The sequence below is a fragment of the Silurus meridionalis genome, chromosome 1 (assembly GCF_014805685.1).
Source record: "Silurus meridionalis isolate SWU-2019-XX chromosome 1, ASM1480568v1, whole genome shotgun sequence".
NCBI lineage: Eukaryota > Metazoa > Chordata > Actinopteri > Siluriformes > Siluridae > Silurus > Silurus meridionalis.
The window spans coordinates 13,000,020-13,288,377 of record NC_060884.1 but is presented as its reverse complement, the minus strand read 5'-3'; the positions used below and the strand labels follow the sequence as shown (position 1 = coordinate 13,288,377).

Here is a 288,358-nt window from a genome sequence, read left to right as displayed (position 1 = left end):
TGTTCTCTGTTTTAGTGAGCAGCAGAAGGGATTGAAGGAGGAAAGATAAGAGCCAAATAAAGAGAGAGTTTTTACTCTCGTTTAAACTACATACATACAGAAACAGCATGAATGTAGTTTAAACGAAAAGGTCAAAGCGAACGTGGCAAAAAAAGGATTTTATGTCGAATGCCTGATGCCTGCCTCCAACATCCACTTTCCTTCACCATGAAGTTCTCAATGAAATTCTGACTAAAAAAGCCCTCAGGAAGCACGTCTTCTAAGCGAACCTCAACGTTCATCCTGGCTAAGTCTCAAATGGTGATAAAGTGTATAGTTGCTTCATGCCATCGGTCATCATAAATAAAAGATACGTCACAGAAATGTGTGAAAGAAAAGTATTACAAAAATGAGAGCTGGTAATTCCGGCAGGTTCATTGTGCTGGTGACGAATGTCAAATCATTTCCAAAATGCACAGCTGCCGTCAGTCTCCAAAAAGAGAAGCCTCACTTAAAGAATCATCCACGTCTCGGTCCGTAGAACAGCTCTTGAGTACGTACTCATTAATGTCAGGTTAAGCAGATTTATTCACAAGAGCAATGAGGCATAAGCTGGGGTCTGAATTGAAGCTGAGTCAAGGAGAATGGATTGCTGGACTTTTTTTTTTAAGCAAAGACAGTTACACACACACACACACTCACTCTCACACACCCACACACACACAGCATTGTGTTATAATAAATCCCTGCATTACACCTAACAAATCTTTCCTTTCTTTTCCCATGGAAGGAAAAAAGAATTCTTCCGTTTTTTACTTGCAAATGAGCTCAGCTTAAATGATGCTCCACATATTTTTCAACTTCAAACCAAAAAAAAAGAAATATATAAGTTTTTTGTTTTTTTAAGAGCTTTTAAAACTACTTGTGCAATCAGCCATTTGACATCAAGCTTCTGGAGCTCTGGCAGACAGAAATGAGGAAGAATGAGGAGGAGGAGGATGTGGATGGCTAGCCAGAATATCCCGTTGTGAAGAGACAGGTCTGAATTTTCTTTAATTCCTCGCCATTACACCCCCCCACACGGATTTAATTAACGCACAGGGAGTCTTTTGATAACGCGCAGGGATGGGAGCACTACACTGATAACTGCAAAAAATTTCCTTTTTTCCCCCAATTGTTCTTAGTGCTTATTCGTCCTTAATATTGCTTAAAAATACTGGTGCAAAACCAACCAAAATACAAAAAAGATCATACGCTAGCAAGGTTTTTGTGTGTGCTGTGGCGTTTATGTGAATTACTTAGAGGCTCATTTAAAAAAGGGAAACGTTTTCACAAGCTCTTACAGGTTTTCCCTCTTGTCTAATTAATGAAGTGAAATTATGGCTTGGTTAAGAAAAAAAAAGTGATGGAGATACAGTATAATGTAAAAAAAAAAATTAATAAAATATGAATAGACAAAGCAATACAGCCCCTGTCCACTAGAGGTCAGATCATCCACCTGAGATCCACTTAGTCTCTCCTGAAGTTCTATACTGATATGGAAAAGTATTTAGACACCTGAAGCATATGTGATTCTTCCCCAGAACTGTTACCCACAACTGTGTAGGATCTTTGAATGCAGTAGCATTTATTTTCCCCTTTACTTAAAAGAAACCTGTTCTAGCATGATAATGCCCCTGTGGACAAAGTGAGCTCCATGAAGATATATTTTGTACATGGTTTGGAGTGGAAGATCTTGAGTGGCCTGCTATAGAGCTCTGACTTTACACCTTTACGCCTGACTTTATCTGTTTCTTTATGCACACTGGCATTGTCATGCTGGAATAGATTTGGGTCTTCTAGTTCAATTAAAGGGAAAAATTTTATTCAACTGCTTCCAGAGACACCCTATAATTGTGTGCCTCCAACTTTGTGGAAACAGTTTGAGAAAATTAGGTTTTGCAATACCTTTTTTCGATAAAGTGTGTCTTCTATTTTCAAGATTAGAACCATTTTGGCTCTGTTAGTTAGTTTAGTTTTGTTTTCCTCATGTGGACCAGACTAATATTGATATGAGACCATTTAGTCCCCTTCAAGATATTAAAAACATGTTTACTTTCTTCTTCAACACACAGACACACACACACACACACACACACACACATTCTTGACAAGGCAGATGGAGGAGAGAGAGCAGGCAAGAAGTGAGACAAAGCAGTGTGAAATTAAAGTGATGTGCCTTGTGTGTAAAATGGCAACAGGATCAGAGCCTTTGAAAAGCGGGCAGTCTATAGAGAGGGCATTTAGAGAGGCACGCTGACTAGAGATAAGACTTCTAACATGCTAGGTTAACCTGAGAGTGTGTGTGTGTGTGTGTGTGTGTGTGTGTGTGTGTGTGTGTGTGTGTGTGTGTGTGTGTGTGTGTGTGTGTGTTCGGAGGTGGGGTGATTTGTGTATGCCTGACAGTATGAGTGCTGGCGTGTGTGCGAACATGTGTATAGTATTTCGCCAGTCTATGCATTACCACAGTACACAGCACACATTGACACGGACTAACGAAAATATTCACACAATTTATCTGTTTTACAAAATGCTCTGTTTATAGTGATTATGGCAAATAGCCAAGCAGCGATATGTTTGTGTGTGTGTGTGTGTGTGTGCGTGTGTGTGTGTGTGTGTGTGTGTATGTGTGCTTGAGAAGTGTGTTAGGTCTTTTAGGGAAGAAGGAAAAAAAGAAACAATTTAGGATGAGAGGACAGCATGGAGTCTGATTATGTCATCAGCATAACTGGTTGTTAATTTGCTTCTGTGAGATTGGGGAAGAATAATGCACAATGTGGCCACGAAGATGGATTATACCATTTACAAATTCCCCACCATGTGCAAACTCCAACTCGGTGACTATCAGACTCTACTGAGGAACATTTTTCCAACTTTCAGTCCATGGTTGAGAATAAAGCTAACTAAGACCACAGAAAATATTGTGATTCCCGAAAAAGGATTGGCAAAGGAAGACAAAACCAGACAAATAACAAAGTTTGTTACAGTTATAGAATGTTATAGTTTTTGTCTAGTATGTCAATGTCCTTTACTGTCACAGCAGCCTGAATTCCTACTGGGAGTCAATAAAGTACATCAACTATATATGTATTTCTAGATATCTATCTATCTAGCTCTATAATACACTATGTGCATCAAAATATATATGTTTGCAAACGATTTCCCACCACTATGGTAGAAGTATTTTATTTTAATGTCTATTAAAATATATTAACATAGTCAATAAATAGATAATTAAATGATAATAACTGATATATAATTATAAAAATATATATATAAAATGTGTTGTATTTAACAATAACTTTTTTAAAATATTTAATAGACAAGTATTTAAATTATAATAACTTTAAAAGAAAAATCACAATAATATTAAAAATTAGAACCTTTAATTTAATATATAACATTTTTTTATTTATGAAAATAATCTGTTCCACATAATCTATAGAAGCTATTTAAGATCGAATGCTCCTGAAATTATATGGAATTAGGGTAATTTTTTGCCAGCGGTAGTCATGGTATCTCCTGGAATCATGCGATGCATGCGATGAGTGTACACTGGTTCGCAAGAATTATACGGGGTCCATTTGCCGAGCATCATTTCAAAACATTTCAGTTGGCTTCAGATGTAAGAAATGGGTTGCATTGTGCTAAGAGTGCAGTCTGAAAGCCTTCTTTGAAACCTTCTTTGGGCACATTTATTATCTATTGATGCATTATGTCAAAAAAGCAGCACTTTTCCTTTCTACCTGGGAAATAACCACTCACATTTGCTGCACATCTTAGATAGACAAAGCAGGAAAAAAAAGAAAAAGAGAAAAAGAAAATAAAGAATAACAATTGAAAAAAAAAAATGATTTGAACATTAATATGGAAACATAATGCGTACAATGTTTTTTTTAACCCTCAAAGATTAGTAGTTTGGTGAAGCTTCAATTTTGTAATGTTAACAAGTTTGGAAACACTTGTAGAGCAATCCTGGTCCACTTCTCCCAGCACAAATTCTCACGCCTTTTTACATACTTGAGATATTGACTTCAGTTTTTCTGTTTGGACCACCCGCTCATTATGATAAGCTGACTCTTTGCTACTCTGATTTTCCATTATGAGTTTGTGGACATGAATATTTTTTTAACAAATCCATCTACAGTTCAATTTATTGGGAAATGTAGACAGTCAGTCTTCACACCATCCAGATAAACAAAATGGAAAAATAGTTTGTAGATACTTGATTATAAGTTTCATGTGTTTTTAAACAACCCATTCTACATTTAGTCTCCATTTGTTGTAATAATAGCCTTCACGATGGAGCCACCAGGAAGGAGGAAAAGAGGAAGACAAAGAAGGCGGTTTATGGATGTGATGAGGGAAGAAATGCAGGTAGTTGGGGTGAAAGAGGCAGATGTACAGAACAGGGGGGAATGGAGAAGGATGATCCGCTGTGGCGACCCCCTAATGGGAGAAGCTGAAAGTAGAAGAAGAACTCTTCTAGGAAGATGTTCCACTAGATTTTGGAGTACACTTGTGGAGATATGTGTTCAGGTCAGGTTCTGATGTAGGTTGAGGAAGCCTGTGGTATAGTTAGTGTTCATTCATCCCAAAGGTGTTAATTAGGGTTGAATTCAGAGCTCTAAAGCAGGTCAATCAAGACATTCCACTACAACCTATGTAAACCATATGTTCATGGAGCTGGCTTTGTGTACAGGGGCATTGTCTACTGCATCCAAAAACATCTTATACAACTGTGTGCCTCCAACTTTGTGTCTACATAGTGTATATGCAAACCAATTAAAATCTAAGTCTGATGTTAAGATACGAATAGTTATTCGAACATGGAAATGATACCGTCAGGCTTTTTCCTCTTGGTTGAAACAGGCGAAATAATCAGAGTTGCACAAATCTCAATGTTTTCAAACATTCACAGCACATGGAGAGGAAAAATTAATACTAAAATCCCATGACTACAAAACTAAATTTACACTGCTGATTTATTCCATTTATTCTGTGTTTGGGGCTTCAATTTAAAATGTCAGCAAACGTTTCAGAAGATACAAGGCATCTAAATGTATAATTCAATGTATTTCATTTGTAACTTGAGCACTGTATATAACGGGGGTCATCCCATAAAAGACTTCCTTCTCTTTTTCTCCCTCTTGCTAATACACACACACACACACACACACACACACACACACACACACACACACACACACACACACACACAACAGGTACAAAACACTTAATTATTCTTGGCACAAAAACCTGCAATGCCCCCTACATCAATTATTAAAATATTTTGACATTTCTAAAAAGTTCAATGGGCAGAAAATGGATTCTGGCCAATTTTACACTATTCAGAGAGAGACCCCGAGCTCACCTATCCGAGCTTACTTATCCGATCTAAACCCGGGTCTGCAATTTAAGTCCACTTATCGCTGAAAAACATCCAATTGCAAAGCCATTAAAATCTTCGAGACACAAAGTCAACCTAACAGAAGCTATAAGGTGACACAGGTCATTAACCAAAAGTCTAATCTGGTTAATCATCTGCCATTGAACACTTGAGAGCAAACTAGCACTCAGGTGCTTGTTGCCTGTTTGAGGGGTTGTGTGACCAAAAATCCACAGCCATATCCAACTCTGATACACCGTACATTAATATAAGAATGTAAATATTTTCTTCATTCTTTATTACCTGCTGTATTCTGGTCAGGGTATTAGTGGATCCAGAGGTCATCCCAGAAACACTGCATGTCACACATGCCAACACACATTTACACTTTCTCTCACACCGAGAGGCAAATTAGAGTAGCTAATCCGTCTACTGGCATGTTTATGGGAGGCCGAATAAAACTGGACAGTCCTTAGAGAACCCACAGGAGAAAAAAAAAATTGGAGACTCCACACGGACAGTAACCTGAGAAAAGGTAGGAACTGCTCACTGCTACATATTTTCTATTTTTTTAAAAAGATGTTGACCTTGTTTGCTTTGGGCATCAGAGGACTATAATGGCTTTCCAGTTATAAAGATAAAGCACAAACCTATCTTTCCTCAGCACTGTGTCCTCACATGCACACACATACACGTTTGAGTTACAACCCTACTATTAACATAATTATTAATGCAAATTATTATGCTACACTATATGGACAATAGTACTGGGACACCTGACCTTTCCATTTCTATTCTCAATTAAATTTATGCCATCTGGCATTTAACTCGTTTTTTTTTATACAACCAAGCAGTTCAGGGTTAAGAGCCTTGCTCAAGGACCCAACAGTAGCTTGGCAGTGCTGGGTCTTTAACCCCTGACCTACCATTAAATTCTCCCTTTATTTAAACTAAGGTTGCACGACAATTCCAGTATGACAATACCCAATGCGTTAAGTGACCTGTTATAGAGCTCTGACCCCAACCCTATTGAACACCTTTGGGATGAACTGGACCACTGACTGCAACCCAGGCATTCTCACTATATATCAGTACCTGACTTTACTAATACCCTTGTGGCTGAATGAACACAAAGCTCCACAATCATACTCCAAAATATGATATCGGTATATGACCTACACAAGATCACGTCAGCTATTTAACATAAAAAGCTTCCACCCTGTCTCGTCGAGATTCTAAGTCCAAATCCTGATGGTGCTGCAGCAGTCTTAAGCCCTGGGGTCCAAAATAAGCCATGCTTTTAAATGTGGTGGTATATTCTGTCTCCAAGCTAATCACAGCTAGCTAATCAAGAGCATCGGTGAGCTCAAGTATGCAGAAGTGGGTAGATAGAGCTTTACTGCATATGTGTTTTCCTAAGTCGAGATGTTCCACGAGCAGTTTGAAATAATGGTGAACAGAGGAAGAAAAAAGTGAGATCTGGTAGATAGCTGTTCGATAAATGTGCGATAAGGGAGTGCTGTTTGATGGGTGGGAATTTTGCCATGACTAAATCTGAAAAGAAAAAAAAACATCTCTTATAACCTGTCCTATTCAGACATCTGGTTCCCTATAGGATAGAAAAACACCATCTCCATCTCTCTTACACACACAATTGCTCAGTAAAATAATTATAACAGCACTGTTGGGTTTCTCTGTCTCCCACTTTAGCTAGCATTTGCTATAAGTTTACACTGCAGTAAATCTCTGCAGCTCTTTATTTTCAAAGACTAAAAAAGACTAAGGCTCTTCCTTTAGATGTAGCCAAGGCACTATTTAGTTACATTAATACACCAGTTAATGGAGCGAGAGCACAAGAGAAAAAAGGGAGAGAGACTGACAGGCAGAGAGAAGGAGGAAAGTGAGGGAGAGTTAACGTGTCTGCAGTATACATGACAGATCCCACATGCTGACATTTTACAAGACAGATCTGTCATCCCTCCCTCTCCTGCCTGTTCCTCTTTCGTTCCTCCGTTCACCGGAAGAGAACAATGGAGACATTGAAAAGCTGCCTGCTGAAAGTCACGTTCCTTCCTTTGTGTCTTTTATTTCCATCATCATTATAATTGCTGTTAGGACAAAGGATTTGACAGAGAGAGCAGGCCTCGGAGCGTTCGAACTGCATGCGAGACAAAAAGCAGGGAATTTCACTAAAGCCTGAGGAAAGACAGAGAGAGAAAGGGAGAGACAGAACGACAGTGAGAGGTGAAGAAAAGGAAACGCGACAGAGAAGAGGCTCAGAAGTCCAGGCGGTTGAAAACCTCTTAGACAGAAAAGCCCTGAAAAGCTTGACTTGGACTACCACACAATGCACACACACACACACACACACACACACACACACACACACACCATGCTTTGCTGCTTAACAAGCCAAGTGTTTTCACAGCACAGCTTTCATGTTAGCCATGTGCTTTACACTCACACTAGAACAACAGCCAAAGAGACGTGGTTTTCAACAACCACAAATACACTCCAACACACATGTACTCTCTAAAACAGGATCTGTCTCTATACACAGCAAATCCTGAGCGTAGAATAAGCTAGAAGCTAGAACTATATCTAAGATCAGAGTGAATTACCATCAGAACCACAGAAGGTCTGCTTGCCTTTTATTATCATTTACAGGGAGTGCAGAATTATTAGGCAAATGAGTATTTTGACCACATCATCCTCGTTATGCATGTTGTCTTACTCCAAGCTGTATAGGCTGGAAAGCCTACTACCAATTAAGCATATTAGGTGATGTGCATCTCTGTAATGAGAAGGGGTGTGGTCTAATGACATCAACACCCTATATCAGGTGTGCATAATTATTAGGCAACTTCCTTTCCTTTGGCAAAATGGGTCAAAAGAAGGACTTGACAGGCTCAGAAAAGTCAAAAATAGTGAGATATATTGCAGAGGGATGCAGCAGTCTTAAAATAGCCAAGCTTCTGAAGCGTGATCATCGAACAATCAAGCGTTTCATTCAAAATAGTCGACAGGGTCGCAAGAAGCGTGTGGAAAAACCAAGGCGCAAAATAACTGCCCGTGAACTGAGAAAAGTCAAGCGTGCAGCTGCCAAGATGCCACTTGCCACCAGTTTGGCCATATTTCAGAGCTGCAACATCACTGAGTGCCCAAAAGCACAAGGTGTGCAATACTCAGAGACATGGCCAAGGTAAGAAAGGCAGAAAGTCGACCACCACTGAACAAGACACACAAGCTGAAACGTCAAGACTGGGCCAAGAAATATCTCAAGACTGATTTTTCTAAGGTTTTATGGACTGATGAAATGAGAGTGAGTCTTGATGGGCCAGATGGATGGGCCCGTGGCTGGATTGGTAAAGGGCAGAGAGCTCCAGTCCGACTCAGACGCCAGCAAGGTGGAGGTGGAGTACTGGTTTGGGCTGGTATCATCAAAGATGAGCTTGTGGGGCCTTTTCGGGTTGAGGATGGAGTCAAGCTGAACTCCCAGTCCTACTGCCAGTTTCTGGAAGACACCTTCTTCAAGCAGTGGTACAGGAAGAAGTCTGCATCCTTCAAGAAAAACATGATTTTCATGCAGGACAATGCTCCATCACACACGCCCAAGTACTCCACAGCGTGGCTGGCAAGAAAGGGTATAAAAGAAGAAAATCTAATGATATGGCCTCCTTGTTCACCTGATCTGAACCCCATTGAGAACCTGTGGTCCATCATCAAATGTGCGATTTACAAGGAGGGAAAACAGTACACCTCTCTGAACAGTGTCTGGGAGGCTGTGGTTGCTGCTGCACGCAATGTTGATGGTGAACAGATCAAAACACTGACAGAATCCATGGATGGCAGGCTTTTGAGTGTCCTTGCAAAGAAAGGTGGCTATATTGGTCACTGATTTGTTTTTGTTTGGTTTTGAATGTCAGAAATGTATATTTGTGAATGTTGAGATGTTATATTGGTTTCACTGGTAAAAATAAATAATTGAAATGGGTATGAATTTGTTTTTTGTTAAGTTGCCTAATAATTATGCACAGTAATAGTCACCTGCACACACAGATATCCCCCTAAAATAGCTAAAACTAAAAACTACTTCCAAAAATATTCAGCTTTGATATTAATGAGTTTTTTGTGTTCATTGAGAACATGGTTGTTGTTCAAATTAAATCCTCAAATAAAATTAATCCTCAAAAATACAACTTGCCTAATAATTCTGCACTCCCTGTATATATTCACTGGGTAGTCTGTAAATGCAAAATATTTAGCCATTAGAATAATATATTTTCATGTAAAAAAATATGTTGCTGAAATTTGAACAAGGTGGCACAATAGTGCATTTATTATTATTATATTAGTTCATAAATGAATTGCCTTGTTCTTGTGTGATTTTCTTGTCCACAGCATATTATAAGTATTTGTAAATCAGGAATTGTTTCCACCCACCAGCACTTACAGACTCGGCGTGCCTTTTAGGCAGGAAAGGTATTCATCTGTTAATTTTTTACAACAAAACAAAGATCCTGATGACCTTCTGCACTGGAATGATGATAAACAAAATCTGATGTGTTTATACAGCTTGGTTGGGCTAGGGGTTAGGGTGAAGAGTGGAAAACCTCAGTATGTGCTCCATTATGTGATTTTTAAGGGTACGTGATGAGACATTGAGCTAGAGAAGGCATGGTCAAGGGTGAGCTGCAGATAGAGAGGAGGCAGAGTCAACCAGTGTGTAAGGTGTAGGGATTGTGGTGGTCAGCATAAGGTTACTTATGTTTCCATGTATTTTCTTTCAGGAGAAAATAAAGAGAAGGGATGGAGCTGACAAAGGTCACACATAACACATATGGCCACCCACCTACACACACACACACACACACACACTGGAGCCTAAGCTTAGAAAAAGCCTTGATGATCTTGAGCAAGGTGAAAGCCACTGAATTTTTGGATGGCATTTTATTTCAGTTTTTCTATTAGCTAGTTGGAAAAAGGGTGACCCAGAACCCAGAACCTCTGTCGAAGTGCACATCTCCAGAGTCGTCCTTGACACACACTAGGATCTACACACACTTTTCCAGTACTGTTAGCAGAGCTAACAAACTCGACTTTCCCTCAATTGACTGTTAGTACTGCTCTTGGGAGGCAAAACTGCAAAATTGGCCATGATATCATTAGAGATGGTATTTCTCTCTTTCCCCTGACAATCACAGCAAAACTAGCCAATCACAGGCATCTGTCGGCTAATGAATGGTAAAGATAGAGGCGGATAGTGCTTTTCTCAGAGGATGGTATACAAGTTGAGGGAAGTAAAAAAAAAACAAAAACAGTTGCATAGTTTCAAATGCTGTTAAAAAAAAAACAAGAAAAAAAAAAACAAGATAAAAGCTCCTGAGCACCAAATCAGCTTCGGCCTACCTTTGGAAAAAATTATCACAAAATAATAAAAGTCATTTTACATGGCATGAAAACTTATATATATATAAATTTAACGACTAAAAAGCAGTCTGTAGAAGCCTATATTGATTAGACACATTTTTACACACACACACACGCACACACACGCACGCACGCACACACACACTGCATACCTCGATATCCATTATTTCATGTCTACAGCATTTAACATTGAAGAAGAATGTTATAACGTTACATTTATTTTGATTATCCGAGTTTCAGATTCAGACCTGAGATTAAGCCTGTAGGCACAAAATAACAAAACTGTTTGTTTGATTACAATGCCTTCATTTTTTATTCTACAGCATGAATCTGGCCTAATGTTATTCTGGTAAATCAACTGGAAATAGTTAGACTTGCTGTTAAATTGATGTAAGTAAATACTAATCAGGATGAATGTATTTTAAACGAAAATAAAGATGGAAAAAAAAACATAACTGTGGGCAAATGATTCAACGTGATCATTACATACAGTAATTATGAATGATAAATCAATATTTGCTGTAAATAGCATTCGAGAATTTTTCTCTGGAAAGAAAATGTATCCATTAACGTCTCGTGACAATTTCCCTGGTTCTATTTAAATTGATTCCAATGCAGCATAAATACAAAACTCAGTGCAGGCTTTACCTCTTGTGAGCTACACCTACAGTAATGACAGCTGAGGTGCACAATTCCACCAGCTTACCAAACTAGCAAACTGTTTCAACACACAACAGTCACTTAGCCTATGTCGCTAGCTTAACCTTGACTCACAGATTAGAGACTGACTAAGCGAGGATTCTGGCATCCAGCATTAGCATTTCACAGCGATGCGCTAAATGAGGTCATTGGGAGGAACCGTGACTAAAAGCTGCTAATTAGAGAGCTAACGTCTTACAAGCTAACCGAGGAGGTCTCGCACACACACACACACACACACACACACACACACACACACACACACACACACTCACATAGTGAATGAGCAGTTTTCATTACAATATTGCTACTAAACTGAAATCATAATGATAATCACGTGATCTGTTGCTGCTAGCAACATGGAAATGATAAACTGGTGTGCCATTAAGTAATACATCTGTGTCTGTCTCATCTAACTCTAATATAAACAGGAATGCCAAGGATATGACTCCAGATGAAGGCACAACTTGATACAATAATCGCACACACACACACACACACACACACACACACACACACACACACACACACACACACACACACACACACGCTGCAATTCAGCTCAATCAGAACTAAGCAGACTTTTTATCAGCTCCTTTCTGGATAAAAATCCCAAGCACTAGAAAATGCAGTATTATCTGCTAGGATCTGTTGTGCCATGCACACACACACACACACACACACACACACACACACACACACACACACACACACACACACACACACACACAAGCATATGTCTACAGCAATAGCACATGGACACTTTTAAAGATTCATTATAATCATCATCACACTCCCCTCAATGTGAGTGGCTGTGTAAGCAAAGTGTGTTCTAAACTATCTGAGCCAAGAGACCAAGAAAGCAAACAATGAAATAAAGGAAAAAAAGAGAATATAGATCAGTCTACTGACTTGTGTGTTTTTGGGAGGTGTATGGAAACCAGAGAACCTGCAGGAACCATACACAGAGACACTCTCTAAAACTCCATACAAATTTACATGAGCTCAGGCTAAAACCAGGGACCTTTGTGCTGTGATGTCAGTTTAGTGAATAAGTTTGAATTTAAATAGTAGTAGCTCATTGGAAAAGATGTTGGACCTCTGTTTAAAAGGTTGCAAGTTTAGATTACAGCACCACCAAGCTGCTACTGGTAAGCCCTTAATTCTAAATCGTGCTGGATAAGGGCATGTGCCAAATTCTATAAATAAAACTGTGAATTGGACTAAAAAATACAATACTTGTAAAGCAAAAGTTCATGAGATGGTCTCAAAAAAAAAGTAGAGGAAAGGAGTATCTATAGCACATGGTGTGCAACCCAACCCATTCATCTGGCATTCAGAGAGGGAATGCTGAGTCAGTGCAGCGTATCAGATGTAATAACAGATGTCGGTTGTGACTCACTACCGGTGTTCTCATTTAACTGCACTTTCCTGAGAAACTCTGTGTGACCACAAGGTGGAACAATATATATTAACATATTCTAAAAAGCCCATTTGGGCAAAAGCGAGTGCTCACTCTGAACACAGCAGGTTACGATCTACCAGCAAGTATATTATCTGAAAGCATTCCTACTTTTTTTCTCACCTCAAAAAAGGCTCTTATGATGCATGTGTTTCAGGAGAAGTAGTAGTCTGTTAAGCACAGAGTTAGAAGAGAGCGAGAGAGCAGCATGGAAATATGAACTGAGGACATAAAAACAAGCACATACTGGTGTAAAGGTCAAATCCACAAATTAATGACCATGAAGTCAATCAGAAATCATATATTATTCTAGGTACATATGACTTTTTTTGTGTATTTGGATATAATTTGTATATTAATATATTGTGGGAGGTGGTGGCTTAGTGGTCAAGGCATTAGACTCTAGATCTGAAGGCTTAAATCTCAGCACCACCGAGCTGCCGCTCCTGGGCCCTTGAGCAAGGCCCTTAACCCTTAACTGCTCAATTGTCAGTTTCGGGATGTAAATGTATATGCATAAATGTTTCTCTTTATTTTTGCAGACTAGGTTCTCATTTTTTGCACACACTATAATTGTTTTGAAATGAAGTTGAAGGTCAATATTATATTGATCAACATTAAACTTTAAAGTGAATTGGAAGCATTCCGTAAGGTTTTCCAGTTGTACCCTTTGTTGTTTAAGTGTCATGTGTATAAAGCTAATATTGGCCTGGGCAAAGGTGTTTGTATATTTATACATTGTATACATTTTAGCTGCTACTTGGGGACTAGCTTTAATTGTAGCTTCTATATTTATAAGGAATTATGCCTTCTCCACTCCGCCTAATCAAAATTCATTAGAATGTGTCATTTGTGTAATTAATGTCATTTCAGTGAAAAATAAATAAATAAAAAAGACAACAATAGCATTTACAGGTACATGTTGGGTTATGCCATTTAACCGAGTGTTTCCTAAAACTCTTCAGCTTCAACCTACGGTTTCATTTGTGTAATAAAACTTTTCCAAAAAAAAATTCCATTAACCACTGCACCTTCCCATTCCATGTCACATGACTGTCTACACCTGAATCATGTTGCCTGGTATTTAGCATTTATATATAACAAACTAATTAAAGGGTTAAGGGCCCAGCAGTAGCAGCTTGTTTTTAGGCTGGGATTTTGTCTTATAACCTTCCAATCCAAAGTTCAGTGCCTTACCCACTGAGCTACCACTTCCCGTTGTCTTTGTGTAAAGCATTTGCGCTATAAATAAAAAGTTATGCATTTGAATCTGCCTGATTGAGTACTACATCACACATCAATCCATAGTTCAGTTTATAAGCTGGATTTTTTAATGAAAAAAATCATCAGTTCTACACAAAAATTTATTAAATTATTTACTGATAATTGCTTTAAACTAAACAATTCTGTGTCTTTTAAATTCAAGATTTTCCAATTTTCTTTTTAGCTTGAAAGTGAGAAGAATCATAGCATTGCACCCTTAAAGATCCTTATGCTTGTGGCTAGAAAAGTACAGAACAGATTTCAGGATTTGTGGCCAATGTCCGGAGCATCGTAGGCTGGCACTATTTCAGCAGTGGCACGCACACGTTGCTATTTATACGTGTAGCCTATCTGCTGCACTGCTACACATATTAGGACATATGAGTGCTGTAATCCAATCAGTTTCCTCTCCCCCGATATTAAAATTACAAATAAACTGCTATATCAGGATACTGCTAGACTAGGCAGTATGCTAATTTTAGAAACCTGGATGCAAAAACATTCATGGGCACAAAATACACATGGATGCATACAAACACACACAGACGTTTGAAGTCTTATCTGTGGGACAGTTTGGCCACATGTTCTATCATTTTAATATAAATGAGGGTGTGAATGAAGGGCAAGGGAAGACGCTTTCACGCCGAGTTTTGCCCACACGGGGTTGATGCGGGCTGCGTTTGAAGTCTGAGTCGAGTGTGAAATGAGCTGGGAGGGATGGTCATCACACAAGACACACGCTCAACACGTGCAGTACAGCGTGGAGAAAATGTTGAAGCCAGAGGAATTGTCTGGAGAAATGGCAGCGACGCTGAACAAATCATCGTGTACAGCACTAGTGTACACTATATATGATGAGAGAGGAAAAAACTTTTAGATGGAGGGTCATTGTCACAGATTTATTGCAGTGTGCTCTCTGTAGCTGATTTCTAGCAAATAATATAGCGCTGTATATTACCACCCGAACGATTTTTACTTTCAAAAGTAAATTTGTTATTGTCTATGTTATGGCTATTTGCCTGAAGAGATCACATGAAGTAAACATGAGGGCAAAAGCAGTCAAAATATTTGAAAACCTTGCTAGGGTGAGTTCCTTTCATGCTTTAATTAAGGTGTTGGATAGCAAAGTGCTATAATGACACGGACACACGGCTAAAGGCCCAAATTTAGTTTGTAATCAGATCTAGTGGCACAGACTTGCTGCACAACCAAAAATTTCAGGGGAGGGTGGGCTCAATCTGATCCAACTCCTTCTGTTAGCGTAAAGCTAGTCACAGTAGGCTCTCGAAAATTGCAAAACTTCTTCTAAGATTTGTTATGAAGACAGGTAACTGGATATGATAAATTGATTAATTTATAAAAATTTGTCTGTGTATGCGGCAACACCGCAGGTTTTTCTTGGTTTCATATTTTAAAGCTGTGTTGTATAAAACGAAACGCTGTAATGCAACAGCGCTATTATCATTGCTTTCTTCATCAAGAGGACACACCGTGAATTATCATTCTTCATGTAATATGAATTCACCGGAGTCAATCAAAGGAATGAAAATATCAGTGACCACAACCTAACCCCAATCTCACACCAGCTGTACAGTAACACATAAAACACATTTATCCTGGACATTGCACTCAACTTTGCCTAGTAAAAGAAGATTCGGATAAGATCCAACTCCACCCCATGAACTTTTTGTTCTGCAGCAAGAAGAGCAGCATATTCTGGCCGTGAAATTAAGTACACACTGCCAAATTACCAAACCAGTATAGATGAGTTTTAAACTGTTTGGGTTGTGTAATAAAATAAAGACGTTTAGTAAAAAAAAGAATTCATTGTTTGTGTAGAAATGACTGCTTTCGTGAAGAGACAAATGTGGATGATGATAAAGTGAATTATGTGTTTTCTACTAAATGCATCATCATTTTTATTAAGTCATTACCTTTTTTCCAGAATTATAATACACCAGAAAAAACTTTTTTTTTCTTTCAATTTCAACTGAAATATTCTAGAGAGTGCATTAACATGTCAACTAGGTTGTGGTAGCATTACATTTTCTGTTCATTTAACCGAGGAGACACACACCTGTTCCAGCATGACAATGTCCCTATGCACAAAGCAAGCTCCATAAAGTTATGATTTTATGATTTTTTATGAAAAATTTTAGTGGTCTGCTATAGAGCTCTGACCACAACCCTACTGAACACCTTTGAGATGAACTGAAATGCTGGCTGCACCCCAGGCCTCCTCACCCGACATCAGTACCTGACTTTACTAACGCCCTTGTGGCTGAATGATAAAAAATCTCCACAAGCACACTCCAAAATCTAATGGAACATCTTCCCAGAAGGTTAGAGGTTAATATATCAGCAAATGTTGAATGTTCGAAAAACACATACGAATCTATAGGTTCTGGTGTCTATACAGGGTATTATAGCTGTGATAGTATTAAACATGCTTTAATAAAACTTCCTTTTTTGTTTAACAAAAAGACAGATACAAAGCCGCATAAACCAATGCTTTATTGATCCTGCACAGGAAACGCTCGGCCACCGCAGCCACACAAAGTACAAATCCAGATCCTTTACAGATAAACAAGTAGGAAAAAGCGATATATTCTGTACCACCCAATACTCTAAACACTCAGCTGCAGATTCACAACAGATTTATAGTCTCATAGTTTTATTCAATTCCACCTGCTCAAAAATCCTCCTCCTTTCTCTTATTTTCCTGCCTGCTTAACACCTCTTGTTTTCTATATACTTTAAGAATTCTTTTCATTATACTGTATGTAATCTTTGTTCTCCAATCCTGTTATAGCTCAGACAACAGAGATAACGCAAAACATTTGCTAGAAGAGTGTGCTTTTATTTGGAACGAAAGAGTTCGGGCGAATGTGTTGAGCCTCTTCTTCCTACTCCTTCTGTTGTCCTGCTCCTAAAGCATAACCACTAACAAATCTTCTCCAACCTCTTCTTTTTTGAGTCACCAACCCACACAGCCTACTACGTCTCTCACTGTTCCTACTTTTCACTTTCAGTGTCTCTTTCTCTTCGTCTCTCTGTTACTTGTTCTCTCTCTCTCTTTCTGTCTCATCACATGCTCTCTCTCTATCTCTTTCACTCTCACTCTCTCATTCAAAGCCAGCTCAGGTTTTGATCTGAGCCTCTGGCCCTTCTCCCAGGCTTCTGTTGTTTGATGGGATTTGTGAAGCTGGCATTGCAAATGCTACAACACACACACACACACACACACACACACACACACACACACACACACACACACACACACACAATTTTACTTGTCTCACTATACTTGTAAGGACCTTGCAATGACACAAGATCTCGCTCTCTCGCACACACTCACACACACACACACACACACACACACACACACACACACACACACACACACACACACACACAATGGTCTCACTATCTTTGTTAAGATCTTCCATTGACACAAAATCTCACACACACACACACACACACACACACACACACACACACACACACACACTTGTATCACTCTCTCTGTTAGGACCTTACTTTGACACAAGATCTCTCAAACAAACACACACACACACACACACACACACAATCACAGGTAGAACAGTGTGAACCTTGTCGGCATTAAGAATCCTTGTGCGTTATTACAGTAGCTTAAACTCCCCCAGTTGATTGCACATCTGTTTCTGACAAACACACACACACACACACACACACACACACACAGATGCAAACAAACAAATAGAGCACAAACAATAGCACGAGCATTATGAATGTGCTTGCCAGGGCACATACATAAATGAATAAGAAGAGGAAAAGGATTTATCCGCTGCCCTGCTTTCAATAGCTTTGCACAAGCACATTTTTATCACCTTCTATTCCTCCAACAATTAGAGTTGGGGTGTACACAAAATTCACGGTTCGGTACATTCCTTGTTTTTTAAGTCACGATTTAGTTCAATTTCCGTATGTCTTTTTTATTAATGCCATTTATTATTAACATTTGAGATTACGAATAAACAGTTTACATTTTTAAAACAATAGTAAATAAAATGTTTATAATATTTTATACAAAAAATAATTAAATCAAATTAATGCAATAAACTTTTTTATTATATTGATTAAACTGAATAATTGAATTGGCACAAATTAGATTAAATAAAATTAATAAATGAAAAAATGAAATTAATTAATAATGAAAAAATTAAATAACATTTACATTTGTTAGACCCCATGGGAAATACAGGTGTGTGTGTGTGTGTGTGTGTGTGTTTTACATTTAATATTTGTTTTTCTAAAGATATGATCTACTTAACTGTTTATAACTTATTTTAGCATACTTTAATAAATGTCTTCATTCCTTCCATCCTTTATTCATTCACTCTCGATATGTGGAATTGTCAGGATTTTCTCCTTTTAACAGAAATTGTTGAAGCTGGACATAAAACGCTAAAGAATCCATAGCACTAGCCACTTCCTGTTTAGCAGCTAACACTAGCTCTATGGATTCTTGAGCATGTTCATGCATGCTCAAAACAAATCTTATTTCTGGTATGGAGTGAGTAGCCACAGTGACACTGCGCTAAATCTAGCCCTTGGCATTGTTGTGTATGTTTTCAAGTTAATGATAATAATTTAAAAAAGGCACTTAAAGTGTGGGGCGGAGACAAAACAAACTTCACGGTCAATCGCTTATACTTCAAGAGGAAACTCAGATTTTAACTATGTTCCATTCTGCATTCTGTACACATGCGTTTCGAACCAAAAGCCATGTGCCGAAAAATTCAGGTACAAATAAGTGTAACGCTACACACCTATTTATTGTCTATGTGTGTGTTAGTCATAATGTGCAAATTTTTGCACAATCTGTAAATTAGTTTGTGACTGTGAGTTGGTGTGTGTGTGTGTGTGTGTGTGTGTGTGTGTGTGTGTGTGTGTGTGTGTGAGATTTCCTGAATCGGACTAATATCCATGGGATTAAAGCCTGGACAAATGGGATATAATCCACGAGTGTAAACTGCATTAGTATTTTTTTTTAACATTTTATTTAATATATATTAAATACACTATACTGATAAAAACTTTGCGGTTTCACATTTAATTCCAATTTGTTGTTATAATAACCTCCACACTTCTGGGAAGATGTTCCACTCAATTTTAGAGCGTGCTTGTGGAGATTTGTTCTCATTCAGACACTATAGTGTAAGTAAAGTCAGGTACTGATGTAGGGTGTGAAGGCCTGGGGTGTTCCAATTCATCCCAAAGGGGTTCAGTAGTGTTGAGGTCAGAGCTCTATAGCAAGCTGTTTAAGATATTCCAATCCAACCCATGTAAAGCATATCATAAAACTAGATTTGGGGTATTGTCATGCTGGAACAGGTTTGGGTCTCCTAGTTCAAGTGAGGGAAAAATTAAACGCTACTGCATTCAAAAACATTCATAAAATTTTGTAACTCCACCAATGTGGTAACAGGTTGAGGAACATCTGCACATTAATGCGACAAACTGTAAAGTGTAAATCATGACTGACACACGTATATTGTAATATAGAAAAGCTACAGCTTTTGTTATTAATTCCAATAAACACTTTGCTGCTGTTCATAGAAAACAGTTTGGTATATATATATATATATATATATATATATATATATATATATATATATATATATATATATATATATGCCTGGTACAGTCTTTCTGACATTTTTACTATTACTGTACATTGTATATCGATTTTGTGATTGAAGAGGAACATGAGAGTCATTCTGCTAAATCTCACTACAACAGGACAGAGAACGAGTGTACAGAAAGATGCACATTCACCTTTCCATTACTAACACATCACTTTAAAGCATATTCTGCTGTTTATACAGCTAAGCCTCCTTCCACACACAAACACACACACAGTAGTATACATTAAGGCCATTATGATTTTTTTGTAAAAAAAAACTCAAATCCATAGGAAGGGATTATGCAGAAGAGCCGCTCTCAACATGACGTATAAAAATAGCGCAATGCAGACAAAAGCATTACTCTTCCACACAGTAGTAGATGCAAACTTTCTGCCAAAGGTCTTGGCACTCCAAGCTTTTTCAAATGCTTTTAATAAATGAGCTGTATCTCAGAATGTTTGCCGGAACGCTTCAGACGCCCACTATACGCATTGCACAGTGTATACAAATTGGATTGACAAAATAATAAAAAGCTTAATGGCTTGGTTATGTTTTAGAAGGAAGTTAGTGAAACATGTAACCTGACCTAATTAACAACTTCATGCATCCTGACTAGCAGTGACAAGGTGACCTGGAACTGTTCATTTTTAGTGAGAAAGATGTCCGGATATGGGCGTGTTCAGCAACATGACAAAGTGAAAAAAATATGTAATGGCTTTATGCAGCAACTACCAATAAGATGGGAAAAAAGCAGTACAGTCAACCCCCCATAAATCGCGGTTCGGAACTTTCATTTTTAATTTAATTTTTCAAGAACGTTAGGAATAAAATTTTAAACTATGTTTTCACTAACAAATTTTATAAAAATCTTTTAAAACACATTATTGTATTACAGTGACATAAAGTACCATAAGGGCTGCGGGGGTGCGTTCAAAAATTCAGTGTTACGTCTTAGAACGTAACCCCTGCGAGTTCCAAAGGACCACTGTATAGTGATCTGTAACACATGACCTGTCTCCTAATTAAATTTTGCCAAGCCCCTGGTAAATGTTACTATAAAATAGATTAGTTTCGATTAAACTTTAATGTCATTCCACATGTTACAGTACAAGGCAACAAGATCCAGCATATAACCAAAATTGCATTTGGTAGCAGTGTAAAATATTTACATATGTACAGGTTGGTAAGACTACGATATATGAGAGATATGAATAAATAATGACAAATGAAGGAATGAATAAGTGATATAATATGATACTGTGGCAACTAGTAGCAGGAACACTTTCTGCCAATGTCATAGTAGTCAAGCCACGATCACACTACACTTTTCAACCCCTTTGTCATATCACTCCTATATGCAGCAGGAAGGTGAAAAAATACAATTATATGGGTAGTTCCCACTTGGGAAATTGTTTGTGCTAGAAAACCAAATTGTAACCAGCTAGTGACTAACAAGGTGTTTGTGTTAATATAAGTTTACTTACTGCTCATTGGTGCCTACCATTTACTCTGTTTGTGGCAAGAATGCTCAAACTAAATACACAGCTGATTGAAAGCACAGATCAGGTAACAACCATCACATCAGAAGCGAGAAACAGTGATCGCTTTTGTTTCGCAAATCAATTTTTTAAATAGCGAACCAAATTTCTCAGTCGCAGCACTGTAATCACATGTGCTGATTGATGGATTGACACTGTAATCATCTGATATCAGAAAGACACAAGCCACAACTGCAACGAACTGAGATTACAGCAGAGAAATGGAGAGCGGCTGCACAACTATCCATCCAAATCTGTTTAAATCTAACAGACTAAAAACAACCATTTAATTTACATATCAGTCATTGATATGAATGTTGAAGGGATATCAATAGCATTCTCAGTAAAAGAAAAGAATGCACTTGCAAATATGTTTCTATTCAATGGCCACCCATTCAAGGCTTTACATTAGGCTATATCTTAAAATGAACCCCCCCACCCCACAAAAAGGAGAAAATATTCTACACTCTAGTATGTAGGGGTTTGTCTCCTCTGGGAGAGAAAAAAAGACTATTAGACTGATAAAACTAGATTGCGCTAAGAATAGCATGTGGGTTTAAGTGGGAAACCTTCCCAAAGAAAATATACTGTGGTCTATATGGACCCATTTGCGGTTACAATAATCTTCACTCTTCTGGGAAATTAGTGCTGCGCGATTAATTGCATCGCAATGTGCGTACTTTCTGAGAACAGTTTGCAGATTTTTCGCAAATCTAACAAATAAAAAAAAGACCAGATAGTCCCAGTTTAGGCAGTGCAAGTATGGTGCATGTGGTCACATGACTTTCCAGTGTGCAGTGCAGAGACCAGCTAAATATGGATGCCAAGCAGAACGACTCTGAACTGGTCCGCTACCTCTGATATATGGCCATATTTTAGCTATAAAATCACCAACACTGAGCAGAGAGAGAAACTGTATTATTAAAGTTGCTATTTGACGTGGCAATATGATAAACAGTCATATTGCCATATACAATATGACTGTAACAGATCTCACTGGTCCAGGTTGGAAGAGAGAGACGACAGACGATTGTTTAACAGACAGCGCTTTCTTTTAGTTTTCGTTCACTTTTGCCCCACCGCTTCCCTCGTACTCACGCCGGGACACAAACATACATCTTTCCTCAACGCCAACGCGTAACCTGCACACACTCACGGATTGGCGCGCCTTCACCTGGCAACCGCCGCTTTCCCCACACACATCCCCATACACGCTGTCAGCTCTGCCCGGTATCTTTCCATCTCTCTCTCTCTCTCCCCCTATTTCTCCCTCTCTCTCTCCGGTGTCTGTTACATCCTGTGGTAAACAGGGCCGTTCCTAGCATTTTGGAACCCTGGGCAAGATTCCTATTGTCACCCCACACGCCTCTGTGCTCCCACCACAATTCTCCACTCCCACACCATACAAATCATTAGCAATCTTCCATTAAAAAAAAGGTTAAACACATTTAATAATAATGAACTCAAAATTGCCTGAATTCAAGTACGTAAACATATACTGTTTCTTGAACTTCTATAAATATAATAAAAAAAACAAAAACAGATAAGCATACTTATGACTTATTTCTGCCAAGAATTAATTCTATAGGATTATAAAAAATCATACAAAAAAACAGTGTGCAATAGTCATATTTACTTATGTTTACATAGTCTAGACAACATCAAGGTGAAAGTTCAATAACACTGCATCCTCACTATATCATCCCTTGCAAGCAGGTATTTATTAGTGTGGTTATTATTTCCGTACTTTAATATTTAGACAAATAGAAATACCTAAAATTGTTAACAGCAGCAAACAGCATGGCTATAGACGTGTTAAAAACAGGTAAGATAAGAGTCAACAGATATCCACAGCACTGCTCCTCCCCCAGCAGATGCCCATTTATTGCAATTGGCAATTACATTTTACTTATCCACATTGACTTATCATGTAATCATATTTTACTAGAGTGGGAATCAAACTCCTATGTTTGTTGTTTAGAATATGGACAGTCAAACAATACCACGTGTTACGCAGATTGCACTTTCATACTGTAAAGGAGCAGGACTTGATTCTCAGCTTCAACCTTGAGCAAAACCATGCAAACGATTGTTCTGATGTTTTTCTTGTCAGGACGGTATAACATTGCATGTGCAAAGTTTAAAACTGGATTCCGTCCTGGTTTTCTCTCTGAACTCACTGAGATGTAAAAGTAGCCTTAGAGGTGTGTCTCCAAAATTAATGACATGAGACCCAGCTAAACTTTCTTGTATTAGTATTATAAGTTGTTTGATTCAATCCATTATGTGGCAGATAAGAAAGCAAATTTTTTTGGTTGTCATGGTGACATTTATAGTTAAAAAAAAAGTATTTATACAATTTTCACCAATAAATTTATAAATAAATAATAATAATTATAAATAATGTTGTATGTTCACATTGTCTTTAAAGAAACCACGACTGATTGTAGAAATGATTTGCTGGTGGCCCCAGGAATTTGCTATATTAAGCAAATTTATACTAAAATGAACCGTAATAGATAGCATCATGATTCATATCCAAATCAATCTCTAAAGAGTGTGCCTTGATGCTAAACTGTTCCAGCATCAACACAAACACAAAACATAAACCACACTAAATGGACTACTACCTTTTGAGGCAACAGTTAATCAGCACCAGTGCATGAAGATACAACTATAGCCTATCCAAGGCTCTCAAACGTTTATAGTTAATCATATACAGTACTAGTTTAAGTTATGAGTTTCAGCCAATCAATAAGGCTGATCTTTCTGTAGCTACCATGTGCTACATTGATTATTTCCAATTCCACACAAACCATGAGAGTTTCATAGGTATTCATAGATATTTTGCATTTTGTTTCGTGAAGCTATGTAGATTCACGTATTCACGAAAGAATATGGGTGGACAGAGCAGGCAATTGTGTCTGGGGCAGGTTTAAATAATTCCCGATGTTCTGTTTTGCCGTGTTAACATGGGTGTGGGTGTTTACTTTCGGATAAAGCAATTTCGCAGAAAGTACAGGGACAGTCAGCACTTCCTGTAAATGGTCTTCAGGACTAAGTGCTATTAAGTCAGGAAACAAATTACACTGATCAGAGGGCACTGATGAAACAGCATTGCAAGTCTAAGCACCAAGTGTGTGTGTGTGTGTGTGTGTGTGTGTGTGTGTGTGTGTGTGTGTGTGTGTGTGTGTGTGTGTGTGTGTGTGTGCCCTCATAAGTCAGTACCGGAGTACCATTAGTGAGTGTATTTACAAAATCAAATCAGTAAACACATATCCATCTAAACACATTTCTCAAACAAATTCAGATCATTTTACTACAGAAATGTGTCTATTATTTCAGCATAAGGAAAGTTTTTTTTAAATAAAATCCAGCCATATTTTCTGTATTTTTTCATTAGTTAGCTCAGAACACCAACCTTTCTACTCAATATACTGCATATAAACAGCAGTCAGTTTATTTTTCTATGCTGTTTGACATGAAATTATATTTTTTCTCGTAGAACTTAAGTTGTGTCACAACACTTTGGGAACGCCTCGCGTTGCCCACGCTCTGAATCAAGTGTGAAATCCGAACAACGGCAAGTCGTGACGTTATCAGCGGGCGACGTCGCGAACCAGGAAACTACAAAATGCGTGAGCAATAAAGCAACGTTTGCTTCTGTTTGTTCAGGTAAGCGCTTTGTGTGTAAGTCTGTGCAAGCAATGGCTCAAGTAAAACAAGACTTTTGCATGTGTGTCCCTCCTTGCCCCCATTTTATTACGGGGGGAGACACACATGACTTATGTGTTTTTTGCTTGGGAGTGGAGCATGCTCAGTCCGCTTTCGAGGAAGACGATTGTTTGCGATGTAGCCGTATGGCTATGTGCACGCTCTGCTCCAGGCAGAGGCAGAGCGGCACCACACGTCGTGGGGCTCGCAGGCCGACCTGGCAGAAGGCATGGAGACGGATGAGTTGATTCAATTCGGTACTCTCCTCCCCGGTTCAACGGGATGTGTCCCACCCGGCATCAAGATGTTGTTCTCGCCTGTATAAAGGAGCTGGGGGTAAGATTAATCACAGAGAAGAGTGTGCTTTCTCTAGTACAGAGAACCACCTGTTTGGGGTTAGTGTGGGACTCGACCGTGTTGCAGGCACAACTGTTTCCCGCCCGGATCGAAGCTATCCTCACAGCAGTCAGGACAGTAAGGGAAGGCCAGTCACTAACTGTAAAGCAGTTTTAAAGGCTGCTGGGTCTCATGGCGACAGCATCCAATGTGATCCCACTCGGCCTCCTCAAAATGAGACCCCTCCAGTGGTGGCTCAGATACAGAGGGTTCTCCGAAAAGGGCAGTCCACTCCGTATTATCAGGGTCTCGCAGCGAGCCCTTCATACCTTAGAAATGTGAAAATAACCTACGTTTCTGTCTTAAGGCCCCGTCCTGGGAACCCCTTGTCGTTGCATAAAGCTACAGACGGACGCACAGTTTATATCCCCGGTCCTCTAAATTGGAGAGCAGATGCCCTTTCGAGGCAAGGGCTGAGACCTGGGGAATGGAGGCTTCACCCCAAGGTGGTGGAGCAGATATGGCAGAGATTTTAAAGTGCCCAGATGGATCTGTTTGCGACTCAGAAGACTTTGCACTGTCCCCTCTGGTTCTCTCTCTGTCACCCAGCCCCACTGGGGCTGGACGCCATGGAGCAGACGTGGTAAAGGCTACATCTGTACACCTTTCCCCCTATCGCGCTGCTCCCAGGAGTTCTGGAGAGAGTTCGCCGGGAAGGCGCCTGTCTCCTCCTGGTGGCACCCGTTGGCCGGGCAGACAATGGTTCATGGATCTGGTGTCCCTCCTGGAGGGACCTTTTTGGGAAATCCCTCCCAGAAGGGATCTCCTCTCTCAGGCAGGGGGAGCCCTGCCTGCTAAAGAAGCTATGGCTGTGGCCCATGAGGGGGCACAGTTTCTAGCAGCTGGTCTCTTTACTGAGGTAGTGGAGACCATCCTCCATTCCAGAGCTCCCTCCATGAGGAGGTAAAATGCCACCAGTTAGACCCAGTCAACTGCCCGGTTGGTTCAGTTCTGGAGTTCTTATTGTACCTCGCCTGCGGGGCAGTCGCTGGGGAAACACCCTCTCGTGACACGTTTCCTACACACCCGGAGGCTGAGGCCTGGGATGTGACCTATTTCCTAGCCCCCAACCAAGATAAGCAAAATGGACACGTATCTCCACAGGACGAGTCTGTGGAGAAAGTCAGAGCAGCTGTTTGTCTGCTATGACCCTCATAGGAAAGGTTTTCCTGCCAATAAGCTGACTCTCAGCAGGTGGATTGTAGATGCTATTTTCTCATCTTATGAGTCCCCTGGTCTTCCCACTCCTTTCGGAGTCAAGGCTTTTTATTTACAAGCCAATTTAAATTAAGCTAATTACATTTATACACTATACGACCAAAAGTATGGGAAAACCTGATTTTCGCATGCTTCTTTTTCTTTTTAACACAGTTGTCACTAGAACTAAAAGAATCAAACATGTTCAATCATGACAATACACCTGTCAACAAAGCAAGCTCCATGAAGACATAGTTAGCCCTGCTTTTAGCCGTATTGAATACATTTGGGATAAACTAGAACACAATGTGCACCACAGTCATTCTCACCTGGCATCAAGGTCTGATCTCACTCGTCCTTGTGTAGATAAATAAATCCAAATCAGCATTTACCAATCTATTAGAAAGCCTTGCCAGACAAATGAAGGTTATAATAACAGTTTTATTAAGGGAATTAAATCTGGAACGATGTTCAACAAGAACGCTGCCCAGTTGTCCATATATGTTTAGCCATGTAGTGTAGAATTTATCTCCATCATGAAAACTATATTCTAAATGATCTGAGTTCAAATCTCTGAGTGCACATCAAAGTTTTTTTCAGGGAAGTTCCAAACAATTACAGATAAATAGATGTCAAATACACGGAAAAACTGCTGATTTTTCTATTCTGTAAATGCATTTTATTGCCATGGTTAGGGTATAATTTCTCCCTTTAGAAGAAAGAGTCACTGTGTAATTTTAGCTGATCACCGTTATCCTATGCTGGAACACTTCTATCCTTGTTTAGGTGAACTTTCCAAAACCAATACTCTCATCTATATCTGCTGGATAACTGATTTAAAATGTAAACACATATATTAACAAGGCTATGTTGACACAGCCGGCAGTAGTGGACCAAATCCGATTTATTAACCCAATCTGATTTATTTATTAGCTTCTTCACACTATGTTTTTAACACGCCCTATACCTGACACTAGTCTACTATCTTATTCGTCTACATTTTTTGTTTTTCATCCTTGGTTTCTTTAATTTTGCTTTGTAAATGTTTGACTTTCCTATGTCACTACAGCCCAGATCCTTTCCGAATTTTTTCCAAAAGTTCTTCAAATGTGAAATGTGCTTTCTAAATAATGTTGTCCCGCCACCCAAATACTGTTTCACTGCTATCCTCTATCCTTCCTTCCTAAAAATGCAAATATTATGATGTATTAATGTATGGTTTGTTAAAGACATTTCGAGTTTTCTATACATATATTTATTATGTCTGTTTGGCAAGAATTCACTGTGATTCAGGTTGTTTTATTTATGCGTTTGTAAAGGGAGATGACAGAGACGGCAGAGAGTGCCCCCCTGTCTGTTTACTTTATTTTACAAAAGCATAGCGTTTGTTGTTATGAGTGTATACAATAAGACCATTTACAGATACAAATGATGTATTGCTCTTATCTCTATGATCAAAAAAGACAGTAATTTAAGTTAGTTTTGCCGTTATGAGGAAAAATGCCACAAAACGCGCCGGCTCGTTTGTCGACCCACAGAGGGTTAATTGTGTGAATCAAGGCAGGTTTTGGTGATGTTGATTTAAGACTTGGAGTATCAGTAAAACAAATGTTTACTGATTAAACATTTTTCCGGTAAAGTTTATTTATTTATTTATTTCTGAAAGGATGTCGTGAGTAAATGTATGTTGCACTGAAGTGATAAAAATAGTCAAACAAAAATGTGCGCTGCATTGAGCGCATTATTTAAATTTAGTGCAGTTAAAATTAATTTGCTTTTAAATTTTAACTTTTGTTAGCTAATGAATGTATCCAAGCTGAACATCCATCATATAGAACACAAGCAGTGAAAAGATGATCAGTTGATCAGGAATGTCTTTGTTCTTAGTCATGATTACATCACTGACTCCCTCTGTCTCATCCACGTTAACCCCATACTTTTTGTTGCCTTCTGTCTTGCTCGTTCTGTGCTTCGTAAACTAGTCTACGTCTGTGGTGTGTGAGAGTCAGGAAATTATACACCAGTGGTAGATCGAAAAAGCAGCACAATGACAGGAAATATGTTGATGGGCCGAAATCGGCGTGCAATGGGAAGAAAAAAATATTGACATTTCGCCAAATTAATGGATGGACTGTTTTGGAAATGTAAGAAGTAGAGTACAGATAAAAACTTTCTTTCGGCTTCTCCCGTTAGGGGTCGCCACAGCGGATCCTCCGCACGTTTTTTTGATTTGGCACATGTTTTTACGCTGGATGCCCTTCCAAACGCAACCCTCCCCAATTTATCCGGGCTTGGGACCGGCACTGAGAGTGGCTGGGGATGGTTCCCTGACCGGGAATCGAACCCGGGTCGCAGCGGTGGGAGCGCTGCGTCTTAACCACTAGACCACCAGGGGACCTAGAGTACAGATATTTGTGCAAAAATGTACTGAGTGGAAGTAAAAAGTTAAAAAAGAAATAGTGAAGTAAAGTACTGATACAAGAATATTCTACTTAAGTACAGTAACAAAGTATTTGTACTTCGTTACTTCCCACCTCTGACTGCACCCCAGGCCTCGAGTAACTCAAGTAAATTGATTACAAAAATTAATCGGGGTAAATGATTTGCCTCAATGTTTCGTTTAGTCTATTTAACTACAAACTGAACACTGTGTTTCCCACAGACCATTATTACAGACACACCACCCGCTAAACTCTGGAGCACTCTGGACAGTTAACACAAAAGACTCTGTGATCATTTCAAACTAAAACATAAAGATAACACAGTTCAGTTTTCACCTTTTTTTTTATTTTTTATTTGAAATGGATTTTTATATTTTTATGGAGTAGTGGCATAGAGCAGGTAGTGAAGCACGTTTTAAGCTAGTGATAAATACATGGATTTATTGCATTGAAAATTTCAAGGGCTTTTCCAGAGACACGAAAACCACATCGTGATACTGTGCAAGATTTAATAAATAAATACAAGAGTGAGAAAAATAATGAGATTCATTAAACGAATAGTTTCCCATAACCTACTGTACACGACCACTGTGGAGGGACTTTTTAAACGCACTGTATTTGTATTTTGATGTAATATGGCAATTAAAGGCACTAAATGGGTTTAGATTTTGCAGATATTTTTGTATGCAATTTCAGCAATATAAATGTTAATTTTTCTAACCCAGCCATTAGGGAGGCACAAGCCAGTGCATTCTTAGTGCCGGTCCCAAGCCCGGGTAAATGGGGAGGGTTGCGTTAGGAAGGGCATCCAGCGTAAAACATGTGCCAAATCAAATATGCGGATCACAAATGAGAATTTCATACCGGATCGGTCGAGGCCCGGGTTAACAACGACCGCCACAGGTATCGTTAGCCGACAGGGTACCGTGGAAATTGGGCTACTGTTGGTCAAGGAGGAGAAGGAGAGGAGGAAGACGCCTACAGAGACGGCAGGGAAGGAGCAGTGTAGGAGAGTGGAGGTTAGGGTTGGTACTTTAAATGTTGGTACTATGACGGGTAAAGGGAGAGAAGTAGCTGATATGATGGAGAGGAGAAAGGTAGATATGCTGTGTGTTCAGGAGACCAAGTGGAATGGGAGTAAGGCCAGGAACATTGGAGGTGGATTTAAACTGTTTTATCATGGTGTGGATGGAAAGAGAAATGGTGTAGGGGTGATTCTGAAGGAAGAGTACAGTAAGAGTGTAGTGGAGGTGAAGAGAGTTTCTGATAGGGTGATGATCGTGAAGGTGGAAGTTGAAGGATGATGATAAATGTCATCAGTGCCTATGCTCCACAAGTTGGCTGTGAGATGGAGGAGAAGGAAAGATTCTGGAGTGAATTAGATGAAGTGGTAGATGGTGTACCTAGGAAAGAACGGTTGGTGATTGGGGCGGACTTTAATGGGCATGTAGGTGAAGGGAACAGAGGTGATGAGGAGGTGATGGGTAGGTATGGTTTTAAGGAGAGGAATGTGGAAGGGCAGATGGTGGTAGATTTTGCTAAAAGGATGGAAATGGCAGTGGTGAACACTTATTTTAAGAAGAAGGAGGATCATAGGGTGACGATAAGAGTGGAGGAAGGTGCACACAGGTGGACTATGTGCTATGCAGGAGATGCAACCTGAAGGAGATTGGCGACTGTAAGGTGTTGGCAGGGGACAGTGTAGCTAGACAGCATAGGATGGTGGTCTGTAGGATGGTTTTGGAGGCGAAGAAGAAGAGGAGGAGAGTGAGGACTGAAAGAAGAATAAGATGGTGGAAACTGAAGGAGGAAGAGTGTAGTGTGAGGTTCAGGGAAGAGGTCAGAGAGAGGCTCAGTGGTGTTAAGGAGGTGTTGGATGATTGGGCAACTACTGCAGGAGTGATGAGGGAGGCAGCTAGAAAAGTACTTGGTGTGACATCTGGAAATAGAAAGGAAGACAAGGAGACGTGGTGGTGGAATGAGGAAGTGCAGGAGAGCATAAGGAGAAAGAGGTTGGCAAAACAGAAGTGGGATAGACAGAGTGATGAGAAAAGTAGGCAGGAGTACAAGGAGATGCGGCAGCAGGTTAAGAGGGATGTGGCGAAAGCCAAGGAAAAGGCATATGAGGAGCTGTATGAGAGGTTGGACACTAAGGAAGGAGAAAAGGATTTGTACCGATTGGCCAGGCAGAGGGACCGAGCTGGAAAGGATGTACTGCAAGTTAGAGCAGTAAAGGATGGAGAGGGAAATGTGTTGACTAGTGAGGAGAGTGTGTTGAGAAGGTGGAGGGAGTATTTTGAGCAGCTGATGAATGAGGAAAATCAGAGAGAGAGAAGGTTGGATGATGTGGAGTTGGTGAAGCAGGATGTAGATAGGATTAGTAAGGAGGAAGTGAGAGCAGCGATTAAGAGGATGAAGAGTGGAAAGTCGGTTGGACCAGATGACATACCGGTAGAAGCGTGAGATGTTTAGGAGAGATGGCAGTGGAGTTTTTGACCAGATTGTTTAACAGGATTTTGGAAGGTGAGAAGATGCCTGAGGAATGGAGAAGAAGTGTGCTGGTACCGATCTTTAAGCATAAAGGAGATGTGCAGACCTGCAGTAACTACAGGGGTATTAAGTTGATCAGTCACACCATGAAGTTATGGGAAAGAGTAGTGGAAGCCAGGCTGAGAGAAGAGGTGACCATCTGTGAGCAACAGTATGGTTTCATGCCGAGGAAGAGCACCACAGATGCCTTATTTGCTTTGAGAATGTTGATGGAGAAGTATAGAGAAGGACAGAAGGAATTGCATTGTGTATTTGTGGATTTAGAGAAGGCGTACGACAGGGTGCCAAGAGAGGAGTTGTGGTATTGTATGAGGAAGTCAGGTGTGTCAGAGAAGTATGTGAGGGTGGTGCAGGACATGTATGAGGACAGTGTGACGGCAGTGAAGTGTGCAGTAGGTATGACAGACTGGTTTAGGGTGAAGGTTGGACTGCATCAAGGATCAGCCCTGAGCCCTTTCCTGTTTGCAGTGGTGATGGACAGGTTGACGGACGAGGTCAGACAGGAGTCTCCTGACTATGATGTTTGCGGATGATATTGTGATTTGTTGTGAGAGTAGGGAGCAGGTTGAGAAGAGCCTGGAGAGGTGGAGATATGCGCTGGAGAGAAGGGGAATGAAACTCAGTAGGAGTAAGACAGAGTACATGTGTGTGAATGAGAGGGAGGGCAGTGGAGTGGTGCGGTTGCAGGGAGAAGAGCTTCAGAAGGTGGAGGAATTCAGGTACCTGGGGTCAACAGTGCAAAGTAATGGAGAGTGTGTTAGAGAAGTGAAGAAAAGAGTGCAGGCAGGGTGGAGTGGGTGGAGAAGAGTGACAGGAGTGATTTGTGATAGTAGGGTATCTGCAAAATTGAAAGGGAAAGTTTATAGGACTGTGGTGAGACCTGCGATGTTGTATGGTTTAGAGACAGTGGCATTGAGTAAAAGACAGGAGGTGGAGCTGGAGGTAGCAGAGCTGAAGATGTTGAGGTTTTCGTTGGGAGTGACGAGGATGGATAAGATTAGAAATGAGTTTATTAGAGGGACAGCGCATGTAGGATGTTTTGGTGACAAGGTGAGGGAGGCGAGATTGAGATGGTTTGGACATGTGCAGAGGAGGGACATGAATTATATTGGTAGGAGAATGCTGAGGATGGAGCCACCAGGTAGGAGGAAAAGAGGAAGGCCAAGAAGGAGGTTCATGGATGTGGTAAGGGAAGACATGCAGGTAGTTGGTGTAAAAGAGGCAGATGTAGAGGACAGGGTGGTATGGAGACGGATGATCCGCTGTGGCGACCCCTAATGGGAGCAGCCGAAAGAAGAAGAAGAAATGTTAATTTTTCTAAATAAGGAAACAAATGACTTGTTCATTTAAGAAGACCTGTCTTATTTTCTCTCTCTTATATAGCATTGCTCTTTAATAAAGGAAAAGTACTTCTTATCCGATTATTCAATGGAATAATCGTTAGAATACTTGATTACTAAAATAATCGATAGCAGCAGCCCTAGACTTTACTAACACCCTTGTAGCTGAATGAACACAAATCTGGGGCTGCATGAGTGCTGCTGGTACTGGGGAGCTGCCATTTATTGAGGGAAACATGGATTCCAAAATGTACTGTAATGTACTGTACTTAGATAACAATAGTGCCTACATGTTTTTACATGTTCACAGGTGTACTTACTTTAGTTGGCAGCTATTTTGATAATAATGGCTGTATGTTGAGTTATTTTCAGAGAACAGTAAATCTGTACTGCTATACAAGCTGCATATTGAATACTCTAAAATATATAAAAGTTTCATTTTTATAGTATTGTCCCTTGAGAAGATATACTAAAATGGTTGCTTAAATGTGAGTTGTGTACTTACTCTTATGAGATACTGTATATACACATATATATTCCATGTTTAGATTTCTGTGATTTGGACATTCCAATTGCTATATTTTTTGTGATTTATCCAAATTATAAAAAGCACTGTAATGCTTTTGCAATGCAATTTATGTTTATTATGTCTTTAAAACAGGAGGTAATGTTTGCTACATCTTACTAACTGCTTTCGTTTCTAACTGCTTTTATCATAAAATCCATATTTCTCAGAAGTTGTATCCTTAATGGCCCTTTTATGACTACACAGCACCGTTAATAGCATTGAGAACATACATAGTATGTGATTGGGACTTAGTCTTCAAATTTATATAGTACTTTTTAATTCCATATATGATTAAAAACATTTAAATAAAGAACTGTGATCAAACAAACAAACAGCAAGTGTGTTGGTGGTCGGTGTGAATAATACATTAGCTTGCTAAACAGAAAGCAGCTAATGGGTCAGAAGGTGCAAAGAGCAGCTTTTTAGGATTCTGCTGAGAAGTTTGTGTTACTGCAGACTGATTTTCTACCCTACATCTTATTACACAACTCAAGCGCCCATCTGTTGTAAACCAGCTGGAATATGGAGGATAATGTTCTCAGGGGGACAGGTCAGGTGAAAGTGGTAGTCTGGTGACTGGATTGAATGTGTGTGTTTAAATGAACATGCAAATACTGGCATACAGCATACAGTATAAGCTCACAAATACAGTGCTCTCCACTAACCTTTTTTCATAAAACTGTTGTGATTGCAAACGTTTGGTGTCCATGAAAGCAGAGTATTTTTTGTGAATTCATTTCAACTAAATGTCTCATATGTGTATATACAACATACAACCATTACTGTCTAAATAGCTAGCAACAAAATAGAGTACACCTTAAGTGATAACAGCTGTATGTCATGAAACCATGCAAAGCCACATGTCCTATTCATCATGTTCTTGTTTTTGTCTGCTTGACAGGACCAAACATATTTGTGTATCTTATATTAGAACAGTTAAAAGTTGGTGCTTTGAGTACAATTCTCTCATACTGACCACTGGATGTTTAACATGGCACATCATATTAAAGAACTCTCTGAGGATTTGAGAATTAGAATTGATCCTCTTCAGCAAGATGGCCAAGGCTATAAAAAGATCAGTAACACCCTGAAACTGAGTTACAGTATGGTGGCCAGGGTCATACAGGTTTTCCAAGACGGTTCCACTTGGATTAAGCCTCACAAGGGTCGATCAAAGAAGTTGAGTGCATAAGTGATGCCAGCATTGCTTTAGAGGTTACAGAAGCAGAAGGTCCACTTGTCAGTGCTCAGACCATATGCCACACACTGCAACAAGTCGGTTTGCATGGCCATCATCTCAGAAGGAAGCCTCTTCTGAAGCTGGTTTACAAAAAAGATAAACTTGTTTGGCTCAGATGGTGTCCAGCATGTATTATTATTGTTTTATTGTTGTTGAATATATTGTAATATTACTATATTATTCGTACTGTAATTCCTTTTTACGTGAAGAACAAAGTTATAATCTGAGTTCCCTTAGGAATGTATTAAGTGGCGGAATACAAGTTTGTTTAGTCTCTGCCTCTGACTTAAGTGATTTTTTGAATTATTAATATTTAACATGAGAACATACACAACAATGCCAGGGGTATAAAAAAAAGAAACTAGAGTAAACGCAGTGTAAATGTGGCTACTTACTGTGTACCGGAAATAAGATTTGTTTTGCGCATGCTAACCAGGAACTGACAAGCAGCAAACGATATTGCTATGGATTCTTTAGCGCTTTATATCCAGCCTCAAAAATGTCTCTGAAAAGTAGAAAATCCTGACAAATGTCGGGTAAGTGAATAATTGAAAGATGGAAAGAATGAAAACATTAGTAAAAGTATTCTTAAATAAGTCCAACAGTTTAGTAGAACATATCTTTAAAAAAAATTTATATTATATGTAAAAAATGCACACACAAATGTAAAGTATTTATTTAAAGTTTTTCATTTATTTAGTTTTATTTAATCTATTTAATTTGTGCCAATTTAATTGATTACTCAATTTAATCTAAATAATAAAAAGTGTATTACATTAATTTGATTTATTAATATTTAAAATTGTTTTTCAAATGTATACTGTTCAAATGTTGATGATCATAAATGTTTATCACAATTTATAATAATAATAATAATAATAAAAAACTGTTAATAAAAACAACCAGCAATTTCCTGTTTTGCATTTCTTCCCACTAACCACACCGAAATTGAACCGAACAATGACTTAAAAACCCGAAGTATATACCGAACTGTGAATTTTGTGCACTGTTCAAGGAATATATATATAAGAATAAGGTTGGCTGTTTGCCAGACACATTAAGGAGAAAAAGCTTTAGATGGCTGGTCCAGAACTATCAGGGGCATAAGGAGAGATTTAATCCAAAATAGTACCAAAAGAAAGTCCTTACTATCAAGCAGGGTAGAGTGAGTCTAGCCCAGAGCAAGCTGAGAAATGTCAAGGAATCCTTGAGAAGAATATCAAGCCATCAGTTTGAAAACTCAAACACTCAAGTCCATAAAAAATATGTCTCATCATTAAGAGAGAGACACCTTAAACTTGGCCGAGCAAAAAATGCCAACCTGGCGAGATTTGTTAATAATAATAATAATAATAATAATAATAATAATAATAATAATAATAATAATAATAATAAAGTCATTTTATAAATTCCCTCCAGTAAAATGTCAAAAACTGATAACTGGTCATAAAAGGGAATTGTAACGTTCTGAGATATTGCTGCTAAATGAAGTGTCACAAGTTGAAGCAAAGTTAAATGTCATGGTCTAATGAACTATGAGTGCAAATCACTTTCATGTGTGAGTAGTCTTTATTTAGGCTGTTCACTCTGTATTAAGGGGTCAAGTTCATTTAAATATCTTTATAACGCCTAACGGCTGAATGCTCGAATCTGATTGGACTTGAAAAGTAGTTCTGGCTGTATCGTGAATGTTAATTAATTTATGCCACCTTTTATTACATTATTGTCTCAATAGTAAAGATTATATAATTCACAGAGTGGCTGGTAATAAATGGGTTTTAAAAATGTGATGTTTAATAAAGTAAAGCCAAAAAAATGTATGTTGCAGATATTTTCGTTAGAAGATACTTATTTAATGCTTATGGAAGGAGTCTTGGTTGTAATCTATTTGTAAGAGTCAAGGTGCTTTCTTAAGTTTATCAGATTTGTTCAGGATTTTACAGTTTACTTTTTCTTTTTAAAATAAAGTTTTTTTGAGAGAGAGAGAAAGAGAGAGATAGAGAGAGAGAGAGAGAGAGAGAGAGAGAGAGAGAGAAAGAGAAAAAGGGAGAAAGAGAAGAGGGGGATAAAGAGATTGTTCTCATCAGTTACAATTATATAGAATGTCTTTGGCTGTCGTAGCTTTAAATTTGCTGCACCTCTGATTCCCTTGGTCAAATTTGCAAGGTAAACAGTGGTTAATATTTGTGTGAGATATGAGTTCCGATCCCAGCACTACCAAGCTGCCACTTCTGGGTCCTTGAGCAAGGCCCCTAACCCCTTATTTGCTCAGTTGTATGTCAAATGTCCTAAATGTAAATGTAAATCTAACACCAGTGAGATTTGCAATCAGAAAAACAACACCTGCTAAGGGTTCATGGGGAAATTTTTTTTATCAGAATCAGATTTATTGAAGTTTGTTGACACACAAAAACTGGTAGGATGACAGTACAATGTGGATAATATCATCATCATCATCATCATCATCATCATCATCATCATCATCATCCACTTTTACAACCACAGAACTTCCTAAAAGAGAAATGATGATTAGCACTGCTAGTGTACTTGAGGGGGAATAAAAACTCATTGAATAAAATTGCTCAGTACCATTTCGTTCAAAATATCACCTCAGTCTGCAAGTTCATACCTAATCATTATTATTCACGCCTAAAAATATATATATTGACAACTCGATTCTGGAACACATGAGGGTTGAACAATTGTAGTTCCTGTAGTGCTCACTCCTTCTTATCTTTCACCCATTGCTCTGTCTTTCTACTCCTACTCCTCACTTCCTCACTCTTTTCACAACAGCTCTTCTGGCTTCGTTGAATAAAGCATATGCATCTGCTCTGTCCAATCTCCATCTCGTCTTCCCACGCACACGTGTACACACACACACACACACACACACACACACACACACACACACACACACACTCACACTCACACACAATCAAAAAGAAGAGATGGTCTGAGTTAATTGTGGATCTACAAAACACTCACAAGTGCAAGAGAAGTGTGTGTGTGTGTGTGTGTGTGTGTGTGTGTATGTTGAATTATTCATGCTGATTGGACCATCCTCTTAAAAAAAAAAAGCAGGGGGCCTAACATGAGTTGTCATAACCTTCAGCAGGAGAGGCGTTAAGAGACGGAGCTGGAAAATGGCCCTGCAAGTGTTCTATTTATATCACTGCTGCTGATGTAGGTACAGTTGGTTAGTGTGTGTGCGTTGCATGTGAGTGTGTGTGTCTGAGGGCGGAAGGGGGGCTGGGCTAATGTTTATCTAACAGTACTGACAGAGAGAAAAAGAGAGGAATACTTTTTACACACACACATACAAATACCCCTCTGCATGACAGTTAGATGAACAGTAGGCCATCAATAAGCCACAGTCACACTACACTTCGTTCCATTGACTTCCATTCATACGCATGCAAATGCTGGAGAGCAGAAGTAGGTCTGAAGGTCTGTTTGGTGCTCTCTGTCACATGAAGACATGCGACCAATTTAACAAAACACAACTTTAAAAAAGATATAGTCAAAAAGGAGCTGCATCTTTGGCGATATTTTTTGTTGTGTGCACAAACAGAAGGTATATTTTAACATTAGCGCATAATGTTATATCCGGTTGTTGACCATATTCACATTAGTAATTCACTACTGAACTTCGAACTGATCGAAATCATTCCCACCTCACACATTACACACCTGGCTATGATTAAATCACCTACATACACTCACACACTACGAATGTATACCATCCATTTACACACCCAGTTCAATATTACAGCAAGTGCTAGCAGTGTGGTTACAATGTTGGATTTCTGTTCAGAAGGTCATGAGTTTAAACCTTAGCATGGACAAGATGCCATTGCTGAGCTTTTGACCTGCTAACCCCTTACATGCTCAATTGTAAGTCGGTACAGATTATTGCATGTAGCTCTAAATAAGGGTGTCTCTAAAATGGCATATATGTAAATATCAGAAGTATTTTTTGGTGCTGGTTGATGCAGAGAGCAACACTGTGGTACTGAAAATTTTCCTAAGAGCTGAGGTATTTCACATTACGCCCCTTTACATCCAAGCGGCCGCTCTGTGCCACTGACAGCTGCACTCGTGTGGATTTTAATTTCTTCTTAATAGCTACTGATATTATGGCATATTATAAAAACCACGCATTAACACTATGACCTCATAATGTTAATTTAATACGGTGAGAGTTTAACACCTACATATATATATATATATATATATATATATATATATATATATATATATATATATATATATATATATATATATATATATATATATATATATATATAATTTTTGTTTAATGGCTATACATTCATAGACCTTTACAGCAATGTCAGTGCAAACAATTAGTACCCAATGTACCATCGCTTTGCCTCCTGGAACCCGCTCGCCGAGGTCCTACTGAGTGTCTGGCAGTTTTTGAATGACAGGAAAAACCCGGGCAGTTAAACAGTCTAATCCCACAGTGCAGCTAAACACTTGAATCTGATTGGTCAGAAGCCTTATATTTATTACTTTTAAACAAATAACAGCACATATAGTTCTGGTTGTAATAGGAATAACTAGTACACGGTAGTAACTGCTTATTCACAGGAACTTATACTGCAGGAGCTCAATGACGCTAATGATAAACAGGGTAAAAAATGTGTTCAACAAAAATGCATACCAAATAGTAATTCAGCAAATAAATAAATAAATAAATGTTTGTGGACACCTAAGCATAAGAATTCTATCTACTTTTTAAACATCCCGTTTCAAATTTAGTCCCCATGTCCTGTTATAATAACCTCCACTCTTCAGGTTTCTCAGAGTGTGACGTACATATTCATCAAGACTCTTAACTGTTTTGGCACTGAGGTACTGGAATGAACTTCCACTAGATGTCCGAACATCTGAATCAAACTCTTCAAACAACGAGTGAAGACCTATCTTTCCTGAAACATTTAAACTAGCACTTATGTTACCTGTTTGTTTATGTATCTAAGTATTAAAATTTTACGGGCTGACGGTATCCGAACTCTTTAACCTAGTGCACCAGTGTCAATTAATTCATTAATAAAGGCTTCAAAGCACTTTTGTATGTCAATCTGGATAATAGGCACCTTCTAAATGCCATACATGTAAATGTAGTTTACGTAAAGGGAAAACTGCATCCAAAGCCATCCTTTACAACTGTTTGCCTCCAATGTTGTAGTAACAATTTGTGAAAGAACCAACTATTGCTACAAAAAGTCAAGTGTTCCAATTCTTTTGTCTATATAGTGTATTCCAAACACAATGCAGTCCAATTTTAGTTTCATGGAACTAACTTAGGAAGAAAAATAACACACTTTCAATTTATTTTCAGACCTTAACTCTTTACAGGAAAGAGGGGGATATTGGAATAAACTGGCCATGAAGAAAAAGAGGGAGTGAAGGGAGAGCGTCTTGTTAGCAGCCCGCTGTAGCCCTGGGAAGATTTCTATCAGATGCACGTACAGGGAGAGGCATCCAGTTAGAAAATGACTTTTTCTGCACATGCTGGGCCATTTAGCACACCCTGTGATGACTCCTGTTTGGGCTGGAGATAAATGCTGTTTCTCTCAATTTCTCTCTCACACACACACACACACACACACCTCTTCCTACAACTATTTCATGTCCAAACATACTAGCTGTATTCCGCCTGTCCCATCTGTCTACCTGTTCTTTTTTCTCTTCTTCCCTCCTTAAAGCTTTGCAAACACAAAACGAAAAATAGACACAACCAAACAGGAAAATTGCTTCATTAACTGCGTTTCCCATATCATTTCTGCCCAGGAATGTGCACTAGCCGAGCCACAGAAGACTAAAAAAACAGAGATGAATTGTGTGGCAACGATTCGAAAAACATCTATTATGTACTTATTACTTTTGGGTTCATGGATAAGCACAAAACAATAATATAGTCTAGAATTTTTGTTTTACAGTTTTGTTCGAGGATAATATTCTCCTTGTACACACTGTATAAAACTGACTGATGTCCTTTTTAGATTTTTGTATATGATAAGATAATGATTCCAAGAACTATAACACGACCAGAGTCCTTCTTGTTGCTCATTTTTATGCCATAAATACATTTATAATATACTTCAGAAGTGAACACTTTTGAAGAATAACTATATTAGGCATATGACCTGGCCTGTTTGGATCAAATCCAAAATCTAATCCATGCATCTGCAGGCATACAATGATAATTGCATATAAACCACTCGTTCTTGAGATATCGTGCTAATGCGAACCTTCCCCAAATTCTTAGCTCAAAATCCCAAATCGAAGATTTTCCACTGAAGCAAACTTGATGAAAAATGGTAAAGCACCATCTTGTGTGGGAGAGGAGCATTTTTTCTGCAGTAACCCTCATTGTCCAGAGAAGTGACAAGGTCATGCTGAATGTCCCGTGTGGCCCAGCAGAGCTGAGCAGAAAAAGGCAAGGTTTTCTTGGCATTCAATCAACTCGTTTTTTTGCAGCGAGAAGCAGCACTGGCCCATGGGCAGATCCCCCTTTGAGAATTCTGTGACATTTCTGACAAGAAATGAATTTGCAATGCATGGCAGGACTTTGCCCAGGATGAAGTCTTCAAAGTGAGTTTTGAATGAGCATGATCCAGATGGTGGCTTTCATCTTTGTGTGTGTGTGTACATTTTATTATTTTTTTTTTGCTTCGAAGAAAAGTTGTGGGAAGTACTACAGCTCTGTCCTGCTACTCTAATGCAACCAGAATTCTTTGGAAACAATCACCTGGTGTTTGACATTTAAGCCACTGGGGTGAGAGATTATACACTGATCAGCTATAACAGTGAAACCCAAGACAGGTGACGTGAATAGCAATGATGATCTGGTCACCATGGTGAATATATTAGGCAGCAGGCGAACGGTTAGTTTTCGAAGTTGATTTGTTGGAAGTGGGAAGGATCTGAGCCACTTTGACAAAACAGCAGGTCTTGTAAGGTGTTATTGTATGTAGTGGTAAGTAGCCCCAAACATATTATAGGTGTCAGGGCAAATCAATGCAGCATAGCTTGCTGTTTATAATGCCAACCCCTGAAAGCTGGGGCTTTTATTCTTGTGGTTGATCTACATATCAGCACCTTCATGTTCTACTCATTGTGCACAAAATCCGAACCTTATTTACAGAAGCGTTTGCAATTTTTTTTTTTTACAAAACACTTTTTGAATGGCCTCCAAACATCTCTGGCATTACTATGAAATAAGTTCTGGACACAGTCATGAGTGTGCATAGCAAGCAGTGCTAAATCCAAAACATCTTGGTAAGTCTCAGTGATGTTTTCTCTTGTTTTTTAAGTACTTTTGAAGTCTTATTAAATCTCGGTTCTATTTCACTCAAATCTAACACTCTTACATGTTTAAGATAGGTGTCATCTCTTCAAAACAGCCATCTCATGTTGGTCAGAAATTTCCTGTGCATATTGTGAAATGCTTTCTCCTTACATTTCTCAGCAGTTTGTTTAGTCCCACCACCAGCCAGCTGTCCACCATCAGGCAATAGCTACCTACAGAGGACATTTGCTTCCCCTGAGACATGCGAATCTGCATCTTTTCAGAATGCTGTCCATGACCACATCTCCAGTTCACTGGTTGTCTTTTTAGAACTTTTGTTAGGTACTAACCACTACATACAGGAACACCTCGAGACCTGCCATTTTAGACCTGCTCTGATCTGGTCATTAAGCGATTACAATTCAAAACCACACGCCTATTTTTCCTGCTTCCAACACTTTGAGTACCGACTTTTCACTGCCTAATTTATCCCACCCTTTGCCAGGTGCCACTAAAATGAGATAATGCAGGTTATTCCTGTCAGTGTCAGTATATCAGTGTCAGTTATACCTGTCAGTGGTTTTAATATAAACTGATCAGTAAAGATATCAGTGTGCATCCACAGGACATATGGAATAAAGTCATTTCACTGTACACTACAAAATACATGGCTTATGCTCTAAAATAATTAAGCCTAAAAACACCAACGCCTCTGTTTTTACCTCCTACTGTACTCCCTTCGATTATTTTGTTCAAACTGGGCTCTTTTGTTAGTCACAGTGGCATGCTTTCTTTATGCCTTTCTTAGCAGGAACCAACGCATGCACCTATTTTCCTTTCTGAAAACTCTTTTACTTCCTGAACACACTTTTTTTTTTTTTACTTTTTACCTTGTGCCGATTAGCTTGCTAACAGACGTGGATGAAGGCAAACCAAAAAAAAACAATTCCCTGCGCAAAGCCGTCGTTGTCATGGTGACAGGGTTGCAGGATCTCTGACTGGATAGGTTATGAATCATATTGAGCCAAGTTCTTCGAGGAACAGTAGGTAGCAAGGAAGCGTTTTGTTCTCTGAGGCATGAATAATAAATACACAGATGATTATGGTTTTATGGTCTAGGTGGCTACACCATTTGATGATGGCTAGATGATGGATGACTAAAATGAATCATCAAGAACAGTGATACTGCACAAGAACAATTTTGATAATATTAAATCCTATAAACAGTTTATGTAGTTAACCATAACAATCTATGTGATAACACCCCTAATGAGAAAATCTCATGTTAGTCTGGTGTCATCGCTACGGCACGCAATTAGCACTGCTGCTGCAAATGTGAGTCTTTGAAGGCTGTGAACATACGCACACACACACACGCGCACGCACACACACACACACACACACACACACACAAGCTGTAGTGCCAAACCATATGCCGATTATCGGGCTCCCATACTGAGAGACTTAAAAGAGATACAGTGTGAGTGTGTGTGAGGAAAACCCTTAGCAAGTGTGTGTAGACAGAAGAGACAGTCTCAGAAGGCAGGCACTGACTAATAAACACTGTCACTGTCACTCAGAAGCACAGAGAACACGAATCAATTAACCACAGAAATCACACTGGACTGAAATGAAACTTCTGGTCCGAAACCAAAAGCCAGAATTACTATTAATAATCATGTATTTATGTACTGTTTTATTTATGATTTCAAAGGAAACCTAATGGAAAACAGCGAAGCGGTGATAAATACAATTCATTCCATACAGAATTTTTTTATGTGTTTTTTTTTTATTATTGCTGCAGGCTTATTGCTGCTGGATTTTGCTGTTTTATTGTTTTTTATTACTTTTTTTTATTTGCAATTTAACAACTTGTGTATTGAGCTTCCCTTTTTTTCAAAAAACTACCGATGTGAATTGGTAAAAATTGTAGGTACATGATTCCTCTTCTAGACACATATATATAGCAATGATATACATTGTCTGTCTCTCTAATATATTCATACACTATATGGGCAAATGTTTTTGGACACCTGACTATAAGATTCGTATGGCCTTTTTGAACACCCCATTCCACATTAAGTGCCAAAATGCTTTTATAATAATATCCTACACTCCTCTGGAAATATGTTCTACCAGATTTTGAAGTGTGCTTGTAGGGATGTAGGGTGATGAACCCTGGGGTACACTCAGCATTGAAATTCCCCCCAAAGGTGTTCAAACAGGTTGAGGTCAGAGCTCTAGAGCAGGCCACTCAAGATCTTCCAATCCAACCCATGTACACCATAAAGCTTGCTTTGTGCACAGGAGCACTGACATTGTGGAACAAGTTGGGTCTCCTAGTTCAAATGAAAAAAGTCCTATACAATTGTCATGGTAACAGTTTGGGGAAGCAGCACATAATGCAGGAAAAGTCATGTATCCCAATAACTTTGTTCATATAGTGTATATGTATTGTCTTTTTCTCACTCTTCCACAATATACTTGTGCAATTGAACAGAATACAGGCTACTCGTTCATTTAATGCAGACAATGCATTAACAAAGCAGGGAGTTCAATTTCTATAACATTGTTGTATAAAATGGGTGCACATTACACGTAGCACATGACATTTTTTGGATTCATTTTGAAAAATTGCTAGCTAATTTGAACATTGCAGCATTTGCTTGCTTGAGCTTTTTTTTTTTTTTTCAGATATCTGTAAAAATCACAACATCCAGGAGGGACAAATAATTATTTTCACAGTGCATAGAATAAATTGCAAATCCATTATTATAAGTGAAAAAGCCATGCAATAAGACTTACTGATTTCATCTGGTGAACTCCAGTGACCTGTGGTAGAACCTTATTCAATTCCTTCTCTATACGGCCTGCCCAGTGGATCATCCTGAGAATGAGAGATTTAGCAGAATTAGGCAGATACCCCTTATTAATACATTTTTTTTTTAAATGATCTTAATCTCTGGACTGCCAATTTGAAGCTCTGAGAAAGAAGCATAAATGAATAGGAAACAAAGTGAACTAGAATGTTAGCCTTCAATGGAGCCTAAACTGTAAGTAAGAGCTGGTGCTTTAGCTATACAAAGCAGCGACAGGTTCTAACCAAATCCAGGCTCAATGATCACAGGCATAGAAACAGAAAGACATGAGGGAAACATGGCTTCCAGAAAAAAAGTATTTGAACACAGTATATGAACAGAGTGAAACTTGTACATCATTAGTAACTGGTACTGATGTTCATTATATTATATCCTTTATCACTTGCAAGTTAATTTGATTATAAAAATAACATGCCTAATGTTTGAATGATTCTCTTGTGAAATATGTCATGTTCCTGTTTTCATTCTGCACAGCAAAATGGTGGACTAAACAACAGAATATTAAAAACTGTGTAAGCATCCAGGCCTACATGTCAGGATTTCAGGGACTAGTTATCATTTCTAAGTAGCACTGCATTTCCCACGAACATTAGCAGACTGTGGTAGCAGCAGCTTTAAACGTAATTGATTACTTGGCAGCCGAACACCACATTGCGGTATTTGATCTTACCAGTGATTATTGTGGGAATTACAGCACGTAGAGACTGTGCGGCTCAAATTACTGCTGGGAACAAGTACGTCTGCCTTGCTGGTAGCCTTATTACTAACCCACTGTTAAGGAATCTGCCATATTTCTCATAAGAGGTCTGTAATTTTTTTCCAGCTAATCATAATCACACAGGACATGATTAAATGCAAGGCAGATACTTCAACATTGTTCGATGAAATTAGCGTTCATTTTAATGTCCTTTGTTTGACTTCTAATTTTTGCTAATTATCATCACCATTAGCATTTCGTGTAAAGTGATTTGACCTGCTTCATCCTTTCGGGTCTTAACTCTTTTTTTTTTGTTGTTGTTCATTTTAGTGAAAACTATTTTAACAGTTTTTGCCTAAATTGTTTGGTGGCATTCCACATACACTACATGGACAAAAGTTTGTGGACATCCAGCCATAGGGTCCTCATGTGCTTTTTTGGAAATCCCATACCACATTTAGTTGCCAATTTTTGTTATAATATCCTTCACGCTTCAGTAAAAAATGTTCAATAGATTTTGTGTATGTGGTGATTTCTGATCCTTCAGCCACAAGGGTGTTACTAAGTCACAAAAAGATGTCAGCGTTCCAAATCCTCCCGAAGATGTTCATTTTGGTTGAGATCGGAGCTCTAGAGCAGGCCACTCAAGATCTTCCACTCTATCCCATGTAAACCATATCTTCATGGGCATGGCTTTGTGCACTGTGGTATTATCATACTAAAACATTTTTGGGTATCATAGTTCAAGTGAAGGAAAAGTTTAACCTTACTCCATCTTTGTGGTAACAATTTGGGGAACATGCATATGTGACTGGAAAAGTAGTGTCCATATACTTTTGTCCATATAGTGTAAAAAACTATAATATACTTATTTAGTGTTAAGATGAAGAAAACATACATAAATATGCATTGATTGATTTTATTTCATTTTAATGAACTCTATGTCGACTGAAAGAAACAGTGAGTCAAGATGATGCAAAATGAACAGTGGTAGATAGTAATCAAGTATTTTCACTTGTTACTGTACTTACATTTTATACTATAATACATTTTTTCAAGTACATTTTCAGTGCATTTTCATTAAGCAAAGCATTTACTTTCACTACCTTTTAATGAAAGAACATGTTTTTGTACTCCACTACATTTCAAAGTACATACACTACACATAAAGTGAAAGCATAAATGCCTTTAAATAGCCGACAAGAGTCCACAAACATAACCCCACAATTCTGCCATGGTGTATTTAAATTAAGGCTTCTCTCATCGTGGGCCTGTAACGATAGGCTAATAATGATTCCAAACTAATTGCCATAGGTCGGCTATTTTCCTTTTGCTACTTAATTACATTGAAAATCAAATGCATTTGTGCTTTTGTTCAAGTAGAAATGTAAAAAAAAAATACTGGAGCAATGTGTACGCAGAATCTTTGTATTGTACTTTTCACCCAAGTACAGGAATAGTACACTTCGGAAAGAGAAGAAATGGGCGGAGCCATGTCTTCCGGACCATGTCAATTTCATCCAATCACAAGGACACGGAAGCAAGATTTTTGCAGATATTTTTTTAACTAGTGGAAACATAAACAGAAAGGATTTGAATTATCAGTAATTGCAGGGGTTGATGGGAGACATAGTCGTGTCGCTCTTGGCATAATCCTGTCAGTTACAGTTTAAATTGTTTATCAGTGTTAAACTATGGAGGTCTGAGGTGAAATATTTTCAACTTGGCAATATAATATCCTCAGAGTAAACATCACTGAATATCATGGCATGGTAATATTGTGCATTGTCGATAATACGTTTATCCAACAAAATGTGCCTCAATTTTCCGTTACACAGGCTACTTAATTTCTAAGAATGTGTTTAAACCTGGCTTTTTTTCCCACACTATTACCAGTCTGTAGCGTTGCTAGTTTTTGTGATGGTGGCACATTTCCTATTTACAGGCTAAATCTACAAAAATGCATTTGCTGTCAATGGGGTATTTTCACACGTTAAAGGTATCAGACATGGACAGACAATAGCATGGTGTTGCGGGGTAACAGGAAGCTTTTAACGGCTTTATCTAAAAGTCCTTAATGGTCCGAGATTTGTAACCAGGGCCTGCAGTGTGAAATTAGGCTTATCTTCACTATGCAGCCTTAGAACACACTTACAGAATGTGTGTGTGTGTGTGTGTGTGTGTGTGTGTGTGTGTGTGTGTGTGTGTGTGTGTGTCTGTATGTGTCTGTGTGTGTCTGTGTGTGTGTGTGTGCGCGCACACGCTTGCAAATGAAAATGCAAAAACAATTTTATCATCATAATAGCTTCCTAGGTTTTTAGCACCTTGTTAAGACCAAATGTCTGCATAACATTCAAAATATGTGACTGTTGACCTTGTGAGGACGTTTGGCGGGTCCCCATGAATTCAAATGGTTTTTCGAAAACAGCTAAAAGATTTACTTTAAGGTCAAAACATATAAGATAATTTAGCTACAGTAATACACACCAAATGAAGCAACTCACAAACATGCTAAAACCAACGGCGTGTGTGTTTCTGCTACATTTACTCTCTCTCATCTGCTGCTCCTTTTTTAGATTTTCCCATTCTCCCCCATCTCTCTCTCTCTCTCTCTCTCTCTCTCTCTCTCTCTCTTCCTCTCTCTCTACCTCCCTCTGCCACTCTCTCTCTTTCCCTCAGTTGACTGCTTGCAATAAAAAAAACAGTCCAGTGCTGACACAAGTGCTACCCTAAGCAGCCCTAAACGGAGCTAGCGCAGGAATTACGACATCAAGTGTACTCACATCAGCACAGTATATCTCTTCCTACACACACACACACACACACACACACACACACACACACACACACACACACACACTCCCAAAAGCACTTAACACAATAAGATGTCTACCAAGATTGTGCTGATGCAGACAGGAGGATTGACAGACTAAGAGAGAACAGGGAGAAGGTGAAGTACACTCTCATGGAGACACACATTTTGACAAAATAACAATACTACATCAACACATATTGCATACTTTATGTATAGTGCATAATGAAAGCAATATATATACACTTTAAATATCTTAAAAGTGTAATAATGATTCATTTATCTCTTTGAGGATATAACTAAATATTCATAGGTGATACGTGATAAACAAATACAAACACTGGTTTGAAAAGTGCTACAGGTTTGAGATTTTGATACAGGTAGTGTCATTGCGTTTCATCTGTCACATCTCTCGCACCTTTATAAGCATTTGCTAAAGTTGATGAGGTAAAGGTGATGGTGAAGAAATAACTGTTGCATGAAGCACAATGCTAGACAGAGGCTACATTCACATTAATCCGAATCCATCTGAAAACATGAAGCATTCTCAGAAGCAGTGGGAAAACGCTTAAATCTCTATTCTATGTGTTTTTTTTAAAAAAAACTTTGTCATTTACATCAGCCATTTTATTCACTTTCCATCTCCTTGAATTGATGCTGCAATGTCAAGGATAAGTGCATAGATTAAGAAAACCCAAGACTATAAAATTGCTTGTTTTGAGATGAATGGGTCATGTGACTGTGTAAAAATGTCATTGTTTTTTGAATATCTTCGTTTTCTCAGTCCATGCTTCAATGCAAGCATGAAAAAAAAAGGTCAATTCGAGTCTTTTTTCGAAAAACCTCAAACCAAAGCATTAAAAAATGGTTTCTTTATGTGAAGATTTTCAGAGCAAAGTACAATGGGAACCAAGGATTTTTTTTTTTTACAACAAATAGTGCTCCATTTTACTTGTGAAGAAAAATCTTGAAATTGTACAATCCAAAATACATTGTCCCAAAGCAGCTTTACAGAAATAAATATATTACAAATATAAATATTGTGAGTCTCTGAGTTCAACGATTATTTAAAAATGAGAAAACAATTGGAATGTTTTGAAATGTATACACTGTAGCTACTCTCATTATGTAACAGATTTCCTACTTACAAGCTTCTTGATTTAAACAGAAAAGTGTGTCACTATTTGTGTGAAGAAGCACTGTGGTAAATGTGTTTGTGGAGGAGGATTGTCTCAGGTACAGTCAGAATCCCTACCACTTTCTGCTTCCCATTCACTCAATCTTGATCGCTAAATGTAGAGGAGGTGAACCTCTGTACTGCTCATTATCTGACACAGTGAAAGTATCAGAGGGACTTCAAGATTCAGAACGCTGCAAAACCAAAACTTGTCAGGACTGTTTAGATAGCAAAATTCAAGCCGCCAAACCTTGTTAACCAAATGTAATTCAAGAAAAAAATACCATATATTTTCTCCCTTTTCAATCCCAGCCGATCTTAAATCAAGTTCACCACAGAAAATCTGGCAAACCCGAGCCAATCTGGTATTACCTGATCTGTGCCCTACATCCTATTTACAGCACTACCCAGTCTTCACTGCACAGACCTAAGAAACAACACTGTCAGCACTGCTAAGCTACAATTAATGACAGGACTGTTGTTTTGGAAGTACTTTACAGCCGAGACTAATCCGCAACGACGCGCAATCTTGTGTAACAATCACAAAACCTATAGCCCCAAGCAATGGGAAAATATAATATGGTTACTTGGTTCATCTTTCACTCTTTACCCAACAATTAGAAGCATTTTAGAGGAAGTATCTCTATAGGTAGTCCTGAAGCTCCTAGAGCAAAGTAGATTAGTGCGCTTTCATTGCTCCAAATACTGGAGGCTTTTCCTTTTAGAAAAGTAAGCCCACGACAACCCACAACGCAGCTTAAAGGACATTGTTCAGTGTTTCTTTTATTATCCGCTAGCTCTTTTTATGTAACCCAGTTTCATATGCACTCATTCAATCCTCACTGTGCATCGAAACAGGACACACAAACTACAATTAAAGCAATTACGACATCGCTAATAACATACAAACACAATTAGACCTCTCCAGCACACTGTCTACACACCAGTTCATACAAGCACTCAGAAATCAGATTGAGAAAAACACCCACGCACAATTTTATACCGTTTGGCTTCGCCGAATTGCGACCGCTACAGAAGCCTTGTCTAAATTCCCTGTCCTACTATCTCCTGCATCGACATCGGGCCACAGTCGTGGTGTCATCCAACGGTGGCAGCACAAAATAAAATGTCGGTTTGAAATGTCAGCCTCATTTGTATGACAAGGATAGAGCGATCAGCAAAAAGGAAGAATCGCAAAGGTGAAATAAAAGACCAAGGCTGCTAAGACATGGGGTTTTTCAAAGGAACAGTATAGGCAAAAGAAGTGTCTAGTCATTTATCAGGACTTGTATTAACAAACTTTATTCATTCATGCATCTTCAATGATCACATTATCTCAATCTTGGAAACTCCCACACACAAACATTCCACAATCAATTTACTGACATGTTTATGTGAGGAAAAAGGCGAGAGCCCGGAGTGAACCCAAATTGGAAAATCTTCACAAAGTAAGAAAGTAGCCAGAAAAAATATCAGGATCTCTGCAGTCACTGTCCCACCCAGAAAACCTTTCCTGGTCTGCATAATTTATCGAAATCAACCTTAAATGATGGCCTATATTAAATAACCAAAAAAAAAGGTGACCTACTATATGTTTTCTTTGACACTCCAAACTAAACTACTGCAAACTATCTGAACTAGTTAGAAAAACCTTACACTGACTAACACTACAACCTGCAAATTCTTACCTCAATGTGTTCAAGTGTACAGTATTGTCATATTGTATTGGATGTCGTGATGTATCATATAACAAATGATCAACACTTTTCCATACCTATTTAACCAACCAATCAGGGGCCAGAATAGAAACGACACTACTGTGACCTATTAATAGAAAGTGGTTTAGAAAAAAAGGATAAGGTCATGAACAGGCTCTCGTTTCAGTTTCCAAACATAACACCCTGTCTACTGTTTCATAATATTAATCTAGAGGATAATATGTATAATATATATAATATGTAACTTATGTTTCTTAAAAGTTAGTACTACACGTCAGGTCTTAAACTGTCCAATCTGTTTTATGACACATCTCTAATGAGGAATAAAATTGAAAGAGATAGTGGAGTAAAAATAATAGAAGAAATCTAATGTATACTGTATATACATTTAAACACTCTATGGACACTTGACTATAAGATTCCACATTTGATCCCAGTTTGATTTCTAATAACCTCCACGCTTTTGGGAAGATGTGCCACTAGAATTTGGTTTGTGGTTTTGGAGATTTGTGCTTATTCACTCACATAGATGTTAGTAAAGGCACTATCAGTATTTCAATTCACCCCAAGAGTGTTCAATAAGTCAGAGCTCTATAGCATGCCACTCAAGAAAACTATTTCATCTTCCACTCCGGCCCAGGCAAAACATATCTTCATAGAGCTGAATTTGTGCACAGGGGCATTGTAATGGTAAAACAGGTTTGGGATCTCCAAGTGAAGGGAAAATTAAATGCTACCACATCCAAAGATATATAGGGCATATACAGTGTATAGTCATAACTAAAGGTAGCGTGTAACTAACGCTATTTGCTGTTTAACTTGTTGCTAAGCTACTTTCTATTGGCTACTGTTGCATAAATGGTCAAAGATTTTTATAGCACAATAACAGCAATAGCAACTCATGCCTTGAAGAGTCAAATAAACTTTTTATAAGCTGTACTTTAAAACAGAAAACACACTTTTATAAATGCACCAATTATGTTTTTTCCTCACTTTGCACATCCCATGTCCTGAAATCTGATGTCATTACGACTTGCGAATTACTGCTAACAAGGTCCTACAATTGCAGCAAAAGATTTACTGAGGCATCAGTGCTGAAGAAACACGGGCTAACAAAAGGTCCACCAGAAGTAAAGGGAGAGAACCCTCGAGAGAGAGGGAGCGGTGTGCTACACACACTATTGATGCTAACTGCTAGTGACAACACCTCTGGCCCCAAGCAATACACAGTCGTTGTGTATGTGTGTATGTCTGTGTGTACTGGTGGATGTCTGCTCTTTTCGCCTTATACTAGGCAAAACTGTTTCAGCATATTCTCTGAAGCTAGATGTTTGCTAATCCTGCCCACGAGGCCGAGCAGAGCGTGTTGTGAAGTGTGTGCGAATTTATCATAGAGAGATTCTCAGTGCTAAACTGGGTCTCTCGGTATGCGGCTGTATGCATACAGATGTATGGAAATGTAACGTCTGAGTCACTCATTCTGATATTTTTAAACTTGGTTCCTCTGTTCACCGACTGCTGTTTAAAGACAAGCGCTTGGTTAAAGAAAGATGGCTTTCTGCTATAATCTGATAAATATGAGTCATCCTAATAGGCAAAAGAGAAGTCTGAATGCTCATAACACTCTTATAAACTTATACAACAGGTTAGCTATTAATATCTGGGATGCAAAATACTTTAGTTTATTTTCCACACTGTAAACTACTGCACTAAACCTTATCCTGATATGTATATTTGTAGCGGTCATCCGATTGATCTGCCGGCCGATAAATCGGGACAATTTTTGGCCTTTTTCAAATTAATCAGCATCGGCCGATTGTGCTGCAAGTAAGGCTGATTATTAGGCAAGCGCATTTGACACACCAATCTACCAAACCATGAGGCATAACTGTTAATTTGCGGGGATCCGCGGCGGGACCGAATGTTCAGGATCGTTAGGATTAACAGTTTAAATTGTTTTCACTAACAAATTTCATAACAATTTTTAAAACACATTATTGTATAAAAGTGACACAATGTCTAAATGAATTCACTAACAAAGGTACTATAGGGGCTGCGGGGGTGCGTCCAAAATTCGTGGATTTTCAGAACTTGCCTTACATTGGTCTTAGAATGTAACTCCCGCAAGTAAGAAACCACTGTATATAAATCAAGCAGCTTTAACACCTGCTGTGATCATTACTAACGGATTCCTGTAGCAAATTTTTTTTGCAATCATGTCTGTTAAGTTGCAAAGACAAGCGTGTTCCTTCTTTTTTCTTGTGTGCTCATTCGCTAAGCTAAATAGCTAATCGGATTCTCTTTCTTGTGAACGAGCTCCGCCGTTGCTCAACATGCAGAATCAGCTGAAAACCTGCTGATGCCATGCGACCAGAGCGAAAGGTGTGAAAAAAAATTAAAGCCAACAGACTCTCAAAAACCCACCCGGCATTCCCTGACGGCCGACCTTCAGCTTGGTGTGTCCCAAGCTTTAAGTTTTACTCTAGTTTTAATCTAGTCTTATATATTTCATTGATTAAACATTTGGAAAAAGAATGAGTAACCTTTTAGAACTGCATTGTTAGTAAACCTTCAACCATCTGTAGTTTAGGCTACAGGTAGGTGTGGGGACCAATTTTCTGTATAGGGTCTTGTTTATTAACTATTAGATTTTATAATCAGCCACACATATCATCCAGAAAAATCGGCATCCTATATCGCCCATCGGCTGCCCTGATTTCTAAATATTGGCATCGGACAGAGACAAACCCGTATTGGTCGACTGATATTGTACATATATTAGTAATCTATTTCTGTAAAACTGCTTTGGGACAATTTCCATTGATAAAAGCAGCTTTACAAATAAAACTAAATTAAACTGAACTTAAGCTTGGTAAAATATAATAATGATGGCACTCACAACCATAGCATCAAAAACAGAGACTGGTGTGAAAAATAAAAAACAGTGAGCGGCAGTTCTGTGGATAGAAAGCCTTGCTGACTGGAAAGTGGCCACTGGTCTAAAATACTACTGAAGCAGAAAAGCATCTCATAACACATCAAACCTTGCGGTGGATAAGCAGGAAAAATTAAAATAAAATAAAAAAAACAGGAATTTGAGGTTAAAGGCATAGATAGATCGATAGATCGATAGATAGATAGTGACTGCTTTTCATTGACAATGATTAATAGATTACTTTCTTGTAGGCTGGTATCTAACATTATTGTAATGATAAAGGCTCCATATAAATGCACCAGACACCTGTGTATAACTGACAGTCTAGAAGGAGAGATGCACTAAAGCCTATGATGTTTGGTTTCATCATCTCTATTTCAGCATAAACAGAGAATGGCAGTTCGGAGGCATGGGGAATTTCAAAACACCTGGTGTCTGAATAAAACACACAGCTCATGGACTGAGAAAAGAGCTTTACTGTATCAAGATTCAGGCTCAGGCTGAGATTGTCTGTGTTCAGACAATCTCAGGCTCAGGCTGAGATTGTCAGTGTTCAGACAAAACTTTTTTTTCCCCTTTCGACCACCCGTAGATGTTGTACATGTAAAGCTCCTAGAGGAAAAGGCCACAAGAAGACATCTGGTTAAGAACTGGGGCTTTCTTTTCATCTTCTTTTAAATGTGGCATTCAGAAATATAGCAAGTATATTAAATGACCCTTTTATGCCCAGAAATTGAACATTGGGTACAACTCAGCTGATTACTGTTCATAGCTAGTAGTAAGCATTCTGCTTTGGCACAACACAGTTTATGCTATTAGACACAATCATTAGCTTGCAGCAGTGTTATGTCGAAGGTCTTTAAGCCAAATGTCAATGAGTCTAGCTGTTAACCTGCTTCCGGGGCAACCTCATATCATTAGAAATACAAGCAACAATCATTATAAGGGACGTTACCTTTAAAGGGCAACAGGAGGTTTTCTGTTCCGTTTGATATAATAAGTGTAAAGTGCTTCAAAGTCAATATTATGGATAGCAGTAGTAAATGTAAAAATCCCAGGCTTAAATATTAATCTAGCAAAAGCATTAAAACTACTCAGTACACAATAACTCTACTTGGGTATTAAAAGTTCTGATCTTTCAGAACTATATTGTAATCTTTAATGCTGTTCCATGTTCCTATTCATCAATGAGTTTTCTACTGTTACAGGCATATAGTGAGAGAACCCACACAAACTTCAGTTTTAAGTTTTTAAGATCATTAGCCAACTCTTGGGGTCTCGCACAAGGTTCTCGTTTAATGCAATTTATTCATCCATGTAAAATTGGCATTTTTTTCTAAATGAAGTTATTACGTATTAAAATGAAGAAAGTAAAGGTTTCCTCAAAATAAAAATAATACAGATACTAAAAAATTATATATGTAAGTACAGTTACAAAGAAAACATACTTCATCACTACCCAATACTAATGCTTTTTTAATTAGACACAGCCTTCTAGTTGACTTCAGGACCATGGAGAGCTCTATAATCAACACACAATATGGGTAAAGCTGAGGTTCAAGACTTCAACCCTAACTTATAAAGTTCGACATGTCAGCAGAAATAAACATTCAGTCAAAGGCAGAAAAAAATAAACACATTTGCTCTCCAAATTGATTGTATTTTATTTTTTTTCAAAAATCCATGGGCAAAAATATAAGACAATAATATTGCACAACACATATAACAACACAAATAAAAAGAAACACAATACCTTAAAACAGTTACACTATTTCTTGCTACACCTCTAGTTCTATTTGCAGAAAATGCCATTTTCAATGCCCTCATTTCCTCAATTAAACTTCTCCAGATGTTCTCTTTTTTCTTGCTTCTGTACAAAATTGTGAACGCAAATTCACATCAAAAGTGTAGTGTGTGGCATGTGTGAACAATCGTTTAGTGTACACATGCCTATAACACTAAACAATGAATCACAACTAATCGTCAAATCGTCTGTTGTGTAAGAGTTAGTGCTTCTAAGCGTTATGAAGACATGTAGTGGGCTCAATCATCATGGAAACTTCTAGTTCTTTAGGCTAGAACAAATCTATAGAAATCCAGTTAAATGCATTTTAACAAAACCAGAATTTTTTATTTAGTATTACTCTGTTTATCACAGTTATTAAAATGACTGAGCAAAAAGTTACAGAACCAAATGTTACCAAATGTTACCAAAGAATCAGAAAACATCCAGAACAAATTGCTGAATGTGAGCATCATGGCCTATTTTGGTGCTTTGTTTGAGACTAGGTGCTTAAGTAAAACAAATGCGTAGTGATTAAAATTGTTTTTTGGTGGAGTTTTTTTTTTTATATGGTAAAGAAAGGATGTCACGAATAAATGCGTATTTCGTTGAAGGCTTTTTCACCTCTTTTATATTTATTCATTTATATTTTTAGAAAAATATCTGTCAAACAGAAATACATTTGAATCTCACGCCCCCGGTTTATCGCGAAATTGCATTTGCCACATAATAAATTTTTTGGCTAATTTTCCCGGTCTCTCGCGGATAGCACGATAGACCAAAAAACATATAGGGAATTGTTTTTATGAAGTTTTATGGTGAAATAATAAAAAATTACAATATAATTATTAATTACAAAATTAAGTAAAATGTTAATACAGTAAACTACTGTATACATAAAATAGCTTTTTTTTGGGGGGGTGGCGTCCATTTATCACATTTTTTTCATTTATCGCGGGCGACACTGTACAGGAAACATAAAGTAAACATATTTGCATTTGACATGTATTAAGGAAACATAGAACTCAAATAAGTTTAATCAGGAAGAATCCTGCTCATAGATTCAAGCAACTGTGCCTGACATATCTGCTAAAAAACAGTGCAATACTACAACGATCACTCCTGAGACATTAGATGTTGCATGGAACCCTACTGTAATTCCACTCCCACAATGCAGCAACCTAAATGGCAATAATGGAAATACATGGCATGAAGTCTAGCTTTGTTTAAGGTGAGAGGGATCAACAATCAAACAGCTGCGTAATTTGACCCAGAGAAGGCCCTGTAGAGCAAAACGACACACACACACACACACACACACACACACACACACACACACACACACACACACACACACACCTGTTGTTTGTACAATGAGGTCAAATCATCTCTATCTTATAAGAATGTAATTTATAGCTTGTGGTCCTTCAGAACAAACAGTTCAAAAGAACAAAATTATATATTTTATTCTATTCTATTAGATGAAATGATATATTTTGATAGTAACCGAAACACTGGTATGGTATCTGATAAAAAAAAAATTTCAGGTCGATAGATAGGATAGGACAAATGCAATTTTGCGCATCTCTAGTTTTAGTTTTAAGTTCATGCCTAGAGTTCAAACACAGATTTTTTAAACATTTCTTTTTGCTTTGCTCTGAGGAACAAACCAGAAGCATGTTGGAATTCAGCCAGGACCTCCACAAGTCACACACAGCAGTTTGCACGGCTCAAACCAGCATCTGACTTTATCCTCAAGTCTATTTCTGAAAGTTAAACGCTGGGTATATATGAGTGCGTAGGGATTAGGGATACAAGTAAGAACGAGACAGTAGACGGTATACTAAATCAAGTGCTCCTTATTGGCGTGTGACATTTCTAGGTCATTATATGAGATATGTATATGCAGTAGTATGATCCCGGCTCGTTTCCCTGGAATATTTTGGAAAGCCGGTCATTTAACTTACCACAATGCAGTCAAGATGTTTCTCACTGTGCAAGAACCAGGATGATTTATCAGCAAGGGTCAAAAAGACCCTATAAGGTTATTGGGGTGTATCTCAGAGACATTTTGAAGGGCAATAATAGGTCAGGTCAAAATGTGTGCCTTTAATGATCCTTTTATTATAATCGTTATTTTAAATGACTCCAATAAAGTGTTTAGGAGAAGCTCTCTTCACCTGCCACATGACAGGGCTGTTGACTTAACAATTGAACAAACACTGGTCAGTTTGCCTCAAATAGATATTTAAAAAGGCTACTTCGTGCGTGTGTGTGTGTGTGTGTGTGTGTGTGTGTGTGTGTGTGTGTGTGTAGAGGAAAAGTATCTGATACACAAGGCTTTCTGTGCTTTCACCACCGCCACGCTTGCTAACCTGTCAGCAAAAGCTCGGCGCAATAATCAATAATTGAAGGAAGGCGCGAGTTATTCGGTAACGGCGGCCACCTGTGTGTGTGTGTGTGTGTGTGTAAATCGTTCATGACCACCGCGACCAAATAACCAGACATGGTGAACGGGAGGCGTCGTCAGCTCTACATACCAAGCTGACCATGGAGGACAGGATGCATTCGGCCACAACACATGATCACTCTCAAATACACACACACACACACACACACACACACATATCACCGAGTCGCGCACGTTAAAAAAGAGTCTCGCGCTGAAGACACCTGTCCACCCTCTCCTCGATCCCCTCCGACCCCGATCCTCCCCCGACCCCGATCATTCCCGAGTAACTCGCGCACCTGCTGGACTTACGTGTAGTGCTGCGGGAAGCGAAGCGTCGCCGTTCCGGGCCAGGACACACACAGGATCAACACCGTTTGCACCATGAAGAGCCAGAAAAGACTTGAGGACTGAGCGCAGATCGCCATTTTTCAGTGTGACATTCAAGACAGCTGGGAATATGAAAGAAAAAACGAGTCGCTTTTGACAGGCGACTCTCACCACTATAAAGACCTCCGGAGATCCGAGTCGCTGTTAAAGCCGACGATCAGAGTCGGATCGTGTGTGTGTGTGTGTGTGTGTGTGTGGTGGAGCTCCGCAATACAGCGAGCGAGTCGAGCACACTGATGTGTCGAGGGTGCCGCTGTACTGGAGCTAGAGCTCTCAGCCTTATTCTCTTTCTCCTTCTCTCTCTCGCTCTATCTCTCTTTCTCTCTGTTATTCCTACGTGTCAGACGGGGGGGCGCGCGTGAGGCGGAGCTTGCAAAACAGAAACTCCAGACCGGAGCACGAAAAAGCTGTGCAGTGAATTATAAACTGAGAATTTCATAATAATCATGTTTGCACTTTTTGCACCCTATTAACATTAAATATGTTCAATTTTGTTTCACAATTTTGAGTTTATTTTTAAATTATTACGATTCATCCATCCGTTCGTTCATTTGTTCGTGCATTCATTCATTCGTAGATTTGTTCACTCATTACTTAATTCGTTCATTAATTTGTTCATATGTTCATTTATTCGTTCATTTATTCGTTCATTATATTCATTCGTTCGTTCGTTCATTCATGTGTTCGTTCGTTGTCAAGTCTAACGCTGCGCATGCGCAAGTTGAGTGCACGTGTCAAAAATATATGGCAAAAATGTGTTACGCAATACTTCCAATCAGAATGAAAGCGGTGCACGTGTGCCCTATAACTGGCATACACTTTTATAAACTATATAAGTGTTGACAAAGTTTCAAATTATATATTAATTAAATTAAAAGTAAATCACTTCCTATTCAAAACAAGCAATATCAAAGAAGGAGCCAATGAAGGAAAGCGGAAGATACTAAAAAGAGTTCTCCCAAATTTCTCCCAAAAATACTTCAATGATTTGGATTATCTACGAGAATTCTTGTTTGGATAGCAGTAATAAAGAGACAAGTAATGCATTAGTTAGTTTACTCTATAAGAAAACTAAATTTGAGGTTAGTTTTCAATAATGAACACAAAGCTTCAGAGCTTTCCTTAGTGCCTGCTGTCGCTCCACCTTTGTGATCTCTTATGACCTTTGTGACCTCCTTGATTGTGACCTGCTAATTTTAGAAACGCCTCAATAAAAACACTTTCTTTTTACCTTCTGTCACTTCTTTATGCAGCTTTTAAACTTGTTAAGCAGCTCCTTCGGGTCACTTGATAAACAATGAAACAGCATTCACTGGCAATTATATATATAAAGAAAATGGTGACACGATAACTGCGTAAAATGATAGACATTTGGATGCAAATCACATTTAGCCACACTTGGTTAAAATACACTTTTATTATAGATTAGATCATATAAGACAAATTCTATGAAATGAAAACAAACATTTGAGTCTTCAACAAATGGATTTGTTTATCACACTCAAATCTATATTGACTGGCCTGTTCAAACATGTACAAACACAAAGCCAACATCAAAAAACTTTATTGTTTGTTGGAGCCTTCACTTCATATGTCACAGCTATTCCGGGTAAGGCATGTGGCTATTTTGTAGGCACGTCACTAGTGAACAGATGACACAGTCCATCTTAGGCAGCAATGTTACCCATGTGCCCTTGAGTCAATATTGATTTTTCTTTTCTTTCTTTCTTTCTTTCTTTCTTTCTTTCTTTCTTTCTTTCTTTCTTTCTTTCTTTAAAAGAAAGAGACTACAAACATGTATGTAAGTGCAATGGAATATGTATAACCAATACTGGATATGTATACAAATACAAATTCATGTATCTGCACATTATCAAACAAAAATGTCTACCATAATGTAAAGACATGTTAAAACTAAACATTGCACCAATTGTACAGTAATTACTGTCAATAGAATCCTGGTAACAGTGAATTCAGGAATGTTGAGGATTCTATGTAAGTCCACAGAGTCATTTCCTGGCTATTTCAAGCTAATTAATTTCCACAATTATTTTTTTCATTAAAATCAATTAGATCAGTTTTAAGAGAGACATAAACATACGTACATAAATATAAACTGATTAGTCATAACATTAAAACCACTGACAGGTGAAGAGGTTGCATTGTTTATCTAATTACAGTGGCAGCTGCCTATGGGTGGGATATATTAGTCAGCATGCAAACTGTTACTTCTCACATTTGATTTGTAGGAAGCAGGAAAAATGGTTAAACGTTGGGATCTGAGTGCCGAATTATGCCAAATAGTGATAGCTAGATGATAGAATCGGAGCATCTCCAAAATGGCAGGTCTTGTGGTGTTCTAGGTAGGCAGTGAAGACAACGGCAGTGTGACGCTCTTGGCAGTGTGATGCTTTTGCGAGTGTTGTACTGGTTGTGGCATTTATTATGATGTTATTTGATATGTCTGGCCGTTCTACACATTGTTGACAGTTACCAAGCACACAATTTCATGGCAGCTGTTTCCTAATGGCAGGCTAATAGTTGCTGGCACTCTGAAAGAATTGCTGAGAAATGGTATGAGAAAATTGAGTTCAAATGTTTTTTTGGCCTCCAAAAAACAGCCCCAGAACAAACATATGTGGGATATGATGAAGAAACAAGTTCAAACCATGGAGGTCCCTCACGCAACTTACAGGATTTAAAGGATCTGCTGCCAACATCTTGGTGACAGATACCACAGCACACTTTCAGAGGACTTGCTTCAGAGCTGTTTTGGTGGGAAAAGGGGAACCTACACAATATTAGACAGTTTTATTGCTGTTCGTTGTATACATAATGCATAATATATATATATATATATATATGTATATATGCTTATGTCTCATCACTATGGGTGATCTAATACAATCAAATCATGTTCAGCATTGACTGCACTCACCAGGAGGGAAGTAAGAACATTGTGCAGCTCTCTGCAATAATTGAAACATGAGTTGACATAAGCAGTCACAGAATATTATGTCAGTGGTCTGATCTTGTTTGTGGTGCATCTTAGTGCTACGGGTTGCCTAAAATCATTTTGTTCAAGCAAGCCATATATGAATACGCACACTCACAAAGAGTTTGCATCTGATTACAATGACTGAAAGGATTCAGAATAATCTGGTATAATCTGCATAGAAGCTTTTCTTCACACGAGATGTGCTGCACTGATTATTGTAAGCGGATACTCAATCAAAATGTGCTCAAGACACCATCATAAACTGCCTACTATGAACTAAATTGTGTATCAAAGTGGTGATTACATCATTGATGTACTATTTAGTACAGTAGTATAAAGTGTGGAAGTTAACTCAAGGATTGAAGCTTCTCTGAATGTTGCTCTATTATTGTCTTCTCACTCGCTCACTCTCTCAGTCACTTTCAGTAACCGATTTATTCTGGGCATGGGGATGAACCAGCTACCCTGGAGCTGAGGCAGCATGTAAACCACCATGATATCCCCATTAATGTCCTCTCTTCAGTGTTACATACATGTTACCAAAAAAACTTTATTGTGCATATCAGTGGCAGGCGGTCAGGGCCGGCAAAGCCTTTTCTGCTGGCCTAAACACTCAGAAGCACTGACCTACATTTACAACCTAAATTCTAATATTTGTTTCATGAAATTTGTTCTCAACAGTTTATTCTCTTCATTTCATATCGTTTCTCATGGCTGCACTGCTTCCAGTATGTGTAAGTAGATGTTAGATTTTTTTGTCCAATCAGATTCTATCTATCTGCTTTGTGAAACACTGTTCGTGAAGTAGCTGGCTAATGTTAATCCAATAGCTAATGTACAATGAAAGTAAAAGACACAGAGCAGTCAAAAGAAATACACAAACTGAATGTGTGTGATTCACTTGAATGATTCAGCTCTAGACTGCTAAAGATTCAATGATAAAAAGCCTTAAAAATAATAGCTACAAACTCCACAGTCGGATGGCTATGTGTTGCCAGCTAGCAGGTTAATTAGAAAACAAATAAATACCCTATCTGTACAGCAAAACCGGCTTTAAATATTGCTAGAATTTGTACTTGTTAAATTGAATCTCAGCACTCTCACACTTCATTTGTGAAATTGTAAAGGTTTAGAGCAACACAAAGTCACAAAATGTTTGTTTTCATTTTAACTAACTTTGCACATAATGGAAAAGTTGAAATGTATTTTTATCCTAAAGTAGACAAACAAATACAAAACAGCTCACTGTAAAAATGCCATGTCCTATTAACTGTTCTGAAAATGGGCCTCCAATCCTGTTAATCTTAAAAAATAAAATATTTTCTAAAGCTTTATGAGTCATCTACCATCAGGAACGTGTTTGCTGATGCACATTTTCCACTCAGATCCTGCCTTATGCATTCTTCTCTCCATCACTTGGCACTCTGAGATGCCATGCAAAAAAAAAACCCTTTCCATCTGATCAGCAGCTGTAAGTGACCCAGGAAGTGTGTGATAAAAGCACATCATTACTTTTCTGTTGTGGCCTTGCAAGGCTTTGTAAGTCTAATTTCCTTTACTGTGCGTTATGTCTGAAGGATACAGAGTGAGTCAAAGCCAAATAATATTCATTAAGACACATCAAGACTGAAAAGTAAATGGCTGTTAGGTGCACTAGGGGACTGAAATTTTTATAAATGGAAAGGAAAAGAGGTTTTAAATTAGAATATGTGCAAAAGGGGGTAAATGCTGCACCACCATTATAGTTTCTTCTTTTTCATTAAGTGAAACATAGAGTACATGTTGATTTAAAGATCAATCGTTCATTTATTAATTTATCATGTACTATCACCAGAGATGACCATGGTTTTATCAGCCCAGTGTATATTATTATCAACCTTTGTCATATATAGGTAGCAAGTATAGTTTCTATAAAAATAATATTTTATAACAGTTCCAAATTTGTAAGTAGTTAACATAACACATAACATGTTTAATAACATGTTTAATCCAGTAATTGTAATATAATGATTTTCAAAAAGGTCAACAGTGTATTCATTACAAGCCCATATCTAACTACCCCAGATGTAAGAGTTCAGAAGAGAATGAATTGAACTGACACAAAGGTTATGATAACTCAAATAACCACTCTTAACAACCACGGTAAGCAGAAAAGCAACTCATGAATATAATTTATGTTGAACCTTGAGCTGGATGAGCTAGAACACCAGAAGGCCAGTTTCTGTCAGTGAAAAATAGGAAAATTAGTCTACTGTCTGTACAGATTCAACAAAACGGGAGAGTCTAAAGCATTTTCACCAACATAATTTATCCCACCAAATTATAATTGTTTTTCCACATTATTTTGTATTAACTGTAGAGACATCAGCGTGTGAAAATCCCAATATATAAGCAGTTTTTGAAATATTCAAACCCGCCGTTCTGGAAAAACGATGCCCCGGTTAACGTCACAGAGATCACAGTGGATTATACTTGACCTGTAGCTGCATGACTTTATTGCATTACTCTCACATGATGACAATTAAAGAACTGCATGAATTATCAAGTCTGCAGGTGTTCCTAATAAAAAGGTTGTGTATAAAGTGCTGACTGAATGACAAGTTGAAATTTTTTTCACATATTTTTAAATCACACAGACATGTCACACAGATGTCCAGCTTATTCAAGTACACTGTAAAGTCTGTCAAAAAACATCAGTTTTTCAGGTTGCCTGAAATCCTCCTGTTGGGTTAAATTCTCCACAAGAAACACTTTGATTGCATCAGTTCATTTCACAAAACCTATGAAACATGTTCCCACAACTTTATTATCTCACACTGTAGTGAAGTGGTATGTTGCATACACCTCTTTTATGTTACAGTCCACCTCTTCAAGCAGTGCTTGGAATTTCCTGCAAGTCAAGCCAAAACAAGCTTTAAGAAAATTAAATCATTTTCACAACCATTGCCATCGCATAATTTAGAACAGAATTTGGCTTCTTTGCCAGATATTTTTCTGATGTATAATACTGAGAAATTTACTCAACCGGATAGCCAATTTGGTTTATTTTGGCAAATCCTTTTTGCTTCTTCATCATTAACAGCATGCCATCATTAATTATAGTAAACATTCTTCTAAACAAAACTTCCTATGCATTAAAACAAAAGTTTGAGTCATGTCCTCACTTTATATGGTTCTTGTGAACACTATTCCTCATAGACAAGAAAAAAAAAACCATGGCCACAGCATAAAAAATGTCAAATTGTTTATGTCCACGTTTTCTTTAAAAGCAAAACTTTATTAGCATTCTGCTATCTTACAATCCATTCATTTGCTGTTCTCTTTTATTTAATGTAACATGCAATTCAGCTAGTATTGCTGAAACAGGCATGTCTTTAATCCTAGCAAAAATAGTGTCTCTGTTTGTTACACCATCAGACTAATTCAATGTTGCACAACCTGCTTTTTGATATTTCTAAGAGAATAACATTTACCATGGCTTGTACCTATTTTAACAAGAGTAAAAGTCTTTTTCTTCTAACATCAGGCTGTTTTCTGTTTCATTGCCATCATTCTTGAATGAGCTTTGATACCTTGTCTCAGAATATGAATAGACACCTGATATTGACAGAGAATGCTTTCAAAGCACAATGCCCATAGAGCTGGATATTTTTATTGAATATATTCCAAAAAATCTGTCGAGATAAATTAACACAGCATAGAATATTTCTACATGATTTGTATCCGCATATTTGATTTGACATGTTTTACGCTGGATGCCCTTCCTAACACAACCCTCCCCATATATCCGGGCTTGGCACTAAGAGTGCAATGGCTTGTGCAACCCTAATGGCTGGGTAATGGTTGGAGGTAGCAGAGCTGAAGATGTTGAGATTTTCATTGGGAGTGATGAGGATGGACAGGATTAGAAATAAGTTTATTAGAGTGACACTGCATGTAGGACCTTTTGGAGACAAAGTAAGAGAGGGCCGACTGAGATGGTTTGGACATGTGCAGAGGAGGGACATGGGGTAATATCGGTAAGAGAATGCTGAGGATGGAGCCACCAGGAAGGAGGAACAGAGGAAGGCCAAAAAGGAGGTTCATGGATGTGGTGAAAAAGACATGCAGGTAGTTGGTTTGAAAGAGGCAGATGTAGAGGACAGAGTGGTATGGAGATGGATGACCCGCTGTGGCGACTTCTAATGGGAGCAGCCGAAAGAAGTAGTCCATAAACATTAGAACTATAGATTATGTATAGGTATACAAATTTAGTCAGATATATTGACTACAACTCAAAAAGAAAAAAAAATCAAAAATTATGATAAGACAAAGGAAAAGACTCCATGGAACTGTTTTATAGACTCTGCTAGGCTGAGTCACACACATATACACACACACACACACATCAAGTAGGGCACACTCAGACAGGAATTAATCACACCACGTTGCCCCTGTCTCTGGGCCAAGTAAAAAGTACAGAGTATCTTTCTACATCCCACGTTCCTCTTTCTTCACCTACACTTTATTATCTTTTTTCTTCCCTGTCTGTACTAAATCTATTCACATCACCGATCACAGCCCGACAGAAAGAACAAATGTGTTTGGTTTTGGACTGAACTCCAGACCATTTTTTCTAGCTTAACTATAAAGTAATGAATTTAATATATTATAAAACTAGATTATATTGCTATAGACAACAATATCAATGTATCAATATATAAGTTAAGTCTTCTGCATATGTATATGTCTATAGATTGTAGATTTTGTTTGTTTTTTTGGCGCAATCTTCACTTGTCTCAGTTTTGTGATATTAGATTGAACATGAAGCAAAGCAACATTTTACATGCAAATAAAGAGAGCATCCTAAAGAATAATAATTTAAATGAAAACAAACTGCAGGCAAGAAAGAAACTATAGTGCATACTTCCACTAATACACATTCCACAATCAAAAAACTAAATGAAATAATACTATTGGCAACTTTTATTGTTATTTATTATTTAATTATTATTCTCAAGTTTCTTCTCACCTCCCAAAAACATGGCAGTAGATAGATTGTCTCTAGATGTAAATGAATGTGTCTGTATGTGTGTCCCACTGGCATCCAATATAGCCATACAGTGTGTATTCCTGTTGAAGTCCCAACATTCCTGCAATAGACTCTATATTCACCTTGACCAGGATAAAGTGATACTGAGTACTTGGTCTCACAAACTCATATTTAAATCACAGCAGAACATAGAAAACATATTATATGTTTAAACTAAGGAAATATAAAATTTCTCTGTGAAAATAAAGATTGTTTTTATTGCCACAACGTCTTAGCAACTTAGTGTTACTAAAATGAAACAGCTGGAGGAACATTGTGCAACTAATTAGGTTAACTGGCAACAGTTCAGTAACATAATTGGTATAAAAAGATTATCTTAGAGAGGTAGAGTCTTTTTAAAGTAAAGATGTGCAGAGGTTCATGAATCTGTAAAAACTGTGTGTAGAAATTTCAAACAAACATTTCACAACATCAAATTGCAAAGACTTTGAATATCTCATCATCTTCAACACATATCATCATCTCTGTGCACAAAAGACAGGTATGATTGTGTAATGTAAATCACTACATGGGCTCAGAAACACTGTGAACACAGTTTGCCATGAATTTGATAAGATAAGATAAGATAAGATAAGATAAGATAAGATAAGATAATTTGCTGTCTAAAATAACTCCCAGGTGTTTTACTGTTGAAAAGCATCCAGCATGTTAGCATGATCTCTGAAGGTATGGGAGTGCATTATTGGCAATTGAATGGGCAACTTGCACATATGGAAAGGCATTAAAAAATGCTGATGGTTATGAACAGGTATTAAAGCAACACATGCTTCCATCCACATGATGTCTTTTTAGGGATGGCTTTGAGTATTTTAGCAAGACAATGCTAAACTGCATACTGCATCTATTACAACAGTATGGCGTTGTAGTAGAAGAGTTCAGGTGCTGAAAAGACCTGCCTGCAATCCAGACATTTCACTATTTGAAAACAATTGGCTTATCATTATATGAAAAATACATTTCCCTTAGTTTAAATATTTGGTATTTTTCTATGTTCATTTGTGAATAAAATATGGGTTGATGAGATTTGCAAATCATTGCATTCTGTTTTGATTTACGTTTTCCACAGTGTCCCATCAGTGATTATTATTATTATTATTATTATTATTATTATTATTATTATTTTCAAATTCTGTATCTAATTAGACTTTAAATAAATGTACTGATAAACTCATATCAGCAGGCAGAAGTGAAAGCCTGCACATGCAAATGCTTTCACTTTACGAAATTTGTTTAGGTGTGTATAGTTGTATAATTAAGTTATAGACAAATTTTAGGTGAAAGGTTTATCTTTCAGATTGAGTAGGTGCACTGTATATACACTGTATATACACACCTCAACTTCATACCTATTATTGTCATTTGTTTGTATCTCTAAGTCTTTATTGTTCATGCACAGGTTTGGTTTATCACTTACATGTACTTTCATAGATTAACTGCACCTTATATGCAACAGTATATGAAACCCAACATAATTGTGCCAGTGTTGAGCGAGTGAAATGTGACCTTTGAAATGGTATTTTTTTTGGCACAGATTTGCCAAATGAGCTTGTAGAGTTTTAATGGGTTTTTATTAAAACCCAGAAAGCATTTTTGTTCAAGTTTATTCAAATTTCACTTGCACAGTGCATAAACAGGGTTTTATATGATAGTTTTTAACATGGCAGATGGTAAATGTTTTCTTTGGCATGCCCACTACATTGAGTTAATTGATGTTCATTATAAACTTGTCTAATGTCAGCTAAATTTACCATACACAGGAGGAAGGGGACATGGGTTAATATTGGAGAGTACAAAATTGTCAATCATTCCTCTTCCAATTTGATTGGGAAAGAAGAAGAATTGAGCAATAAATTGTTTAGGTATTATTCACTGTTAAAATCTTCCTTGGGCAATATGTGTGGTTAATTCAGAAGGTCGGCATATTTCTGATTCGTAGTTTGTTATAATTTAAACTAAACATACCCAACTCACATGAAAGCCTGCTTGGACAGTTTTTTCATTGCCAAAACTGCTGACTAAGCTAAAGTAAGAATTGAACATACTCTGCCTTACTCATGCTGGTCTGAAATGTAAAGTCTGTGCCCTCTGCTTGCATTCCTCTTAATTTTTTGTCAACATTGATAGTCTTGTAAATCTACAGACTATGACAGACTAGCAAAAATTTGATGTGCAGATACATGTAGTGTATTTCTGGTTTCAAATACAGGCTTTTAGATACTGTTGCTACAGTAGCATATCTTAATTACTTACTGTCAAAGCCTTTGCTAAAAGAAATATTTTATTTAAGTGTTTGGCCTGTAGGCAGTGTGACTTAGTGGTTGAGTGACCTAGTGTATATCTCTACTCAGTCAATCAGTCTCAAATGTCAGTGAATAAACTTGTGGTTCTCTGAAATTTGGATGAAAGCATGATTCGATGTGTAGCTTTACTGCCAATCAAATGCTGTCAATTCCAACAAAGCTGCTTTTGTGGGAGAAAGAGAAAGACTTTAAAGTACACACATTTTCATAAAAAAGCCCTGATTATATGACTGCATTGTAACACTACATTTATAATAAGAATAGTCTGCAAATCTCCTTCTAGTTTCTGTAGATCATTCAATCTGCTTTATACTCTTAGGGCTTTGAACAACACTGCACAAATTTCAGATGATTAACAAAAATGTATGCTACAATACACAACGTCTTACAATATTTATGACGTCAGAAGGCATTAGTGAGGCTCAGACTAAAGGATCGAAATATTTTATGAGCTGTGCACGAGTAACCATATGCTGACGTAACACAGCTTAGCTAGAGTGCGGTTTAGGAATAAATAACTAATAAAGGCTACTCAAGAGACACAGCTGAGCTGATTAGTCACAAATATTTGAAAACCTTCAAGTACCTGTTAATTATTCAAGCTATTATAGATCAAGCAAATATGCATGCTTAAAAGCAATTGTACATATACACTTTATTTTGTACAGAATTTTTGCAAAATAATATTGTTTATATTTATAATATTTTTTACAGATTCAATACAGTAATAGCAATAGATTAAAATTCAGCACAAATACCATCATTGCCATTTCATATTCATACTGTTATGCTGAATATAGCTTAAAATGAGTGCGCAATGTATTTGCAACAAGCAAACCAGTTTTCTCATTGGGACCTGCTAATTTTCCTCACAAAGCTAAAACTCTGAAACAATTGGTCACCAACAAGATATAAAAACATACATTTTGTGTGCGCACACACACACACACACACACACACACACACACACATACGCACAGTCAGACTATGTGATAACAGTGTTGAAGTGCGGTCATGCTCTGTTTGGGGTCTAATGACCCCTGGGTAATGGCCCTATTTAGTCCGCAGGAAGCCGTCCCATGTGCCTGCTCCATAAGAGCGGCGTGTGTGTAAGCAGAGAAAAGAGATGTGAACATCAAAAAAAGGCAGAAATAAAATGGGAATGAAAAGCAGAAATTGAATGTGAAATATGCACATCGTTTCACTTAGATCCACATGATAAAAATAAAACAATTTCTTGGGCTTTGTTGTAAACCTTTGTCACAGATTTAATAAGAAATAGGAGGTTTAGATGTGTAAGATTAAACCTTTTGCATGTTACCGGGTTTCAAGAAAAGGACGTGATTATAATGCAAACCCTAACCCTAACCCTAACCCCAATACACACACACACACACACACACACACACACATACACATACATATACAAACAGTGTCACCAAAGTACATCTTAATATTTCATTATTACACATTTTATTTCAAAATAGTTAGACTATGTAACTGGTTGGGGGAAAAAACTCATAATTGCTGCCCTTTTGCCAGAAGACAAGTCGTTTTATTGCAGCAAGCACTGACATGCTTCCATTTAGAAACAAGGTACTGAGCTGGTGAAAGGTTATGTTTAAAACAATCACAGTGCTTTTACACAGGGACAACTGCCAGGACATACAGTGTTTAATTAAAGACTGTATGTAAAAGGTCGTTCGAAAGTATTGTCCGGTGGAAATTCTGTTAAGAGTGCTTTTGCACGCAGTATGTGTGTGTTAAATGTAAAATATGAAAGGAGCATCCAGTTCCCCAGCACTAACCCAAATCTTCATCACTTTAAACAGCATCTTAATTAGCAATAAAACTATTGATAAGAATGTAATGAGGGAATTAAGAGATAAGAGCTCATTTTTGCTCTTTCACACTCTCTTACACACACACACACACACACACGCACACACACACACACACACACACACACACACACACACACACACACACACATTAGTTAGTAGGATATGAGAAAGCGTGATTTTTAATTTTTTTTTAAGCAGACAAAGCCCTGAAACAAAATGTTCATACTAGAGCTGGAAAGCGACACACCATTGCACTCAGACAGATATATCCAAATCTTTTTATGGACCAATGAGTGTGTGCTGACTAATTACAGAAACGGTTTCGCTCACCCCCTCACGCCTGAGCTGTTGTTTCATTTATAGAATCGATTTCGGCATTCTGTGTTATTTGCAATCCTTACAAACAGCAGACCTGGAGCTGTAAAGCAGCAATGCTACCCACTGTGCTGTCCTAAATGCATACATCTGTTAATATAGTCCAAGTGTGTGTGTGTGTGTGTGTGTGTGTGTGTGTGTGTGTGTGTGTGTGTGTGTGAAAGTAAATGAAGCAAAGAAGGACATTACACATACAGCTTATTATAAAGAGCCATGCATAAACATGCCTTTACATAACTTTACGTGAGTCATCCTGCTGCACGTGTTTAGTGAGACATGTCCATATTGTATGCCATGGACATCCGCGTCTCTGTACTTGCTTTTGTTTGTATGTTTGTCTGGCATACAACTTCAGTGTTCACCCAACCAAAGTGTATTAATATAGTAATTAGAATTTCCATTATGGTTCAGCTATAATTCACTTATTTAACAGCAACTTGCTGAGTAACTCAGATTAGAATTATTATAGGATTATGATAAATAGGTCATTGTCAAAATATTGGGTACATGTGAGAAATTATACGTATAGGTATTCCGTATGCAAAATACACTATCTGGCCACTTTACTGGAAACATCTGTACACCTGCACACTAAATCTAATGTCAAATCAGCCATTAATGCAGCACAATGCATTAAACCATGCTGTTATGCGAGGTACGGAGGCGGAAGCCGGAGTAACGGCAAACATAAACTTTATTCAGCAAAGGCAGAGCCAACACAAAATACCCGTGCAGAATCGGGATAATCCGGCAAACGGCAGTTCAAAAGAATACATCCACGGTGCGTGAAGAAGGAAGCGCGGCACGGGGTGAAGCGACGGGGAAGCGTCTCTAGTCCGAGGTGCGCTGGGAAAGCCAAACGCGGCAGTGGAAAGGACGCGGAGTCCGGGAGGAGAGTATGCAGCGGCGGCAGCGGAAGCAGCGAAGCGAACACACACATGAACCTACAATAACGGACCCCGAGTGTGGGTGAGTGAGTGGTTTATATGGAGGCAGGGAGAGAGTTCATAATGTGCTTCAGCTGTGTGTGATTTGCGCTGCACGCTTGGGAGCGCGCAGCGGCAAAGGCAGCCTCTGAAGGAGGCGTGGCAGGTGGATTCCTGACACCACCCCCCCCCCCAAAGGGGCGGCACGGGCGCCCCAAGCTGCCACCAGCCCGGTGGGCCCGGGCACTCGGAGGAGGGCCCCTCCAGTCCTCCAGGGTCGAAGGGGACCCGGCCGGAGCCTTCACGGAGCCAGGAACAGCAAGGAAGGGCCCCAGGCGAAGCGACCACATCTGCGGAGAGCCGGGACGGAACACAGCCCCATGCGGAGGCCAGGAACGGGGTGAAGTCCATGGCGCAAGCCAGAGGTGGAGAGACATCCACCATGGAGACCTGGAGCAGAGCGACACCCTCAGCGAAGGCTGCAGGCGGCGCGACGAACCCCCTGGAGACCCGGAGCGTAACGCCGACCCCGGCGGAGACAGGAGGCGGATAGACGACCCCTGTGGAGACCCGGAGCGGAACGACGTCTTCGGCGGAGACAGGAGGTGGAGAGACGACCCCTGCGGAGACCCGGAGCGGAACGGCGTCCTGGGCGGAGACAGGAGGCGGAGAGATGACCCCCACGGAGACCAGGAGCGGAGCTACGCCCTCTGCGGAGACCGAAGGCGGAGAGACCCCATCCACAGAGCTCTGGAGCAGGCTGACACCCTCGGTGGAGACTGGAGGCGGAGAGATACCAACAGCGGAGACCGGAGGTGGAGCCACGCCCTCAGCGAAAACCGGCGGCTGAGCGACTTCCCCTGCGGTGGTCTGGAGCTGAGAGGCGGTAGCCCTGGAGACCTGACACGGCATGACGTCCCTGGCAGCAACCTGGAACGGACCGGCGTTACCCGGGAAGGACAGCAACGGGACCTCATCACCCACGTGGACCTGGAATGGAGAGACAACCTCTGTGACTACCGGAAGCAGGGAAGAGCTTTTGGCGAGGCTTACCGGCTCGAAGACCCTCGGGGTGGAGACCGGAGATGGAGCGATGCCCCTGACTGAACACAGAGGCTGACTGATGACTTCAGCAGGGTTCATCGTTGTGAGTTCACCCTCCAGGGAACACAGGAGTGACCTGTCCTTGTCCAGGGAGCTTGGAGACAGGATGTCACCGTGAGAGGGGTCCTGCGGCGAGCCGTCACCGAGGAAGGAGCTCGGGAACGAGGCGTCGCCGTGGGAAGAGTTCGGGAGCGAGGCGTCGCCGTGGGAGGAGCTCTGTGACGTGACTTGGTCCTCAGAGTGCTCGTGGGGCGAGCCATCACCTTTTTGGAGACTGTGGGGCGAGCCGTCGCCTGCAGATGCAGCCGGGGGCAGTGGTTCGACATCCCCTTCATAGTCCAGGAACTGAGGTGAGTGCTCTGGGGACCCCTTGGGAAGAGAGAAGGTCTGTGACGTAGCATCGCCTACAGAGTGATCGTGGGGCGAGCTGCCGCTTGGAAGACTGTGGGCGAGCCGTTGCCTGCGGATGAAGCCAGGGGCAGCGGTTCGACGTCCCTTTCGCAGTCTTGGAGCGGAGTGGAGAGCTCTGGAGAACGAGAGGTGGCATCGCCCTCAGGGAGACTGTGGGGCGAACCGTTGCCTTCGGTGGAGCCCGGGGGCAACGGGACGACTTCCCTTTCGCAGTCTTGGAGCGGAGTGGAGAGCTCTGGGGCACGAGAGATGGCATCGCCTCAGGAGACTGTGGGGCGAATCGTTGCCTTCGTGGAGCCCGGGGCAACGGGACGACTTCCCTTTCGCAGTCCAGGGACTGAGGTGAGAGCTCTGGGGATCTCTTGGTGGAAGCGGAGCTCTGAGATATGGCATCGCCTTCTGGGAGACGGGGGGGCGAGCCGTAGTTTTGGTGACGCCTGGGCGACGGGTCGACGCCCTTTCGCAGTCTCTGAGACGAGTTGTGTGCTCGGGACCCCTTTGGTTGAAGAGGTGCATGGGCTTGGAACCGAGCTCTCCTTGGGACTTGGGAGCACAGAGGAGCTCACGTCAGGAACCGGGAGCGGAGCCGAGTTCTCGTCAGGGACCTGGAGCACAGAGGAGCTCTCCTGGAAGCCTAGGCGCAGGAAGGGAGCCGCCTGGAAGCCTAGGACCGGAGAGGAGCTCGCCAGGAGGCCCTGGGACGAAGCTGAGCTCTCGGGGACTCTCTGCAGCGGAGCCGAGCTCTCGGGGACTCTCTGCAGCGGAACCGAGCTCTCGGGGACTCTCTGCAGCGGAACCGAGCTCTCGGGGACTCTCTGCAGCGGAACCGAGCTCTCGGGTTCGCTCATGGACAGAGAGGAGCTCACGAGTTCGCTCATGGACAGAGAGGAGCTCACGGGTTCGCTCAGGGACAGAGAGGAGCTCACGGGTTCGCTCAGGGGCAGAGAGGAGCTCACGGGTTCGCTCAGGGACAGAGAGGAGCTCACGGGTTCGCTCAGGGACAGAGAGGAGCTCACGGGTTCGCTCAGGGACAGAGAGGAGCTCGCTGGGTCGCTCAGGGACAGAGAGGAGCTGTCACGGAGATCCTGGGACGGGACAGAGCTCTCACGGAGGTCCTGGGACGGAACGGAGCTCTCACGGAGGTCCTGGGACAGAACGGAGCTCTCACGGGGGTCCTGTGACAGAACGGAGCTCTCTGTAGGATCCTGGAGCGGAAAGGAGCTCTCTTCGGAGACCTGGTGCGGAACGGGGCTCTCTTCGGAGACCTGGCGCGAGGCGGAGATCTCCGGGAAATCCTGGGACGGAGCCGGGCATTCACGGAGGTCCGGGGCTGGAGCCGAGCCCTCACAGAGGTCCTGGGGCCGATCGGAGCTCTCCTCGGGACACGGGAACGGGGAGGAGCTCTCAGGGCCGTTCCGGAACGAAGAGGGGCACTCTGTAGACACCCGGTGCGGAACGGAGCTCTCCACAGGACCCTGGAGCGGAACGGAGTCGTCCCGGAGATTCTGGAGCAGAAGGGAGAGTTCCCGGAGGTCCTGTAGCGGGACAGAGCTGTCCTGGATGGCCTGGAGTACGGCGGTGATCCCCTGGAGAACCTGAGGCGGAGCGGACCTCCCCTGGAGGGCCTGAAGCAGGGCGGAGACCTCCTGGAAGCTCTGGCGTGGAACAGCGTTCTCGGGGCCAGGGGTGAGGAGATGGAGATCAGCCGTGGTCATCCCAAGTTCCTTGGTGAGCAGCTGCAGGAACCGGGCGCAGGAGCGGAACTCTCCTCCAGTCGCATCCCACAACTCACTGGCAAGAGAGAGTGCTTCCCCAGTCAGTAGAGAGATGTGGAACGCGATCTTAGCATTCTCCGTAAGGAAGCTGGACGGATACGCCTCCATGTAACCTTCCACGCTCCATAAAAACATGCTCCACTCAGCCCTGTTGCCGGAGAAGCGAGCCGGGAGTCCTATGACGTTAATCCGATCATGTCTTGTCTTTTTTTTTTTTTTTTTTCTTTCCTTTTTTGTATATTCCTTTTCAGGGGTCCGTTATTCTGTTCTGCGAGGTACGGAGGCGGAAGCCGGAGTAACGGCAAACATAAACTTTATTCAGCAAAGGCAGAGCCAACACAAAATACCCGTGCAGAATCGGGATAATCCGGCAAACGGCAGTTCAAAAGAATACATCCACGGTGCGTGAAGAAGGAAGCGCGGCACGGGGTGAAGCGACGGGGAAGCGTCTCTAGTCCGAGGTGCGCTGGGAAAGCCAAACGCGGCAGTGGAAAGGACGCGGAGTCCGGGAGGAGAGAGTATGCAGCGGCGGCAGCGGAAGCAGCGGAAGCGTGAACACACACATGAACCTACAATAACGGACCCCGAGTGTGGGTGAGTGAGTGGTTTATATGGAGGCAGGGAGAGAGTTCATAATGCGCTTCAGCTGTGTGTGATTTGCGCTGCACGCTTGGGAGCGCGCAGCGGCAAAGGCAGCCTCTGAAGGAGGCGTGGCAGGTGGATTCCTGACACATGCGAATGCAGGTCAAGAGCTTGAGTTTATGTTTACTTTTAAACATAAATGGATGCAAAACACATGTGATCTGAGGCTATAGTTGACAAGGGCTGTCTGGAACACAGGACCGGTTTCAGTGAAGCTGTGCCCAATATAGCCTCCGATTCCTGTTATACACCGATAGAAATGGACCTCTTCTGCTCTGATAGTAAAGAGTGGTTATTTTAATTACTATAACCTCCCAGTCAGCTCAAGCCACATACTGGATTTATTTTTTTAGTATTTTTGTTTTGTTTTTTTATATAAAGCACATAGGAAATCCCAGGATGCTGTATAAGCAGTTTCTAAAAATCCTGTGTCTGGCAACAACAAACAAGCTGTTCAGCTCTGGATAGTGTTAAAACCAAGAGACCTTTCCATATTAGGGGCTGGACTTAGAAGATAGTACTAAGTGTTCCCTGTAAATCACTAAAACAGGAAGACATGCAAATCTAACAGCTGGCCTGACCTAACTATTCCTTTAACTGTGAGATAAATAGGAATCCTATGGTTTATGATATTTTACTCTTCAAATGCATCATCAGGTTGTCAGATATTCCAAGACTATTCTAGAGATATGAAGTTTAGGCACAGCATGCTTTCCTTAAATCTCCTTTGCATCATTACTACATCATCACAGGGCTTAAAGAGATTGTTAGTGTGGTCTCTGTGGTGAGTTCTGAATTGACCATTAGAGGAAATGAAGCTAAACATAGAATCATGCCTGAAATCAACCTTTTTTTTTATGTCCAATAGATCGAGCATTTAAAGCTTGGAAACATCAAATTATTCTTTACCGACCGACACAATCAATAATAATCCTCTTTCAGCACACACAAATCTGCATGCATGTATATGCTCAAGGGATGCAAGAATGCATTCTCACACACAAACACAAAGATAAATAAAAAAAAGAAATACATATATTTGGGCTGTCAATTCAAATATGTAATTGCAATTACTTGAGTTAACTTGCAAATAATCAAATTCAAATTTTATTTGTCACATACACATTCATACAGAGTAACCCAGCCATTAGGGTTGCACTTTTAGTGCCGTACCAAGCCCAAATAAATGGGCTACTGTTGGCCGAAGGAGGAGAAGGAGAGGAGGAAGACATCTACAGAGACAGCAGGAAAAGAAGTGTAGGAGAGTGGAGGTTAGGGTTGCTACTTCAAATGTTGGTACTATACTGGTAAAGGGAGAGAGTTACCTGATATGATGGAGAGAAGAAAGGTAGATATGGTGTTCAGGAGACCAAGTGGAAAGGGAGTAAGGCCAGGAACAATGGAGGTGGGTTTAAACTGTTCTTTCATGGGGTGGATGGAAAAAGAAATGGTGTAGGGGTGATCCTGAAGGAAGAGTACAGTAAGAGTTTAGTGGAGGTGATAAGAGGAAGAAGACTCTAGTGCAAGGTCAGACAGGGGCTTGGTAGTGGTGAAGATGTGCTGGATGATTGGGCAACTACTGCAGAAGTGATAAGGAAAACAGCTAGAAAGATGCAGGAGTACAAGGAGAAGCGACAGCAGGTAAAGAGACCAACAAAAAGGCAAATGAGGAGCTGTATGTGAAGTTGGGCATTAAGGAGGGAGAAAAGGATTTATACCAATTGGTCAGGCAGAAAGACCGAGCTGGGAATGATGTGCTGCAAGGAGATGGAAATGTGTTGACTAGTGAGGAAAGGGTGTTGAGAAGATGTAAGTATTTTGAGTAGCTGATGAATGAGGAAAATGAAAGAGAGAAGGTTGGATGGTGTGGAGATGGTGAAGCTGGAAGTTGATAGGATTAGTAAGGAGGAAGTGAGAGCAGCGATTAAGAGGATGAAGAGTGGAAAGTCGGTTGGACCAAATGAAATACTGGTAGAAGCATGGAGATGTTTAGTTTATGTTTCAACACAGACGGTTTTAATTGCTGGAACTCAAGCTGCATCAAAAAAGGGTTTGCACAAGCTATGTGTCGCTTGTCTGAGAGCAGAGCATGCTAGGTCAGTTCTCGAGCAGATTGCGCTCACATGACATTGCGATAGGTCTGCTCCCAGAGAGCACTCTTTGAGGATGCTCCCGCTCCTGTGGTTCTGGCCCCACTTTCACCAAGGCAAAGCGGCATTCAAGGACCTGGGGCTCACAAGTAGACCTCTCACAACAAGGTTAGAGAAGGGCTCCTTCTTCCCTTACCAGCCTGGTCCAGCCCCCAATCGCACGTTTGGGAGCACCACTTTCTGTGGTTTCTTCCCTTTGCTGGGGGTGTCTACGAGCCTACTGATACTACACCCGCAGGCAGTCCTTTTCGATGAGCTCCTAAAAGTAGTGACTCAAGCCATTGATAACCCCGAGATAGATTGGCCGGCCAATCAGCAGAAGGCTCGTCCACCTAGCAGGCTAGACCTGCATCACTGCCTTCACGCCAGGGCCTGCCTTTCTTTCCAGACATGCACAATGAGGTGTCCAGGTCATGGGCTAGGCCTTATTCTTCCTGCCTCTTTAGTCCTAGGGTGTCACTGTAATTAAAATATTGTTGGACTGAGAGAATGTGGTTAGGGGGCGATGCCTCGGGTTGAATAGAAGCTGGCTAGCTTTCTCTCCCTGGGTGATGCGTTGTCTCTCAAAGCCCCGGCGCTGTCCATTAAGCCCCTGAGAACCACCTCGGTGCTGGTGGGCACTGAGGTGCAAATACAGAGCATCACATCAGATCCCTCCTGGTGGGTGTGACATGGCTGAAGCCCTGGGAGGTGATAAATTTGAGGACCGTCATCTTCAATTTAATTGCTTTCAGCCAAAAGCTCTTGACATAGGACCACCTGGGGACTCTGCTGGGAAGGGGTGCTGTGCACCACACCATACGGTGCCCTGGTGGGGCCCAAGCAGGCTCTGGTCATGGAACAGGAAGTGGACACTCTCTTGAGGAAGGTGGCCATCGAGGTGGTCCGGATTCTACAGCCAGTACGTAATAGTTAGGGTTGTGTCCTTTGCTGGATCTGCATCAGCTGAACTGCTTGCTTTTGAGGTTCAAGATGCTGACCTTGAAGAAGGTGGTGTCCCAAATCAGGTCCAAGTACTGGTTTGTGACCATATATCAAAGGATACATACATTCATGTATCCATCCTTTCAGTTTACAGAAAGTTCCTGAGGTTTATCAGATATCGGGTCCTTCCATTTGGTCTTGCACTCTCAACACGCACCTTCACAAAGTGTGTGAATGCAGCACTGGTTCAGCTGAGGCTTAAGGGCATCTGCATTCTAAATGATATCAACGATTGTTTGATATTGGCTCAATCAGAGCAGCTGGCGGTCCAGCATCGAAATGTTGTTCTTGCCCACATGAAGGAACTGGGGTTAAGGCTGAACTCAAAAAGAGCTTTCTCCATCACAAAGAACCACTTATTTAGACGCAATATGACCCCCTAATGGGCGCACATTTGTCCCCTACTTATGTCAAATCCATCCTTGTGGCTTTCAAAAGAGTGAGGGAAGGCCAGTCTCTCACTATGAAGCAGTTTCAAAAACCTCTGGGTCTGATGGCAATTGGACTGGTCTGAATGGATGCTGCCAATGTGGTTCCACCTCTGTGTATAGTAGAAATGATAATAAAAGGCTCTTGACTTAACTTATCTCAAGAGGGGCAACCCACTCCATACGATCAAGGTCACGCGACAAGCCTGTGTCTGTGGTTCCTGACTCAGGGCCCCATGCTGGGAGTTCCTGGGCATTGCATTACGCTTATGACATACGTATGAAGTCCCTCACAAGGTGGGGAGCATTCATGAGTGGCTGTTTTACTCAAGGTCTCTGAGGGAGGCCCCGTTGGATGTGGCACATCAATTGCCTAGAGATGCTGGCCCTGCTTCAAGCTTCGAGGCATTTCCTCTCAGACCCCTGGTCTGCGATCTCGCCTCCTGTACAAGCTGGCACATTAGATTCTCCTGTGGACTCTAAGTAAGCTGCTCTCTTGTAGCTGTGTATAAGGCAGTGTATATCCCAGGTCACTTAAACGGGGGAGCAGACGCCCTCTCGAGGCAAGGGCCGAGGCCCGGGGAATGGCGACTCCACCTGGATATGGTGGAGCAAATCTGGGTAGAATTTTACAGAGTTTAGGTGGACCTTTTTCGTCAAAAGACATCACACTGCCCCCACTGGTTTGCCCTAAAACCCTCAGCCCGTCAAGGGCTGTATGCCATGGTACAGGCAAGGCCTAGGCTACACCTGTATGCCTTTCCCCTGTCACGCTGCTCCCGGGAGTTCTGGAGTTCGCCGGGACGAATTCCGTCTCCTCCTGGTGGCCCCTCGGTGGCCAGGCAGGCCATGGTTTGCAGACCTGGTAGATCTTCTCAAACGCCCTCCCTGGAAGATTCCTCTCAGGAGGGCTATTCTATCTCAGGCAGGGGGTACGATAAAACAACTTCGCAATCGCACAACTCCACAAGGACATTGTATGCCGCGAGGCGGCACCTGTTCACTGCATGGTGTGAACAACACCGCTTAGATTTAGTTATGTGTTCACCATTGTGGCCCGTCATGCCCCTCTCATGGGGCAGTCGCTGGGTAAGAACCCATTGGTTCAATACATTCCCGATTGTCTGCATGGAACTTGGCCATTGTCTTGGAGGCCCTGTTGTAGCTTCCCTTTGAGCCTCTGACCGAGGTTTCTCACAGTTAAGACTGTGTCCCTCTTGGCCATCTACTCTCTCAAGAGAGTAGGGGATCTTCAGTCCCTGTCTGTGGCCCCTTCTTTCCTGGAATTTACTCCAGGCTTGGCCAGTGCTTTTCTCTACCCGAGATCATGGTATGTTTCTAAGGTACCCTCGGTCATCCCACAACCTGTTATGCTCCAGGCATTGTCTCCTCCTTGCTTTCAGGCCCCAGACCAGGAGAAGCTTAACCGACTGTGTCCAGTGTGAGCAATGGACATATACATCCACAGAACAGAACTATGGAGTAAGTCAGAGCAGCTGTTTGTCTGCTATGGCCCTCCAAGGAGAAGTCACCCTTAGCAGTTGCTAAGCAGATGGATTGTGCTGAGACAGAGACTTGTCCTGACACCCCATCAGGTTCTATAGCCTCGACCTCACTGCCACTCCTGGCCCCTCTGTCCTTCGCCTTAGCTGTGCCTGTCCAGACTTGACAGGGATTGGTTAGTTTAGCTTGATTGGACTCTCGTTCCCAAAGCTTTTTTTGATGCAGCTCGAGTTCCTGAAGGGAAACATCTCCAGGTTACGTATGTAACCATAGTTCCCCGAGGGAATGAGATGCTGCGTCTTCATGCCACACTGCCAGTATCCCTGCAGTGCTTTCTTCCCTTTTTTAGAAGCTATCACTGGTTTCACTTCATGTGCTCTAATGCGTCCTGGTCATAACTTCACCCGCCGGTGACACCACGCCTTCCATTGAACTGATTACACACGTGATTCATTGCGTGGACAACACAGAAGTGTCTCGTTCCCTTGGGGAGAAATGGTTACATACATAACCTGTGTAACATAACGATGTGTGCATCATGGTGGATTTTGGTGCTTGATCTGAGAATTGCTGCATCAGTAAAACAAATGTTACTGATTAAAAAATTTTTTTTGGTGAAGATTATTTTTTAATAAGTAAAGAAAGGATGTCATGTATAAATGTGTTGCATTTTAAGTTCGCCTCTTTTATATTTATTTATTTATATTTATTTATAAAAAATGGCCAAACGGAAATGCGTGCTGCATTAATCACGTGTTAATAAAATTAGTGCAGTTAAAATTTATTTGCATTAACACATTAACAAGATCAAGATTATTAAATTATTAAGCATATAATAAAAGCATGTATAAAGCATGTAAAAAATACTGTACTTCCCACCTAAAACAGATCACATGGTATTATAACCAATTTATTGTTGGCTTTTCAACAATCACACATATCTAAATCAAACATTAACCTATTGTAGAGAGTCCATATGAATTAGTAACACATGCCATTTCTCAAGTTCATCCCTGGCTTGCAGCCTGAAAACCATAAACACACTAATTCACTAGATATCAATAAACTGTTGATTGACATAGATGTAATAAGAATATTAATTTCAAAGATTGATTCTTTGGCTTCCAATTTCACTTTGATTGTGTTTGGATGACTGTACTTCCTACCACACATTAACCAGACCAGTACAGATATGAATGCAAAATAGTGCATATTTTTGTGACCTCTTGTGAAGCTTTCGAAGCAAATGTCCTCCACATTAGGAGGAAGTATATTTTTCACTTAATTTTTAAGCACATTCAATCCATGGTGCAACCAGGAGAGGTTTAGACCTGATCTTGTTTACTGGTTGGGGGTGTGTATGTGTTTGGAGGGAAGCGAAGGGAAGGGAGATGTCGTTTGGGGTGGAATGTGCATGTGTGTGTAATAAGATCATCTGTTTAGTTCAGGGGAAAAATAAGTAGCCATTAAGTTTAAGCAGTCTTAAATAGTCTTAAAGAACACACAAGAGCATGACTAATATGAATATTGCCACGGATGGCAAATCCAGGGAGCTAAAATTAGCAAAAAACATAATAATTTATATAATTTTAAATATTCACCATTTCAATACAAATAGTTCTATAAATTATTATACAAATTTGTATTATCCATTATACAAATCTATTATTTGGTCCATAAAGTAATGTAATACTATATTTAATGTATTAAATATACTACATAAAAAAGTCATAATTTGAATTTATTAAAAATGGACATTGTCTTAAAATAATGTACTGCATTAATTAAATAGCCTAGGAACCTCACCACATCTATTAAAAATCACGGAAAAATATGACTGAAATATGTATGAGTTTACCCCCTTACAATGAAATGAACAGTCTAGAATCTTTGGTATAGAATTATAGAATTTTTTATTTTAACAGAGAGACAGAATATCCACTGTTGGCATGATAATTAAAAAATGGAAGAAATAAAAGATAAGTCAATCATCCTTGCTCTGATGGTCCATGCTAAATCTCACCACATAGGGTAAGGATGATTCTTAGAAAGGTGAGGGATTAGCGGAGAAATAAAAGGGAGGAGCTTGTTAATGATCTCAAGCAAGCTGGGACCATAGTCACCAAGAAAATCAGTGGTAACACACCAAAAGACCTGTCTGAAGTTTGCTAATGAACACCTGAATGATTCAGAAGAGGCTTGGGAGAATGTGATGTGGTCATTCCCACTGTCAAACATGGAGGAGAGAACATTCTGCTTTGGGGCCTGTAGAATCCTGGATGAGAACCTCATGGCCTCAGCCAAAACACTGAAGATGGGTCATGGATGGGTCTTCCAGATTGACACTGGCCAAAAACATCCGGCCAAGGCAACAATCTGATGGTCTTGAAATCCATTCAAGCCTTGTGCAGGTCTACAATCTTGTCCCTGACATCCTTTGACAGCTCTTTGGTCTTTCCCATGGGGGTAGAAAGGTTTACATGGAAGAGGCTGATTCTGTGACTGGTGTCTTTTATACGCATAATGAGTTGATATTAGGAGTTCTATCTTAAAGGAATGTCTCTAGGTTACGGCCGTAACCCTAGTTCCCCGAGGGAACGAGACGCTGCGTCGAAACGCTATGGGAACGCCCTGCATGACCGCGCTCTGAACCACGTGTGTAATCTGACCAATAGGCGTTTGGGACGTGACGTCATCAGCGGGCGATGTCGTGTAAACAGGAAGCTACAAATGGCTGCGAGATGGACCAGACGCTAGCTCCTGCAAGAGAAGGTAAGCGCCGCAGGGATGCAGGGATTGTGGCACGGAGACGCAGCGTCTCGTTCTCTCGGGAACTAGGGTTACGGTCGTAACCTAGAGACGTTCCCCTTCAGGAACTCGAGCTGCGTCGAAATGCTATGGGAATGAGTGTCCAATCACGCCACACTGACCAGACCCTGCCTAGAGAGTGAGGGCCTCGGCACCAGCACGCAGGACAGAGGAGCCCGGGGTGGCTCTGAGGTCAAGGTCATAAAACCTGACAAAGGTCAGTGGGGTGGACCAACCCGCCGCGTCACAGATGTCCTGGAGTGGGACTCCAGCGGACCAGGCCATAGAGGCCACCACACTCCGGGTGGAGTGAGCTCGAACCCCGAGCGGTGCGGGGAGGCCAGAGGACTAGTGAGCCGACACAACCGCATCCACAACCCATCTGCTCAAAGTCTGCTTATTGGCCGGGAAACCTTTCCTATTAGGGCCATAGCAGACTAGCAGCTGCTCCGACTTTCTCCAAGGACTCGTCCTGCGGAGGTAAGCATCCAGCGCTCGCACTGGACACAGTCGGTGCTGTCGCTCCTGGTAGGGGGCAGTAAACGGAGGAGGGCAGAATGCCTGCAACACGACAGGACGTGAGGGAGCCGAAGGCACCTTAGGCACGTACCCAGGTTCAGATAGAGAAACACTCTGGAGTGGAGGAGGGTCTCCACCACCTCGGTGGAAAGACCGGCCGCTACGAACTGTGCCCCCTCAGGGGCCACAGCCACAGCTTCCACAACTCCGGGCAGGGTTGAACCAGGGTTCCGCCCGCCTCCGAGAGAAGATCCCCCCTGGGAGGAATCTCCCATGGAGGGCCCTCGAGTAGAGACACCAGATCCGCAAACCACGGTTTGCTCGGCCATCGAGGCACTACCAGGAGGAGACGGACTCCATCCCGGCGAACTCTCTCCAGAACTCCAGGGAGCAGAGCGATCGGGGGAAAGGTGTACAGGTGTAGCCTCGGCCACGATTGCACCTTGGCATCCAGCCCTAACGGGGCTGGGCGAGAGAGAGAGAACCAGAGGGGACAGTGCGAGGTCTCCTGGGTCGCAAAAAGATCCCCTTGGGCTCCACCTCGGGGTGGAGACGCCATTCCCCAGGCCTCAGCCCCTGCCTCGACAGGGCTACTGCTCTGACATCCAACCAACCCGGGATGTAAATGGCCCTCAGGGACAGGAACCTGTCCTGAGACCACAAGAGGACTGCCTGTGCTAGCTTGTACAAGGGGCGAGATCGGAGACCCCCCTGGTGGTTGATGTAGGAGACCACCGACGTATTGTCCGTGCGGACCAACACATGGCGATCTCTCAGGTCCAGGAGAAAGCGTTTTAACCCTAAAAACACTGCCATCATCTCCAGGCAATTTATGTGCCACGAGAGATGTGGGCCGCTCAACAGACCCAGGGCGGAGTGGCCACTCATGACCGCTTCCGTGAGGGAAGTGTCCGTCGTTAGCGTCACGCGATGACACGGAGCCCCCAACACTGGGCCACGGGACAGAAACATCCAGTCTTACCAGACATCCATTGCTCGAAGGGCACGCAGCGAGACCTTGATAGTGCGATGCGGGTTTCCCCTGAGGGAGAACCCTCTGCCCCGGAGCCACCACTGGAGGGGCCTCATGTGCAGGAGCCCGAGCACAACTATGCTGGACACCGCTGCCATGAGCCATAGCAGCCTCTGGAACTGCCTTACAGTGAGTGGCTGGCCTTCCTGCACTCTCCTGATGGCAGTAAGGATGACTTCGACCCGAGCAGGCGACAACCGTGCCTGCATCCCGGACGCGTCCCACACTACGCCCAAAAAGGTGGTTCTCTGTGCTGGAGAAAGCACGCTTTTGCTGGCATTTAGCCGAAACCCAATCAGTGCAGCATCAGTGCAGCATCTACACACTTCATGAAGGTGCGGGGCGAGAGTGCCAGACTGAACGGGAGGACCCGATATTGGTATGCTACGCCCCCGAAAGCAAACCTCAGGAACCTCCTGTGTGCGGGAAGGATGGAGATGTGAAAGTATGCCTCCTTCAGATCTATAGTGACGAACCAGTCCCCGGACCTGATCTGCGTCACAACCCCCTTGAGGATGAGCATCCTAAACCTGAGTCTCCTGAGAGAGCGGTTCAAGGAGCGAAGATCTAGAATGGGACGCAACCCACCATCCTTCTTCGGAACAATGAAGTACGGGCTGTAGAAGCCTGACTCTTGAACCAAGGGGGGAACCACCTCGATGGCCCCTTTCCCCAGGAGTGTGCACACTTCCTGTTCCAGGACCAGAGCCTGCTCGGGACCCACCAGGATGGGACACATCCGGTTGAAACGGGGAGGAGATTGAATCCCTGCAGCTGACGACACCTCGAGAGAGGCGGCGGGTCTCCCCCATCCGCACTGAGACTTTGGGCGGAAGTGGAGGGAGACGCCCGCTGGAGGGCGGCCGTGCTCTGAAGCACATCCTGTGGCAGAGTCAACGGCCCGGCCTCCTGGCAGTGCGGGGGAGGGACGGGCACCGTAGCATGAGGTGTACACCGCCCCTTCGACCGAAGATCATCAGGATCTCCGCACCACAGCCCGTTAGCTGGAGGCGAGGGTGATCCTCAGGTCAGCCTGCTCCTTTTTGGGCCCAGAGCGACGCTTTGGACCCTTAGGTCCTGCCCGCGGAGATCGGGTGGCGACGCTCTGTTTTTGGGCTTCGCGGTGCCCGGAAGGACCGGGCTGGGGCTGCCCCCGACCAGCCCCACGAGATCGGCGAGGGAGGTACTGCTGAAACGCAGCCGACTGCTTCTTAGACTCCTGAAACCTGTTCACGACCGCTGTTAAAGCGTCACCAAACAGGCCAGGAGGAGCCATCGGTGCGTTCAAGAGCAGAGCTCTATCCTTGTCCGGGAGGTCAGACAAGGTAAGCCACAGATGCCTTTCTGTGGCCATCAGGGCCGCCATGGACCGACCACCGGCAGCCTGACCTGCTGCTGCGTAAGGATTCCCCACTAAAGCCGAAGTAGCACGTAGCGGTTTAGTAGGGAACACCGGAGCCTTTAGCGACGATGCCACGCTAGGAGAGCCGCACGCCTTAGCCCCAACCACATTCGCGTAGAGCGAATTACGAAGTACGCGCTGAGTACGGGGTTTCCCAGGAACTGGACACCTCGGCGTGCAGATCGGGGAAAAACGGCAGGCCCCGGCGCCAGCACAGGCTGAGAGGACTCCACGGGCTTGCTAGCATCCATCAGCTCACCCTCCTCGGAGAGAGAGACATGTAATGCCGCGCTGCTCGTACCGGGAGAAGAAGCAGCCAGTGGGCCTGCTTCTCCGATAGAGCCGAAGCTCAATTCAGCCGACGAAGCTGAAGCGGACTCATCCGACTCCAACCCCGCCGCTAAATCGGCCTGCGAGCCCCACAAGCGCCGGCGCCGCTTCGCCTTGGTATTACTATAATACGCCATGCGACAACAATGCGAGCAATCGACTCCCTCGAGAGCCGACTGTGCATGCTCCACTCCCAGGCAAACAACGCACCGATCATGCGAATCCTTACCGGTAATGAAATGCGGACAAGGATGAACGCACTTACGGAAACTCTGTCTGCCAGCCATCACTCGATCAGAAAAAACAAAGCGAAACAGCGCTTACCTGAACGAGCAGAAAGCTAGCGTCTGGTCCATCTCGCAGCCATTTGTAGCTTCCTGTTTACGCGGCGTCGCCCGCTGATGACGTCACGTCCCAAACGCCTATTGGTCAGATTACACACGTGGTTCAGAGCGCGGTCACGCAGGGGCGTTCCCATAGCGTTTCGACGCAACTCAAGTTCCTGAAGGGGAACAGGACTAATGTGTGTGTGGGAGTCAGAATTATTGCTGGTTGGTAGGGTATCAAATACTTATTTTACTCAATCAAATACAAATTATTTATAAATAATATGAATTTATTATTTATTTTTATAATCTTTCTCTCTCTGTTAATATAAACCTACCATAAAAAATTCTAGACTGTTAATATTTTTGTAAGGGGATAAATTTACAAAATCAGCAGTGGATCAAATAATCTTCACTTAGATGGATGAACAGTATTCACAGGCTGGCACATGGCCATACTGAAAAAAAGTCATAGTTTATGAGTGACATTTAGAATACTCCTTTACTTTATCGGTCCGATGGGGCATAATAAGGAGAGGTGCATAAAATGATGATTGACAATGTGCATGCAACAACTTTTTAGATTTTTAGTACATGTCAACACTTAACTTTCATTATGTGTTTACTTTCGATGCTATAGATTTGCAAATTTTGACCTTTATGCTATAAACAAGTAAGCACAATGCACAGATGAAGAGCAGTACATGCATAAGTAATGTCAATTCTACAGCTAACAGTGTATTGTTCTTAGCTTTGAGTAAAGGCTGCTGGGAGACTGGTGAACTTTAGGAATTTGGCTCAAGCTGTGACTGTCATTTAGCTGTCATGGTAACTAACAGTAGCACATAGCTGCTCATCTAATGCCAGCTCATCTCAAACCCATTGACTTTGAAGCAAAACCAAGATCTTGATGTAGTCACCTTAAAATTTGACAATGAAGTCGATTCACTAAATGTGTCATAAGTTAAAGTACTGCATAATAGTGATTGAATGATTGGCAGATGTTTAATTCCTAGCTGGGTAATGTGCCAATCATGGGTTGAGGTCACTACAGAGACAAAGTGAGCACAATGAATCACATGTTCTTCACTTAACTCTATGAGTACAAGTAATTCATTTGCAAGCCTTTGTAAATGTTTCAACATTTAATAGATCATAATGTTGAAATGGAGGTGTAACCTGTAACCAGTACATTGCCCTGAATACTACCGATATTTCTTCCACACATAAATCATGGTGTAGCAAATATAAGCACATGGTTCTCAAACTCTTTTTTGAAGTGTTGTCAACTGTCTAGTTCCTGGGCCTTGATTGCACAAATGTTCTGTCTGTATTATTCTTTATGGTACTGTTTTGAACTTGTTGTGTAACAGAAAAAATGGGTTTTGATCCTTGTTTTTGATTTTTGACTGTAAAAATTGATTATTGACAGTCATAGGTAACATGCATGTGGATCCTCGAGGCGCTTCTAAATCCACTTTCTTACACAACCAATAAACTATTCAATAAGGATTTTAACAACAGAATAGTAGCAACAGACTTTCTCTCACGAGGACTGCTCTCTTTTCCGGCCTCCATCTTTCTCCTTTCCTAGCTTTTTCTACTCCCTTGCTCCTCCCCCTTTTATTATTATAATTCTATTATTCTACAAGGACACACTTTCCCTACTCTTAACTCTGGGTGACTTTTCCTTCTCATGACAATATAAATGTCTTCATTGCCATGCCTCTGCTTTAAAGTGAATTCTAAAGGCTCTTGGGGCCTGCTCTTTGATTGGGTTACTAGAGGATAAAATTGGCTTTTAACTGCACCCCTACAGCCTGGAGGTGACCTAATCCAGCCAGAGCCACTGGGTGGTGGGAGGCACCTAAACCTTTCTGCAATTTCATGCCTGCTTTGCACCTGCCACTTTCTCTTCTAAACCATCAACAGGCCTCGATAAAACAAATCCTGCTCTGGCCACTCTGAAGTAATTCATTCAACCTCACAGATGACCATGTGAAACTCACTGGCCCTAAAATGTAGGGAAAAAAGACATCATTATTGATGTAGGCACGTGAAAAAGCAGACATTTGTCACTATATTTAGATTCTAGTTCTTCAGTAGCTGTATTCAGAAAAGACTAACAATTTAGAACAGGTGTGCTAGTCCTAGCTTTAAAGCTCATAATGTTTTTTAGTCAGAGAGTAATTCAAAATTCATGTTTAAAATCAAATCTTTCACTTATGATAGATTCTCGGTAGCCAATATTTTTTATAATAGATCTTATCTTATCACTAAGATCTCTTCAGTGGCATAAAGTGCAGGAGTTACCCACTGCTACTGCTACTTCAATACAATTTAATTGAAAATGAACCTGCTTAAATGTGTGTATTATCACAAAATTTCTATTTTAATAAGACATTTATTTTAGAATCAATTCACACTCTATTTAGACCACAGTTTGATACTTTGTAAAAATTTGACAGCACATTAATTTACATTTTATTATGTTTAATGCATGGGGTTAATGGATTTCAGGAGTTTCACTTCATGGCATTCAGGAGTTTACCACTATGTCAGATAACCAACATTGATTTTGTCAGTAATAAAATATCTATAGCGATGATTAAATTGTCATAGTTTTATTTGAAGACATTTGTGGGTGTTTTTTTTTTTTCACTTTATTACCAAAGCAGTGTCTTTCTTTCAGTCTTTCTTTTTCTCTCCCTTTTCTTCATTTCCTTGCAAAGTACTGCAAGCAAAGTCACTGCTTTGTCACCATGACCTTACATTTGCAGCTTATAAATAGCCCTTGCTATGTCATGTTTGTCTTTTTTCTTGCTATTATCTTTTTGAAAAGTAGATTCAAGACCTTGACAAAAGTGCTCTAATCTTTGATTTCCATTTTTTTATTAATCAGCATTGTCAGGACAGTGTGTTAAAGAGCATATATAAAATCGACTATTCAACCATGACTGAATTTATTGCTAAAAAAGGAATTTGGTCAGTTTTTAAGCAGAATAGATGCTGCAAATATAGGATATTTAATCTTAAAGTTTTAAAAAATCAATGAAGTTTTAGCTTGTACTAATTTCAGTCTTTATGGCAGAGCAGGATGGCATGCTGTTTGTCCTGCCAAGTCCTGATGGAGTTGGATGATAGTCAACCCAATGATCAATACACATTTGAAACAGGCACTTACTAAGCCCTACCCTAACTGCAGCATAATACCGATAGTGATATGTGGAGCAATCCTCTCTAGCTATGTCTATTCATACTACTGTATATTCATCACCTTTCCATAACGCTGTGCAGCAGCTGAAAGGTGTGAAAATGAACAGCACATACAGCTGCAAAATCCTCTAGGAAGAAAAAGAGCTAAGCTCTTTTTCCTTGTTGCAGCAGCACGGACAAAAGCAGGCAGAAGCCTTTTTTAGCAGTCACATGAAATACCAAAGCGTGCTTTTACTGTGTGAACGTGAATTTGAGGCAGTATGGAGCTTGAGGGAGCAAGTCCAGCACCCTTGCAAACATACAGGCTCTGTAGTACTATCAATGACTGTGTTAGAAATTCTGAACTTAAGGTGCATTTAAGCAGAGAGTCTGTAAATTTGACATTAAAGGTTCAAGTGTAAAGCAGGAGTACAACATTGCTAAGGCACTGAGAGCACTTAATTCAGGTGTAACGGCTGCTGGGAGAAAATTCAAATTGAATCCTCCAGTCAAATTTGGCTGGACAAACTAATCTATTTTGTGTTACTTATGCCTGTGTTAGTGGCTGGGCTATTGCATATTGTACCGGTTCAAAAGCATGGTGAAATTGCACCTAAGTAAATAAGCAAGCATACTGGCTTCAATAGCTGGGGCAGAAACCCTAGGAACAAGATAAATGCCTTTGGTAAGGAATCTGTTCACCTTATTAGTAGAACACACTGGCAAAGCTTTATGCATAAAGCCTACATTTATATGGCCCACCTATAGGAGATCTGGTATGCTGGTTTTTAAAAGCATACATCACCCTGGCAAGTTAGTTTTTACCAGTAATACAATGGTGCACTTAGTAAGAAAAGATGCATTGGGAAAAGAGATTTTACAGACAGTCTTTGGGAGCTATGGAAGCCATGGCAACAATTCACTGGGGCTGTTAACACAGATGAGGAGAAGTTTGATTGACACACATTGCATTGTACCTGGACAGATTTTTTGGAAAAACAGGCTCAGGACACATAAAATGATTGCTTCCTTCAACCTGAAAGAAGAAAGAAAAAAAAAAACCCTAAAGCAAAAGAAATAATACATGGAAAGCCTTACCCTTTCCCCTTACATATCTAGAAAGCACAATCTGTTCCGTTTCAAGATCTGACAGATTTAAATGTCTTCTTCAATTGACAGCTGATTCGTTGGCAACAGATAACAGATGTGAGAATTATGAAAAGCAAAAAAAAGATAAATGAATATTTCCACAATCCTTTTGATGTGGAGCACAGAAGAGTCATTCATTTCCTAAAAGTGGTAAAGTGACATATCAGTTCAGGGCTCGCTGAATTAGCTTGAGCTGCCAGGGTTTTCACAAAATGTGAAACTTGCCCTATTGCCCCTAAATCTGAACTGGCTGCTGTGTGGACAGGCCCACATCAATTGATGAGATAGACAGAGCTCCTGCTTTACTTACATGAGTCTATTTGACAGAATTGGCTATACAAGTGGATCAATTTCCAAAATTTGTTACGAGTCGTTGATCCAGTTCACATTTTCTGACATGAAGTGGCTGGCTATTAGTACAGCTTGGCAAAGGTGAAATGAAACAACGTTTCTCCAGAACCCTGGTGCTACATTTATCAACATAAAGGATCATAACAGAAAACGCAGAGCTAAGGACTAATAAGTGTCCTCGCCACATAAACTGCATCGTGTGCAACCTGGTGCAAACAGTGTAAGACAGACAGTGCAAGACAACACAAGACAAATACACAAAACACAAAATAGCTCCACCAGTAAACCTACTGTATTTTACACAGTGCAATGTGTAAGAGAGAACTGAGTACTGAGTACAGGAATGTACTTTGTAATTAACAAAACGTAAACAAGAAAGTTTGTGTAAAACAGCAATAGCGGCAAAAAGATGTGCAAAAACAGCATGTAAACAGCATGTATACAGCATGTAAAACATTTTTAAATAATGAAGTGATATAATATGGGTGGTGCTGAAGACATGGATGTGTGAAGTGAGTATAAGTGTGTGTTGAGTCCGGGTTGTACAGATCAGTCACACAGTTTGGGTGGGTGTGTGCATGAGTTTTAGTTCATCCAGGGTGTTTGGAATTGGCATGAGGTGTCTGTATTAGGGCCCACTGTTCATTAATATCATGTTGTGGCCAAACCCAGCAAAAACCTACACTATTTGTTTAAAGGTTTGTCTGACTATCATACTCATATATAACACTTTCCCTTACAATTACCACTAAATTGGAAGCACATAATTATCTGGAATGTAATTGTATGTTGTAGCATTAGGATTTCACTGGGATTTAAAAATAAAAATGCCCCTGTGTATAAACTAAAGTTCAAGAATTCATGCTTTGTCAGTGTTGGAGTGGCAGAACTTAGTGGCCTATAAAAAGCCCTGACTCCACCACCACTGAACACTTTTGGGATGATTTGGAGCTTGAACTGCACAACAGGCTTCCTGACCTTACACCAGTGCCTGACCAATCTAATGGCTGAATGAGCACAAATCTCGTGGAACGCGTTTCCACATATATAAAAGCTTGTCACAAAGGTCCAACTCTAGAATATGATGCTGAATAAGCAATATAGGTGTGATTGTCAGATATCCACAAAGAATTTGGTCACATAGTGTATTGCTGTTAAAGGTAAGAATATATCCAGGCCAGCCTTGTGTGCGGTGTAGAAAGAAATAACAACCATCTGGTAGGTCACTAACCAGTTCTTTGGGGAGTACCAAAGTGTCAAAGGTGCTCCGCTGAGCCTTAACAGAGCCACAGTAAAACTTACATTTTTATTTATTCTTATATTCAAAAGAGCACCAACATATTTGCTATTTTCTTTTTCAACGGAGATTCGCACCAGAAGGCTAAGTAATTCTTATCTTCTATAAAGAACACTATAATACAAGTGATGTGTGAAATAGCGTGTGCCTATTATGCACATCTCTGATATGTGTCAGGCTGACGAACAGGACGCGGAAGCGGAAGCAAGTCAATCATAGTCGATTTATTTCAAACAAAACAGTTCAAAAAGCAAAACACTCACTGCTGCCGAGGCGAGAAAACAAACAAAGAATGTCCGCTCGAGACGAGCAATCCAAACCAAAACCTGGAGTCCGAAACGAAAGTAAACGGCAGCGGCTAAGAGTAATCCATGGGGAAAACGGAACCAGCGGGGAATGCTGGCGGTCGAGCAGCCACGGGTATCACCAGCATGACAATACAAGAACCGACAGCCTGTGACTCGAGAACGTGAGTCTATATAGTCTGAATCCCAACGAGTCACAGCTGTCGGTGATCGGGCAGGCACGGGATAATGAGGCACCGTGAGAGCTACTGAGGGGGGCGTGGCAGGGTGCATCTCTGACAGCGGCCGAGGGGGGCGTGGCAGGGGAATCCCTGACAGCTACTGAGGGGGGCGTGGCAGGGGAATCCCTGACAATATGACAGCTAAAAAGGAACATTTTATTACAAGAGCGTTTTATTATAAAAATCATAGGTCTGTTCCTGCTCAAGTATTTTACAAGTTGACAGACCATTTGTTAAAAAAAAAACCATTGTAGCCAACGAATAAGTAAATAATGCCCAATTTTGTTTTAGGAGTAGTGAAGAATACACACACACACACACAAACACACACACACACACACACACACACACACACACACACACACAGAATGGAACTTGCAAAAACTTGCATTGAATCTGCATTCAATTAATAAAATCATATAACTTCACAGTAGATAGTATTGCTGACTCACAGCTCCAGTTTTCTATGTTCTCCCTGTTTCCATGTAGGTTTCCTCCTAATTATGTGGTTTCCTCTCGCTTCCCAAATGTCAGAACATTGACTGCCTATACAAAATTGTCCTAGCTGTGAATGTGTGTTTCCATGGAGGGCTTTTATTTAGGGTGTGCTGACTTATGCCCAGAGGTACAAAGATGGGCTTCAGATCCACCATTGAGCCACACATGTACATTTAAGGTAATTCCTTTTTTCTTTTTTTTTATCAGAGAGCACAGAACAATGTACATGCCAAAGCAAATTGCCCATAGCCCATGGCTCACCATTTATGAATATGTAATACATGCTGTTTCTAAGTTTAAGTAGGTGTAACATGTTCACAACATTGTAATGTCGATTCTGCTTTATGAAGTAATCCAACTAAACATGTACTGTGTAATGGCATCACACGGAAAAAAACAAGAATGCCTGACAACACAACTCCCACCACCACTAACACACATACACACACGCACACACACATACACACACGCACACACACGCACACACACACACACACACACACACACACTGTCTTGATAATCATACAATTACTATTCATGTGTTTATACACACATTAAACAATGCCATGCATAAATTGTCATTTATCCTGAAGTTCTCCACCTCTAAATTAAGGCTGGCATAATCCGTTGCCATCAGAGGTCTCATAATTATATATATAAACGCCTGCTCCTGGAAGGTCTAAGATCCTATCATGCAGATCAAGGAGCTACTGTATCAAAACAAATCCAGGAAACAGTGTTCAAAAGAAGTATCAATCAGAGTTTGTTTATAAATGATATAAAATTAAGCATCTTTAAATGGTTCATCGAATATATACCTTATTATACATACACACAACTATACACGCGTAAAGTTCTGTTTCGTGCATTTGCACCAATATAACCTTGTGCAAGTGTAATATTTGGCTTGTGTCGTTGTCTGTTTAACTTGTGTCCTTAATTTATGTAATAGGCTTCTTGAAGGATTATGTTTCCTGTATACTGTTTCCTAACAGTATACATGAAACATATTTTTCAACAACAACAAAAAAAATCATCCTGTTTCCTTTTCATAAGACAATAAACTCTTAAATCTTAAAAAATGGAAAAGAAAAAGACACAATTTTAACTCTTGTTTAGAGCAATCCACCAAACATCAGTGACTGGGTAAGAAAGATAGAAGGTCAAAGGTAACTCTGAACATGACAATATTATGTTTCACATTGAGGGTGGTGTTTCCAGGGTTTACAAGCAGAGCTAGTAATCCACTAAATACAAATAACACTTTGGGCCAAGTCTGGAAATTACAATTTTGACCTGTTTAGGCTAATTATCTCTACAAATCTATCTTGTTTTTTGCTGAGCTCTAGACATGCCTCTTTATATATGGCTCACTACCTTTATATAGTCTGTACTCTGGTCTAGTCTGGTGTACAGCTTCTCACATTTCAGCTGTGTTTCCCCTCTCACACTGCGCTTAACCCTGAGCTATCGTTGCTCTAAACCCCGGTTTTAACCCAAGGGAGATAAGCGCTTCACACTTGTAATTTAGAAGCAGAGTTTGTACCGCCTTTTACCCAAGGTTATAAAACCCTGCTTAAAAGCAGGATTAGCACCTCTTTTCACCCCACATTGCGTTTTCACCCCACATTGAGATGCCAAACATGTACAGTGTGAAATATTAGAATGTTGTGTCTAGACGCTTAGCAACAGACCATTAATCAGAAATTTAACACATGCTTTGTACAGTCACAGAAACACATCGTGTTATGTAAACAGTAGTTGCAGCATTTGAGGGGAAGATAAACAAATAATGTCAAATGTGTCAGTTGATGCGAAACGGAAATAGTTTAAATATTTAAACTGGTTGTGGGCTCTATTTATCCTATCATGGTTGTTGACACCACAAATATGTAAATTAGAACATACACCCAGGGTTTAAGCATATAAAGCATGAAGATTATGGTAAAGTATGAACAATGTGACATGTTAATCATGATGACCAAGGATTCTGTTTACCTGGTAGTTTAGAATGATCCAGGGCAAACTATTTCACGTGTGGAAAGTTCTCTTAATAATGCTGCATTTCACTGAAAGTCATTACACTTATTTCCAAACCTTCACTAAATGTGGAAAACTCAGGGAATTCAATCTGATCTCCTCCACCCTGCATTCAACACATGATGTCGAATTAACATGTTGCACAGCATCAACAGTAAAGTCCTCCTGAAATGAATTCATCTACTGTTCTTTATTTTTATATACATCACCCATTACAGTTAGCTGGCAAGCTTGTTGCTAAAGAACACAATGGCATCCATGTTTTTTTAACCACTTGAATCTGAAGACGTCCAACAGGAAATAATTCTGACATCCCACTTCTTGATGTAAGTCAAATGCAAAACAATACCTTCCTAATCTGGTCTGACTTTTGGTAGACAGCCTCCTCTTGTGTCTCAGAATCATGGTTGTGCAGAATCAAGGTACTCTGAGGATGTTCAGTGCTGGAACACATACATATATATATATATATATATATACATCTTTAATATATCTTTGATATATATATATATATATATATATATATATATATATATATTTATATATATATATCTTTAAATATATATATATATATATATATATATATATATATATATATATATATATATATATATATATATATATATATATGTATGTATATTTAAAGCTGTTTGTTTACTGATCTACATGTTTAAATCACAAACTTTCCATTTGACTCAATAAGGTGTATGTTTACACTCATTAAATACATTACTGTTATTATTGCCATGTTCTATTACTTTTTAGCTTTTATTTTTTATCTGTTCCTGTTCTACATTATTATAATGAACATTTTGTTTTATTTTTGTATGCATATATTGTTAATACATTTATTTATATTCTCCAATTTATTTAGAATTTAGGATAAAAATGATTTTATTCCATTTTATGTAACAGAGCCATCATAAAAAAAGCATGCTATACTGTGCATGGTTATGAATGTAAATAAAAGTAAAAATACATATTACATTTACAAACATAATTTACTGTAGCAACAGGAGCTATAAAAGATGTGAATTCTACATAAGGACACACTTCACTTAATGAATATTGCAAGCTAATACCCAGTAAGAATTTTTTAGAGATTTAATTTGTATTTGAATATGAGAAAAATGACGACATGGCCATGTTCACCAAGCAGATCAGGAATCTGTGTTTATAACTATATTTACACAGGGAATAAAAGTGCTCCATATTCATAGTCACTCAGTGGTTTAGTAGTCTTTTGGAAAACCTGTTGGCTGGATTGCAGTGACCGATACCAAATATGACAGCATATATCAGTTACACAACGAATGCTGCACTCTCTAATATCCTATTAAAACCTGATCCTTGCCCTAATGCAAACCAGTTTTATCTTCCACAGACTGCACATTGACCAGTATCAGACACCATCGAGACATACCTGGTATTTTCTTTGGCTTTCACTCTGCTGCTAAAAAATATTCAATGATAATAAATGTGTTAAATTTGTGGGTGAAATATAAACAAAGATACTCTGTACAAACCTTATACGGTGAAATCAGTGTAGGGGTGATGGCATCTCACCCTGGCCGTACCATCTTGATGGAAGTACCAGGATTCAGTGTGACCCTAAGTTAACGTTTTGTTAACTACTTATGTAAATGTTGCCCTTTTTCAACAGATTTGGGTAAAAAAGGACACTATCTGTATCTCCAAATCGCCACACACACACAGTAAACCCATTTCAGTGGCTACACTAGCTAAACAAGTCTCTAATCCACATACAAACCCTAAAAACAACTAGAACTATATACCCAGATACATTTCCTTAAAAGCCTGCAAACCCAACCATCTTCTCTTTACACACATAATTGTTCATCACAAGCAAAACACCTAAATGCAGACAAACAAGAAGATTGCAAGGGGTAATTAACATTCTCACATTTCTATAATTCAATTGCGGTCTAGTGCTGAAAAAGTGAATTTTATTCAAACACACACACACACACACACACACACACACACACACACACACACACACACACACACACACACACACACACACATTCAATAATAACGGTGTCACACATACTTGCTCCTGACCAAGAATCCTTGGTAATTAGTCTCCAGTCCTGAAATAAAGCAAAACAAGCTTTAAAAGAACAGCAAGAGAAATCTCCAGAAACACACATACACACTCAAAACGCACAATTAGCCAAATTGACAAAAACCTGTATTGTTGCTCCAATCCACAAGCACATAGCATTACCCAATTGTTTATGTCTCTCCCTAACATGCTCTTTCCCTTATTTGTATATTGGAGGGAGGGGAAGGAAAGAGTTGAACTGAACAAACAGCCTCCATTTCCACATCAGCTAAAGGGAAAACATTTTTTGATTGTGTGTTTAATTAACAAGCATACCAAGCTCTTTCACTGGCACTGGGGATTACCATTATGGCCCACAATCAGTGTTGTGCTAGTTACTAAAAAATAGTAACTAGTTACAGTTACTCAATTACTTTGTTGATTACTTACACCAAAAAGTAATGCGTTACTGTTACTGTTTAACTTTTTAGTTACTTTTTTAAAGAACGTTCTTTAATGTTCCCATTAATGCCCTTTTATGCGTTATGGTCTATACAAACACAAAACTGACTTAAACACAAAGTAATTTTTAAACACTATTTTATTGAAGTCAGACCAGCACAAACTGAATATATCACAAGGATTTCTGAAATAAATAACAAAACAAACTGAATAATATATTCAGAATCAAAAACTAAAGTGGCTTCTGCATCATAAAAGCTGTTGTGTTGAGCCCTTAAAAATTTTCCTATCACAGCTTAAGTATGAAAACTATCAACAATGTACAACAGAACACTGGGTTAGCTTCTAGCTTCCAGCTTCGTCGAGGCATGGAGTTTCTGGAGGAGCTTCGACAGATTGGAGTTGCTGTTTATCGCAGTAGATACGACCTTCGAACCAGAAAGACACAGCTTACATTTGACTAAAAAGTTTTTGTCTTTATGCTCAACTAAAGTGAAATAATGATCATATTTCCACTTTGAGAAACTCGTCTTGCTCTCGACTCGACTCGCCATTACTGCCGCACAGACCTGAATAAACGGAAACACGCCCACAGTGCATCTTCTTCGTGTTTACAGTGGTTTATCCACCAATCCTACAATGTGTCACTGCTGTATACAAGTGTAGACTGTAGGCTACACTTCAGCCAAAATTAATTCATTTAATAAAAGTAACAGACAACGCACCATATGGTAACGGTAATGGAGTTACTTTATTTAAAAAGTGATGCGTTACAGTATTAGTTACTGGCAAAAAGAACTGCGTTACTAGTAACGCGTTATTGCCCAACACTGCCCACAATGCACCAGCATCCTGAGTGGTGATTCGACCATTTTGCATTTGTGAAAGGAAGAGGCTCATTTACGCTCTTTAAAGATGGCTGACAATGTGTTGAAGAGCTGTAAATCTCATCCTTACTTATTATTACAACTGCACCATATTACTGCAGTATCTCCAGCATCTACAGAAAATATTATGCTTTATGAATTATTATACTACAGATGGTCCCGAGTTACGATTTTTCAATCTAACGATGATGATAGCGATACAAACAAAGTTGTAAAAATATAAACAATTTCGCACAGGCAGTAGCTTAAGATGAAGTAAAGTTGCCTCAGTGTGTATTTTTTTCTGTTTCGAACAGCAATTTTAGTGATAAAAGCATGTCTTCCAAGTGCCCAAATATGTCTCCTTCTTGTAGTGAAAAAAGAAGAGGAAAGCCATGAGTTTAGAGCAGAAATTTGTATTTTTAAATCAGCATGGAGCAGGAAGACTGTCACAGTCGTAGTACCATCTTCGATTTACGATATTTTTAACTTATGGTGCAGTTGTCGTAACGTATCTCCATCACAAGTAAAGGACTACCTGTATATATTTAATGTACCTGTATCTAAAATGTAAAATTCTCATGTTGGCAGGTGGTAGCTTAGTGGTTAAGGAGATCTTAAGGTCTTGAGTTTAAATCCCAGCCACACCAAGCTGCCACTTCTAGGCTGCTGTTCAAGGGCCTTTAACCCCATAGCTACTCAGTTATAAGACCGAGCTGAATGTAAGTCGCGCTGGATAAATGCCATAAATGTCATGTAAATGTATAAAGAATCCAGTACAGCACTGTAGCACAGTGCTTTTTTAAGATTTTTAGTTGGCTTTAACCACTGTTAAATTAAATATAGCTATTGAATAGGACAATATAGACATATGCACTCATTCACTTCCACACAAGGGCTAATTCAGGCCATTTGTAATCAAATTTTAGAGCTTAATGCATACAAATGCCAGTATACAAATGTTTTTTTCCTTTTTTAAGGAAAACCATTTTCTCTACAACTTGGAACTTCACCTCCCTTTCCTCTACACCCTGCTGCTGAATAGCAGTGGCTTCTGGTCTTATCACAGTTCTGCACAAACTGACCAATCAGCTAAGCCAGACAAATACCCACTACCCCAGAGTTTTGCTCTGTGTTTATCGGGAACACTGCAGTCCAGGATTGTCAGAACAGGTGTGTGTGTGTGTGTGTGTGTGTGTGTGTGTGTGTGTGTGTGTGTGTGTGTGTGTGTGTGTGTGTTTGTACAATGGGAAAGTGACTTACTCTGAAGCTATTACTATTAACTGTCTTATCGGGGTCTAACCTGAAGATGGCATTGTGAATGAATGAACACTAAATACTGTATGTACTGATTGTGTCTCTTTTTTCCTCTGTCTTAATCTCACTCACATCTGCAGCTCAAATCTTCCTTTATCTCTGTCTCATCATATCTGGCATAAAGATGTTGGCCAATGTAATTTAATCATTCAACCCTATACAGACAGTGCCTGTTCTTTCTCTGTTTTTCAGTTTCTGTTGTACCTTCTTTTATAACATGCTCTCTTTCTCTCTATCATTATCTGTCTATGAGGGCAGGGGATGGTAAACAGGGTAAAGATGGAAAAAGGGGACTTGGGGGAAAATAGCACATGCTGGTAAGTGAGGTCTGAAGTTCCAAGAACTGAAACACCACTGTGATTATCAAACCGCTGGTATTAATCTCCCCTAAGCTCAGCTTTATCTGTTACTGCTCAATTCCATGCTGAAACACATATGTTCACTTTAAAGATAATATAAACTAATAAACTAGGCACAGCTATTTAAATATATATACTCCATACATTCTTGCTAATAAGATTCATTCAGAATTCTTGATTTTTTACCACATTACACATAAAATAGATACAGAGTATATAAAATAAACATAGCAAATAATTTTTCATGCATAGAAAATGTTTTCATGCAAAGAAATGCATTTCATATTCCTAAAAAATACGAGAATTATTTAAATTGACAAAATGATTACTGATTACTGATGCTTTGGAGCAGTTTACAGATGGTGGATGATTGTGAAATAGTAGCATGGACTCAAACACAAAAATGATTACAGAAAAAATTGTGTTCTCTGTGTTCTCTGGATTTCAGTGGTCTGAAAGTAAAGAAGGTGGTCCACAGAAACAAACCTGCATATATGAATTTGAGAAGTTGTAGATCTTCATATATGAATTTGATAAGTGATATGAATTCATATATGAATTCTGCTTGGTGTTGTCATACAATCTATTGGAGGTTTCAGTATAATACCGATGTAGTCCAACTTAATCCATCTGAGGTCAGTAGAGTCAAAATGATCTAAAAGGATGACCAAGAGATTAGTAAACCGAACTGAAGTGACCGAATGAATTATTTAGCTATTATTCCCTGATCAATAAACAAGTGGACATGTGATCAGGTGATATGACAGCTTGAGGTGAATGATGCTGTTAATAGCGATAATGTGATAAAGTCACTTGTCAAGTTTTTAGATTATGAATAATATGATGGTTAAGATTAGTATTTTAGGTTATAAGTAAAACGATTTTCAGGGATATTTATAAAAGCTTTTTAATGTGAAATATGTTTGGAATAAAAAAAATAAGTTGGAGTAACTTTCAGTGATGCCAGGAAGGATATACATTAAATAATAACTCATTAAAAGAGCCTCTTAGCATGCACAAACCATTAAACTCTGAGGTGGATGGACTACAAAAGAAGAAGGACATCAGCCAAAAGTTATCATGGTCAGAGACTTAACCAAATTGGAGAGCTGAAAAATTTGTAATTTTTCTCCAGTCCAGATTTGTTTTTGGCAAAGATAACTGCAATTTTTTTTTAGAAAAACAAAGCATTAGAGGTTGAAGCCAAAGTTTTACAAAGGCATTTAGATGATTTATAAGTCAGCAGGTGGCATATTTGTCATATAGATTTGTGATATAGACGAGTTCTCATTTGAACCATTGTTATAATGGTTAGGACGCAAAACAACTTGCATAATACATCAAGGTGTATTGCTGTATCTACATATTTATACTTCCAGATTGCCTACAGCTAAATCATTCATTACATTCCACACAGAATATGACTGCATGACATGTAAGTGTTACCTAATCAAATTCTCATAAACGAATATAATAGCATGATCAATCATTTTCATTGAAGGAAAATTTTTGCCTATTGATATACTGACCAAAAACTGTTGAAATGCTAAAAGGTCAAAACTGGAACACTGTGCCTCCCCCCACCCAAACCCCCACCCCCTTTCTTCTTTCTCGGTCATTCTCTCTCTCTCTCTCCCTCTCCCTCTCTGCACTAAATGGTTTTGGCAGCACAGTGAGAAAAGATCAGCACGCTGTTAAACTCACAATCTCAACAGACTGTGAGATGAAGGCTAATAGATATACAGACACAATCACACCATCTCTCCCCCGACCCCCTCCATCTAAATAGCAAAGTCAGAGCAATTTTGTGAGGCAGCTTCTTACCCCATTGCTTCACAATTTAAATATGGCATCGTTTAATTCCTTTAAAAGATATATATTTTCACCCTGGAGTTTGAGTGAAATATAAACTGCTGGAGCTGGTGAAATATGAAACTGATTTTTTAATGACAAATATAAAAACATAGGGCCCTATTTACAGTATAATGATGATGAAATAAGATAGTTAGTCAAGGCTTAGGCTTTAAATAAATAATAAAGCAAAGCTTTAGTCCACATTTTCTTTCCCCTAGGGTTAAAACCAAGGGCATACTATAGGTTTAAAGTCAGTGATCTACACACTGTTTAAAAACCCAGTCTCAAACAGTCAAGAAAGAGTCACAGAACACAGGTGTTTTTGATAATCCCATCCAGAAAATCGACTTAAGCAGTTGCGTGAGCAAACTAAATAACCTTCCGAGTGCAAATATTGCTGCAAGTCTTCGACTTGAGTAGAAAATGGGTTACATTACATGGCTATTTAAAAGTCATCTTACATACTCTTTCTCTTGCTGCAATCATTTTGTGGATGAGCAAAGCTAAATAAACCAACAACTAATCTTTACTTTGCCAAAGTTTTCATTGCAGTGAAGCAAATATGAATCAGAAAAATGAAAAGAGAATGCCTGCACCCTGGAGCTGATCAGTCCAAGTTTAATAACAGCAGGTGCATGTTGACCTTTTTTTAAGTCTTTATCAGTGATAATCAAAAGAGGTGTACAAACTTTATTAACCTTTCTCATGCTGTAATGTTGGCATTACAAAAGCACATTCTCCCTGTCCATAGACAGGATTCCTCAGATGTGGTGCAATTTTGCTGGTGTAATCAGCACCATACATGCAGAAATGTACTGCCAAAGAAGAACAAATGTAAGCTAATAGAGTGAGATATTATGACTTGTTTTTCTTAAAATAATATATCATAACAGTCAGCTAGCTTGTCATAAACTGTTTTCATTAGAAGCTTCTGAATATTTTTAGACAGTAATGAGGAGAATTAGAGAATCTGCATTTAATAAAAACTTTTTATTAACATTAAAAGATCTAATTCTAAGAACAATATTTTATTATCTTCCATTATATTCCATTATCCTTACAATTAAACTATATGGACAAACATGTAAGGACACCTGACCAACATCTCATTCCACATTTAGTCTCAATTTACTGTTTTAATAAGATTTCCACTTATGGGAAGTGTACTTGGCCCCACAAGGGCATTATTAAAGTGAAGAGGCCTTGAGTGCAGTCAGCATTCCAGTTCATCCCACAGGTTTTCAGTTGGTTTGAGGTCAGAGTTCTATAGAAGGCCACTCAAGATCTTCCATTCCAAAAAATGTAAACCATATCTTTATGCACAGGCGCATTGCCACGCAGGAACAGGTTTGGGTGTATTGGTAAGGGAATATTGAATGTTACCACATTTTATACATCCTAAAGAGATAGGGAAAGGGGTACATATGGCTGGAATTTCAGGTGTTCCAATACTTTTGTCCATATAGTGTAGCATTTCAACAAAAAAAAAAAAAGATTTAAAATTCAGGGGAGGTTGCCCTCTGGTGATCTGGAGGGGATTCAAGTGAAGAGAAAATGCTACAACATTCAATGGCATTGTATACAATTCTGTGCCTCCGAAAAGTTTGGGGAAGAACAAAATATGGCTGCAAAGGTCAAGTGTCCATGCCAAACATGCTGTTGCGAGAGCTGTTGTTTCTTGTTGTATCTTGTGTTAATTTACGTCTTGTTTTTGTAATAGAGCTAGTTTCTCTAAATATAGCAGAATAAACAGTTAATTATTTGCACCACTGAATCCCACACTATGTTGTATTGATTCTACTGTAAATTAGAACATAATGAATTGGTGGCTACTTCAAATGCAACACTCATATAACCCCACAGATAACTGATCATGTACCGAGATGCCAAATGAGATCTTATCACATTGGAAGGAGACAAACACACACCTAACACCATGGTCTCATGGGCAGTGAAGACAACTAGAGCTTTCATTAAGAATCAGGAATTCTGCCTGAGACACATTTACACAAACACAAAAAGCTAGCACAATCAACCAAATCTGTAATAGTGTTTCTCGCTTTCACTGTCATTTCCACCTGAAGCCACACACACACAAATTCCACAAGGGCCCCAGTGACAGAGAGAGTTTAATACTATTAGTAATGAGGTCAGGCAGAGAGAAGAGGCAGGTTAATTGGGAGGCGTTGGGTGAATCTCTGGTTGAATTACGATTACTAAATCTTCAAGTGCTCATATAGAGTGCCTACAAGGATAAATATAGGAGATGCCATAAATGTCAATGCCATAAATAGAGCAGCCAAATGTCCAAAACTATATCTAAGTAAAACAATTATTCATACCACAGAGTCAACACAGACTGTGAATATCGTAAATTACAGGCAGTATATGACAGCTTTTATCACACAATAGGAGAATAGAGAAAATGGGCAGAATTGAACAGACAAAAAGAGTCTGAAAGAATTTAGGGTCACAGGGAAGTAAGTAGTTAGGCTGTATTGGTTATGCAAGAACATAATCAGAAAGTAAAGTCAGGTAAAAACGCATTAAATGTGAAAAATGTTTTCTCAATGTAGTAAATTGATGATAATTTCTAGAATTACAATCCAGCTAATATTGCTCATACTCATTCTCTCTCTCTCTCTCTCTCTCTCTCTCTCTCTCTCTCTCTCTTTCTCTCTTTCTTATTTTTAGTCAAAGAAACCCAAACACCCCAAAAGAAAAAAAATAAAATTCTCACAGCTGAACATCTGCTATGTGTCTACTCCTGATCTGATGTCTTGACACCTACCAGCTGTGAAGGAAACATTAAGGTTGAAAGAGAGCAAACATCAGGAGAATGTAGCTGGAACATGTGCAGCAGTGTTTCTGTAAGTGTAGCATCTGTGGGAAAAAAGGGTGAGGTAAATCGGGGTAAAGTGCAGGAGATAAAGAATATAAGAAATCTGGTGGGGAAAAAATACCCCTTCAATTAATGTTAAAAAAAAACATACATAAATAAAGCAACACCATATCAAAGCTTTTTTTTTTGTTAAATAATACGATTTTTATCATTAATTCCATACAAGTCATGGAAGAGTTACTAGAATAAATAACACATGAATATACGGCCATTAATATAAACCGGTAGCTTGAATTCAAGTCAGGATTACTCTCAGAACTGCAGTAATCAAAAATGATTTGCCACCCTCTTAGTAATATGATGCCAGAAGTGTGTTCTTGTAGTGGCCTTAGCTTTGTGTTCTTGCAGTGGCCTACCTTCTGTAAATTATAGCGTTTCCATTCCATTCAGTATATTCACCATTTCCCACATTTATAAAAATAAAACATCTGTAAAAACACATGCATACACACTTGCTTACTTATACATGCACGCCGTATTCTTCAAACACCTGAATAAAAGTCCCCCTCCCCTATCGGAACCTGGAGACGGCACCACATGTATAATTGCATTGTGCAACAGTCCGCACCTTAGAGGAAATAATTACCACCATAAAAAGAGCAATTACTATGCTGGCAGAGAACAGCGGCGGATTTTAATGTGATTGCCAGTGTCGGAGGCACACACGCAACTGTTTGTTTATTTGCCGACAGTCTTGACAGCAAAAGCTATATCACTAATGTAGGTTTGTCTGGTAAATATTTTCTTAAAGATACATGTTGTCTTATAACACCCCAACATCACATCATCCAGCATTATAGGGTAGAGACACAACTGTTGCTCAAGGAGTCAGAATAAGGATAGGTATACTTATGCAAAATTCAAGGTCAGAAGAGAACGGAACATATGCAGGAAAAAAACCCAGACATGCAAACAAATCCAGAACAATATTAAAAGTCATAGTGACAAGGTTTGTTTGATATAGCAAAAAAGAGGTGTGAATCAAAACAAGGTATGGCGTGGTCATATACAAAGAATCTATACAAGAAAACACAGCTTAAAACTCATGGGTTTGGCTGGCAAACTATAATGGTATTTAAAAAACAAAACAGTTTTAACAAGAAATAAGAAATTAGTTTCTATATCTATTTCTGTCATCATGCTTGAGTGCCCAAATCTAAGGTAAGTGTCCCCCAGCACATCATTTCACTCCTCATGGCCTTGGATCATTTTGATGACTTCACTGGATCTCCTCCATAATTCCAAACTAAACCAGAGCTGTGAAGCAGAACTGTGTAAGAATGGTTTTAGAATTTGATTTGGTGTGACAATTCTAAAAGATTAGTGAAAGTGCACCTGCTTTATCATCCCTGGAGCCTGGTCGATATGTGAAGATGTAATTTAAATGGGTAAAAAATAATGTCCACATGCCTCGGTGTGGGTTTAGTCCCTTGACATTTAGTTGAAATACTCAAGATGATGCTAAATGGTGAGAATTTTGCTCTCCTTATCCAAAGTCAACATGGTGATAATGCAAATATTCACCAAATAATAGTTCCTTTCAGCAGGTTGTTAGCTGGGCTACCATAGTGTTGAGATAAAGTAGCTGTGACTCCATTTTCAAAGATGTGCAATTCGAGCATGACCTGTAGACAGGAGTTGGGTGGGTGTAGAATAGGGGGCAGTAGTGAATTTCCGTTTCAGTTCTAACACCCCAGGGCCTCTGGGTTTCATTTTAGCCCTCTGTGTTTTCCACTGAGGAAAGAGGTTAATGGGACCGCAACAGTGCTGAGTCCCCTTCTATAAAAGTTTGCAAACCCAAGGAAGCATTGCATCTCTTTGACAGTCATGACTTGATGTTAAGATATTATTGCTTTCACTTTGGTCTATCTCCACTCCTCCTTTATCCATAATGTGTTTGACAGATAAATACAAAATTTAAGGTCAAGGTCAAAAAATAATCTATCCATGAAAACATGGCTTAAAACTGATGATTGACTGGCTATAGGGCTTTACAGTAAATCACAAGAATATGTGCTTTAAATACACTCTATTGACAAATGTAAGTTTACGTTTTGTGTGTGATTCCACATTTACTCCCCATTTGCTGTTATAATAACCTCCAGCAGGCCAATCAAGATCTTCCACACCAAACCACATGAACCATATCTTGCTGGAGCTGGTTTTGGGCACAGGGGCATTGTCATTCTGGAACAAGTTTGAGTCTTGTAGTTCAAGTGAAGGGAAACTCAAAGGCTACCACATTCAAACACATCCTGCATAATTGTGTACCTCCAATTCTGTGGTAAAAGATTGGAAAAGGAATGCATATGTCTGGAAAGTCAGATGTTCCTGATTCAATACAATTTTTATTACTTTTTCTCAACAAGACCAATGCAATGACAAATACAAGCTAGTGGCTTTATATCTATTATTGTTAGAAATGGTTATTTCATCTCATCATTTTTGTGTCTTCCCCAAATCTAATTGGAAATTGAAAAGAGTCGTTCGGAAAAGTTCACGTAATTTGCATAATGACTGTGAGCCAATCAAAAGAGGCAGTCAAAGCTGCACACCCAGAGCTTGCACATGCATCCCATTAAACAAGCTGATTATTTTTGCCTTGCGATTCTGTCAGCAGATCGTGGTGTCAGAAAATTAATCACATTCGTCACACTGTCTACTTTTGAGAAAACGGTCATTTATCACGCCCTTCTATTTGTCCTGACAGTTCGAATGTGATTCACTATTCACACAAGAGTGAGTGAATGAGTGCTTCTCTTTTGAACTCTAGTAAAAAAAAAAGATAAAACTAATTGATTGTGCAGAGTAGTTATGAAAAATCATGTACTCCACGAGTATTTTAACAGGAAACCAAATGACAGGGGAGACGATGATGGAAAAAATGACTGAGTCAACGAAGCATGGCCACTTTTTTTTTCATTCACCCTTTCCTTTAGTCATTCCCCAAGAATCTGTGTTTTAAGGTGCTATGTCGTATCTTACTGGCAGCTACAGGAGCAACAGAGCAAACTGAGTTATGATATCATTACTGTTGGGACAAATTAGATTGCAAATTGAGATGTCCCATACCTGTGATTGTCATGATACGTCATTAACCATGTAAGCATGTCTGGCATGTTTGTAAATCATGCAAGTTCACTTCATAGAGACATGAATGCAAATTCCTTATGAAGTAATAAAAAGATTATAATGATATGGCCTGAGTCATATAAAATGGTAAATTGAGCAACAGTAAATTAAACAAACTGATACAATATGACAGTCTTTAAAAATATATTTGTGTTAATTATGACAGATCATAAAAGTTACACATTTTAACAACTAGTCATCAAATATTAAGATGAGATACACACATTTTTAATGAAAGTATAAAAAAATTATTTTTGGTTGTGTGTGTTTTGAAATGTGCTCCATGCATATTGCAATTGTACTGCACATATTTTCCACAGGATTCACTGATTTTTAGACTTACAATGAAAACTATTTAACCAAAATAATAGCATTTTATTTTTTGTCTTGTAATGACGTTGAGAAGACACTTTTTTTAATACATAAAAACAAAAATCCAGAATTCAGTCTCTTAATGTCAAACTGAGTTGAAGTTTAGTTGTATAAAGGTTGTAGATAGAGCACTTATGTGTGTTAACACTATGCACAGCATGCACAGTTTTGCTGTTGGACGAAACAGCATACCTAAAGTCAGGGCAAGGAAGAGCACCCTCCACCCCCCATACACTCTTTGCAACACCCCTATTTGGTCACACTCTCCTGTGAGCCTCATTGCTGACAGATTGCATTCTAGTTTTCGGAGCCATCAGCATCAGTCGCACTGGCTGGTGTAAGTAACACAATCTGGTGTCTTAATTTCGACCAGCTGTTCCTCCTGGCCACTGGAGAGGAGTGTTGAGCAGTCAGGGCAGAATACCTTGATGATCTTCGACCGAGGAGACAAGGATAAATTTTTCATAGTAGGCAGAGCACATTAAAGAGGGACATGAGAGCACTTAGCATGAGGAGTAGTGGAACCAGGGCAGATGAACAGAAAAACACACACACATACACACACGCATGCACATGTATTCTGAAGCATAGAGGCACACACAAATTAGACTGAAAATCACACACTACCAGTCATTTTCTTCACAGTCACTGACTATACCGAGTAATTTGCAGCCTCATGTACTTGGATACCTCCTTAATTGGCTTAGATCATAGCCATCACCATTAACAGCTTAATTTAGACCAACCTAAAGCTTCTGTTTCCAGATAAAAGGTCACTTCAGATGCACAAATCAAATGAAACAGGCCCCTGACTCAAAATGTTTTTTTTTTTTTGGATTTGTCTATTTTTATTGCAAGAAATTTATATAGAGCTATTTACAAAAAGACATTGAATAGCTTTGCAGAAATCCAGATTCAGATGACGAATGTCAAGGAAAAACCTCCTTTCTTAAACACAATAAAATACAACTTTTAAATCTCTAATAGAGAATCAGATAAATTATACTCAAGCTCATTAATGCAGCAGTGATGCATTTCCGGTTGTACCTTTTGACCCCTGATGAAATTAAACCAATTGTTGTCCACAGCAGCCTATTCGATGTACTAAAAATTGCTAATGTAAAGGTATCTGTGTGTGTGCTCCTGTTAAGTGTGTTTGCAGGAATAAATTGAGTGTGTGACTGAATATAATTCACTGGAAAAATAGCTGGCCACCTGCTTGTTCACACTGAGTCACCGTAATGGTGACTGCACAAAATCCATAGAAGTAAATTTCCCCCTTAAGTGGAAATGCGTCAGCCTGCCATCATCTAACATCCCAACAGGACAAACACACAATTTTTCGGGGAAGTGCCATATATATCAGACTAGCATGCTTAATCATCAGTCATAGGGCACTCATATATGTCTCATAAAACAGTCATGGGGCATTGTTATTATAAGAATTATGAGGAGAGGAAATGGAACAAAATAAACTATATTGATTTATATATGTAAACTGCAGCTGCTCTAGAAGCCATCAAAAGATGATTCTTGAATAATGGTTAATAAACTAGTAGTATTGTGCTACTTTTATTGATAGGAATTATGCTTATTATGTATGACCTTTCAGGATTTAGCAAGGTGGTGTGTTAGCTAACAGGCCATTTACAGAACTGAGCACACACAGGATTCTATACTTTTCTTTTCTGATTGACCTTAGTGAGGAGAAATATTCACGTAAGCCACGTATATGATTCACCAGAGGTGGGAAGTAACGAAGTACAAATACTTCGTTACTGTACTTAAGTAGATTTTTTTGGTATCAGTACTTCACTCCACTATTTATTTTTCAGACAACTTTTTACTTTTAATTTTCATTACATTTTTACACAAATATCTGTACTTTTTACTTCTTACATTTTCAAAACAGACTCGTTACTTTAGTTTTAATCAATGGATTTGGTGAAATATTATTTTTTTATTTTCACTGCGTGCCGATTTCAGCTGAACAACCGATTTCCTGTTACTGCGCGTCATTTTCAAACCACTGGTGTATAAAGTCCTGACTTTCACTCACCACAGAAGGCAGTTAGAAGTATGGGGTTAATGTGGATGAGACAGAGGGAGTCAGTGATGTAAACATGACTAAGAACAGACACATTCCTGATCATCATCATGTTTTCTCTGCTTGTGTTCTATATGTGGATCTTCAGCCTGGAAACATTAGGTAACAACATATTTAATTAGTTTTGTATTAATATATATATATATATCTTTTTTGGCTGTCAAAATTACAATTATTTTAAATGGCACGAAATTTTTTCCTTTCTTTACTTAGATATAAAATAAATAAATTAACTCCAGATAAAAATATTTTTAATCAGTAAACTTTTGTTTTATTTCTGAGTCTCAAATCAAACACCAAAATCCGCCATGATTCTCACAATTTACCCTCTGGATGGCGTTTTGTGGGTTTTTCCCTCATAATGGTGACAAAAACTTAAATTACTGTCTTTATTGATCGTACAGATAAAAACAATACATCATTCAAATCTGTAAAATGTCTATAATTTTATATATATATAAGCTTCCTGACTTGACTTGAAGAGGTGCAGTCTCTCCGGTATCACCTCATTAACTGTCCGTGTGGAAACATAGCAAAGGCTCTTAATGATGTCCACACGTCTCTGCACTGATATAGCCTTTATATTTAATCACTGTACATATGCTTACATATATATCACATGCTGTAAATATGATACATGTTCAACACCTCCAAGCTGCCAGTTTTGGGCACCTGAGCAAGCCCTTAACTCACTACTGCTCATTTAGTAAATGAGATCATTAGGAGTCGCTCGGGATAAACACTTCCAACAGGAAATGGTTATATCTCGCTATCTTTGTCTCTCTATTTTCTCTATCTAATTGTCTCTGTGTCTCTTTTAGTAAATGTCTCTGTCTCACTGTATATGTCTCTCTCTTGCTGTCTCTCTATTTGTTTCTCACTCGTTCTAAAGCTGTGTCTGTGTCTCTTTGTCTTTGTCTCTTTCTTTCCTGCTTATTTACATGTCTAACAAAGTTTTGAGTTTTGAAGTAATGCCATTAGTGATCTATGATGAAAGACTTCCCTGGTTCGATTCTTACCTCTAGTTTCATATTGAACATTATAAGAAGTTTTTAAAAACAGAACAATGAAAGATCATTAAAATTGGTTGCTGGCAAATCATGGTATATCAGTGGTGCAGGTGTTGGAGATGTGGTTCTTGTACCTGAGTCACTTCTCATAGACTTTGAGTTACTGAGAGAATGTACAGGAAGGGGAAATTTTGACCCTCTACCATCATGATCTAAGAGAAAACACTGGTCTCCTAACTATAGAAAAGCCAAGAGTCCAATATTCAAAGGTGTGATTGCCTCTCCTGTGTTGGTATAGTGGTCAGTGAAGTGGTCACTGCTATCTGACTCACCTGGTTCGATTCCTACCCCTTAGCTTTCCTTTAAATTGTTTAAAAAGTTTTTAAAAAGAACCAAAAAAGGTCCTAAAAATCAGCTCTGGGCAGGAGGTCCTGTGGCTCAATTGGAAGAGCTTTACCTCTGGGTTGAGAGGTTGCTGGTTCAAACCCCGGCCAGGGCTCAAAGTTAAGAGTGTGGAAGGTTCCGGTGGCTGTAGTAAGGAAGGTGTCAGAAATAGCTGTGTGGAAGGTTGGATGTGGCATATCCTGAAGCAGGGGGGCAATATCCGGGCATTTGCCCCCCCGGTGTCTGAGAAGCTGAAAACAGGAGGTTATGAAGCAAAAACGTTCAAAAAAAGTATTGACTTAGTTTTGCATATCTAGGGAAAATTTCTGCCGAAAACCTATCACCCTCACTTTTTCTAAGGCTGTGAAGCAGCAGGTCTTTACAGCCTTTGTTTACAGTCAACTACCTCATTGCTCACCAGACACTACTTTCCACACAGCTTACCCAGTGTGGGGACAAGCCAAATTCAATCCAGCAACCTCTGAGCTCAGAGGCAAGGCTTTTATCACAAAGCCATCAAGTCCCACAACACACCACCTTTTTTTGGGGGGGTTTATCATTTGTTTCATGCTTCAAAGCAAGAAATTCAGACCAGACAGAAACACAGAAAGCAGGATTCGAACCCTGAACCCCACCAACAGCAAAATACCAGTCTTAACCATTGAACCATCAGGAAGGACTGGCTGCAAAGATTGTGTAGAGCAGGTCTATCTTTTCTTTCAAACCATCAACACAAGAATATAATGCTAAAGACAGACATAGGAAGCAAAACCATAACGTGACTAGCAATGACAAAGCAGGATTCGAACCCTGATTCACACCATTAGCGAGGCACCAGCATTAACCCACTGTAGGAATCAGGTAGGAATCAGGAATTTAACCTACCTCAAACCATCAACACAAGAATTTAACGCCAAAGAAAGATGTAGGAAGCGAATACAGATGTAAGTAGCACAAGTTGAACCCACATTGTAAATAACAGGAAGAAAGCAGGATTCGAACCATGATCCCCACCACCAGCGAGATACCAACCTTGAACCATTGGTGAGGGCAGGCTAGAAAGCTTATTTAGAGCAGGTCTATCTTTCTTTTCAACCCATTAAAAACAAAAATATATCGCTAAAGAAAGATGTAGGAAGTGAATCCTGATCGTGACTGGCAGACAGAAAGCAGGATTCGAATCCTGGACCCCACCAAAAGCAAGAAACCTGGTTTAACCCACTGAACCATCAGGGAAGACAGGCCAGGAAGGCTGTTTAGAGCAGGTCTATCTACCTTTAAACCATCAACACAAGACTATAAAGCTAAAGAAAGATTTAGGAAGCAGGAACATAACCTACATCGCAACTCACAGGCAGAAAGCAGGATTCAAACCCTGATCCTCACCATCAGCGAGGCACCAGCCTTAACCCACTTAACCATGGAAGAGATCAGACTGGGATGCATGTTTAGATGAGGCACAAGCCTTAAACCACTGAGCGACCGCTGATGAAAAGCATGTGTGCTTTTTGGAGCGTTCATACTTTGTTTCATGTCAGCGCAGTAAGAAAGAAGGCATGTAGGACTGGCTTTGAAACCTTATCACCAGCGTGGACTATATTAAGGACCATGTTCAGGCACATGCCTTAACCCACTGAGCTACCACAGAAGTGCCTTTTTTTTGGTGGAGTTATCTTTCATTAAAGACCAGGAAATCAAGAAATTAATCCAACACAGATTTGAAATGTTTTCAGAGGGGACAAGGTCCAGAAGTTTTATTTACCAACACAGCAAACAGCTCGACCAGGAATCAAACTCTCAAACAGTATCGTGGGGATACTGACATTAACCCACTAGGCTATTACATCCATCCAGCCATCTATCTGTCTATCTATCTATCTATCTATGATGTGAGGTCCAGTTAACAGCTAAAACAGGTAGAAGTAATAACTACTTTTTACTTAAGTACATGTGAGAGCCAAAACTTCTTTACTTCCACTTAAGTAAAAAAGTTTAATCAGTACTTCAACTTTTACCCGAGTATTTTAAAACATGAGTATCTGTACTTCTACTTAAGTAAAGGATGTGTGTACTTTTGCCAGCTCTGTGATTCACACATCTGATAATTAAAAATATACACTCACCGGCCACTTTATTAGGTACTCAGCCAATCACATGGCAGCAACTCAATGCATTTAGGCATGTAGACATGGTCAAGACGATCTGCTGCAGTTCAAACCGAGCGTCAGAATGGGGAAGAAAGGTGATTTAAGTGACTTTGAACGTGGCATGGTTGTTGGTGCCAGACGGGCTGGTCTGAGTATTTCAGAAACTGCTGATCTACTGGGATTTTCACGCACAACCATCTCTAGGGTTTACAGAGAATGGTCTGAAAAAGAGAAAATATCCAGTCAGCGGCAGTTCTGTGGGTGCAAATGCCTTGTTGATGCCAGAGGTCAGTGGAGAATGGCCAGACTGGTTCGAGCTGATAGAAAGGCAACAGTAACTCAAATACCCACTCGTTACAACCGAGGTATGCAGAAAAGCATCTCTGAACGCACAACGGGCTACCGTAGCAGAAGACCACACCGGGTGCCACTCCTGACAGCTAAGAACAGGAAACTGAGGCTACAATTTGCACAGGCTCAACAAAATTGGACAATAGAAGATTAGAAAAACGTTGCCTGGTCCGATGAGTCTCGATTTCTGCTTTGAACATCGGATGGTAGGGTCAGAATTTGGTGTCAACAACATGAAAGCATGGATCCATCCTGCCTTGTATCAACAGTTCAGGCTGGTGTTGGTGGTGTAATGGTGTGGGGGATATTTTCTTGGCACACTTTGGGCCCATTAGTACCAATTGATCATCGTGTAACGCCACAGCCTACCTGAGTATTGTTGCTGACCATGTCCATCCCTTTGTACTCAAATGGCCTCCACAGTCACCAGATCTCAATCCAATAGAGCACCTTTTGGGATGTGGTGGAACGGAAGTTTCGCATCATGGATGTGCAGCCGACAAATCTGCAGCAACTATGTGATGTTATCATGTCAATATGGACCAAAATATCTGAGGAATGTTTCCAGTACCTTGTTGAATCTATGCAATAAAGGATTAAGGCAGTTCTGAAGGTAAACCCGGTACTAGTAAGGTGTACCTAATAAAGTGGCCGGTGAGTGTATATATTATATGTCACAATGAAATGTTTATCTTGTGCTATAAATACATACACAGACTATGGAATTTAATAAAAATATGAAACCATTTGACTATTAAACACAAAAAATTGCATAATAATTATTAGGTCTTGTGCTATAAATACATACACAGACTATGGAATTGAATGAAAATATGAAACCATTTGACTAATAAACACAAAAAAATTGCATAATAATTATTAGGTATTGCCCCATTAAAGTCCATAAAATGGTTAGTTAATATTGCTTATCTCAAGGAACAACAACCTTATGGCTCAGATGAGCAATAAAAGATTTAGTGGATAAATAATTGACAGCACATTCATCAAACTGTAGTGTTATTTTTTGTTAATTTGACAAATTATCTAGCAATCAAAATGCTTGATATCATAACCAGTTCATGACCAAAATTTTGTATTTACATAAACAATATAAACAAATATAAACAAATAACTGTTCATATTAAATCATATTAAAACTTTGGACATAGAGAAAGGATGCATATTGTTTATTTGACAAATGTACAAAGTCAAAAACAGCAAGTGTTCAAAAAATGAAAAATTGCAAAATTGCATCATATCATAAAGGTAAGACAAACTGCAAAATCAGGTTTAAATAGGCACGGCTCAACACATGTAAGCGATCTAGAAAAAATACTATGATTTAGAACTCACAAAATGTAACTTTTGCTATGAGACTTTGTGCCAGACTTTAAGTTGAAATCCTTTGTATACCAATTGATATAGTTTTGGGCTTAGTTTTTGGGAGAGAGTGCCAACTGGCAGCCTGGAAATGTTTGGGCTAAATGTTACAGATTCTCATCACCTGGTGGCTGGGTACAGAGGCACATTGATTAAATAATGATATATGTAATATATTCTTTATTGTGGGGGAGTTCCATATAGTGTCATACTCGATTAAGTAATCACTTGTTGAAATAAGCACATAATTTTCATCAGAGGCACATAGTAGATAGCCAGCCTTACTGGGTAGGTTGTTGGGGTAAATTATTGCACCTTGTCTGTTTGCTTGACTCTTCAGTTGATGATCTTCAGGTGTGTTTGCTACATCTCATCAAAAATCAATAGTTCAAATGATCATGTAGGATACCTACAAATCCTCTTTTTGAAGCATCATCCTCCACTGTGAATTAGAGGTCAGTGTGAAGGTGATACAGGATGGGAGAAGTGGTAAATCATTTCAAGGTGTCAAAGGCATCAAGAGCTTCAAGAATGTATTTAATGATTTTGGGGTTCCCCTTTGAGGAGGGATGCTATTCCCAAATGAAAAGGTACAATTTGGCAAACCCTAGGCATCTCCCTGACAGTTTTTGGGTTTAGAACAAAAGTGTACTGCCTCCACTTTACACTTTCACATCTCTTTGCTTTTTTCTTGAAAATGTAGCCATGACTATAGTGAGAGATTTTGGTGGAATTCAAATTTCTTCCAGTTTCACCTAATTATTATTTAATATGAGCTTTTGAAACATTGCACATATATGTTATTAGGTGACATGGATGGGCATATGGAACCTTGTGCAAAATCCTCAGCATAAACTCTCATATGGATTTGCTTTCTGGGACTCTGAAGTTCTGGAAACAAAACAATGCTAATAATGGGTAGTTCTCCAGGATAACATCTCACCTCTCTCCAACAATATGATTGGATCATGAATGGTTAACCAGGGGCAGCATTCCTTATTTTCTAAAGAGAGAATGGTGTAAGCAATCTATATTGGTGCTGACTCATTCCTGGCTGAGTGATACTAGAGATCAGCTAGTTGGCTTACGGGCTCTAATCAGGTTATCACTTGGATAACAGGTTGATTAAGCGCCAGAATCATCTCTGCAGGCCAGTTCAATTTGAAACATGTAATTTTGTCATTTTCATTCCAATCTCTCTCTGTAGCCAAAGTACAAAATATTAATGAAAATTTTGATGCCTTGTGTACCTTGTATAAGTGTTAGCTGTTTTTTGTCAGCATCATTTCCCATTTCTTGGTTGCCAAAAACCTCACAGAAGCACGAGGTTCAATTTAGCTGTTGCACAGGTGAGCGCTCTGTTGGTGAAGTCATGGGAGATCTTGTCTTTGCCAGTGGAAAAATGCATGGGAGCGCTGACAAAGGGATTGCACACTGCATAAGAAAGCCTTTGCATTTTCCAAACTTCCAAAATTGTGGAAAGGGTTTCTTTCACACTTCTGCCCAAGTAGATTGAGCAACAGTCTTGTGACAAAAATGATAATAGGATAATTGGAACATTAATAGAAATAGAAATGTGAACATGGGAATGAAATAAAAGTAAATACAATAAATCCTGTTTGCACGTGTGAGAGTAATAGTCTACTAACATAGCTTGGAATTGCTAATTTTCATTAATCTATAAAAAAAGATTATCAAGATCCCCTACAATCTATTCGTTTGTAGGGGACCGCTGGTGCATAGCCCTTTTCATGCAATTTTACAGGTGCTTTTCTTATGAAGCCATTTATTATTCATTTGGATTTGGGGTTTTTTTGGTACCAAATGTACCAAATATACTATTTGGTACCATTTTTCTATGGTACCAAATATACCTTAGAATTAAGTCAATTTAAGAATTATGTACTTGGAAGCTTGGTCACATCATAACCATAACACATTTTGTTACATGCAATGCAATGTGAGAAGATGATTCTGTTTAACCACTCCATCATAACAGAGATGTGAAATCATGAGTGATTGTTTTCACATGCAGAGTAAACAGTACATGCCAGATATGTTTGCAGATGTTTTCTTGGCAGCCTTTGTGATAAGTATTATTCTTTTATCACTCTCCTTTCATCCTGTTCTTGGTGATATCAATGCAATGCCACATTTTTTTCTAATTTATTCCTGATGTCCTTCACTGCGTTCCATGGTACACTGTATGTCTTAGAAATGTTTTGGACACATCTGCTGATTGATGCCTTTATGCTTTGTAGGTACCAATGTTTTCTGGTCCCATTCAAGCTTTGTGAGCTCTTTGGTAATCAAGGCTTCAAGCACTGATGAAACCAGGAAGATCTAAGCAAAAACTTAACCAGACAAAAGATTTTTATTTGTGGTAAATCACTTCATCTTGGGTTGAATCACTTTACTGATGGCAGGTGTATGATAATACTTTTGAACATGGATTTAAAGTCTAATTCTAAGCACAGTCACATACCTCATTATAAAAGGTTATTGAATTTTTTTTCCCTAAAATATTCTTTTCTTTCTTGAATTTTGTCAGGTGTTTAGATTTATATATATATATATATATATATATATATATATATATATATATATATATATATATATATATATATAATTTTTGTTCAATTTCTTTTTTTATATCACATGATTTTTTGGACTCTCCATTGGAACTAAATTCAAACACTTTAAATTTCTTTTTATTGTACAAGTGATTTTAATTGTGATTAACTGATTGGCAGAACAAAGCCAATAACCCACAAATGTGTGTGGGGAAAGAACAGTTAAGTTACACAATGAAGTACTTAAGTAATCACTTACGTGTTGCGAATCTCATGCTTAAGTTATAGAGATGCACATCCCTAGTAGCTATATAAATAGATGTTGATGTTCACCAAGGTTGCATTTTGTTTACCTAAGATAGATAGATAGATAGATAGATAGATAGATAGATAGATAGATAGATAGATAGATAGATAGATAGATAGATAGATAGATAGATAGATAGATAGATATAAACAAAAAATAAACAAATTAAATATTTACAGTGAATATAATAACGGTAATGCTGGAGGTTCCCTGAATTTGAGACTACAGGGAGGATGTTGCATCATCGTATATTTTATACAGCTAACTGAGTCAAAATAAAAGTTGTAAAAAGACAAGACTTCACATGTGATAATTCAGTTTCACTAAAATTGTTGGGTTTTTTTTGTTTATGTACAGGCCAAATGAAAGAGATAACAGTTTCTGTTACCCAGTATATATAGCATTCCCACAAAACTGTTGTCAGTCAGATCTCTCTACATCCTGCTGGGGTGGATAGATTTACATGTTTGCTAGCAGTGCAAAGCACTGGCAGAAGCCGTATTGTTTGGTGCAGGGGGTTTAATGACAGGTAATTTGTCACACACTGACTAAAGCTGTCAACAGTGGTCAGATGCTGTCATGGAGACAGCATTCTCTCTTACTACACATAAAGCTCCCCTTGAGCTGCTTACACAGGCGGTCTTTCAGAACTTATTCACTCGTAATTTCTTACCCAACTCTGATTTTCCCATATGTTACTACATATAATTTCAGCTTTTCTTTTTATTCTTTTTTTTGTTCATAGACGTATCTGATCTTTTTGAAATGGAGATGAGCAGAGGTTCTTGAAAGCAGACCAATGACTGCAAGAGCAGGGTTTGACATATCTTAAAAAGGATCTAGTGCAACAAATCCACGGGTATTTAAGAATTAATATGATAAATAGGCAAAGGGTGAAGCTTAGTAAGTTTACTTAAGTTTACCGAGCTAGGAACCAGTGTGCGTGGAGCGCAAGCAGAGCAGAGCCAAGCCGACAACCAAAGCGCATTGAGCGTGAGCAGAGCTGGAGCGCGTGGAGAGCCATACTTGCTGTCCAACATGGTAATGAGGGGCTAGGCACCGCTTACTGTTGGCCCCCTCGCAAAGGCTTATGGCGTTCTTGAGCAGGGCAGCTCAGGCGGTTCTCCAGCCGCGATGGCAGCGTTGGAAGAAAAGGGTGGCAGAGGGGACGGCGGACCAGGGTTCCTGGTTGGAAAAAGTTGGCGGCAGGTAACCGTGGACTACCTAGAAAGTGGAAAGCCCTGCGGCAGCAGTGGGCAGGGTGTTATGGGCGAACAATCCATATTATTTTATCTGATTAGGAGAAGGGTTCTCAACTGCAAAGGAGGTGGAGACCAGTTTCTGGATTCGGGTTGAGCCTCTCAGTTTGTCCATTCATCTGGGGGTGAAATCCAGATGAGAGGCTGGTCGATATGCCTAGAAGGTGGCAGAACTCTCGGGGTCCACAGTCCAAAACGATATCTCTGGGAAATCAATGGAGGCAAATATGTGCTGGAGAGCCAGCTTGGCAGTTTCCTTGGCAGACGGCAGCTTGGGTAGAGCGATGAATGGCCTATTTTTAAAAACCGATGAATGACCGCCATGACAACCGTGTTGCCATTGGAAGGGGGCAGCCCGGTAACGAAGTCCATGGCGAGGTGTGACCACGGACGTTGCGGGATAGGAAGAGGCCGAAGGAGACCTTGGGGCGGCCGCAAGAATTCTTGTGTCAGGCACAGTCGGGGCAGACTGCGACAAGGTCCTGGGTGTCCCTTACCATGGAGGGCCACCAGAAGAGTGTCTTGAAGAGAGACAAGGTGCGAGGCTGACTGGGGTGACAAAACAACAGGGAGTTGTGACACTATTGGGGAATATCGTAGTGGAGACCCTCGGGGACAAACAGGAGACCAGTGGGAAAACCCTCGGGGACAGAGCACCTTTCCTGGGCATTCTTTACCTGCTCCTCTAAGACAAATTGCCGGGCTGGGTCGGAAAGATAAGGATGGGTGCCTCGGTGAATCACCGCTTAAGCTCAAGAAATGCCTCCTTAGCCTCGGGGCCCAAAATGAACGTGCAGAGAGAGGACGTCAGTCGGAGGGGGTTGGCCAATCCCGGGATGGCATGGATCCTGGCAGGGTAAATCTGGATGTTACCAGCTGAAAGCAGGTATCCTAAGAATGAAGTTTGTGAGGTGTGGAATTCACATTTCTCAGGTTTCACATAAAGCCCGTATTTGAGGAGTCTATACAAAAAGTGACGCACCTACTGGACATGTTTGTCCATGGAATGGGAGAATATCAGGATATGTTGATAGACAAACACAAAGCTGTTGAGCATGTCTCGGAGGACCTGAAAAGACTGAATATACTGGTTCATGGCTGCTCTCTCTGGAGCTGATAACAGATCACTGGCAGCCCTGAGGGTAGGTGGTCCATGGGGACTTGTAGCTGCTTGGCAGCCTTGAGCTCGATGAACTCCGGCTCCAAACTCTGAGCGGGGGGTGAAATAAAATGCCCCTGCCTGAGAGAGGAGATCCCGACTGAGAGAACTGTCCCAGGGTGGGTGTTTGAAAAGGTCTACCAGGTCCTTACAGCCAGGAGCTACCAGAAGGAGACAGACTCTGTCCTGACAAACTTACTCTGAAACTCCCAGAAGCAGCGCAATGGGGTGGTGGTCGGGGCTTTCATGGCGTCCAGTCCGAGAGGAGCTGAGTAGGTTAAAAGTTAAAACCTTCTCCAATTTTGCTCCACCACTTCTGGGTGCCTCAAAAAGGTATCTGCTCTCTGGTTTAGGTGCCCTGGGATGTATTCTGCCCTCAGTGAGAGCAGCATTTCTTGAGCCCACAGGAGGATCTGTCATGCAAGCTTGTAAAGGAGGCAAGAGCGCAGACCCCCTGATGGTTGATGTAAAAGACAACAGATGTGTTGCACGGATGACCACATGTTGGCCCCTCAGGTCTGAGAGGAAATGCTTCAGCACTAGAAGCACGGCAAGCAATTTCAGGCAGTTGATATACCACAAGAGATGAAGCCCTTTCCATAGACCATGGTTGGAGAGGCCACTCATGAACACCACCAGCCTGTGAGGGAGGCATCCATCATTAACGTTATGCGATGACAAGGGGCTCCCAACCTGGGGCACTGTGACAGGAACCAAGGGTTCTTTCACATGTCTAAGGCCTGTTAGGCTCACTACGTGACCTTGATCATGTGGAGTGGGTTGCCCCTCCAGGAAAACCATCTGGTCCTGAGCCACCACTGCAGGGGTATCATATGCAGGAGGCCAAGCGGTATCACAGTGAACGCAGCTGCCATCAGACCCAGCAGTCTTTGAAACTACAGAGCCTTCTTGAGACCGACCAGAATGGAAAACACCCAGATGAACCGTAGTGAAAGAGACCCAAACTGAATCTTATAACCACTTTCTACAGTGCACAGAACCAATCGAAACATGTTTGGCAGGAGTTTCCAGGCTGTCAGATAGTCAACTAAGGGAATCAGTCTCTCGAAACCGTCTGGCATGCCTAGAGCAGCTAGAGCGGCGCCCTGAAGCTGTTCCCTGAAACACCAAGAGTCTCAAAGAATCTCCTAATGACACTGAATAGAGGTAGGTGCTGTGTCTTGAGGCATATGCTGCCTCTCCCCATAGCGGCCCCTCAGAGGTCTTGAATGATCGGGAATTTTTTGTTGAAGCCCTCTTATTGAAGATGATGGTCCTTAGATCCGTCACTTCCTTGGGCTCTGTTTCTGGACCTCACAATGTGAACTCGTACCTGGCTGGGGTTGCACCCGCTGAGCAACCCAGTAAGAGCAGCAGGGGAGGAATCACTGGAACGCCGCTGACTGCCTTTTGGCCTCCTGGAATCTGTTGACGACAGCATTGACGGCGTCGCCGAACAGGCCAGTTGGCACGACAGGGGAGAAAAGCTCTGTTCCTGTCATTAAGATTAGACCACAAGTGCCTCTCGACGGCCACCAGACTGCCGTAGACCGGCCAATAGCCCTAGTGGTGTCCTTGGTGGCCTAAGGAGACAGGTCTGGGCACGACGCAACTCTAGGATGTCGTCGTTCTTTATTTCTACTTTCTCGTCCAGCTCCTTAAACAGGTCAGCCTGGTATGCCCACAAGACTGCCATGGTGTGCAGGCAGCCACATGCCTGACCCGAACATGCTCTGCCCCCAAACAAGCAACACACAGACTGTGTGTCCCCTCCCCGTGATAAAGCAGGGGCTTATAAATATATTATATTATATATATATATATATATATATATATATATATATATATATATATATATATATATATATATATATAGCTACTTTCAGTTGTATGTTTTTGGAGGTTTCTCCCTTCATTTTTTTTTCAGGGGAAGTATCCTCAATGGCGTTAAGATCTAGCAGTTGCCAGTCCAAGAGCTTCCACTTCTTTGCTCCAATGAAGTCTTTTGTTGAGCTTTCAGTGTGTTTTGTGTAATTTAATGAAGTTTCTCCCAATTAAATTAGATCTATTTGCTGTAAATTAGTAGACAACATTTCTGCAGACTCCTGAATTCATCCTGCTACAAACATCATGAGTAACATCACTAAATCTAATCCTTTTGCAATTTCTCAGACTGATTTTACATTTTTCTCAGCTTCAAAACAGCTTGCTTTTCTCCTATAGGCACTTCTTTGGTGTTCTTGTTGGTTTATCTTTTCAATAAACAGGTTCTTCACAAAGCCCAGGACTTAAACCCTGGGTAAAAAAAAAAAGAGAGAAGGCATTCAGAAATATTAAATGTTTAAACAGACAATCTAATAGAAATAGATGAGTTCAACCCAGCCATTGGGGTTGCACAAGCCAGTGCACTCTTAGTGCCGGTCCCAAACCTAAATAAATGGGGAGGGTTGCGTTAGGAAGGGCATCCAGCGTAAAACGTTCCAAATCAAATATGCGGATCACAAATCAGAAAGTGATAAGGGAGACAACTAAAAAGGTACTTGATGTGACATCTGGAGATAGACAGGAAGACCTACAGATGTGGTGGTGGAATAAGAAAGTGCAAGAAAGAATATGGAGAAAGAGGTTGGCAAAACAGAATTGGGATTGGTGGAGAGGTGAGAAAAATAGGCAGAAGTACAAGGAGATGTGGCAGCAGGAAAAGAGGGATGTGGCAAAAGCCAAGGAAAAGAAGTTGGACACTAAGGAAGGAGTATTATACCAATTGGCCAGGCAGAGAGACTGGGAAAGATGTGCTGCAAGTTAGAGCAATAAAAGGATGGAGAGGCAAATGTGTTGACTAGTGAGGAGAGTGTGTTAAGAAGATGCAGGGAGTATTTTGAGCAGCTAATGAATGAGTAAATTGAGAGAGAAAGAAGGTTGAATGATGTGGAGATGGTGAAACAGGAAGTGGATAGGATTAGTAAAGATTAGTAAGAGCAGCTAAAAAGAGGATGAAGAGTGGAAAGTCAGTGGGACCAGATGACATACCAGTAGAAGAATGGGGACATTAAGAAAAAATGGCAATGTTTTTGACCAGATTGTTTAACAAGATTCTGGATGGTTAGAAAATGCCTGTGGAATGGAGATGAAGTGTGCTGGTACCAGTTTTTAAGAATAAGGGAGATGTGCAGAACTGCAGTAACTACAGAGGAATAAAGTTGATCAGTCACACCATGAAGTTATAGCAAAGAGTAGTGGAAGCCAGGCTGAGGGAAGAGGTGACCATTTGTAAGCAACAGTATGGTTTCATCCCGAGGAAGAGCACCACAGACGCATTATTTGCTTTGAGAATGTTGAAGGAGAAGTATAGAGAGGGTCAGAAAGAGTTGCATTGTGTGTTTGTGGATTTAGAGAAGCATACGACAGAGTGCCAAGAGAGGATTTGTGGTATTGTATGAGGAAGTCAGGTGTGTCAGAGAAGTATGTCAGGGTAGTGCAGGACATGTATGAGGACACTGACAGCACTGAAGTGTGCAGTTGGAATGACAGACTGGTTTAAGGTGGAGGTTGGATTTCATCAAGGATCAGCACTGAGCCCTTTCCTGTTTGCAGTAGTGATGGACAGGTTGACAGACAAGGTCAGACAGGAGTCTCCATTGACTATGATGTTTGCGGATGATAATGTGATTTGTGGGGAGAGTAGGGAGCAGGTTGAGAAGAGCCTGGAGGTACATGCTGGAGAGAAAGGGAATGTAAGTCAGTTTGAGTAAGACAGAGTACATGTGTGTAAATGAGATGAAGGTCAGTGGAATTGTGCGGTTGCAGGGAGAAGAGGAGGAGAAGGTGGAGGAGTTTAGGTACCTCCGGTTAACAGTGCTAATGTTGCACAGGTGTGTCTAATTTGTTCCCGAAAATTGGGAAATTTAGGACATAGAAGACTTTGACAATAAAATGTATGAACTAGATTTATAAATGTTACAAGTAGAAACCGACTACGCCACACGGGGCTCAGTTACCAGGGATAACCCTTTATAAAGACATACACAAAGCACCCAGGTTTGTCTACAGCTGAGTCAGGACATGAGACAGAGGTATAATACACACAGTTTATTAAGAACTATTAAAATGACATAAAAACATACATCATATACCACACAAGAATGCTCAAACTCTAATGACCACCTGTCGACCACTGCACACCGAAGGAAACCACCACCAAGCAAAGAGGAACTTGTCCCTCACACTAGAATTGGTCTCCCAGACACCTGGAGAAGAAACAAACCACAATATGGTCAAGTCAAATTACCCCACACTCACACACACTTAACACAATCACAAAAGGACAATAACAACGACAGAGCAAAAGAAAATACAACGAACTTAAATAATAAAAACATTTATTTCAAAAACTATTCCACTTAATACACCTCATAAAATAAGCACATGAGCTCTTAGTATTCCGCTGGCTGTTCGGTAGCATATATATATACAGTACAGACCAAAAGTTTGGACACACCTTCTCATTCAAAGAGTTTTCTTTATTTTCATGACTATGAAAATTGTAGAGTCACACTGAAGGCATCAAGGGCTATTTGACCAAGAAGGAGAGTGATGGGGTGCTGCGCCAGATGACCTGGCCTCCACAGTCACCGGACCTGAACCCAATCGAGATGGTTTAGGGGTTAGCTGGACCGCAGAGTGAAGGCAAAAGGGCCAACAGGTGCCAAGCATCTCTCGGGGAACTCCTTCAAGACTGTTGGAAGACCATTTCAGGTGACTACCTCTTAAAGCTCATCAAGAGAATGCCAAGAGTGTGCAAAGCAGTAATCAAAGCAAAAGGTGGCTACTTTAAAGAACCTAGAATATGACATTTTTCAGTTGTTTCACACTTTTTTGTTATGTATATAATTCCATATATAATTCCACGTGTTAATTCATAGTCTTGATGCCTTCAGTGTGAATCTACAATTTTCATAGTTATGAAAATAGAGAAAACTCTTTGAATGAGAAGGTGTGTCCAAACTTTTGGTCTGTACTGTGTATATATATATATATATATATATATATATATATATATATATATATAATATATATATATATATATATATATATATATATATATATATATATATATATATATATATATATATATATATACAGCAGCAGTTTTTCAGGCCACCTCTCAGCAGATCATCACAGTGTTGAGCACTGGAACAGACACACACACACAACAAAAAGGCAGCCAAGCAAGACGACACCCTGGTACAACGTCACCCTAGTAAGACAGCCCTGGTAAGACAGCCCACTACAATGGCTCTCAGTTCCTCCCTTCCTAATGACAGAGAAATAAGCACAAAATTACCATCTTTTGACATCAGATATTAAAAACCGACAGTTAACCGACTTACCGTTTCAACCAGGTCACGATGTGCCAAAAAAACACTAAAAAAGGAAATAGGATGATTTTAACCCGATAATGGCTGGATTCCTCAATCCACAATGAAAGAAGAAACCAAACTACCCTTAAAACCCAATCCACACAATCAGGCTACCAAGCAGGCATGACAACGAAAATCCTTACCACACAAACCAGCTGCACCGGATATCTGGTTACGTCACCAGTGTTAGGAGAAAACGCACTCCCACCAGACACCTACTGCTCCTTTTATAGACCCACTAATTTGATAATCAAAACCTGGCCATCATTCCAATTGCTCCGCCTAACCACGTGACTATCCCCACTACCACACTAAGTAATAGAGAGTGTGTTAGAGGACTAAAGAAAAGAGTGCAGGCAGGGTGAAGTGGGTGGAGAAGAGTGGCAGAAGTGATTTGTGATAGAAGCGTATCTGCAAAAATAAAAAGGAAAGTTTATAGGACTGTGGTGAGACCTGCTATATTGTATGGTTTAGAGACAGCGGCATTGAGTAAAAGATGGTAGGTGGAGCTGGAGGTAGCAGAGCTGAAGATGTTGCGGTTTTCATTTGGAGTGACAAGTTTATTAGAGGGACAGCACATGTAGGACGTTTTGGGGACAAAGTGAAAGAGGATGGATTGAGATGGTTTGGACATGTGCAGATGAAGGACATGTGGTATATATTGGTAGGAGAATGCTAAAGATGGAGCCACCAGGAAGGAGGAAAAGAGGAAGGCTAAAAAAGAGGTTCATGGATGTGGTGAAGGAAGACATGCAGGTAGTTGGTTTGAAAGACATTTTTGTCACTGTTATCATGACACCAAGAAGTTTGGTTATCATGTTAGAGTGTAACAAATAGCTACTATTAATTCAGCATGCTATCTATGTGTTCAAAATCCTTGCTTATAGTTTACGTAGAATTAAGTAATGTCTGCCTTGGCAAAAAAGCTTTTACAAATACCTTAATTTAATAGAAAAGCACTTGTTGACCTTATTATACTGCTTGGAAATATTAGTTGAATGGCCACAATTTGCAACCACCATACTGATGAGAAAAAAGTACATTTAAGACAGAAAACAAGTCCAAGGGTCTGGAAAATAAAACCTACTCTCTATTAAAAGTTAGAATGCCCTATTCCTCACAGCTAAAAACACAATTCTCTGTGTCATTGACTGGAAACGCATGATTAATGTTGATCTTATCTAAAGACTGCAACAGGCCATCTGTCATACTTACAGTTAACTACATACAATTAGGGATTTATAATCCGATATCAGAGTTTCAAATTAATCTGAGACCTTATTATTATGTGCAGATGAACACTGTTTATATTAGCACACTACTAGCAAATGTTGGACAATATCTCACAAATATTGTCTTCAGAGAGCTAGAGGTGTTGACACAAGCAGGGAAAGTGTGCATGCATGTGGGTGTGTGTTATACGGCTTCATTTTCAGATGGATGGAGCGATGTCATTAGTCACAGCCCTTTCCCTCTCATTAGCTCAGCCGGTCGCCATGGCAGCCACACAAAGGCCGACCCCTCCTTGCCAGTACAAGGAGAGTGACAGGCCAATTAGAAGAGGGCACACTGACACACACTGTGATTACCACTCAGACATAAAAAAGAGGAGCGACAGCCTTGCAAAAGAAGATAAACGTGATGTCCTTGCTATATTTCCTCTGAAACATATTTAAAGCTTAAGATAATGCACAAGAATAACAGCGTTCTAGTGTAAAACAATGAACAAAAATATTTATCAATAAGACAAAAGTACCTACATTGCAACATGATACACTTAATCTTTCCCAGCTTTAAATAGGCCATAGTATATTTGCCACATCTTATAATAGAGCCTTTAACTCACTTTTGGACATGGACTGCAGCAAACTTGGAGAATTCTGTACTGAACATGCTTTCGGTGCAGTGTTTCATGCAGGCTTCCTCCCCACTTTCCGATACATTCTCAGATTAGGGTGGAAACTCTTCATCCAGACATCACTATAGAATGGGGTAACTGTAAAGCTTGCCGGCATGCAGACATCTGACTAATGAGACTAATGCTGGAGATTTGGTCAGGTTGGTAAGGCCAATTTGTTCCTTCAATTAATGGCAACACCAAAATCACCTCAGCAGAACATCTAATAAGAAAAAGTGGGTTGATACAGGACAAACCTAAAAGACACCACCGTTCTAAAGTCTAAGGACATGTTCAAGATTATCTGCTGGGGGAAAAGGTTCACCTTCATGCAGGACAATGACCCTAAGTTTGTTACCAAAGCTACCCTAAAGTAGTTCAAAATCAAGAACCTAAGTGTGTAAGTATGGCCAAGTCAAAGCCACGACCTTTATTTTGATTTTGGAGACTTTTTTTCGCAACCAGAATCCAGCGTATAGTGTATAGAAAAAAAACATTCCAGAAGCAAACTGGCATTTACAAATTGCATTCAACACATTGTTCTACTAAGTACCGGTTTTAATTATTGAAATTTTGTTTCACAATAAAAATAATTACACATTCAAATGTTGTATATTGTGTGAATCAAATGTAATTAAATTGTAATGCAAGTCATGTCAAGGTTATAATAGTATATCAGCAGGTAATGCACAAGGTAGCAGACTATTTGTCTGCTTTTTGTGTTTAGAAAGGTTTAGTTCCTATCTTGCACCTCTACATTTGCTGCATGAAACGTGTGGATCTTAATTAATGGGTATCCTGCATATTAGTAAAAGCCCTGTGACTACCATGATAATCTAACTCAGTGCACTGTGCACATAATTAATATTTATTCATTCTGGAATTTGAAGTAGCATGGTATAATATATTCAGTACTGAATTGCAGTACTGCCATGAGGATTATCGAGCTGACCTTAAAGCAGAGTACTGAATACATTTCATTCAATGAGACATGGGCCCAATAAGACAGCAACAGCTCTTATTAAACATGATTGATTTTCTATGTGAGTATATTGGGAATATTTTTAGTGGCAAATTTACTGGCATATTTTTCTTGCCATGATTCATCTTCAAAGTTTCCTTGTTCCAACACATTATATAAGAAGAGGGCCATTAATATACAACAGTCACTAACCAGAAACAAGTACTGATAAGTACAACAGATAATACCGTAAAACAGATATTGGCAACAGAACATAATTTTTAGGATTTTTATACGTTTTATACAGGAATCTTACAGACTTTAAAGCATCAAATTGGAAAATAAAATGACTAGCTTACTGACTAGAAATATATTCAGTCAGCTAATTGCTTGCCACTATATGTTGAAAGTAGCACAAGGGGTAAAAGAAGCAAAACATTAGGGAAACACCACAACTATACTGGCTTCTCATTAATGCCATCAAAAGCACCAGAACCACACCATGCCTTATTAATGTTGGCCTACTGCAATAAAATGACCAACTGAGCACAAATTAAGTAAAGTTTCAACACATGATTGTGTTGATTACAATGAAATAAACAGGAAAATAAAATACATTTCTAAAGCAGAAATCACACACAGACGTTTTTCAAACTTAAGCAATTCTGGTTATTTTTCTCTGCCAATGTTGACACATGAGCATAGTTTTTAAATTAATAAACTCCATTGAGTAGAGTGCTGACATCCGGCAAATTAATGTAACCCATTTTTATGATACTATGCAACCTGTTAGCAATTTTTTACAAATTTAAGAATGACCATACAAAAAACCCCAAAAGGTCTATAATTAAATGGAAATCCATTTTACTTGCATACAAACATAAAAATAAATTTCCTGTTTGATTGGTATTTTAATTATGTAATAAGTGCAATGGAGAATGCTGTTACATTCTAGTTATATGCATATGGATTTTTATATGTATATCCTCTTTCATAGGATTGATTTCATTTTTAAAATGTATTTAACAATAGCACACATTTTATCTGCTTAAATTTACATGTTATCAAACATTGAAATATTTTTAGAGCATTACTATAAACCTGTGATTTGCATTTTAGCCAGCATTCTTGTCATAGCTCTGCTGTTATATGGGGTATCTGAAAAGACAGGACCCAATCAAAGTAAATATATAAACTTTTCTTTATTATTTACCTCATACATGCAACATATTCCAATTGAGACATTTGTTCAAAATATTTGACTTTTTTCTTCAGATATGCTGTGAAAAATTCATCAACAACTTATGACCAATCAGAATTGACAGCACTGTTGTATAATACAAGATGAATTTAAGAAAGACATTAACCTCAGGCTACATTTAACCACAACTGTGATTTTGTATGAAAGCTTTTAATTCAGAACAAAAAAAATGATACCCTGAATTGCTCTCACATAACATGGGTGCAGAATTAGATTAAGGGAAGCATGTAACAGATCACTCAAATAACCACAGCAATCAGGAACATCAAAAAGACTTTTTTTTAGAAGCGTGATTATACCACAAAAAACTATGAAAGGAGATAACAGATCAGTATATATAGGTGCATCTAAATAAATTAGAATATCAATTAAAAAAAAGTTTATTTATTTTAGTAATTCAATACAAAAAGTGAAACTGGCTCTATATATATATATATATATATATATATATATATATATATATATATATATATATACACACACACACTGGCGATCAAAATTAGAGAATAATTTATAAACAATTGAACAATTCTGAAATAATGTCATCTTCACTGCTCAACCAACACATTCGCACCCCACATCATCACATATCGACGCTGTGGATGTTGCGTCCGACGGCGTCCACATCCGACGCCGAGGGTACCCCTTTGCGCCGCTGATGTAGAGGACGGAAACCCTTCGTGTCGCTTTTCGACGCAGATGGACGGGACCCCATTTGCGGGTTACCGTTAGGGTTTGGGTTAGGGTTCGGGTTAGGGTTTGGGTTAGGGTTTGGGTTAGGGTTAGGGTTAGGGTTATGGTCATCTTCAGGATTTTTCGAAATTTTAAAATTAATCCTATACACTTATTATGATAGATAATAAATTATTAAGTGTATAGGACAGCGATCTGCATTGAAAAGCGAAGCACAGGGGCTCCCATCCATCTGCGTCGAAAAGCGACGCGAAGGGAGGTACCGTCTCTCGTCAGCGGCGAAGGGGTACCGCGTCGGGTGTGGACGTCGTCGGACGCAACGTCCTCAGCTTCGATATGTGACGATGTGGGGTGAGAATGTGCTGGCTCAACAGTTGAGGGAGTTTTTGTCCTGTCTATACCATGCTACCAGAACACTTTTTCCACAAAATAACTAAGGCATTTAAAAAAAACATTATTTTGAAGAAAACACACTGATCAAAATTAGAGAACACTTTCAGATACCCCCCAGTTATTGGTGTTAATCTGGTACCTGGTGCTAATTTCCTTGATTATCTGTCAACCCCTATTTAACTGGCAGCCTACCTTCCAGTTTCACTGACTCTGCAAGATGGTGGGCCGTTCTAAAGTGACTGAAAGCCTCCGGCAGCAGGTTGTCCAGATGAAGGCCAAAGGGATGACCCTATCAGCCATAGCAAGATAAGTTGGTCGTTCCAAATCTGTGATTTCAAGAATATTGACTCTTTACAACATCACAAACTCATTCAAGTCCACCAAGAAGGCTGGTCGTCCACGGAAGACAAATACAAGAGAGGACAGGATACTGCAGAGGATCTCAATGGGCAATCGTTTCCACACTGCAGCTGGAATTGCTCACCAGTTCAGCGCTGAACAGGGTAAGAATCTGTCTCGTCATACAGTGTCTCGACGTTTAAGAGCATTTGAACTGAAAGCCCACTCTGCAGTGACCAAACCTCTCATTAGCAGAAATAATCAAAAAGCTAGACTAAGCATGTTGTGTGGACAGAGGAGAACTGGTCCAAAGTTCACTTCAGTGATGAAAGCAAGTTTAATTGATTTGGGTCCGATGGGAAACATTATGTTCGGCGACAAACTGGAGAAAGACTGAACCCAAAGTGTGTAAAGAAGTCAGTGAAACGTGGAGGAGGAAGTGTCATGGTTTGGGGCATGTTTTCTGCAGCAGAAGTTGGGCCTCTTATACAGCTACATGGCAGAGTGAATGCAAATGTTTATCAGAACCTTCTTCAACAACATATGGGTCCTTCCATGCGTTCATCACCCAATCAGCCCGCAGTGTTCATGCAGGACAACGCTCCATGTCACACAGCAAAACGGGTAAAACAGTTCCTTAAAACTGAAAACATTGAAATAATGACATGGCCTGCCCAGAGTCCTGATCTCAACCCAATAGAGAACCTCTGGAAAATCCTTGGCGACAAAGTTATGGCCAAGAAACCCACTACAGTCACCGAACTGTGGAGGAGCCTGGAAGAAGAGTGGACCAAAATCACACCAGAGCAGTGTGAGAGACCAGTGCTGTCCTGTGGCCGCAGATGAGCTGAAGTCATTCAGAGCAGAGGCCTATACACTTCCTACTATTTGCTGACTGTTGTAACCTTCAGAAATTTTGTTGCAATCTTCTTCCATGCTACAGTCATTGTTGTTCTCTAATTTTGATCAGTGTGTTTTCTGCAAAATAATGTTTTTTTTTTTTTTAATGCCTAAGTTATTTTGTGGAAAAGGTGTTCTGGTAGCATAGTGTAGACAGGACAAAAACTCCTACAACTGTTGAGCAGTAAAGATGACATTATTTCAGAATTGTTCAATTGTTTATAAATTGTTCTCTAATTTTAATCGCCAGTGTGTGTGTATATATATATATATATATATATATATATATATATATATATATATATATATATATATATATATATTTATATATATATCTCTGGAACGCACTGTTTTTACCAACTGTCTGTCTATCTCTCACAGAACAACCTTCACGATCCGAACCAGTCTGGGTTCAAAGCGGCACATTCCACAGAGACGGCCCTATTGGCTGTTTCTGAGAAACTACATGATGCTCGGTCAGCCAAGCTGTCATCTGTACTTATTTTTCTGGACCTTTCAGCAGCATTTGACACCGTCAACCACAAGACACTTTTTTCAACCCTCAAGAGCCTTGGTATCTGCGGAACAGCATGGGAATGGTTTGCTTCCTACCTGGAAGGTCGCTCATACCAGGTAACATGGAGGGGATCCACATCTGCCCCATGCAAACTCACCGGTGTCCCACAAGGCTCTGTACTTGGTCCCCTCCTTTTCTTCCTCTATACCCACTCCATTGGTGAAGTCATATCCTCACATGGGTTTTCTTATCACTGCTATGCAGATGACACTCAACTCATCTTTTCTTTCCCTCCATCAGATACCACAGCTTCCGCTCGGATCTCAGCATGCTTGTCAGATATATCTTTATGGATGAGTGCTCACCAACTTAAACTCAACCCCAGCAAAACAGAACTGCTGGTCATCCCAGGTGATTCATCCCCAGGTCAAGATCTACAAATAACACTTAATGACTCTCTGCTCTCCCCTTCAGCCACTGCTCGTAACCTTGGGGTAACTATGGACAATGAACTGTCTTTTTTCCCACATGTCGCTAATGTTGCTCGTTCTTGTCGATTTCTTCTCTATAAGTTTTCCCACACCACCCCACTGCTGCACTCCCTTCACTGGCTTCCAGTAGCTGCACGTATCAGATTCAAAACACTGATGCTTGCCTACAAGGCCAAAAATGGACCAGCACCATCTTACCTCAGTGACCTCATCACATCTCGCACTGCACCACGCTGTTTGAGATCCTCCAGCACTGCTCGATTGGTATCACCTTCTCTCAGAATGAGAGGTAAGTACAATTCAAGGCTTTTCTCTGTTCTGGCACCGAGGTGGTGGAATGAACTTCCCCTAGATGTCCGTACAGCAGAGTCCCTGATTATCTTTAAGCGACGACTGAAGACCTACCTCTTCCTAAAATACCTACATTAGCACTTTCCAAGTTTGTAGAATTTGAGTTATAGTTATATTGAGTTTGTAATCTTGCGTACCAGTGTAAATTTATTGATTACTAGAGATTTAAAGCACGTTTGTACGTCGCTCTGGATAAGGGCGTCTGCTAAATGCCGCAAATGTAAATGTAAATGTAAATATATATATATATATATTTCAAGTGTTTCAAAATTTGAATACTTCATAAGACCAATCGAAAAAACATTTTTAGTGAATTGCTGTCCTTCTGGAAAGTATGTTCATTTACTGTATATGTACTCAATACTTGGTAGGGGCTCCTTTTGCTTTAATTACTGCCTCAATTCGGTGTGGCTTTGAGGCGATCAGTCTGTGGCACTCTTGAGGTGGTATGGAAGTTTAGGTTTCTTTGACAGTGGTCTTTAGCTCATTTGCATTTTTGGTCTCTTGTTTCTCATTTTCCTCTTGACAATAACCCACAGATTCTCTGTGGGGTTCAGGTCTGGTGAGTTTGCTGGCCAGTCAAGCACACCAACACCATGGTCATTTAACCAACTTTTGGCAGTGTGGGCAGGTGCCAAATCCTGCTGGTAAATGTAATTAGCATCTCCATTAAGCTGGTCAGCCAAGGGAAGCATGAAGTGCTCTAAAACTTCCTGGTAGATGGCTGTGCTGACCTTTGGACTTGATAAAACACAGTGGACCAACACCAGCAGAATTCATGACTCCCCAAACCACCACTGACTGTGGAAACTTCTGTGCCTCTCCTCTCTTCCTCCAGACTATGGGACCTAGATTTCCAAATGAAATGCAAAATTTTCTTTCATCTGAAAATACGACTTTGGTGCACTGAGCAACAGTCCAGTCCTTTTTGTCCTTTGCCCTAAGACACCTCTGACGTTGTCTCTGGTTCAGGAGTGGCTTGACACATGGAATGCGTCAGTTGTAGCCCATGGATACGTCTGTGCGTGGTGGCTCTTGAAGCACTGACTCCAGCTGCAGTCCAATATTTTTGTGAATCTTCCCCAAATTCTTAAATGTGTTTCATTTCACCTTTTTGTACCACATTATTAACTACCATTCAATTTTCCATTAATGTACTTGGATACAGCACTCTGTAAACAGCAGTTTCTTTAGTGATGACAGGGTGTCAATGATCGTTTTCTGGACAACTGTCAAGTCAGCAGTCTTTCCCATGATTGTGTAGCCTGAACCAGACTGAGACACCATTTAAAGGCTCAGAAAACCTTTGCAGGCGTTTGGATTTAATTAGCTGATTAGAGTGCGATACCACAAGTTACCAATATTGAACTTTTACACAATATTCTAATTTTTTTGCGATACTGAATGCTTTTTGGTTTTCATTAGCTGTAAGCCATAATCATCATCATTCAATTCAATAATCATCAATTAAAAGAAATAAACACTTGAAATATAACAGTCTGTGTGTGATGAATATATATAATATATGAGTTTCACTATTCGTACTGAATTACTAAAATAAATTAACTTTTTAATGATATTCTAATTTATTGAGATGCACCTGTATATAATCATATATATAATTTATGATCATATGAAGCCAATTTATTTGAGGCATCAAACTTCTTACGTCACCAGTGTAAAAAGCGCAATGGGAACAAAAGATGCAGCCACAGGGTTAAATACATTTAATTAGAATGGCTAAGTTGTTATTACCAGCATTTGCAATAAGTTTCACACAAACAGTGGACAAAATCCTGCACAGGTTTAATACATTTAAAGCATAGTGAGGGTATTGACTTGCATATCTCCCTTCTCTGCTCTTTAAATATTAATTCATTACCAGTACATAGAAATCAAATGATGAACTATTCTATAAATTATAGAAACTATAGAAGTACACTATATAGCCAAAAGTATGCAATCACAAATATATGTGTGGACGGGCCATTTCAAAATCATTGGTATTAAAATAGAATTAGCTCCCCCACTGCTGTTATAAAAAACCTACACTATTCTAGGTAAGCTTTTTTACTAGATTTCATACCATGGCTGTGTAGATTTGTTTATTTAGCCACAAAAACTATTATTACTAAAATTAGTGAGGTTAAACATTAATTTTAGGTTAAAAGACCTGGGGAATGATCCAATCCATCACAAAGGTGTTCAGTATGGTTGAGGTTGGGGTTTTGTGCAGCATCAGCAAACCATGTCTTCATTGACCTTGTGTTGTACATTGTGATGCTTTGTGATTGGTTAGTTCCAATTAGCGGAAATTGCCATTCTACATCATACAAGGATATTCTATACAGATGTGTTCATTTAAATTTGGGGAAACAGTTTGGGGAAGAACCCCATATGGATGTCAATAAACCTTGGTTCATATCATGTAAAAAAAATTGCTAGTATATTAACTGGTATATAAATCCATTATTTCTCTTATGGAGCACAAATCAATAGGTCTATAAGAGCCCCTTCTGAAGTTCAGGCTTGTCAATAAATTCCACATCAAGATTGAATTGTTTTTCAAATGCCCTGCTAGAAAAGTGGTCTTGTTGTGCACAAAGCTTTTGAGTTAAATAAGGGGAAATTGTAACAGGACATTTTCCAAGAGCCAAGCATTTAGAAAAAACTTGAAACTTGAAGCTCGACCATTAGGGATGTCTGTACCATAGGAAGCTGTGCCGATTTGATTCCTTTATCAACAGTACCAGAAATTGTATTATTTTTTTTTTTATATATATATAACAGGTACTTCTAGAACAACAACAACAACAAATAAACTTCTTGATTCTTCCAGGGCTTGCAAATTAGGTTCAAAAAAGCAATATTTCATCTTTAAAATGTGGTGAAGGTAGATGTTGGACTTCACAAATGTCCAAAATGACCAGAAATTATAAATAATAGGCATCCCCAGGACTTTTGAACTGGCAGCTTGACAATGACCACACATAACTGTTAGGCCTACATGTGTTGCCCACTGAATAAGCTTTTACCATGCTGCAGACCTATGCAAACTCTAGTGATTATGATAAAACTTACTCCGCATTGCTGCTAATGCAAATCATACTAGAAATGCACTAGATAGACATTAGTTTGTTGAAGATTTGTATGTGCTTTTTTTTAACACCAACAAGGGGGCCAATAAAGTCAGGTACTTATGTAGAGTGAAGAGGTCTGCAGTCAGCGCTACAATTCATCGACAAGGTGTTCAATAGGGTTGAGGTCAGCACTCTATAGCAGTAGATTCAATATTTTCCACTCCAAGCCATAAAGCATATTTTTATGTAGCTTGCTTTGTGCACAGGGGCATTGTTACGCTGGAACAGGTTTGGGTCTAGTAGTTGAAGTAAAAGGAAAATTTTATTCTACCACATCTGAAGACATCAACACAATTTTGTGCCTCCAACTTTGTGGTAACAGTTTGGTTAAAAAGTACATATGGGTGGAAAAGTCAGGTGTCCCAATTCTTTTGTGCATTTAGTGAATCTTATGCTTTTTTTAGGGTTCGGGGGAAGGAGATCAATATAAGATATTTATAGTTACTAAATCTTTACTGTATTTAATTTCAACACCAATATGAACATCTACAAGCATCTTCTGCACTGAATATATTATAACTACAGCATTGGTGGAAATAAACAAAGTACAAATACTTTGTTACTGTACTTAAGTAGTTTTTTCTGGTATCAGTACTTTACTTCCACATGTATTTTTTGGACAAGCTTTTACTTTAACTAATAAAATTTTTGACAAACATCTGTACTTTCTACTTCTGACTTTAGTTTCAATCTATTTGGTGACATGATCAATATTTTATTCTTCTTATTGCGCACCGTTTTCAGGCTATTAATCTATTTCTTGTCATTGCGTGGTGTATAATTTCCACTGATGTATTCTAGTATACGAAGCTAACAACGAGCAAGGCAGAAGGTAACAAGAAGTATAGGGATAATGTGGATAAGACAGAGAGAGTCAGCGATGTAAACATAACTGAGAACTTCTCCAGGTTACGTATGTAACCATGGTTCCCCAAGGGAGCAAGATGCTACTGCGTTGTCCACGCTCTGAATCACGTGTGTAATCAGTCCAATGGAAATTGCGGAATCACCAGCAGGGTGATGTCACGACCAGGAAGCTATAAAAAGCACATGAAGTGAAACCAGCACTAGCTTTTAAAAAGAAAAGGAAGCACTGCAGGGATGCAGGCAGTGTGGCATGAAGACGCAGCGCCTCGTTTCCTCTGGGAACCATGGTTACATACGTAACCTGCAAACATTCCCCTTCAGGAACTCGAGCTGCATCAACAACGCTTTGGAAATGAGAGTCTAATTACGCCAGACTGACCAATCCCTGCCTAGTGTGGATAGGCACACCTAGGTCAAAGAACAGAGGGGCGAGTAGAGGCACTATGGTCAAGGCTTAAAAATCTGACAAAGGTTAGCGGGGTGGACCAGCTCGCAGCATTGCAGATTTCTTGGAGAGAAACTCCAGAGGACAAATTCTTAGAGGCTTAGAGTGCAGGGAGACCTCTCTTCGGAGGGCCATAGCAGAAGAACAGCTGTTCCAACTTCCTTGACAGTTCCGTTCTGTGGACTTATATGTCCAGTGCTTGCACTGGACACAGTCGGTTAAGCTTCTCCTGTTCTGGGGACTAAAAATGAGGAGGAAAGGATGCCTGAAGCATAAAAGGTCGCATAACAACCAAGGGTACCTTGGGAACATACCCTAAACTAGGGTAGAGGAAGGCACTGGTCATGCCTGGTGTAAAGTCCAGGAAAGAGGAGGATACAAAGAGGGCCTGAAGATCCCCTACTCTCTTGAGAGAGAGGAGGGCCAAGAGAAACAGCCTTGACTGTGAGGACTCTCAAAGGCACCTTGGTTAATGGCTCGAAGGGAGGCTCAGAGAGGGCCTCCGAGACAATGGCCAAGTCCTCAGGGTCTTAGCCTTTAGGTACCATGGAGGAAACATGTCACCAACGGGTCCTTGCCCAGTGACTGCACCACGAGGGGGGCATGACAGGCTGTAATTGCCTGTACCATGGCTTTGCCTGGTACAGGCAATTACCTGTATGCCTGTACCATAGCATTCAGCCCTAGAGGGTATGAGGGTGTAAGTGAGAACCAGAGGACAAAGTGCAGTGTCTCTTGAGTCGCAAACAGGTCGGGAAAAACTCTCCCAAATTTGCTTTACCACATCCGGGTGAAGACGCCATTCCCTAGGCTTCGGCCTTTGCCTAAAGAGGGCGTCCGCATCCTCATTTAAGTGGCCTGGGATATACGTTTTCCTCAAGGAAAACAGCTTGCATTGGGCCCACAGGAGGACTTGACATGCCAGCTTGTACAGGAGGCGAGATTGCAGACTGCGTATAAATTTGCATATTGCATATAAATTGCCTAGAGATGCTGGCCATGCATGACCAGGGTGAGGCACACCCCGTTGAACCAGGGTGGACAAGACCCAAACTGAATTGTATAGCCTCTGTCTACAATATGCAGGACCCAACATGTACTTTAAATTGTCTTTTGAAACATGAATATCTGTACTTCTACTTGAGTAAAAGATGTGTGTACTTTTGCCATCTCTGGGCTACAGATATATGCACATATTCAGTTCCAGAAATTTTTATTCTTGACTCGTAACCAATCCCAAGGTAATTCTACGTTATGAATGCACATATGAAAACCCTTTTTGTTTCCTACAAGTAAAATCTGAATTTAGCATTTCATTTCTTGCCTGTGTAAACTTTGAATTGATTAAAAACAGCAGAAAAACAATATAAGAAATACAACATTGTAGTAAAATATAGTTTGCAAGTAGGATCTTTAAAAAATGTTAACAAATGCAATAGAAAAGGTTACAAATAGAAAAACAAATAGAAAAAGGTTTAAACAAACATATATCCAGTGCACTCAGAAAAGAGATTTTGTCATTTTGACAAAATCTCTTTTCTGAGTGCACTGGATATATGTTTGTTTAAACCTTTTTCTATTATATTTGATGCAGCCAGGTATTTTATTCCAAAGTTTTTACAAATTAGTTTTGTTGTAAGGTCCATGCTACCCATTGCATCAGTATTCCTGCTAGATCTTTCATATTTGGCTGTGCATCCATGCAAGTGAATGACTAATCCCCAAAGAAACTATTTCATAAGGTAATGAAAAGGTAATGAATGCGCAGACAGTAACATGACCACAGACTCACATTTTTAAACCTACACGTGTTGGTTAAAAAATTTTGTATCAATAATTAACACCGTAAAAGTTCACATTTGTTAGTAACATGACATGACATTTTTATCTTTAAAAAATGTCTTAGAAATGATTACAGTAACAATTTTTTTTCTGCATGTTACACAACATTAAATGTAATTATAAACAGGTGAAAATTTAGCTGTGTTGATCATAATATCAATTGTATTTATTGGGAAATTGGTACAAGATGGTGATCATTCAGCACACTATCCCATTATTGCGTAATCATTATTTTAGTTTGTGCATGTGAATTTAGGAAGAAGTATTAGTGCATTGCAGTAGGAATTGGCAGCCAATAATTTTGCTAATCTTCCATGGTATAAACCAGGAGTCTGCTCTTAAAAAATCAGAAACAAATACCGTAATTTCCGGACTATAAAGCGCACCCATATATAAGCCGCACCCACTGAATTTGACAAAGATTTTTATTTTAAACATAAATAAGCCGCACCCGTCTATAAGCCGCCTACATTGAAACAAATGAATTTTACACAGGCTTTAACGAAAGCCGCATTTTTCCGCTATTACTGCATGTGTGGAGACCGAGGAATTTGTCCTTGTTATTTTCTGATGCTCATTTCTAAGTTTCTTTGACTAACCCGTAACACTGTTGCCAAGAAAAATAAAAAAGCACGAGTTTTGGAAACCTGTCTGTGCTTATATGATTTCTGTTGCAACTGGAGTTAGTGAGCTCTCCCTTCACCCAGACTCAACGCGTTACAACGGCTTGTATCTAAAGAGTAGCCTACCAAGAAAGTCATTGTTCACTGTCTTCCTCCTTCCTTTCACAACTATTTCTCTCGGGAGTTTATCTTTTGGCATCATCGTGCGTTTAAGAAAAAAGTTTTTTCTCCCGATGCCGTGTAGCTCAGAACATAGGTGAGGTGCGTTTTTTCATTTCCGTTCAGAAATTTCATTTTTCAAATGTTATGGGGTTCAGTTTTTTGTCTTGAAGTTTGTGAAACCGGGAAAAACCAAGGAAAAATTCATAAATAAGCCGCTTCGTTGTTTAAGCCACGGGGTTCAAAACGTGGGAAAAAAGTAGCGGCTTATAGCCTGAAAAATACGGTAATATGCAACTCCAGGATATAAACCCACTTCTGTTCATTCACCATCCAAAAGCCCGTTTAAGGAATCTCAGTAGTGTATCTTCTCTGTCTCAATTTATTTGCAGCCTGACTTTGACTGGTAATGTGGTAGTGTAGATGGCCAGGGCACAGTAACTGGTGAGGCCAGAACACTGTGAAATGTGTGTAGATGGGAGGCCACATTAGATTCTGCCTTTGTGCAGGTTCTGGTTATATAAATATTATTTAGTAGCTCTTTGATATGTGGCCAGAAAATACATCAGGACATGTAGAGATAGCTAGAAAGCCTTATAATCATTATGATGAACAGATGATTGCAGGAGGGAGGGGAGACAGAATGAAACTGAGAGAGTGAGAGACAGGGAGAGAGATAGGGAGAGACAGAAAGAGGCAAAGTCAAAGGAACACAGGCCAGGAAAGAATGACACAGTGAATTGGGTGGTGAGCGCTCACATTTATACGCTATGACTTTCCTAAAATGCATGACACAGAGTCACATTATGAAATAAAAGTACACGTGATAGTGTTCTTTTCCCCTGAATGAGAGAGAACATTGTGTCTGGCATACTGAGGGATTGCCCTCTCTTTGAGCTAATCTTTCTGTTTCTCTGAGAATGGTTCACTGACTTTCAATAATAATGAAAAAAAAAACCACCTTGGCAAGCCGATTGAAAAGAACGAAAAGGCCTTCTCTCTTTCACTATCTATGGCGATTCTCTTCAGTCCACATTGACCTCAACAAGATCGAACACACACAGATGCGCACAAAAGAATCAGGGGAGTGGAGAAAGCTAAGCAATACAGATAATGCATTTCTTTTTTTTTTATTTTAAATGTAAAAGGACCTGAGTGACTTTGGCCAGGACAGAGGTAAAGAGAGAGAGAGTGTTACGTTATTGCATGCCACTGTCTGAAATGAAATAAATGGTGATTTTTGTCTGAGCAGGAAAACGTAGCTAAAGTTTATTTCACAATTCTTATCTTTAGTCATAGCACATTAGCCTGCTGAGGAATAGAGCTCAGCAATTTCTTCTTATTTTTTTTAAAACAATCACCCATGTATCTTCTACCAGACAGGTGCATTTTTATATGTCCTCACAGCATATAACACAGGTTACTGGGGAGAAAAGAGAATCAAAACAGCATCACAGGAACAATTGGGCTGTTAGAGTATAGCAGAGGAGAAATCATTGAGAGGAGTAAGATGAGAAAAACACCCAAGAAAAGAACAAATTGGAAGGTATTATAATGGGAGACATTGGGCAAAGGGTTTATAGATTTGCACGGCCGGGGTGTGGAGGTATGAAAAGAAAACATGCCATACACAAAACCCAGTTAGGTGATGGCACGCTATAATCGAAGACTCATAGACTGCTCTAAGATAGAGAGTACTTACACACTGTCTGCCAGCAGAAAGAGAAAGAGACAGAGAGGGAGAGAGAGAAGGAGGGAAGAAGCAAAACATGGACAAGATCTGAAGAAAATGCACTGAAGCTGAAAAAAATAATCAAAGGGAGGAAGACAAAGCAGTGAGAGATATAAAAAAAGAATGGCGAGACAGAAGGAGATTGGTCTTGAGCAGACTGTGAGCTTCCTATTGTGAAGGATTGACCTTAAGTAGGTGAAGCTTATGGCATTGGTTTGCTCACTTTCACTCACTCTCTCATAAAAACAATCTCTCATGATGATCCTAATACAAATAACAATATGGTGTTTTTCATACAAAAAAAAAAAATTATATCCCATTTAACACTATAACAAACACAACAGTGGTTTATGTATGCAACTGTGATTACCATCTTCTTGAATAAATAATAATCACTATAATAATGCTGCAGAAATTGACCTTGTTGCCTGTTTTTGTGGTAGTGGCACAAGTTTCTGAAGCTCATTAGGCTTAGGCAAGTGTTTAAAAATAAATAAATAAATAAATAAAATAAATAAATAAACAAATAAACAATTATTAAATAAATAAATAAATAAATAAATAGAAAATAATTTACAGATACAATAACTGTAAAATAATAATAATAATAATAATAATAATAATAATAATAATAATAATAATAATAATAATAATACAAAATAAAAACATGGGCCAAATGCCCAAAATGGCACAATATTAATGGTCTTAACAGCAAGTAATTGGTCAGAAATTTGGCTACTGCACTCCTGAGAGCTCATGATTTTCTCATTTACATTTGCTCCAATAAACAAGTTGAAGAAACTATAGAAAAGGGAAAATTCCCTTATATAATCTACAAAGGTACACTCATGATATTGAGTAAAATAATTTATTTAAAACTTTACATATTCCTGGGTTCACAACATTTTTCTAAACTACTCATTGACAGCTTAAAACAGTTGACTTCCCTTTTCGTAAAAAGATATCCACAAGTGTACCTACAAGGCATAATCATTTGATGAAATCCAAGAAAAAAGATATTCCTGAAGATTTGTTAGTAAAACCATTAAAAGCTGCAGATTTGGGCTTTATCATCCAAGGAGTGCATTTTAATTTCACAGAGCTGATGTGAGGAATATTAGTTAGACACATCTCCTGGACATGGAGATTTCCTTCTGCCTTTATTAAATCATGCTTTGTTTTAATCTTTTAAACAAACATTTGCTTGTAATGCAGCCATAATTATTACATACTATATCAAGATTATTTAATATAATACAATATATTATAAGCAGACAACACATATACATCTGTGTATTCAGAAATCCACCTCTTGAAATAATTACCATGTTACATCTTCATCTACAAGTGAAGGATTTAATATAAACACATTTCTCGCATGACCAAACTGAATGAAATTCTTATTACCGGTGTGGCATATTGTGGTCAAACATGAATTATTGTCTTCTTCTTTCACTTGCTTCATTAATTGACTTGTTTTACCCTTCCTAAAATAAATCACAATGGGCTATGCAAAGATTGGGAGAATTTAAAAAAGCAAACAAGAGATTTCACCTTTTCAGAAAAACTGAACTGGCAATAAAAAATAGGATTGCCATATTGAACCAGCTTGCTTCTCTCCATATGCACATGGTTTGCCTTCAAGAGGTGATTGATGAAGTAGAAGGAGGAGGAGCAGAGGGGAGCACAGACAGAAAGTGTTTAGCAGGTGCTGGCTGAGATAGAGGATGGCAAAACAGAAGTGCCATTTTACAATACAGGTCATAACAAGGAAGGAGTGATGATTATATGATGATAGATTAGTTTTTATCTGTGTAATAATATTTATAAAAGAGAACTTAGATATTGTATGCCTTATCATTCAATTTACTGTATTGGTACAAATCAGTGCATTACTTTTTGCAACCTAGATTGAAGTTCAGAGACATCAAAAAATCAAAAAACTTCCACCTAGTTAATTATAGTGCATCGAAAAAGTATTCACAGCGCTTCACTTTTTTCACATTTTGTTATTATTGTAAATTTGAAAAAAAGTAAAGCGCTGTGAATATTTCCCGAATGCACTGTATGTATACGTGGGCTGCAGCATTTACTGGATTTACAATGTTTTTGATTTGAAGTGAACTGAAAGAATGTCACACACCTCATTCCACTATGCACATCTCAGGTCTATGCCACCCCAAACCTCTAAAACTCTGTTTTGATTGTTTGTTCGATCTAGATGATCTTCAAGATGCACATTCAGAAAAGCTCCTCACAAAAGAAGTGTTTTGACTCTTGCTCATCCAGGAGGAAAATTACTTTGACCAATCAATCACCATCAGAAGGCTTCTTCACTCAATGCTGGCTAATCAATGCCACACAAAAGGGATACATCCTTTCAGTAACACCCAATCAATTGCTCTGAAAAGGTGTCTCTTCTTGTACTGTCAGTTGGTAAATCACATAGCCTAATTGTTCTCAAGCTATCGCAGTTGCATATACATTCCTGGGTAAACACAATTTATTAATGATCAAAGGTATGTCAAAGTAAATAAATATATGTTATACATATAGTCTAAATATACAAAAATGTAAGATGTAAGGTCATTTAGGGTGAATACATATTTGGAATGAACAGACAATGCGTAAACAGATACAAATAAAAATTAAAGGTGGGAATAGGAAGTTATTACTTTCAAGTGGGCATGTGGTCAATGACATTTGTCTGCAGGTGTGAGTGGTTAGATATTAAACTTATGAGACAAGATTACATTTGTTACAGTGTTACAGATCACATGTGTAACTAGATTGTGTTGCGAAAATCAAATCAAAGTATTTTTAGAAATGGAACAAAGCTTGAGATTTTTACAGGAAGGTACATTTAGGTGCAAACACACCAACTTTAGTCCATGCTAATTCATACCTAACAACACAATGGCAAGTACCATACATATAATTTCTCTCTGTACTAATCAGGCAAATAAATTGCCTAGTGGGAATAGATGTGCCAGTTATTGGCAAGAGTAGATTCACTGCCCCCTGGGGCTCTATGCTGAAAAGAAGTGACACATTGGTCACTTAGATGTGGGTGCGTGCTGATTGCACATGCCAGAGAAGCATGTGAAAACACCTTCTTTTTCTAATAAATTATCATTTGTCTGCATGAAAGAGAGGGTGCTTGACCAATCAACCTTGTGTGATTCTGAACAGCTATGTGCTGGCCAATTTGAATGTAAGGCAGACATCTGACCAGAGGCTGATTGAGAATAGTCAGTGTCTGGAAATGCATGGTAAATGTATTTTTGCATTTTATATCACACTTTGCTTTATTTATTTTTATCTATTTATTTTAATTTGTTAAATCTGGTTGTTGTCACAGACAGAAAATGCACAAATAGAAAGAAGTCTTTGGTCAGAAAGTAAGCTCGATGGTCCTAAAATGTATGATGTGACAAGCTCCCTGGCAGCTGATTTGATGTTACTGCAACCAAGGACAGCCTTCATGAAACTTATGACAGTGTCTCTACTGTTTTGACACTCAATCAGAAGCACATACAGGAGGCAAGTAGTTGTGGCATGTGCAGAAATTTGTACACCTCCCAGTTTTTCTCAGAAGTTGCTGTTATTCGCTGGGCCTACCCATACCTACTGTCACAACAAATCCAGAGTATATTTAAATGTGGTTTAAAATTCACTGAGCAGCTGACCGAGGATCAGAGGTGGGAAGTAACGGAGTACAAATACTTCGTTACTGTACTTAAGTAGATTTTTTTTGGTATCAGTACTTCACTCCACTATTTATTTTTTTAACTTTTTACTTTTACTCATTACATTTTTACACAAATATCTGTACTTTTTACTTCTTACATTCTAACAGACTCGTTACTTTAGTTTTAATCCATTGATTTGGTGAAATATCAATTTAATTTTTTTTTCACTGCGTGCCGATTTCAGCCGAACAACCGATTTCCTGTTACTGCGCGTCTTTTTCAGTTCACTGGTGTATAAAGTCCTGTCTCTCACTCACCACAGATGTAGACTAGTTTACGAAGCTAAGAATCAGCAGGCAGAAAGCAGCAAGAAGTAAAGCTAACATGGATGAGACAGAGGGAGTCAGTGATGTAAACATGACTGAGAACACATTTCTGATCATCATCATCATCATCATCATCATCTTTTCTCTGCTTGTGGTCTATATGTGGATGTTCAGCCTGGACACATTTATTAGGTATTTTAATTCGTTTTGCAAAATTATTTTAAACGGCACTGAATTTTATTAACGCGATATCAATTCAGAGCGCATTTCTGTTTTTACCATTTTTATAAAAAGTATAAATACTTAAATAAATAACTAAATATAAAAGAGGCTAAATTAAAACCTCCAGCAAAACATACACTAATTTACGGCGTCCCTTCTTTACTTAGATATAAAATAAATAAATAAACTCCACCGAAAAATAATCAGTAAACATTTGTTTTATTTCTGCGCCAAGTCTCATTTCAAACGCCAAATCCGCCATGTTTTACACAATTTACCCTCTGGGTGGCGTTTTGTGGGTTTTTCCCTCATAATGGCGAAACAAACTTAAATTATTGTCTTTATTGATCGTACAGATAAAAACAATACATCATTCAAATCTGTAAAATGTCTATGATTATATATATATATATAAAAAGCTTCTTCTATCTATCTATCTAATCATTAATATGATGTAAGGTCCAGTTACCAGTGTGACACTAACACAGGTAGAAGTATTAACTAGTTTTTACTTAAGTACATGTCCAAGCCAAGACTTCTTTACTTTCACTTGAGTAAAAAAGTATAATCAGTACTTCAACTTTTACCCGAGTATTTTAAAACATGAGGATCTGTATTTCTACTTAAGTAAAGGATGTGTGTACTTTTGCCACTTCTGCCGAGGATCCAAAAAACGAAGCTAATAGATGCCTACAAAGCAAAGAGAACTGTCTGCAAAATCAGTAGAAAACAACATCTTGAAAACACTTTCAAATTGAACTGATTACATGCTGGACAGAATGGCAAAGACACTTTAACAATCCGCAAAAATACTGGAATAAAGTAGGGGCCCCAAATGCTTTCATTATACAAATAAAGGATTTTGACATTAACTGTGCAAATGTTAAATAAAACAGAATAAACTGAGTAATTTATTTGTGTATTATTTGTGGAATAGCTTGTCAGTGGTTTATTTCTCAGCAGTAGAAGTAGGTAGCACTTTCTCACGCATTCTAGCTGATAGATTTCAGACTGTGAAATAAAAATCTGTCTTGACTGGTTCAATTCACTGTTGGGCAAAGCTAAGCTTGTCTAGACTTGTGTATTCCTGGAATATATGTAGTCATTTGCACACTGGGAATTTTGTTACTGAAAATGATCTCTCATAGCAGTTGAAATATGCACTTCGATAATGAGAACTGCAGTTCAGTGCTAACGTTCACTCACACAACCACACACACACACACACACACACACACAAAAGTATTTTTTCCTTTTGTGAAAATGTCTAACTGTTCCCATTAGTTCAAAACTGTCAGATATTTCAATACTTGAAGGGATATTTGGTTCCTACTGACAAATAAAGGCATGCTCACACACACACATACACACACACAGTCAGAGCCACAGAGATTAGACAAGTTCACACTTTTCATTTGCAAAATTTTCAGCACATATTTTTTCATCCTCTTATTCAAGTCATGGATTCTCTATACACTTAGCATTTTCTTAAATTCCATTTGCAGAGATTTAGCTTTCTCATTATAAATCTATACCATTGACACCCCCACCCCCCACAAAAAAAAGAAAAGAAAAGAAAAGTAAAGAAAAGAAAAGAGAAGTACAAATGCAAACCCTGAAACACACATTTACAAGCAGGGGTATTAAGAATCTCATAGTTGTTTCAGCAGAAATGTCAGGGTGCATTGTAACCTTTACCCAAGCACATTATCTGCATTGATAGTGGGGTGGGGGGTTGACAAGGAACTGAAATGACACGATGGGATTTGAAAGGTCTCCATCGGTGACTGGCCCTGAGGCTATCTCTCCTTCACAGCTCAGTGACACTAGTACTCTTCCACACACTCACACACAGACACAGACACACTTATTTTACCTTCACATGAACGTCACTGTTGATCTTCATCCCTGTGCCAAGCCTTGATGGCTGTGCGGCTGAATTATGGCTTTCTTCCAACACTTGGATAAGAAGAGACAGTTAAATGGAACTAAGTAGACTCCCATGTAGACTCCCATGTAGTGAACATTTTAATCTAATCAGGATAAAGGAAATGAAGAGAGTAAAGATGTTTATTAACTTGTCAGATTCAGAAAGTCAAAATATATTGCTGTTAGAAGGCAGGTATTACAGAAAGCAGATCCAATTAATCCTTTCACAAAAGTCAAATGAAAGCTTAAGTAAAACATCCATAGATTATGAAACTGAAAATTTCATACATAAACTGTGAGTAATTCAAGTGAACCTGGGGAACTGTAAGGGCTAGAGCTAGAGCTCATTTCAGAGTTACATTTATAAGTGTACTTACTTAAAATATGCATTAAAATATCACAGAATGTTTATTATACACAGCTACAGACATAATTTCCTTTGGCTGATCTTTTAATGATATAAAGAAAAAGTAAAAATGAATATAATATGCATTATGGGAAAACTTTCTATGAAGGTCATATGTATAATGACCAGAAAAACATCACCTGTGGCGCAGCAAAAAAAAAAAAAAGTGTTTACCCTTCTCATCAGGAGATCAAAAGTTCCAGTCACAGCCTTCCATGGTTGGGAGCCAGATGCGCAAGATCGGCCATGCTGTCTGAAGGGAAGGGACTGCATTTATAAGCATTCTGTGTATTGCCCTAGAAAATTGTTTTTTGAGAGAGTAATGGTCCAGAGTTACAAACACTGTCAAAAAAAAGGCTTTCCAAATTGCTTCATATTCAATTGTCATGTTTGCTACATAAGGTTTAACATAACAGAAATAAATAAACAGCGCATTTCACAATTTATCCACCAGAATGCCATTGAATTTCACCACAATGCCATGAAATACATCCACAGAAAAAGTGTAAATGAATTGCTAAAAGTCAGATTTGAAATCAGCCTTATTGTCATTACATCACAATCTAATGCCAATGGATAAAAACAAAACAAAGTAAATTTAGTAAATGACTATGCAGCATGTAGTAGTAGTAGACATTAATAAGGACTAACAGACAATAGTATATACAGACAACAATAGCAGAAAATAACACTAAGAATAATTCAACGTAATATAAACCAGTATATGTATTTTATATACTGGTTCATATTAAGTTTAATTCTTCTTAGTGTATAAATGTCCTAAATGACATCTATGCATACAAGTTTGAAAAATATGAGATCAATCAGTGTGTGCTTCCTAAACTTGCTCATCAGTACATTGGATAACAAAATCAGATAAGCATATTAGGATAAAAATACAATCAAACAATTTGTATTTATGGAAAAATAAGAAACCAAGGAAAGCACTGTAGTTTGGTAATTGCTAAAAATTGATTAAATATTTTGCCAAAAAAAACCCTAAAAAGGAAACACAGATGGTTTCATTCAGTGATTGCCAGTGATTCTCACACAAGCTAATTAATACTTGTAACTAATTCAGAATGGCTAGTCCCCCTTCCAGCATATTTTTGGAGAACCCAAATTTAAATCTCCCTCGACACAGAGAACAACATAAGCCTTGCCTGAGCTCAGGCTTATACAATGTCTATTCCCATAACTGTGAAGAAGTAACACTACATGTGGAATGGCCATGCACAGAGGTGATCAATAATGTGGAACCACCATGACAACCAAACGAGAGGGTCAAAAACAAAATAAAGTGGCTAACCCTGTGCCTTCTGAAAGCACTGAATGTCCAACTGTACATGTACTGGAAGTTTAAATGGAAAACTTTGATTGTGTAAGTTAAAGTTGATTACAGTGCATTCACAGCGCTTCACTTTTTCCACATTTTGTTATGTTACAGCCTTATTTCGAAATGGATTAAACTCATTATTTTCCTCTAAATTCTACAAACAATACCCCATAATAAAGTGAAAGAAGTTTCTTTGAAATCTTTGCAAATTTATTAAAAAGAAAAAATTACATGTATATAAGTATTCACAGCTTTTGCCATGACATTCAAAATTGAGCTCCGGTGCATCCTGTTTCCACTGATCATCCTTGAGATGTTTCTACAACTTGATTGGAGCCCACCTGTGGTAAATTCAGTTGATTGGACATGATTTGGAAAGGCACACACCTGTCTATAGAAGGTCCCACAGTTAACAGTGCATGTCAGAGCACAAACCAAGCCATGAAGTCCAAGGAATTATCTGTAGACCTCTGAGACAGGATTGTATCGAGGCACAGATCTGGGGAATGGTACAGAAAAATTTCTGCAGCACAGTAGCCTCCATCATTTGGAAATGGAAGAAGTTTGAAACCCCTAGAGCCAGCTGCCCGGCCAAACTGAGCGAGAAGGGCCTTAGTCATAGAGGTGACCAAAAAACATGATGGTCACTCTGAAAGAGTTCCAGCATTTCTCTGTGTAGAGAAACCCTTTCAGAAGAGCAACCATCTCTGCAGCACTCCACCAATCAGACCTGTATGGTAGAGTGACCAGACGGAAACCACTCCTCAGAAAATGACAGCCCGCCTGGAGTTTGCCAAAAGGCACCTGAATGACTCTCAGTCCATGAGAAACAAAGATTTAACTCTTTAGCCTGAATGCCAAGTGTCATGTCTGAAGCAAACCAGGCAACACCATTACCCTCCGTACTGTTAAGCTTGGTGGTGGCAGCATCATGTTGTGGGGGACATTTTGTAGTGGCAGGAACTGGGAGACTAGTCAGACTTGAGGGAAAGATGAATGCAGCAATGTGCAGAGTCATCCTTGACAAAAACCTGCTCCAAATCGCTCTGGACCTCAGATTGGGGCAAACAAAATGTGAAGCGCTATAAATACGTTCCAGACGCACAGTACACTCATACACAAACATACTCTGAAAGGAATCATAACGTTCTTTAAAAAAAAAAATTTGACTGCCTGGCCATAAAGAGACCCTGTGATTCGATCATTATTGATGCAGATGTTATTATTTTACAGAAGGAGCAAGGTATTGGGCTGCATCAAGCAAAAAAAACAACTAAGGAGATTGGTAAAATCATTGGAATTGGGGTAAGAGCTGTCAAACACATTAATAAAAACTGAAAAGATAGTGGTGAACTGTCTACTTTGTGGACCACTTTATAGGTCGAGGAAATGATTAAACAGGCATACTCCAGGATGAAAATAGACTTAAACTATGGAACAGTGGCTCAGGTAGCATGAGGAAATATAAATTGGCTACCACAGAGTCAAATCAATTCAATTTTATTTGTATAGCACGTTTGCCAATTGCGACATAGTCCCAAAGCAGCTATACGGAAATAAATTAATACAAATATATATTTTAGCATCATAAATTAGTCTCTATAAGTTAAACTTTAAATACCAAGTTAGTGGCATCACTAAAACTCCCTGAACTAGTGTAAGAAAAGAAACCTTGAGAGGAACCAGACTCAAAAGGCAACCCACCCTCATGTGGATGGACATCAGATTTCCTTTCATTATTATAGCTCCAAAGACTCCCAACCATAACACCTTAAGTCTTTAATAGGAAGACTCTACAGAGTGGTTTGTCTCTTCTATCCTCAATACAAGATCTTGGTCAGAAATGAATGCAACTCTGAATGTAAATATATGTTGTGCCATTGCATAAGGTTGTCGAAACAGTGTCATAACAAATGTGTGCTGTAAAGGCAAAATATTTAAGTGTGTGGACAAAGTGACCGAACAAAGTAAATCATTATGCAGCAAATAATTTTAATGTGAATACATTGAATGCATGTGTTCCAAACCAAAAATAGCTCAGAGTATCCAAAAGCAGTAATTCTTCAGGACTGATTTATACTTCTGCAAATTTGTTTTCTTAAAGTTGATATAAAACGCTAAATCAAGTTGCAATACTACACTAAATATATTGGAAAGCGATTAAAAGAAAGATGAAAATAAAGAGCATGTAACTGTAGGCTGGTTAAATGGGCCGTTATAATGACAGCTACAGCCGGTGTATACTGAATATTCACACATGCCACAATATTATAATTGTGGTTGTCTGTAAATGAGTCTATCATACATTAATTAAATCATATCATTATCATATCAAACCATACAGAAACTCGCTCATTCTGGATGAATTCATAGACATCGCGATGTAAGAGTTTTACCAAGATGAACGTAGATTCCCCTCAGGGGAACTCTGGAGCGGAGCGTCGCCCAGCCTCTGATCTCCGCTGAGGGGGTCGCTCAGCCTCTGATCTCCGCCGAGGGCGCCGCTCAGTTTTTGATCTTCTCCTCCAGAAGCGCCTTTACACTCTGAGATCCCTCTGAAGGCGACGTTGTGGTCCAAAGTTCCTCCGGAAGCGCCGTCGCACTCCAAGATCCCTCTGAAGGCGATGTCGCGGTCCAAAGTTCCTTAGTAGGTGCTGTGCTGTCGGCGGAACTCTGGAGCGGAGTGGCTCCCTCGGCGGAACTGACCAACGTGTAGGAAGGGGGGGTAACTTAATCATGTCTTTAATAGAATTCACAACACAAACAAGACATGAGGCAAGGTACGAACCATAATGCGTGCATAATCCAGAAAGCGGGTATAACCCACAATGCGGTATAATCCAGAAATCAGGTATACTCCAGAATGCAGGTATAATCCGTAGAGCGGGTATAGTCCTTAGAACCGGCAAAGTCAATAGAATGGAACTAGGAGCAGGAACCAGCAGGGAATGCTGGCGGTCGGAAATCCGGTAGATCACTAAATGTAACTGAGTAGATCCGACGCAAGTGATGTGGAAAAGGAAACTTATAAAGGGGCCATGTAATAAGGAACAGGTGCATAGCTCTTCTCAGATATTTTCAGTAAGATCTAGACTTTCTTTTGGGAAGGGTCCACATATGGATGCGATTGTCAGGTGTTCACAAACCTTTGGCCATATAGTGTACATTCATCAAGTGAAGATTATGGGTTTTAATATATATTTGTATGTTGATGTGAATTTATTGAAGCCTTCGACTGTGCCAAAAGCCAAGCTAAAGCCAAGCTTTTTTATTTGCAGTAAAGCAAATTTTGACCCAGAAACAGTCATTCCAAACAAGACACAGACATTTACAAAGAATGCTTGTGATGGGCCTCAGCTACAAAGTCATATCCATAAAGGAAGAGTTGGTGCTGGAAGCCTCTCGGTCAGTTGTCTTGTGAGCAGTGTTCCAGTTTAAAAACAGATAAAGAGGGTGGAGGAAAATGGAAAAGAACTTAACACCCATCCATTATCAGCTTCAGCTTCAGCTTATCAGTCAGGGCTGCCTTTTTAGGTCAATTCAATCTGGGTTTGTAAGGGACTGAAGTAAGGCGGAATTTAATGGCCTTTGTTTATCTTATCTGGTGACGCGTGAGTGAAGATCCTCTCAGCAGCTTGCCATGGAGTAAAATCATTGAAATACTATGATGTTCCACTTTAGTCAGTTAGACTATTGAATTCTCCATTTTGCTCTCATTTCTACTATAATGCAATTTTAGCCAGAAGCTTTCCTTATTGAAAGTCATCACTATTTCACTGTGGGAATCTTTATGATCACATTTCCCTTCTCAATATGCTTTTGATGTCTACTGCCAGTTTTTGTAACATAACCCAGGTTCTCAGCTACTTCCATTTTCAAAAATCAAGCCAAAATGGAGAATAGAATTTAAGAGGCTTAGTAGCAGCCAGCTAATAATTAAATGCCCTTATTTACTGACCATCATCAAGTGTGACCAACACTATAAAAGTTTGAGCAGTTGTCTGGTCTGGAGCATTCAGGTATGTGTTAACACAATGCTAAGGAAGAAAGACCTTAGCGGAAGATTATATTATTGAAAGTCATCACTATTTCACTGTGGGAATCTTTATGATCACATTTCCCTTCTCAATATGCTTTTGATGTCTACTGCCAGTTTTTGTAACATAACCCAGGTTCTCAGCTACTTCCATTTTATCTGTGTAATTTAAGATAAGCCTAACTTTCTGTTTAAGTTGATATATACAGTCATGTGACAATTAAGTACACCATCTGGACTTTATCGGGTCCAAAAATTAGGTAAATACAACACGTTATATTACACATTTCTTTATTTATTTTTTACAAAAATCAGGCCAAAATGGAGAATAGAATTTAAGAGGCTTAGTAGCAGCCAGCTAATAATTAAATGCCCCTTATTTACTGACCATCATCAAGTGTGACCAACACTATAAAAGTTTGAGCAGTTGTCTGGTCTGGAGCATTCAGGTATGTGTTAACACAATACCAAGGAAGAAAGACCTTAGCGGAAGATTATACACAAGTGCAAAACATTCAAGACAGTTGCTAATCTTCCAGGGAGTGGACGTCCCCACAAATACATCCATGTAAGGTAAAACAGTGCAATGCTCAAGAGAATACATCTCAGACTTTACAGGCCCCAGTTAGTTAAATGTTAACATACATGAGAGTACAGTTAGAAAAAGACTGAAAACTTTTTTTTGAAGGGTTGCTAAAAGATGGCCTATTTTCTCTAAAAGGAATATGGCAGCACAGACTTACGGATATTAATGATGCATTTAAATAAATTGCAAGACTCCTAGAACAATTTCCTTTGGACAAACAAGACCAAAGTGGATATGTTTTCCTATGATATACAGCACAATGTGTGGGGCACAAACACGACATACCAATTGTCAAGCAAGGTGCTGGAGGGGTGATGATTTGGGTTTGTTTTGCAGCCACAGGACAAATTCAGCATCAAATTTGAGGCCATCTGTCTGACAACTAAAGCTTGTCCGAAACTGGGTCATGGAACAGGAAAATGATCTCAATCACACCAGCAAATCTACAACAGAATGGCTAAAGAAAAAACAGAATCAAAGTGTTGCAATTGCCAAGGCTCAGCCTGACTGAAATGCTGTGGCTGGCCATTAAAAAAACTGTGCATAAACAAATGCCTGTAAACCTCAAGAAAGCAATGTTGCAATGTTGCATTGGGCTAAGGTTTTTCTACAATGATGTGAGAGACCGATAAAGTCATACAGAACAAGCTTACGTCAACTTATTTCTGCTAAAGGTGTTTCTACAAGCTATTAAATCATAAGGTTAACTTAGTATTTCCAAAACCGTTTCTCCATTTTAGCTTGATTTTTGTCCAAATAAACAGTGACATGGTGTAATATGTCATGTGGTGTTGTTGATCTGAAGTTATATTTACCTAGTTCTAAGACCTGATAAGAACCAGTTGATTTTTTTCATTATGTCCTAAAACATATAGCAACTATAGCATTCAAATAGGTGTACTTTCATTTTCATATTCCCTTGGACAGTGGTCAACCTTCTTACTGTTTTTGTTCCGGCATATATTTTCTGAAAAATATTTGACCCTGTCAGCTGTCATTCACTGGGGTTGCAAGCAACCATTGTTGAAATAAAGCAGATTATTACTGGTCAAGATATTGGACTTTTGGCTTCATACAGCATTATTCAAAGGGAAAGTACTAGAGGCATTTCTCAGGTATTTGTTGACCTATATTGCTGCCCTGAGACATTAAATCTAGTTGATGGCATGCTTGATATAAAGAAATTTGTTCAATCTTTGTGTGAGTTATTATTTGGTGACATACACTTGATTGTTTTACTTATATAATAAACAAAGGTGGACCATAAAAGTGAGCTGGCTGATAAGAATGAGAAATCTATGTTAAATTTACTGTGCAAAGTATCTTTGCTAATGTTATACACTGAAGAAACTTGTAACAAGAGGGTAGACATTTCTATCTCAATCTTTTTAAACAAACATCTGACTTTAATAATTATCACTTAAAAGGTATTTGAGCTAAAATAGGGACCTTGATGCCATATTTCCAAGCAAGAGTAGGTGTAATGAATCCAGTCATGTACATTCATAACGCACCCCTAGATTTCAAATCTATTTGGATTAATATCTTTTAGCCCATTTGAATGACATTTCCATAATAATATCAGCAGCAGGCTTGTTATGGACTCAGTCAGCAGTGAAATGCATGCAAACAGTGGATTATTTTTAATCTTCAAAATGTGATGGAGAGAAAAGGTTGATATATTGAGTATATATTGTCCAGTTGATGTACAAATTAAATAAAATGACAGATAAGAGAGACAAAAATTGTCTTTTATTTTTTTGGTTTGACATAAAAGAATACATATTTTTTTGTTTAGAACTTTTTGCTGTTCAGTAAGTACATAATGCATTACTGACTTAAAAATGACTAAAAAAATGAGCTCCAGAGCTCCTTTATGTATGTTTCTGTGATGATTTGACCCAATATTATTGAAATTTACAGCAATTAATGATCAAAGCACTATTCTCTTTGTACTTCCTCTTTCAGTTGTATTGGTAATACATATTAGTTAACCATAAAAGTAATTTGACCAAAAGCTATTGACAGACATTAGATTTTAGCGCTCTAATCTAGTAACACCACTTACCTTCCAACCAGTTTTCACACATTAAGTCTGCAAACTCAAATTAGCTTCCTATAAAGCATTTAATGATAAAATCACTTAAAATCTTAGAAAACTCAAATTCTCCAATAATGCTTTGGTTTCCTTTATTCTCACAAGAGCTATCTGTTTTCCGTACAGCAATTTTAGGACTTTTATTCAGCTCATCCTTATAACATTATACTTTAACATTAACCCCCTAACTGATAAAGAACCGCAATGCAATTACAATAGAGTTTAACAAAAAGCTAAATCATGCCGTAAGTAGTCTTATTTCTGAGATATCTGGATTTGCTATACATTCACTCTTGTAAATGAATAGAGATGAAGCCGATTGTTCCCGTCAGCAACCTGCAGTACTATTCAAAATCATTCCACTCACTGTGCTTAAGCTCTGAATCCTGTTAAATGCCTTTGCTCATCCGTGCCTCAGCTATTCCCTGTTTTAAAAAAAAGTAGTATTTTACTACACAGTCTCCTCCAGAAATATTATAAGGCCAAGTCCAAATCTTTTTTTGCGCTTTACCCTGAAAACAATGGGATTTGAGGTAAAAAAAAAAAAAAAAAAAAAAGAATATGAGAATTTCAGCTTTAATTTAATGGCATTTATTAAAAAAAAGTGGCAAATCATTATTTTTTGTGACCAAAAAATACTAGAACATGTGACTGATGCCCAGGTGAGTCCTGCTTTTTTTTAAAAAACATTTTTATATCCGATTGTCTACTTTTGGTTTGAGTGGCGAGTTTCACCTGTGATCACCTGAGAGTCAAACCAACATGCAGACCAGAGAGCTGTCACCAAAGTAATGCAAGCCATTTTGAAAATTTGAAGCGAGAAAATGAATCAGAGCCATTGTATGTACATTTGGCCTATCCAATAAAACGATTTAGAATGTCCTGAAAAATTGAGAACTCTCTGATGTACTAACATCAAACAGGTCAGCCAAGGAAATGAAAAAACAACTGCAAGTGATGTAAATGAAGAGAAAACCCCCAAAGAACAGAGTAGCTGTAACTGTATTACAGTCAGCTGTAAAAGACAGTAAAGAGTAGTTATATAGAAGCCATTCCACAAGATTTGAACCATTCATCAGCAGCAAGAACTGGACTGGGTCCAGTCTATTTGGAAGGAACTTCATCATAATGACCCAAAACACACTAAGAAAGTAAAAGGTTTTAAACTGCCAAGTCAATCACAAGAACTTGCTTCCTAAACAGAACACTGAAGGAAAATAAACCCAACACACAACTGGAGAGATGGTGCCAGGAGAACAATCTTCTCCTGAATGCCAGCAAGACTAAGGAGTTGATAGTGGACTTCAGCACGAAGCAGGAGCGGTCATACCAACCGTTAAACATCAACGGGACCCCAGTGGAGAGAGTGGACAGTTTCCGGTACCTAGGTGTTCACATCACACAGGACCTGCCTTGGTCCTGCCACATCAACACGCTGGTGAAGAAAGCCCAGCAGCATCTGTACCATCTGAGACGCTTAAGAGACTTTAAACTTCCCTCTCAGGTACTAAAGACTTTTTACACCTGCACCATTGAGAGCGTCCTGACGGGTAGCATCACTTCCTGGTTCGGGAACAGCATTATGCAGTACAGGCGAGCCCTCCAGAGGGTGGTGCAGTCAGCTAAACTTACCATTCACACTGAGATCCCTGACCTGCAGGACATCTACAGCACGCGGTGCCGGACCAGAGCCAGGAAGATTGTAAAGGACCTCAGCCATCCCAACAATGGACTATTCTCTTTGTTGCGTTTGGGGAAGCGCTTCCGCTCCTTAAAAGCAAACACAGACAGAATGAGGAGGAGCTTCTTCCCGCAGGCCATTCGGAGTTTGGACCTCTTTCTCCATCTTCATCATTCTTCACTTTCTTTGCAAGATGACACTTTAACTCTGAACTTGCACAGCAAAGTGCCACTTTATACCACACTATACTGCACATGGACACTTTAAGGACAATCACTAAATCACTTTAATTTGTACTGTCAATATCTGCCATACTCATTCATGTATATACATATATTTTCAGATATTTGATATAGTTTATCCTGTGATTTTATTAGTATGAAGTATAAAGATTCTTTACAGGTAGAAGTTCTAGAAAAAACTTTTAGTACTGTACATTTCTTTTTAATTCAAATGGCCATTCAAATGTTTATTGTTCATTATTTGGTAGGAATCAAGAATGACAGGAAAATATACATCAATTCAATTTTCAGCCAGATAATTAAGTTCAATCTTAAAAATAAACCTTTTACTCCAATTAAATCTTTTTAATCATCTATAGAAAACCTTTATGTAATTTATTAACCACAACAATAATAAACATCAGCTGGGAAAATACATTTAGCCAAAAACCATATAAAGGCTTTTATACCTGCACACTGTCATGATTATTTTATGTTATTATAGATTAAAATTATTATTAAAGCACACATCTAATGCAATGCCTAGCTATTAAACTGTGCAAAAATCTAGAAAGAACTGCATATGCGACTGAAGAATGTTTTGATGTAACTTTACTGCTATCTAGTGGTAAGCTAAGATTATTGACTCTGACATGTTTTGCAGTTGTAATACAAGAAAACCCCACAAGAGGGGATCTAAATTAACACTGACCTCTGCTGTGTTATACAGTACATTCAACACAAAAATATTTTTCAAATACATTTTTCAGTTTAGAAATTTGTATTGTATACATATTTACACAAAATAGCTACAGCTATCAAATCTATAAAATTTTTAGTTCACAAAATTTTGGGTTGCTTTATACTTTTTTTTTTTCCTTCTAGGCCTTTTATAATTTACACAATTGTTTTTGTTTAAAGTTTGAAAAAATTATTCAGAAAAATGTTATGTTACATCAGTGTTCTAGACATCAACTCTAAAGTAGTTCACTTTAATAAAGAGCCACCTGTTTCTCACAGTGTTTGCCCCCCCAGCCTGGATAACACTGGCACATAAATGGTTTCGTAAAATTATGATTATTATTAATATTATTATTACTCATTTTTACTACATATGAAGGACTGTTACTGTTGAGGTCAGGGAGCTCAGCTTTGGGGATGATGGTCCATACTGCTGGGTCAAGATGAAGGTAATCTGAAGAATGTGGGTCTCTCCGAGCGCATCGGCCGTTATACGAACACAGTTCCTTGCTGCAGAGAAACGCTGCTGTAGTCACATTCACCACATATCGGCCCAGGGTTTCATCCAGGTAATTTTTCACAAGTAGACATGTGCTCTGTAAAAGATTACAACAGAACTATTTTGTGGCATTTCTGGGGATCAAAGAAAAAAATCAATTCATGCGATATTTCTCTTCAGCAAGCACTTTGTCCTCGTCAGAGTTGTGGCGGACCCAGAGTCTATCCCTGGAAAACTTGAAGTTAGGTCTGAATACACCCTCAATGAGATACAAGGTCATCACTGACCACATCACATACATTTACACACTGATTCACTTGAGTTCCCAACCCAATAGCAGGAATGAATTTGGGAGGGAACCAGAGAGCCCAGAGCATGACATATTTTAACTAGTAATATTATATTAATAGTAAAATCTGAATACTAGTTCTATTTTTATTATCATCCATCCTTGTTCCAGTGTTTCAACTTACCAGTATATTTACAGTATATTCTGGTCTACCTGCACAAACATCTGGAAATATTCTCCAAATAAATAAGTTAAAAAAAGAACCTTCATTTAATCTTGGCAATAACCTCTGTCAAAATGTAAAATTGATGGGAGAAGAGGTTATGATTATCTCCTGCTTGTGGGTTTCCTCATTGCTACTCTCTCCCTACTCCCACCAGTCACTGTTCACACCAATACGCCAAGTTCTGTGTGACTACAGTAAGTGTGAGCTGTTTATCAGGATTTTATGACATTTCCCTTGTTCCTACCTCTGCTTGTGTCTGACTCAGAGTCACATCATGTCGGAATTTTAGCACTCACATGAGGATGGCTTGAACATGCTAGTTAGTGCTGTACATGGGAAAAGAAAAACGGAAAGGAAATCTTGCGACACATACAGTATCTCAAAACTGTGAGTGCACCCCTCACAATTTAGCAACCACTTTAGTAGATCTTCTTAAGGGGCAATACTATAGAAATTAATTAATAGTAAACCCTAAGTGAACATGTAAAAACTGTGTCCAAAGTGTCACTATTTTGTGTGAGCACCATTGTTATCTAGCACTGCCCTAATCCTCCTGAGCATAGAATTCACCAGATCTGCACAGGTTGTTGCTGGGATCCTCTTCTACTCCTCAATAATGACATCACAAAGCTGCTGAATGTTAGACACATGGCTCCACCTTCTGCTTGAGGTTGCCCCACATGTACTCAATAGAGTTAAGGTCTGAAGACATACTTGGCCACTCAATCACCTTCAGCTTCCTCAGCAAGGCAGTTGTCATCTTGGCGGTGTTTTTGGGGTTGTTATTATGTTGGAAAACTGCCGTTCGAGCCCAGTTTCTGAAGGTAGGCATCATGTTCTGCTTTACAGTACATGTTGAAATCCACGTTTCCCTCAATAAACCACAGCTCCCCAGTACCAGCAGCACTCATGCAGCCCCAGATCATGATGCCACCACCACCATGCTTGACTGTAAGACACAAGACAAAATGCAAGTCTTGCTAGTCCTTACCAGTGCGTCGCCACACATGCTGGACACCATCTGAGCCAAACAAGTGTATTTTAGTCTCATCAGACCACAGGACATGGTTCCAGTAATTCATGCTCTTGAACAGGTTGTCTTAAGCAAACTGTTTGCATGCTTTCTTGCCAGCTTCAGGAGAGGTTTCCTTCTGGGATGACGGCCCTGCAAACCAACTTGTTTTAGTGTGCGACGTATGATCCGTGCACTGGCAAGTGGACCTTCTGCTTCTGCAACCTCTAAAGCAGTGCTGGCAGCACTCATGCGTCAGCTAACTCACAGCACGGAAATCTGTACCGCTATACAAGCTGCACATTGTTTACTCTAAAACAGGAGTCACCAACATGGTGCAGGCCTTTTCTACAAATAGCTCACCATAGCGCCATTAAACAGTGAGCTGCACGCAATTATTTTGTTGCTGTTCTTTTTTTAAATCACACTTGCATTAGTTTGAATTTGAAAATGACAATATTAAAATATAGATGACTAGATATAGATGATTAATAAATATCATTAATTATTAATAACAACATAACATATAATTAAGGGGTAAATTGAGCAAATTGATTATTTCAGAACTTGTGTGTTATTTCAACTTGTGTGTATCAAACTGGTAGCCCTTTACTTTAATCGTGACCCAAGAAGTAGCTCTCAGTTTCAAAAAGGTTGGTGACCCCTGCTCTAAAATATATCCAAGTTTATTTCTATAGTATTGTCCCATGGAAAGATTATACTAAAATGGTTGCTGAAAGATAAGAGCCTCAAGTCTGAATTATCGTCATATCCATCGACACAAGTAACAACAACTACAACCGAAACGAGTAACACTGCAAGTCAAAACTTTTTTCAGACTTCTTTAAGATGACATGTGAACTGTAAGCTTGGAAAAAAAACAGGTGACTTTCTGGAACGGGAAGTGTATGAGATTTGTGTGAGTGAGTAAATCACCAAAACTGCTGAGATCGGCTGGATAGCCTGTGAGCAGGCTGAACAATGCAAAGTAGAAAAAAAATATTGTTCTTTTTATTTTTGGGCAAATACGAATTTAGAGGTTTAAAATCTATGCAGTTATTTTCTTTTCTTTATTGTAGAAACCTACATTCAAGTGCTTTCCTTATTAGAAGGGAGCTATTATGGAAGATAGGAACCCTTAATTATCTGAAAAACCCATTTACAACATTTAAATGGTCCTTTTTTTTCTAGAAGTGTTGCACTTTTTGTTGCTATTTTTTTTTCAGCTGTGCCATACCTAATGCTTATGTTAAACTTTATTATATATATAATTTAAATATACATCTTGAACGGTACCATGCGAGCTAAAACCGATGTTTGGAGGGGAGTTAGAGATAAAACACGTCAGTTTAAACCTTCAGGGGTTTTCTTTTCCATTTGTTTTTGTTTTGTTTGTTTATTCTTACTCAAATTACATTTAAAATATGGCACCTTAAAGTTCAAAGTCAAATCCCAAATGGCTCTAATCTGCTTTATGGCACTGTTACACCCAAATGTCTGAAACCCATTGATTTTTCACCCTCATTTAAAATGAATAGAATTTTGAAAGCTGTAAGAACAAGGAAATGAAACATGACTAATATCCACAAGGTTCAAGATTCTACACTATTTCTAGTTCACTCTTTAATACCAAACAGAACAAGCTTTAAGAACAAGCAGGTGTTTGTGCAACACTGATCATTTTGATCTAAGATCATGCCATCATTAAGGCAATAAAGCAAAAGAAATAAAAGCAACAAACATAAATTCAGGGAAATATTTAAAAGATTGTATTTGTCTCATAGGACTGCTAACAATAATGTAATCAAAAGGTTTGTGATGAATAACAAATGAATGTAAAACAAGCAGTATTTTCAATAACTTGTGTACTGTGCTTACATCTTTGTCCCATGAAAGAGGCGCTCCAATTACAGGCAAATGTAACCATAAAAAATAAAAATTCCGAGGTAGTATGAAATCAAGATGGTTTTATGTTCAGATTTGTTATTGAACATTTGTCCAAAAAAGATACTCTGGTTTAGTTTTTGGGGCAATAAAGGTTTAAAAAGAAACTGTGGTATATTTTACCTTGTTTGTGGCATAGCTAGCATCTCCCCATAGCACAATTCCTGCTGTCCCTAATGCCACACTCTCTCCAAGAGTATGAACCAGATCCTCCTATAAAACACAAAGGAATCAAACTGTACAGTGTCTTTCAATAGAAGCCTTTAGGAATGACTTTATGAATTGTGAGAACTGAAAGGTCAATGCAGTGGTGCACTATCAAGCCATTAATATCAGCAGTTCATTGTAATTAGTCTGTAAATATGCATTTGTACAGACATATGGATCAATACCTGCGAGAGGAAGGTCATTGAATAGGTATAGACGATACGGGCATAGGGGATGACAGCTGGTTTAATAGGAGAGACTTGCTCTCTCACTCTCATGCCTTCAATGATCCTATTTCGGGCATACAGTTGAATGTCTCGATCACGACCCTTGAGGCTCAGATCCATATAAATATCAGGATATAAAGCCGTGCTGACGTTCCACAACCAAGATAACTTGTTGTTCATTTTCATGACTAGTGTTGGACATTCCCCTGTGTAGTTCTCTTTTTTTTTATACTGATAGTTGTAGCAACAGGGAAAGCCATAGAATCCCCACAGTCCTCCAGGCCTTTCGCCTCTTCCAAGCTTGATTGTTTGCTCCATGAAGGCCTGTGCTGCATCTTCAAAGTCTTTCTTAGCCTGGATTTCAATCTGCTCTGGTTTCCAGTCAGGGTGTTTAGTTTTTACCAGTGTTCTAGAGCCTTGCTGGTATATCTCCTTACTGTTCCAGTTGCGCTCCCAAACTGGTCTCCAGCTCTCCCAGTCCACTACAGCCATGCCGCTAAAGTCTTTATTTGGTATCTGCTGTTGCACATTGAAATAGGCTTCCAAGAGGTGATCATGCAGACTGAAGTTCTGAGGAACACCTCCATACACAGATACGTTTTTCTCATTGTAGTGAGGATAGAAGCCTAGCTTGTCCGAGTAGAAGATGGTGATGTTACTGCCAATGAAGCTCTGGTTCAGATTGTGGACGATATCAAAAATGTTCAAGTCCAGATCAATGCCATACTCCGATGCACACTTTTCAGTAGGAGCATTCCATACTGTAAAGAATGGAAAATGTGATGGTAATTTAAGTGGTCGGCTCATGACAGGACAAGTTAAAAAAAGGCAGATAAAGGTGAGACATGGTGCCCAGTGTGCAATGGTGCCCATACCTGGCAGAAGACATCATAAAGAAACATTTAACAGTTGTTTACTTCAGGAAACATGCAAAAAATTCATAAACAGTATGCACGTCCTACATCTTTTTTTTTTTTTTTTTTTTTGCTTATTTTCAAAGTTACAATAATTCCTGTCATCTGCACAAGAACATACAATTATGAAAAAAATTTAGAACTCTAGTAAGGTTAACACTATGGGATGAAACAAGTAAATTCAAATGTATAATAAGTTCAAAGTCCTTTCAAAAGGTAATTTCTGTAATGAGAGGCCATTTCTGTTAACACTTAAAGATACATTATAATGAATAGGCAATTATTTATAATAATTGCGCACAATAATAATAAGCAGCATAGCATGTCTGAGTATTTAGACAAAGTGAGAAAGGCTTCCTGTTATGGTCTCATGATTATATTTTTATGTTTGTATCATGAAAAAAAAAAGAATAATGATGAGTCAGCTGGAAAGGTGCTAAATAACATAAATTAACAGCATCATACAATTTTCATGTTATGGTTTCGTATATGAACTTAGAAAAAAATGCTGATACCAAAAAAAAGAAATCTAACATTTTAGAACTTTGCATTTACCCTTCACGGACAAAAGTTTGTGGACACGTGTCCATAGCAGTCATATACACATTTTAAACATCCTGCTCCACATTAAGTCCCCATTTGCTGTTATAATAACCTCCACTGATTCAGTAATTCAATTCATCCGATTCAGTGATTCAATTCATCCCAAAGATGTTCAATTGGGTTGAGGTCAGAGCTCAGCAGCAGGCCTCTCAAGATCTTCCACTCCAACCCATGTAAACCATGCTTTTTGTACAGAGGCATTGTCATGCTGGAACAGGTTTGGAAAAATTTTATCCTACCGCAACAAAAGATATCCTATGACTCTCGCTTGCTACAACAAGTTTTTGTGGTAGCAGTTTTGGGAGAACTACATATGGCTGGAATGTCAGGTATCTTAATTCTTGACTATGGTCCTGTCAAGCAGGCAAAAACATGAACATGATGAATAGGACACGTGGCTTTGCATGGTTACACAATGTAAAGCTGTTATCGCTCAGGGTGTACTCACTTTTGTTGGAAGCTCTTTAAACAAATAATGGCTGTATGTTGAGTTATTTTCAGAGGACAGTAAATCTGTACTGCTATACCAGCTGCACATTGGCTACTTTAAAATGTATTCATTTCTACAGTATTGCTTCTTGAGACTAAATGGTTGCTGAAATATGAGGGGGTATACTCACTTTTGTGAGATACTGTATATGTAACATTATGTCTGATCTATGTGGGAAACTGTTGAATAAACAGGATGACAGCTGCTACATTATATCAGCATGCCTTTGCTTGTGCTGAAATAGTGTTGCTCTAATGCTATCACCCAAACCTTTAGAGGTGAATGTCCCTGAAGTAAAAGCCAGAAAACAATATATTTAGTAGCAACCTGCCACATAAGTATATCATTATTATTATTTTTTTTTTTTTTTTTTTCTTATACATTTCCTCGATCCAAAACGTGCATCAAGTACCACTGTGAACGTTTTCACAATGACTTTAGGTTAAAAATTAAAAAAAGGGGGAGTATTTATACCCTTGGCTTACAGGACACGCTAAAAAAATGTAGGGAAAAAAAGATTTCCACATAGGAAGCACCTGTGTATCCTTGCTTTTGAAGCCTCCTCAGAAGAATCTGTATTAGGGTTGTGCCATATCATACTGTCCATGATATACCAGTAAAGTAACTACGGGATTGGGGAGGCAACAACTAATCAATAAAATCGATAACGAAATTCGTTGTCAACGAATGTCCTTATCGATTAGTTGGGCTGTTCAGGTTACGGGTTAGCGTGATGGCAAGATAACACAGCCGCTTGCTAAATGGCAAAAGTACAGGTCAACTGGCAGCAGGAAAAAGTGTGCATCCCAAGTCATCTAAGGCATGACAGCATTTAATATTAAACGCAAGGCAATTAGAACATTGTATATTAAACGCAAGGCATGGAGGCATTTTATAATAAGGGCAAAGCAGAGCTTGTGTTTGATGGAAGTACCACAGGATGCACAAGCACATGAAAAGAAAACACGCTGGTGTCCCAGATGAAGGCGAAACATCAGCACGATAAGCAAAAACTGTATAATCCTCATCAGGCGAAACTGGTGTGGTTTAATGATCTGTTCTGTCGTGACTCGCAAGTATCGGGTTGCGCAATCGGCTCGCTAGTGACATTGTGATGGATGCGATTAAAAACGGTGCAAACAAACACTAAATCTAAAAGCAGCAAATAACAGCAGCAGTAAACGATCGCATTTTTAGTCACTGTTGTGGTTTTAAGCGAATGTTTAGCCGGTTAGTTTGCTGCGTTTCTATGTTCCATACTCTTCTTATAGCATTTGTCTGCTACATTAATTAACTTATCTGTTTTTAAATGTGATTTATTGCGGCTTTACTATACACTCAAATGCTTGTTTTGGATGTTTGTATATTTAATTCATGCATATATATCATTTAAATATTATACAAAATTAAATTAATTATATATTCTAGATGTTTATATCTTCACAAATGAACAATATGTGTATTTTTCTTTTAACAAAAATTGGCAAAATAATGTTGTAATATATTTTATTTTTACAGAAAGAAACAATTTAGCATGAGTGAATTTGTTTAAAGGATAAATTACGCATGCACTCATCAACAAGCAGCCACTATAAGCGTTTAAATGTCTAAATTAAAGTTAAAAGCACTATGTGGCATTTTCATTTTTCCAAGTACACTTTTATCCATAAATACCCTGAATAAGGGTTTTATACAGCTATAATAACATAAAAATAGAATAAACATCCAATAGATTTTTTTCAGATTAATCGATTAATAAAGGATAAGAACAATTGTGCATTTATACCATGTTGATGTATTGAAGCATATTCAAGTTCTATAAAGTTTTATAAAAGAAAAGTATTTGTACAACATTTCTATGTTTTTCCCTCGGGTTAGATTTTGAATCCTTGAAGCACTGGTAAATATATATATATTATATTTTCTTTCATACTTAATTGGTATAGCTTTTTTTGTATACTGATATTAATTAACGATGGTCACAATTCACTTTTAATTTTTTTTAACTATGTTTTTAAATGGCTCTTCAAGCTGCATACTGATATGATTTATGTGGCCCTATTATTAGCACATAGAAAATTACGGAAAACTGTAGTATTAAGTGTAAGCATAAAGTATTATTGTATTAAGTAATTAAGTGCATATTGCCCATCCCTAATTTGTACATCTTTAAAATATGACAAACTTTGGCAATTGACTTACATGTCAAAGGCTGAAGGAAATCTAGTAAAATAGCTGGAGGTTTTGCAACGTATTACATCAATTGGCACGATTTCAACCGGCAGCGATTCACAAATCTGTGAAAAACTCTTCTGTCTAGAATTTGTGGCAAAATTTCAGAATAATGTTCCTCAAGAAAAAACTGCTAAGACTTATTTAATATACAACATAATATTGTACATAATATCATCAAAAGATTCTAAAAATCTGGAGAAAGCTCTATGTGCAATGATTATGAAATAAAATTTACTGCATGAGCTCAGAAACACCACAATCAATTTAAAATTATTTTTGGAAAACATGGGCCTGCATCCTCCAGACTAAAGATGAGAGGGACCATCTGGGTTGTTATGAGTGCTCGGTTCAAAAGCCTGCAACCCTGATAGTAATTAGCTTGCTTGGATTAGCTCGCTAATGAATGTGCAGCTTTCACATCTGGAAAGGCAGCATTGCTGAAAGATATAAATAGTTTGTAGTGCAGCAAATGCTTGCATTCAGATTACGTCTTTTTCAGGAAAAGCCTTGCATATTTCAGCAAGACAATGCCAAATGATAGCATTTATTACAACAGCATGGTTTCATTGTAAAAGAGTCCTGCTGCTGAACTGGCCTGCCTGCACTCCAAACCTTTCTCTAGATAACACATGGCACATCATGAAATAAAGAATCTGACAAAGAAGACCTAGGAGTGTTGAGCAGCTGGAACCCTGTATTGAGCACAAATGGGACAACATTCATCTCTCAAAACTCCAGCAACTAGTCTTTTCAGTTTCCAGATGCATACAGACTGTTGTTAAAAGAAGAGTGGATGCTACAGAGTGGTAAACATGGCCCTGTCCCAACTTTTATTAGACGTGTTGCGCCCATCAAATTAAAAACTACTTTCCCTTAAAATGATTCATTCTCAGTTTAAACATTTGTTATGTTTTCTATGTTGTATTGTGGGTTTGTGAGCTTTGCAAATCATTGCATTGTGTTTTTATTTTACATTTTACACAGGGATGTAGTTCTTTTGTATTTAAGTTCCTGAAACTCCAAATTAAACAAGAACAAACTAAAACACAGGAAGTAGAGGGAAGGTACTGCAAACACTGCAAAAAAAAAAAAAGTTATGTAATGACTCTAATTACGATTCTATACAATTTTATATGGTTTTATACAACAAATACAAAATTATTAAACTTATTTCTAAACATATTTACTTGCAAGTGAAGCTGTTGTATTCTTTTAGCTGAAAATGTAGCTTCTTTCGAGAAATATAAAATATATCTGCTTACAAAAAATGATCATTTCAAGCTTTAAAGAACTAACAAAAATTCAGAAATTGATTTATTAATCTTCGATTTGTGTAAAACACCGGGACGGGAGAAATATAATTTGTTTGTATGAGATATTGATTGTACTCGCTTGGTAACACTGGTTAAAAAGTTGCCTTTACAATATCCTACATATACATATCGTACATATAAATATATATATATAGTTCTCTCGTCTTACCTACTGTACCGTGTCGCTCTGTTTGTGTTTCAATCACAAAAACGAAACACGAGAAGTAAACAAATCGTGACACGGAATTGCTTTTAAAAAGCGAAAAGAGGAAGAAATCTTTCCAGTGGGCGGGGCCTGACAGTGGCCTGTACAAAGGGAGACGCGTGGGCGGAGTCTGTTTCTTTTTCAAACGTTGAATCGTAATGGGAAGAGTCGGATCATTTGACTCAGCTCGCACAAAGAGTCGACTCTTTTGGACAAACTGGACAAAACTGTTTTTCTTTGCCTACATGTAAGTGGAATTATTTCCTAAAATCTGACTATATGGTCAAATTTAAAAAAAACAAAAAAAAATATTCATTATATATAAAAGCAGCCAGGTACAATACATTGTGCAATAAATTGCATTGTACAAACACTGTAAGCATTGTATGGCTGTCTCTGCCGTTTTTGTGCTTTTTAATAAATATTCATTTTTTCATATTTATGACAGCCCCTCAAAATAAAAGAAACATCAATTCTATTTTAATTTTGCTAAAAAAAAACATTGTTAACGCATTTGTGTTTTTCTGCAACAGTTCACTGAATTATATAGATTGGAAAACCCCAATGAACTAGAGGACACAAATAGAACTGCTTGGCATCTGAAAGCCTGTAATTGTGGGCTGGCAAAATGCAGGCAGTGGCCCCATTGCAAACACAAGTGTGACAGATGTAGTATATGCTTCTTTTATGATTCACTTCATTGCACTGTAATGCCACGTTAAAAGAGGGACCTTAATTCCACATAGACTGGTGGTGGACCAGTGGTGACCATTTATTTGGAGTCTATCTGGTGTATAGATTATGTTTTATCTATAAAATGGTATAATATGTACACTAACACATAACACAATATTTAACCACAAGTGCTCCCTTTTTTCCTTTCTATTTTTTGCCATACCTACACATTTAACAGACAAACAATTATACATTTCAGAGACACAACTATTTATTAAATAGCAAGAGTGTAGTGAGTGTAAACCTAGAAAATATGTGTGAATCAGGTCTATATGACTGCAAAAATAAAAAGTCCTGGTATTGTTTAAGTGATCACACCACAGCACTTAAATCACCACAATAAAAAAATCAATAATTAATATAATTAACATCAATTTAAATTAGAGACAGTGTATCATTTATATGTATGATGATGATTCGATGATTTTTTATGTTGTTTGTGAATCCATGATCTAAAATAATAAACATAAGTGCCTATTTGGACTAGTTTTTCTGTGCTTATATCATTTCTTATCAGCATTGTTGACTCATTGGGGACACCCACATATCTTTTACATTTAACTTTCCAATTATACAAAATGCCATTAGGCTAAAGACGGACATTTAAAAAAAAATCAGTTTTTCAATCAGTTTTTCTAGATATTTCGTTGAACACCCTCAAATATTTCTATAAAAATTAAATTATAATAAAATCTGTGTAGCAAAAAGAAAAAGAACATTAGAAACTGTACAATAAGATTGAATTTTACAAAAAAATTGACAGAAGCAAATGCTTCCTTTGTGTCACAGAGAATGAAAAACTGTCCACAGCAGGCTGTATAAATGTCCAGTATTCTGAATACTCAGTTCAATAATGTGAGCAGCAAAAAGAGAAGACAGGAGCTCCACGATACATGCAGTTTGTGCCCCTGCCCTCTGTTATACCGGGGATCGGGCAGCTCACAGTAAGACCCTTGATAGCCGCTAAAACACTGGCAGATAAAATCTTCCCTGATGCGTTTTAATTCCTCAGATCCCATGTGTCCTTCGACTGCCAGGCGTTTCCCCTGCATCACAATCCTGTGACTCTGAGGGTCCAGGTGCAGGTATGTATCTGAGTCTGGTTGTCTGCGCATACAGCGGCCACGGGAGCCACACACTGACTGACTACACTGTTCAGCTGCACTGGAAACATTGAGGAGGTAATGGCCCAGTGGCCCCTGGACATACTCAGCCAGCTTCCTACAGATCACCTAAAAATAGAATGCACAGATAAAGGAAACAATAAATGCAACAACAAATAAAAAAAAAGAGTATTAGGGCAAAATAATATCTACCGACAATAACATGGAAAAACATTGGCATGTATTTTATGTTAGACAAATACTTCAAAAACAGTATTTGTGATTTGTAGTGAGATTGTTCAATTTAAAATGCAAATGCTTACACTGCTGCTTGAATAATTGGCATCTCCCCAAAGTATAATGCCAGCAGCACCCAGTGCCACACTTTCTCCAATGGTGGAGATCAGGTCAACCTGTGAAGAGAAACAAAGATCAAATCACTGATTAGGTCAAACAGGACAAGTGCCAATCAAAGGCCTTTTTTTGGTAGTTCTGACATTTTTTTTATTATGCTATTTTTCTGCAAAAAGCTAAAATTGTGCATGTCCACTCTTAATTTAATAAGGAAACAACCAGAGGAATGGCAGTGGGTGGTGGTCATGGAATATGTGACCACCTCCCTTCCTGCATGCAGACTTGAGTACAGAAATCTATGCATATTTGCTAAAGCAGGAAAAGTCTGCTGGTAGAGATAAGAGGGAAAGGTTAGGGTTAGGGTACAAGCGACGCTTGATGGAAATGTACACATATTACACTATGACTTATGGATGGTAAGGGGTGTTATCAGTTCTAAACAGACGGTTAGACGTTTATTTTCATCCAATAGTAGGTGGCATCTCTAGAGAACCTAAATTATAACATCCATCAAGACTCACCTCAGTAAGAAGGGCCAGCTCGTTGATGTACGTGGGACGGACGTACACAAACACCGGGCGTGCCAGGTCAGAGCCCAAAGATGCTACTCTCATGCCCTCTTTCACCCTGTTCCGAACAAACTGGCGAGCAAACGCAGTTGAACGCAACACTGAACCTATGTAGACAGATGGAAAAAGTGCTGTGCTTTCTGTCCACAGCCAAGTCAGCTGGTCATTCCGGGCTATCTCTGGGTCAGGACAACGGCCTGTGTAGCTCTCTAGGCTTTTGAGGTAATCATGGTTGTAGCAGTCAGGAAACAGGTAGAATCCCCACAGCTGGTTTGGACGCTGATGTTTGGCCAACCGCAAGGACTCAAGCATAAAATTGCGCCCTGATATCTCAAACTCTTGTTGAGCCACCTTTGTTAGCCGAGCTGGGTCCGACGTCGGGTTCTTTTTGGACACCAAGAGCTGAGACTGGTTTTTGTAAATGTTCTTAGAATCCCAATTTCTAATCCATAGGGGGCGCCATTCCTCCCAGTCGAACACAGCAAGGCCTTTAGCTGCTGGGTTAGGAATGTATTTCTCGAGGTCTTGTGACATCTTCTCAAGGTGCTTAGTCTGGCTGGCAAGTTGAGGAAGGCCACCATTCACCGGATTCTTGTCAGTATTAAAATACGGGTACAGGCCAAGTCGATCCTTATAGAAAATGGTGAGATTTTGTTTGGTGAAACCTTCATTTGGTGAAGCCACAATCTGGAACTGGTCCAGCGGAAAATTAACGTTGTGGCGTGGCCGACAGTCTTCAGTGGGGGCATTCCAGGCTAGCAACAAAGGCTTACCCTGGTATAGAGGCCATCTTGTAGGTTTCAGGTTTTGGGCTTTAGTAAAAGAGTCCAACACTAGTGGAACTAGTAGCCAGAGTTTCCATTTAGACAGAATCCAGTTAGCCATGCCTTCTGTCATCTTTTTTACAACAACAGCTTTGTTGATGTTAAGGTCTGTTTAAATGAGGAATAAAGAGTTTTAGTTGACAATAAAAAAAAGTTTCTCTTGTTTAAACTGATAAAAGTTATGTCCTTACAATAAGTAATTAAAAACAGACAATCATTCAGTCATTCAGTCATTCAGTCGGACAGACAGACAGACAGACAGACAGACAGACAGACAGATAGACAGATAGATAGATAGATAGATAGATAGATAGATAGATAGATAGATAGATAGATAGATAGATAGATAGATAAATAAATGATAGATAGATAGATAGATAGATAGATAGATAGATAGATAGATAGATAGATAGATAGATAGATAGATAGATAGATAGATTCAATAAGCTTTTTTCTATGTAATGACACTTTTATAAGACATTCTGTAATTTATTTGGAGTTCATGAATTACTCATAAACCCCTGAAAACAGTTGAAACCCAAGAAACAAAATAAAACCCTCTAAAGTAGTGCATCTTACCGTTCACACCAGGAACAGAGACCTTTCCCACTTAAATGAGGTGATCGGTTCAGTGCTGTACACCTCGCACCACTCCATAACACTGAATCCGGGTCTCTAAACACACGCTTTCAAATCACAGCCGCATACCGTATTGTCTTCTTATCATCTATATATGACTTTGCTTGAAGTTTTATGGTGGACTCCCACTCACACACACACATATACACACACTCACACTCACACACACTCACACACAACTCCCGGCTGCGCTTTCATTGATCCCACAGAAGAAGGGGCGGGGTTGTGTGGTTGCTACGCTACTTGAGCCGTAGTGGGCGTGACTTTTACGACCCCCATTCATTTTATTCTAACCCTCAGAATTCTGTTGTGCTTTTGTTGTCTGTTTTGAATACAATCATGGTGAAGTCGAATAGTTTTTGAAATTCATACAATAAATGAAATCATCACCCTAGTATGCATTTGAATTGTGAATGGACATGACAATATATGAATAAAACAGCAATAAAACTACACATGTATATCTATAAGCTTTTATTGTCATTTCAACCATATATAGCTGATGCATTACACAGTGAAATGAAACAACGTTCCTCCTGAACCCTGGTGCCACATACAACAACAATCACAGAAAACAGAAAACACAGGGCTGAGGACTAGTAAGTGTCCCCGCCACATAAAGTGCATCGTGTGCAACCTGGTGCAAACAGTGCAAAGACAACACAAGACAGTGTAAGACAAATACACAACTTACAAAATAGCACCGCCAGTATACCTGTTGTATATTACACACTTCGGAGTGTAACAGTTAACAGTTGACTTGACTTGACCAGTGAACAGTAGCAAAAAAATGTAAACAAAAATGTTGTGCAAAAGGGCAATTACAGTAATCCAGAGAAGAAGTGCAAAAACGGCATGTAAACAGTGTATGGTAATGAAGTGATGTAATGTGAGTGGTCATGAAGACATTGATGTGTGAAGTGTGTACGAGTGTGTGTTGAGTCCGGTTTGTACAGATCAGTCACAGTGTGTGTGTGTGTGTGTGTGTGTGTGTGTGTGTGATTTCAGTTCATAACCATATCTTGGTTATATACACACTAGACATTTTATTTAAAGTAAATAAAATATAAGCACCAACCTCAGGGTTAATAAACATTTCTGTATAAATGTGTATAATGTGTGCAGAGTTTTTCTTTTCAGCAACTAATTAAAAAAAAATCTAATCAATCATTTCAAAACATTTTGGATTATAAACTTGAGTTCAATGTGTTTTGATGATATTTTATAGAATTGGCAGAATAAAAAAAAACACTATGGATCTAATAAATAATTTAAACATAACACGTTTAAATAAATATTGTATTTAAGGTTACAAATACTATTTTGAGTTTGTACATTGGAACATTTCAATTAATTTATTTTAAAGTAAAAAGGTCCATGCGCACAAAATCTAGACCATGGTACCAACCCCACAGATCTACTATTGATTTCATTTCTTTACAAGAACATATTTTATATTCTAGTCACTTTCAATTATTTTGAAATTGCAAAAACCATTAAAAAGTGTATATTGCTTCTGTACATTTCTTCTTTTTTCTTTTTTTTTTTTACACAAGCACTTCATGTTGAAAATGCAGCTGCCATACTGGTCTTTCTGCTTTGACAGGATGTGCGTGGAAGGGAGTAAATGACAGGTAGGACATGAGAACATTGTCAGCTCAACATGTTCCGACACTTTGCAGTGTTCCTGTCCAAAAGCGACCTTCCCAGATCCTGTTCCGCTTTTTTCTCTTCAGTACTGCTGATTCACCAAGTGCTTCTGTGTGTGTGTGTGTGTGTGTGTGAAGCTTCCTTCCTTTCGACATTCACCCTGCCTTGGGGCTTTACATCACTGCTGCTTAAGAGGAGGGGCCGGGAAAGGAAATGGTAACAAAGTGAGAAAAACTAAACACACCCTTTGCTTGAATGTAAATCCACCCATCCTTATTTTCTAGGACGTCCCACGCCACGCACTTCTCTTTCACCATTCAAATTGTTAAATGCTGACTAGAATCAGTCCAAGCAAGTTTTCAAACAAAGATTAAGTCAAGCAAGGACTAGTAAATGTTTTTTTTAAAGCCTTATTCAAGACCCAGTACAGTCTATCATGAAATTCATCCGACATGCACATAATCAGCAACCAAAGAGCAAACATGACCTTCAGCTTTCCTCACTTTCATCTGGCTCACCCTTACAATCACACATTATAAAGTGGATGTGTTATCAGTGTGGCTTTTGAGCATGTCTGCACAATAGATGGGAGCTTTTCAGATATCCCAGTGCATGCAACAGGGGCCTCTTGTCCAATCGCTTTAGGCACCCATCCCTCCCCCTCTTATTTAAACCAAGGCGAGCAGTTGCTCTCAGTGGAATGTCCCTTTGATAATGCGTCCATTGCCATGACTATAAAGCAGAAGCCAGTGGACAGCCCCCAGCAGCGAGCTTCAAAGCATGGGGCAGGGATACAGACAAAGAGCTTAACCTCCAGCTTTTCCACCCACATTCCAGCTTCCCAGAATAAAGACCGCAAACACCATGTCTTTCACCAAGTCTGTGTTATGTAAATGAACTCCATTGCCAATATCCCAAATGAAGAGCTTTTCAAATCAAATTCATATTTCATTTAAATCAAACGTAACACTATTATATAACATTATGCATTAGTATTGTGGGGATCTTTCCAGTGTAAATTGACAATAGTGTGACTCATACAGGGCTTGAGAGCATTTGTGAAAAGAAATGAATAATCTATTTATGACACACACTCAGTATATTTGCACAACTGATATATGCATTTTTATTAAAGTAACTAACTTTAATTTATTAAAGTAACTGTACATCAAAAATTTATTAGTGAAAGTCTGGGCTTAAATACAACATACAGAAGCAGACAGTATACAGAAGAGTTGTATACAACACAACAAAATAAGACATGCAATGCTCAGTCAGCGAAAATATAACCCCTGCACTTTAGTCCTCTGCATTCACTCCGTTTACAGGAATGCATTTTCTGACTCGCAGTACACAAACGAGACAAACGGTCCTCCAATTTAGCCTACTGTTAAAGATAGTACATCACACCACTGAGAAATTTCCTCTGTAGATAAGAACAGCTGCTGCACATCCCTCCAACCACATGAGGGCAGTCTGGCTCACACTCCAAATGAAACAAGTATGATGATACTGGGAGCCACTAATGCCCATTAGCACAGACAGGATTGCAGTGGAGAGGTGAAAAGTTGGATTGGTGAAACATGATACACATCTGCGTTGTTATATTTCACAAATAATGACTGGGAAGTCAACATGGATCCGTGGATGATCCAGTTTCACAATCCCCTGAAAACAAGAAAGAAAGAGAGGGTTTTTAATAACCATGAAAACTGTCACTTTTATTATTAATACGTTTTTTATTATTGTTACAAAAAGATGTGTGCAAAAGTCATTTTGGTACACACACACACACACACACACACACACAGAGGTAATGTTAAAAATGACTGGCATGTAACTTTATCTCTGATTACAATGGCACCTGATAAGGGGTTATATTAGACAGCCAGTGAACAGTCAGACAGGTAAGCGTAATGATCTGAGCGACTATGACAAAGGCCTAATTATGATGGCTAGACATCTCGATCAGAGCATCTTCGAAACAGCAAATCTTGTAGGGTGTTCACATAATTCAAACAAGTTAGTACAAACCAAAAACCTACAAAAATGACCAGTAAACAACAGTTACTGACCCATCTTTTCTGATCTCACAGAAAAACTGCTGAAGCATAAACCATTGTAAAAACTAATGCTGGTTATGGAAAAAAACGCCAGAAATTTATAGTTACAGATCAGTCAGAGTACGCATTCTGATCACTGTTCAACTCCAACAGCACTTGCAATTTTATTATTATTATTATTATTATTCCTGCACCACAGCACTTGGGACATGTAAAATGTCATTAAAAACAGAATGCAGTGACTTCAATGAAAATCTCATAAATCCATATTCTATTCACAATAAAACAGCTCAGCACCTGGACTCTTTACAAAGTCATGGTATTGTAATAGATTCGGGAAGCAGGGAGCATTGTCTTGCACACACACAAAAAAAAAAAAGATTATTTCTTGATGGAAGCATTTGTTGCTCTAAAATCCTATATATACACTGTTCAGCATTGATGGAGCCTTTCCAAATGTGCAAGCTGCCCATTCCACAGGAACTAATGCACTTATAACATCAGAGATGTGGCTTTTTCAATCAGATGCTGATAACTAAATCGTCCATCTCCTCTTTAGTCCGGAGGACATGGTGTCCATGGATTCCAAACAAGAGGTAAAATTTCACTTCGTCTGACCACAGAACAGTTTTCCACTTTGCCCCAGAACATTTTAAATGAGCTTTGGCCCAGAGAGGATGGCAGCTTTTCTGGATCATGTTCACGCATGCCTTCTACTTTGCAAAATAGATATTTAACCTGCATTTGTGAATGACATGGCAAACTGTGTTCATAGACAATGATTTCTGGATGTGAGCCCATGTAGTGATTTTCATTAAGGAATCATGACTGTTTTAAATGCAGTGCCACCTGAGGGCCCAAACATCACAGGCATCCAATATTGATTTTAACTCTTGTCACATGTGCACAGAGTTTTCTCCAGATTCTTTGAAACTTTTGACAATATTATGCACTGTAAATAAGATATTCAACTGCTTTGCGATTTTATGCTGAGCAACATTATTCGGAAATTGTTAAACAATTTCTAGACACAGTTCTTTACAGATTCTTTACAGCTCTGCCCATCAATACTTCTGAGAAACTCTGCATATCAGATCCACTATTTATCCACATTTTATAGCACTTACTTTTTCCAGATTTTTCCTGCCCGGTCCCAACTTTTTTGAGACGTGTTGCACCCATTAAATTAAAAATAACCTTTTTTTTTTTCCTTGAAATGGTACATTTTTCCCAGTTTAAACTTTTGATATGTTTATAATTTTCTTTTGTAAATAAAATGAGTTCAGATTTGTAAATCATTGCACAAATTTTACAGTGTCTTAACTTTTTTGGAATTGGTGCTGTAGGAACATGAGCATCAGAACTGGAACTGAGAGCAGTGAAAAAAAGATGGTTTGATGCATCACATTTTCTTTTACATCATGAGAATGAAAGGGTTCATGTGTTGTTTATTTGGGGAAGAGATGGCCCTGCAACATACCGTAGGCAGGCAGGCAGGCGGAAACTGGGTGATGCCCTGAGCAATGTTCTGCTGGGAAAACATGGCCCTGGTATTCATGTGGATGTTATTTTGACATGCACCACCCACCTAAACATTGGTGCAGACCATCTAAACCCTTAATGGTAATGGTATTCCCTAATGGCAATGACCTCTTTCAGCAGGATAAAACTTCCTGCCACACTGCAACAATTGTCTAGGAATGGTGTGAAGAGCATGAGAGAGTTCAGGGTGTTGAGTTGGCCTCTGAATTCCTCAGAGGACCACCTTGCAACTTACAGGACTCCCAGGGTTCTGGATACCACAGTACACATTCAGAGGTGTTGTGGAGTTCAATGACTTGATAGGTCAGAGCTGACCCATCGCACAACATTAGGCAGGGGATGTTAATGTCATGGCTGTACATTCATGCAGTTATCTAATAAGCCAATCATTTGGCTACAGAACAGAATGAAAAAAAAGTCATACAATCATACAGACATCAGTCAAGAGCTTCAGTTAATGTTCACAGCAAACATCAGAATGAAGATTTAGAATGAAGAAGTATTACAACTGAATCTAAAGTGCCACTTTTCTGATATTTTCCCTTTTTTTCCTTTTGTGTTTTTTGTTTAAGAGTTTACACATACTGGCAAAACAAAGCAAAAAAGACTTGCTGAGAGAAATCAAAGGAAAATGACACTTGTTTGAAGTCTACAGTGATTCAAATAAGCAGTCCTTACAACTACGGTGAGCAGAAAAGCATCTCAGAACACATGAAATCTTGATGTGAATGGTCTTTAACAACAGGAAGTCACATATTTACATACATTATTGGCCTTTGACAGACACCCATATCCAGAACGACTTTTATTATATATATATGCACAAAACTGAGCCGCTATGGTGTTAAAGGCCTTGCTCAGGGGCCCAAGAACGGCAGCTTGGTTTGGCTGGGTTTTGAACTCAGGACCTTCGGATCCAAAGTCCAATGCCTTAACCACAAACCATCTCCCCAAAGAAGAACCAAAGCAGGTCCTACTCATGTAGGCCACTTACAAGAATCTGAGGCTATAATGGGCATTGACTAACTAAAGCTAGTCAGAACAATAGCTGAAAGTGTTAGACGGTCTTTTCTCCCTGCTGCTATTAGACATTACAATCGAAGCTTCTCCCAGTGAACCGGTCACCATAACCACACCGTTATTACTGTTTAACTGCAATAATAACAAAAAAGTATTTAAACTACACATGCAATAACAGAAATTTTTAAACCGTGCAATATTACCTGTGTGCAATTTGTCTGTTAGCGTAACTACTTACTCGTGGTCTCTTTTTTCTTCTTTGTATTTATACATTGTGTTGTAAAATTATTGGCAGAATTAACAACATTGTACTGATGTTGGATTTGCATTCGTCCGTGTTGTCACTACAACACCCAGCATGTATCACATAAAAACTCCATTCAATTATTTATAATTCTTCCCATGAGCATTAAATCCTTTTACTGCTTCACTTTTTACTGACACTAACCTGTCTGTTCAAAAGTATGTGGACACCTGACCATCGCACTCCAAAGTAAAAGCACACATTTGTCTAGAATGTCTTTGTATGTTGTGGCATTTCAACCTTGAGCCCATTATCAATGTCTGAGCTCATGTACTTGAACTTGACTTGACAAGACACTCTATTGGCTGAATGACCAAAAATCCCCACAGGCACTAGAAATCTACTAGAAAGCCTTTTCAAAAAAGTGGAGACCATTAACAACAAATAGGTAGTGAATATTCAAGTAACACATAGGTATGATGGTCTGGTTTTTACATACTGTTGTGTATATTACTATACATTAAATTGCCTTCAGGTTGCAGAAAACGTGTTGAATTGAAAAAGAAAAAAGAAAAAAAAAAACTTTCCACTAATGATTTCCACTATAAAAATATCATATTTCAAAACCAGTTTAATGAGTCAGAGTACAAAACAACATGACATAAAAAGTACACTATATGGACAAAAGTATCAGGACACCTGACTTTCCCCAACCATATGTGATTCTTTCCCAAACTGTTAACGCAAAGCTGATGACACACAATTGTGTCTAATGTCTTTGGATGCCGTAGCATGACATTTTCCCATCAATTGAACTAGGAGACCCAAAGCTGTTCAAATAAATATCAGACAAACGTGAAAAAAGAAACACATTTTATTTCAGACTCATCTTCCACTATTAACAGGAGGAATTTAAATCTGGAGTGATCAATTTGCTTACAGAGGCTACCTGGCATAGCTGCAGTTCATATGATATGGCCAGTCATGCTGCCAGTCATGTGGTATTCCATATTCCATATTAGCATGAAATTTTCCCATCACTTAAACTAGAAGACCCAAAGCTGTTCATGACAATACCCCTGTGCACAAAGCAAACTACATAAAGATCTTCTTTGCATTTGATGGAGCGGAAGATCTCCTGCTATAGAGCTCTGACCTCGACCCTATGGAACACCTTTGGTATGAATTGGAACGCTGACTGCATCCTAGGCGTCCTCATTTCACCTACATCAGTTTACTAACACCCTTATGTCGGATTGAGCACACTCTGAAATCTAGTGGAACATCTCTCCAGAAGAGTGGAGGTTATTAAAAGAGCTAATGGGTACTAAATGTGGAGTGGGATGTTCAAAAATCACATACGAATCTTATGACTAGGTCCTTTGGCAAAATGGTGCATGTGTATACAGTCAGCAGTTTAGACTGGAAGATTTCGGAAAATAGGATTATTGTAATGCTCCAGATAAGAGAAGGTAAACTACTTTTTTGAGACATGCAGACACAACAGATGTAAAGAGAATAACACCAGAATGTCAACAAGCACCGAATAAAAACACCTATGTGATTTCCGGAAAACATCCAATAATCCTTCATTTCAATACTACCTGAGGTACGAGGTTCTTGTGGATCCTTTTCAGCTTAGCCTTCTTCCGCCCGTTTTTAGTCACCACCGTCTCCTCGTAGAATTCATGAGCCAGATCTCCATCCTCATCGAAATACAAAGAGCTGCAAGCACACAGCACATTTCTCCTCAACAGTCTGAGTGAAGAAATGACACAATTTCTAGGGGAAATCTAGACATTTCTAGCTTGATATTCAAGAATTAGGGAGTAAGTATATTACTAATAACATCACATCAACACGCTTGATCTGAACTGGTTTTACAACGTTTCGGATAATGTAATGCTCTAATCACAAGTGAATATACAGTCGTCCACAGTTTATCGCAGTAGTTACGTGCCAAAACCGAAAAAATAAGTTTAAGCCATTAATCATCCTCCCGCACTCTTTAAACAGCAGCACGAAACATTCGAAAAGGCTAGAGCGAGAGGAATTTTGTGTAAATTCATAGGATTATCACATTTATAGTGAGTACCGTAGTACAGTACTATAGCGTAGCCTGATGTTTCTCTGCTTGTTTATTGGTTGAAGTGTCCTGTGATGTTAAAAAAGTTTAAGATACACGTCAACGCATTGCATGGTGCCGTACGTCTTCAACTCCGCCCTTTTTTTGACATCAGAGGATACTTCAACCAATAAATAAGCGGAAACATAAGGTTTGTTGTAATGCTTCTCATTTCTTATGATGAACTGGAACCGGGACCATACGCGAAACAAAACAGTTATGTGCCAAATTTAAAATTCGATAATGCGATAAATCGAGGGATGACATTATATATATATACTTATATACTGAATATTCTAAAAATGTCTACTTCCTCCTTATTACTATTAATCCACACGAAGAAAATAAGTCACAGTCTGTCAATCCTAGTTGTAATTTATAGTAAATGAATTCATATTTACCTCCTCCTTGTAAAGACAAACGGGGTTGCATTTTTGTAGCCACACATTCGGGCTAAAGACTGATCGCTGACATCAGGACATTCTCCACTGGACCCTGAGCCAGTAAAAGGCCAGACTCCTTTAGCTTTGGATCCACTGCCTCCCATCTTTAATGAAAGGGCATCATTAAATGGGACTGACAGGTACAGTTCTCTGTAGCTCAAGCCTAAGAAAAAAAAGAAAACGCTAAAATGTGGTTTAGCTGCAAAGATAAATCGGATTACTCTCTTGCATGAGGTTTGTGATTGTGGTATGGTTTCAAAGCAACACTGTGGTTCCTCAAGGTCTCTCTAATTAGCACTAGAAACCACATAAGCAGGTTCTCATTATAATTTTAGGCTGTTCCCAGGCAGTGACATGACCTAACAGTGAAGGCCACAGTATACTGGTACAATTGGCAATATTTACTACAGGATATTCAGTACAACAGCCTGCAATCTAACACACTGGTACTCAAAAGACAATCCTGAAGACCAAAACCTTTACAATAACATGGTTTTCCTGCTATAGAACACCTCGGGTACCGTCAACATAAGGTACTTATTAAGATGTTCTTTGGTGTTGTTAGATGAAAGAAAATGTGGAAACATGCTTCCACACCAGCAATGTATCCCACAAACCAGATTCTGCAAGTATATTCAGTTCCCATGACAAATCACTATTTGAATCTAAAAGCTAAATCTCAAACATGCTTACAAAGAGAAAAAACAAAAAACGGTATTGTATATAAATGAAAAAGATGGTATGTACATACACACATGCGCATACATACGTGCACACAAATGTGTCCCTCTAACTTTGTGGTAACAGTCTGGAGAAGAACCACATATTGGTGGAAAAGTCGCCAAACCTTTCAGCCCAAATATGATATATTAAGTACATGCAACACAACTACACTGCTTTTTGAATATGCTAAAATACAAAATTGTACAATTACAGCTTAATATGTATTAAATTCATTCATGCTGAAAAATCGGTCAAATGTGTCATGACATCTTCTGCCCTTGTTGCACTGGCTGGTTGTAAATATACATTATATATTTACTGTATATTAGCCTGCTTGCATAAAAAAAAATGTAATATATTTTATAATATTTATTTGTAAAAAATAATTATTAAAAAAAATATATATATATATATATATATATTTTTTTTATTAAACAATTATATATATATATATATATTATATATAATATATATATATATATATATATATATATATATATATAATATATTATTTTATTTATATAAAATAAAAGTTTATTGCAATAATTAGATTTATTATTTATATATATATATATATATATATATATATATATATATATATATATATAATAAATCTAATTATTGCAATAAACTTTTTATTATACTGATCAAATTAAATAATTACTTAAATTGGCACAAATTTGTTTGAATAAATGCTTCAGTGGCACTGCACTAACTCTAGGTTTTTATTTATTTTTTTATATACCCCTGGAATTTTGTATGTTTTCAAGCTTAATAATAACAAATTAAAAAGTGCAAAGCGGAAAAAACAAACTTGCGGTCCGCCACCTATTACGTTCCTATGGGAACTTAGATTAATGTTCCGCATGTAAAAAAATTAAAATAAAAAAGATTGCATTCCGTACACGAGTGTAAATTTTTTTTAAAAGAATTTAATTTCATTTTGTCCTTGCTGGAGTTGCTCCATATTTAACCTATGAATGTTTTCCATTTTACAGTGTGTGTTTGTTATCCAGCCTAGTCAGGATTGGGTTAGAGAATTACTCCCCGTTTTACTGGCCCTGTCTAATAGAATTAGGAGAATTCAATTCAACATGCGAGTTTAAAACTTATTTTAGAAGCGATCGCAGTTCCTTATATTCCATATACTTTCAAATTCATGGAAATACAATAATTCTCAAAACTTACAAGGGAAAATAAGTAACTTGCAGGACTACCAAACTGCTTATACATTTGTCGAATGCATGAGACTAAACCAAGTAAGTATCTTCTGCAGTGTGTTAAATGTACAAGTGAACAAGTCACAGTGAAACATCTGTATTCCACACAAACAGTATAACCACTTGGAGATGTGTTTAACTTTTTAGGCATTCACTCTAAGCCTAATTACAGAAATAAAATAAACATTCACCCATGAACCATGTCCATGTATCATTTCTACCCAAACATCACTTTTTTTTTTAGTTAGAATAGACTTATAAGCTTGACACTGTTACATTTTACCCGTGATCCTGAATCCCTTTCTTCGTTCTGAACCTGCCTGAGTTAACGTCATGCCCTGAGTCTGGATGGACCACTAGCTACTGCTGGAAAGGGTTTCCCATGAACAGTCTAAAATTTCATTAAGTTACTGTGGAGGGTAAAACTTAAGAATCATGGAGATAGATTTGAACTGTAATTAATACAAACAGTCTTAAGATTACATAAACAGGTTTAGGACTACAATAGCAACGAACCGTTTTTGCATTCAACCGTCCATCAGTGACCAGTTGAGAACTTTATCACTGACAGAACTATAATGACAGATGTTCTGCATGACCCACATGAGAATGGGTTCACTTTTGAATCTGGTTCCTCTTAAGTTTTCTTTCTCGTATAATCTCAGCAAGGTTTTCTTCGCCACTGTTGCCACTGGTTTTGGAAAGGATAAACTTATATGGACTGATGTATAAAAGATCTAAAAGTTATATTCGTAATCTATTTAATGCTGTAAAGCAGCTTTGGGACAATGTCCACTGTTATTAATAATAATAATAATAATAATAATAATAATAATATTATATATATATATATATATATATATATATATATATATATATATATAATTATATTGTTTCCTAAAAAAAAAATTATAATAATTTATATCCAAAATTACTCCTATATTTAGAGCATTAATTGAGATTAGTATTTCTATATAAACATGACCTATTTTCTCGAGGACGCTGATCGCTTTATCTACAAAGTCTTCAATATGCTACATTTTCTCAGTAAAATCTGACTGTAAGGAAGCTGGGTAAGCTGAGCTGAGGGTTTTATTTAAACTGCATGTAGTCTATATAAATAAAAAATAAATAAACAAGAAAATAAATAAATAACGCCTCGTGTGGCTACTGGATAAAAGCCAAATAAAGTTTTTTTAGTTCCTGGCATATTTAACCACTGTATTTATTTCTCACTCATACGTAATGTATTCATATCATCGTTACCTTCTCGCCACTGTCATGTTTACACTGAAGACTCGTCTTCGTCCTTCTACCGCTTTCTTCCTTTCCTTCTGTGTGGTTTTATGGCGCTTAGCAGACGGCTTTACGTGCATTACTGCCACCTATTGATCTGGAGTATGGACTGGTTGGTCTTCTGCCTTCTCTTCTTTGGTGTTTAACGGTGGTTAGTAAATCAAAGCTGAATACCTCCACCTATTGAACTTAACCGAATTTGACATTTTTGGCTCTAACGGAAGAACTTGTTTAAAACGCAGAACAGGAGAGATGTTACTAGACTGCCTCACCCCCACAGTCAAACATTGAGGAGAAAAGCAGGGAAGGTTGGAAACTTATTCTAGGTGAAACTAATACTGAACCAACATGGCTACCATTCTATACTTTAACACAACTGTATGTAATTCCATCTAGACTGTGGCTAATCATGACCAACTTCACCATTCTACAAGAAATGACCCAAAGCATAAGTATATGCTGGTATTTAGAGAACAAACAGTGGACTGGAGTGTTATCTATCATGGAATGGCCTACACGGTCACCGGACTTAAATCCTATTGAACTGCTCTGGAATGAACTGGATTGAAAGTCAGAAAGAAATATTTAACTAGCAAAGAACACCTTTGGCAAGTTTTACAAGAGGCATGGGAAAGTATTTCAGCTGAATGTTGAGAAACAAATTGGCCAGTTGCGATTTGTTCAATACAAATAAATTTTAGCATCTGTACATTTATATATTTGTTTGGTCAAAATAAATCTCCATACCATCAAATTGCCTAGTTTGTTGCATATAAACAAATATAACATGCATGTGTCTCTCAAAAACTATAAAAGACTAGTTGTTTTCAAATCTTTGACAGGTACTGCATAAGTGCAAATTGTATCCACATTTACAATGTAATTGTAACAAGACATAGATATAAAAAAAATATCACAATGGTATCTGTTTTGTGACTGATTCTGTCAGACAAATTTGAGTCCTCTATACTGCACAGAAACTGATGGACTGAAATTCACTCAGACTGAGGGCAAAGACCCAGCAGCTCCAGAGATAAGTTAACATTTATTATAACTTATGCTTTATGAACCCAGCCATTAGGACCTGGATAGGGAGGGAGGATTGTGTTAGGAAGGGCATCCAGCGTAAAACATGTGCCCAATAAAATATGCGGATCACAAATCAGAATTTCATACCAGATCGGTCGAGGCCTGGGTTACCAACGACCGCCACAGGTATTTTTTAGGCAGGCATTAAGCTGGTTTGAATCCTACCTGTCTGATCGTTACCATTTTATAGATTTAAATAGAGAGTTATTCGGGTTAATGCAAGTAAATTATGGGGTGCCACAAGGTTCAGTTCTAGGAACCCTGCTTTTCACAATAAACATACTTCCCTTGGGAAATATTATTAGAAGTCATGAAATTAGCTTCCACTGTTGTGCTAATGTTACCCAGCTATATATCTCATCGAAACTAGACGATACAGCTCAGTTGGCTCGGATAACTAAGTGTGTCAAAGAATTAAAAGATTGGATGACGTATAATTTTCTATTATTAAATTCTAATAAGACAGAGGTTTTGCTCATCGGCCAAAAAAAAGTACACAGAAGCTCCAGCATTTTAACTTGCATTTGGAAGGATGTACTGTAACTACTAGTTCAACAGTAAAAGACCTGGGAGTTATTTTAGACAGCAACTTGTCTTTTGAAAATCATATCATCTATATTACAAAAACAGCCTAGAAATATTGCTAAGATAAGAAACATGTTGTCCATATCTGATGCAGAGAAGCTCGTTCATGCATTCATGACCTCCAGACTGGACTATTGTAATGCATTACTAGGTGGATGTTTTGCATCATTTATAACAAGCTACAGTTAGTCCAAAATGCAGCAGCCAGAGTGCTGACAAGGTCAAGAAAATATGACCATATAACCCCGATCTTATCATCCTTACACTGGCTAGCTGTTAAATTTTGAACTTAATTTTTGTCTTCTAACTCTGGACTTCTAGTAGTTCCTAGAATAGCAAAGTCCACTAAATGTGCTAGAGCATTCTCACATTTAGCTCCTAAACTTTTAAATAGTCTTCCTGACAGTGTTCGGAGCTCAGACACACTCTCCAAGTTTAAGTGCAGATTAAAAACTTATCTTTTTAGCGAGTCCTACACATAACACTCTTTACACATCATAACCTTGTGCGCCATTACATCTGATCACATGCACATTATCAACTTGTGCTTGTTAATATTATGAACAGCAGCAAAGCTAATTCCTCTCCACTGCTTCTCTTTCTCTACCCATCTTGAGGCATCTCGAGGTTGCACCAGCTCCAGTTACATCCCACTTCATGAAGATTATAGACCTTTAAAGAAGTAGATGCCGACCAGCAAACATCCCGAATCATCTAGAGACGTACCAACAGCATTTGGATACCACTTCATGTACAGTTTGGACATTGGACCTCTTTGAGTGTTATAAGGTCAACTGACTGAATAAGAGTGTAGACAGGACATTACTCTCAATCACACATCCCGGTACTCATGTTAGTTCTCACTCTTCAGTGTTTTGTATTGTTTTAAAGATTTATAATCACACTCTTGATATCACCCAAATGAGGATCGGTTCCCCATTTGAGTTTGGTTCCTCTCAAGGTTTCTTCTTCATATCATCCAAGGGAGTTATTCCTTGCCACAGCCGCCCAGGCTGCTCATCAGTGACAAATGCACATCTTTCACTTTAATTCATAAATTCTGTAAAGCTGCTTTGAGACAATGTCCATTTTAAAAAAGTGCTATAGAAAAAAAAGTGCTATATAATAAATTCTAAATTGAAATTAAATTTTTGTATTGTTAGCCAATAGGGTAGAAAATTGGGTTATTGTGGGAGAGTGGAGGTTAGGGTTGGTACTTTAAATGTTGGCGCTATGACTGGTAAAGGGAGATAGGTAGTTAATATGATGGAGAGGAGAAAGGTAGATATGTTAAATGTTTAGGAGACCAAGTGGAAAGAGAGTAAGGCCAGGAAAATTGGAGGTGGGTTTAAACTATCATGGTGTGGATGGAAAGAGAAATAGTGTAGGGGTTATACTGAAGGAAGAGTACAGTAATAGTGTGGTGGAGTTTTTGAGAAGGGGATGAATGTGAAACTGGAAGTTGAAGGGGTGATGATAAATGTCATCAGTGCTTATGCTCCACAATTGGGTTGTGAGATGGAGGTGAAGGAAAAATTCTGGAGTGAGTTAAATGAAGTGGTGGAGAGTGTACCAAGGAAAGAAAGATTGATGATAGGGGCAGACTTCAATGACCATGTAGGTGAAGGGAACAGAGGTGATGAGGAGGTGATAGGTAGGTATGGTCTTAAGGAGAGGAATGTGGAACGGCAGATGGTAGTAGATTTTGCTAAAAAGATGGAAATGGCGGTGGTGAACACTTATTTTAAGAAGAATGATAAGCATAAAGTGACATAAGAACAGAGGAAGGTGCACACAGGTGGATTATATTCTATGCAGCAGATGCAACCTTAAGGAGATTGGGGACTGTAAGGTGTTGGACAGTGTAGCTAAACAGCATCGGATGGTGGTCTGTAGGATGGCTTTGGAGGTAAAGATGAAGAGGAGGAGAGTGAGGAGTAAAAAGAAAAGATGGTGGAAACTGAAGAAGAAGACTGTAGTGTGAGATTCAGGAAAGAGGTCAGACAGCGGCTCGGTGGTGGTGAAGAGGTGCTGGATAATTGGTCAACTACTGCAGAGGTAATAAGGGAAACAGCTACGAAGGTACTTGGTGTGACATCTGGAAAGGGAACGGAAGACAAAGAGATGTAGTGGTGGAATGAGGATGTGCAGGAGAGCATAAGGAGAAAGAAGTTGGCAAAACAGAAGTGGGATAGACAGAGTGATGAGAAAAGTAGGCAGGAGTACAAGGAGATGTGACAGCAGGTGAAAAGAGATGTAGTAAAAGCAAACAAAAAGGCATATGAGGAGCTAAATGAGAAGTTGGACACTATGGAAAGAGAAAAGTATTTGTACGGATTGGCCAGGCAGAGGGATCGAGCTGGGAAGGATGTGCTGCAAGTTAGAGCAATAAAGGATGGAGATGGAAATGTGTTGAGAAGGTGGAGGGAGTATTTTGAGCAGCTGATGAATAAGAAAAATGAGAGAGAGACAAGGTTGAATGATGTGGAGATGGTGAAGCAGGAAGTGGAAAGGATTAATAAGGTCGAGATAAGAGCAGCTATTAAGAGGACAAAGAGTGGAAAGTCAGTTGGCCAGATGGCAAAACAGTAGAAGCATAGAAGTGTTTAGGAGAGATGGTAGTGGAGTTTTTTACCAGATTGTTCAACAATATTTTGAAAGGTAAGAGTATGCCTGAGGAATGGAGGAGTGTGCCGGTACCAATTTTTAAGAATAAGGGAGATGTGCAGACCTGCAGTAACTACAGTGAACCAAAGCTGATCAGTCACATGAAGTTATTGTTAAGAGTTGTGGAAGCCAGGCTGAGGGAAGAGGTGACCATCTGTGAGCAACAGTATGATTTCATGCCGAGGGTTATTAGGATATCAGGTGTGGCAGAGAAGTATGTGAGGTTGGGGCAGGACATGTATGAGGACAGTGTGACAGCAGTGAAGTGTGCAGTAGGAACAACAGACTGGCTTATGGTGGTGGTTGGATTGCATCAAGGAACGGCACTGAGCACTTTCCTGTTTGCAGTGGTGATAGACAGGTTGATGGACGAGGTCAGACAGGAGTCTCCATGAACTATGATGTTTGCGGATGATATTGTGATTGGTGGTGTGTGTGTGTGTGTGTGTGTGTGTGTGTGTGTGTGTGTGTGTGTGTGTGTGTGTGTGTGTGACAGGTACAAACCTGCACTTGGCTTTCTGCCTGTGAAGTTTTCTCTAGGTTCCCTGATTTTGTCCCACTTTCCACATTAGTGGGTTTTATATGTAACTGTGTGTTGCTTCACAAGGAATATAAACAGTATGAGAGAAAATGAGATTTAAACCATCTGCTTGCCATCATACTTTACTTTCATAATCCATTGTAGCAACCCAAGCAAAACATAATGTGGAGGAACTGTTTATGAATACTTATAAAAGACCTTCATTATTACAGACATTTTAGCTAAAAAACTTGATATGGTGGTATATTTTGCTTTATTAGTAAATTTAGTGTGCAAGCTAGCAGGTCACTGAAATTACTGGGGAATCAACATGGTCTGAATTCTGCTCATGGTGCATATCTAATTTTACTCTCATTTAGCAGTAAATAGATTTAGACTTAAAAAAGAGAAATAGCTTTTATCTGCAAAATCTTCAAAATAATTATTATTTACTCACAAAATATCCCCTCAGTACTGGAAACAGGGATTTGGCACAAATATATCACCATAACTACAAATGTATGGTCAAGTTCTTTATATGAAAAATAAACAGAATATAACTATCAACTAGACTATAGCATGCATTTTGTACTTCACATATTGTAAATATTATAATTTATCATTAATTAGACATTCCTATGAACTAGATTAGTATTATTATTTATTATTATTGTTATTATTATTATTATTATTATTATTATTATTATTATTAAGTTTATCTGTGTACAAAGACCATTGTATTAGGAGCAAGAATGGAATAACTGTGGAAATTGTTGATATCAGATGGCCTGGTTTCAGTATTTCATAAACTGAAGGTCTTTTGGGCTTTTTTCCTTGGATGTCAACATTCATGCTAGGTCACACTGTTTTTTTGTTTTTTTTGTTTTTTTTACCAAATATGGGTTTTTTGGTTAAAAATGAAAGCATTATTATTTCAACAATAGAATACTGTAAAACATTATGATCCTGAATTGCTTTGAATTGACCTGGATATTGTATCATGGTAACTCAGAGATCTGCCCCTAAATTTCTGGTATGATTAACATTGAGCTGTAGTCATGATAACAGAGAAGACTTTTCCCTTCAGCTGTTTTAGACAAAAGTGTTCCCAGCACCCCTCTGTTAAGCCTTCATTGTGGGTTTTGACCAAAATTGGTTTTTTTTGCTAACAGTATGCTTTGACATATCTATTGAAAGAAATCTCAAATATATTTAAACAAAAAGCTTTCCAACCTTGTTTTGACAGGCTGTCTTCAAAGATCATGTGGATAAGGAGCTGGTTCAACAAACACATCAATTAATGCAGGCAGTCTGCCTAAACATGTCTAAAACATTGCCTGCTTTTCTCATGATTTTATCACGTTTTGGGCAAACTACCTACAATAGAAAACAGAACATAAACCTAACCGGTTTGTCTCTTAATCAGAAACCAGCTGAAAAACATTGCGCTTAAACACTGTACAGAAAAGATCTTACATTTTCGTATTCGATTTGATCACCTTCCAATTCCTACCCACCAGCCAATTCAATCACATGACAGTGACCCCTTGTTGGAGACTGAAGATTAAAGCATTTTGATTTTGAGAAACACCTTGAACCAGCCACTACATCATCTTTTCAAACTGATGCTTAGCCAGTGCCACTCACTTGGAGAAAATCAACTGCCCTCTTCCACATGTATGAGCTGTGTTATAATTGGCTAGTGTCTGTCCCCTGATCCCACACAGATGTAAAAAGTATATTTTTGCTACAGATGAGCCTAAAAAGTTTTAGCTGGTTTAATTATGTCATGAGAAAAGTCTTTAGGAAAGACCAAATAGATATCAAAAATGATTACACATAATAATAAGACATTACAACCAGTTTACATTTATTCACCAGCACATGACTGACTGAACTGGCAGCAGATTTTTTTCCCAACTGTTTTACCATGAACAGTGAACAGTTTGTCGAGTTGCACTGTATCGGTAAACAGTTTACTGAACAACACACCACAAACATGCATAAACCAAAATGAAGGGACTTTCAGTGTCATCCGAATGAGGACTGGTTCCCTTTATTGTCTGGTGCATCTCAAGCGTTGTTCCTTATACCATCTCGGGGAGTTTTTTCTTGCCACTGTCACCACCAGCTCATTAGGGATCAACTAATAGACACTGACATATAAATTCCAATTTTATAAACTCTATCTTTGTAAAGCTGCTTTGGGACAATGTCCTCTGTTAAAACGCCGTATACAAATGCAACTGAATGAGAATAAAACTTTGAAGCTGTGGTTCAAATGCCACGAGTGGTAGCACTCAGTTTCACCATATATGTTACAGTGTGTGAATGTGTCTATACGTTAGCCTGCTATACAGAAGCACCCAATCTGGGGCAGATTTCCCAGTTTTGCACGAAACATTACCAAGATATGCTCTACATTTTATCAAATTAAGATTTTCTTAAAGTCTAATTTAAAATGCTGTTTCTCCCTAGGACATTACAAAGATTTGCACTGCTGCTGGAATATACAGTATGTGCCATTTGAGTTAATGATTCTCTCTAAATAAATATGAAGTTGCACACAGGTGCAGTTTATAATAGTTGTAAAGTTTATGCAATCCTCATTTTTTTGTAAAATTAGAGTGTTGTGATGCATTAATAAAGCGCAAGAGTAGAGCAGCATGGAGACTCTTTGGGTCCAGCAGAACACTAAGATTATTATTAGCGGTGTGAGTAATGGAGACACGCACGCGCGCACGCACGCACGGTGAACATGAAGGGGCGGGTTTTCAGCGTGCTTGCGCGTCCACGTACGCTGGAAGCCCCGCCCCCCCTCATAGTCTCTCCGTTTGAGGCTCCCGCTGGCGCGCGATTGGCTTAATCTTATTGTAGTGCTTATTCGCTACAGCACGCGCTCCTCGAATCGCCCTTACTTGGCGAATATACGCCCGATTCCCTTCGTTTACGCATGCGGTAAGTTTTTGCATGGTATTTTCTTTGGTATGTTTTTTGGGACTGGGTCCATCGAATGCCCATTGTCCTTTTATTCAATCAGGAGACATTGTGCGCCGGAGGCGGGGCTTCGCGGACATACAACACTCGCGCGCACACACACACACACACACACACACATCTTATACTTCTATTCGGTTCGCTTGGAAATCCCGAAAAATCGAGCGGTGCATGTAAGTGATCCCTAACGCACTTTATTCACTGTTTTGTCGCTTGTCGGACTGGATCTTTAGCTTCCATTACCCAGACCAGAGCCCCGTCCTACTCTCAAACATAAACACCCTCGGTGTGTGTGTGCGCGCGCGCTCCTGCACTTGGAGCACGCCATTTTCAAAGTAGCGCGGAAGGAAAATCGGAGTTATGATCTAATAAAATTACATTTGATTCCCCCCCCCCCCATCCTCGCGTCACTCCACCCAGAAGAATCATGTCATACTGATGTGTGCTGTTATTGTTATCGTTCACTTGTTCCGCGCGTTTCGGTGATTAAAGCATAGAGGTGTCGCTGTGCGCCCAATGTGTGACCACTTCTTCTTCCTCCGCGGACCAGGTGACGCTGGAAAATGAGCGATTCCGAGAAGCAGACGCTTTCTGTAAAGGAGAAGGATGGAGTGGAGAAAAGGGGGAGAGGAAGACCGAGGAAACATCCAAAGGTAACAGTTAGCTGCAGGGCTTATGCTAGGCTAACATCGCCGCATCTCCTAGATCAACTTTTCCTTCTGGACTTGTTCTCGAGCTCAGTTCTTCCCGAGCTAACAGGTCCTTACACTCAGCTTAGGAACCAGGCCCGGGTTTATACACTTAGGTCCTGTATTGTATACACACTTATATGATCCTTCTGACACAATTATACGTTTCAGCTTTTAGATTATAATTCTTTTTATTTATTTTTTCAGGAGTCCATTGGATCCCCGGTTCCGAAAAGGCCGAGAGGGCGGCCAAAGGGCAGCAAAAACAAAGGTCCTTCCAAGAAAGTGAGTGCGCAGTTTATTTCGGTGTGTAATGTTCATTTAAACACATACGCATCGGGTTTATTTTTTTCCTCCCTGCTCATGTGTTTATTGGTGAAGGATCATCTGCAGGCCTTAGTGGAGGGGCTCAGTGTTAGCTGGGAGCTATAATCGCTGTCAGTCTGTGGCCTCTACGTCACCGCTCTGGATGAACTCGCTGCCCTCTCCACCTGTTTTGCAGCTTGGTGATGGCGCCCCCTGGTGTTCTGTGCTCATACGCACTTACTCACACTCGCTCATTCTCTCTCGAACACACACACGAGTAGGATTTCTACCAAATCCGGTTAAGTAACTGTAGATGGCTTTCTGGGCTTGTAAAGAAGCAAGGCAGCACCTCAACCTTGAATGGATCTGGATTATCTGACGTCTGATGTTCATGTCAGGCAATTTGACCTTTTTTTTTGTCGTCATTTGTACTGTTGAATTTTCTTTTCAAGACCAAGTTTAAAATATACAGGAATAACAGGGGGAAAACAACTGCTATTTGGAACTAATGCCATGTTTTTCCCCCATAGAAAGTGGGATCATCTTCAGATAAGAAGCTAAAGGGGAAGCCCAAAAAGGAGGTATCGGAGCTGAAATACAGGCGGCGTTGAAAACCGAATCGATTTTTGACAATCAAATTGGCGTGTATAATGTCCGCTGACCTTGTTGTGTTCTGTGCTGTGCGAGCAGGAAAAAGAGGCATCTCAGGAGTCCTCGGAGGAGGAAGAGGAGGATGAAGATGAGGAGCAGTAACCGCTTCATCCTCGGCACTACCTCATAATATGACACAGCCTGGCACCACTTACTAATCTACTGCCTCTAACAACGGGATGTCGTCTGCTTAACCACCTCTGTGGGACTGACAGAAATATCATGTCTATAACAATCAGTTACATGTTAAAAACAAAAAAAAAGTGGAATAATTTTAGAATCTGTGAATTAGGCTGCATATAAGTGTTTAGTACATTTAATGGTGCTTACTTGGTGCTTTTCAATTTTCTTTTTGTTTTGGTTTTGTTTTGCTTTTTATGTACTTTGTGACGTGGAAGGTCAGGGGGATGTAGAATTAGAAAAAGAGAACTGTTCTGATCGTGATGTGTAGTAGTCCTATAGTTTTAGTGTAGGGCTTTCTGCTTAACTGCAACTGATAATATATATTTTCATTTAAAAACACCCCCTGCACTGACTAGATTTTAGCTTTTATTAGATTGCCTTTATATGTCGATGCGTGAATATTCACCATTTGTCGAAGGCTAGGTTGTGTGTATTTTGCAAGATAAGCAGCTCATGTATTTAGATTGAAATACACCGTTTTCAGTCTTTCTCACTCTGCTGTAGTCGGGTAGGTGATCGAGACGTTTCTGATTCTCATCGCAAGTACATTCCAGTAGCATTTTTAACCCACTTGTGACTAATTTATGTGGACTGTTCCTCATTCATATTTTTCCTTTCATTGACTGTTTTACTTAACTTTTACCAACAGGTCACTTCTTGGTCAAAGAAAAGTACACACCCAGGCAGACAAGTTTTTAGCTTTGGTCAGCATGAAAAAAAATAAATTTACAGTTGTACATTTCAAGGACCCACCCAAATACGTCTGGGAGTTTACAGAGGACACCTGTGAAATAATGCACACTTGAGCAGCTATACCTCAGTACCATGGCTTGTGCTTGTGACAGGTTTGTATATGCCGTCAGTAGAAACAAGACTGTGTCATTTGGATCACTTTAGAATAGTCAGAACGACTGTTTTTTTATTATTATTGCGCATCCCACATTGCACCTGTCCACCTTTCTCTGAACCATAGCAACAATATGCATCAGCCACCTCAGGAATTACAGTACATAGACAGCAGGCGACAGACTTTAGTATTCAGATAGCACTGATAACTTCTGTATAGAATGTGTTCATCATTTCTGTGGAAAAGCAACCTTTTGCTCTGTACCTATTTTTTAATGCAGCTGAGGAATCGTCTACAAGCTCTTTTAGGCTTCTACCACGTTTGTCGATGCCTCAAAGACCTATTTATTTCACGTTTAATTGAGAATTCAGTTGTATCTGTGTAGCATGTTGTGTTGTTAATAAAGTATACTTTCTCATTTCCTGAGTCGTCTTGGTTTCTTTCGGAAGGAAAGTGGGTGGATCGTGGTGTGTGTGGAGGGGGAGGAAGATCCCGGCGACATTGTTGCCGTGTGTGATGAGTTCTGGTCGTACGCACAGACGCGACACGGATTGTGTCCGTGCGCGGGCCGCGATTCCGTAACGCCGCGTACGCAAGTTAACCAGCAAAGCGCCGTGCACCGCGGCTCAGCCTGCGCACGTGACGTAGCGTCTCCAGTAATGGCGTCCGTGTCTGAGATGCGCTTGGCTTCGGAAAAATGAAGCGTAGAAGAACTTATTACTTATCCTAAAGAAAACCCCGCAAAAAAAAAAAATCAGGGTTTGCTTTCGTGAACTTTGCGTGCGAAGCCGTGTCATCTCCACGGAGAGGGTTTGCGCTCTGATATTAACCGGGTCCAGACGTGCCGAGATGATGAAGCTGAAGTCGAACCAAACTCGCACCTATGATGGAGAAGGCTATAAGAAGCGGGCCGCCTGCCTGTGCTTCAGGAGCGAAACTGAGGAGGAGGTGAGGCCGGGGATCTGCGCGCACTATGCGGGCCATGATCATGACTGTTGCTCACATTTCAAGCAAAATCTATATGAATAAGTCTCCCGATCGCTTTTAGGGGGTGCAGATACACAGTTCTCCTGCTAGAAAATGCCCATAACTCCTATTAAAATGGGAACATACGGTTGTAGCGGGCTAACGGTGAACTAGCTTACACCGTTCGATTTGTCAATGAGATGCTAACGCGGCTAGCTAACTCATCGTGCTGCTCTTAGCTAGCTGGCTAAAATTCGCTTAATTCTTTTTTTATTTTAAGAATAATTCAGTACTGGATTGAGTCTCGTGTCTCTTCGTGAACAGGATTAATTTAGTATGAAACTGCCCCGCGATCTATGATGACAACGATATGCAAAAACGCTGCTAGCTAACGAGCTTTCTCATTCCTGAAGCTCTGTGTGAGCTCGGCATCTTTAGCACTGTCACCAGCTAGCTTTTATTTTAGTATTGTTTCTTGAAATAATTTCAGTGATGCGATAGTGGTCTTCATTCTGAAGGAGATTACGGTTTAAACGTCGAGGTATAACCTATTAACCGAATACAGTGCGTTGCATAAGTATTCGCCCCCTTCTCCTTGAACTTTCCCACCTTTTGTTGCGTTGGGAGATGGGACTAAATTGGATTTTATTAGTATTATATGTTAGGAATATATATATCAAATTACCCAATGACGGGAAAAGGCATAGGTTGTGAAATAAAATTTAAAAAAGTTAAATCTGTGCTCGCATAAATATTCACCCTATTCATTTTTAATTAGTTCTGGCACCAGGTTGTAATACTTCACTATGAGGGGGGCAAATACTTATGTAAGCCTCTGTAGCATTTCTCTACCACTAACACACTAGTTATTTTACCATTCTAATTGGCTGCTCTACTTGTTTTTTTACCGTTCTGGGAACTGGGTTCATTTTCCACTGAAAATGTTGTTCCTGTTGGCCACAGTTTATGTGAAAACAGGGAAAGGCTCCTGTTTGGTATGTGCAAGCCACTGTCTTCAACATGGACACACTGATATTGCCGCTCTAAATGTTCAGACGATGCTGACGTACTCATAGTAACTGAACTGAGTTTTCAGTTCTAAGAAAAGTGTGGATCTGATTCACAAGTACAAATGACTGTCACCACAACAGAGCAGTGGGTTAAGAGACTTGCTCAAGGGCCCAGCAATGGCATTTGGTTGGTGCTTGAACTCGACCTTCTGATCAGAAGTTCAGCGTCTTAACCACTCGTCCAAAATGTCTCATGCTTTAATGTTATATACTACATACATGCGTTTATGCATTTTAGCGATTTACGAATTTAAAAGGAAACAGCAAGTGCATTGCACAGACTGTAAAACCTGTTGCTGAACTGGGAGCCAAATTTGGGAGTGTCAACTTGGTGTGTGTTTACAAAGAAATAGCTTTCATTTAGAATATGTAAGCGAGAATTGCAAATAAAGTCAAATGCAGCTGAAACATGTCTATTTATTAATAATAAATAGTAATAATAATAGTCTGGTCATGGCATCGCAAAGGAGCAATTTACGAGTGGTTTATTTCTTTCTTCCTCCCAACAAAAAGAAAACGTGGTATTAAAGAAAAGAGATAGAAACCATGAAAACGGTTACTAACAGATAACATTTCTATAACATTTATATCCAAGAAGATTGAAGAACAAAGAAGTGTGAGGGGTAAGACAGTGGTGGTCAGTGATTGGTTGTGGGGAACATGAGCAGGCATGGGTGTAATTCATTCAGGCTTTACACACTGTTGGCAAGTTAAGACATATTGAGTATAGGACTGTCATTAGTTTAGTCTTTTCATAAATCAAAAGAAAAGTCACTACAGAAGCGTAAAGGGTGCCAAATTTCATATCCATACCATTCATTTGGCCACACTGATACCATTTCTGAGTTACAGAACCAAGTAGTGATACTTCATATTGGATCAGATAGGATCCTGTATCTTGAAGAATGTAATGAATATTGTGTGTTGGCTCAGATGGCTACTGTGTGATTATTCAGGTGTTGCTGGTGAGTAGCAGCCGACATCCTGATAAGTGGATTGTGCCAGGAGGAGGAATGGAACCGGAGGAAGAGCCCAACGTTGCTGCTGTTCGAGAAGTGTGTGAAGAGGTCAGCATATTTATTGTACTGATTGTTGTGCTTTTTGTGTTATCGTGTTATGTATAGTACTGAACATTTGACAATGGCCAAAATAGCAAGTGAGGAATAAAAAGAATGATGACGTATATATCATATTTCCTTCTGACAGGCTTCAAACAAAAGGCTGTTTTAATATTACTGAAAACTGCTCACTATTACAGGAGCATCTCAAAACTATTCATTAACATATATTGTATAGATTCATCACACACAGACTACAATATTTAAGTGTTAAATTTTTTTTTTTTATGATGATGATTATGGCTCACAGTAATGAAAACCCAAAATTCAGTAACTCCAAAAATGTTAATATTGTGAAAAATATTGGAGACTCGTGGTGTCGCACTCTAATCAGCTCATTAAATCTAAAAGCCTGCAAAGGTTTTCTGAGCCTTTAAATGGTGTCTCAGTCTGGTTCAGGCTACACAATCATGGGGAAGACTGCTGACTTGACAGTTGTCCAGAAGACGATCATTGACACCCTGTCATCACTAAAGAAGCTGCTGTTCACAGAGTGCTGTATCCAAGTACATTAATGGAAAGTTGAATGGAAGGAAATAATGTGGTAGAAAAAGGTGAAATAAAGCCCATTTTAAGAATTTGTGGAAGATTTACAAAGAAATTGGACTGCAGCTGGAGCCAGTGCTTCAAGAGCCACCACGCAAAGGCGTATCCATGGGCTACAACTGACGCATTCCTTTTGTCAAGCCACTTCTGAACCAGAGACAACGTCAGAGGTCTGGGCAAAGGACAAAAAGGACTGGACTGTTGCTCAGTGGGCCAAAGTCGTCTTTTCAGATGAAAGGAAAGACAATTTTGCATTTCATTTGGAAATCAAGGTCCCGGAGTCTGGAGGAAGAGAGGAGAGGCACAGAAGTTTCCACAGTCAGTGGTGGTTTGGGGAGTCATGTCTTCTGCTGGTGTTGGTCCACTGGGTTTTATCAAGTCCAAGGTCAGCACAGCCATTTACCAGGGGGTTTTAGAGCACTTCATGCTTCCCTCTGCTGACCAGCTATATGGAGATGCTAATTTCATTTTCCAGCAGGATTTGGCACCTGCCCACACTGCCAAAAGTTGTTCAAATGACCATAGTGTTGATGTGCTTGACTGGCTAGCAAACTCACCAGACCTGAACCCCATAGTCAAGTCAAGTCGAGTTTATTTATATAGCTCTTCACAACAGACATCTCAAAGCAGTTTTACAGAATTTTAAGATAATTTTATGAGTAGCCATGGCCACTGTGGCAAGGAAAAACTCCCTTAGATGTTATGAGGAAGAAACCTTGAGAGGAACCAGACTCAAAGGGGAACCATTCTCAATTGGGTGACATCATGAAATTAATAGAGAATCTATGGGTTATTGCCGAGAAAAATGAGAAACAAGAGGCTAAAAAATGCAAATGAGCTGAAGGCCACTGTCAAAGAAAACCTGGGTTTCCATATCACCTCAGCAGTGCCACAGACTGATCACCTCCATGCCATGCCAAATTTAAGCAGTAATTTAAGCAAAAGGAGCCCCTACCAAGTATTGAGTACAAATACAGTAAATGAACATACTTTCCAGAAGGCCAACAATTTACTAAAAATGTTTTCTGATTGGTCTTATGAAGTATTCAAATGTTTGGAGAACTGGTGGGTTTTTGTTAAATATGAGCCAAAATCATCAATATGAAAAGAAAGAAACACTTGAAATATATTAGTCTGTGTGTGATGAATCTATATAAAATACGGGTTTCGCTTATTTTTTTTAATTAGTAAAATAAATCAACTTTTAGATATTTAATGATATTTATTGAGATTAATTTATTGAGATGCACCTGTGACAACTTGTGGGGTTTTTTTTGTTGGTCACTTTTGGCAGGTTCTTTGGTCAAATGCTGCTGTTGTACACTGTTCTAAGCAGACCCTAATATCCTGATTATAGCTTCTAGTGATAGGCAGTGATACCCTCTCATCACTCATGTAGAGGGCGATTATTTTACAGACGAGTGCTAAAAGACGTTCCACTCAGATTAACTACTGCTCTTTTCCACATTATTGGCCGAACTCCAGTTCAACAAAACTCCAGCAATAAGCCTCTTTAAAAGCCTTTTTGGGGGCCCACAAAGTGCAAAACTCAAGATATTTATATCACAGTTATCTTGCCCTGATGTGCAGGACGAATAGGTTATTTAATTGGTTAGAAGTTGCGCTGTTAAACGTGCAACAGGCTCCCTCCATTTGTAGTTCTACGTATTAAATGCCAGGTCATGGAAAATGGTCTGTTCAGCAAGCATTATTACAGCACATTAAACTGATGCAAAAATACAAGAGAAGCATTCACACTAGTAGCTGTTTTGGTGAAAGTAAGTAATTTATTTGCTGTACAATCTGTAATGCTTTTAATGTGTGTTTATAGTTCATGTTAAAGCCGTAATTGCTTTTAGGAGGTGCCATTAGATCTCACTAAGGCTTGCTGTTAAATATTTTGATAAAGGTTAAAAAGATAAAAGGTTAAAAGGCACTGTCTAAATATTGCTTGCTAAACAAAGAGAAAACACACACTTTTAGTTTCTGCACCTTCTCATAAGTTATTTGTATTTAATTTGATTTCACTTAATAGACAGATGTGGCAAAAAAATCCGGTAATTTTCCAAACAATGTTCAGAATCAGATAATAAATAAAACAGAAATAATGTACGTTTTGTATTCTTTATGTGCGGCCCGGGGGTTGGGGACCACTGCCTTATCTTACTGTCTGTCCTTAGAGATCCCAGTAACATCATTTGTATCAGGGGATGTTAAAACATAAATTCATTTTGAGACTCTGTCTTTTCCAAGATATAAGTAGCCAGCAAAAGGTTTTAAACAATACTGACGTTTGCTTTCATTTTATTGTAGATCTGGATTCTGACTGCTGTTTCGAACTGTGTGTTTAGAGTGGGTTTTACTTTGCGGTTGTTTACACATGAGGCCAATTTTTCAAACATGGATTAAATCTAGTTTACCCATTGTCTGTGTGTACTCAGTGCATTTTTCTTAAGGATTTAAAGATGTGGCTTTAGGTCATTTTTTGCAAATGGATAAATTTTGTGGTCTGTGTTGATGAATAGCAAAGCTGTGACAAGTAATTCATACGATTAAGGCTAAAAACAGGTGGTGGTGTCGGATCAGCAGGTTATCGTTAAATGTCAAATGACGCATCTTTTCATCACCTCTATTTATTAGATGAGGGATTACTGTTCAGCTCCGTTTATACTGTTGGGTTTGTGTAATCGCATTACTTCCCATTTTGGTTTTCTGACTATAAGTACTTTTTTTTTTTTTTTTTTTTTTTTTTCCCCTCCCTCTTCCCCTCCCCCCCAACAGGCTGGTGTCAAGGGCACTTTAGGAAGACTCGTAGGAATATTCGAGGTGAGTATCACCCAGCAAAATTATGATACTTTGTTCTTGCAGCAGTGATTGTGATTCTGGTCAGGAAGCACTGCACTCACCAAACTACTTCAGCTCAAACAGGGGGTCCCGAGGGAACATAGCAAGTTGCATTTTAATAAGTGATGGTTATTGGGGATGTGGCTTATAATTACTGATCATTTGGAATCTGTAATATAAATCATAAAAGTAATTGGCAGATTAGAGTTGTGGAATTGGTTTTGGAGTGTTGAATGAAGCAAATGATATTTTCTATGTAGCCTGTAAAACGAGTTGTTTTCTTAGAGATTATGTTCCAGTTGTTGGATGGTTTCCTTTGTTATAAATTGGCCTCACAATATTGCACATAATTTGGACAATGCATATTTAAACTGCAATTATACCTCACATTGCTAATTTTGAAATGTTGTGTATTTCAATGCCTTGAAGGAAAACTCCAGCCTGTAACATGCTCATGGATGCACTGGATCCTAGTAGGGGTGGGCGGATCAATCCTAATATCGATAGTATCGAACCCAACATTGGTATTGGTATAGGATCGATACTAGTCTGACAAGATCAACAATTTAGTTTAAAGTTTTCTAATCTACACTACTCATGTTTCCTCAATGGGTCTAAATACGCTGCTTCTTAAGCATCTCATCTGCACTCATCCTCGTTTTGCTGCTGTTTAGTTCTCCTGTCATCAACAAGCAGGCACTTTTTTTATACTGCAAGACTAACACTAAGACTGAGAGATGACCGAAAGAAAGAGGAGCTCCGCGTGGAGTTATTTCAGAGCTGGAAATGAGAATGAGAAACTGCAGCATGTGTAGGAAGGCCATTCGCTATTGTGCCACCAAATTATACAAACGTATTAAGCAACATGGAAAAGGGGACTGCGAAAGAAACAAAAGAGAGCGGGATAATCATTCACAATCTTTGGCAATGATACACTGGCTGTCTTTTCAGAGAGCAAAAGAATATCCAGGTAGCTATAATATTTTGGTCATATCAGAACTTAACGGTCATTTTATTTAGCAGACTGATTAAATATATTCTATATTCCGATATTAAAATATCCTCAACACGTATCATCTAAATGAATTATTTTACAGGAATTGAAATATATGTAGATTAAACCTGAAATGTGAACATGACGATCCTTTTTGTGTTAACTGTAAAAGGGACTCCTGGATTTAGGCTTTAGGCTAGACTTAATTCTTTTCCCATTTCACCTAGGTGACTCCCCAAGATCTATGGATATTACAAGGTGTCTTGCTGAAATGATTGTAAAAGCTAAATGATAAAAGCAACCTAATTTATCGTTTAAAACAATCATTGCTCTCTAATAATAATTTTATATATATATATGTTAAATTCAAGTTCTATAAATGAAGTTTATTGCAGTAAGAAAAAAACAATTCTGATTCAGCATATTGATAAAGCGTTCACCTCATAAATCATGACGCATTGCTCTCATCAAATGGAAAATACAACAACTTGTCTGTTCCAGTGCATGCTTTTAAATGTAAAAGGTATCGGTATCAATATCAGCGATATTGGCCCAGTTTTTCTAGTAACATGTTGTTCCCTGCTACTTTAAAATGAATTAACATAAATTGCATTAAATTAATACCAGTCACGAGACCAGAACCGTAACTCGTCAGTTCTCACGGTTCTCACACAGAACCATAACCCGTCAGTTCTTACAATTCTCACACAGAACCATAACCCGTCAGTTCTTACAATTCTCACACAGAACCATAACCCGTCAGTTCTTACAATTCTCACACAGAACCATAACCCGTCAGTTCTTACAATTCTCACACAACCATAACCCGTCAGTTCTGCGTGTCTGTAACAATAGAAAACGTTCTCTTCATAAAGGTATGATGTGCAACAATATGGGATTTTAAACTTTAGAAATGATTCAAAATATAGTATGTATAGACTTGTATGTATATGTATAGAAAACCACTATGAGCGGGTAGCGGAACGGGTAGTTTAGAAAACGAAAATGTCAGAGAAAAACTCAAACTCAATATAATCTGTTATAAAACTTCTAATCTTACACTCGCTCTGTCGTGTGACACATGACCCTTCATCTATGACACAACACTGTTATCAACCACAAATCAACCTTTGAAGTGGGTATGATGGTATATCCAAACAGGACTTCAGTTCACTACTTTTGAGTCCTTAAGGTTTAGTCCCTATTTGCAATAAGTTCCAATTTAAGTGGTCATGAGAAGTACACACCCACACGAAACAGACTATAAACTGCAAGTCATTCAGGAGGATTATTTTATTTATTATTTTAAAACCTCATTACATTTTTAAAGTTTTTTTTCCCCCCTCTCTGTTCAGAACCAGGATAGGAAACACAGGACGTATGTGTATGTTCTCATTGTAAAAGAAGTACTGGAAGACTGGGAAGACTCTGTAAACATTGGTAAGTATATAATTGTATTGTGCTTAAAATTGTTCCTGATGTGTGTACTGTATAGTGCGCAGCAAGAATTTAACCACAATTACCTCACTGTTTATATGCATGTTTGTTCTTGTATATACAGGTTTGTGCCCCCCATCCCCCTAATTCAAAAAATAGACAGCATTTGAATGTCAGAGATTATTTTAAACTACATTCACAATCCACTGTAAAACTTGCACTTCACTTCATGCAGTCACGTGGCGGCAGCAGCAGCACAATGTATCAAATCAGGCAGATACAAATCTTTTTTTTGACCGGTTCGTAGTTGGGTCAATACCGGACTACCGATAAGCTTCAGGACAAATGATACTCTCATTGATACTTCTGTTGTTTTATCTATGTATACGTCGGTGTTATTGGCGAATTAAAAGCTTCTGCTTGTCGTTTTCCGTACCTGAATGATCACGAGGCTGCTTGATGTAGGTGTGACATCCATGTACACGTGCAGACGATCAGTCATGGCGGTAAGATTAAAAACACGCGGACTCGCGTAGCAAAACTAAGAGACACCAGTGTCAGATGCGATATATGCAATAGTGTGTTAGCAAACACACACTAGTAATATAATGAAACATGCCATTTACCTCAAGCAATGCGCTGTATTTACCGTCATCTCCTAGCTCCAAATGCAACTCCTCTGCCTTATTTAGACCGTAACATTCATTATAAAATAAGTCTTTAGTTAGTACTAGTAGCCTTTGGGGGGACACATGATCGTTTTTTAAAATGTGTAAAATATGAATAACTCCACAGGAAACACTAGGCTAGAAAGGGTTTCACCGTCAGCGAGGAATGAAACAGACACGGTCTCAGACACCCAGGAGCAGCCCTTTCACCATAGCCATGCATGGACAGATGACCCCTGAAAAACCGCTAGGGTGTCATAGGGCTGTCACTAAATTCATAGTGAAAGATTTATTGCCCTTCACTACAGTGGAGTCGAGCTGGTTAAGGTAAAGTGGGCAATAGATAATTTAGCCTAATTGCTAGAGATGCCAGAATTCTCATTTACATTCTGTTGTGCTCCTATACACACCTCTCTCTCTCTCTCTCTCTCTCTCTCTCTCTCTCTCTCTCTCTCTCTCTCTCTCTCTCTCTCTGTCTGTCTGTCTGTCTTTTCTGTTTATCAAGAGGCATCTGTAACTGCAATACTAAAGATTAGCAGTGATGAAATAACTTGAAATGTTCAACACCTTTTTAGCTCTTGTGCTTTCGTACCAAATTATTGAGCGAAGTATCGATAACGGAATCGATGCCAGTATCAATCAAATGTAAATGATGCGCATCATATCTACAAATCCAGAGTTTCAGTTAATGTTCATCACACAGATCGATGAGAACGTGTAATCCGTGATTTCAGCTGTGGCGTGGTTGCTGGTAACAGACGTTTGGTTTGACTGGTTCGAGTTCTTCTTAAACCGATGATCTAGGAGTGGCATGAGAAATAAAAGCAGCATGCAACTGTCCCTTTTCGCCGATTCTGTACCCATGATGGCCTCAGATTTTTTGTTGCTTGCTTGATGCTTTTTTTGCTCATCGTGGTTATAAAAAAGTGGTTACCTGAGTTACTCTAGAATTTCCGTCCACTCAGACCAACCTGCTCAGTCCCCTGTGATATCTCTCATCATCCCATCAAGAGGATGCTTCAGCCTGCAGGCCTCCTGCTCACAGGATATTTAGTTTTTCACATCATTCTGGTTAAAGTGCAGGAAAATAACCGAAGTCAGCAGTTTCTAAAACATTTGAACTCGCTTGAGCAAACACGCCACGGTTAAAGTCACAGAGGTCACACTTTTTCTTTATTTTAACCTTTAAATGTGAACCTCTTGGCTGGCTGATTAGATAGCTGATGAATGTGCAGGTGTCCCAGGGATATGGACAGTGAGTATGTATCATGAGAATGAATGGTCGAGTGAATAAAAGGGAATATTAGCACCTTGTTTTCACAATTGAACTCCCTCACTCAGCGCACACGCACACCCTCTTCTGTCTCAACAGGGAGAAAAAGGGAATGGTTTAAAATAGACGATGCCATACAAGTGTTGCAGTGTCACAAGCCAGTGCAGGCCACCTACTTCGAGGCTCTACAAGAGAGCTGCCTGACGAGCAACGGCACTCCTCTAGTGGCCACGATAGCTGAAGACCTCTCGCCGAGCTACAGCATCAATCAGAGCTCCGTCTCTGACATCAGATAACTAACACACAACACTGACACTCCGGATGCTTCCGCCACCACTCTCGCTCTTATGTTTTCAGTATTCTTTTGTTTTTGTTTCCTCGTTTTTTTCTTCTTCTTCTTCTTCTTTTACTCTTAAAATAGGGTTTGCCTTGCCAACCTTTTATTATTATAATTTTTTTTGAGTGCCAGAGAGGTGGCACCAACTTGACAAAGTGTTGGGTAAATATTCAAAAAACACTTTTGTAAATGTAAAATGTAATGTCGCTCTCTACTCGAATTTCTTCCTCCCTCCTCCCACTTCTGAAGAATGGATGAGAACAGTTGCATGAAAACCCTCCTCTTCCCCTCCCCTCAATTTTTTTCCCTTTAGTGCCCTCTGTGACTCAAGCGTGAGGTTAAATCAATGCAAGAACTACTTTTTACTGTTGTGATGTAAATACACGTAGCCTAGTGCTTATGCTTGAGCCTTTCGATATTTTTTTTTTTTACGCATCCATTTATATTTTTTTTCTTCCTTGTAAGCGAGCGCGAGGGAGGGGAGCATGTATTTGTGTGAGTAGTGCGAGTATGTGTTTGTTCTTTCCGAAACCACCCCCCAACAATAAGAAGGAAACGCTTAGTTGGCTGAACGGATGGAATTGGTGAGAGGTCAGTTGGTTTGCATGAGCACTGATATTTATTTGTCTTACAAGTTTGGGATCTGATGAATGTTCAACCTTGTATTTGGTGTCAGTAGGTCTTTTGAGGTCTTTTCCTCCCCTTTATGCCTGTCTTGCCATTTTTTTTTTTTTTTTTTTTTAATTTTTGTAAATATCTTATGGGTTGACGAAATACACACCTGGGTTTAATTGTGCTTGTTTCCTTACCGGAGCGGTGCCTAAACATGTGCGAACACCGACTTTACAGTGATCGTAACCCCCCCCCAAATGCTTGGAAAGCCAGAACTTATTGGAAGAAAGCAGGGTACACCAGCAGGATGTAATGGTTTTCGTTCACCGCTTGCATCCATTCATGCTGGAACATGTATTGTTGAGAGCGAGTCCTACAGGTCCAGTAATTTCAAATCAGTGATGATTACAGAGATGATTTTTTGTGTTTGTTTTTTTTTAAGTATTTAACCAAACCGCCACTCAGAACCACTTAAATCAGAACGTGTGACAGGGTTATAGAGTGAGGAGGTGACATCAGTGAACTTAACTGGACAGTTTCTTGGAAAAGAACCCAATAGGCGCATATCGAGTGGATTCCGTTTTTCCGCTTTTTTAATTTATTAGTGTCTCCTGTTACGGAGCTGTTTTTTGGACCTTGTAGGCGAGGCCAGAGTAACAAACTAATGTTTTTCCCCCCTATCCACCATCTGGTACCAAATAATTTTGCATATATAAATGTGGGCGAACATTTTACATTGTTAGACAAAAAAAAAACGGTCTCGACATCGATCAATTTTTGAAAACAATACAGTAAATGAATTCGAATCGAGGAATTATAATGTGAAACGTCACTTGCAGCATTTTAACACAAGTCTCTTCGTTGTCGGTTCAGATCATTGTTCACGTTTATGCTGGTGCGGAAAGAACTGTAGTTCTCTGGGCTACATTTGACACTTTGTCCATTTCAGCATGAGGCACAGCCATCAAACAGCGCGTGACCTTTACTGTGTGGCAAAATCAGTCTCGGCTAGCGAGGTTTTAGAAAGCTCTAGGTAGATTAACCCCATTTTCTGCCTGGTTTCATAAAACTGGGTGCTTACCTGATGTGATCTTTACAGACAGCTAAGGCAAAATAGCCTAAGTAAGTTCTTTCCCGTTTTCTTTGAGGAATGTATTTGTTTTTTTGGGCTTTTTCCGAATTATTTGCCAGAATTCTCAGACACCCAAACCACCTGACATATACCCCAGAAATGACCACAAGATTAAAAAAATCTACACATTTCACATTTAAAACATTAAAGGCACTTTTGAGTTTGGTTAATAAAAAACACATGCCTTAGCCATCCCATGAATTATGTTAAGTTGTAAAAAAATAAAAATAATAATAATAAATAAGCTCATGCCAACTGCATGAAGGCTAATATGGCCTCATCAGGTACCATCCTGATTTGGAGATGGTGGTATTTATGTATAGCACTCCATTCCCGCTTAAACAGATCGATGTCGCGCTGTCAAAAACAAACAAGCAGCGCTAAACAAGCCTCGTATAAAGGAGACCTTGTTTCGAAATGTAAGAATTGTGGACTGTAAACCCCCTCCCCCCTTTTTATTCCTCTTTTCCTCTTTGTATAGTAAGTTGTCTTAGCCAGGCTGCTTACTGCCCTTCTGATGGCATGCAGCAGTTGGCACAATACTGTGAATCTGGAGCCACTGTAGTTAGCCACTTTTTATTTTACTTTCTGTAAAGAGTAAATAAAAAAAAAAAAGACAACACACAGTATGTGGTACACATTGCGAGTTTCTGGTGAATGGCGACAGAACTGTTAAAGCCCCCGAACAAGACGTTTGGGAATGTATACTTTTTGGGCTGTTTAAGTTGCTGTAGGTGCAGGTTTACGTTTCTTATAGCCGATCACCTCATTTCACAATCATGAATCCGAGTTGATTCAGAGCTCATGGATGCAAATTAAGCAGATTCCAGAGCTGATCCAATTGCTGCTATTAGGATTTTTTTGGTTAATTCCGAGCACACAAGCAAAAAAATAAATAAATTCTCCTTATGTCAGGTAACTGAACCAATTAAGAATTTTGCTAGATGTGATTAGTTTGTATTGATTTATGCAACACTAAAAAAATTACCGTTTTAGATTATTACTTAGTAATATAGATGGGTTTAAAATTAATAACACGATCTTTTTTTTACCTTTTTTTTTTGCTAGAGGCTAAAACAAACTGGATGAGAATCTTATGAATGTCCCAAAGCACAACCACTTGCGCGCGTACACACACACACCTGTTTAAGTGTTTTTTGTTTTGTTTTTAAACTGGATCTCCTGTGCAGTAAAAAGCTGGATCTACTTATAGAAGGAAAATGTGTTACCATTTTCAAATTGCCCAAATCTGACTTTGGAGTCTTGTTTAGAAAAGAAAAAAAATTGTTAAATTCCAAACCAAGAATTGGTAACTGCTGCATTTTTTTTGTGCAGAACAAATTCGACCTACAGGCTTCATTCCCCCTATTGCACATTTAGTAGTGTAATCCATCAGACCTGGATTAAATTGTGCAGTGTATATTATACACGTGTATATATAAACCACCAGCTCTATCTAAGATACGTTTCACGTCACTTGTCGGCCTATGAACGCCTGCTTCACTTATACAGCCCAGAAAGCTGTGACGATTTTCAGTTTAACAAACACACCTGGAACGTTTGCTTTGTGATTTTGGGATTGTGAAATATACCAGTATGAGAATGTAATTTAAATGTGCCAACAAATAAACATCAGTATTTCACATTACCATTTTACTGTGCTTATTTGTATATCATTTTTAACATGTGACATTCTGGTAGAACTGTCAACACCCCATACTGGCTGGATATTTCATCTGTATTTTGGTGCTTTCATGATCATAGTTAAATGCCTGGTATTACAATCCCTTCAAAACCAAACCATTACAGTACGAGAAGAGGAGCATTCAGAATAGACAGGCAACTTCAGAATTAGGCCTACAGATTAAATAACTGGTAATATCGAAATTATTTTTGCTTAAGTTCAACCAAAACAAATGCATTTTGCATAATTGCTATCACAAAAAAATGCCTGAGCTCACTAGCACACGGTATGAAATCCAATAAACCATGAGTGTGCACACATCTTAAAATGTTTCATGTAAAGGCCAGATGCAACAGGAGACTGAAAACAGTGGGTAAGAAAAAAAGTAGCCATGAGCATAAATTGTTTCCAAAATTTATTATACACAGAATGTGGCGAATTACTGTGGCTGCTGTCCTCGGCCACGCCCGAAGCCACCTCTCTGTGAGTGGGGGAGAAATAGGGGGGGCACAAAAAAAAAAAAGTTAGCATTACCTCGTTCCCTCCAAATTCCCAATAATGGACACTGCAAGACACGTACAGAGCTCAGCAATAGTACTTACAAACTGGAATTCTGTAGCAGCTCCTGCACCTGCTTCAGCCTTCTTATCTGCTCCAGCTGCAGAAACACAACGAATTAGAGACCATGTAATGAAGCTACATGCTTAATAGGTTTACTCGCTTGGACATAAACGCTGGCCAACAATGAAGGTGTAACAGAGCACATGCCGTAATATAGCAGCACTTTAAACTTGTGACTGTCATATGTTAGAATTTCTTCGGTAGAAAGGATGAGTTGAGCTGCTTTATTCTGCGACGGTGCGTGCTGTATACTTACGCTGAGCTGCAGATCGCCTGTAGGCATCTCTGTCTCCCTCTCCACGTGCCAGACGTGCTGGTCTCTCTCCCTCAAGACCTGAAAAAGGACAAAGAACTGGGCTCAGTTGTCTTGAAGGCACTCAATCTCAAACTACAAAACTATACTTCTAAGCAATGATTGTAAGCACTTAATAGAAAGAATAAAAAGTCTTTACCCTTGGGGCGGGGCCTGGCTGTTTCAGGGCGGGTCTGGCGGCGTAGAGTGGCAGGTACAATCTCAGGGGGCAGGTGCAGGAAGTCCCTCAGGTACTGGATGCCCTCGTTGGTCAAGTACCAGTAGAAGTGGCGCCATGCAAACTGCTCCTTAACATACCCGCAGGACTTCAGAGACTGTCGGAAAGGCAAAAAGTAGACATTTCACTCACTGTATTTTACATTAAACTCATTTAAAGGTGTGAATAAAGACCTTTATTGATAATGTCTTGGATGTATTGTCTTTAAAAACATTTCTTGACAATGTTGTGAGCTCAGGGTGAAGTTGAAAAGCTTTACACAAGCTCCATGAAGAAAACCATTACTATGTGTAAGCCGTGGTGATGCAGAACATGGCTTGAGTGTTTGGCCCTTGGACTAGCTGTAAAAAAGTAGCCACAATATTCTTGGTCGAATCTCATTTTTGTTTTCTATCACTCACGTCTCTAAAAACTGTAAAAAGTGTACGCGCATCTATATAAAAAAAAAATATGATAAATTAAAAAAATCACGAACTGATGAATAAAGAAATCAAACAACAGGTTTGTGTATGAAGTGGTCAACTGGTTTTACTACATCCTAATAGGAGGTTGTGCTTCTCATCTAATGGATTCTTGACTGAGCAGACGAAACCGCCCGAGAAGGAGTTTGACAAAAAATGTAAATAAGCATTCAAGCACTAAAGCGTTTGTCACAGACATCATGCCTGTGCATAAAGATTTGGGTTACAAACGAGTTTAAAACCTAAAGATCGTGTCCACCAGGTGATTCCTATGGTTTTATTACATCTTTAGTTTTAAGCTCATTTGTATCCCAAATCTTTATCCAAAGCATGACTTTTGTGACAAAAGCTTTATTGCGTGGATGCTCATTTACATTTCAGAGAAAACGGCCAAATAAGTATTTCAAAAGTCGGTATACAAAAGAAATCGGGTGCATGGTCAGAAGAAAGCACAAATAGTGCTCCACAAGATCAGAAGCACTCCAAGTTCTGAGCATGAAGTCCATGACTATTATCTTCTAACAGATCTGGAGAATAGTGTAGTAACAAACTGCAGCAAACTTGTCTATACTGATATATCTGATATCATGCTCACCTGCATGGCCTTCATTACGTGAAGGTTGGGCACATTTTTGTCGGCGAGCTCCGGGTGCTTGGCCAGATGCACATCCTTTTTAGCCACCATCACGCCCTCTTTGAAGAGGAGCTCATAGATGGCAATGCGATTCTTCTTGGGCATCAACATCTGCACAAACAGAGAAATTAGCAGAATTTAAGCACCACAGAGTAACACTTGTTCACGAGCAGACCTACTTATAGGTTTACAAGTCTAGTAATCACTAGAATCTAGTGCAGACACATCCAACTCAAGGCCCTGGGCCAATTCCAGGCTGTGAATCCATCATATCTGCACTTCAATGTAATAAGTATTTCTCTTATAGACCATTTCTCTCATTTGATAAAGTAAACAATAACAAACACGTTGCGAGGGTACTGCGCATGTCCGGTCATTTTTAAAAGCACAGAGCTGTCAAAACAAAATGACTAGCACGTACTTTAAGTTTAGCTGAAACAGAACAGTTAAAATGTTTATTAATGCTAAAAACATGATAACGTGGAATTACCGGAGCTATTAAAACATACATTAAGGCGAAAACTTTTCACTCTGAAAATTAACCATTTACCTGAAGTACTAAATGCACACGTGTTTTACCTGGTTAAATACGAAGACTTTTCGTAGTCTGGATGGCAATAATTACTTAATGTTCGGTCACACAACGCCGAATGATGTTTAGCTTGTGTTTGAGGCTTGTTTTAATGCCGTCGTTTGTTTGGGTCGTTGCTATGGTAACCGGGGAGGTCATTAGGGCGCGTTTTTAGGGCTAGAATGGCCGGTCAAGTCTATGTCCATGCTCATAAATGAAACGAAAGGCAAGTTTATAAATGACATACTGCAACTTCAAACAAGATCTGGAGACCATACCGCGAGAACAGTGATTTGGAATCGCGGGAACGAAGTGTGTGCGCGGGAGTTGTGAGTGTAGAGAGAGATGATGCACCGTTTAATCGGTTGTGGATAATGTACGAGTTTCCCTTCCCGATGTTCAATAAAACAAGTGTAGCGATCTCCCGAAGCCTCCGAGCCGCACTGGTGAGAACCCGATCGGCAGAACAAAAGCAAGAAGCCACGAACGCGTTACAAAACTGCGTTCCACCAGAACTTACTGCACACAGTTATTTCACGCGTGTTGAAATAGTTGCGTTCAGATTAGATGACGTGTGTAGCCATGTTCTTGTTGCGGTGGAACAGCGTGTGTGTGAGGGTTTGAATGCTCCATCTGAACCGTATGTGTGGTCAGGAATAAACAAGAAGGTGCAATACAACGCTGGCGAACGTCTTTGAAAACAAATCACCGTGTGTTGGTTTTATATAAAAGCAGAGTTGATATATAGTTGTCACTATTCACTGATCAGACGTCACTTCCCAACATGAACGAATGGACATTAAAATGCTCTAGAACTGGCAAAGTTTGACTCTGTGGGCGCTGCAGTTTCTACGCTTCATCCCTGACACGATGCTTCAGCTCACCTGTAGGTTGCTTTATTGCTCTGCATGTCTGTGTGAGTAATTTATCCGTTTTAAGGATTAACAAAAAAGCACAAACATGGATCATCTCACTGAGGCACACCATCACTCTATACTTTTCCAGGATAGAATAACTCCAAGCCACAATGACCTGCCTAACCAACAATAGATGCTAAACATCCTGGTCAGACAAATACACCTAAGAGCAGAATGCACTGTTTTTACTTGCTGTTTGATTTCCGCACTTTATTCTGTATCATCTTGTTCATTCAATGTTAAGTGTTGACCCTCTACTTAGACCCAGTATTTCTTAAGGCCTCCTCTATGACCTGCTCTAGTGCAAAAATATCCCTGTACATTAACTTTTCATCTCTCATTTGTACATTTGGAAACTGACTGTGACTAAATTTAGATAGAGTGGTGCTTTACTGTCATCCACAGCTTCTAATAGAAGAACTGTAGTCATAAAGCTCCTACTGGTTTTCGTTTCCCTCGCACCCTCCACCATTAGCGCCACATTACCGAGCCATCATGTGAAACATTAGGCTCCTGCCTCCTGCCAACAAACTCAGCACTGCGTTCATACCCTCATATTTCCACGTTCAAGTTAAATATCAGTAAACTCAAACCATTCAGTGCCATATTCCGCTTCCGGTACCGAAAAAACTATGTTAGCTTCTATCTCCTAGCATACTCTGACCGATACATATCCACCATCAACAATAATCAAACAAAGCTCCATTTACTAAAAGACTGCCGAGCACATACACATTACATATATTTCTTACAGATTCGCCATTAAAAAACACTGAATTTTAAAGGATTGGTTTGATTTTTGATGGATTTTCTAGCGTTACACTCGGCCTACCTTTGCGCTTGTTGAGAGACCGGGGCCGGAAAGGACCGCTTCACAGCACTTCCGGGGGTTCTATCATCAGAAACGGGCGGCGGTGTAAACAAAACAAACACCGCCATCTAGCGGCCTGGATGTTATTTTTTCCACGTCACTGAGCGACATCAAGCTTGATCAAATAGAATAGACTTTATTTGTCATGTATACATTACAGCACAGTGAAATTCTTTTTTTGCATATTCCAGCCTGCTCGAAAGTTGGGGTCAGCCATGATACGGTGCCCCTGGAGCCTTGCTCAAGGGCCCAAGAGTGGCAGCTGGGCAATACCGGGGCCTGAACCACCGACTGTAACCCAGCACCTTAACCGCTGAGCTATCACTTCCAAAGGCACCTAATTTATTCATTTTTTGCTTCAAAACTATGGAAGCACATAGGTAGCAAAATCCAATATAAAATGGAATATGTAAAAATAGCAGTGCAATACTCAAAATGGCTTCCAATCAGTAACGATCAGAGTTTTAAACTCTAAACTACCACTTTCCCACTTCATTTTTGCAATCCAAATCACAGTTCTGTTATATATTTAAGCACTTATTCTAATGTGTAATTAATTCAATATTATCAGCTAATTTATATGGACTTGTATGGCTGATGAACCACATGATCCAAGTCTAATATGAAATATTTAACAAAAAAAAAAAAACCATACACATATGTTTTGGGTACTTACATTTGCCTGTAAGCTTACTCATTCATGCAATCATCTAATCAGTGAATCATGCATCAGCAGTGCACTGCAAAATAGATTTGACTGGAGCATGATTCCTGGTGCCAGACATGTTGACAGACTAGAATTTATTCAGGATGGTGCAATAAAGAAAACACATCCAGTCAGCAGAAGTTCACAGAGGTCTATAGTGACCGGCCAGATTGATTTGAGCTGGCAAAAAAAGCCACAGTAACTCAGATAATGACTTTGAACAATTAGGGTGAACAGAAAAACATCTAATTAAGATGCACATCCTGTCAAATCTTATGGCAAGTCAGCTACAACAGCAGAAGACCACAACGCTTCTGTCAGCCAAAAACAGGCAGATGGATGATAAGGCCAGAATTTGGCACCAAAAGCATGAATCCATGAGACCAATTTGCCTTGTGTTAACAGTCCAGGCTGGTGGAGGTGGTATAATGGTGTGGGGAATTTCATAGCTTCCAGCACCTTGTCACAAAGCAGAAGTCGTCTCAAAGTCGTTTCCTGAAAATGAATTCAGTGTTCTTCAGAAGCCTCAACAAGGAATTAAAGCTTTTATGTGAGCATCATTAAGCCCTACACAGTATTAGTAGAGGGTTCCTAAAGAAGTTTTTGATGAGTGTATCATCTCTGAAATAGTGAGACCTATTATAAGGAGACATTTAACATTTATGAAAGAGGTCCCAGGTGTCAGCGCTTTGTAATGTTGAGACCATTTGCAAGCAGGGGGTGTCTTTAGGACAGAGGAGTTTGTGTGTAGAAGATTTTCTGTAACAACACAAATACTGCATTATTGTCTTCTTAACTTCAAGAGACAAAGAAAGACATGTATAAAGTATTAAAACTATCAAAATACATTAAAAGTATAAAGTATAACTATAGAATACAAAAAAAATAAGGTTAAGAATCTCTCTCTCTCTCTCTCTCTCTCTCTCTCTCTCTCTCTCTCTCTCTTTCTCTCTCTAAGTATTTGAACACCCTGCTATTTTGCAAGTTCTCCCACTTAGAAATCATGGAGGGGTCTGAAATTGTCATCGTAGGTGCATGTCCACTGTGAGAGACATAATCTAAAAAAAAGAAATCCAGAAATCACGATATATGATTTTTAAACTATTTTTTTGTATGATACAGCTGCAAATAAGTATTTGAACACCTGTCTATCAGCTAGAATTCTGACCCTCAAAGACCTGTTAGTCTGCCTTTAAAATGTCCACCTCCACTACATTTATTATCCTAAATTAGATGCACCTGTTTGAGGTTGTTAGCTGCATAAAGACACCTGTCCACCCCATACAATCAGTAGGAATCCAACTACTAACATGGCCAAGACCAAAGAGCTGTCCAAAGACACTAGAGACAAAATTGTACACCTCCACAAGGCTGGAAAGGGCTACGGGGAAATTGCCAAGCAGCTTGGTGAAAAAAGGTCCACTGTTGGAGCAATCATTAGAAAATGGAAGAAGCTAAACATGACTGTCAATCTCCCTCGGACTGGGGCTCCATGCAAGATCTCACCCCGTGGGGTCTCAATGATCCTAAGGAAGGTGAGAAATCAGCCCAGAACTACACGGGAGGTGCTGATCAATGACCTGAAAAGAGCTTGGACCACCGTTTCCAAGGTTACTGTTGGTAATACACTAAGACGTCATGGTTTGAAATCATGCATGGCACGGAGGGTTCCCCTGCTTAAACCAGCACATGTCCAGGCACGTCTTAAGTTTGCCAATGACCATTTGGATGATCCAGAGGAGTCATGGGAGAAACTCATGTGGTCAGATGAGACCAAAATAGAACTTTTGGGTCATAATTCCACTAAACGTGTTTGGAGGAAGAAGAATGATGAGCATGGGTGGTAACATCATGCTTTGGGGGTGTTTTTCTGCACATGGGACAGGGTGACTGCACTGTATTAAGGAGAGGATGACCGGGGCCATGTATTGTGAGATTTTGGGGAACAACCTCCTTCCCTCAGTTAGAGCATTGAAGATGGGTCAAGGCTGGGTCTTTCAACATGACAAGGACCCGAAGCACACAGCCAGGATAACCAAGTAGTGGCTCTGTAAGAAGCATATCAAGGTTCTGGCATGGCCTAGCCAGTCTCCAAACCTAAACCCAATAGAGAATCTTTGTAGGGAGCTCAAACTCCGTGTTTCTCTTCGACAGGCCAGAAACCTGACTGATCTAGAGAAGATCTGTGTGGAGGAGTGGGCCAAAATCCCTCCTGCAGTGTGTGCAAACCTGGTGAAAAACTACAGGAAACATTTGACCTCTGTAATTGCAAACAAAGGCTACTGTACCCAATATTAACATTGACTTTCTCAGGTGTTCAAATACTTATTTGCAGCTGTATCATACAAATAAATAGTTAAAAAATCATACATTGTGATTTCTGGATTTTTTTTTTAGATTATATCTCTCACAGTGGAGATGCACCTACGGTGACAATTTCAGACCCCTCCATGATTTCTAAATGGAAGTTCCTTCTTCTTCTTCTTTCGGCTTCTCCCATTAGGGGTTGCCACAGTGGATCATCCTTCTCCATACCCCTCTGTCCTCTACATCTGTCTCTTTCACCCCAACCACTTGCATGTCTTCCTTCACCACATTCATAAACCTACTCTTTGGCCTTCCTCTTTTCTTCCTTCCTGGTGGCTTCATTCTCAGCATTCTCCTACCAATATACCCCATGTCCCTCCTCTGCACATGTCCAAACCATCACACCTCCCTCACCTTGTCTCCAAAATGTCCTACATGCGCTGTCCCCCTAATAAACCTGTTTCTAATCCTGTTCATCCTCGTCAATTCAAACGAAAACCTCAACATCTTCAGCTCTGCTACCTCCAGCTCCAGCTCCTGTCTTTTACTCAATGCCACTGTCTCTAAACCATACAACATCGCAGGTCTCACCACAGTCATATAAACTTTCCCTTCCACTCTTGCAGAAACCCTTCTTTTACAAATCACTCCTGCCACTCTTCTCCACCCACTCCACCCTGCCTGCACTGTTTTCTACACTTCTCTAACACACTCTCCATTACTTTGCACTATTGAACCCAGGTACCCGAACTCCTCCACCTTCATCACCTCTTCTCCCTGCAACTGCACCACTCCACTGCCCTCCCTCTCATTTACACACATGTACTCTGTCCTACTTCTACTGACTTTCATTCCCCTTCTCTCCAGCGCATATCTCCACCTTACCAGACTCTTCTCAACCTGCTCCCTACTCTCACCACAAATAACGATATCATCCGCAAACAACAGGAAAGGGCTCAGAGCCGATCCTTGATGCAATCCAACCTCCACCTTAAACCAGTCTGTCGTTCCTACTGCACACTTCATTGCTGTCACACTGTCCTCATACATGTCCTGCACCACCCTCACATACTTCTCTGACACACCTGACTTCCTCATACAATACCACAATTCCTCTCTCGGCACTCTGTCGTATGCTTTGTTTAAATCCAAAAACACACAATGCAACTCCTTCTGACCTTCTATAAACTTCTCAAAAACATTCTCAAAGCTATATATATATATATATATATATATATATATATATATATATATATAAGTGTATACAAGAATTAGACAGAAAGGGATGTATATGTGTATTACAGATATTGACAGAAGTCCAATATTTATCCTCTAAATACAATTAAAAAAGAATAGTTTTTCTGTGAGCCTGTACAACTTGAACATCTGTTTAGAGTTTGATGGAAGGAAATAGTTCCTCCAGCTCAAGAATTTTCAATGAATACCTCAATGTTGGAGTTCATGCTAATGAAGTGCATGAATATGTAACAGATGCAGTATTGTGATTGGCTGTTCCATATAAGCCCCTGCGCTTCTATCCATAGCGCACTGCATTCATTGTAGTCCTCTCTTTCCGCTGATTTGTCTATCAAAGCCAAGAGGGACAAAAACGTATTTTGTATTAATCGGAATTAATCGGAATATTTGGAGTCTGTTCTGTCTCTGGTAGGTTGTGAAGCAGTTTTATTACTCATAATGTTGCAGTGCTTGGCCATGAGCACTACTGCTTTGCTGTCACTGTAAACGCGTTGGCTGTTTTGCTTGTTCTTGTATTTCCACGATAAAAAGAGCATGCATGAATAATAGTGCGTGTGTTATAGTGCATGAAGAAAGGTGCTTAATGTTTTTTAGTTTGTTTATTTGTAAAAATGCGGCTGGAGTTGCAGGATGCATGCTGCTGTAAGGGGATATCGCTTATAAATTATTAACGGGCTTTAAACAAGATGCCTTTGAGTTTTGCCACTGAGTCTATTCGTTAATTTATTTAAAACTTGCAACTATAATGTCATGCAAACATAACTATTTCAGTGTATAAGTATTACTGCATATGATAACTATGTGAGAAGACTGGATTAAGGGACTAGAACTGTATACAAACATTATGCACGTGCGTGTGCAAGTGTACTAGTGGGTCCCAAATGTCTTAACAAGAATGCAGAGATTTTTTTTTTTATCAGCCAAATGTGCTCGTTTTATTATTTATTTATGCAAAAACTGCAACCTAATAAAGGAAAAAAAATGAAGGTAGGAAAGTAGCAACATATTTTCTTTTTCTTTTTTTTGCTATCTAAGGTAGGGTTAGGATAGGACTTAGGTGTAGGAACTGCATTAATTAATTGTGTTAAAAATGATGTCATTGGATGGCGCTTTCAAGTATAAAAAGACCAAATGTGTGTGTGTGTGTGTGTGTGTGTGTGTGTGTGTGTGTGTGTGAGATCCCAGTGGAGGCTCACAAAAAAAGGCTCATTTTGTTAAAAGCAGTCTCAACTGCCCTTAAGAGACCTTTTAGTCTTCAAAATGTCCTTGTGTGCTGAACCCTATTAATGTGCTGCTCATCAAGAACAAATAGTGAGCTTTACCGTTATGGCTAATGTAAGCCTGTTTTTGTGCACACTTTTGCGTATCTTGTGTTTCCTGATCGAATTAGGTTCTATTGTTATCTTGTACGTACTAAAAAGAAGAAATGAATTCCAGTGAGCATGTTTAAAACACCCCTTCAGACACTACTTTGCCCCAATTGTTGTTTTAACGAGCTGGAGGACTTAAGATCAGAGCTGGCAACTCTACCAACTGTGCCACTATGCTGACCCTGATTACAGATGTATAACAATATTAAGACATTATGGCACCAGGAACTGTGTACAAAGGTTAAAACGTACCAAATGTTAACTTATACTAATACAAATACATCATTCTACAAAATAAACCACATAAACTCTAACATTAAACTTCTCATCAGTCATTCTCATTTGCATTTGTGAGCTTGTCTAATATTGGTAATGCAAAAGCCACAAATTGGAGTAGCAGGTAGCGATGCCGCCTCCCAGCTCCATGGTTTCCATCTTGAGCTTGAGAAACTTAATACAATTACTTTTAATTGTATTAAGTTTTTTCTTCCACCACCCCAAAGACAAGCAGTGGATTTTCTATGATCAATTGAACCTGGGTGTGAAGGAGTGTGTAAAAAAATGTCAATTATGCCCTGTAATGGACTGGCAATCCATCCAGGATGTATTTATATATTCTGTATTCCTGATTAGGATAAAGCAGTTACTGTAGATGAATAAATAAATTTCAGTATTATATTTAAAGATAACAAACAATTAAAAATGTAAGCTGTAGTAGCAAATGAACCACACAAGTGTCCATGGAGCTGAGCAGTTTAACCATTGTGCACTTCAATCAAATGAACACCAATTAAATGAGAGCTCTGTATTACATTGAGGCTCACGATACTGTTCGTGTGCAGCAATCGGAATAAAAAAACCCTTGTGATTTGTAAGTATAAGCGTCACCAGGAGAAAATAAATGGCAATTAGGACAATTGCTCAGTCTTTAGACATCTGTGGCTTGTTTAATTCAATTGCACCAAGCCATCTGCTGATCCAGCGTCACTAAAAAGGTTTAAATGGTACTAGCTCTACTATTGACCTGTATGCTTTATTAATTTCAGGAACTACGAATATTTAACACCTTGTGTCATTGTACAGTAATTTTAGTTAACATTTCTAAGTCTGGAATGATTGAGTTCAGGGGATTAGTGGTCCACTTCCATTATTGTCCCTTTTATAATCTCCCATATGCTGATTTTCATCTAACCATGTCAACAACTGAAGGTGGTAATTGTAGGTGTGGCACTGCATCTCATTCATCTCGCCTGTTAGGAAAATCTGCGTGTTGCTTTAAAGCATTTTATTATATACATTATTACATCAAACACATGCTTAATGAGATTTTTCCCATCTTTAGATTAGTGCAGGTTTTTGAAAATTGCACGAAGACCATTTAATAATAGAGTTCATAATCAGATCCGTTTAATCATATGTAAATAATGATGCAAAACTGCAGCAGTATTTTCTATTCAAATTTATTGCAATCTGATTTAAGAATCGTCTACTATCAGGATTGCCAAACTAATTTAGTCTCCCATTGTTATTTACTGCATTTTGAATGAAACTCTTGGGACTTGAACAGTAATCAATCGTTCTACCTCAGCCTCCTTTTGTGGTTCTATTTACCTTTTTGATACAAATTTAATCTAGATGAAACATCATTTATTTTATTAAATTTTTTTGTATACCACCAGGAGTTGTTTCTAACCGGTTTTGATCATGATCACCCTAAAATTTCATTTTTATATATTTAAATTCTTTAAAAACATTAAATCACTTATTTCACTCATCTTATTATATTATACATTTAAATGTGCATTACTGATAGCAACTACACAGTAAGATTACTCAACTACTACTGATTATTCAAAAAGTGCATTTTGTTAGTTTATAAGAAGAAAGATATGCAAATTCGTCTTTAGGGTGTAAAAGAAATGCAGATGAAATCTAAGAAAATTGTTTTCGAACTACTATTAGCCTTGAGTGTTTTTTAATGTTTTCCCGAAGGCTAGTCAAGCAGTAGAAGTAGCAGATTGGTCATTCTTTATGTGAGGCGAAATGGATTTTCCTGCATTGAAAGACAATCCAGTCATTGAAAAGAACTTAAAGGCAGGTGCTTTGGACTTATTTATATTTCTGCTGCACCTTTTGTGTGTCTACAACAAAAAGGTAAAAAAAATGTTCAGGACAGTTTCCCAAGTGAGCAGCAATACAGTATCCGAAAACTGATTAAAGTGCAAACACACAGCAGTGTAAGAGGGGTGTGCGAGATAATAAGTGCACAAAACAATAAATACACAGGACAGCGAATATACAGCAGAATAGATACACAGTGCATAGAACAGTAACTATATAGGACAACAGTGCTGTGAGGGTGAGTTATTGCAACAGTGGAGTGTTCACTGCTCAGCAGTGTAACTACAATAAATGTAGAAGCAGAATTAACAGCAAAAAAAAGTCTTCTAAATAGAAAGCGTGTATTACTGCTTTGTAAAATGCAGTGTGCAGAGGAATTGTGTCATACTGGGTAAGCTCTTTTGCTAGCCCAGATGAGTGGTTAGGAGGTAGTAGGGTGCGTCGTGGAAGAAACTTTTGTGATGATGGGGGAAGGACCGTTGGAACCGTTTATCAGATGGTTGAAAGTGGAAAGAGTCCATATGATGGGTGGGAGGGGTCATCCACAATGCAGGTGGGTTTGCAAATATTACTATATTATTATTACTATATTACTAGATTACTATGGTGAGTAGAGAAACCTGGATGTTCTCACAAGTCACTGCAATGTCTTTTGGCCAGTAACTGTGCAGTTTCCAATTCTGGTCCGGCTGCTGTCTAACCCCCCTGTATAAAGTAGGGGTGCTGAGCCTTACCTGCTAGGCAGTGGTGTTGAGAATCCAGGAAGGGTCACACCAACAATCCTGGAGCTTTTGACTCTCTCTACTGTTGCTCTATTGATTTGCAATGATGAGTGATCCCCTCTGGTTCTCCTGAAGTAAAGGAACACACTGTTGTACTGTCCTCCAAAAAGCTGTCTACAATGTGTGTCTCTACTGTGCTGTGTGATAAACCAGCGTTCAGCTGAACAGTGACTGGTTGAATAATTCTGACTGCATATACACATTTTAGAAGCACAAAGAAAGTTTAAGGATTCCTGGTGGTCTAGTGGTTAGGATGCAGCGCTCTCATCGCTGCGGCCCGGGTTCGATCCCCGGTCAGGGAACGAACCCCAGCCACTCTTAGTGCCGGTCCCAACCTGGATAAATGGGGAGGGTTGCGTTAGGAAGGGCATCCAGCGTAAAAACATGTGCCAAATCAAATATTTTGGCATATAGAAATATAAAGAGTGATTGTAGCAGCTCATTATAATGGACAATTTTATGTCTAAACACACTTTACTTTGTTCTTCATGCACTCTTCTAGTAAAGACTGAACACACAGTACAACAACTCATTAAAAAAAATTCCTAAAGATATCATTCTGTCTCTGCCAGAACTATGGATTCATACACTTGAAGTGCATCAATATAACAGCATGAAATGCGTTCAAGAACTGACTTGGTTTATGACACATGTTGCCAAACAAATTTATGTCTATGTTACTTTCTGTTTTTGATTTCTACAACCTTTGGAACCTTTAGTTTTGGCTAACAATGCTTTTGCTTTCCCTTTACTGTAAAAAGCACACTATGTGCAAGTATGTATTAAGACACCTACACTGATCAGGCATAACATTATGATCACCTGCCTAATATTGTGATGGTCTAAAACAGCATTAACTTTTAACATTAACAGCATTAGCAATTTGCGCTACAGTAGCTCTTCTGTTAGATTGAATCACACGGGCCAGGCTTCGCTACCCATGGCATCAGTGAACCTTGGTTGCCCATGACCCTTTTGCCGTTTCACCACTGTACCTTTCTTGGACCACTTTACTGACCACTGCAGACCAGGAACACCCCACAAGAGCTGTAGTTTTGGAGACGTTCTGACCCAGTCAGAGCAGGATACAAGCACAATCCATTTATTAAACAAATCCAGAGGCAAGCAGATTGTCAAAATATCGGTAGTGAACACAATATTTTACTGTAGGCAGATAAAAAGGTTGATTAAAAAGATAATGAGATGCTCAGAAATAAACACAGGTTAATACAAAATAAAAAAGTGTGCATGTGTTGCAATATACTGTATATAGAAATATCTAGTTCATCTAAGGAGGAACAGCTGATTCACTCAGTATCTTAGTTACAGGGAGTAATGACCGAATAGGCCACATAGTATTACTGCAAAATTATGTGTAACTTATTGCAAAATTGCAACATTGTTGAGCACTTATAATTCATTTTTAGTTTTATCTCAGTTTGTACTTCCTTATAATCATAACAGCTAGCTAGAATGTGGTGCTATTTTTGAGATGTGTAAAGTCAGCCTGTGTATCATTTTCAACTGTGGACCATAGAACATTATTGTGCTGTTCCATGTACAGTCATGTGAAAATGAAAGTATGCCTTCTTTGAATTTTAATTTTGAATAAAAAATGTAAATTTATGTATCGTGCACTTTATGATTATATTGCTTGTAGAACCTCACCTAGACGCCTGTAGAGTCTAAGTTGGACTTTTTGAGATTTTTCTGAGCATTGCACGGTCTGACTTTTGGGTGAATTTGCTATGATGTGAACGTTTGTGAATAATGTTCCTCACTGTAGAATGTCTGACCTTAAATTGTTTGGAAATAGCCGTATAGCCCTTCCCAGATTGATGGGCAGAAACAATTGCTTCTCATTACTGATGACTTTTCTCTTTGCCATTGTGCTAACACCTGAATGCTCCATATCAGCAAAGTGTTCAAACTTGGGCTTTAATAGAGTTTGTCACTCTAGGTGATCAGTTAATTTAATTGAATTTATTATTATACTGATACAAAAAAAAACGGAATTCAAAGAGGTATTCTTTTATTTTCACGTCTGTACATGGTTTTACACACCTCTATGACTGGATAGTGTTGCACACTAATCCAAAAAATTTCATAAGCAATTTCCATAAATATAATATGAGATATTCTACAACATTTATATAATCTAAATACTTTTGGTACATAAAAAAAGAAAATAAGCAAATCTTGATCCTTGAAACTGAATTAAAACCACATTGTAGGTTTTTTCATGTTCATGTTAGTATTAGCAATGACAATTACATGTTACTTTTCATGAAGCTTTTTATCTGTTCAGATGGCACATGTGACAGGCCTTCACTGACTACATAACACCAAATGTGTACAATGGTGATGATCTTTTCTCAAAAACAGCATTTGCACATGGCTTGAAACACAGAACTGCAAGGAAAACAATTCAAGGTGTCCTGCCTGTCTACTGCTGACATCAACAAGAAAGGTTGCAGATTCCAGCAATATACATGGCTTGGTGCACAGAGGATATGCTGATCTGCTTAACACCTACCTCAGTTTGTGTGTGCTTCAAGATCACGGCCAAAACCAAAATGATCTTCATGCTGAAGAGAACAGAGATATTCTGTCATCTTTAATGAGGCAACTGAAAACATTTGCTTTCAACAATAAATCTTATGCACATTGCTTATATACTCCATCGGTGAAGTCATATCTGAATCTTTTCACCTCACCCTGTTTCAAAAAAAGTTTAATCTCACAAAGATAAAAAGTGTTAACCTGATGCAGCTCTGTATTTTCTGAATGGGAGACCTTAGTCAGTGCAGAACACTGGTCTCCATCATGGCTATATGCCCCACCCACTGCAGTCCAGGCTGCTGATTCACAAGGGTGCTAAATAAAAGTTTGCTGACGACTCTACAGTCATGGCCTACATTAAAAAACATTGAGGAGTCAGCATGCAGTGAAAAGGTGTAGTAGACTGCAGGCTGGTGTGTGGACAAAATCTGAAGAGGTGGGTGTTAACCTCAGAAGAAGATGATCAAAAATTATGAAAGCACCAGGGTTTTTGTTATGAACATTACCTTACATTATTTTAACCTCACCTTAACGCCTCTTCTCACATACGTTCCACATTAAGGACCATAGCGAACATCGCTGTTTGTATTACTGTCTGATATAAGTATTGCACTGCTGTAGGTAGTGAATAGAGCTAAGAACATGTGTCCATTGAGGAAACTTATCATCAGTGGCATATTCACAAATACACCATCATTTTAAATTGCTCTCAATCCGCTCATGAATATGGCAGCATCCACCCTGAGGCAATGAACATTCCCTTTTATAGACTTTCATGCAGCTATTTATAACTGCATATACACAGAGATAAGTGTTAATGAAAAACTCCCTGAAAGAGCATGAGGAGGGGAAACTATCCACTTTATGCTGCTTAGCTCTTTCACTTCCTGTTTTCTATTATCAATGTGTAATATGCATGATTTTACACATTTTGTAACACTAAATAATCAAAAATTGTGAATGATGATGTGTCAATGATATTTGCTAATTGTTATTTATTGTTCAGCATTCATGCCTGTTATCATGAACATCTTAAACCACCTTAACCTTAACTACTGGAATGTTTTACTCTAGGAAAGGCCAGATAATAAACATTTCTAGGCCATGTTTATGGACACTTCAAGTTGTGACAAAATTCTATTTATGTACAAGTCTTCTGAGATGATATGACCATTCATAGTTAAGCAGCACCATGACACATACACAAGTAAATTTTCAAACACGTCTTTTACTGCATGCATAGTAAATTGTTTTATTGCAATTTTATATGAACCACGCTGATGTCATAGGCCGCGTTGATCAGCAAACCACACTGATAAATATCAGTTTATATATATATATATATATATATATATATATATATATATATATATATATATATATATATATAAGGGGTGTTAACATGTGACATGCAATACAAGCATTTGTTCCCCTTTCAGCCATGTTTTTATAAGATGTTGTGTCAGTATTAATGTCTAGGAGTGGTCTGTTGGCCTGCCTGCCAGGTATTGATGGTCCCTGAAAAGATTGTCAAAGTCCGATCTTTATATCTGTGTGTATGTGTGGGTGTGTTTGTGTCACTTGACAGCGAGGTGTGGCTTTATACCGTGTTACAGACTCTCATGTATCCCAGGTATACCAAAACTAGTATCACTTACGAGCTTGTTGCACTGTTCTTCTCTCAATCTACAATCCTCAGGTGAGGTGTCATTTCTCCATAATTATATTGAAACCGAATATGTCCATACATTTGGCTTTGATAGTAATACATAGGAGCTTCATTGTAAGTAAGTTGTGAAGAACTAATCATCAATAAATACTATTTATATCATAAGTCAGATCATTACAGCTTGTTGTATCATATATGATTTCTGTATTTAGGCAAATAACTCAGACATATGTGCTGAATGTTGTTGGTTTTGGGTAGCTTCTCCAGCAATTTATTTCCCTTGTAATGTTCCAGTTAATATGTAACCTTCACTCTGACATTTAAGTAGTTTTCCCAAGGGTGTTATGATGTTTGATCTCCTGTTCAGGAAATTGGTTTGCTGGTTATTAATCTTAAGTCACCTATCAGGTTTGCCTTAATTAGTAACATATTGATTAACTAGGCATCTAAACAGCATGTGCCTGGGCTCATGCTGTGAATCTCTCTCTTTCTCTCTTTCGCTTTTGCTCGCTTGGTCTCTTAATGATTTATGTTAAGATCAAGCATCTTAGTATAGTCTACTAATTTACAGATTCATGTACTCTTGTTCTGTAAGTCTTGTTTTTTATTGTGCAGCTACACAAATAAATGATAAGCTTTTTGCATTAAATTGTCTCATTATGCAGACTATTAGTTTAGGTGAACATTTATTTATATTTATGTAATTTGCCAGGGCCCTTATCCAGAGTGACATAAATGATCTAATCAGATAGAGTTAATAGCCTTGCTAAAGGGTCCAATTATGGCAGCTCAGTTGTGCTAGGTTTTAAACTCACAATCTCCCAATTAGAAGTCCAGTGTCTTACCACTTAGCTACCACTTCCCAAATACCACTGCCATTGAAATTATGACATTAATAGGATGTTACAAAATGGTAAAATTGTCTGTGATTCTCATGTCAAATTATATTCATATAGTATTTTAATGTAGAGGTTTACTATTTCAATATTGTAATGAGTTTGAGGAAAATAAAGCTTCTGTCTTGGAATTGGTTTTAGCATTATTTCTATTCTACAAGCAATACGGGACAAGGGTCAGTAACATGCTTCAGTAATTTTATTGATAAAAAGGCGTCAATAACATTTCTTTACAAAAATAGAATGAAATCGGGTAACCAATTCTGACTTCATAAACATCTTTTAAGACTATTCAGAATGTGTAGGTGTGTTAAATCTAGTGCCTGAGTAACCTCTTGACCTCTGAGAACAGATCCAGACTTTCATCCAGCATTTGCATAACTTTTACCATAGTTAATAATGAATAATTCATAGTAGTTACTAAAAAACATTCTTCAAGATGTCTGATCTAATAAATAAGATCTAGTCATAGTCTCAACACTGTAGCATCAGTTTACACCAAGGATACACCAAGATTTTTTACTTTTTCTTCTTGGTTTGTCATTTTCATGCTTTGTGTGTTAGCTTTTTGCAAAATAATAAAAATAGTAATAATACATTTAATAATGATCATTTGTTTTATAGTTTCCGTTTCAGTCTTGAATTTGTGGATCATTAAAATATTTTATTTCAGTACTTCACTACATTAGATGTTGCTACTGTAAAATGTATTTTCGAGGAGTCTATTGTTATTAAGAATGTTTATTAGGCCCAGAATCAAATGTGGAAAGCAAACATGGCTTCCAAAGCTCGAATAATAAGAACTGTAACCCCTTGAAATTAACCCTGACAACCGTTTCTTTGGAGTTGTTTGCTTCACTTATCAGGTAACAGAAAGGAATTAATAATTTACATACAGATTTATATCTAGGAGAGTGGATACTGTGTGGGTGGAAGTAATGAACCCCTTAAAGAAAGTGTCATTCTTTAGCATCGGCCAGTCTGTTCTTTGAAATTCTGTTCAAATTAATAATACATTTGTTGATTTTTTTTCCTCCTCTAGTGTAACTGTGAAACCAGAACAGGTTACAAATCTAATCCTGGCCTTGGGAGGTAACGTAGTAGCAAACGCGATACCCCTTTGACACAGAGATGAGGCATTAGTTGGAACAGGTGCTGCTTGGACACACTCGCAGCAGCATAGCTGACCTGGGATACAGTGATCGGTGGCTCACATCACTGCTGCAGTGGAGATTGTGTTGTGGTGACTCTTTACTTGAGAGAGGTTGCCTTATGAATTCAGTCAATACATGTGCATCATGTGACCCATCTTTTGACAAACAAACAATATTAAAGTGTTTACCTGAGAGATTAGAAACTAAAACAATACTTCTAATAAATCTTTATGTTAAATGTTTTAGATTAAATGAAATATTTTGGAAAGATACAATTTTATCAGAATTATTTCTTCATCTTTAAAACTAACTGAAATGAAACAGATATAAAAAAAAATAGAAAAGTAAAAATAAAAATAAATGTTTAACCTAGTAATATTTTTATACCGCAATAATCAGTCATCAAACAGACTGAGAATGTAAATGGTTAGGGTTAGGGTTATTTCCTCCATGACCTTAACACATGACCCTGACTGTAGTGCTATGGATGCTTGGTGAAGTTTAGGCAATGTGTTGTTGAATAGATTATTAGATCTGTCTTGCTGATGCTGATGAACAGGCATTTATTTTTTTTAAACTAACATTTCAAATGTGATAACTCCAAGATTCAAATTAATGAAACTCAAAGTGTGGTATTTTAGTGTGCTTTGTTGTTTTAAGGTCATCCTTCCTACTATTCAGAAAGGCAGTATGTGCATGAGTTGAATTCCTGGCAAAATGATTGGAAATGGAGTAAATGGAAATAGCCACCGGAAATGGCTTTTTTTTTATTAAACGCCAATACAGAACAATATGTCTAATATTTTACAGAGATGTTAGTTGAGTAGTGTTTTCTTTTCTTGCTGTGGCTTCCTGAAGGAGTAAGCACACTTCTAAGAGTGTTATCTTGCTGTGGAGTTGAATTTTATCAAAAAGCATGCAGTGAAATGTGTAGTGGCTTTTGCTCTACTATGCTGGGGGAGCAATCAATCATTGCATTATCTTTCATTTACCCAACAAATTCATTTACCATCTTTTGTTACTTTTGTTACTCATGCTGCAAAGTCAATACCAATAAGCCTTGGATACTGTAAAATATGATATGGTATTCAGCAGGGGGGTTCACGGTCCGGTACATATCTCAGTTTTTAAGTCACAGTTCGATTCAATTTCGGTACAGTTAGGGGGAAGAAATGCAAAACATTAGAGCTGCAGCTATCGATTATTTAACTAATGGACTATTCTACTGTTTGGTCCATCAATTAATCGAATAATCGGATAAGTACTGTTTCTTCATTTAAGAGCAATACTAAATATACATGAAAAAATTAGACGGGTCTCTTAAAATGAACAATTAATTTGTTTCCTTTTTAGAAAAAATTACATTTTATTTTTGTGAAATTTCGTACAAAAATATCTGCGAAAACTAAACCCATTTAGTGCATTTAATTGCCATATTACATAAAAATGCAAATAAAATATGTAAAAAACAATCATAAATAAAAAATATTAAAATCTATTTCAAATTACTTTAGAAAAGGGTAAACACACTGTACAGTATTTATTTTATGTTTTAATTTTAAATTATCCCAAACTTTGGAAACTTTCTGTTGTATTCGTTAACCTGAATCTTCTCCTCGCCCCTCGCTGTTTTCCTTCCGTTCCCACATTTTTCATTCTGCAGAGTCTTCTGTGTTTCCCTGTTTAGGCATCTTATTAATAAACCTTTGCATGAAAGGTTGTGATTTATAAAAATAAAATAAAACTTGACCCGAGAAAGTGCGCACTTGTAATTAAAACTCTGAGCTCTGCGTATGCACGTTGTGGAAAACTCAGAAGGCGAGAAGGGGAATTGCCGAAACAGATTGCAAGCAAAACCTTTGCATGGAAAGTGATGTACGCACGTTTCCAGCCCCGGTTGGTGCGTACGCCACGTTTATAAGCGACCCAAGAGCAGTCCAGAGTTTAGTAATAATGGTCTGCGGTAAAACACAGTGCTTCGTGTGTAGTTAAATGGACTGAAACTAAATAATTTTTGTATTTTAATTACTCAAGTTACTCGAGGAATCGTTTCAGCCCTACAACATATACAATTGCTTGTGTTTTTTTTATTAACACAGTTTATTATTATTAATTTGTGAACATCAACAGTGTAAATTTTGTCCTCTGTAAGCACATTTCATACAGGAATGAGAAAAAGTGTTTCCTTTAACTGTTAAAGCTCAGCCATGTACATGCAGACATGCACTGATTGCTGTGATATTGTAATTGGTTAGGCTAGTATCCTTAAGAAAGTTGCACTGGCTGGTTTTATATCTTTTATGTTGCTATTTCCTAACATGGAGTGATGTATAGAGTGCAATGCAGTACGGGGCAGACAGACATTCTGCAGGCTGATATGATCTGAATTCTTATCTAAAGGTCAACATGCAAGCACCAGATGATATTTGTCAAGTTTTAGATTGTCCTGATAATGAGGTGTTTTAACCGCATGCTTTATTAATCTGTCATAACTTTATTGTATATAGATAAGGCACAGTATGATTTTATTTCAGACTTTGAACATCTCAGGAATCAGATACGTTATCTCAAAGAAGTCCTTACCAATTTCCTTTTAAATGTGAATGAAATGTAAAATAAACTTAAGGTGTTACTGGATTGGTGTCCTATGTATGTGCGTGGTCCTGGCTCATTCCCAGTGTTCCCAGTATAGACTCCAATTCCAGCACAATACTCCAGGTTCTTAAGTTTCCTCCCACCTTAGAAATCTTTCTGATCTAAATCAGCTATGGGTATGAGTGAGTGTGTGAAAATGTGTGTACAGTGCCCTATGTTGGACTCGTCCAATCTTCCATTTGATAGTAATCCTCGGATCCACCACAACCCTGATCAGGATCAAGCGGTTAGTGACGATAAGTGGTTAAATGAATATTGACCCTCTTGCAGTTTGTCAGAAATGAACAAAGATTCCACGTTTCTTTTATTTCTATTGACATTGTTGTTTTTCATTCAGTTTGGTATATAAATAGTTCATATAACTGACACAGTGAGTTCACCAGCGGTTGTGCTTAAAACATTGAACTTAATTTGGTTAGAAAAGTGTATGTTTGGTTATAGTGAGCGAATTGTCAAAGGCAGTCTAAAATTCAAATGCCTACATTTATACAGTTCTTTAAATCAATAATCCGTTCCCTCTATTCCACTCTCCATCCCTCCCCTCGCTGTCAGGACTGTTCAAGCAGAATGTGATTGGATTCCCGCGTTGCCATTCACATGCAAAGACACTCAAACATACACACACCACACGGCAACACCCACACAGCCAGCACATTGTACGTTTCTAAACCATATGGAGGGGATTTGGTCCGTGTGCGTTTGTATGAGGTTGATAAGCATATAAATAATATCAGCACAAAAGAATAAGAATAATAAACGCTTGACTTTGCATTGTGAGTGGAGCCACATGTGCGTGGAATCTAAAGGCTGCTCCTGGGTTGTTCTAATGAAAGAGAGCAGGTAAGCTGTTATTGTCATCACGATGCTGCTGTCTTGTTGCACTCCAGTTTTGCTTTGTTTTTCAGCTTGTTTTCTGTGGCGTTGGCTTAGAACATTTAAACCTTGGATGCTGGCAGACACACTTTTGGGTAGGATGCATTGAATCTATTGGGTTGTGTTTTGTTTTTCAGTGAAGTGAAGCCACAATTGTGGGTGAATGACAGCATGCAGATGCGTGTGGTTGCGGTTTATGGAAATGTTTTTATGAGGTTAGGTAGGTGCATTTGTCATGCATCTGTTTATAAAGGGATGTACTTGTGCTGAGAGAAAGCCACGACCCATGGAATGAATTCAGATGCACATTTTGTAATTTTTTTTCTGTTAAAAAAAACATTTGTTTGTATTTATATGAAGGAATTTTAGTAAAATTGATATATATCTATTGCTTGTAGCTCAAGATTGAGATTTGTTCAGTTACAATGAGTTAAGATAGTTATTAGCCAAGATTTTTTGGCCATGCTTATAGCCCTTTTGTCTGCTGTGGCATCGGGACTTGCATAGTTACGGAACAAAAGAGCCTTTGGTCCATTGGAGTGGATTAATCAGACACAGGGTCGAAAAAAGTGCTACACTTCGACTCATGCAATGGTTCCTCTATATTGTTTTAGCTACTCAAGAAAAGGGGTCAGACACAGTGTCAAACTCTTTTATTGTTCATTTTTCTATGTCGTTTGTCATTTTGAAAGTGTGCTCCCATATTGTCTTCAACTGACATGCTAGTGTTGTCCCTCCCCCACTGGTCCCCTATTAAACATGAGTGCTGCACCCCCCATGTTAGGCAACAGAGTGGACCCTCCTCTTTGGCCTTAAAAAAATCTATTGTCCTGTCAATTTTAAATAATTGAATTTCATCCTCAGATTTTCTGAAACAGCTGAGACCGGTTTTATTACTTAGTCTGGAAGCTAATATACAGGAAACGCTCTCTAAAACAACACAAGGTGTTTTTTTCTTTTTTTAATAACAGCACACTTTTCATTTCAACAGATTGTTATTGTGACATGATGACAGCATGTACTACAGTAAGCATAGCCCTCAAGCTCTAATTTTTATGTCAGATCATCTCAGCCATGCTTACTCAGTATGTGGATAAAAATAACACTGTATGCTTAGTGCTTATGAGTGCATTGATACGCTCTGTTGCCTAAAGGGTTCTGAATCAGAAATCAAGGAACCTTCGGGAGATCAAACAGCAAAGCTGAGGCAAAGTGTTTAGGATTACACTGTGAACAAGTGATTGTCTGTGTATTACTAAAGAACTGTGCAATGTGAGACTGTATCTTAATAACTTAAGTACACACATCTCATTATGATGACAATTAATTAAAAGCGAGACTGAATAAGTTATGCTGTCTATTTAAGGATGATCACACACTGTGATTCCTCTTCACAGTGTGCTTTTAATTTATTTTGCAGTGTATGGTGAGATCCGCTCTGCTGCATTTATCTTCAGCCGTGAGTTTTTTCCGCCAAATTTCACAGCATGTCGGGAATCTACGATGAGAGTCTGGCATATGAAGAGACAACAGACAGTTTCTGGGAGGTCGGTCCCTTGTTTCATTTAACCTAGTGTTCAAAACAACTGATATAATTTTATTCTTATATATATATATATATATATATATATATATATATATATATATATATATATATATATATATATATATATATACTCTAATTTTTTTTACTCATAAAAACAATGCCAGCCATGTTTTATCACAGGTGGGGAATTATAAGCGAACAGTAAAGCGCATTGACGATGGCCACCGGCTCTGCAACGACCTGATGAGCTGCATACAAGAGCGTGCCAAAATAGAGAAGGCCTATTCACAGCAGCTAACAGACTGGTCTAAGAGATGGAGACAGCTAGTGGAAAGAGGTACTAAAAAGTCAAAGGTTTATATGGCTTGTAGATTTATTCTATTTACCAGTGTATTTAATTCCAATGTAGACTTTAGCTCTATCATCTTATATACTTTATACTTTTATATATTTATCTATGTTTGTGTCCCAGGGCCACAGTATGGGTCAGTAGAGAGAGCCTGGATTTCAGTGATGAATGAAACAGAGAAGGTAAGCGAGCTTCACCAGGACATAAGGAACATTCTGCTAAATGCAGACTTGGAGAAAGTGAAAAACTGGCAGAAAGACTCCTACCACAAACAGATCATGGGGAGCTTTAAGGAGACCAAAGAAGCAGAGGAAGGCTTTAGAAAGGCTCAGAAACCATGGGCCAAAAAGCTTAAAGAGGTGAGGAACATTTTTATTTAATTGATTTTATTTGGTAAAAGATTTCACTGTTTTTACAAACATTTTTATACAGATTTATTTACAAATTTATTTGCTAAAGCTTTTGTATTTGTACTCCAGCAATAATTATTCTAGCAATGTACTCTAACATTATTATAAGAACACTATACCCCATATTATAGTTTACTAATGGTATACTAATACTGGGTAGGGCGTACTGTTGCTCTAAAAATGGTTAAAATTTTTCAGAATGCTTAAATGTTCGAAAAATTCCTTTGAGACTCTGGTCCATGTTAAAATGCTGAAATGATGTGATTCAAGCATTTTAACATGTACCACAGTCTCAAAGGTATGTTTTGAACATTTAAGAATTCTGATAAATTGTCAAAAATTGGCACTGTCATGTTCTAAAAGCCATGGGAATATTCCAGAGACTGTTGTGTATGAAAATCCCAGCACATCAGTAGTTGATATATACAATAAAAATACTGAAACCAGTCTGTCTGGCATCAACAATCATGCCATGGCCAATTTATTCCCCATTCTGATGTTTGACTGCCCCAAAGCTGCAGGCCAGTATGTGCATGACTTTTTTGCTTTTCCTTTCTGCCACATAAATAGCTGATTGGATAATTACATGAATATTTAGTTGTGCCACAGTTTTCTAATTAAACATTTTCTTTCTGATTTACAAAACAAGTTTATTATTAGCTGCATTATTAGTTGGATTAGGCTTTGTATGTTTTTTACTTTTGTTAATTGTCCTTAAGCTTAAATATGGCCATTGTTACATAATAACATGATGTTAACAATGTCAGTTAATTCAATTATTACCTGTAACCATGGCACCCATTCCCTGTGCAAGTCACATCACCATCTGCTGATTTGGATTAACTGGAATTCAGGGGTTTAGCGTTGTTTAGTCACAGTTAATAAAAGATGAATTGTGAATTTAAAAAGACATTTGTCTTTCCTGCTAGGTGGAGGCTGCAAAGAAAGCATACCATATTGCCTGCAAGGAGGAAAAGCTTGCCTCTAGCCGAGAAGCCAACAGCAAGGGAGAAGCATCGTCTACCACTGCCGAGCAGCAGAAGAAGTTCCAAGAAAAGTTGGACAAATGCAAAAGTGAAGTTCAGAAGGTAAGTGGGACAATGCACTTGAAGAGAACCGTATTTTGTCATATGTATACATATACGTTGTGCAAGTGTGCTTGTCAAAGCCTTTAATCACAGTGTATGCAATTGGTTAGTAGACAAACAATCTGTTTAATCTGCCAATTTTTGTAATCTACTTTGACATCTTTGGGGTTGCTGGAAATTATTTTCCTTAAAGTTTTTATTCGATTCTTAAAACACTCTGGTTTGAAGGATTGAAACACTGCATTTATGTACAGAGCTTGAAAGAACCTACAACTCCCTCACACACAAAATAGGACAAATGCTTTAGTGCTATCAATTGCTGCTTTTTATTCTCTGACCTTGAGGCCAACTTTAACAGGGAGCGCTAATAGCTCATCACTATTGCACACAAAAGATCAAAGTGTAAAGCAGAAGCACAGCTCAACAGCGACAATGAATGTTAAGAGGTGCAAAGGATGCCGTGGCAAAATTTAAGTTTGATCATCCATGTTATAAAAGATAGACAATAATGGCAGATAGCTTTTCAGGCTGTTGTAGTCATGGTAACAAGGTGTAGTAATTCCTTAGGTTGGCTCCGAACTTACCTGTGGATTCCTGGGTCAATTACCAGAATAGCCATTTGTCATCTGAGCAGACTGGTCAGAACTGGTCATTGGGTAAAGGGAGTGATATGTGGTATACATTTTTGCTTATGTAAATGATTTAAATGACATGTGATGATGTCATTACTGAAAATGTGCCTGTGATCATTCACAGTCATAAAAAAGAAGCAAACACAGTGTATGTAGAGTTGTAGGTGTTTTTGTGCTTTATTGCAGGCCAAAGAGAAGTATGTGAAGGCTCTGGATGAGCTGAGAAGTTGTACGCCACAGTATGTGGAAAACATGGAGCTGGTGTTTGAACAGTGCCAGCAGTTTGAGGAGAAAAGACTGGCCTTCAACAGGGAGGCGTTGCTGGATATCAAGCGCCATCTTAACCTCACAGAGAACCAAAGGTCAGTCTAAAGATTAGCTCTGCTTAACTGCTTTCTCACCAATGTCGATATGTCTTTGTATGTAATTAGTTTCTATTCTGGCCAATTCACGACCTGGTTCTCTTCTCTGTTAATGAGCTATATCAGCTAGAAATATTAAATGCTAATGTAGATAAGAATGGGTGAATAATATTCTCAGCATGTTTACATTAATGTAATGATAATAAGTCTTTACAGGATTCATACATTCAGCAATGAGATGTTAATCAGTAAGATTTAAAAACAGATTTTAATCTAAGTTTAGTTTTGCCAAGCAGAGTTACCCAGTCTTTTGTGCTTGTGGCTTAACAATGTCCTTAGGTCCAGAGGAAAGAGAGAAAGCATAACTATCCTGTTTTTTTTTTTCCACAGCTATGCCACAATTTACAGGGAGCTTGAACGAACTATCACATCTGCCAGTCCTCAAGAAGACCTCAGGTGGTTCAGCAGCAACCATGGCCCAGGCATGCACATGAATTGGCCACAGTTTGAGGTAAAATATTGCTGTAGTTCCAAATTAAGTTGTTTGTAGTGGTCGTGTGAGTTTTTTAGTCCTAATAAAAATAAATGTATTAAATATTTTAAATAAAAATTGTGAAGGACCATTCCTTCAGGTTTCCTTTGCATTGCTAAAAACATACTCTTAGGGTTGATTTGGGAGGATAAATGGTGTGAGTGTCATTTTGAATGGGTTTGTTATGTCCTGAATTAAAATATTCTTACTCTGTCTTTCCAGGAATATAACCCAGAATTGAGCCACGCTATAAACAAGAAAGAAAAACTGAAAAAGAACCATGATGTTGTTACACTCACCCATGTCATGACTGCTGGGGATAATCACTCATCACCACAGGTTGAAAACCGTAGCAGGTACGGATCACTATTTTCATTTGTTTTTTTAGAGTGAAAGGTTGGATAATTTGAGGGTTTCGGTAAAAGCAATGACTGGAATTTCTGACTAATCAGGAGTTACAAATTTTGTGGTAAAGTAAGTAAATTTAGTGGCTACTTTGTCTACCATTTCCTGATTTGTTCATTTACTCAAATCCAACCCTCCTTTGTATTTGTAACGCTTCCATTTTGTCATTCTGATATCTCAGCGTAAGCAGTTATGAAAAGAACCAGGCATACTCGGGAGATTGGTCGGATGAAGAGCAGGCAGCTGCAGAGACCAATGGAGCCACCAACCCATTTGAGGAGGAAAAAAGCCAAGGAGTGCGAGTCAGGGCACTTTATGATTATGAAGGACAAGAACAAGATGAGCTCAGCTTCAGAGTAGGTGAGAGGTTTTCAGTTTTATTAAGGCACTTAATGAATTTGGGCCCTCTCTGGTGGAAAAATGCTACTGCAAGCTACTTGTGGGTCTCTTAAGATTTGCAGAAGTGTTACATCAGAGTTTTTTAACCAGGGGTTTGTAGTGCCTTTGCAGAGGTTTGGTAAAGCAGTGCTAATGACACATAGCACTGACATATATAATTAATATAATTAAGCCAAAATGTAACGGCAGTTGTATAGATAAAAAAAAAAGCAAAAGAAATATGAGAAATACACACTTTTCAACAAACATTACATTTTCAGTATATTTACTTGAGACCCATAATTTGAGTTGTTGGGGATGTTGAAGGGGTTCATTTGACTTTTTTTGGGGGGGAAACCCTGTGCCATGAAAATAAACCTTATTGAACAAACCAATGTACTTGTCACAATTACCGAGTTGTTATCTAGCCTGCTTATATTACCTGGATATTTTGATGCTTACAGTTTCACTTACAGTTTCAAGTGTCAAATACAGTGTCAAATATGGTGTCTAGTTTAATGTTCTTCCTTTGTGATCAGAGCACAACACAGAGTTGATATGAGTATGCCATTTTAAATGCAAACCTTGTTGAAAGGGCAATAGGCTTCTTTGTGTTATGATCCATTAACATGCTTTTTAGGCTCAGTGATGTTGTACAGGAAATTCAGACATGGTTCTGACTGGTTTTAGATGTGGTGACTTGAGAGGTGTCTAAGAATATGTTTAAAATTTCCTGAAATCTCAAACCAGTCAGCTCTAACTATGAATTTCTGTGAGTTACTATAATAGCATTGTCAGGGCAGTTATTAAGTCTGTAATGATATGTGTATCCTATGTACGGTAGTTTAATGTGTACTTGCTGATATTTGTAGAACAACTGTAAAATCATTGAAATCATAATAAAATCATGGCGATGGTGCCTGAGAGTAGCAAGGTGGAACCAAAGCATAAAAAAATGACGTTATTTTGTAAATATGGAAGTCCTTGTCACATTACCCTGTACATCTGCCATCCGTGAGGTGAAAGCTAAGAAGCTAATTCTTCCCAAACAGGTGATGAACTGACTAAACTTGAAGATGAAGACAACCAAGGCTGGTGTAAGGGACGGCTGGACAACGGTCAGCTCGGACTGTACCCAGCCAATTACGTCGAGCCCATTTAAGTGCCTTGTGTGGGAAAATTGTCTTCATTCGGGAATGACCTAAAAAACTGTACTGCTCACTGTACATAACCAGAGACTCCAATGACTTTCCCTGAAACAGAACCTTATACATCCTAACAGTTGAAGAGATGGAAACTTTGAATGTACAAAAAGTATACTGTATCTGTTTTGTTCATCTACACAATAGATTTGGGTTATCAGAAATGAACCATTCCCACATGCACTGTTATTTTTCACATCCCTTTGTGTCTGTAGCCTGTATTTCTGTAAGATATTAATATAATGCAGTCCATGAACTCTTGCATAGCAAAGCATTATGCAATATGTATATTTTATTTGTTTTAGGTGTTGTAGTGACAGTTTTACTATTGTTCCTAATTTTGGCCCTGGTTTATTAGCTACCTGGGTTATAACATGCATTTACATGTCCTTTTATCTCTTATTTATTGATTATAGGTTTATATAATGTGCGATATATTTTCTGTATGTACTGCATAATGTGGTCACATATTGTTTGGCATGTGTTAGTGTTTTCACTTTACTTCAACCTGCAATGCAGTCTGCAGGTTTGTATAGCTGTGGCACTTGTTTTTAATCAGTTTATTTCATGTGCATAAGTTTGTGTTCTACGAGTGCTGTCATTAAGTCCCACTAGACTAAGCAAAGTCTCATAAACACTCATGCTTTCATAGCAAGCACTTTTTCAATGACCAATTTCTAGCCGTACATTCTTTATGGCAAAAGTGTCATGGTAACATCCCCACTGACAAACGAAATAAGTGTATCTTTAATATGTAGCTCTCATTTACACATTTTTAAATGAAACCAACAGTACAGTCAAAACCTAAATTATTTTTTATCCTTAAAACTCTTGATATGAGTGCCTAATAACATTGAAAACCATTTTCTGCCAATGTCCTTGTATTATGAAATTTCGCACTGGTACGTATAAAGGACATATGCATATGCCTTAGGGTAAAATGTACTAGGTAATACGTGAAGGTGATACTTTATCTTAAGGTTGGCAGTGCACCTTGCAATGAATATTGCAATTTAAATGATCATTGCCAGCAGGGTTTAGTCAGTATTAGCAAAAGTAGCACTTCTGTAAAAATATTCCCTTCAACACTTTAAAACCTTATCTGTTGTGTTTGGCCAATACTAAGGGCATTGAGACGGGAACATCGGCAAAATCTGAGTGTGTTTAAGCTTATGTATAATCGGGTTTACTTCTAATGCCGGTGTGATGACTGTTCAACTGTTTGGTTTAAAATTAAAGCCTAATCTCTCACGAATTAACAGTGTGGTGTGTCTAACTTTTCTCTAGCTGGCTTTATAGATCACAGCAGAACAGAAAACCACCATGTCCAAGATCACCACTAGGGAGCACTGCTCCAATAGCTTTTCTGGGCCTGGTGTTTACAACGTCCTGAACAGTTCTTGTCTGCTTTTCATGCTAATTATATGTCATTATACTGTAATTATATGTAACGCATTCAAGAAATACATGACATGACAAGGTATTTGATTAGTGACTTATGGAGTAATAACTGCTATACCATAAATGTAAGATTTTTGTACATGTCTAACTATATGAACTTTACTATTTAAAACTGAATGACATTAAATCGATGAAAAACATTAAATGATTGAATTAACATTTTTAAATTTGACAAAGGAGAAGTTAGGAGACAAAGAAAAAGTTTGTAATGGGTTTTATTCTTACTGCTTGGCTCTGGCTTTTCTAAATTTTCCACTAGGTAGGAGAAAATATAAATCATTAGCTTTTAATGATTAGTTATAAATTATAAGAAGGAAATGTGGAAGATTGTAAAAAAAAAAAAAAAAAAACCCATGATGGAGACTCTCTGTAACAGAAAAGCTTACTTTAATGTATTAACAATTCTAATATATTATTAACAATGGCAGACACTGCAAAAGAACATCGATAAAAACAGAAAAAAGAGGAAGAAAAGGAATAGGAACAAAATAAAAATAAACCCCCCTCACTAATATGTAATGCAGGTACTTCAAAGCAGTTCAGACCTGACAATTTACTTAACTCTTAATTCTGTAGGACATTTTTATGACACAACAAGTTCACCTTTTGCTACTAGAGCACAGAGAGAGGTTCCAATGGAGGATGATTGTGGGAGCTTGATGTGGTGAAGACTTTCTTTACTGTTGATGCCTTTAGGGAGGGTTAATAAGTTTGCTGTGTGATTAGGCCTAAAAAAGGAGCCGAGTTGGGCGTAGGCCAGGACCAAACCCAAACATGTGCCTGAGTTGGCCACTCATTCGTACAGGGAGTGGCGGTTTGATCAAACAAAAACTGGGAGCATTGACATAGCACTATTAAAGCTGTCAGAGAAGAACATGTATTTGATGAATGTTAGTGTTTAAACTAAAAGAATTTACTGAAATACATGCAAATTCTATGATTAACACCCGTTTCCACATTACGAAAGTGCCCAATACTTGTCGGAAGACAAAAACCGATTACTCAATTACTTTGACTTGTTTGCTAATGTTTGCTAATGAGATAACCGATAGACCGAGACAGGCAGACAATGCGAATAGCCAGTCATTTTATGTGACGTGTATAATCATCAAATGTCTTATATAAAATGCTTTATTGAGATTACAACCAGATCCCAAAATGTCTTCATGTAAAAGTGACCAAATGATCTGCACATAATTTAAGCCAATTTTTGAAATAATATTATCACAGAGTCCAGACACAGAACAATACATTATCACAGAATCAAACACAGAAAAGTACTAGAGTGCATAGACTCTAGCTTTTAGGCAGTTTGTCAGTGCATAGCAAACAATCTGTCATCTTGTCTCTGCTGGTCAGATTGCTGGACTCATACTGGGTGGACAAACTGATAGACCAGTCTCTGAGACACATCTGGTTTGCGGATGATTCCCTTCTTGTAGTACTGCCTGATGGAGCGGCTAAGCTTGTCATAGTTCATCGCTGGCCGATTCTTCCTCAGACCCCAGAGTCTTGCTACGTGAGCAGAATCTTCAATTTTGAAAATACCTTCAGAAAAGAAGTTTGAGAAAAAAAAAGAATTCATCCTAAAATAGAAGTGGATTTATCATTGGTACAAAAACAGCAGTGTGAATATTAAACAATATACAAGGTCTTGACTTGGTCTTGGAATTTTCCCCCTAAAAAGTTTTATACCTTTTTCTTTATTGAGCCAGCGAATGCAGCGTCCGTAGTTGTGTGGTTTAAGTAAGAGCTCTCTGAGGAACTGCCACAAATGGATGGGCTGACCGGAGCAAGATGAGTCTGCCTCCGACCACAACTCCTCTCTCTCTGTAGGATGACAACAGTTAATGTGAAAGCAGATATTTATAAAACAAAAGTTAAGGTTATTTTCTTTATGTGATCAATAATATGCTAATAAACGTACCCATGAGCCTGCTCTCTCCTATTGAACATCTCTCTTTCATCCAGGCAGCTAAGCACACAAAGAAATGTGTGAGTGAATATTCCACTGTATTTAAATATGTAATGTAATGTACTGAACTCGGCTTGCCGTACTTTTTAAATCCCAGCCATACTGTGTGTGTAAACAAAGGTATTTACCTGATTTCCATATATCTAGATGAGCATATAGCGTGTCACCACATTGTGAACAACGCTGTCGAAAGTCTTCCTCGGTCATGGCGCACAAGTCTTTTCCGTCCAGGTCCTGAAATGCTTTGCCCACCTGAGGGAGACGATACAGATGCTCTGTCCACAACAGCCACTTCTGAACATTTCCGCAGCTCCACTCCACCGGATCTGAAAGATACGATATAAGCTTGACTCACAGCATGTTATTCAACAATCCCTCAACATTTCCCCCTAGAAACATCAGTCTACTTCTAGAATACCAGGATTAGCAATGTTTGGATAGAGCTTTGTATGTTTTGATGCAACAACATGATTGTCATTCAAGGAAAGCGAAAGCCAAAAGTGTGAACGGGGAAAGAATGTTTACTCAGGGAGGTGTAGCACAAATACTTTCAAGGAGTGAAAATTACCGTGACAACTGTCAGTTAGAGGACATGTCAGTAAGTCCAGTAAGCACACACCGATAAAATCAAGAGTAAGTATCGGTAAGGTTTGGGTAGATTAGGAGATATCCAGCAATACAAACACAGGGAAGCCATTCGTTTCACAGTCTTAAGCTGTCGAATATTCAACTCTACTTAGCAATGTTAAATGTTTTAAAAAAAAACGTCAACACAGTATGCAGGAGCTGACTGTTGATGTTTATTCTTTTAGATAGAGCTCCTCATCTGTGCAGGACTAGGGCTTGGTTGGACAGTTACACACCTCCTGCTGGGTAAACACCAAAAGCCCTAAAGTAAAGCTACTCCAACAAAGTTTTCAGGTCATTTGCAACAACTCCACATGCAAGAGTGGGGATTAAACAGATCCTGGTATATAAAGCTGGGTTTTGACGTTAAATGTACACTGAGCAAACATCTTTCACAATTTCTATTTAAATAAAGTAAATCACCCGATGGTTCTTTGAGCGTCATACAATTTGCTTCTTTTCAATCTAAAAGTACACATTAACAGATTAGAAATCCATTAAAGTGTCCGTAATTTCCCTACTATGTTATTGCCAGACCTTCCCCATTATCCGATATGAATTATTCATTAAAACAAATATTTACACTGAAACTCTGTACAACATTCTAAAACAGTATGAGAGAAGCAAACAAAAAAAGACATCAGAGAGACATGCGCATTTCACACACCAAATGTTTTATTTAGCCTCTAACCTGGTGTGATGTTCAGCAGCTTGCAGGCTGTCTCAATGTCCTTCAGCACTTCTCCAACCACAAGGCTCTGTACTTGCTCTAGAGATCTCTCCTCCACCTGGTCTTCAAGGCCAGGAGACAGTGGCTCACTCCCCAGCCCAGGACTATCAATCACAGGGCATTGCTCTGGCTCTGGACACGGTTCTGGATTAGGTCCACTAGCAACGGATGCAGAAGAGTCTGCAACCCTTACCAGCCAGGTGGCATCCTCAGTGAACAGCATGTCAAAACAGGACAGGTAGAGTCCCGGAAGAGTACGATCAGTACTGTCCAGCCGTGGCTTATTGTCCACCAGTTCCAGAGTCTCCACTGCTCCATCTTCTGTTTTTAGAACAGCCAAAGAGTTCTCAGAGAAACTTAAGGCAGAGTGGGCTGACTGGTGCAAGGCAGCATCTGGGTGGACTCGTACTGGGCTAGCCATGGCCTCCTAAAAAAGAAGAATAGATCTGATCACTGAGACTCAGGAAACTCAGCAATTGAATTATTACAATTGGACAGTTCAATGTCTTCACTATATGTAAAATGAAATGCACAAAGCATTCACAAATTTAGAAAAATTAATAAATAAATAATTGTCAACATTTTCAATGTTGACTATTTTTACAAAGTTGACAAAGTTTTTCTATTGTTAAGATAGGATTAATACTTAGAACTTGGTCTCAAAATAGTGGATCAACATCATGGTGTCCTGTTCCAGAGTCAACGCCGGAATCCAAACTTCATCTAAGAGATCTACAGTATGTGTCTTAGTGAGGCTGCTTGTCTCTTTAAGTGTTGGGGAACACATGGGGCAGGGAAACCAAAGCAAGTCACGGTGTAACACCGAGAGGCAAAAACCAAAACGGATTGGGCCGCAGAACTTACTCACGGGTCACTAGCACAGAATTGCTCCAAATGTCTGAGTAAATAAGACGTAGTTGATTCCCACTTTCAAAGTGCATTTCCCGCAGTCTTTCCTGTCTCCAAAACCAGCATGAGCTTTTAATGAAACTTAATGAAATGGGACTTTCATTCCAAATGGAAAAGTAGGACTCAAATCAAGGTTAAAGACTGACAGTGACAGAAAAAAACTGGTGTCTGGTGAGCTACAGATATCACCTGAGATGTTAAGGTTGCGAGAGATAATTAATTAAACATTAATAATAAAGGGACTTATTTCCTCCAGAAAATAATGACTGAGAAATAATTACTACTAATAGTAAAAGTGTAAATGATATTCCTTAAAAGAAATTGACATCAAGTGGAGGTTTTTTGAATTCAGCCAAATCTATTTAAACACCACAAGATTATCATAAAACAAATATATATTTATTTATTTAAATGTGTCCTGTACTGGTAACAAATGCTTCTTATTTCTAGCATTATCTGATCTCAGTCTGCCAATTAGGATTAAGACAACTATACAACTCTAGATTACAACTCTAGATTAGGTTCAAGGTTCATTAGCTGTTTTGAAAAAGGCAGTCTATAACAGTTCTCTTTTATTACATGCTGCCCTCCAGGCTAAAGAAAGCAGTGATATTTGGGAGACATATCTATGTGCATGAGTGATGATGGCCTTGTGTAACTTTTTTCTCTGATGAATTGAAGGAAGCACAGATGGAGAGTGAGAGCTCTAATGATCATTGTGGATTATCTGTAAATGTTCCTGTAGGTCGATAGAATAATTTCTCGCATGCCACATGCCCAATGATACACCTTATATTTGTTTGGACATAGTGACACTAAAATTCATAAAGTCTGATGATAGCCCCACACCCAGTGATAGCAGAGGAAATTAGGCACTGTTAAACTAAAGACAAGCTGTCAGTCTATCTGTCTGTCGAAAGGGTAGAAGGGGATGGGTTCAGGTTTATTTACACTACTGTTATACATCTCTGTGCTACCACAAATAGAAGACTTGGGTAGTGTCTTTGAAGGTGCACTCTGTTAACCCTAAAGGAAATGAAGTTATCCACATTTAAACAACCTCCCCCTTCTCATCTCATCTCCCCGATCTTACTTGCTTGCCCTCCTACAGCTTCTGCATTCCCTCTTTTCATCCTTCTCCCCACCCTGGAAAAATGGGGTGCATCTTTCCCTTCATCTATGGTCAGCTTAGACACAATAAGCAGCCTGGCGTTCCCTCTGTGTAGCAACAGCTTGTGGTAAGTCCATTATCCTGGCACATTTGGCCATATTGACTCAGCACAGGAGAAACAGGGAGGCAAACACACTCTGTAGGCAAGAGATTAGCGCCTGTGACTGATCCTTAAATGAGTTTGGTGAAAGACTTGAAAATTAATTTCACTGGCATTAAGAGTTTCTCCTACTCTTGCTGCTCTAGTGGCTGCCTCATTGTTGCTGAGATGTGGAACATTTAGAGATGGGGATAACAGTTTTGGTTAAGAGCTGGCAGCCATCCTTCATGTCAGAACCGGTCTGATTGCTTAATCTATTAGATAGGGATTCTTTCTTAAACATTTCACTTGGTAAAACAACAAATGATATTTATTCACTAAAAGCCCTTAATTCTGATGGCTTTATTTCTCTTCAAAATCCAGAGACATTTTAGAATAAAAAATGATTTGTTCTTTGCATGCTAATCTCAAAAGTGACTTTTGCTTCTGGCCAGAAAAGAGACAGATGGTAATCAAATTAGTATGAAGAGATAAAAATCTAAGGCATTATGTTGCCCTCCCTACTCTATCCTCTCTTATAAAGAAAGACACTTCCTTGTTTGGTTTTAGCCTTAGCTAATGTGTGAAGTAATGCAAGACTGTTTGCCACCTGTACACGGTATCTTCTTAAAGGATTAGTGCAAGTTCTGCTCCTTTTCCCTGTGCAGAATCCTGACAAGCAAACTAAAATGTAGACATTGTAAATTTTGCAAAACTGGTCTTGCATTTGCCAAGATGGTAATGCAAGGAATGACAATCTATTAAATTGCTTGGTTGGGTATTACGCAGGGCAAACCTTTGTATAACATTTATAGAGCAATAGGTGTCATAGTTAAAAATTAAACAGTCACACGTCTCCCCTGATGATAATGGGCCATTAAATATCATTTCAAGTCAAGTTCTTATGTTCTTTTGCTGGAAGACACCTTGCACAAACCCATGTTGACAGCTGTCGAATATGAGTGCTTTTCACAGCTTAGGGTGTAAAACACTATAATAAGAGAGAGGGGGTTGTATCTCAGAAGACCATAATTCATAGTGGCTCATTCTGTGTGAACATCAGGTGTGACAATTTTCATTTAAATAATGATATAATATAAAGGGCCTTAGGTTGCATCAACAATTTTAACAGTTTTTTTTATAGCTTGTGTTTTAAAAAAAATACTTTTCAACTATTTTATGTTATATATATATATATATATATATATATATATATATATATATATATATATATATATATATATATATATATATATATATATATATATATATATATATATATATATATATATATATATGAGACAATGCATGTGCACATTGTTTAACTAAGCTTTTTTTGGACAATTTGTTACAACTGTCATTCTGAGAATTCTGTTTTGTATGACCGTTCCTAAACATATCATCTCATTGTAACTGGTTAGGAGGCTTTTTTTTTTTAATCTGTTGTTCACATGAATACAAAATAAAGACAAAAATATGAGTACACAAACAAACATAATATGTTATTATGCAAATGGACCATTAAATGGTCAATTTAATGACAACTCTTGATAAAAATCAATCTCCTTGTCACTAAATTACCATATGAATGACTTTATGCTTTTGTACTTTTAATCCTTTTGGTATTTTTGGCAACCATTTCTGCAAACTTGGCTTAATTTCTGGTGCAGGTGTTGCAGCAGGTTTTAGCAACAAAGAATATCCTACATCCCATATCTATATCTATATCTAAACATATATTACTTCTGTATCTAAGAAATGTATATTTGATCAAAACCCGTAAAATGGCAGTTGAAGGTAAAAAAAAAATGTTTAAAAATAAAAAACTTTTTAAATAAAACCTGCTTCATCTTAAAACTTTAGTTTTAAAATTTGGTGAAGATGTGAACATGCTGCTAACTCACCACATAAAAATACAGTTAATACAATGTTATTTTTTTTGCAATACCGTGACTCACTGGGGTCCTAATGTAAGTCACATTTGGAAAAAGCTTAAATGTGGTAACTCCTACAAAGAGGTGCACTCCCTGCATTAGGAATGCTTGATCTGAATACCATATCAGCTCTTATTAATCATCTAAAGAACACACAAAAGGCTTGGTAAAGATAAGACAGTGACTTATGCTCTTTTACCCACTCAGCTTTTCACAGCATGTAATTATTCTTGTTTTATTTTTGAACCCATTTACTTTAGTAGACGTGTACAATGTACAAGGGTTTGCATTTCTTTATGTTCTTTATAGAGTGTATACAATCTTTCCCTTGATAACACAAAACATTTTGATGAAATTCTCTTAAAATATAATAAATAATGCATATTCAAAGCCATTTTTCATTAAATAAAAAAACATATTAGACAATTTGAAATACTGTGTTGACTTGGCCTTACCTGTGCTGATACAGCAGATGTTCGAGGAGGGACCAGTAGCACTTTTTATTCGTTTCTGTTAAAGCCCACTGATGCAGTCAGGAAATAAAAAAACTTTTGTTTCCTCCTCTGTCTTGGACCTTCAGTAAATAGTATTCGGTTTGGCTGTCTTGTGTTTTTAGAAGTCTTTCTGGATATGTGACGTCTTCTCAGAATCCTTGAAGAAAAAGATGTCAGAGACGACAGCAGGATGACAGTCTCCAGGTACGCACCACCACATCACTACCTTCAGTGACTAACACTGGTGGTGTCAACCTTTTTTTCCCTGGCCGTGAGTGCATGTGTGTATACCTGATGTGGGTGTGTAGCCAAGCTCTCAAGTCTTGTGTGCAGGAATGCGTGCTCCATTGACTCCAGTGTTGGCATTTATAGGGAGGCCTTATTAACTTGAGTAAACATTTCTAACTCTGGACCACCTCTGCCTTTTGCCATAGAGGAAATAACAGTTTGGAGAAGAATACCGTAATGTGGATTTGAGTGCCATATTGTTTTTTTTTAACTTATTCACAATCAAGTTGAAACTTGTTAAATGACAGTGATGTTTCTTAATAAGAATTACGTTCAGAATCAGAATTTGCATAAAGCGCTGTGCTGTAGTGCTATTTCATAAAAAAGAAACTACAATAATAACAATTTATTTGAAATTTATGCAGAACTCTTATGAAAGGTTTTGTTGTAAACCGATCATTTGGTATTTGAATTGTCTTGTAAAAAAGATTCATTTATGTTATAGTCAAACCTCAATAAAACTTGAGACTGTTTTTTAGATCGTATTTTCATGAATTACAACCCAAGACCAAGAAATACAATTCAGTTCCACTCAAGCGTTAAATTTGCTCAAAAAACAAAACAAAAAAACAAAACACTTTGTAATGATACAACTATAATAACCGACATCTGTAACAGATGTCTGTATGATTATTAGGAAAGTACCATCTTTAGAAAGCAGGAATGTGTTTGATCACTTTTCCCTGAGGCATTTTTCAAAGCTAAGGATCATTATGTAAAAAAGTTGTTAACATTTATATTGTTAACACATTAATAACTGAACCCATTGAGTACAAGAAAATAGAAAAACACAATTCTTCACAGTACAGTGGTCTCCAAAGGTTTAATTTCATAATAGTGAAGAATTCTAAGTGAAGATTTCAATGAAAATGTCAATATTAGGATAAATATGTGTGAGTAGATGCATTATACTGTAATTTAAATTCATTTCCTGGTGCCATATTATTTTATGCTGCTTCTCTGAGTTTCTGCTTACGTCAGTAGTGTTGATGATGTCCCGTTAAACTACAACGCATGCTGCTTTGTTTGCATAGTTAAACAGACACACCAACACAAACCATGACTGTCTAATACATACACTATGCTTAATTTCTAGATGCTGAAAGTGGGATCAGTAGTATCGTTGTATTACAATAAAATGATCTCTTAAATTAAAATAGCATCTTAGTTTTACAGTAGTGTATTGGTGTGAAACACACAAACTATCAAATATTGTTTTAAACCTGATTTATGGAATAGTAAGTCATTCCACTAACTAGTTATATCCTTGTAAATATATTTTTAAGATTTTATAAAAATGAGATTAAAAAAGATATTTATTTAAGGTCTCTAGGACCATTGTTTTTTCAGCATGTTTTCTCATAAAGGGCTCATTTGCATGGCAGTTGAAAAAACTGAGTGACTAAGTTGAGATTCACCCTTTTCACCTTCCCATTCTAAAATAACATTCTCTTAATGCAGATAAGAATTTTTTTTTGGACTGAAAAAAGATCCAACGCCACCTTATCAACCCCCAACAACTTGAAGACAGCCATTCTTGAGTCATCAATCAAAACAAATGGAGTACAATTCTAACTCCAAAAAAGCACATGCTTTGCATAAAGCTTTGCTTCACTCTAAAGGTTGAATTTAAGAAAAATATAGAAAGCATTTGCATGTCAGGCACTACACTATGCTTCAAGTCCGCTGAATTTCATTGGATGTATTGTAGCTCAGTAGTGTGGAACAATCGATCATTTCGTTTTTAAAGTAAAACCAGCAATACAGCAGTAAAGTCTAAACAAAATATCATCATTATTGTGCTAGTTATTGTTAAGAAAGATACCCGTAGTGAAATTGTATAATAAATGGAAATTGTATCACATCTAATGGAAGACTGGTAGCTCAGTAGACTTCAGAAGGTTTTAAATTCAAATCCCACCACCTTTAAACAAAGCCTTAAACCTCAACTATACAGTTGTATTAATACGATCATTTACGTCTATGTGGATAAGGGTGTCTGCCAAATACCGTAAATGTAAATCACTCAATGCCTCATCAAACTCTCATTATAGAGTCCAACAACGTATCTTTCAACTGAATAAACACATACAGTGTTCATACACAACTTATGAACCATTACTGAGTAACTCCATTAATAGCAATATTAATTTGAATCCATATGAACAATGTGCTTATTCAGTGCTGGTTTTGATGCGCACATGCAGCTTATTGTAATTTGGGTTAATACCGTAGTTATCCCTATACTTTCTTTCGGCTTCTCCCATTAAGGGGTTGCCACAGCGGATCCTCCGCACGTTTTGATTTGGCACATGTTTTTACGCTGGATGCCCTTCCTAACGCAACCCAATTTATCTGGGCTTGGGACCGGCACTGAGAGTGGCTGGGGATGGTTCCCTGACCGGGAATCGAACCCGGGTCGCAGCGGTGGGAGCACTGCGTCTTAACCACTAGACCTCCCTATAATCTAACTAATTGATAAATGGCAATGAACCATTAAATACATTAGTCATGTCACTGTATGACTGTTACAAGTAGTTTTCTCTTAAGTTGACTGATGAGATGTGTCAGTTTGATAAGTAATTTATAGGGTCATTGATCATTGTCTTCTTTTATTTTTATTTTATCTGTGAGAACATTACAGACCTCTGTAACTAATACACTCCCTCCCTCTTTAGAAAGAGGGGGCATGTCATTCACTGGCATTGTTTTTCATTTATTGTTAATTGTGTGAGAATTACAAGAAAATCTTCTGAAATTAAAACAATTTTATGTCTATCTTTAAATTGATTTGACATTTTCAGTAAAAAGCCCATGAAAAATTCCCTTATTTGTTACTTCAGGTTAACCGTCATTCAACAATCCCTATTATTAAAAGAAAGTAAAGCAGGGAGTTGTCATAGGCCTCAGGTCATCTGTGGGAGCTGGAAAGTTTGCTTGTCTCTATTGCTTTTACTTTCTACTGTCTGCCAATTTGGGTCCACGTCGGCTAGTTTGAATTCAAGAGCGGTACACATACAGAGCAATGTAAAACAAAAAACAAAAGAAAAAAAACCCAGCTCGTTACAATACAATGCTTCTGCCTCTAATGAATGTTTCTCTTTTTGTGGTATTACAACATATTGCAACATATGTATATTGCAATGGATTAGAATTGGGTTTTTCTTGCTTACAAAAATCTATAGCAATAAAAAAAATATGTTTTCAGATATATTTATTATAAATAAATAAAACTGTATTTACACTTTCTTTTAACAGTTTTACAGAACCCATATTAAATGTTACACAAGATACACCAGTGTTCAGCTACCTCGGTCCAATCAGGTGCTTAGATAATAAATATCACTCAATCAAATACCACACTGTCATCAGGATAAAGAAACTGAAACTTTAAATAAAGTTTTTAGGAGGCTATAAAAAGAAATGCAAAGATTTGTGACTTTCTAGGAGCACTACTGAATGAGTTACAGGGCTCTCTTCTTGAAATAGGAGAACCTCTGCCGACAAGAACAATATCAACTTTTCACAGGTCTGGCCTCTGTGGGAGAATGGCCATTGTGGAAGAAGTCATTTCTGAGAAAGGTAGGACTGAGAGTTGAAATAATTTGGCCAAAAACATTGTGAACCATTTGGTCAAAAAAACTCAAAACAATATATTTGGCATGGAACAATGTCAGCACCCAGGCAACACCTACCATCATGCCCTGTTGTTGCTTTTCAGGACGAGGAACTGGAAATCTTGTTGCCATCATGTGTAAATGGATATAGTCAATACTGCAATCAGTCAAAGATCATGGAGAAAAACACAATGGAATGGAATGAAAAACATGTTTCTGACCTCCGAGACAGGATTGTATTGAGGCACAGATCTGGGGAAGGGTACAGAAACATTTCTCTGAGGAGAAGGGCCTTTGTAGCACTCCACCAATCAGGTCTGTATGGTAGAGTGACCAGACAAAAGCCACTCCTCAGTAAAAGGCACATAACAGACCGCCTGGAGTTTGCCAAAAGGCACCTGAAGGACTCTCAGACCATCAGAAACAAAGATTGAACTCTTTGGCCTGAATGCCAAGTGTCATGTATGGAGGAAAACCAGGCACTGCCCATCACCTGGCCAATATCATAGCATGGTGGTGGTAGCATCATGCTGTGGGGATGTTTTTCAGCAGCAGGAACTGGTAGACTTGTTAGGATCGGGGTAAAGATGAATGCAGCAATGAACAGAGACATCCTTAATAAAAACCAGCTCCAGAGCGCTCTGGAAATCAGACTGGGTTTATCTGTATATCTTCCAATAGGACAACGACCCTGAGCACACAGCCAAGATAACAAAGGAGTGGCTACAGAACATCTCTGGAGAGATCTGAAAATGGCTGTGCACCGATGCTCCTCAACCAACCTGATATAGCTTTTCTTTTTATTAAATTTGCAATGATTTCACACCGTTCTTTCACATTGTCATTATGTGGTATTGTATGTAGAATTTTGAGGACAATAATGAATTTAATCCATTTTGAAAGGAGGCTGTAACATAACAAAATGCGGAAAAGGGGAAGCGCTGTGAATACTTTCCGGCTGCACTGTATGTGGCATTAAAATTGCTGCTTAACAATGTTTACCATGTAATTTGGGGGAGAAAATTTGCATTGACAAATCGGAGATAATCTCAAAAATCAAAATATGCAAAGCATATATACACATATCTGAGACAGCTCAAATCAAAACTGCTCCGAATGGAAAATAGAAATCGGTACTGGATTATTATAAAAAAAATATAAATATTTAATTATTACATTATATACATTATATTTCAGTCAAGATTCACATGAAATTGATGTTGCCACACAGCAAAACAATCACTAGACGGTATGGAAGCTTAAGGTTTACATGAAAAAACGTGGTATTGATAAAAACATAATAATAATTTATTAATTGCTTGATATGGTTTCACAACAGGTAGTTTTTCCATCTCACAACTCCGGGGTCCTGTTTGTTCTTAAGCTTTACTGTCTGTATAGAGTTTCTGCTTATCTTCTCCATTACCTGCTTGCAGGTGTTACTGTTATCAACAATGTATGACTCTCATTGCTTGTTTTTTTCTTTGAAATAGTCACAGAAATTTTTAATCCACAGTGCCTATAACCACGTTTACCCACTACTTTCGAGTTGTTCAAAGAATCACCAAACACACAATTTTATATATTTTCCAAATATCTCTTTGTCTTACATTGACATTGATAAAGTAATTAGAATTTCAGACTTCAAAACAGCATCGAATAAAGTAAATCAGGTAACACCTATTCTATAAAAGCAGGAATATCAGCTTAAATTAAGCACTAATAAATTTGTCCAAAAGATCTTCAAGTGTTCACACACCTGCACAAGTATTCAGTATTAATTTGTCATTTGTAACATCTAATTCAACTGAATAATATCTAGTTCCTTACCTGTACTACTTGTCCACTAAATTTACTTGTGCTAATAAAAGAACATCTGTGAAACCAGTGGTTAAATGTTATCATGCTGCAGTTGACACAGTTATCAATTGACCACACTGCACAAGATGATCAAATAACGCTGTAAGAGCTGCTTGTGTGTTTTGACAGTCTTGTGGGATTGCCTGGAGCAGTTACACCTCAGTGTTTGTAAAGCATCATTGAAGAGATGTTTGATGTGTCCCTAAAATAACCATTTTTATTAAATTAAACTTGCAAGCTTTCCGGTTGTTTTCTTGAAAAAATAGCGAACAAATGAACAAATAAGTGTTCCGGTAGAAGCACAAAGTAACACAAAGATCATGGTCATGCTTTTAAAAGGTTGCAGAACCACCTTGCGTGAATGTGCCAATATTTTTCAAAGGAGCCTTACAACTTTAGTTTGGTTATCAGTTCATCATCAAGGGAGTCGAAGTCAGTGTGTGCCAAGAAAAACATGCGCCACATTTAATTTACTGGCTACAAGAAGTGTCACTGGTGGGATAGGTGTGCCATCCAAGGTGTGTTCCTCAATGTACAAAGAAACACTAGCAAATATTTGTCAAGATATCTAAGCATGCTTTAGGGCAACAGTGCCTCTTAAAGTCTTTACCTTCCATAAAAACCTAACGTCTTAATGAGGTGCATTTGAGACTCGTGTCTTTAAAACGTATTTTTTGCATCTAAAAATTGCATCACAAGCTTGATATCTGAATATCTAAAACCAATTTTAGAACAAGCTTTTAAAGTGGAATTCCAATTTAGCTAAAGGATATATTAATAAAAAGCTTTGATTTTAAACAACGAGAAAACCTTTTCTTTTTGCATGTATTATTCTGCATGGAGTGACTAACAACCCCCCACCCCCCAAAAAAACAAACAAACAAAAAAAATCCCAGAAAGTTTCCCAATCATAATTAAAATTTGTAATGAAGTAAAACAATATTAATGTTGAATTGTATGTGCAGCATACAATTCATAACAGGTTTCCTGTATTGTGCTGCTGCCACCTGATTCAATTATTACATTCCATAATTCTCATAAATAAACATTAATAATTTAATTTAATTTTTTCTGGTAAATGCTTGTTTTTTTATTTATATATATATATATATATATATATATATATATATATATATATATATATATATATATATACCACTTGATGTTCAGAATGTGTAACACATTTTTAAGAGAGAGAGAGAGTGTGTGTGTGTGTGTGTGTGTGTGTGTGTGTGTGTGTGTGTTTAGGGGAGGGGAGGGGTAAGCCAATTAAATGTACATGTTAATTAAAAATAAATGTTGAGGGGTAGAGCCTCTTTTTCTGGATCATGTGAAAGTATCATATCTATCAGATAGAAAGAGGAGAAGCTCAGTATGAATTCAAAGTAAATTTCATGAATAAATATTACAAATTTAATAAAACTCCATTCCTGGTCAAAATAATTGATTTGGGAACCGTGTTCAATTTGTAGTTTAAAAGATTAGAATCAGAAAAAGAACAATGACAGTAATCAAGTATTATTTCTGAAGTAAAGGTGGTTCTATGAACCCTGAACAACAAGCAGAAGCAGAAAGAAGGGATTATATTTCTCGCTTTCCTGTCGATTAATGTAATATTGGCCAGTCGGGGGCATCTGTGAGCTCATTATGCAGAAGGTGGTGTGTATTGCTTTCCTCGGAGTGTGTTCAGCTGCCCAACAATGCAACAGTTTGAAAAGAGGCAATGGCCTCATGTTTTACAGAATTAATGTGTTAGCCTTTAGCCTATGTAACAAGTAGCTGATTAAACAGAATGGGTTGGAATTGGCAAATGCATAAAATGAAAGAAAAAGTTCAGATTGCCTTGTCGATAAGTCAATATGGTGCACGTGTACACAAGAAGCAACTCGGGTGCTTCTGCAGCCCAGTCTCACAGCATTTCATGATATAGTCACAAAGTGTAATCTATTGATTCGTGTTCAAAAACAGAAAATTTCCCACTTTTTTTTTTTCCTTTTTGTGTCAGCATTACCCACGATCCTCTGCCTCTGTTGCTATGGAGACAGAGCCAGACAGAGGCAGTCGTGCTGAGTGGCAGGAAAAAAGAGGGAAATTCTTGTTCATGGACACGAATCCATAGATCAAAGTTCGAGACTATACCACAAAATGACGTGAGACTGTGTTGGATTCTATATATACCCTATATGGCCAAAATATTCATTATTAATTGTTATTAATTGTTATTAAACCCATATATGCTTATTTTATATCCTCTATTTTATTTCCTCTTCCAATACTTTTCCAAGTGGAACTTTAAGAGCTCTGCTGCATGAAAAAGGAAACTCTAACAGCTGTGGCAGCTCTTATCAACAACTAGTGATTATATTGCAAAGGCCCATTCCCAAAAACAGAATAGTTCAATAAAGCATCTGTTACACAGGGGTTGATTCCCATAGCATTTAACATGATACTGGTACTTATATAATGTATGACCCAAGTTTATTATCCCTTAAGTCTACAAATTATATTTTCAACAATCTGCTGACCCTTGTCTTAATCAATAGATAGCTATTAGCTAACACTGGGGACTGAAAACATGACTGGGTTATCGAATAGACATTTCATGTTAAGTTAGACACACAGTATTAACATAATGAGGGTTTAATTTTTTTTTTTTTTTTTTTTTTTTTTGCTGTGTGTCAAGGCAGTTTTTTTTTTATATTTGAAAGAAACCAATTACTTGTAGTAAGTTAGAATAATGTGACCCCAGAGAATATACCAACACACGATTTGTTAATATTCACATCAAACATCAGAAGACTGATCTCGGTGTCTCTGATTGTGAAGTGGTTTTAGGTGCCAGAAAAGTTGATTTCAGTATTTTATTAATTGCTGAACTCAACCCAGCCATTAGGGTTGCACAAGTCAGTGCACTCTTCATGCCGGTCCCAAGCCCGGATAAATGGGGAGGGTTACGCTAGGAAGGGCATCCAGCCTAAAACGTGCCAAATCAAATATGCGGATCACAAAGCAAAATTTCATACCAGATCGGTTGAGGCCCAGATTACTAACAACCGCCACAGATATTGTTAACCAACAGGGTACTGGGAAATTGGGCTACTGTTGGCCGAAGGAGGAGAAGGAAGACGTCTACAGAGACAGCAGGGAAAGGAGAAGTGTAGGAGAGTGGTGGCTCAGGTTGGTACTTTAAATGTTGGTACTATGACTGGTAAAGGGAGAGAGGTAGCTGATATGATGGAGAGGAGAAAAGTAGATATGTTTAAGGGGAGTAAGAACAGGAACATTGGAGGTGGGTTTAAACTGTTATATCATGGTGTGGATGGAAAGAGAAATGGTGTAGGGGTGATTCTGAAGGAAGAGTACAGTAAGAGTGTAGTGGAGGTGAAGAGAGTTTCTGATAGGGTGATGAACGTGAAGCTGGAAGATGACAGGGTGATGATAAATGTCATCTGCGCGTTTGCTCTACAAGTGGGCTGTGAGATGGAGGAGAAAGAAAAATTCTGGAGTGAGTTGGATGAGGTGGTAGATGGTGTACCTAGAAATGAAAGATTGGTGATTGGGGCAGACTTTAATGGGCATGTAGGTGAAGGGAACAGAGGTGATAAGGAGGTGATGGGTAGGTATGGTCTTAAGGAGAGGAATGTGAAAGGGCAGATGGTGATAGATTTTGCTAAATCATAGGGTGACGTATAAGAGTGGAGGAAGGTGCACACAGGTGGACTATGCTCTATGTAGGAGATGCAACCTGAAGGAAATTGGGGACTGTAAGGTGTTACAGTGTAGCTAGACAGCATCAGATGGTGGTCTGTAGGGTGGCTTTGGAGGTGAAGAAGAGGAGAGTGAGGACTAAAAGAAGAATAAGATGGTGGAAATTGAAGGAGGAAGACTGTAGTGTGAGATTAAGGGAAGAGGTCAGGCAGGAGCTCAGTGGTGGTGAAGAGGTGCTGGATAATTGGGCAACTACTGCAGAAGTGATAAGGGAGACAGCTAGAAAGGTACTTGGTGTGACATCTAGAAATAGAAAAGAAGAAAAAGAGACGTGGTGGTGGAATGAGGAAGTGCAGGAAAGCATAAGGAGAAAGAGGCTGGCAAAACAGAACTTGGATGATGTGGAGAAGGTGAAGCAGGAAGTGGATAGGATTAGTAAAGAGGAAGTGAGAGCAGCGATTAAAAGGATGAAGAGTGGAAAGTCGGTTGGACCAGATGACATACCGGTAGAAGCATTGAAATGTTTAGGAGAGATGGCAGTGGAGTTTTTAACCAAATTGTTTAACAAGATTTTGGATGGTGAGAGGATGCCTGAGGAATGAAGTGTGCTGGTACCAGTTTTTAAATATAAGGGAGATAAGTAACTACAGGGGAATAAAGTTTATCAGTCACACCTTTAAGTTATGGGAAAGAGTAGTGGAAGCCAGGCTGAGAGAAGAGGTGACCATCTGTGAGCAACAGTATTGTTTCATGCCAAGAAAGAGCTCCACAGACACATTATTTGCTTTGAAAATGTACATGGAGAAGTATAGGGAAGGTCAGAAAGATTTGCAGTGTGTGTTTGTGGATTTAGAGAAAGTGTACGACAGGGTGCTGAGAGAGGAGTTGTGGTTTTATATGAGGAAGTCAGGTGTGTCAGAGAAGTATGTGAGGGTGGTGCAGGACATGTATGAGGACATTGTGACAGCAGTCAAGTGTGCAGTAGGACCGACAGACTGGTTCAAGGTGGAGGTTGGACTGCATTAAGGTTAGGCTCTGAGCCCTTTCCTGTTTGCAGTAGTGATGGACAGGTTGACAGACGAGGTCAGACAGGAGTCTCCATGGACTATGGTGTTTGCAGATGATATTGTGATTTGTGGTGAGAGTAGGGGGCAGGTTGAGAAGAGCCTGGAGAGGTGGAAATATGCGCTGGAGAGGTGGAGATATGCGCTGGAGAGAAGGGGAATGAAAGTCAGTAGGAGTAAGACAGTACATGTGTTTGAATGAGAGGGAGGGCAGTGGAGTGGTGCGGTTGCAAGAAGAAGAGGTAAAGAAGGTGGATGTATTTAAGTACCTGGGGTCAACAGTGCAAAGTAACAGAGAGTGTGTTAGAGAAGTGAAGAAAAGCGTGCAGGCAGGGTGGAGTGGGTGGAGAAGAGTAGCAGGAGTGATTTGTGATAACAGGGGTATCTGTTTGAGTGAAAGGGAAAGTTTATAGGACTGTGGTGAGACCTGCGATGTTGTATGGTTTAGAGACAGTGGCATTGAGTAAAAGACAGGAGGTGGAGCTGGAGGTAGCAGAGCTAAAGATGTTGAGGTTTTCGTTGGGAGTGACGAGGATGGACAGGATTAGAAATGAGCTTATTAGAGGGACAGCGCATGTTTTGGACACAAGGTGAGGGATTCAAGATTGAGATGGTTTGGACATGTGCAGAGGAGGGACATGGGGTATATCAGTATAAGAATGCTGAGTATGGAGCCGCCAAAAAGGAGGAAAAGAGGAAGGCTAGGGTAGAGGACAGGGGGATATAGAAACGGAAGATTCGCTGTGGCGACCCCTAATGGGAGAAGCCAAAAGAAGTGCTCAACTCCTGGGATCCGTATGCACCAATCTGTAGAATTTACACATAATGCTCTAAAAAGAAGAAAAAAAAACCTCTGATCTGAGAGCTCAGAGGAGTGAACCATCTCAAATTGTAAGCTATCTGAAGCTAAAGTGGACAAAGGCTTATAAACTCTCGACAATGGAAAATATGGCCTGGTGTGATGGTTTATTTCTGCTCACACCTGCAGATAGAACGGTTAGAAATGTCCATCTATTCATCCAAACGGCTTTGTGTGAACTGTTCTTGCTGGTGGTGCAATTGTGTGGGAAAAGATTTATTGGAAAACACTTGGCTCTTTATACCATTTGTTATTGCCGACCACATACACAGATTTAAATTGCTATAACTTACCCCTGTTATAAAGCCAACTTTAGTTATGGTAATGTGCCATGTTACAGAACACAAGTTGTCTCGAATTGGTTAAACACGAGATGGAGTTCTGAACTTTACTGGCATCCTTAGGGCAAAGATTAGAATCCAAAAGATGTGATAGAATGAGGGATACACTTTCCATGATTAGGCATTTATGTGCAAATTAGACTTGAATCAAGACGGACCTGGCCATTGCCCAACATTCCTATTCTTTGGCCTAAAATAAAGTGTTTTCGTCCATCGGCACTGTGCAGCATTTGGTTTAATGCAAGCAAATAATACAAACATGCTCTAAACCAATGTTGTTCAGCTTCAGGTTATAGTCCATCTGAACTGTGAAGCATTATTTTATATATTATATATACACATATACATATATATAACGTGTGTGTGTGTGTGTGTGTGTGTGTGTGTGTGTGTGTGTGTGTGTGTGTGTATATATATATATATATATATATATATATATATATATATATATATATATATATATATATATATATATATATATATATATATATATATATATATATATATATATATAATTTTTGTTTTTCTCTTTGAAAGACTACTTTATTGATTCCAGTTGGGAAATTATTTCTTCGCATGTCAGCGATGTATGAAGCTGGTGTAAGCAATGTTAAGGGCTTTGCCAAAAACCTTTCAATCAGTAACCTAGAGCCTTAGCCACTGAGCTACCATCTCACCCACTAAACACAAACCTATACACTCCACAATTCACTCTGCTGCTGTTGGCTGCATCTCATGCATGTGCATGTTTCAAGAGTTGTTAATACGCTCACAAATACAGTTTACCTCATGAGCAGTTTCTTCCCACATTCACTTTTTGATACTCATCAATTTGGTAAAAATCCATCTGGCCATAGTGTGTTTTGGCAAGCTGTAAAATTATAACTATGATTTTCATTTTAAGGCTTACCAACGTGGAAACACCCTCTAAATTTATGCTAGGGAAATCTCCTTGTGATCGACAACACCTACCTCCTGCAGAGAGTTTTTCTTCTGAGCAACTGTTGAAACAGTTTTCTTCACCAGGGGAAAAAAACAACTTGGTATTCACTTATATTTAATGAGGACTCTCTGGAATTCATATAGAGCATTAAGAACAACAGATATGCAAATGGCTTACTTGAAATCAGATCTAAACATTTTATCTGCTCATTTGTAAGTAAAATAATACAGGGAAACAACACACACCTGACATGGAGCAGCTGAGCAGCCAATTGTTCAATTGATTTTGTCCCGCAAAAAAGAGGGAGGGGAAATTACTACACAATCTACCTGATTTGGATAGAAACGCTCGCAAATGAATGCTTATTAAAGTCTACGCTTTAAGCTCATAGATTTCTGTAAAGTATGGGCCGGGCAATTAATGCCACCGAAGAGATCGCAATGTTCTTTCCAAAAAGGTCCACTAGATCGGCAAGAAATGCTGGCAATAAAATGTTAATTCTTAAGTATTGATTTAATTATAGAAATGTTCATTTACACATACAGGAAAAAGGTTTCATTTCTGTATCTTCTCTTTTTGTTAAATGTGCTACCATAGGTCTCTATGCAAACACTCGACTCATCCATTCACCATGCCACCGTGCAAAAAAAACTCAACAGCAAACAAAAAGGAGGAGAGGAAAAAAAAGAAAAAAAAAAGAAGCACAACAGAGTTCGAATATAGCTTCTCACACTCGTAAGCCAGACAGCAACAGTCAATGAGAAATAATAAGATCTGTGCAGTTGGGATGAGGACAATCGCCTAAACAACTCGAAGGAAGACTTGACTCATGAAAACATGACACGGTCCTTGAGCTGTGGGCAACAAACAACATTTGTAATTGAGAAAACTGAAGGAATTTTTTTTTTCCCCATGGCAAAGAAAGAGAAACTCTGCTAGCTCTATAGCATTGATTTTCAACATGTGTTTACCAAATGGAAAGAAAAAAAAAACACCACCACAGATAATCCCCTTCAAACACTGCATAGATAATCAGTGATTTGAACTAAAACAAACAATATAGAAAACGCAAAGCATGTGTGTCGTCAATGACAATCCCTTCGTCGGTCACCAGATGCATAGCAGAGAGAGAAATTTGGCCAAACGTTCCTTAGTGTAGTTCGTCGGCAGAAAACGTTTCAATAAACTATTTACTGGGACGTGACGTGATTGTGGACACAAAGCGTCATTTGCGATGCGTACGTTTTCTGATGGCTTGTTTTACATGGCGACCTAAAGTACTATGTATTCCAGCTTATTTCATCACTGCCTTGCATTCAAATGAACAATCTGAAACATTCAGTGTTAATCATTTCTTACAAAGGATCAATTTCATTTTAAATTATATAAATAGTGTGTAACGCGTACACCGACATACTGAATACGTCATGTTCTTTCATAACCCTGATGTGTAAACATGATTTAGGTGAAGCTTAAACTGCAAATATTCATACAAGGGGGTAAATAAGTATCAGTTATGAAAAAAGGAAGAAAGAAAAAAAAAAGTGAAGAGTGATTTAGATCAATTTAATTTGTAAAATCTTTGTGAACCTGAAAGAAAAAAAAATGAGTAATCCATTACAATGGCTTCTGAAGACTCTTCAGCTTGAGCTAAATATTTATGCCATGATTGTGAGCAGCTTGGTTTTGAAACCACCGCATGAGCTCAAGCCGTCGATGAAAAATGAACACGCACGTGACCAACAATGCAACTGGGAGCTGTAGAAACTCCTTAATCGGAGAGGAAAAAAACAAACAAACAAACAAAAAAAAACACGTAGGGGCCTATTGAGCTTTACAGTTTTATACATCTGTGTGTTTATGAGCTCAGAGGTTCAACAGTTCCATCTTCTGGCCTTTAACAAGCACTACTGGTGCGTTAGGATAGTGATCCAGAAAGCGATTTCTTTTACTTTTAGAAGTGGAGATTATCCTAGAACAACTCAGCGAAAAATGATGACGGATATCGAGCAGTTTTTCCGAACGAATCGCTACTTTTGTAAAAAGTGAGGATTTCTTAGTAAAATCATACAGTTCACAAAGTAAATTATAAAAACTTCTTACCGAGCAAAAGTTATTTTTCAATGGCTTTTTTTTCATCTCTTTTGTGCATGGTCCACACACAAGCTTGCAAGCACACATACTATACCAGTCTGTTACACACTCGGACTCTCTCACACCCGCACGCACGCACGCCAGCCCACCTTACTATTGCAGCAACGTGACAATAAAAACAACAACAAAAAAAAAACCTGTGTATTTGACTTTGAGGATTTCTAGCACTCATCTTAATTTAGCATTCACACATGCGTGTTGAAGATGGCTGTGTGTCGACTTAGATCCAAACAGCCTTGTCCATATCTTAGGTCATGTTGTAATGCAAGAGGAGAGTAGGGTTGCCAAGTCTTTATAAGAAATCTGTTGCTCCCCCTGCGCGACCCCCCCGAAGAAATGGGGGATTCCAAAGTGATGGCTCCACTGAGCAACCTGGTGGTGACGGTTCTCTACTTTTAAGACTGTCCAAAAGGGTAGGGCCCATGACAACCCTGTGAAGGAGACAAAAAAACGAAAAAAAAAACAAAAAAAAACATTTTTGGATTAAAAAGAGGTACAAATATACTTTGTGTACACAATAGATTAACAGTTATTGGTTAGATCAAGTCTGTAATGAGCAATGAAAAATTCAACAGCAAAAAAGTCAAATCCAGGAACAAAATCGAGCAGTTCTGTGAGTGGAAACCTCTTGTTGATAAAAGGGGGTCAGAGAAAAACTATTAAAATGGTTTGTGCTGCCAGGAAGGATATAGTAAATCCAATAATCAATGTTTACGCCAAGGTCAGAAGGATGTTATCCATGTATCAGTGATGAATGGGTTACAACAGCAGAATACCCATGCTGGCTTACAATCAGTCAGACAAGAATAAGAATCTGAGGTCATGAAGGACATTAAAGACAGTTGGAAGAAATTTTTTCCAGGTGTTGAGTATAAAGGAAGACTTTACTCTTTATTTATATTCTTCAACTGCCCAGTGTTGGCGAGTCTATCAGATTCTTGTTTTTGGATGACAGGAGAAGAACCTATGTGGGCTTCTGCTGTTTATAGCCCCATCCATCTAAAGGTTTGAGGTGTTGTGTATTTCGAGATGCATTTCTGCTTACCATGATTGTAAAGTATGCTAATTGAATTATTCTATACTTCTATACCAATCAGCTCAGACCAGTATAGACATTCTCCCTGATTCCTCTCAGCTTGGTGTTTCAGGCTGCAGACCGTCCACACACAGGATCCTTTTCTCTTCTAGTGGCTATAAAAACGGTAAATAGCCATGATTTGATTTTGTAGGTTAACCAATTTTTGCTTTAAACATGAAGTAAGGAAGGAAGTGTAGTGAAGGCCTTGTCTGAACAACAGGCAACAGAGTTCAAGATATGCAACGCCTCCTACTGAATATAAAAGACGACAAACCTAAATATTGCAGCCAAGTTCCAATTCAGAGAGAACCTAAAGGATTCATCTCCTTTTATTTTTCCTTTGCAACTTTACCATGTTTGGGTAGTTTATAGACCACCTCTACCTGTTTGGGTAGACTACACCACCTCAGATTTGTACCGGGCCCTGGGTCATTTGTTACTGGCCTTAAGCAATCTTCCACTCTTGGCAGTGAATACATTATGCACACTTCTGAGAGAAGAAAGAGTGGGTGAAGCAGTAAAAACGTAGGAGTAGGAGAAGATTTGCTTTACGAACTCTCACACGCATAATAACTTGATATCTTGCTGCTCACCCTTTAAAAGACAGGGTTCGAAGTATTTTTTTCATGCCCTAAATCCTATACGATTCTAAATATGGAAAAATAATCGTCAGCACATAGACACGATTACAGGGCAGGGTCAGATAAGGGTGCTTTAAAGCAACAAGACCATTGAATGGGATTGCTTAATGCTACAGGCAACCTAGACTAACTGGTTTTACATTAACTATTCCTCACCCATCCTATTTTACTTCCTCTTTCATTATACTACATCAGAAACCATCAGATGCAGTAACAGTCAAAGGGAAATATTATTGTAACTGTGCTGAACAGTTCCTGTCCCTAGTTCACACCTGACTACACACATTATCGGACTTTAGTGTATGTTATCAGTGCAGTTCAACGTCAGGAAAAAAACAGAGCAGTTGTGAAGCAATGCATCATTCACACAAATAAAACGTACAAAGCACATCCTTAAAACGTCTTTAAGGAAGAAAAAGCAACTACTATTCAAATCAGACTTCCTTATCCTTTAAACCACAAGTTGGTTTAACAGTCCTTTTGGGTACGTCGTTAAATAATATGTTGGAATGAAAACGATGGCATGATGCAACAGATGTATTCCCCTCTCGTGCTGCACTGTCAGAATGACTGTGCAGAAAAGATTTAATTTTGTAACCTATAGTATGGGGTTGTCCACCATGACATGTTAAGGGTGGAAACTTGTATTTGGATTGAGATCAAGTGCAGATTTTCAGCTTTAATTCGAGAAGATGATTGTATTAATTAGAAATTACAGCCATTTTCTACACTGTCCCTCCATTTTCACAACATTAATTGGACAACTGACTGATAAGCAGTTTCATAGCCAGGAGATCAATTATAAAGATTAAAAAAAAAAAAAGTGTGTAAGTTTTTGGGGGTGATACAAAAAGTTTTGAATTATAGTTTGGTGGCTGTTCACAGGAATTCACTCTAGGTGGTCCAATGAGGTGGTAATAAAACAGACATCGAGAGAAAACGTTTAGGAGTGACCGATTGTACAATTTGCTATATCCTTTTCAAAACAAGCACTGAAGTCCACTAAATTAGCATGTTCACAGAATTATTTGCAGATGACCGAAAAAAAAAAAAAAAGAATTTACTTGAAAAAACATGGCGATCACATGTGGCACTGGAGCATGTTTGCAAAGAAATGGCATTTATGTGGAGGATGTTTTGTAAAAAGCTCCAATTTACTCGTCTGAGATGACAAAGGCATATAGTGACTCATGTAATTACTCTTTATAACTTATATATATACACACACACACACACACACACACACACACAAGTGTATAGATGTTTAAGTAACACATTCTCCATTTCTCCATAGCTTTACAATTTTTATGCAAAAATAGCATTTCTCTATGCAATGCACCTCATGCCTGCTTTTATATATATATATATATATATATATATATATATATATATATATATATATATATATATATATATATATATATATATATATATATAAAAATGTTGCTATTTGCATTTTTTATTAGATGCTAACTGCATTTTATTTTATTGGTTCTGTCTGATAAGCTTTTTAATGCTTATGCATATTTACAGTATGGTTAATTTCAATATTTTGGAACACCGACATTCATTTGGCAAAAATTCTGTCCCTAAGACACTATGGGAAAAAAAATTTAAATACATACCTGGCTGTAAGTCACTACTGATAAGTTGTTTTGTAGACCATTTGGCGTAATATTTACAGAATTGTGAGAGAGTCCATTTTGATCTTGCTGTATGGAGTCCAGAGGCCACCCAGGGGCCTCTGGTGTCTTTTAGGTTATCTTCGTTGGCGTCTTGCTTGTTCTTCTGCGGTGAAGCGAAGGGGTTGAAGTCTCCCTCGACGTTGCGGTGCGGCTGAGTGTTGAACTCCGTCTCGAAGGAGGACAGCTGTTGTGTGACTCCGAGCAGACCACCGACTTCTACGCTCAGGATCACCCAGATCACATCTGCAGAACAATTCACAGGAGAGTATTTATAATGCTAAAAAGAAACTGCAACATTTATGCAGTAGTTTGTTCTTCCTTCATCCTTTGGTACATTAGCATGCTAAGTGTGGGTACACTGTTGTCATGAAGGGCTGAGACCAACAACATTGTTGAAATACATATTGCTGCTCTTCAATGGGTCTCTGGTCTGTACAATTCACACTGGACAGAAGGAAATTCTGATCCATCTATCAGCACAATGCAAAATAAACCTGGGTTCATCTGACCAGAAAACCGCCTTTACTCCTCAGTGGTCCTGTGCCTACTGAAAAGTTATTTGAAAGCAAAAGTCACTCATCACTGCTAGTGTGACTCATTCAAAGAAAAAAGAAAAAGCGGGCTGATACGAGTTCACATTTTACTTTACACACGATTATTGCATTATGGATTTGCCATGTGTTTGTATGCACATTTCATAATGTGCTCTTCCAATCCAAGCAGTTTTTGTCCACAGAATCACGGATTACAGGCTTATCTCAAAATAGCCTGCCAGATTTTTACTACACACTGATGTCCTCTTGAAAGCTGATTCTTAACCCCTTAAACTCTAATTGGCCAAGTATTGGCTAGCAGGGCCTTTTTTTTTCCAGGTTACTTTCCCCCTGCATGCATAGACAAACAATGTACTCTTGATCCTGGCATTAAGCATTATAAAACACAGATTTCGTTAAAAGATAAAATGCAGCAAAATATTATTTGGTTATTGCCAAAATTGTACAGTGTAAAATCTGCAAGCAATCTGCAATGTACGTATCGTATTTTCCGGACTATAAGCCGCTACTTTTTTCCCACGTTTTGAACCTCGCGGCTTAAACAACGAATCGGCTAATTTATAGATTTTTCCTGGGTTTATCCCGGTTTCACAAATATGAATGAGGTTCCTCTGATGTTTGACCTGCCGCTCACTCGGACTGGCAACAGGAAATGCAAATCATTCGTCACGCTGAAAACAACCGGGCATGAAAAAACGCACTTCACCTATGTTCTGAGCTGCATGGCATCGAGAGAAAAGATTCACCGATGATGATTTTTAAACGCACGACGATGCCAAAACAACAACAGAAATTGTTGTGAAAGGAAGGAGGAAGACAGTGAGCAATGACTTTCTTGGTAGGCTACTGTTTAGATACAAGCCGTGTAAAAGTTACTGTCTTTCGGTAAAGCCTGTGTAAAGTCCATTAGTTTCAATGTAGGCTAATTTATGTTCAAAATAAAAATCTTTGTAAAATTCAGTAGGTGCGGCTTATATTTGGGTGCGTTTAATAGTCCGGAAATTACGGTACTTTTAATGTAAACTTTTTCTGCAGCAAAAGCAAATGAATTCAAAATGTTCTATTCAACTTTTTTTTTTTGGTATATTCTTTGATGCACCAACATGATGCACAATGGAAAAACAATGGGATCGTATGATCATGTAGTATAAAGAAATCTTTCTTCCACTGGATATATAAAAGTAAAAACTTCATACTGATAAGCAAATGGTTGGTCGCTATTCTAAATGGCAGGTTTATGAGCAACAGTAAACTCGGCTACACGGTGTCATGGCAAGAAAGATATCAAAATAACTTCACATTGGATCATTTACAAGACTTTCACTGACCAATTCATAAATTTTTTTAAAAATAAATAAAACCCTGACCCGTCAGAAACTGGATCGGATATGGACCTCAACCCTATATTCTCATCCCCACCTTTTCTAGAGCAGTTGGGAGCAGACATAACATGTCACTTGGCACTCCCACCCCTCCCCCAAGCATCTCTGCAACCAGATAGCGTAAAATGGTCAAAAATAACTGCTAGACAAGAGAAGAAGAATAGCAGGTGGTAGAGCACACATGATGAAGATAAAGAGCCAGACTAAGTATAAATTTGCACTTAAACATCAAGAGCCAAGAAATACTCTCCACTCCATTTATTACACATGATTGTTTACTTCAGCGTTTACCCCCTCCCCTTTTTTTCTCTAAACGCTAAATTTGGATTTACTTGATTAAAAGTGTCAACAGAATAAAAAACGTTTCTCAAAGGGGTATAAGTAATACAGTCCAACAGAAAAGGTTTAATGCACATTGAAGTCTTACAGGATGGGCATTTTCTCCTGATAATAATAGTGTGTTCGTTTTGAGTGTCCTATCTGGCATTGTGTGTAAATAACGATGCCAGACCTGCAGTGTTTAAGACAAATTTGCACAACAGAAATCAGAAAACAGAAATCTGGCATATCGTCTATAAATGAATGGCAATTAGACTGCATGAGCTTTATGACTACATTGGCCACAGCGCCCTTATCCTTTACTTGTCAAAACCAAAGAACAGATCGCTAGAGGCTTGGGTTCGAGTCCCTTCATCTACGAGATACGAATTAAGAGCAGAATATTGGGGGGGAAAGGTTCTAATTATTATGATGAAATAAAAGCAAACATTTTGTCTCAAACTGATATCTATTCACAGATGAAAGGCAAAGCCATTACATTTTTAATTCACTATTCTTTTTTAGGATACATTATATCCAGAAGATACAGCCATGGTTGCTGTAATAGGAACTACATTCCCATTCAAGCAGCTGTGCTGAATTAAAACGAGCAATGAAAAACACCTGCCAGATGTTCCAATAGACTTCAACAGTGCTCTTCAATGTGGGACCAAAAATGATGGTACACAAAGTTTTTCCAGTACTTCTTGGACACTACTCGGGTGAATGCCTTCTTACTACACTAGATGCTGCTAAAGCCTGCAAATGCCGGTTACTCGGTGTACCATGAACTTTTGATGAATTGTGAAATGTTTAAAGCAGCCAAACCACAGGGCCCATCCCAACCTCAACACCAGGGATACATGCCAGGAGAAAGTGTGTGAGCTGTCATACAAGAGACACCTGTTTATTGCACTCAACTGTGATGCGGTTTGTGTCGAAATGGAACTGTTTCAGAGAAGGGCAGGGACGAGGACAAACATAATTATTTGCTCATTAATGGAGCATGCAATATTGGTTCTTAATGATACACATAATAATTAGCATTACTTGTTCCATTGTTCGACTTTTTTGGAATAGTTAATAGAAAGTTTGAATCAACTATTCCAAATATATTTTATATACAATTATATAAAACTGTGTATACAGCTATAGACCGCTTATAAGTTTTATATATTTATAATTATTTTATATATATTTTTTAAAATCTTTATATATTATCTTTTATGTATTATGTTCTCAAAGTAGCATAAGTGTTGTGACTATACTAATGTAACACACTAATTATACATTATAGTATTTATATCTATAGTAATAACTTGTACATAAACACTACACATATGGTCTGTATGGACAAAAGTTTGTGGATACTGACCCTAAAATTCACGTTCATATTTTGAACATTCTATTCCACATTTAATCTTCATTCGCTTCTGAACCCAAATTAAAATGATGGATAACAAAAAACGGTCTAAACCCTCAGGAGCCCATTTTTAAAAGAAAAAGAGGAAAGAAGTAAAGATAAGATGAAAGAAAAAGATGAAGGTGTCATGCAGCTCAAATCACTCATCTCATTTTGAGGAGAGTATATGATAATGCATTTAATAAAATAGGCTGATAACTGTATAGCACTGGTTATACAGTGTTGCTATGCTGAATAACAATTTATAGTATGTAGTTTATCATAATGTGTGTAGCAACAAAACAATTACAGCCTCACTAGTCGAGCTGGATTATAGTTAAACTGGCACTTATTAATTGAGGTAACATTAAAGGTTTTCTGTGATTGTACTGAAAAGGTGCTGAACTGGGTTCAGTGAGGGGAATCTCCAGTGCAGCTTAAACTCATTTAAAAGAAATAAGAATATAGATGTTGTATGTATCTTATAGCTACAATTAGCCATAGAGTTTTATGGTTTTTGGGTCTGAGAGTTTGGTCAAATTTGCTCAATGACGTATTTAATTGTGCAATAAATGCATTTAGGGTGAGATTTCTACATGAAATGGAGCTCTCAGAAATCTATCCAGATTTGTGAACTGCTTGGGATTTGGGAGACGTTGGGTCTTGGCGTGGTTGCCCTTGTCGGTTGGTGGTATCTACTTAACACGAACATACAGTTCAGCATGAGTTCAACATCAAGCAACTCTCAACATTTTGAGAGGAATGAATGATGGAAGAAACTGCTGACTCTGACTTGCTACGGCACCCGTGGCCTTAGTTTTACAATTTTTTTTCTTTGAAAAGAATGTTTTGGGCTCATAGTCATTTAATAGATATCAATTAGTGTTTACTCAATAATATCATTATATAAATAGATTGTTAGATAGTCTTTTTACATAAACTGAGTAGATTAAGCAGGAGTTCTGTGATAAAAATGATAATAGGAACATTACAGCCATAATAAATCATAGTACTTGGTTACTTTAGTACATTAGAAAGCAAATACTTTTGTACTTTTACTCAAGTGAAAGTTTAAAGTAAGCACTTTTACTGTTATATATAATATTATACCTGCTGTATATCTAATGTTACACGAGTACATGCTTTGTGCACTTCGTCCACTACTGGTGTTCAATAAGGATAAGTTTAAACCTACATTAACTAAAAAAAAAAAACAACTATTTATTATTTGTTTTAAATCAACAATCAACACAAAACCTGAGACAAATGTAGCTTGGATATTATTACCCCTATATTTTTTTTTGAGTAGTTTAAATCACAATCCAAGATATTTTATTCAATGTATTGGATTCTATTTTTAAATGTTTTAATTGACAATAACCTTAAAAGGTTTGAGTCAGATCAGGAAACCTTCAAATTCTAAAAGGTATTTATTTTCTTTAAAAAAAACAAACAACAATAAATAACAGGTTTTGAATGTAAAAATGTCAGAATAAGTAAACCACACCCTCAGGGTTTAACAGGTTACATTCCAAAATGTATATTTCATGCATGTTCCTTTTAAATATAACTACAGAGAAAAATTGCATAAATGTTGAGCGTGTGCAAGTTTGAAGAAAAAAAAAAACAACCATATGAACTGACTTCTGTGTGCACCTGTGTGCTGTGCCTCACCTCCATAGAAAAGTCCAGTGGCTGTACACATTCTCCACTGGCCCTGGTACATGCCTGGATTGGCCGGACTGTGCATCTGGACACTGACGTCTGAGATTTCCTGCGGTTCCAGAGACCTGACCATTACCATATTCACGTGACCAAACTGGTCTCCACCAATGTATTTCAGACAGACACCCGGAGGCCACGACTCTGATCCTGCAGAATAAAAGACAGCATGTCATTTTTTTTTTTTTATGAGTATTAAGAAAAGGCAATCATCAATTTACTTTTGGGGAACAAACTGTCTTTTTGGCATTTGACAAGTATATTTTTGCAGTTCAAATTATTAATATAAAATTATTTCATTTTTATGTCTATTTTAATGGACGTTAAGTCGAAACAGTTGTACTTCACATAAAAATTGACTAAATAAAAAAAGCATTGTTGGGCAGTATTTTAAGTTTCTTCACAATGTCACAAACTTTAATTTGCAAGAAAAGAAATACAGCTGCAGTGCAAATATAAACTGCACAATAAGCATCTAAAACAGAAAGGTGCTGCCATTTGAGAGAACAAGGCAACAATGTGTAGTGCACCTGTAACAGGGAAATGATGATGTATGCACATGCAAAAGTCTAAAGACTGTACGTGTGCATTTCGTTTTATTATCTGTAGTTTGCATATTTCTTAATTGACAGAAAAAGCAGCATGTTACATTTGTGAACTACGGCAATGATCGAGTGTCAGACTGGGCTGCAGCCAAGCCGGGGGAAAAAAATGTGGTTGGCAGTGTTTTTATTTTTAACAGAATAGCAGTGATTTTTGACATTCTTCGGGTTAACAGAATGATGAGAGGGTAAATAAATGCTCAAGATCTACATTGTCTTATATTAGAAACAACAACTAAAATTAATAAAGGATCTGGAGTAGCCAGAATAACACGGTAGACTCAGCAACCGAAAAAATACGAAATAATAATAAATCGGAGCACACTGCCGAAGTCTGCTCATGATACTAACAGTATTCCGGATGCCTGTTACATTTCAGAATTAACTACAAAATCTTGCTTAGAATGACTAAAGCTGTAAATGCTTACAATTATAATTGATTTAAAAATAAGCTAATAACATGCTTTAAAGAATGTACCGTGTAATAAAGAAATGACACTGGTTTCTCCTTCTCTACTGATCCGAATTTTCAGATACATGGGCTAAATCTATTAACTAATTTGCTATTCAAATACTACCCAATTCTAATGCTTTGGCCAATAATAATATAAAATAAATAAAAAATAAATTATATATACACACATATATATATATATATATATATATATATATATATATAATTATACATACACACATTTATGATAATTATGATTATTATGATAATTTATATACACATACATATGTATATATGTACGTGTGTGATTTTATATTATTTATAAAAACAAGTTATTCTAATGTGTTATAAAAGGAAAATTAACATTAGGATCGAATCATGTTAAAAGCCTCTTCTGTAGGAAATCACAACGGCATACAGTTGAAAAACAACTTACATTTTTAATTAATTAATAAAAATAAAATAAACAAGCCATATATTTATTAACCTGGCCCAAACAATGAACTTGTGAACAGCGTAAGGAACATTTTCTTTCAAGTCTACGCTCTTAATGTATTTGAAAACAACCCCCACGTTTATTGACATGCACTCAAATAGATTTCATCACATTAAAGACATTTTATTCCCTAATCTGTTTTAAAAACACACTTTATCATATGACCAGGAAGGGGGGAGGATAGAAACAGAGACAGCACCTGCTGTGTATTACATTCTACAGCAAAAAAAAATACCCAAAAGGCCTGTGCTGACTGTACATGTACATTGTTCATAATAACAGGTGCTGAATTTTAAAATGTTTAAAGGAAAGTAGTGATTTTGCTCATTTCAGCCTTAAAATCATCGAATATCTTGCATAGCAGCACGCATGTAACAGAAACGGCTGTAAACATGTTCAGGGTTTAATGTGGGTACATTTTTATTTCTTTATTTTTTTAACCAGAGTTAACACTAGTCACCTGATACGAATGCCCAAGTTTCAATCTGTTATATTCTGTACATGTATAGGCAATAGGTTAATGTTTTGAGATTTAAGGTGGCTGAATCCACCCAGACCATGTGGCAAAACATGATCTAATCTGATGAGACCAATTCCACAAGGTAGAATATTTCTATAAAAAGGTATATCTGGTGCCCAAAAAGGCACATCATCAAAAGAGCACAATACACATAATTAAACATGGTGGTCAATGTCATGCTTTAGAGCTGCTCTTTTTTTACAGTTAGAAATACCACGTGTCGTGCAAAACCTTCAGGTGTCTGTTAAGCATGAAATTTTACCTATTGGCAAGACAACGGCCCAAAACATCCAGAATGGCCTGGACAGAACCCTGCCTGTATTAGACTAAAAACCTATGCGATGACCTGAAGCGTGATGTGTACAGGACATGCCCTTACATTTTGATGGATGTAGAATTTTTTATATAGAAAAAACAGTGTCAAGTCAAGCTGTGCAATGCTGATAGTCATATACAAAAAGACTGAAGGGTGTAATAAACTTAAAAAGGTGCTTCAACTAAGCATTCGTTTAAGGGTGTGCACACCTACGCAACCCGGTTGTTGTAAATTTTTCGGACTGTTTTTCACTTCATTTTTATAGGCTGCAAATTCCCATGGAGGGTGGAAAAAGTTTTGATATGATTTACAACAAGTTCGCTTTTACAGGGTTGTGTAGATGGTTTTAAGTGCACTGTCTCGACTGTAGAAATTTAAATGTGAAAACTGGAAAACTGTGGGAAAACTGTGGGAAAACTGTGGGAAAACTGTGGGAAAACTGTGGCCACACTGCGTTGAGAAGGCACAACACACATCAACGCGGTAGTTTAGTACACTGTCAAAGTTATAGGATTAATAAAAGTTAGAGCGTCAATAATAAGTAACAAGTGTTGAATTAAATGATAAGTTCACGCGGAAAGCATCATTCTCGTCGCTACTATGCCAGGTTTCAAAGTTTTATAATTATAAATGACAGTCCATTCTAAATATATCCGAGTGAGGCTGTTTCTTTATGGATCTAGGGTTAGACTAGTGCTGACAAAGCAAAGATATTATATTTAGCAATATTTACACTCAAAAACCTCTATTATACAGTGGACAACAATCAGCAAAAAAAGGAAGAATTTAATTTAAAAAAATAAATAAAAATGGGGAAAATTCCACACATATATTTTATGTACAAAGCCCAAATCAGACCTAATGCATACAACATCTCCTTTTTCTGGTCTATACACATTCAGTTGAACAGTTATGGCAGCAGAAACATTTCAGAGCTTACAGTTATAAATGTTACTAGTGGATGGTCTGCGAATGTATCCGAAAAAGGATACAAATCACTTTTTAAAGAGACTGAAGTATGAACTAAATATAATAAGCTCTTCATGCAGGAAATGTACCACACATACAGTGTATATTAGAATGTGTATAAATGTGAGCCACAGGCTACAAACTGGGCCAAAGCACAGAACTGTAAAAACGCAGCAAGTTCTGAATATGTGTGCAGACCAAAAAATAACACGGATTAAACAATTTTCGTATAGCACTGCACTGAGCGATTGCTCCATACATATCCCATACAGTCGAGTGTGCACAGTTAAACGCTTTCTGTACTCTATACACTAAACGGTGGTCGCTATTTCATTGGCAAATTTGTTTAAAGCATTACGAGTTTGACCATTGGGTCTGTTTTTTTTTTTATGCGAAGTGTGAAACTAAACCAAAACCAGAAGGATCTGTTTCGCTCTGATGCAGACATGGCAAAAGGTCTGAAAGCACCCCGGGAGCAGAGGACCAGGTCATGTGACCAGCACTGACCTGTGTTCTGTATCCGCCATGTTTTTGTGAACTGGGTGTCCGGGGGCACTGATTCGCCCTCACCAATTGTCACATCTTCTACAAACGACATTGATGGCGTGTTGATGTTTGGACTCTCAAAGTCATAATAGGCTCCAATGGCTGCTTGAAGATTCCTGTCGAAAAAGAAAGCACACGAAGAGGATCAACTTCTAGTCTGAAATATTCAGTCCCCATAAATATAGGTTGCATGCAGATATATGTATATATACACAATATAATAAATATGTGTATGTCGGCGTTATTACAAAATCTTACAGCAGGTACATTATAAGATGTACAGAAACAAACCAGCCGAGTATAATCTGCAAATGATAGTGAAACCTGGAAAATAAAAGCCAAAGCACCTGAATTTTTCTGCGGAAGATCAGTGTTATGTAACTCGGTGAAAACCCTTTGACCCGCCGCAGGAGTTACCAAACTTATCCACAGTTAGCAAGCGAGTCACCATGCAGCGAGATAAACACCAGTAATATCGTATTTTCTTGCGCTCCAAAACCCCAAACACTACAATCCCGAGAGTTTAACTGCAATTATATCTCCTCTGACAAACTCGACATTCTGATAAACCGCACAATACTGACCGAGCGTGAAATCGTGACTGTGCGAGCTAAACGCTGTGCTAACGAGCAAGCTAAGTTGTGTTGACAAGCAGACAGAGAGAAGCTAATGTTAGCCGAGTTAGCAAACATGAGAGATTTTTGGCTATGTGAGAAAAACACTGGAGGATTTTCAGAGTTGTGTCAGAGTAGTCAATACCTATTACAGCCCAGGTTAGATTTCGCCACCGCATTATTTATTTATTTATTTATTTAGATAAACTAGCTACACCGATCACTGCTATAGACTTTTGAGTAAGTAAAGTTAGCTTAAGGATATTTGATGGTTAAAAGAAAACACCAAGCTTTACTTTTACTGTTTAGACCCGAGATAAAGTCTATTTATTTATCTATTAAAATGTCCTATAATTAAAAAACAAATCATGGTACAAATCAGGGATGAAGGAGTAAACAGGCACGAGTAAGTTAGGCCCGTGTGCCGCCTCGGACTCACCAGTTGGTCATGTCCAGGAAGAAGGCGCAGCCGGCCGGGTTCAGCTGGAAACCCAGCAGCCTCTGGAACTCCGAGATCAGCACATCTTTATCCGTGGTGCCCATGCAACTAAACTTCTGCATGAGCTCCTGGTCCAGATCGACGTCCATGCCCTCCATGAGCAGGTTTTCCCGGGGCAGCGGCGGGAGAACTTTTCTACTTGAGTCCGAGGCCTGTTTCACTCATAACAACAAGCGCCGCGGAGTCGACGGCGGAGAGCCCTCTCTACGCATGGCTCAGGAACGCGCGTGACGTCACCGCGCACGACGTCAGCTGTTGCTATTCGAGCGCGGTGTTTCGTCGCGGGTGCGCGCGCGTGCGTACTCACACACACGCACGCACGCACTCCTCATTCCACTGCATGGTGGCAAACTCTAAACAGTGCCATGGTTTCCTTCATAGATTCATATTTTATCTCTGAACTACAAGTAACCATCAGAGTTATGACCAACTATTTCAAAATTACCTTTATTGCCATGTAGCATGGGTTGCATGTGCAAGGAATTTGTTATGGTGTGCTGTTACAATAAAAAATATATATATAAAAAACTAGGAAGATAAAATGTGATAAATAAGGATTTATGCAGGGTATGGAAAAATGAGGCAGTGCAAATTATATTTCCAATTATAAGTCCAAGGGTTGCGGTAGTGTGTGTCGATTGCGTTACTGTGACGCATATGAAATGACAGTGTGAGGTTTACGTTATTGTAACGTTAGTGTTTAGGGAAGCAGATCAGAGATAATAGTGGGTCCTATGTATTGTTGATGAGGTCAGTTGCTGATATTTCCTGATCTATCACAATATTTTCCATCATTATGCCTCATTCTACTGTTCGTGTTCTCCAATGCTTCCTACAAATCAGTATGTGCTATCAATATGCTTGTTTCTTTAGGTATATATATATATATATATATATATAGCAGCCGCTTTCATAAATGTGTCATCAACTTGATCCGGTCTGAATGAATAGTGAAGGTATTGCACCTTAATTGTGCAGGTGTTGAAAATGTTAGAGACAATGACTACAACTTGTATAGACAGTCAATAGAGGGGTAATCATGCACATAGATAAAATATACTGTTTCCATGATATGACACATTTTTCGATTCAGCAAAAATAGGCACTGGAACATGAGCGGTGGGTTTCTGTTTTCTAATGAAATTGTTTAACTTCAGATGGTCAAAGATCTCTGTGTGGGAGAAATGGTATTACTCTCTCTTCCCTGTCTTTTTACAGGGACATTAGCTAGGCATGGGTGTCTGTGATGCCTAAAAAACATGGTAAATGCTGCATGCTTTCCATCAAGTGTGTAACAATGGCCTGTGATCAGCAGTTCAAAAAAATTTATGCAGCTGACTGTATTATTAGACTTGTTTTAGAATTCTGTGTTATGCATAAATGTGTACAAACATATAAATGTCTTGATTGCTTCGGTTTATTTAGTCTGGATTGAATCAGAAAATGTAATGATTTTTATGGATGCGTGTGTTTGTGTGTGCTGCTTCATATTGTCATTCAGTTTTAGAGACTCACACACAATGATGATCTGACATGTTTATGGTGTTAGTTTTTTTGTCCACTTACTGACCATCAGTACCAGACCATTCCAGGAAGCCAAAATACTTCTATACACCAGACATTGAAGATTTGCTGGCAGCTGACTATAACTTTAGCAGATTTCATTAATTAATAAAACAAAATTAAGTGCTATGGACAAGTGTAATATAAGTAGTATTTTATAATGAATAAATAGCCTACTGTAAGAAAAATGAATGAGGACATCAAAGAGCTCAATGAAGAAGAAATTTATTACAGCGTATCAGTAACATATTTACAAGTAGCACGTCGGAGTCAAAAGAACAAAGGACAATTCCTGTTTGAACATTTTATACTGTTTTAAAACTAGTCTTCCTATTTGTAATGTGAATGCAAGTTGAGTATAAGAATGGAAACTGACCATTTTCTTTTTCTTCTTCTTCTTCTTTTTTTTGGCTGCTCTCATTAAGGGTCGCCACAGTGGATCATCCGTCTCCATACTACTTTGTCCTCTACATCTGCCTCTTTCAACCCAACTACGTGCATGTCTTCCCCCACCTTCCAAAATTTTGTTGAACAGTCTAGTTAAAATCCCTCGTACACATCTCCACGCTTCCTCTATGTCATCTGGTCTAACCGACTTTCCACTCTTCATCCTCTTAATCACTGCTCCCACTTCCTCCTTACTAATCCTATCCACTTCCTGTTTCACCATCTGTTTCACCATCCTCATCATCAAACCTTCTCTCTCTCTCATTGTCCTCGTTCATCATCTGCTCAAAATACTCCCTCCATCTTCTCAACACAATCTCCTCACAACACATTTCTATCTCCATCCTTTATTGTTCTTGCAGCACATCCTTCCCAGCTCGGTTCCAAATTCCAAATCCTGTTCTCTTTCCTTCATGTCCAACTTCTCATATCAGCTCTCCTCCTCTTCTTCTACACCTCCATAGCCATCCTACAGACCACCATCCGATGCTGATTAGCTACACTGTCCCCTGCCAACACCTTACAGTTTCCAATCTCCTTCAGGTTGCAACTCCTTCATAGAATGTTGTCCATCTGTGTGCACCTTCCTCTACTCTTATACGTCACCCTATGATCATCCCCAATCACCAATCTTTTATTCCTAGGTACACTCTCCACCACTTCATCTAACCCACTCCAGAATTTTTCTTTCTCCTCCGTCTCACAACCCACTTGTGGAGCATAGGCACTGATGACATTTATCATCACCCCTTCAACTTCCAGCTTCACATTCATCACTCTATCAGGAAGGGCATCCAGCGTAAAACATGTACCAAATCAAATATGCACATCACAAATCAGAAATTCATACCGGATCGGTCGAGGCCCGTGTTACCAAAGACCACCACAGGTATCATTAGCCAACAGTGTACCGGTGGAAATTGGGCTACTGTTGGCCGAAGGAGAAGAAGAAGAAGAGGAAGACGTCTACAGAGACAGACTTTAATGGGCATGTAGGTGAAGGGAACAGAGGTGATGAGGAGGTGATGGGTAGGTATGGCATTAAGGAGAGAAATGTGAAAAAGCAGATAGTGGTAGATTATGTTAAAAGGATGAAAATAGCAGTGGTGACTTATTTAAAGAAAAAAGAAGAGCATAGGGCGACGTATATGAGTGGAGGAAGGTGCAAACAGGTGGACTATGTTCTATGTAGGAGATGCAACCTGAAGGAGATTGGAGACTGTAAGGTGTTGGCAGGGGACAGTGTAGCTAGACAGCATCAGATGGTAGTCTGTAGGATGGTTTTGGAGGTTAAGAAGAAGAGGAGGAGAGTGAGGACTGGAAGTAGAATAAGCTGGTGGAAACTAAAGGAGGAAGATTTTAATATGAGATTCAGGGAAGAGGTCAGACAGGGGCTCAGATGGTGTGGAGATGGTGAAGAAGGAAGTGGATAGGATTAATAAGGAGGAAGTGAGAGGAGCTATTCAGAGGATGAAGAGTGAAATGTCAGTTGGACCAGATGACATACCGAAGCATGGAGATGTTTAGGAGAGATGGCAGTGGAGTTTTAACCAGGTTGTTCAACAAAATTTTGGAAGGTGAGAGGATGCCTGAGGAATGGAGAAGGAGTGTGCTGGTACCGATCTTTAAAATGTGCAGACCTGCAGTAACTACAGGGGAATAAAGTTGATCAATCACACCATGACGTTATGAGAAAGAGTAGTAGAAGCCAGGCTGAGGGAAGAGGTGACCATCTATGAGCAGCAGTATGGTTTCATGACGAGGAAGAGCACCACAAACGCATTATTTACTTTGAGAATGTTGATGGAGAAGTATAGAGAAGGTCATAAGGAGTTGCATTGTGTGTTTGTGAATTTAGAGAAAGTTGGTTGGGTTGTGATATTGTATGAGGAAATCCGGTGTGTCAGAGAAGTATGTAAGGGTGGTGCAGGACATGTATGAAGACAGTGTGACAGCAGTGAAGTTTGCAGTAGGAACGATATACTGGTTCAAGGTGAAGGTTGGACTGCATGAAGGATCGGCTCTGAGCCCTTTCCTGTTTGCAATAGTGATGGACAGGTTGACGGACGAGGTCAGATAGAAGTCTCTCTGTACTATGATGTTTGCGTATGATTGTGGATGATGATCTTATTTGTGGTGAGAGTAGGTAGCAGGTTGAGAAGTGCCTGGAGAGGTGGAGGTACACGCTGGAGAGAAGGGGAATGAAAGTCAGTAGGTGTAAAACAGAGTACATGTGTGTGAATGAGAGGGAGGGCAGTGAAGTGGTGCGGTTGCAGGGAGAAGGGGTAAAGAAGGTGGAGGAGTTCAGGTACCTGGGGTCAACAGTGCAAAGTAATGGAGAGTGTGTTAGAGAAGTGAAAAAAAAAATTGTACGCAGGGTGGAGTGGGTGGAGAAGAGTGGCAGGAGTGATTTGTGATAGAAGGGTATCTGCAAGAGTGAAAGGGAAAGTTTATAGGACTGTGGTAAGACTTGAGATGTTGTATGGTTTAGAGACAGTGGCATTGAGTAAAAGACAGGAGGTGGAGCTGGAGGTAGCAGAGCTGAAGATGTTAAGATTTCGTTGGGAGTGACGATGATGACAGTATTAGAAACAAGTTTATTAGAGGGACAGTGCATGTAGGATGTTTTGGAAACAAAGTGAGGGAGGCACGATTGAGATGGTTTGAACATATGCAGAGAAGGGACATAGGGGGATTCGGAAGGAGAATGCTGAGGATGGAGCCACCAGGAAGGAGGAAAAGATGAAGGTGAAGAAGGAGATTTATGGATGTGGTGAGGGAAGACATGCAGGTAGTTGGTTTAAAAGAGATGGATGTAGAGGACAGGGGGGGTATGGAGACGAATGTTCCGCTGTGGTGACCCCTAATGGGAGAAGTCGAAAGAAGAAGAAGCATATTTACAGTGAGGAAAATAAGTATTTGAACACCCTGCTATTTTGCAAGTTCTCCCACTTAGAAATCATGGAGGGGTCTGAAATTGTCATCGTAGGTGCATGTCCACTGTGAGAGACATAATCTTAAAAAAAAATCCAGAAATCACAATGTATGATTTTTTAACTATTTATTTGTATGATACAGCTGCAAATAAGTATTTGAACACCTGAGAAAGTCAATGTTAATATTTGGTACAGTAGCCTTTGTTTGCAATTACAGAGGTCAAACGTTTCTTATAGTTTTTCACCAGGTTTTCACACACTGCAGGAGGGATTTTGGCCCACTCCTCCACACAGATCTTCTCTAGATCAGTCAGGTTTCTGGCCTGTCGCTGGAAAACACGGAGTTTTTCAAAGATTCTCTATTGGGTTTAGGTCTGGAGACTGGCTAGGCCACGCCAGAACCTTGATATGCTTCTTACAGAGCCACTCCTTGGTTATCCTAGCTGTGTGCTTCGGGTCATTGTCATATTGGAAGACCCAGCCTCGACCCATCTTCAATGCTCTAACTGAGGGAAGGAATTTGTTCCCCAAAATCTCGCAATACATGGCCCCGGTCATCCTCTCCTTAATACAGAGCAGTCGCCCTGTCCCATGTGCAGAAAAACACCGCCAAAGCATGATGCTACCACCCCCATGCTTCACAGTAGGGATGGTGTTCTTGGGATGATACTCATCATTCTTCTTCCTCCAAACACGCTTAGTGGAATTATGACCCAAAAGTTCTATTTTGGTCTCATCTGACCACATGACTTTCTCCCATGACTCCTCTGGATCATTCAAATGGTCATTGGCAAACTTAAGACGTGCCTGGACATGTGCTGGTTTAAGCAGGGGAACCATCCGTGCCATGTATGATTTCAAACCATGATGTCTTAGTGTATTACCAACAGTAACCTTAAAAATGGTGGTCCCAGCTCTTTTCAGGTCATTGACCAGCTCCTCCCGTGTAGTTCTGGGCTGATTTCTTACCTTCCTTAGGATCATTGAGACCCCAAGAGGTGAGCTCTTGCATGGAGCCCCAGTCCGAGGGAGATTGACAGTCATGTTTAGCTTCTTCCATTTTCTAATGATTGCTCCAACAGTGGACCTTTTTTCACCAAGCTGCTTGGCAATTTCCCTATAGCCCTTTCCAGCCTTGGTGAGGTGTACAATTTTGTCTCTAGTGTCTTTGGACAGCTCTTTGCTCTTGGCCATGTTAGTAGTTGGATTCTT

General features: G+C 38.8%; 10 protein-coding genes, 1 long non-coding RNA gene and 1 other non-coding gene across 22 annotated transcripts in view; 4 read left to right on the top strand and 8 right to left on the bottom strand.

The window, feature by feature from the left end:
* Positions 1–59,533, bottom strand: part of cacna2d2a (calcium channel, voltage-dependent, alpha 2/delta subunit 2a) — a 223,636-nt gene extending 164,103 nt beyond the window's left edge. Inside the window, exons 1-2 of one of the 2 annotated variants that reach the window (XM_046845532.1) lie at positions 59,001–59,533; positions 45,044–45,125 (exon numbers count right to left, since the gene is read on the bottom strand). In XM_046845532.1, the coding sequence (XP_046701488.1) occupies positions 45,044–45,125; positions 59,001–59,116 (198 nt within the window). In that variant the 5' untranslated portion in view covers positions 59,117–59,533. The remainder of the gene's footprint in view (positions 1–45,043; positions 45,126–59,000) is intronic. The other variant, XM_046845542.1, reaches the window with a different exon arrangement.
* trnag-ccc lies at positions 29,102–29,174 on the bottom strand. Its single transcript has one exon. It is a non-coding gene; the product is annotated as a tRNA-Gly (tRNA).
* A 102,719-nt stretch (positions 59,534–162,252) lies between the features above and the next one.
* On the bottom strand, positions 162,253–172,676 carry hyal1 (hyaluronidase 1). The gene is made up of 4 exons (XM_046857788.1): positions 172,527–172,676; positions 166,761–167,677; positions 166,492–166,581; positions 162,253–162,994 (listed from the first exon to the last, which is right to left on the bottom strand). The coding sequence occupies exons 2-4, from the start codon at positions 167,673–167,675 to the stop codon at positions 162,650–162,652; spliced, it is 1,350 nt and encodes a 449-aa protein (XP_046713744.1). The 5' UTR covers positions 167,676–167,677; positions 172,527–172,676; the 3' UTR covers positions 162,253–162,649.
* A 622-nt stretch (positions 172,677–173,298) lies between these two features.
* hyal2a (hyaluronidase 2a) lies at positions 173,299–176,990 on the bottom strand. Its single transcript, XM_046847145.1, has 4 exons — positions 176,727–176,990; positions 175,276–176,255; positions 174,724–174,813; positions 173,299–174,529 (listed from the first exon to the last, which is right to left on the bottom strand). The coding sequence occupies exons 2-4, from the start codon at positions 176,218–176,220 to the stop codon at positions 174,140–174,142; spliced, it is 1,425 nt and encodes a 474-aa protein (XP_046703101.1). The 5' UTR covers positions 176,221–176,255; positions 176,727–176,990; the 3' UTR covers positions 173,299–174,139.
* Positions 176,991–179,594: 2,604 nt separating this feature from the next.
* tusc2a (tumor suppressor 2, mitochondrial calcium regulator a) lies at positions 179,595–189,197 on the bottom strand. 2 transcript variants are annotated; one of them, XM_046860528.1, is made up of 4 exons: positions 189,083–189,197; positions 185,832–186,036; positions 184,910–185,063; positions 179,595–180,104 (listed from the first exon to the last, which is right to left on the bottom strand). In XM_046860528.1, exons 2-4 carry the CDS (start codon positions 185,975–185,977, stop codon positions 180,039–180,041), a joined length of 366 nt encoding a protein of 121 aa, XP_046716484.1. In that variant the 5' UTR covers positions 185,978–186,036; positions 189,083–189,197; the 3' UTR covers positions 179,595–180,038. The 2 variants fall into 2 exon arrangements, with proteins under 2 accessions (XP_046716484.1, XP_046716494.1); XM_046860538.1 differs by having other exon boundaries at positions 184,910–185,030.
* A 47-nt stretch (positions 189,198–189,244) lies between these two features.
* Positions 189,245–189,865, top strand: LOC124393507. The gene is made up of 2 exons (XR_006927333.1): positions 189,245–189,420; positions 189,509–189,865. It is a non-coding gene; the product is annotated as an uncharacterized LOC124393507 (long non-coding RNA).
* A 6,910-nt stretch (positions 189,866–196,775) lies between these two features.
* hmga1b (high mobility group AT-hook 1b) lies at positions 196,776–200,064 on the top strand. Of its 4 annotated transcripts, none has more exons than XM_046868507.1 (5): positions 196,776–196,931; positions 197,521–197,623; positions 197,867–197,965; positions 198,496–198,546; positions 198,656–200,064. In XM_046868507.1, the coding sequence occupies exons 2-5, from the start codon at positions 197,534–197,536 to the stop codon at positions 198,716–198,718; spliced, it is 303 nt and encodes a 100-aa protein (XP_046724463.1). In that variant the 5' UTR covers positions 196,776–196,931; positions 197,521–197,533; the 3' UTR covers positions 198,719–200,064. The 4 variants fall into 4 exon arrangements, with proteins under 4 accessions (XP_046724463.1, XP_046724379.1, XP_046724632.1 ...); XM_046868423.1 differs by lacking the exon at positions 196,776–196,931 and adding an exon at positions 197,005–197,143; XM_046868591.1 differs by lacking the exon at positions 196,776–196,931 and adding an exon at positions 197,006–197,143 and having other exon boundaries at positions 197,867–197,944.
* Positions 200,065–200,167: 103 nt separating this feature from the next.
* Positions 200,168–214,291, top strand: nudt3b (nudix (nucleoside diphosphate linked moiety X)-type motif 3b). The gene is made up of 5 exons (XM_046868113.1): positions 200,168–200,594; positions 202,639–202,749; positions 206,128–206,172; positions 208,540–208,624; positions 210,662–214,291. Exons 1-5 carry the CDS (start codon positions 200,496–200,498, stop codon positions 210,856–210,858), a joined length of 537 nt encoding a protein of 178 aa, XP_046724069.1. The 5' UTR covers positions 200,168–200,495; the 3' UTR covers positions 210,859–214,291.
* Positions 214,292–214,729: 438 nt separating this feature from the next.
* rps10 (ribosomal protein S10) lies at positions 214,730–219,042 on the bottom strand. 2 transcript variants are annotated; one of them, XM_046868238.1, is made up of 6 exons: positions 218,894–219,042; positions 216,535–216,684; positions 215,401–215,575; positions 215,205–215,282; positions 214,930–214,985; positions 214,730–214,808 (listed from the first exon to the last, which is right to left on the bottom strand). In XM_046868238.1, the coding sequence occupies exons 2-6, from the start codon at positions 216,682–216,684 to the stop codon at positions 214,767–214,769; spliced, it is 501 nt and encodes a 166-aa protein (XP_046724194.1). In that variant the 5' UTR covers positions 218,894–219,042; the 3' UTR covers positions 214,730–214,766. The 2 variants fall into 2 exon arrangements, with proteins under 2 accessions (XP_046724194.1, XP_046724269.1); XM_046868313.1 differs by lacking the exon at positions 218,894–219,042 and adding an exon at positions 217,153–217,290.
* Positions 219,043–223,485: 4,443 nt separating this feature from the next.
* pacsin1b (protein kinase C and casein kinase substrate in neurons 1b) lies at positions 223,486–245,775 on the top strand. 5 transcript variants are annotated; one of them, XM_046866551.1, is made up of 10 exons: positions 223,486–223,610; positions 238,705–238,831; positions 239,011–239,167; positions 239,303–239,538; positions 240,519–240,677; positions 241,496–241,671; positions 242,062–242,182; positions 242,426–242,559; positions 242,790–242,968; positions 244,039–245,773. In XM_046866551.1, exons 2-10 carry the CDS (start codon positions 238,772–238,774, stop codon positions 244,146–244,148), a joined length of 1,332 nt encoding a protein of 443 aa, XP_046722507.1. In that variant the 5' UTR covers positions 223,486–223,610; positions 238,705–238,771; the 3' UTR covers positions 244,149–245,773. The 5 variants fall into 5 exon arrangements, with proteins under 5 accessions (XP_046722507.1, XP_046722430.1, XP_046722649.1 ...); XM_046866474.1 differs by lacking the exon at positions 223,486–223,610 and adding an exon at positions 231,606–231,736; XM_046866693.1 differs by lacking the exon at positions 223,486–223,610 and adding an exon at positions 235,822–237,251 and having other exon boundaries at positions 242,790–242,964; positions 244,039–245,775.
* A 989-nt stretch (positions 245,776–246,764) lies between these two features.
* Positions 246,765–253,991, bottom strand: LOC124397232 (SAM pointed domain-containing Ets transcription factor). Its single transcript, XM_046866788.1, has 6 exons — positions 253,530–253,991; positions 248,943–249,408; positions 247,753–247,950; positions 247,577–247,624; positions 247,345–247,479; positions 246,765–247,197 (listed from the first exon to the last, which is right to left on the bottom strand). The coding sequence occupies exons 2-6, from the start codon at positions 249,400–249,402 to the stop codon at positions 247,019–247,021; spliced, it is 1,020 nt and encodes a 339-aa protein (XP_046722744.1). The 5' UTR covers positions 249,403–249,408; positions 253,530–253,991; the 3' UTR covers positions 246,765–247,018.
* Positions 253,992–266,742: 12,751 nt separating this feature from the next.
* ilrun (inflammation and lipid regulator with UBA-like and NBR1-like domains) lies at positions 266,743–282,442 on the bottom strand. The gene is given in 6 exon segments (XM_046866900.1): positions 266,743–268,833; positions 271,747–271,846; positions 271,848–272,049; positions 277,137–277,334; positions 281,049–281,203; positions 282,141–282,442. Coding segments are annotated over 6 exon segments (849 nt in total). The 5' UTR covers positions 282,299–282,442; the 3' UTR covers positions 266,743–268,797.
* Positions 282,443–288,358: the final 5,916 nt, after the last annotated feature.

Bases quoted from the DNA above. Each gene is read 5' to 3' on its own strand.
- nudt3b (XM_046868113.1), top strand. From the start codon at position 200,496: ATGATGAAGCTGAAGTCGAACCAAACTCGCACCTATGATGGAGAAGGC. The intron at 200,595-202,638 runs GTGAGGCCGGGG...GTGATTATTCAG, and splicing joins GGAGCGAAACTGAGGAGGAG to GTGTTGCTGGTGAGTAGCAG. The intron at 208,625-210,661 runs GTAAGTATATAA...CTGTCTCAACAG, and splicing joins GGAAGACTCTGTAAACATTG to GGAGAAAAAGGGAATGGTTT.
- rps10 (XM_046868238.1), bottom strand. From the start codon at position 216,684: ATGTTGATGCCCAAGAAGAATCGCATTGCCATCTATGAGCTCCTCTTC. The intron at 215,283-215,400 runs GTAAAGACTTTT...GTCCTTTTTCAG, and splicing joins AGCCAGGCCCCGCCCCAAGG to GTCTTGAGGGAGAGAGACCA. The intron at 214,986-215,204 runs GTAAGTATACAG...GTGTTTCTGCAG, and splicing joins CAGGCGATCTGCAGCTCAGC to CTGGAGCAGATAAGAAGGCT.
- LOC124397232 (XM_046866788.1), bottom strand. From the start codon at position 249,402: ATGGCTAGCCCAGTACGAGTCCACCCAGATGCTGCCTTGCACCAGTCA. The intron at 247,951-248,942 runs GTTAGAGGCTAA...CGTATCTTTCAG, and splicing joins GCTGCTGAACATCACACCAG to ATCCGGTGGAGTGGAGCTGC. The intron at 247,198-247,344 runs GTATAAAACTTT...TCTTTTCTGAAG, and splicing joins CTGGCTCAATAAAGAAAAAG to GTATTTTCAAAATTGAAGAT.
- tusc2a (XM_046860528.1), bottom strand. From the start codon at position 185,977: ATGGGAGGCAGTGGATCCAAAGCTAAAGGAGTCTGGCCTTTTACTGGC. The intron at 185,064-185,831 runs GTAAATATGAAT...TTCTTCACTCAG, and splicing joins TTTGTCTTTACAAGGAGGAG to ACTGTTGAGGAGAAATGTGC. The intron at 180,105-184,909 runs GTAGTATTGAAA...TCTTGTTTTCAG, and splicing joins ACAAGAACCTCGTACCTCAG to GGGATTGTGAAACTGGATCA.
- pacsin1b (XM_046866551.1), top strand. From the start codon at position 238,772: ATGTCGGGAATCTACGATGAGAGTCTGGCATATGAAGAGACAACAGAC. The intron at 240,678-241,495 runs GTAAGTGGGACA...GCTTTATTGCAG, and splicing joins GCAAAAGTGAAGTTCAGAAG to GCCAAAGAGAAGTATGTGAA. The intron at 242,183-242,425 runs GTAAAATATTGC...CTGTCTTTCCAG, and splicing joins TGAATTGGCCACAGTTTGAG to GAATATAACCCAGAATTGAG.
- hmga1b (XM_046868507.1), top strand. From the start codon at position 197,534: ATGAGCGATTCCGAGAAGCAGACGCTTTCTGTAAAGGAGAAGGATGGA. The intron at 197,966-198,495 runs GTGTGTAATGTT...TTTCCCCCATAG, and splicing joins TGAGTGCGCAGTTTATTTCG to AAAGTGGGATCATCTTCAGA. The intron at 198,547-198,655 runs GTATCGGAGCTG...CTGTGCGAGCAG, and splicing joins AGGGGAAGCCCAAAAAGGAG to GAAAAAGAGGCATCTCAGGA.
- hyal2a (XM_046847145.1), bottom strand. From the start codon at position 176,220: ATGACAGAAGGCATGGCTAACTGGATTCTGTCTAAATGGAAACTCTGG. The intron at 174,814-175,275 runs GTGAGTCTTGAT...TTCTCTTCACAG, and splicing joins AGCTGGCCCTTCTTACTGAG to GTTGACCTGATCTCCACCAT. The intron at 174,530-174,723 runs GTAAGCATTTGC...TTCTATTTTTAG, and splicing joins CCAATTATTCAAGCAGCAGT to GTGATCTGTAGGAAGCTGGC.
- hyal1 (XM_046857788.1), bottom strand. From the start codon at position 167,675: ATGGGCACCATTGCACACTGGGCACCATGTCTCACCTTTATCTGCCTT. The intron at 166,582-166,760 runs GTATTGATCCAT...TGTGTTTTATAG, and splicing joins CAATGACCTTCCTCTCGCAG to GAGGATCTGGTTCATACTCT. The intron at 162,995-166,491 runs GTAAAATATACC...AATCTTTTACAG, and splicing joins CTAGCTATGCCACAAACAAG to AGCACATGTCTACTTGTGAA.